Source organism: Nasonia vitripennis, chromosome 5 (assembly GCF_009193385.2).
Source record: "Nasonia vitripennis strain AsymCx chromosome 5, Nvit_psr_1.1, whole genome shotgun sequence".
In the NCBI taxonomy this organism is placed as follows: domain Eukaryota; kingdom Metazoa; phylum Arthropoda; class Insecta; order Hymenoptera; family Pteromalidae; genus Nasonia; species Nasonia vitripennis.
Window position 1 is genome coordinate 11,948,246 of NC_045761.1, and position 240,320 is coordinate 12,188,565.

The 240,320-nt window shown below is 45.2% G+C and overlaps 26 protein-coding genes, 1 long non-coding RNA gene and 1 other non-coding gene across 69 annotated transcripts; 13 read left to right on the forward strand and 15 right to left on the reverse strand.

The window, feature by feature from the left end:
* The first annotated feature begins 21,404 nt into the window (after positions 1–21,404).
* On the forward strand, positions 21,405–101,729 carry LOC100124255 (protein slit). Of its 6 annotated transcripts, none has more exons than XM_031932530.1 (32): positions 21,405–21,684; positions 61,825–62,181; positions 62,382–62,686; positions 72,806–72,877; positions 75,202–75,345; positions 75,434–75,505; positions 75,925–75,996; positions 76,132–76,345; positions 77,576–77,739; positions 78,031–78,102; positions 78,444–78,515; positions 78,649–78,720; positions 78,888–79,031; positions 79,745–79,908; positions 82,208–82,358; positions 82,790–82,936; positions 83,265–83,336; positions 83,414–83,485; positions 83,782–83,945; positions 86,182–86,383; positions 87,317–87,388; positions 87,595–87,666; positions 88,326–88,397; positions 88,685–88,848; positions 92,350–92,569; positions 93,907–94,216; positions 95,483–95,696; positions 96,189–96,650; positions 97,431–97,643; positions 97,937–98,083; positions 98,172–98,311; positions 98,401–101,729. In XM_031932530.1, exons 3-32 carry the CDS (start codon positions 62,442–62,444, stop codon positions 98,485–98,487), a joined length of 4,488 nt encoding a protein of 1,495 aa, XP_031788390.1. In that variant the 5' UTR covers positions 21,405–21,684; positions 61,825–62,181; positions 62,382–62,441; the 3' UTR covers positions 98,488–101,729. The 6 variants fall into 6 exon arrangements, with proteins under 6 accessions (XP_031788390.1, XP_031788391.1, XP_001608177.2 ...); XM_031932531.1 differs by lacking the exon at positions 21,405–21,684 and adding an exon at positions 31,403–31,813 and having other exon boundaries at positions 61,825–62,193; XM_001608127.5 differs by lacking the exon at positions 21,405–21,684 and adding an exon at positions 31,403–31,813.
* LOC100124256 (protein unc-13 homolog 4B) lies at positions 101,182–114,828 on the reverse strand. Of its 5 annotated transcripts, XM_016985767.2 has the most exons (17): positions 113,713–114,157; positions 113,536–113,595; positions 110,459–110,819; positions 107,079–107,243; positions 106,807–106,985; positions 106,677–106,721; positions 105,912–106,598; positions 105,389–105,544; positions 105,159–105,296; positions 104,896–105,087; positions 104,510–104,801; positions 104,070–104,437; positions 103,806–103,995; positions 103,418–103,727; positions 103,207–103,330; positions 102,490–102,683; positions 101,182–102,411 (listed from the first exon to the last, which is right to left on the reverse strand). In XM_016985767.2, exons 1-17 carry the CDS (start codon positions 113,820–113,822, stop codon positions 102,317–102,319), a joined length of 3,666 nt encoding a protein of 1,221 aa, XP_016841256.1. In that variant the 5' UTR covers positions 113,823–114,157; the 3' UTR covers positions 101,182–102,316. The 5 variants fall into 5 exon arrangements, with proteins under 5 accessions (XP_016841256.1, XP_032457008.1, XP_032457011.1 ...); XM_032601117.1 differs by lacking the exon at positions 113,536–113,595 and having other exon boundaries at positions 113,713–114,828; XM_032601120.1 differs by lacking the exon at positions 113,536–113,595 and having other exon boundaries at positions 110,459–112,098; positions 113,713–113,942.
* On the forward strand, positions 114,274–136,276 carry LOC100124257 (zinc transporter ZIP3). Of its 13 annotated transcripts, none has more exons than XM_003424565.4 (9): positions 114,274–114,357; positions 121,867–122,142; positions 123,095–123,262; positions 123,587–123,784; positions 124,005–124,160; positions 124,364–124,571; positions 124,659–124,785; positions 134,902–135,012; positions 135,209–136,276. In XM_003424565.4, exons 2-9 carry the CDS (start codon positions 121,886–121,888, stop codon positions 135,268–135,270), a joined length of 1,287 nt encoding a protein of 428 aa, XP_003424613.1. In that variant the 5' UTR covers positions 114,274–114,357; positions 121,867–121,885; the 3' UTR covers positions 135,271–136,276. The 13 variants fall into 13 exon arrangements, 12 of the variants coding, with proteins under 12 accessions (XP_003424613.1, XP_031788406.1, XP_031788407.1 ...); XM_031932546.1 differs by having other exon boundaries at positions 134,902–134,988; XM_003424566.5 differs by lacking the exon at positions 114,274–114,357 and adding an exon at positions 116,867–117,100.
* LOC100124259 (sterol regulatory element-binding protein 1) lies at positions 136,006–141,217 on the reverse strand. Its single transcript, XM_001608132.6, has 8 exons — positions 140,966–141,217; positions 139,894–140,520; positions 139,589–139,820; positions 139,100–139,500; positions 138,091–139,026; positions 137,720–138,015; positions 137,329–137,484; positions 136,006–137,254 (listed from the first exon to the last, which is right to left on the reverse strand). The coding sequence occupies exons 1-8, from the start codon at positions 141,063–141,065 to the stop codon at positions 136,901–136,903; spliced, it is 3,102 nt and encodes a 1,033-aa protein (XP_001608182.2). The 5' UTR covers positions 141,066–141,217; the 3' UTR covers positions 136,006–136,900.
* Mir33 (microRNA mir-33) lies at positions 137,579–137,679 on the reverse strand. The gene has a single exon (NR_039001.1). It is a non-coding gene; the product is annotated as a microRNA mir-33 (primary transcript).
* Positions 141,218–141,500: 283 nt separating the features above from the next.
* Positions 141,501–147,420, reverse strand: LOC100678692. 4 transcript variants are annotated; one of them, XM_031932539.2, is made up of 6 exons: positions 146,796–147,252; positions 146,203–146,365; positions 145,783–146,120; positions 145,276–145,472; positions 144,862–145,017; positions 141,501–144,788 (listed from the first exon to the last, which is right to left on the reverse strand). In XM_031932539.2, the coding sequence occupies exons 4-6, from the start codon at positions 145,453–145,455 to the stop codon at positions 143,004–143,006; spliced, it is 2,121 nt and encodes a 706-aa protein (XP_031788399.1). In that variant the 5' UTR covers positions 145,456–145,472; positions 145,783–146,120; positions 146,203–146,365; positions 146,796–147,252; the 3' UTR covers positions 141,501–143,003. The 4 variants fall into 4 exon arrangements, with proteins under 4 accessions (XP_031788399.1, XP_032457013.1, XP_008215988.1 ...); XM_032601122.1 differs by having other exon boundaries at positions 146,203–146,604; positions 146,796–147,074; XM_008217766.4 differs by having other exon boundaries at positions 145,998–146,120; positions 146,796–146,908.
* Positions 147,421–147,559: 139 nt separating this feature from the next.
* LOC100679336 lies at positions 147,560–155,048 on the forward strand. Of its 4 annotated transcripts, none has more exons than XM_032601116.1 (9): positions 147,560–148,131; positions 148,212–148,555; positions 148,618–150,187; positions 150,264–150,498; positions 150,723–150,832; positions 150,909–151,155; positions 151,249–151,453; positions 151,538–151,739; positions 151,817–153,394. In XM_032601116.1, exons 2-9 carry the CDS (start codon positions 148,287–148,289, stop codon positions 153,392–153,394), a joined length of 4,416 nt encoding a protein of 1,471 aa, XP_032457007.1. In that variant the 5' UTR covers positions 147,560–148,131; positions 148,212–148,286. The 4 variants fall into 4 exon arrangements, with proteins under 4 accessions (XP_032457007.1, XP_031788395.1, XP_031788396.1 ...); XM_031932535.2 differs by having other exon boundaries at positions 147,560–147,699; positions 147,885–148,555; XM_031932536.1 differs by having other exon boundaries at positions 147,560–147,699; positions 147,885–148,555; positions 148,621–150,187.
* Positions 155,049–155,478: 430 nt separating this feature from the next.
* Positions 155,479–157,979, forward strand: LOC100124260 (retinoblastoma-binding protein 5 homolog). The gene is made up of 7 exons (XM_001608251.6): positions 155,479–156,003; positions 156,082–156,107; positions 156,176–156,348; positions 156,423–156,651; positions 156,729–157,184; positions 157,261–157,669; positions 157,743–157,979. The coding sequence occupies exons 1-7, from the start codon at positions 155,985–155,987 to the stop codon at positions 157,826–157,828; spliced, it is 1,398 nt and encodes a 465-aa protein (XP_001608301.1). The 5' UTR covers positions 155,479–155,984; the 3' UTR covers positions 157,829–157,979.
* A 299-nt stretch (positions 157,980–158,278) lies between these two features.
* Positions 158,279–160,976, forward strand: LOC100124261 (translation initiation factor eIF-2B subunit epsilon). Its single transcript, XM_001608134.6, has 2 exons — positions 158,279–159,276; positions 159,363–160,976. Exons 1-2 carry the CDS (start codon positions 158,551–158,553, stop codon positions 160,701–160,703), a joined length of 2,067 nt encoding a protein of 688 aa, XP_001608184.1. The 5' UTR covers positions 158,279–158,550; the 3' UTR covers positions 160,704–160,976.
* On the reverse strand, positions 160,516–164,120 carry LOC100116313 (T-complex protein 1 subunit theta). Its single transcript, XM_016990258.3, has 6 exons — positions 163,691–164,120; positions 163,032–163,334; positions 162,645–162,944; positions 162,213–162,572; positions 161,188–161,628; positions 160,516–161,110 (listed from the first exon to the last, which is right to left on the reverse strand). The coding sequence occupies exons 1-6, from the start codon at positions 163,748–163,750 to the stop codon at positions 160,916–160,918; spliced, it is 1,659 nt and encodes a 552-aa protein (XP_016845747.1). The 5' UTR covers positions 163,751–164,120; the 3' UTR covers positions 160,516–160,915.
* Positions 164,121–164,173: 53 nt separating this feature from the next.
* On the forward strand, positions 164,174–167,151 carry LOC100116350 (dehydrodolichyl diphosphate synthase complex subunit nus1). 2 transcript variants are annotated; one of them, XM_032601128.1, is made up of 4 exons: positions 164,174–164,227; positions 164,816–165,401; positions 165,489–165,930; positions 166,020–167,151. In XM_032601128.1, exons 2-4 carry the CDS (start codon positions 165,101–165,103, stop codon positions 166,108–166,110), a joined length of 834 nt encoding a protein of 277 aa, XP_032457019.1. In that variant the 5' UTR covers positions 164,174–164,227; positions 164,816–165,100; the 3' UTR covers positions 166,111–167,151. The 2 variants fall into 2 exon arrangements, with proteins under 2 accessions (XP_032457019.1, XP_016845748.1); XM_016990259.3 differs by having other exon boundaries at positions 164,200–165,401.
* LOC100124262 (arginine/serine-rich protein PNISR) lies at positions 166,493–171,976 on the reverse strand. 2 transcript variants are annotated; one of them, XM_032601121.1, is made up of 13 exons: positions 171,776–171,976; positions 171,115–171,648; positions 170,777–170,974; positions 170,396–170,691; positions 170,103–170,328; positions 169,846–170,027; positions 169,499–169,774; positions 169,319–169,421; positions 168,868–168,939; positions 168,688–168,797; positions 168,340–168,619; positions 167,192–168,087; positions 166,493–166,709 (listed from the first exon to the last, which is right to left on the reverse strand). In XM_032601121.1, exons 2-12 carry the CDS (start codon positions 171,224–171,226, stop codon positions 167,216–167,218), a joined length of 2,727 nt encoding a protein of 908 aa, XP_032457012.1. In that variant the 5' UTR covers positions 171,227–171,648; positions 171,776–171,976; the 3' UTR covers positions 166,493–166,709; positions 167,192–167,215. The 2 variants fall into 2 exon arrangements, with proteins under 2 accessions (XP_032457012.1, XP_016845745.1); XM_016990256.3 differs by having other exon boundaries at positions 171,742–171,976.
* Positions 171,977–172,117: 141 nt separating this feature from the next.
* On the forward strand, positions 172,118–174,252 carry LOC100124263 (28S ribosomal protein S29, mitochondrial). 4 transcript variants are annotated; one of them, XM_032601126.1, is made up of 7 exons: positions 172,118–172,284; positions 172,380–172,555; positions 172,631–172,960; positions 173,035–173,127; positions 173,217–173,353; positions 173,424–173,771; positions 173,865–174,252. In XM_032601126.1, the coding sequence occupies exons 2-7, from the start codon at positions 172,540–172,542 to the stop codon at positions 174,099–174,101; spliced, it is 1,161 nt and encodes a 386-aa protein (XP_032457017.1). In that variant the 5' UTR covers positions 172,118–172,284; positions 172,380–172,539; the 3' UTR covers positions 174,102–174,252. The 4 variants fall into 4 exon arrangements, with proteins under 4 accessions (XP_032457017.1, XP_016836609.1, XP_031788410.1 ...); XM_016981120.3 differs by having other exon boundaries at positions 172,134–172,356; positions 172,436–172,555; XM_031932550.2 differs by having other exon boundaries at positions 172,134–172,280.
* On the reverse strand, positions 174,168–176,523 carry LOC100124264 (sequestosome-1). Its single transcript, XM_001608137.6, has 4 exons — positions 176,177–176,523; positions 175,663–176,050; positions 174,595–175,565; positions 174,168–174,508 (listed from the first exon to the last, which is right to left on the reverse strand). Exons 2-4 carry the CDS (start codon positions 175,844–175,846, stop codon positions 174,266–174,268), a joined length of 1,398 nt encoding a protein of 465 aa, XP_001608187.1. The 5' UTR covers positions 175,847–176,050; positions 176,177–176,523; the 3' UTR covers positions 174,168–174,265.
* Positions 175,663–181,126, forward strand: LOC100124265 (protein IMPACT). Of its 3 annotated transcripts, none has more exons than XM_001608138.5 (5): positions 175,663–178,829; positions 178,899–179,140; positions 179,228–179,488; positions 179,922–180,081; positions 180,168–181,126. In XM_001608138.5, the coding sequence occupies exons 1-5, from the start codon at positions 178,809–178,811 to the stop codon at positions 180,309–180,311; spliced, it is 828 nt and encodes a 275-aa protein (XP_001608188.1). In that variant the 5' UTR covers positions 175,663–178,808; the 3' UTR covers positions 180,312–181,126. The 3 variants fall into 3 exon arrangements, with proteins under 3 accessions (XP_001608188.1, XP_016845861.1, XP_031788413.1); XM_016990372.3 differs by having other exon boundaries at positions 178,704–178,829; positions 178,875–179,140; XM_031932553.1 differs by having other exon boundaries at positions 178,717–178,829; positions 178,924–179,140.
* On the reverse strand, positions 176,861–178,694 carry LOC103317891 (putative tRNA pseudouridine synthase Pus10). Its single transcript, XM_031932541.2, has one exon. It carries the CDS (start codon positions 178,455–178,457, stop codon positions 176,913–176,915), a length of 1,545 nt encoding a protein of 514 aa, XP_031788401.1. The 5' UTR covers positions 178,458–178,694; the 3' UTR covers positions 176,861–176,912.
* Positions 180,457–184,160, reverse strand: LOC100124266 (WD repeat-containing protein CG11141). The gene is made up of 9 exons (XM_031932540.2): positions 183,666–184,160; positions 183,431–183,586; positions 183,235–183,366; positions 182,972–183,132; positions 182,756–182,891; positions 182,396–182,696; positions 182,161–182,302; positions 181,320–182,080; positions 180,457–181,156 (listed from the first exon to the last, which is right to left on the reverse strand). The coding sequence occupies exons 1-9, from the start codon at positions 183,888–183,890 to the stop codon at positions 181,089–181,091; spliced, it is 2,082 nt and encodes a 693-aa protein (XP_031788400.1). The 5' UTR covers positions 183,891–184,160; the 3' UTR covers positions 180,457–181,088.
* Positions 184,161–184,211: 51 nt separating this feature from the next.
* Positions 184,212–188,874, forward strand: LOC100124267 (exocyst complex component 1). Of its 3 annotated transcripts, XM_031932537.2 has the most exons (13): positions 184,237–184,402; positions 184,741–184,748; positions 184,832–185,303; positions 185,375–185,532; positions 185,630–185,857; positions 185,940–186,176; positions 186,254–186,560; positions 186,716–186,960; positions 187,038–187,264; positions 187,341–187,705; positions 187,783–187,928; positions 187,993–188,187; positions 188,264–188,712. In XM_031932537.2, exons 3-13 carry the CDS (start codon positions 184,847–184,849, stop codon positions 188,414–188,416), a joined length of 2,718 nt encoding a protein of 905 aa, XP_031788397.1. In that variant the 5' UTR covers positions 184,237–184,402; positions 184,741–184,748; positions 184,832–184,846; the 3' UTR covers positions 188,417–188,712. The 3 variants fall into 3 exon arrangements, with proteins under 3 accessions (XP_016845860.1, XP_031788398.1, XP_031788397.1); XM_016990371.3 differs by having other exon boundaries at positions 184,212–184,402; positions 184,741–185,303; positions 188,264–188,874; XM_031932538.2 differs by having other exon boundaries at positions 184,212–184,402; positions 184,741–185,303; positions 187,041–187,264.
* Positions 188,773–192,379, reverse strand: LOC100124268 (DNA replication licensing factor MCM4). Its single transcript, XM_001608140.5, has 8 exons — positions 192,105–192,379; positions 191,708–192,027; positions 190,732–191,639; positions 190,330–190,652; positions 189,972–190,249; positions 189,503–189,903; positions 189,202–189,418; positions 188,773–189,113 (listed from the first exon to the last, which is right to left on the reverse strand). The coding sequence occupies exons 1-8, from the start codon at positions 192,208–192,210 to the stop codon at positions 189,018–189,020; spliced, it is 2,649 nt and encodes an 882-aa protein (XP_001608190.2). The 5' UTR covers positions 192,211–192,379; the 3' UTR covers positions 188,773–189,017.
* Positions 192,380–192,789: 410 nt separating this feature from the next.
* LOC100679407 (serine-aspartate repeat-containing protein F-like) lies at positions 192,790–195,378 on the reverse strand. The gene is made up of 5 exons (XM_003424596.4): positions 195,199–195,378; positions 194,940–195,119; positions 194,761–194,850; positions 194,496–194,664; positions 192,790–194,390 (listed from the first exon to the last, which is right to left on the reverse strand). The coding sequence occupies exons 1-5, from the start codon at positions 195,272–195,274 to the stop codon at positions 193,022–193,024; spliced, it is 1,884 nt and encodes a 627-aa protein (XP_003424644.1). The 5' UTR covers positions 195,275–195,378; the 3' UTR covers positions 192,790–193,021.
* Positions 195,379–195,509: 131 nt separating this feature from the next.
* Positions 195,510–197,785, forward strand: LOC100124269. Its single transcript, XM_031932551.1, has 4 exons — positions 195,510–196,226; positions 196,318–196,540; positions 196,625–196,934; positions 197,014–197,785. Exons 1-4 carry the CDS (start codon positions 195,938–195,940, stop codon positions 197,269–197,271), a joined length of 1,080 nt encoding a protein of 359 aa, XP_031788411.1. The 5' UTR covers positions 195,510–195,937; the 3' UTR covers positions 197,272–197,785.
* A 175-nt stretch (positions 197,786–197,960) lies between these two features.
* On the reverse strand, positions 197,961–203,105 carry LOC100124270. 3 transcript variants are annotated; one of them, XM_008217778.4, is made up of 6 exons: positions 202,272–203,105; positions 202,129–202,192; positions 201,029–202,048; positions 199,638–199,841; positions 198,784–199,455; positions 197,961–198,695 (listed from the first exon to the last, which is right to left on the reverse strand). In XM_008217778.4, exons 3-6 carry the CDS (start codon positions 201,549–201,551, stop codon positions 198,475–198,477), a joined length of 1,620 nt encoding a protein of 539 aa, XP_008216000.1. In that variant the 5' UTR covers positions 201,552–202,048; positions 202,129–202,192; positions 202,272–203,105; the 3' UTR covers positions 197,961–198,474. The 3 variants fall into 3 exon arrangements, with proteins under 3 accessions (XP_008216000.1, XP_008216003.1, XP_008216001.1); XM_008217781.3 differs by having other exon boundaries at positions 201,029–201,693; positions 202,272–202,487; XM_008217779.3 differs by having other exon boundaries at positions 201,029–201,758; positions 202,272–202,487.
* A 194-nt stretch (positions 203,106–203,299) lies between these two features.
* LOC100124271 lies at positions 203,300–211,608 on the forward strand. Of its 3 annotated transcripts, none has more exons than XM_008217786.4 (14): positions 203,300–204,299; positions 204,633–204,821; positions 204,908–205,086; positions 205,161–205,207; positions 205,313–205,452; positions 206,460–206,621; positions 207,185–207,241; positions 207,326–207,389; positions 207,468–207,657; positions 207,729–207,960; positions 208,040–208,654; positions 208,726–208,923; positions 209,003–209,153; positions 209,223–211,608. In XM_008217786.4, exons 1-14 carry the CDS (start codon positions 203,772–203,774, stop codon positions 209,453–209,455), a joined length of 2,985 nt encoding a protein of 994 aa, XP_008216008.1. In that variant the 5' UTR covers positions 203,300–203,771; the 3' UTR covers positions 209,456–211,608. The 3 variants fall into 3 exon arrangements, with proteins under 3 accessions (XP_008216008.1, XP_016845914.1, XP_016845915.1); XM_016990425.3 differs by having other exon boundaries at positions 203,373–204,299; positions 207,732–207,960; XM_016990426.3 differs by lacking the exon at positions 206,460–206,621 and having other exon boundaries at positions 203,376–204,299.
* LOC116417739 lies at positions 206,379–207,638 on the reverse strand. The gene is made up of 2 exons (XR_004228007.2): positions 207,479–207,638; positions 206,379–207,298 (listed from the first exon to the last, which is right to left on the reverse strand). It is a non-coding gene; the product is annotated as an uncharacterized LOC116417739 (long non-coding RNA).
* Positions 211,609–211,856: 248 nt separating the features above from the next.
* LOC100124272 (exocyst complex component 4) lies at positions 211,857–216,353 on the forward strand. The gene is made up of 13 exons (XM_001608145.6): positions 211,857–212,386; positions 212,461–212,622; positions 212,705–212,874; positions 212,954–213,316; positions 213,391–213,535; positions 213,597–213,914; positions 213,997–214,224; positions 214,299–214,426; positions 214,503–214,683; positions 214,779–214,999; positions 215,084–215,510; positions 215,588–215,761; positions 215,840–216,353. Exons 1-13 carry the CDS (start codon positions 212,312–212,314, stop codon positions 216,206–216,208), a joined length of 2,961 nt encoding a protein of 986 aa, XP_001608195.1. The 5' UTR covers positions 211,857–212,311; the 3' UTR covers positions 216,209–216,353.
* A 65-nt stretch (positions 216,354–216,418) lies between these two features.
* Positions 216,419–217,038, reverse strand: ACP (AKH/corazonin-related peptide). Its single transcript, NM_001167727.2, has 3 exons — positions 216,889–217,038; positions 216,688–216,795; positions 216,419–216,598 (listed from the first exon to the last, which is right to left on the reverse strand). Exons 1-3 carry the CDS (start codon positions 216,964–216,966, stop codon positions 216,524–216,526), a joined length of 261 nt encoding a protein of 86 aa, NP_001161199.1. The 5' UTR covers positions 216,967–217,038; the 3' UTR covers positions 216,419–216,523.
* A 247-nt stretch (positions 217,039–217,285) lies between these two features.
* Positions 217,286–231,687, forward strand: LOC100124273 (homeobox protein Nkx-6.1-like). Of its 2 annotated transcripts, XM_016982244.3 has the most exons (5): positions 217,286–221,345; positions 221,433–222,024; positions 222,130–222,240; positions 228,122–228,366; positions 230,381–231,687. In XM_016982244.3, exons 1-5 carry the CDS (start codon positions 221,124–221,126, stop codon positions 230,627–230,629), a joined length of 1,419 nt encoding a protein of 472 aa, XP_016837733.1. In that variant the 5' UTR covers positions 217,286–221,123; the 3' UTR covers positions 230,630–231,687. The 2 variants fall into 2 exon arrangements, with proteins under 2 accessions (XP_016837733.1, XP_031788402.1); XM_031932542.2 differs by having other exon boundaries at positions 217,286–222,024.
* A 2,224-nt stretch (positions 231,688–233,911) lies between these two features.
* Positions 233,912–234,760, reverse strand: Ndufa12 (NADH dehydrogenase (ubiquinone) 1 alpha subcomplex, 12). The gene is made up of 3 exons (NM_001172329.1): positions 234,648–234,760; positions 234,347–234,429; positions 233,912–234,273 (listed from the first exon to the last, which is right to left on the reverse strand). The coding sequence occupies exons 1-3, from the start codon at positions 234,740–234,742 to the stop codon at positions 234,032–234,034; spliced, it is 420 nt and encodes a 139-aa protein (NP_001165800.1). The 5' UTR covers positions 234,743–234,760; the 3' UTR covers positions 233,912–234,031.
* Positions 234,761–240,320: the final 5,560 nt, after the last annotated feature.

Sequence of the window (240,320 nt, forward strand, 5' to 3'; positions counted from 1 at the left end):
GAAGAGGTATATTATAACGGTCTCGCGAGAGTTCGGCTGCGAAAATCGCGGCAGCCAATGATCAATCTCAATAAAAGTCAGCCGCGCGCATCGCAAGAGATCTGAAGGCCTTTAATTCGTCAGAGGGGAGAGAAACTCGCGCGTTTATATTGAGACGCTCGATGGTAAGCGCGTATACGAGCTCTGATTGACGCGCGATCTCTCTCGCGCGGGGGCTATAACGTTCATTATACGCCGCTTCATCGATGGAGCGGCGCGCGTTTAAAAGGCTCTTTTTTGCACTTCGAACCCGCCGTTTTATTAATTATCGCGCGCCGTTACGTATCTTCTTCCGCGACCTTCGTCGATTGTTTTTCCATACGCAAAACAGGCGGCCCTTGGGGGCACAGCCGCTTACGGTCCGACTTCCGCTGTGCTGTATTTAGGCTTTACAGCTTGAACCCATAGAGATCGGAATCGTTACGTCGGCGTATACGCTTTTTGCATTCACGCCCGAACGCGAAATAACGAGCGATATCTCCCCGCGCAATATACTCCGAAATAACGGGGCCGAAGTGGCCGATTGATCAATAAAATTTTATGTGCCGCCGCTGCAGCGATCACGAATCTCTTTCTCTGGAGAAAAAAAGCGAGCGAGCCGCAACACTCTCGGAAAAGAAGCCGATCAAACGATCGCGTCTCTTTCGATGCTGCTGCTGCTACTGCTGGGCAGGGCCGGGTTCTCAAGCGATTATTCAAATAAGGAGCCGGGCCGCGCAGCGTGCAACTCTCAATTTTGCTCGTCGCTATATATCTTAAGCACCACCTTCGGACGAATGGCCCAATTTTTTAATTATATCGGCGCTGCGCCGGCTGTTCGCTCATTGCCACACGTGCACTGCACACGTGTGTGTGTGTGCTTCGGACGGCATTACGCTGACGATTCATTTATCCGAGATAAGCGCACGCGCGATCGGTAATCAGAGGAGTCTGATCCTTCTTCTTCCTTCTACTCTTGGTACCGCTAACGGCGCGAAATTTTTTACTCGAAAAATTACGTTTCATCTCAATTTTCTTAGGTTTTCATTCGCGCAATATGTACAATTTGTATCAACTTTTCTCAAAGATCATCCGAGCCGCCAGAGTTTAGCTCATGAAATTTAACGGTGCGTAAAAGTACGCTCCGAAATTGCATCGCGCTCCTCCTTATTTTTGCTCTCGGCGCTTTATGTCCGACGACGACGACGACGACGACGACGACCTGGATCGGCCCGTCCGAGTGAAATTACGCCCGGGGCGCGGGTGGGACCATCTCTCAATCATCCTCTCTCGCTCTCCTTTTGCACACTCGCAGCTCTTGCGCTCGTTATCCCCCTTTCTTAACTTTCCCACAGTACTTTAGCGGCTCTGCTTAGCGGTCCGACCAGCCGTGTGCACACGCGGCTCTGTTTATCCGTCCGAGTTACTTTTCACTCATGGATGAACCGTGTGCGATGATCGACCTCTGCGAGTGAAAAACTTGGAATTCGAAAATAAGTCGCGATCGTATATAGAAATCGCTCGATATGTACCGCAATGCAGCCTCGCTCGTCGACGTCGGCGGGTAATTCGAGTCCTCGAAAATTACGGGGCTCCGCAGCACGGCGGAAATTGCCGACAATTTATTTTTCGATTTCTCGAACGAAAACACACAGCTAGTACACTGTATACTGCCTGCGCAGTTATTAATGACGCCGTGCACAGTTTCCCGCCGCGTAGAAAAAGTAGCCGATAGTTAATTAACCGCACGCGCTCGCACGTCAAGCGACTTATTATCAGATACAGCGCGGTGAAATTTCGCTGCAGCGCCCGCAGCGCGACAATATAAAGTCTAGCACAGCTATATACACGCGGCCACATCGACACCTATATGATCCTGACGCGCCTGTAACTTTCCGTCTATTAATAATTAGTCCTACAGCGCGCGACGTTTTTCCGACACACACACACACACACACACACATACTAGTGCGCGCGAAAGTATCAATAAAATTAAAGCCCCCGCGCGCGACGCGCAATTATCCGCGAGAGAGCTGCGGCCCGGAGATCGTTATATAAATTTGTTATAACAGATTGCTCGGTCACGCTCGCCCGCTCCACACACACACACACATACGCGCGCGCGCGCGTGCACCCGAGATATATAGGAGCCAGTTAGTCGGGAGCGCGAGCTTGTGTATAATTAACAGCGATATTATGCTCTATGCGGGCGAGAATTGCGCTGCCGCCGGCCTTTATCTATCCGGGTGTCTGTCACGCGTTCACCTGCGCTACCTACATTATACCTACAACTACAGACAGTACTCGAGGCGAATTTTTCTCAATGTAGTTTCGAACTCGAAAACTCGTTTTCTTCATCATTATTGCCGCGGTGTTTTTTAAAAGAAACGGACGCTTCGTGAAAGTTCATGAACAGGCACAACGTACGCGCGCGATCCAATTTCAGATATAGAGCGTATAGAATTATAGATTTGAGTTTGGAATTCGATCCAGTGACCTCCGCAGCAGCGGAATTTTCCTGCTAATCCGTACACCATCTAACGGTCTGCATTACCCGCGCCGTATCTTCCATTACATTCGGACGCGAAAACCGGGTATAATACCTATTGACAAGCGTTAATTTCACATTGCATAATATTCGGGCGGCGTTGACGCTCCCCCGCGCGCGAACAATCCTTATCTCGGCGCACTCGTAAAGCACACCGCGTCGCTTTGTGACTAAAAATATACGTCAGCGCGCGAGTCGATCGGAGATTAAGCGTTATCTCTACACACACTCGCGAGGCGTCGTGCGCATTCGGATATATATATATATATATATATATATATGTAACTTGTTATACAAGCGATTTATGCCTTTCCGATATGTCGCTCGGCTCTGCAGTCGCGCAAACGAAAATTTGCGTCAGGTGCAGCAGGCGTTTCGCGCAGCTAATTAATTCCATTTAGAGCCATTGGCTGTCTTTCAAGCCGGCGCACTGCGCAACGACGAGTGCGTGCGCGGACGTATGCGCGGGAATTTCGTAAAAGTACTCGTTCTCCGAAGCAGGTCTATATGTACGCGCAGGGGGGACCACGCCCGCGCGCTGACAATGCGCTCGCGTTGCCCAAGATTGATCGCGCCTCGAACGTTAGATCGACTCTTATTCTGCCCTCTGCGCGGCGCACAGCGGCTATTAATTCGCCCGCGCGTAGTGGAGCGAGCTCGTATTTCACCGCGACGGCTGCAACAACAACCCCCTGCCAGTCGCGATCCGCGCAAGGCCGAATTTTTCCGAAGCCTGCGCTCGCTGGAATTCGCGCGCGCAATGATCATCTAGGAAAGTGAAAACGCAATTGGCGCAAGCGATGATTCCCCCTGGCTCAAAGCGCGCTAATAACATGATTGGCTGCACGTGCGCCGAGTTAAAGCGCCGCGGCGGCGGCGGCGGCGGCGGTGCGAGTGTGTGCAACGTGTATAACGGCCGCGCGCGCGAGCTCATTAAAATCATAAAATATTTCTCGATCGTGCAGCGCCGAGCGAATGGGAGGCTTAGAGGAGAAATTTGTCCGCTGTTTACGAGGGTTCGTATGCACGCCTTTTGCTCTGGGGATACGCGATTTTTATTAATTATTAATTTTTTTTTTGAAGGAATATGCAGCAGTGTGTGTGCATACAGGCGGAAGTTGGAGATTCACTGCGCGTCAGTGTGCGGCTGAACTTTTATAGACTTAGTCTTTGGCTAGCGGAGACAGGTGGCCCGTGGACACTTTGCTGTTTCCCTCGTGAAAATCTGTCCGCCGAATGTAGATACAGAGGAGATCTCATGTTGGGCTCGCTACTTGGGCCGCTCATGCTAATTTAGTTTAGTTTATTTATTGCATCTTGGGGTTGCGCCCTATCTGATAGATAAAAAAATAATACACGAGTACAGCTACGCAGTATATTTAGGATTCCAATCATTGAAATGTAGTCGTGTTCGGCGGTATATATAGATTTCAAAGGGGATACGAGCGAATACATCGGAAAGTCAAATAAGTCCTCGAGTCCAGAATGGCGCGATTCGCGCATTAGCATAATTTTTGCAGGCCTCCTGCGAACTACACAGATGTACAGCTTTTATTTCTTGAATAATTAGTCAGTCGAACTGATGAATAGTTTACCGACTCCCGGTACACATTTTTTATACTGGACTTTTAATGGCTGGATTATAAACTCGAAAACCATCGCATCGGGAGAATCTTTCGACTTTATTTGAAACTGAGTTGAATTTGAATTTAGCCATTTCCGATATATAATAGACCGACTTCACTGTCATTATTCTGCATATATTAATCGCTAATGCAACATCCAAATCCGTGAAAGAACAAGCTCTGTAACTGATCTCAGCTGTCACTACACCCCTCGAAAATTCAATCAGCTCTCTTCATTACAATGCCTACATCGCGCAATATCCACGTCGTGTGTGCGCGCACACTTCGGTAAACAAAATTAACACAACAATCCATCATCGCCTCTTGCGTCATCCGAAAGCTCCCTTCCACCTCTGCCCCTCGATCCGAGCTCTCGCATTGTCAGCTCGTACACAGACATCGGGAAAAGCAGTCCCTTCCGTGAATTGAATTAACGAGGCTCCTGCTCTCGAGAGCCGCGAAAGCGCAAATCGGCGCGCGCGCGGGTGAAAAGGAAAACATCGGCGGCGCAGTTGCCGCTCCGCTGCCGTCATTGATGAATCATTTGCCGGCGACCTCAGAGAGCGGATATCTGGGTCAGACGCGGACGTCGCGCGTAGAAATTTAGGCAGCCGGAACTGATTCGCCTCTCGGTGTTTTGGTTCCGCTGATGCTTTTTCTCCCGTCGTAGCTCTTTTGTCGATGTCTGACACAGCGCAGCGCGCCGGCTTTGTTCGCGATTAATAACGCGCGCTTACAGAGCCTTTGCACTTTCTCCTCTCTCGTGGAACTGGTATACTTGCTGTGGCGCGTAGGCTCGGATCGAAAAGTCGAGGACGAATTAATCGGCTTTTTTCCGAGCGCTTCTCGTTTCGTCGCCCTCGTCAGACGCGCGCGCGTGCGGCTGATGTCGAGAGACGCTGAAATCCTCGGGATTATTCATATACGCCGTGTGGCTCTCGCATATTATTATCCGGACAGGACTTTTGTCGAGCCCCGAAGGAATGGGCCGAGATATGCATAAAGAGATGCCCGATTCGCCCGTGCGATAATTCACTAAATATGCAGAAATCGCTCGAGGAAGTTCGCTATTGATATTTCGAAAAAACAAGTTCAAAAAATTCTTTAGAAAGTCAAATCTCCGGCACTCCGTCGTACGTTTCCAAAAACTTGAACAAAAAAAGGAGCTTCGAAACCTCGTCCATCGACTCTACGCATACAGAAATTCGTATCAAAGAGAGAGAGAGAGAGGGAGAGAGAGAGAGAGAGAGAGAGAGAGAGAGAGAGAGAGAGAGAGAGAGAGAGAGAAGAGCCTCTCGATCGACAATGCAAGCCCGACATGAAAGAATGGTTTCTGTGAAAGTAGTTTCTCAATTGCGCGTTCGTCCCCGAAGAGCGCGAACAGAGCGACGAGAGCTGCTGCGCCCCCCGCGCACGCAAAACTGTGTTTATATCGATTCGCGATGCTGCGATCTCCCCCTTTCATTACCCTCCTTATACTCTTCATCTCCGTGATCTCTTGAATCAATATTGTGCGCGGGATTTTTTTCGGCTTTTTTTCAATCGGGCAATTAAAAATCGCAGTAGCGCAGAGTGACGCACACCATTGTCGGCGGAGAAATTGCCGGCCTGAATTTCTCAAGGACGCGCGCGGATGGGAGAGAGAAAGAGATGATTATTTATCAGCGGCAATGCAAGCCGGAAATATGTAGAACGACGACAAGAGCTGTATCGATAAATTACGTCTACGCCGCGCAGGATTAAATTGGAAATCGCGAGGATTCGTATGCGCTAGTATAGCTGGAATCCGGATGTCCAAGTAAACGATGAGAGCTGGCGCATTTAATTTATGCATAAAATACGCATATTTCCTGTATGGATATAATCTCGTATAGCTGGATCTCCGATACTCCGCGGCGGTAATAGTTTCTCGTATACGCAGCGCGAGATGAAAAATCACATACTGCAGGCTCGATTAGCCGCGTGTAATACCGAAATTTATTCCATCGCTCGTTTATCACCTGTGGCATGTACGTACCGGACTATCCAGAGCCTTTTTTTTCTCGAAAGCTGAGAGATCGCGATGCTGCACCGCGAGTTTCATCACTCGACTCCTAAACACGGCGCTGCACACATACATCATCATCTCCCGGGCATCACTAGCCTATCGTGCATATAACGATGCATCGCGCGTCGCTACATGGCTTTGGTATACGAACGCGTTCGATTTCATCCGCCGCCGCCGCCGCCGCCGCCGCCGCTGCACCTCGAGCGCGCGAACTTTCTATCCTGTACGCTTGAGATGCGCCGAGCGTAATTCAAGTGCGCGAGCGAGCGCTATTTCCGAGAATCCCTGCGCGCGCGCGCGCGCGGGCGAGAATTCAATTGCATATTTTCACACGCCGCGTCGAGGTATGCGTCCCATTGTATCCGCTCGTGGTTTCGCGCGAAGGCGAATTTTAAGCGCGCGCGAGACACCTGCGCAGGATGTGATTGCAGAGTGTCGCCGTGCTGCTCCGTTATGAAGAAGAGCGACGCGAACATAATAGTTTAAGAGGTTTGTGTTAAAATTTAAAGGGAAAAACAATTAATTTATTCAGCGAAGAGAATTAAATTATACAAGATGAAATGCTCGAAAACCTTAACACACATTTTCGCGCGAGAAAAAAGAACCGAAGTTATTCCTCCCGTCCTTGGCGCGCGGAGGCAACAAAATCGCACGCGGTCTTTCTCTCTCGCCGTGAACTTGTCTCCCCTGACACGCAAAGGACGCTTTCTTCTCAAAGTCGCCGCCGCCGCCGCCTCTCCGTCAGTCGAAATCGCGGTCGCGTGTGCAATCGTCATTGGGCCGTCGTCGCGGCGTTTTTCGAGAAAAATACGAAAAAATACGAGCCGCGCCGCAGAGATAAACGCACACGAAATCAAGGGTAATAAGGAAAACCGTTGGCGAAGTTGATCCCTCACACGGCGCAATAAAAACGAGCCGCGATCCGGTAAGGTGGAAAGTGCCGCGAGGCAGTATAGCTTTGTCTCTCGTTTTCGAAAATATTGTGCGTGCCTCGCCGAAGGGGAGAGAGAGCCGTAATTATGTTTGATCGCTTAAGATGTGTGCGTGTGTGTGTGTAATTATTGCAAGCCTTATACTGTTTTGCCGGGTGTCTCTCGAGATGGAAGTGGGGACGATCTCGCTCGATATTGTCGGAGAGAGAGAGAGAGAGAGAGAGAGAGAGAGAGAGAGAGAGAGAGAGAGAGAGAGAGCATTGATAACGCTGCATTTCGATCGAAGAGATATCCGTGAGAGTTTATCAGAAAAATCCAGCGGTATAACGATTTTCGGACTCGGCCGCCGCCGTAAAAGTCCGTGCATAAAAAATGTTTCACGTGTACTGCACGCTCGCGCGTGCATAACCCGCCGCCGCCGCCGCGCCCGAAACGAGTCCTACCGGATAAAACGCTCGAGAGGGCAGAGAGGAGAAATTCGATATTCGAGTTTCTCGCGCGACCTGGCCGAGAGAGAGAGAGAGAAAGATAAGGAATCCATTAAAGTGCAGCGCGCGGCTTGCAATGGGCGCACTCGATCGGATCAAAACGCGCCGGGCGGCGAGAGGCTTGACGCGCCTGCGCTTGTCAAAAGAAGCTTTCGCGCTCGAATTGCAATCGCGCCGCGAGGATCTGACTTTTCACCTCTCGCTGTGGATTTTTGCACGTGGCTGTCTCGCGGTGAAATGCGCTCGAGTCGGTGATTCTGATAGCCTCCTTGATAGTGTAATGACTCGAATCGAAAGTTTTGATTCCTGTACTGAAAAAGATATGGTAATCGTTCTATTTGTTTTGCGATTGCTGTTTGCACGACAGCCCTTCCCTGTATGTGGCACCCCACCCTTGCATGTGACACCCCACCAATTCTACATCAGGTATATAAGGTCGCAGTTTTTCAGTCCAAGTCAATCCAAGGTTGGCTTTCGAAGAGTGCTGAGCATTTTGAGAAAGCTGCCAATATGGACTCCTTCAAGCAACTCATGATCGCCATGGGCGTTTACAACCAAGGCATCGACTTCATTCGCGAACTACCCGTTGAACTATCCCAAATCATCCTCTCCAAATTGGACACCCAATCCTTGCTCAATGCTGCTCAAGTATCCCGTAAATGGCTGTCCATTTGCAAATCCACATCTTCTTCGAGACAACGCGTTCGCCGCCACATTCGTCGCCGTAACCGAAAACTCGCTCAAGTTCTTCCTCCGCCACCCAGCAAACAGTCCACTACCAGAATACTTTCTAAACCCATGCCGTCCATCACCCAGACTAAAATCCCATACGCCACTATTTCAAACTCTAAATCTCTTATACGTAAACAATCACTATTACAGTCTACACAACCTCGAAAAGCACTTAGACTTTAGAATTATACACGACGAAATATATACAGGTGATATTGACTATTGCCTGAAATGTAAATGTGATACGTAGCTCTAAGCATTATTTTTAGTTAGGTAACATAATTTATAAAATGGATTTTCATTCAATGCGGAATAAACGCCTTGATATTGAGCCTTATAATTGCTTGTCGCCACGTTTCTCACAAAATGGTTATTCAACTCCTAGTGCAGTACTCCAATGCAAAGTATGACTCGTAATATTATTGATTCAATGGTCTTTAATTGGAAATGCAAACATTAATTTTGCTGCGCTTTTCCCGTCTCATTGCCGATCTCATCATCAATCTGCTGCCAGGTAGTTTAGAATATTCAATTATTTCTGGCTTCTTAAAAAAGCACGTACAAGACGTCGACTTGTCCGCGGTTGGTTTACACGCAAGTCTTGTATTACGATAGTTTCTAATTTGAGTATTGGCTTACACCAAGCTGCTTTACAGTAGTCGCCGAACTGGCCGCGTATATTTTTAGAACAAAAAAGCCCTCCCGACTGAGATTTATAGTTGCTAATGTTTTAATTAAAAGTGGACATTAGTAATAATTGAGAAAATGTAAATAATTGTTATGATTATCAAAACTAGTAGTTGTATAATGACCATTTGCATATAGACGTATTAACAAAAAAAAAGAAATGTGCGCGGCGGAATTAATATTGCATTATGCAGTACCGAAGGCACAGGTACACACATAACTGATTAACATAATTTATTAAGTAGACATATAATAAAGGTAATGCTGAATAAATGCAGATTATCGCGTCTGACACATTGATAGAAACGAAATGCAGATTTGCCATTTTTTACGCGATTACGCGAATAATTCATCAAATAACTGGTTTTCAAAGTAACATTTTCCACGAAGAATTTTAATTCTACTGAACCGTGCGCGCTGTCCTCTCAGAACGTACGCGTTTCGATGCTAATAGATATGCCTGAAAAATTAATCGCGCGCGCGCACTAAAAGTCGATTTTTCGAGTAGAGCCGGTGCGTTGCGTCACAGACGCGCGCGGCGACCGAGCGTTGCATCGTAATGGATCCGTGGATTTTTAACGCAGTCGTAAAAACTACCGAACGAAGCGGTCTACGGTAGTTGCCAGATAATAAACTTTTGCCGAATATAAATAAGAAAAGCGATTTCGAAATCGCAAGGAAATTTTTTCTTTGGTGTAACTAAAGCGTTTAAGCATTCAATCGTAAGTTCGATTACAAAAAAAAAAAAGAAAATGAGACAACTGCGTCCTATGTTACGAGAACGAAGAGTCGATGCACAAGGGAGGGCAAAAATCATGTTAACCTCGCCGATCGGCTGCAAATAGTGTGATCGCAATATTCGCTGGGACGATGATGGAGCTGCTTATGAGCAAGGATCGGAGAAAGTTACCTCGCAATATAACCGCAAACTGGTGGTAATAAACGAGTTATAAATGACGTGCGATTAAGCGTCAAAAATGCAAATCAGCAACCGTGTATAAAGCAAAAGTGCCTGCCTTAATCGTCTTAACGTCTTTCTCCCTGTGCGTTGAATTTAATAACAGGCGAGTGTATACGCGCGTCGACTCTCTTTCCGTCTAACTCCTGCCTCTCGGTTTTTGCGCGTCAAAAGCGCTATTCTTCTCTGTAAACCAAAGTGAGTCGCTTCTTTTTGCGAGTATCTAAGTCGCCATATACGCCGCTTTGGGAGAAGTGTCTCGCGCTCTTGATGGATGACTTGGTTGGCCCACGAGTATAGCGGATATTCGCTCGAAAGCTTTTTTACAATGACTCGATTAATATTCTGGAAACAGGAATACTTTCTATCTCGACGAGTTTACAACGTTTCAGGAAGGTGGCTTCGACTTGGAAAAACTATTACGCCTCTGCGATCGATAGACCATCAAACACTATGATTGATATTCAATTAAAGCAATAATATGTTTGAAAATTGCTTCTTTATTACGCACTTGTCATATCTTCAAGAGTCACAAAACTTATGTATTTTGTACTCTGATATGAATGTAGATATTTAACTACTCTAAAAATACACTTTTCAGAATTTTATGCACGTTGTACAAGCATTGATTAACACACTTTCTTTATTTCAAAGGTAGTGTTTTACAAGGAAACAGAGCAGTGAAACAGAAATGGATTCAACTGAAGACGAGCAGAACAGCACGGATCTTGCAAGTACGATCTTACAACCGTCTCCGATTTCAAAACTACCCGACGTCTGTTTGGCATGCATATTCATTACATTTTTCACAAAAGCTTTCTTTGACGCAGTGTGCAAGCGTTGGTGCAGGGTGAGCTCATCATCTTGGTACTCTATGAAAACTATAAGTTTTAACCGCAAAGTCTGGGGCATCAATAGACACGGATCACTCGGGACATGCTCATTAGTGCTCTGGAATTCTGCGGAACTTACGTCACTGTTATTGACTTTTCTGATTATTGCCCTGATTATTATGAAGGACCGTACAGTTACAAAAAGTTACTCAAAGATGTGTCTAAATCTGTCAAAAGTGTTCGTCTTGCTGAGATCGAGGCAAAACCCGTTAAAAATAAAAAAAAAGTTCAATCGAATCTTGGAGAACTCAATCTTAGGGATATGTTCATGGCACATCGTGATCATTGTGACAAAGTTATTTTCTTTTTGTTTCGAAACAACCAATATTTACGCGGAATAAATGTTCTTGTACCGGCATTGAGAGTTGAGTGTTGGCAAGTTTTGAATTCACTAGATGTCAAAGACGTTAATTTAGTTGCCACTTTCATTAACTTGCATCGAATTTACGTCGCTGCGTACCTTTTCCCGCCTCGGGCCTATTGACCCTTTTGATCCTTATCGCTGCATCTCTACGGCGCAGAGGTTGCGCGCAATTATGTCACGCGCCCGGCACTTTATGACTTAATTTACGTCGAAGACACTGCGTCGAAGGTTTTCGGCTGCGCGCAATTATGCAAACCGAGAAGTTTGCTTAATAATTATAAGCCTCGATGCATATGCATATTATACCGGCAGTGATCAATCAAGCGAATTACAAGAGATTATTTCTTTTTCTCCGAATCGTTAATATCGTCGTCCGCGGGCTTTTAAACCGTTTTAATAACGCCGTTTCCGCTACTGGCAAGCGAAGCCAATCGCTGCAGTGAAATACAATAATCATAAATCAAATTTTGAATGTCGCGTCGTATTGTTACTTGGTTACATGCACAAAATCGCGCGAATAATGCGGGGAACGTGTCCCGCGGCTGGCTGAATGATTTAAGCGGGTAATTAGCGTAATGGATAATTCCGAATGTGCATCCGTTTAAATGCACGCTCACGGGGACGCGCTCGGCTAGCTTAACTATTACTAGGCACGCTTTTCATATTATTCTGTTGATTTTACCCGGCGATTATAGACACACACGCGCACGCGGCAAACGTATATAAGCGCCCGATACGTTCGTCGTCCGCATAAATAAATCAGGCGACTCTTGCATACGACGTATAATGTACTACTTCAAGCCGATGAGCAATACACGATTTAGCACGAAATCTCGATTCCGTACCGAGCCTCGCTTATAATCGAGCGCGACTCGCTCGCGGTGTACAGCTTATTATATTCCGCCGAAAAGGAAAGTGCCGCCAAAAATTTTTGCGAAAATAACGTAAATTTGTCTCGGAACTCGCTGCGCTCGCGCGCGCGCGATGCGTCACTGATATTCGGCTCGATGACCGTACCGCAAACGAAGGCGAGTAAGTTTTTGTTTCGCCGAATTAAATTCGCGTACGCGCATAAAAAGCTCACCGCTTCATTGTCCCGCACGTCATTTGACATTAAATCACCAAAGCGATTATAAATCGTTTCGAGCGCGCAATAAAAACTCTCTCCTCGACGTCTAAAATTTACAATGCACCTTGTAAAAAATCGCGTCGATTTTCCTCGTCGCCCGAAAAACGGAAGGAGAGCGCGAGTTTGCTTTTTTTCGGAGCCGACGCGACGACGAGGAGGAATCGCTCGTTCAGCAGAAGAAGACGCGCCGTCCGAAAGCACATAATGGATCTCTGGGAAATTTTGCGCTGCGGCTCGGGGCTAATTAGCGCGAGAGCAGAGAGCCAAGTTTCGAGTCCGCGGGCCAATCGCTCGCCGGCCACTTACCCGAGCATTAAAATGCAATTAGCCTTGGCTGCGAATCACTCGAGAGAGAGAGAGAGAGAGAGAGAGAGAGAGAGAGAGAGAGAGAGAGAGAGAGAGAGAGAGAGAGTTTGTCTGATATAGCTTCCGCGTTATTCGACTGGCGCACGGCCGCCCGGCGATCGGCCTCGACTATTATATATTACATGTTCCTCGCGAACTTTGTGGAAATTCAGACAGCTTCCGTGTAAGCCTCATCGCGAGAGGGAATTCATTTTTTCGACTCGCGGTTATATCGAGTCGGGTATGACTCATCAGCGCCAAGGTCGCGCTGAATCGGAAGTAGCTTGTAGAATTTTGGCCCGACGACGGTGATGCACTCGTTACAATACGCGCAAAAGCATCGGCGAAGACGCGAGGTTAATTTTTCAAAGCCGCATCAGCGCAGCTGGAGGCGATGTGCGCGCGCTGCATTACAACGTGTCTCGCAGCCTCCCGCGCTCCTTTGTGAACTGCGACGTTCGGCTTTGATTTTTATGGGGACTATTAATTTGGAAAACGAGCCGTCTTCCCCGTCACTTCATCCGAGTCGGCGCGTAGCGTGGCGTGCTTTGTTTGATAAGAAGATTTATAGTTTTATAGTAGTTGCGTTACAATAAAAGCGGGTTTCTTAATTGTCCCCTCGACGTGAACTGGCTCGTCTCGCTGACGACGCCGTGTACGAGAGGCGATTTCTGCATTCGACGTTCCGAATGTATAAATCTTTTACACGTCTCCGTTTGACTCTCAAACGTCCACGTATAAACCGCGGGCTTTTCGAAAGAGCCAGCTCAAGAGGAGAAAAAACACAGGGATTAATTATCGCGGCCGCGTATTCACTTTAACAAGTTCGCGCGCGCGCGAGCGAGCCAGGAGAAAAATTGTGGCTTACGTAAAGGTACACACACGCGAAATGATATTCTCCGGATCCTCTGAAAGGATTTTTCAGCGCAGCCATACATCAAGCGCCTCGCCATATGTACTTCATATTTCATGCTTAAAAGTACATCCATAAATAATCGTCGCACCTTTTCTCGAAGCGTGTATACGACGTAAATTTCCCTTAAGATGCTTTTGAAAACACACCCACACACACACACACACACACACACACACGAGCTCTCAGTTAGCCTCTGTATAGTGTACACAAAACACACTTTCGATTTTTATCAGATGAACGCTAATAATGCGTCGGCCCTTCGTTGGCTCATCCGTCGAGGTGAAAGGTATACACGTTCGAATTTGTTATAGCGTCTAAGAAGACTCTCGGCTAATTCAGCGCTGAATCTACAAGCGAGACTATAATTGATGCTTTCGGGACGCGAAGCGGACTGATTTACGCGTCGATTAAAACACGCCGCTCACGCGACGCTCTCTATACCTCTCGATTTTTCGCCGAGATGCTTTCTCCGAGATGCACACGTGCAATTTTTCGATTTACGACGGCCGATAATTGCGATATCGCGGGCTCGCGCGATGACACATGGAAAAATGCCGTAATCGATGAAGCGCCAAGCGCTGCGCGGGTATTATAGTTTTAGCTAATCGAGAAATCCCGGGGCAAAGTATACGTAATATACGCGGCTCGCAACAGGTGTCCGAATCGCATCGGAGGAGCTAATCAAGCACAACGAGTTTATACCGCGCGCAGTTATATTCCGCGAATCGTCTCGGCGGTGAAAGTCTCCTGCTGCTGATGCAGTTTCTGTAGGCAAATCTAAAACGGTTATTGATCATTCCGCGCGCCGTTATAGAGTACAAATTCGTGTACACACAGAGAGGCCGGCTTTATTAGCCTTGCAAAGGAGAAGTCGCATAAACTCGGACGGAGATTGTTGGCCGCTCGGCGCGGAAGAGAGACTTTCCTGCAGCGTTTATCATCGCCGGGCGGCGCATAGAAATCGCGTATAGTCCGCGAATCGCCGCGTATAATTAATTAATCGAAAGAGCCGCGCGCGGCTGCCGCTTAATTGATTCAATTAATTAATTTAATCGGCGGCCGGGGGCTCGGCCGTTCCAGTAGCGAAATGTCGTAGATTGTAAAAAGCCAAGTGTACAACGCTTTCGGTTGCGCTATGATAGCGTGTCGTAAAAATAACGAGGCAATTCGTATACTCTCTTATCAGCGTTACGTCAAGCATCGCGCACTTGCACAGCCGACATCAAATTCAGGTCAATAATTCGAAAAGCCAAGAAAAAATTCCGAAATCCCACTTCCTCCTCTCTCGCGCGCACCCACGTACTGTAACACACACGTCTGCGCGCAATTCTCGCTCGGTAAATCACACTTGCGCGCGTGATTCCTATCTATCGTCGAAGTCGCCGTCGTCAGATGCGGGCTGCTTTTGTGTATAGTACACGTGACGCAATTTGCGACACTGCCATAAGTCACAGCGGCGGACGCTGATTGCGCGGGGGTGCATGTATATAGAGAAGGGAAACCCCCGATCTTGGCACACACGAAGTCGATCGATGAGTCGCCTGTTGGACGAGATCGACAAGTGTGTGCCTATTGGATAATTGACTTGTAAATTCGGCCCGTGCGCCTTCGCGTAATTCGATTCGGTAATCGCATTCTTGAGTAAGCGGCGATGCTAATCTGCGCAGGAGGGAGGGAGAGATAAGGCTCGGCAGGGGAATTTTCTACAATGTGCTTTTCCTGCAGCAGCAGAAGCGGCAGCAGCTGTAATAAACGCGGATCGGGGGGAGTCCCGACGATGCAACAATCTCTCCGGCGAAAGATAACGATAAGTAAAAGTCGCGCGTTATCGCGACTCTGCGTGTATAATGAGGCTATAAGCGTGAGATGCGCAACGAAAATATTTTTTTCCTCCGAAGATTCGAAAGAGAATCGGAGATCTCTCTTGCGAGTATTTAAATGGGCTGTGCTTGGGATAAGAGCTAATGACGGATAGTTAAGTGCACGATATTTCCCTCGGAAATAATAATCCGGCGCGGAGAGAGGTGTAGCAAAAAATTACACGCCCGTCGTTCAATTTGTTTTCTTTCTTCTCGCCTGCCGGCGGTCCGAGAATAATGCGGCGCGTCTTGTTCTCGATCCGCTGCACGTCGGCAGTGAGCGAGCTTGCGGAATCGCATTGATCTAGGTTAACACGGCGTAGCATGAATCTGAAGCGTGGCATAAGTAATCCATTATTTCTCAGTATGCTAATACACGATTTTCCTACGCTGCATCGCCGATCAGTAAAGTGACACCAGCGAATTAAATCCGGCTGCAATTAAAAGTAGCGATACCGATCGTATTTTTTTCGGCCCTCTCCTCTCTCTCGCTCGATAAGCCAAATAACGTTATATACATACCGTATATAGCACGTTATTTGCGACGATCGCGCTCACACTCGGCAGCGTGACCCTTTCACCTTTGGCTGCACATTATCAAGCCTCGGTGTATATACAATGTTTGCCGAAAATTAGAGAGATGACGCGACTCGCTTTTATCTCTCTCTCTCTCTCTCTCTCGAGTTTCTGCCCCCGGCAACAGAGCGTGTCAGGTGAGTCGAGAGAGAGAGAGAGAGAGAGAGAGAGAGAAATGAAGTGTTGACTCTCCGCAGCGCTTGATTGGGAGGCGAAGGCGAACCAGAAGACAGCTCTCGCGCGTGCGAATGCAGATATACATCAGCGTTATTAATGGCGAGGGCCAGTCAAATTTGCTCCTTACGCAGCGATAAGTCCGTTCTCTCGCCGGGGCACACACGAGTATAACTCCATTAAAATCTTGATTGTAATTTATGAAGAGCGCGTATCGCGAGCTAGACTTTGTGAAATATCAATCCGCAGCGGTGGCCACCGCGACCTTAGCTCCTTTTCGACGGTATTAAACGGAGCTCGCTTGTCAACAATCAGTCAACGTCGCGCTTAGAGACAAAGAGTGAAAGTCAAGCTCAAACAGAGCCCCGCTCGTTATCGCGACCCGCGAGCTGCTTATCAGCGATTGTCAAACAATATGCAACACCTATTAAGTAACGCTTCGCTATAAACAGAAAATCAACGCCGCGCAGAGTATCAGCCGAAAGAAGATTAAAAGGTGAAGCGCGACGACGCTATCGATGCAAATGACCCGCGCGCGACCTCGCGATTTTAGCAAGAACTGCCCAAAAACCACGTCGCCACCTATATACACATACAGATACATCACGCATCGGACACATAAGCAGCGCGTCAAAAAGCTTGTAACACAGGCGGGCCTTCTTAAAAATAGCCGGCCGCGACGACGACCTCATTACGAGAAAGTGATTCGCGGAGATACGCGGCGTTTAATCTGCGCGCGGCCTGCGTGCAGTGCTCCGCCGCAGTAAAAAGCTTGCACACGAGAGATGAGAATGGGATGTGGAACACGGGGCTTCTTCGCGTTTTTGCATGTGCGCGCGCAAGGGGATCCTTGTAACGAAACCGAGTCGTTGCAGCGCTGTGTGTGTGTGTGTATGTTTTATAGTTCGATGCGCAAGCGCGCGGATCGAGGTTAAACGCTCTCGGTTTCGTAATACTTACTCCGCGCATATACGTACGTATTGTCGCGTTTGAACTTTCGCGAGCTCGTCTATATAGTTTTCGGCGGGAAATTATTCGAATTCGACGGTGCATCGATATACCGCCGTAACTCTCTCCGCGCGTATAAAAGTCCGATTCAATTCATTTAAATGATTGTTATTGCTAATTGCTATTTTCACTTAGCCAAAAGCCGGCAAATAAGGCACCGTTAATTGATCTCCCTCTTCGCTGGACGTACGTGCTGTACATGCGCATCGCCGACTTTTTCTCCGCGAGTCCGCCACGCCATTAAGATAATCAGGCGCGTTTGTACGCCAAGAATTCTTGAAATTTCGGCTCTGAAAAAAAAAGAAATTGTACGTACGCGCAATCGGGGTTAATTATAAACGCGTTTGCGGCGACGCTTCGTTTCTTATATACTCGCAGCAAAAGTGCGCCCTGTTTCAGCGCGTTATGGCCGCCCATTAATCGCGATATTTCACGTCGATCCTCGGCTCGAAAAAGTCCGTGTTCTTCTCGCGCGGAATAATAATCAAAACCGAAGGAAGAGGGAGAGAGAACGGGAGCAGTGCTGAATTTACGATCGATCCTCCGCTGTGGCAAATCTCATTTTAAGAAGCCATAAAATTCAAATTCAATTCACTTACACGACTGTTATTGCTAATTAACATTTTTATTTATCCACAGCGCGCGCCGTCGATCGACACGCAATAACGTATCGCTCGCCGCAGTTTCGGCAATCGCATAAAGGAGAGTAGCCGAACTCGAGAAGGATCTCGCAAAAAGCACCCCGGCGGTGGTGCACACTCTGCTGCACGTAAGTCTCGAGAAAGAGACGCTAATTGGCCTCGTCCGTTAGCGGGACTCCTTTTTTCTTGCAGTATAAACGGTTAAGGAGAGATTGAGCTCCGCTCGAATATGGGCATATCGGTAGTTTCGATTTTTCGAAATTCCGCGCGATAATGTTACGCACCGACGGGAAGGTCGATACCTGGGCGGACGAGCGTTTGACACATACTGTAAATTATTTCTTTTTCCTCGACTAATAAAATCTTAATTGCGCCTCGTAAAACCCGTATGACTGTATGACCCGCGAAAAGAAATGCCTGGGACACATACCGGTCGACCTTTGGAAGGCTGTAATTTCAGCCTTTCTTCCGAAGGTCTTAATTCAAACGAGCGCGAAGAGCATTAAAATTTCAATTTGAATATAACCCCCCCACCCGCGATTGTTCTTACGGCGAAGATTCTCAAACGCCGATAAGGTAATTTATGGCCTTGAAAACGGGGCTTTCTTTCGCCCGGGAAAAAGGGGGCGTGTTGATTTACACACAGGCGCGCGCCGAGTAAAAACAAAGCGCGCGCTCTTTAAATCCTCGGTGTACGTGTACATCGTTCGCGGAGAGCAAAGGAGCCGCTCTCTCGGCTCTCCCTCGCTCGTCGAGTTCGAATGCTGATTCGACGCGTTTTTTCACGTCCGCGGATACACACGCGGCGAGAGAGCGCGCGCAATTGCGTAAACTCGAGCACATCTCGACGCCGCGCGGTGCCGGACGCATTTTCACTTTAATTGCCGAGAAGGAAGACGGGAGTCTATGTTATAAGAGCGCGAGAGATATCGCCGGGCTTTTAATTGGGCCCCATTAAAGCGCTGCGCGTCGTCGTTGTGTGTACGCCGATTTTTAAAAGCCCCCTTAACTGTGTCAGTGGAGGAATCCGGTGATTTTTCGCGAGGTATAGAGTGAGGATTTTCAAAAGTGAAAATTTTCAAATCTAATGCGCGCGCTCGGGCGCGCGGATTCGCGTAACGGAAGCGCATTCCACTCGCTGCGTATAACGTACTCTCGCGAATGAAAAGTCCGCGCGCGGCGACAGCGTCGGCCAAGTGCTTAATTATACCGCGCTGCTATATCCTTCCTTTTTCCCCTTCCTTCCTCCTTGGCGCGGGCGCGCGAGCGAGCGTGATAAACGTATGCTTCAGATGGGACACGTTTAATTGGGCGCAATTTCGAGTTGAACCTCGAATTAAAAGAGCCTTTCCGTCTTCGCTTTCTAATTGGCGCGCGCTCCTCGAAAATTTGTCGCCTCTCGTTAGCAGCGGGAGGAAAAGTATGTTTTTGAAAAGAGAGAAGAAAACATATGCGGATCGATCAACGATACGTTGCCGCAAGTTCGTGTGAATTGAAACAGCCGAGGGTGTCACATTTCACGCGGCGGCTTTTCGAAAAACCGAGCGGCAATGCACTTTCTTTCGCGCGCGCGGATCTCTGTTTACGTTGGACGGCCGTAATCGCGGCTCGAGTTGCACTCGAGAGCTAAACACACCGGCTTATATTTTCAGACACCTCAATCGCGGCGCCGCGAATTTAGCAACAGTGTGCACTGGGATCGCGCCGATACGTCCTTAGGAGGCCGCATAACGATATACAGTCTGCGAGCACACGTAGCCTACATACATAATGTATAGAGCAGCGCACGATCGCGAGCGTTGCGTTTCGGGTGTTCTGAGTTTCGCAAGTCCACGCGCGGTTGCCAATAATCTCGGGCTTCGATATCTGCAATAGATGCGCGTTATGTGTGCAAGGAGCCGGAGGATGATTTCGCGAGCGAGAGTGAGAGCGCGGATCACGGTTCTGCGGAGTGTAGAAGCGGCGATAGGCCAATTTCCTTTTCCCCCTGGAGAACCTCGTGTTTGATCGAGCCTGTCGATATGTAACACGGCCGCACGCGAATACTTTTTGAATAATCAAATTGTCCCGACGCAATAGCTCGATTGATTGAGAGAGTGTGCGAGACTGGAGCTCTGGGATGTGTTATGCGCGTGTACCGGGTTGCAGCAGCCGCAGCTTTACTTTCTATACGCGAGCCTCATTATTTTATCCGCGGCTGCAGCGCGCGAGAGGCTGCTTGTTCGGCTAAATTTTCAAGATCGCTCAGGGATACTCTCCGATGTGTAGATTTATTTATTATTCGACCGGCGCTGTGCCGGGGATCTCTATATCACTGTCGCTTTTCCCTCGGTATTCTGCTGTACGATTTATCCGAGGCTATCCGAGTTTTGAAAGGATTTATCGATACCACGGAAACTCGTGGCTTTTCCCCTTTGGCTGTATAAATGGCCGGTGATTTTCGAGGAATTGATAAGCATTCCCGATATGTTTTGATGAATGGTCCGTATGCGTCATTCGCGAGGGCGCTACCTGCCGATGCTCCAAGTCCGCACCTGCAGAGCGCCGAGTGGTGGTATACCAGCTGCGGATGGAACTGCCTTACCAACGGCTGGTGATCGAATACGCTTGAGTGTCACTACAGCGGATAAATTCGTTCTCCGCTTTTTTTTTTAAACTCGTGACACGACCCGGAATTGGAAAAATTATTTGCTTTTGCCGTCCTCTTTATCGATGATGATGGTACCGATATTCTCTAATAATCCCAGTTGTTGTATTTTTGCAAGTGTGTTCAGTTACTCTCACACGTATACGATCGTTTTGTCTTTTCTCCCAAGATACGTCCTTAATCACCCTTGCCATTCTGGCAAATTTCATCTGCAGTCTCGACATTGTATCCACTAATTGGCAAATCGTTAATGGACGAATCGCAGCTCTGTTCTCTCTCGAGCAAAAATCATGATCTAAACAACAATACCCTCGCTCACATTATTTATTTTTTCAGACGCTGTTCGCAAAATTTCATCAAACGCGGAAAAGTCGGCATAACGCAGAACAACAAATTCAGAGATCGTTCCTGCCGGAACGCTCCAGTCGCAGTGTACACATGCAGGGCGTGGTCAGTTGATTATAATGGGATTAGTACGAAGCTCGCCGCTAGCTGGCGTGAAATCGATTGATTCAGATGCGCGGCGACGCTGTATGGCGTTTGTACACACGCGTGCATTAATTTATATGACCCTCCCGCTATAGGTATACATCGGTTTTGCGGATCCGAGAAGCACATTGTCTTCTGCGCCATCGAAAATCCATCGTATAATAGATGTACTGTTCATCTATATTCAACAGCGTTCGTGCAGTTGGCATTACAATTAATTCCAAACGTCAATTAAACGGATTCGAGAACGCATTCATTAAATTTTAAAATTTTCAGCTGTCGCTCGTTTCGTTAGATTAATTAATCATAATTTTCAAGGAATCCACGATGAATCATCCATCCAACGAGGACCATCCCGATATCCCATCTCTTGCGGCGAGGCGAACGTCAATTGATGACATTTCGGATGATTCCGATCAGCGCGAGATTATACGGAGAGGACGAAAAACCGTACAAGCGCTGCTGCGCGCGGGGAGCATAGCATCCCAACGGCGGCGGCGTCCTGATCGAGCAACGCGACCACGTTTCAACATGATCTCGATGGAATTGCCGGACAAAAATGGCTTTTCACGACGCTGCAGCAGCGGACGAGCCTCGACTGCTATCAGGTGACTTTGATCGAATTTCGTCTCGTTAATTTTTTTCCTCCGGCTCTTCGTCATTCCACGAGCTCCTTCGTCATGTTTAATAATGTTTAATAATACAGCTTCGCGTTCGTGTTTTGGAAATCCGGTGTATAGAGCGAGCGAGAGCCGCGAGCGAGACAAATGAAATTATGCAGTCGGCGCGACGCGATGTCTGTCGCGATCAGCAGCGCGCGCCCGCTGCACACGATGTTCGTTTAATTAGTGACGCGAGCTTTTTTCAGGCTCAGCGTTAATTAAGGCCTAAATACCTAATGGCTTTTTCTCATTTGCCGCTTACGAATATCCCTTGTGCTTTTAACTTGTAGCTCTTACTCTCTCCCTCTCGTCGCTATAATGAATAATTTCACGGCCTATAATGCGCGCGTGCGGAGAATTAAAGGCGCATAAGGTCTTTTGCAACGCGTGAGCTGCTAGATTTTTTTTTTTGTTTTTTGCCAAAATAGTACACCTGAAATTTATAGAAATCTTCGGTCTCACTGTCGATATCTATTTCTCGCACAAGTATAACATGCGCGCAGCATCGGCGAATTAAAAAATTCATCTCTTTCAATTTCCCGAGCAGTCCAGCAGGAAATTCAAACCGAGAATAAACTTTCATGAAAAATGCAACAACAAACATGGCGAAGACCGACGAACAGCGAATCTTCCAGAATTATTTCGAGACGCAGCTAACCGAAAATTCTCGCCGGGCGCGCGCGCTTGTCCGCGGCAATTGCGACAAGTGCGTCGGCGTCTGTGTCAGTTCAGCTTCGATCCGTTCAGGCGAGACGTCTGGTCGGCGGCGCCATAGGTACACTCGCTCTCTCTCTCTCTCTCCCTCTCTCTCTCTCTCTCTCTCTCTCTCTCTCTCTCTCTCTCTCTCTCTCTCTACGCTCGACAGGCTACAACACACACACACGCCGCCGCCGCAAGGAACGACCTGGACCGCAGGTGCCGTAGCAGCACACGACGAGTTCGACGCAATTATACGTACTTCCTCGCGGCGGTGATTTCGCCATAGGAGATCCGCGAGAGACGCGACGCAACTTTAACGACTCTGTCAGTCGCAAGGCAAACGCGTTAATGGGCCTCTTTCGCATTTTTGCGCGCGTGTATGCATCACCTCTCGATCGTTCGCTGTTTCGAACTCGCTGCCTGTGTACACAGTCTGTGGCCGAAGGCTTTTTTCACCGATGGGAGAGCGACGACGAGTCGAGATTGATTCATTAAAAATTCGCTCGTTTTGCTCCGATTGTTTGCCGACGCTGCAGCAGCGCGACGATATTCCGCTCCAATTGACGGATGATGTACATACTACTACTGCGCGACAGTGTATTTTTCTTCGCTTCGCATCGAAACTCGGCGGTAAACAATTCACAACTCTCGTCCAACGAATCGACGCACGAGTTTGAATTTTCAGCAGCGCCGATAACGATGTCAAATCAGACGAGGCCAGCAGGACTCGGCTTTCCAATTTCCAGCCTCGGCTCTCTCGTCGCTCCTAATCGAATCGAGTATTAGCCAGGTCGGCGGTTCGCGGAAATAGAAAAAAAGACCCAGTGCATGCGCTCGCGCGGTCAGGGCTTGGCCCGGAGTCACTCGAGAGCTCGGGAAGAATTTAATCCGCCGCTAATGCGAACCGACAACTCGATCAGAATCATTAGCCGAACAACATTCGATACTTATATTCGCGTCGCCGCTGTAGAGCACAAAGCCCCGACGGGGAAGAAGCCCGCGTTGTTCCTAATTCTCACGCCGCGCGCGCATGCAGGTATTCGAAAAGGTGGAAAGACTCTCGGGGGCTTTTTGACATCGTCATAACGGCCCCCTATTTATCAAATCCGGCGTATGGCACTCGTGCGCGCGCCCCTTGTTTGTCATCGCCGCAGTAGTCGCGCGGAGAAAGACGCGCCGTCGTCTCTCACTCTCGTAATGTGATTTAAAAGCCTCGAGAAATCTTTTCCCCTGTCGCGCGCTTATTGTCGCCTCTGCCCGTATAGAATCCCTCCCTGTCAGCGACACGAGTTTTCCGAAGGTGAGTCTCTCTCTTGCTCGAGTTTCGGGCCAGCGATGCATCTGGGTGGATGAAAATCTCTCGCGGCCGCAGACGGAATTAGAACACACGGAGGTGGTGCAGCAGCAGCAGCAGCTGGAATTCGAGAGTCTCGCCGTGAAATTCGACTATTCTTCTTCCTTTTGTGCCGCTTAGAGCGCGCTTTGAATAATAACATAATCCGCGCGCGGCTGCATACTTATATACGGAGAGGTCTCGATAAAAAATTCGGGGGGAGAAGAACGCACTCGCACTCGAGTGTGTGCGCGACACTTTGCGCTTATTGAAAATTTCGCACAATGGAAAAATGAGTTTTCAAAAGGCCCGCTGTATAGCTGCGCAGTTTCGGGTCTATACAGCCACGCCGAGGGAGAGAGAGAGAGAGAGACACACTTGGCTTTTATATGCACTTAGACGGTGCGGAACTGCTGTGTATTTAGTTGCCGGAACTCGGCGATTTGCTCGTAGCGCGACCGAAACTTTGCGCGGCCAGGGTGTATTTGTGAATATTCACAACGCCGAGCATTCAAAGCCGACTCCTCGCGGAGAGAGCAGCGTAGGAAAGTTGCGCGCGGATATAACCTCGTTACAATATCGGAAATTTAATAATTGCGCCGCGCGTCCCACTCGACGCGTCGTCCTCCTTGCTCCCCAAAACGTACATGCGCGGCTCGAAAAATGCAATATCGAATCTATGTATTGCCTGCCAGCTCCGTCGCGATTCTTTCTTCCAAGTCAAATATCTCAACGGCAATATATCCCAGGCATCGCGGGGCAAAAAACGAAAATAGGCACTCTATACTCCCAGCCTCGCTCGCGAAAGCGTGTACGTAAAAGAATCCATCCGCGCGAGTATATCCGACACGTTCGTGCGGACGTAAAACAGCGGCGCCGGCGTAAAAAGAGCTTTTATCGCTAAACGCCGATCGCATTCTAGATACGTCGTATATCCCCCTATTGCTTCGTCTGCCTCCACGTTCTAAAAAGGAGAATCGCTATTCGGAATAAGAGCAAAGAATACGGACACGACGATCCTCCCTGTGTGTCTGTGTGTGCTGTGTTGTACGAACGCCCCCTTCGAAGGAAGCAGCGGATCAGGTAGATCCGCTTCGCTCTCTCTCTCTCTCTCTCTCTCTCTCTCTCTCTCTCTCTCTCTCTTATACGTATACGTGTGTATAGGCTCACGTCTGACCAGCAGGCGCGAGGTCGCGGGGATCAAGGACAGCAGCAGGAGTTGAAGCTCGGCCGCCGGCGACGTGCGCCCGATGGAGCCGTGAAAATGCCTCTGCGAAGGAATGCCGGCGCGCGCGCGATGTATCGCGCTCCGACGAGAATCTCTCTCTCTCTCTTTCTCACTCACTCTCGGTATATAGGAATTCCGCGCGAGAGGAAGCTGTACACTGCAGTCTGCTGCAGAGCTTTGTACCGAGAGGGAGGGAGTTTTACGCCGGGGATAATTAGCCCGCGATAGGCGGAGATATAGTTGTTATAGATACGCGGGATGGATTCGCAGCCGAGGACTAATTAACTTGTTTTCAGGCCGATCTTTCTCGCTCGACGCGCTCGCTGTTGTTGTTTTTTTAATCAACTTTTTTTCGCCTCATCCGCGCGCTGCGGAGAGGAATTTTAATTAATACTCGCGGCTCTTTAAACTAATCCGAATCACGTGTTCCATATGTGGTGGATAGGACGCCGCAGATTTATCTCGGCTGTCCACACCTCCCGGTGGTCAGTCGCGTTCGTTGAACCGATGCTCGTCGGGTAACGAGTAAGAGAGAGAAAATAGCTTATTTTTTAAGTGATTGGAGCAAGGCATCGATTTCCACTCCCGATAAAGCGCACTCGCTCATATAGTACATCTTGGACGAAAAGTTTAAATTGATTGTGCAGCGCGCTCGCGGCCCAAGGACCAAGCGAACCAGGTCAATATCTGCTCGCGCGGCCAGTTTGTGTGTACCCATTTAACTGGAAATTTTGTACGGGAGAGAGCTCGGTAAACTTTATTAATTAAATATTTTCCCCCTAATATTCCGGCCGCGATATTATTACGTCCCGAAATATATAAAACGACTCTATAACGCTCCGACGTGCGCGTGCGTGTGTGTATATTTAAATATAAGCACGTGAGGGGGGGGGGGGAGGAGGGACAGGCGTGTAATAAAGTGCTCTCAGCCCTTTAGTCATTCTTCAAACGCTAACAACGGTTCAACGCTCTGCAATCATTTTGTGTGTACTAAGAATATAACCGCAGCGCGCGAGCGGCCGCGGACCGTCTGATACGTGGAATACCGAGAATAGGCGAGAATAGCCCCGCGGAACGCGCTGAAGAATCACGCGCTGCTGAATAATTATCCTAGGACATAATGCAGACTACGTGTACACGTATAAATAAACCTCTCGCTCGGTTTGTACTGCTGGCGTATTTAACATTTATCTCAAATCAAGCGTCGATGGATGCGATTACGCTTTCGTGCCGTAGCTATATCCGTGCCACTAGACGATTACTTATATAGAATCAATTGCAGGTCGCTTTTCGTCGCTGTATGCCCGACTCCGAGGAATCGCGAATTCGGAGCGGAAGTCGGTCGCGTGCGTTTATATGGAGGCGGAGAGGAAGCTCGGGGTCGTAAAGAAAAAATAAATCTGCACGGGCGAAAAAGGAAAGCATCAAAAGCAGCAGCAGCAGCCCCCGCACGCGCGCGCGCGCGCGCGCGAGTCGATCAAAAATAAAGAGGCAAGGAAGCGCGCGAGCCCAAAATACATTATGATAAGCGGAGCGTGGAGAGCCGCTGCTGCTGCTGCAAAGCGCAAGACGAAACAGTTTATGCGCGGGCGCAGCTCGAAAGAAGCCGGAGAAGCTTTGAGAGGGTGGTGTCTGCTCTCTCTCTCTCTCTCTCTCTCTCTCTCTCTCTCTCTCTCTCTCTCTTCTGCGTCCGATACGGCGCGTTATTTACAATTAAGGTACGCGCTCTTCCGCTAAGAGCCATAAACTTCTGTGCAGGCGAAAAAGGCGCGTTTTTTCTAATAATCCCCGAAACGTGATCGCATACGCGCCGATTCAATTAATAACCAACGGCACACTTAGCGCGAGCATCTGCCCGCGCGTGCGGATAAAGGCTCTCGAGCTGAGAGAGAAAAAAATGAGATACATACATCAGGCACATATTTTATACATAGAGGGAGAAGAGCCAAAACGGAACTCGACGCTCGCAACGCTCGTATAACGCACACAGACACAGGGAGAGAGAGAGAGAGAGAGAGAGAGAGAGAGCTTCGAAGAACACATACCGGTCCTTATTAAGCCCGCGAGCGCATGCGAGCTCACGTATACTGTAAGACACCTCTGCGAAGAGCGCAGAATGGCAAGCTGCTGCATCGCGCTATAGCTATAGGCTAGCACGGAGAACGAGAGCCACCGGGTTCCGTCTTAATGTCCATTCATTGTGCGGAGCTGGCTCTACTGGCCCGTTTTGTCCCGGTTATAATTTCGCCTGCGGGGCTCCTGCGCTCTCTCTCTCTCTCTCTCTCTCTCTCTCTCTCTCTCTCTCGCGCGCGCGCGAGCACTATATAGCACTATATATACTATGTACCAGCGCCAAAAGATCAATGCGCTCGTATAATAGCGCGAGAGAGAGAGAGGGAGAGGACCGTGACGCCGGTGACTAGACGTCGGATCAGCGCGGCGCTCTGTCCGATGATTTATAGAATCGTAATGTGCGCACAATGAGCGTCTTTTTCTTCCTTCCGACGGTTGCAGCTATACGCACACACACACACGCGCGCGCGCGGTAGTCTTTGACCTTTACGTACACAGTAGTAACACGACCGATGCAAAGAGAGCGAGTCGGCTATACTTCCTGCCGAGGATCGACGCGCGAGATGATATCCGGCGTGGAATTCGAGCCGCGCGCGACGCGCTTGACATGAAAAAGGCGTATATTAATTCTCGAGGCATGTGCGCGCGTTTTTCCTCTTCTCTCTCTGCGCTCGACGGCGGCGGCTGATGAACCTCGTGTCGCAAGTCAATTTCTTTTCGGGGCTTCGCTGGAAACTCGAATTTATGAGCCGGATACGTCACACCCGGGCTGTTCGCGTTGCACACCGGTGCGTGCGTATAAATCAGTGCGCGTCGCGCGAAAAGTCGAATAATAATCATCGATTCAGCCTCTTTTTCCCGCTCGCTTAATCAACCGTGCAGGCATATCTCGGCGCAGAAGTTGCGCAACGCTTTTTCTTGCGCAACGGCTTTTCCACCTTTGCTATAGGCGCCTGTATAACGAGCTATCTCTTCGCGCGCGCGCGCACACACACACGCGCGCGCAAGTGGGCGGAGAAGTAGTTCTTTTATTCATGCGTAAACGCAAAGTTCGCGAGCGGCGGTTAATAACGCATCGGGCTCTCTAAACGCGCGGCGCTTTAGCCCGCCGAGAAGTATTCATCAATTATAAGCGCGCATAGCGTGCGGGGGCCGTGAGTTAATTTGGCTGCATTCTTCTCCCCTTCCCTCTTCGCGGAAACGTGTGTATATAACGCAAAGGAAATTCGGCCGAAGGGTGTAGACTGGAAGATAAAACGCGCAGCGGTGGTCCCTGGGGTTATTGATGTTTTAACGCGCTGCGCTGCGTTGCTTATACACAGCAGACGAAAGTTTAGTGGCTTGCGTTTAACGCCGAGCGGCAGCTCAAGAAACTCGTGTACGACACGCCGAAACTCGCCGGAGAACACGAGACGCGGTATAGAGATAGCGCGCGCAGGAGAGAGAAAAAAATGCAGCGCTTCTTCCCCGATCTCGGGCCGAGATAACACATCCGTCGTGTCTCACGAGCCCTTCGACGTTTCCCTTTCAGAGGACACGTTGCACTCGAGCATTCAAACTATCGGCTCCTATTCCATCTCCGTCTCTCTCTCTCTCTCGGAAACTCGTGTCGAAAATAATTCATCCTCACGCGCGCGCGCGTCCCTCCTCTCGGCGTGCTGCAGTGTCGTAGGTAGCGCTATAAAAATTCCGGGCTAACGAGGCTCCATTAGAGCCCGCGCGCGAGCGGGGCTTATCAATGCCCGAGTCCGTGTTTACAAAGGAATAATCGTCGCGGCTACAACGTCGTTATGTGAGAGTCGCGAGAGAGAGAGAGAGAGAGCTGTACACGAAAACCTCTCGGCGGTCCCATTAATAACGAATCAATACAGCCCGAGCTTATCAAATCGTCGTCTCTTAAAAGTCCTCCTCCTCCTCTTCTTTCTCTCCGAGCGAGAGAGGAATCGGACTTTATGAAGAAATTCCCGTCGTCGTCGCGGCCGAGAGGAGCGGAGCGAAAGACGAGAGGTAAAAGCCAGGCAGCTCGTCCGCTCTCTTATCTCCGGCGGAGATCGACGTTTTCCAGGCCCACACAAGGCAGGCAGAGAGAGAGAGAGAGAGAGAGAGAGAGGAGCCTTGTCACTTTGTGTTTTGTCCCAGCTCGGTCGCTCACTCCAAGTCGTGTATAAAAAGGGCCGCAAAGTGGCCGCCAAAACGAAGGATCTTATATAGGTAGCAAAGTGCGGGGAGTCGTTGTATAACGGTTCGAGAACAGCCTGATTGACAGCTGGGTAAACATAAAAATCAGAGACACGTGCTGCAATCGTTATAATTACGGCGAGCGCGCGAGCTCTCGACGTTCTCGGAATTTATAGGTGCAAATGAGAGCGCTTTATCCTCCTTCCGCTCCCTCTCTATCTCTCTCGCGCAGCGTATCCGCTGATTTGTAATTCAAAGCGCCGAGCGGAGAGTGTGACTACCTACGTGTGACTTTTCGTGTTTACCATACGCGCTCGCGCGCGATTACTTATTTATGGGGGATAATTGCTCCCCCCGACGAGAGGACGTTCACGTGCGCCGAGACGCTAATGATCGCATTGTACTCTCGAGTCTATCGATGTACGAGTCGCGGACGGGTATTAGAGGCGCTGCGTTAATTGTAGGGGGAGAAAAAAGCGCGGGGAGGGAAAATTTGATTAGCGGCTCGTTAACGGAGAAACCGCCAATTATATTCGCGAGCAAGAGCAAACGATAGACTTCGCCAGAGTAAACAGAGTCTATGCAGGAGAGACACGTCGGCGTAGGATTGCACTTTCCGAACTTTTGATTGACTTTACAAGATTGCCATAGTCTCTCGGCGCGCGCGCGCGCGCGCACGTGTGTATCAAAGTTTCAGCCGCGCACCGCTGACGTCGAATTAATAATTCCCTCATCTCGCTCTGTACCGAAAATCCCCACTCGTTAGACGCCCAAGCGACTGTGCACGTATCATTGTATCCGAGAAAGAGAGAGGGAGAACTCGGACTGCATTCACCGAGGAGGTATTCTCTACTCCTATTAAAACGAGTTTGACGCGCGCGGGGAAGGGGACCAGAGCACACCGCGTGTACGTTCCCGCTCGTTGAGCAGAATGAAAAAAAAAAAAAAAGTTCTCGCGCTGCTCGCCGACTGCTGATTTTTCGTCCCAATGGGGCACTCGAGCGTGAAGAACAAAAGCCAAAAAGGCGGAAAAGAGGGAGAGCCGGCTCGGTCAACCAAGTTAATTTTCACTCGACTCCTGCTCCCTCTCGTCGGGACTAATTATTTTGAATATAATATCGCTGCCTAGTTTATAAATAACGCGCGCTGCGAGCGTTATTTTCTCTATAGCATGGCACAGGCCATCGGCTGCGCGACGAGTGTGTGTAGTGTGTACACACGCGCTCCCTTGCGTTTCCATTCACGTCCCGGCAATTCAGATACTTAACGCAAGTGATTTACATGAACAGCGTTTTAGGCGGGATTGTACACGCACGTCTGCGGACACGGATTCTTCTGCTCTGCGGCGCAGCGAGAGAGAGAGAGAGAGAGAGAGAGAGAGAGAGAGAGAGAGAGAAAAACAAATCGCATACTCTAGGCGCGAGCTCGCGAAGAGAGGAGGAGGCGAAGAAAGGAGTGGAAAAGGTGCAGGAGAGAGAGACGCCGGGCGTGCGCGGAGATGCGGAGATAGCGACGAGAGAGAGAGAGAGAGAGAGAGAGAGAGAGAGAGAAAGACAAATGAGAGAGGAAGAAAGGGTGAAAAACACAGACTGGATATACGAGAGCGTGGCCGGCTACAAAGAGGTGTTTAAAGCCGAGATAGCCCGGCTGTAGCGAGGGAGTCGCGGGGAAAAAGAAGAGAGAGCTAAGCAGCGAAAAAAACGATATAATTGCGCGCGGCAGCATCCAGGTGGACGTCAGCGGCGCGAGATAACGCGGGCGCGCGCGCGCGTGGAGCGGCGTAATGAAGAGGAACGTCCTCTCGCGCGTACTCTGCACTCGCGTTATATACGAAATCAAAGTCAGAGCTCTGAGACAAAGATGTATATACGCGCGGGAGGAGAGCAGCAGCGCAGTCCCAGACGACGACGAGGAGAGACTTTCAGTGCGCCGAGAAAAGGGACGGTCTCGCGGAAAAAGAGAGAAGGAACTCGCGTCGTCGCCAACAACGCTCTCTCTCTCTCTCTCTCTCTTTCCCCGCGCGCGCGTATCATCCGGTCTCCGGCGGCGAGGCGCTCGCCCATTGGTCGTCGCCGTCGCCACCGCCGCCGCCGCCGCCGCCGCCGCGAGAGTAGAGGGAGCCCGAACGCCGCCGCCGAGCAGTCGAGGACGAGTAGACCAGTTGAGCGCGGGACTCTGCATCGAGAGCACGCGCGCCCTCCCTCGAATTTTTGCCATACACAAGGTTGAATACAACTCTGCACGTATAGCTGACTGTGCATCCGATACTCACGATCGTTCTGTGCACGTACAATATAATAAACACAAGCCCCAGTGCGCGACAAGCTCCCGAGTGTGTGCACGCGGCGTCGAGTACGATATATAAGACAGAGAGACAGTGCGCGGCAGCACACACGGATCCGCGAACCGAGCGCGGAGAAGGAGAGAAGTCCCTCTCGGAGCCAGGTTCAACGCACCTGGGGGAGAGAGAGAGAGAGCGAGTGGCGGAGAGAGGAGAGGAGCGGAGAGATGCTGCTGCATCGCGATGCGCGCCGCTGACCGCCTAGCGGAGCTGAGGACGATCGGTAAGTCGACGCGATCTTTCTTGCTCCTCGGCGCCTTTATGCGACTCTTTCGACAATGCAACTTGTGTAAACTCGCGAGAGTGAGAGGGAGGGAGAGATCGGCGTGTCCGGTGTTACCGGTTTTTCCTCCACGGCTAATTAAACCTTATTAATGTCTCTCGGGAATCCGCGAGCGGATAACGATCTCGCGGCGAGGCATTTCATCGGCGATCGCTTCTCCGATGGATTTCCTCTTGCGGTGTTATTGTTGTTACCTGTACACGTCTACGGAGAATTCCTCCGAGTTAATTCACGCGCGCGCGCGCGCCACCGGCGGCTGTGCAAACGCAGATCGCAGCCCGGAGCGTGATGGATGGATGTTTGCCCCCTCGAAAATTGAGAAACATCTCCCGTCCCCGCGGAGCACGTTCGCGCTTTTTTCGCACACCCCCGATCTCTCTCCCGCGAAAATGCATAATGCAGAGCAGCGGAGGATCTCTCTCGCTCTCTCTCTCTTCTAAAAACAAAACCCCATAGAAAGGAGCGAGAGCGGAGTATACTGCAGGGAGCTATCGGCGTAGAGAATCTCGTTACCGGCTTCCCAAAAGGGGCAGCAGCGGCGAAAAAGCCCGAAAAAAATACGTGCCGCGGGGGGAGCTTATGATGCTTCTCTTGCTCTCTCTCTCTGTACAGCAGGCGAACGCGGCATTACCTAGACTGTCTCTCTCTCTCTCTCTCTCTCTCTCTCTCTCTCTCTCTCTCTCTCTCTCTCTCTCTCTCTCTCTCTCTCGGTGTGGGAGTACATAAGCTGTATAGGAGAGCGCGGCCAAGCACTTGCCCATGGGAATTCATCGGGCTACACGCTGCACGGATGCGCGCTCGAGCCTAAAGAGGGACGTAGATGGACGGCGTAATTGAGGTGTTCGATACGACGCGCGTGTGTATGTACGTGTGTACGGAGAGTATGTAGGAAAGTGTGTCCGACGGGCGCCGCCGCCGCCGACCCTTTTCTGCTCCGATTGTTATGCGCGCATGTGACGTATGGATCGAGTCCTGCTGCTGATGTCGACGCTTTCCCGAAATAATTAATCTCCGCGCGCGGCTTTCGGATTCCGCCGACTCGTGCAGAAGCTTCGCGGGAACCATAAATTGCGTAATACCTCGGCCCGCAAAAAGCACAGAAGGGAATTCCGTGCGCGCGCGAGCTGTCGCATATTCGTAGATGTACGCTGTCCCTTATCTCCGCGGCACGTCGTCGATTGACAAATCGGAGCCAGCTCTCTCTCTCTCTCTCTCTCTCTCTCTCTCTCTCTCTCTCTCTCTCTCTCGCGTGTATTATGCAGGACAGCGCTACCGCAGCTGCACCTGGGCTCGCGCGCGAGCCTCTTTCTCTTATTTTACACTACTATGGCGCTATATGCTCTGGATTCTTTGAGCTGCTGCAGAGTTTTTGCAGTCGCGTTCAAAACTCCGCTTTTTCACTTTCTCCCGGCGCGGAAGGGTCAAGCTCTCTCTCGATTATACATTGTGTAAAAGGACAAAGGGTAGAATTCACTTTGAGCGCGTATGCGCGCGGCAGGAATTATCGATCGAAAGGATCGAGTTGGAAACTGCTGCGCAAGAGCTAGAGCAGAGCGATGGTTATGTAAAGTTTGTTAGCGTAGGCGAAACTGCTGGAAAATGTCTCTTTTTCGCGCGGCGATTTTTCCGTATTCGGCTAGAAAGTCGATACTGCTTTCTAATACTCGCGTGCCCAGTGGTGGTGTTTTTCCACATAGGCACAAAGATGCGTACACGAAAAAGCGCGAAAATCGAGGCCCGGTACGCGTATCGCGTTACATCGGTTTACGGCGAAAATTAAACGAGGCCCGATAAAAAGTTAAGTGCCGCGTTCGATGCGCTCTCAACATGCGCCGTCTGTTTTACTCTCTGCCCCGCCGAGAAAGCCGATTTTTGGATAACGGACTCTGTATGAGAGAGCGAAGTTGCGGCAATAAAACCAGCCCAGAAGCAGCATCGGCAACAAAAGTAAACTCTTTTACAGCCTCGTGTGCGTTGCGCAAGAGCGTCTCTCTCTCTCTCTCTCTCTCTGTCTCTCTCAGCGCGCGGTGAATTACATAAATAATCGAGAGTCGGATTAATCCGATAAAAAGATACACGCCGGCAGTAAAAGAGCGAACAATCGGCGATAAAGCACACGGGCAAAGTGCGTCGTTAACGTATCGAGGAATTTTAGCAGGCAGTGTATTATGATGTACGCGTCAGAAGCGAGACGAATCGAGGAGGTGCGCAAGTTATACACAAGTCGAGAGAGAGAGAGAGAAAGAGACGCGACGAAGCGATCAAAGGAGGGGGGACGCTGAAGAAAAAGAGGAAACAATGCCATGCCTTTTGCACATTCTTGGGGAGTAAGCAAAGTTAAAACCTCAGGCTTTGTGGAGGTTGATTACATTTTGGCTTGCTACAGAAAGCCAGCGCGCTAGGGAGGGGGGCAGAGCAAGAAACTATTCCGCTAAAGCCAAGTCCACTCCAATAAAACTCGGGCTATCTCGTTAGAGCGAGAAAACGGCGACCGCGTTTCCCCGGCGACTGCAGCCAGTAGACGAGACAGAGAAAGACGACGACGACGGAGAAACAAAGAAAGCGCGGAGAGAGAGAGAGAGAAAATCTCGCTGTTTACGGAGTAGAACGAACTTCTAGGCTACGTACACACCACGTTCTCCTTTCGTCAACAGAATAAAATTAAATTCACGAAATCGCGGGCCAGGACTGGTGGCAAGCTCTCTCGGGGCTACACAATGTTGTGTCGCGACGTTCTTTGGCTAATAAGACTCTGATCGAGATGTAAGCTAGGGGGGGAACCGGTCGCGCCGATTATGAGCAATAATATCCTCGCGAGCTTATCTTTCTCGACATTTCCATATACTCGTGTTATACCGACCTCTGCGTAATGCCGCGAGTTACGCAGAAGCTTAGTCGGGGGGACCCCTTTTTCTCAATATTCATCGGGCCGGAGTGTTGCTCTCGCGGTTTTAAACGCGCGCTAATGGACGTTTCTTTATATATTTCCAGAGCGCGGGATAATGTAAACGAGCGGCTGACGTTATTTCTCTCTCTCTCTCTCTCTCTCTCTCTCTCTCTCTTAGCCGCACTCCACTATTGGAAAACCTGTCCCCGCGGATTAATTGACTGATACGGCCGTATCGATGCTCTCGGCTGAATACAAGGTGTATTGGGAAAAAGAGCTTCGCGGAATAGTCGTAAACGAAAGGGGAGCATTGCTTTGAAAATGTAATAACATTTTTACAAATTTGTACAACTGTACATCGCAACATCCGCTGACAGTAGAACAAGCTAACTCCATTCCGCGAGACGAAATTAGCCAATCAATATGGTATATCTCCAACAATATTGAAAATTTAAATCCATCTGAAATCCGACATCGGTTCACCATTAGGGCACAGCACCGCTGATGCAGCTCAGTTATGCAACGGCGGCGGCAAAACAAAAAAGAAGCAACTCGAGAGCTGAAACTCGGCGCGCAGATCGGGATCAAAGTTTTCTTTGCTCCGCGAAAAACGGACATTGCTTTCCCATCAAGCAGTGGCCGATGGTAAACAAAAAGCTGCGGCAAAGAAACCACGAGTAGCCCGATGTATACCTATATACAGGGATGAGCCTCGGCGCGGTGTGTACGTCCCGCGCGCGCGACTGCTATCGATTTTTCTCCTGTTGCAAATTCCTCTTCCCCAGCATCTCTCATCTCGCGAAGGGGAGAAAAAGGACCAGCAGCGGCGACGGCGGCGGTAAAAAGGAGCTGTGGAAACGCGATATTTCGCGTAGCGCACTAGAGTCGCCGCTCTGCGAAAGCAAGCGGGCAGGCTAGTGCGCGGGGATGTCAATGACCGGCCCGAGGGGAAGAGAGAGAGAGAGAGGTAACATCGAAGCCTAGCTCTCGCGAAAGACCGAGCGAGAGAGAGACTCTAGTACTCTGCGCGCGTTATGTGTACGTATAGATATATGTATAAGCGAGTGTACAGTCGAGTAGAGTAGTAGAGAGCGAGAGAGAGAGAGAGCTTCGATTCGCAGCGGTGCGAATTATTGCATCGGGAAATCCAGGTTGACATTTATCGCGCGCGATATGCGGCCACGAACGGTTAGAGCGAGAGGGAGAGAGAGCGCGAGAGAGCTCTTTTAAATTCTCAAAGTAAAGAGCCTGCTGCGCGCGCTCCGCGTTTACGCATGCGCCCGATGAGAAGGAGTGAAAGCTTTTATCGCTTTTTCGGGATTAAACTCGGAGAACTCTCTCGAAACCGCAACGGCATCCAACTGCAGCTAGCAGGTCCTATTATAAGTTAAACATTCGCCTTGATCGAGAGCCGCCAGAATAATTCAGCCGCCCCCCGCAATCAGCGCGTTACAAGCGCGCCTAAAGCTCCGCCGCGTAGATCGCGCTAGCTGATAAATTATACAGGTGAGCTCGCCCGCGGTGCGGAAAAAAGAGAGCCCACTGCTTTGCATTCGCGACTCTCTGACAAACGGACTACGCTCGCTCGAGCCGCGAGTAGTCCCTTGTAGCGCCTATACAAACGTAGCGTATATATAACACGGGGCCGTGTATGTGCAGTTGGTAAAAAACGGAAGCCAGTCGTCGTCGTGTAGTTCATCGAGGGGGTCTTTCGAGGCGTAGAGGAGTTTGTAACGAGATAAAGGCTTTAATGAGGCTTAGAGTGGCTACGGAAAGCCGAGCGCGAGAGAGCCGTGCTCAGGATTACGCAGCGGGCTTTGTTCACGTGCGTCGGACCCTGGACTACTTAGTCCGGTTAATAGAGGAATAATTTCCTCCCGGCGACTTCTCGCGTGATTTTCTCGGCTTCTGTTCAGAGAAATGACGGATACTTGGTCGCTATGTGCCAAGGCTGTGCGTCGAATCCTCGCGGTTTATTAAAAAAATGTCAAGCGTCCGTCTCTAGGGGGGAGCAGGTTTTTTTTTTCTCGCGCGGCGCATCCACACATGACGTGGCGCCGCGCGCGTGACCCACATGCGGCGTCGTTATATAAATTGTTGAAATTCTTTTTTTCTCTAGCTCTCTCGCTCACTCTCGCCTAATATATAGCAGGGCGCGTGCGCGACTTCTCGAATTTATTCGACGATGCGCTGTGGGGCGTCAATTAAACTACAAAGCGAGTCGGGGTAATTAAATTTTTTGGTGTGCGGCTTTTAAAATGGCCTTTTTTAATTAACCTTTTAAAACGTCCGGCGTAGGTTCATTAAGCCAAGGATCTAAAAGCAGCGCAGCTGGGGCGCGGGCTATGGATTTTTATTTTATCGTCTTTTGACGCGGCAGAGGCCGCGGAAAGTGCCTCGATGATTTTTCACACAGCGCTCTCACTCTCTCCGAATCAATGCTGCACTTATCCTTTCTTTTCCGCCGCGCGTTCTGCATTAACATAATAACTCGCTCTAAAAAGCTCTCGAAAAAAGCTCTCGCTGTACATCGTCATCGTGAATTCGGCGCGTATAATGCACACATCCGCGGAGTCGCGGTGAATACCTCTGACCGATGAATAAATTCCGTCAATTAACGTCAGGGGCTGCCGCGACGAGAGCGAGAAGAGCAATATTATGATTTATATAGGAAGTAAAACGCCGGCGACCGCAACTGGGTCGTATTATGTTCCAATATAATCGTGTGTGCGCCGCTGCTGTGTATAGGTGCGGCGCGCGCGTGCACACGGAATTGTCATATACTCGTGCGAGCGGAGCACGACAATTTTCAGCCCCGACAAATTATTGACTGTCCGCCGCGGCGGCGCGTCGTAAAACTTTCCGCGAAATTACGCTCCCTCCGACGACAAAAACAACAGCCATACACCTGTTCGTGAAGCGAAGCGCATCATGGCCCGCGCGCGCATAAAAAACCGGGTCGTTGCCGCCGCCGCCGCGGCGATGAATCTTTAATCGGCCGGCCGATAATCGCCACGCTCCGGATAGATGGAGATTCCCGGTAATAGTCGACTATTACTCGCGCTTTGCACGTAGCGGCGAGCTTCTATTTTTTCCTTTTGGTGTAGTGTCTCCGGTCTGGCCGATCCTCGGAATTAAAGGATCGATGAAATCGGGACGAATAGACGCGTATCCGGTATCGTAAAGAATTTCGTCGAGAAAACGCTCGCGTTTTTCCTCTTATATTTACAAGGGCTCGGGGAAAAAACTGGCGCGACTCGTCTATAAAACATAAAGGCTGTCCAGTGCGCGCGAGGGGTGAAAATGCAACGCACACATGCACGCGCGCGAGCGCGGATAACGAGGGTAAAGAGCGACTGCAGCGAGCTGAAAAGTATTTGCCAGCGAGTAGAGGAAGAAGAAGTGCGAGCTGGCTCTCGTGTGCATAGTTGAAAATTTTATGCAAGCGCGCGCGGCGCATTCGCGAGATGTTTTCCGCGCCGGCGTTGTTGTAATCTTTTAATTCCGTGGAATACCTTATAGCTGCTTTTAACGCGCGGACGAGCTTTCAAACATTTTTCTTCGTCCAGATTCAATCGGATACGCACGCGTCGAGGCCACTTTTCCGGAGATGCTGTGCCGGTATATAATGCATTATACGGTATACGGTATAGCGTAAAAAGAAGCCCGAGAGAATCAGAAGAGCCGAGTAAAAACAAGTGCAGCGGCGGCCGAGTATTTATGAGCTCGGGAAAAGGAGAGCGTATAGCAGCGGCAGCAGCGCAGCGGGGAAATGAAAAATGCACAGAGCCGAGCGCGACGAGAGGGAAAAAGTCAGGCGTATCAGCTACAGGTAGACCATACAACCCCCAGACGCCGCGCGAGGAGAGACGTCAAAGTGGCGCACTCGCGGGCGTATCATATAGCCAGACAGCGCGGCACTAAACGCCTCCGTACGCTACACGGTTAAGCAGAAGCGCGAGCGCGCTGTCGCCGTTAAATATTCAAGCCCCGCGCGTAGCGCATTCTTGCACAACTACTCTCTTTCTCGCTCGAGCTCCGGGAAATCAATAAAATAATTGCGACTGCCGCTACTCCTCTTAGTCGTCGTCGTCGTCGTCGTCGTTGTCGGTGTATCGCGTGGACCTACATAACACGCGGCGCGCGTGTGTGTACCGTAGGTATAGAGAGAGAGAGAGAGAGAGAGAGAGAGAGAGAGAGAGAAGGAGAGAGAGAGGAGCGCTCGATGTGATTGAGTGCTTTTTTCCACTGTCTGCGGCGAGCTCGTCGTCCTTTCGATCTCTCGAGGGGATCTTTTTCTTATTTGCTCGGCGCTTATATAGCCGGGCCCGGAGACACACGGGAGGAGGCACTTCCGCGCGCTTTTTATTGTGTCCTCCGGGAGTGGTTTAGTCGGCCCCCTTCCCGCCGCCGTTTGCGCGATATTCGTGTGATAGAGAGGATTATTAATAGAATTTTTGTGTGAGCGTGTGCGTCTGGCCTCTCTCTCTCTGACGTATATTTACGACGTGCTTTATGGCCCCGCGCGCGCTGGAAATAAGTTTCTCTCGCTGCTATCCCCCGCGTCCGTCCGCCCTTTTTTACGCGCCTTTTTAATGCACCGAGGGTTAAGTAGGTTCTCTCCGATGATCGAATATGAATTCGTACGTACTGTGTACAGCCATAAGCCAGACGCCTCTCGTATATTAATTAACTCGGCAAACAGCCTCGGCTCCTAAAAATAGCGAAATGATCGATTCCTTCTTCATTTTTTCCGCCCCGCTATCTCGCAGAGCCCGTCGACCTGCGCGCGAAAAAAACCCAATTACCCGATGTCGTCGTCGGCTGTCAAACGCAAATCCAATATAACCGCTCGGTCAAAAAATATGATTATCGTAATCCCGTTGGCGTCAATCAAAAGCGAAATTCCCGGCGTCGCGGATCAATTATTCACCTCCGCCGCCGTCGCTCGGAGTACGCGTACACTCTTTTTTTCCCGACGAGTTTCCTGCGCAATCTCGAGAGGTTAAACACTTTCCCGACAAAACAATAACGATGATCTAACGGCCTAGATAAATCTCACTCTCGGATTACCGTAATTTTTCCGAAAGCTCTTTATCAACGCGCAATTACGCTCTCCCCTCGCTGTATGCTCTGTGTACAGGCGCGACCTAGACGTCTTCTTCACGTACGATTTCCAGACTATACGGGGGCACACACACACACAGACGAAAGAGAGCGTGTATAAATAAATTACGAGCGTCGCGCTCCGTCTTTTCGCTTCCCTTTCTCTCGCTCTGTCTGTGCACACAGGCCCTCGGGGGTCAGCAGCGCGGCTACGGGCTCTCAATTTTTGGCTCTTCCGTTCGCTCTCCGACACAACTAACGTATAATGCCCCCCTCCCTCTTGTCAACACGCTCTCGTCGTCCTCAATAACTTTTCATTTTCGGCCCCGACGTGCTGTACAGTGTGTGTGTGTGTGTGTGTGTGTGTGTGTGTGTGTGTAGGTCTATCTAACACGAGCGAGTGACGACACAATTACCGCAGCAGCCTCCGGCCGCGTCAATGGAACGGATGGCTTTGTTCCATCCTAATTCCTATACGCGCGGGCCTTTTTGTTCGCGCTTATCGCCCGATTTGAATACACCGGCGATTACTTCACGCTGCCACTTCGCTGCGCGCCGGCGGTATGTTTCACGATTATCAAGAAGTGTTATTGGAGGGCTGTCTCTCTGCTACAAAAATAATCTCAGCTACATGAAACTAGTTTTTTTTAAGCTCCGCGCCCGAACGCTGCTTTTGTTCAAAGAAATATACCAGCGTAAACAAACGGCATCCGCGCGCATATGCATCAGGCACAGCGGCAAATCGACGACAATACACACGGGGGAGAGGAGGAGAAGAAAAACATTTCGTCCACACATTTTTTTCGTTACTCCATATACAAAAATTCCAGCGCAGCGCACTAGAAGAACGGCCCGGCTTTGTCCGCAATTTTTCACAAAATGAAAATATTCGGGGACATTTAACCCAGTTTTATCTATGTCAGGATCATACGGCAAACAGGCCGCGCGCGCTCTCGCTACGAGCGGAGGTTTTTCATCCTCTCGCCCAGGCACGATTCACCCACTTTTTCCACTCTCAAATCCTTTCTGTCCGGCGCGACACTGCCGCGCGCTCACAAATTAACTATTCAAATTAATCTTCCTCGCGCTCTTCTCGCTCTCCCTCCGAAATAAAAAAAAAATCCGACGCGCACACCAGAGAAATAATCCAAAAAAAGAGTAGAGAACAGCAGGCAAGAAGTCAGCGAAGGAGACGAGAGAAATATGCGGCCTAATTCCAACATATCTGCGCGCAGCACAGATGAATTCTCCCGACGCGCTATGTGCGCGATATTTTTTGCAAAGCCGCAAACGTTGCGCAACGTGCCGGGCACGTGCTTCTAATTATATGTATTTTCCCTTATTTTTAAGCCGACATGACGGCCGAAAAATTTATCGCATTGACACGCGTTGTGTATAAGGATCTTTCATTAACGCCGGGCGTCGAAATAACGGCGTAAATTACAGGCCCCGATTTTGATTCATCGGGGTTATACCTGCGCCAAACACGCGGCTATTTATAATACACAGGCCATTGATTAAAGCGCGCGATGCATCACGCCGGGCTTTTTTAATGTTTCGCGCGATATTTTACGCGTAATTTTCGGCGAGCCTTGTTCCGCTGCTGTACGCGTACGTAGGATACACGTACACGCGCGCGGGGACAAAAAGGGAAAGCCGCTCTAAATCATCGCTATTATTCGCGCTCGCGGTCTACAACGGCAGGCTGAACCTTTTCTCCCCCGAATAAGCGTAGGAGTAGAGCCAGCAGCGCGTATTAATTCGTCGCGGCGAGTCGGACATTACGCGACTCATTAATTTCGGAGCCAGCGCGCGTTGGCTGGATGGGGAGCATCGGAAGACGTTGCCGCGGCCGAGTGTAGTCGTGTTTTCGTGGGCCGATGCCTCTGATTTATCGTTCCGCTAGAGAGAGAGAGAGAGAGAGAGAACGGCTCCTTTCTCGTCTTCCTCCGACGATGGAGTCTATACGCTATTACATACATCGGAATCAATCATAGCGAACCGTGCAATTATCCGGGGACTAATCGCCGAATACGATTTTCAGCGATTAAACTGCGCCTCCTCCGATGATTGCGCGCTATTACCCAGGAATCATACGCACAGCGACGCGTGTGCGATTTTCTCAGAGGGCATATTCGCGCGTTAATGATCGACCGATCGCGCGCTCTCTCTCTCTCTCTCTCTCTCTCTCTCTCTCTCTCTCTCTCACACTCTCACTCTCTCTCTCTAAATTATTGCCGAGGCCTAAAAGCCGAATAGATCTCCCTCCCTCTCGCGCCTCATGCTCGAGTCCGATATAAAATATGAATCCAATGCTCGAGCGCGTTGTAAATATTCAAAACACTGCGCGCGTCAAGAGGGAATGTTATCCCCCCGTGTGTTATGTGTGTGTGTTATGTGTGTGTGTGTGTGTGTGTGTGTGTGTGTGTGTGAGCCCCTCACGCACCTTCGCGCCGGCGGCAGCCCTAATCCTTCGTAAATTTAAAACGAGCTATAATGCACTCGGAAGATTAAACGGAATTCGGTAGGGCTGACCGGCATAATAATTCAAAACTTATGTGCTGTACTATCCCGCTGCACACAATTTATATACATATATATAGGTGCAGTATACACTCGAGATACTGCTCTACTGCTCCCAAAGTGCATTGCACGCGAGAGAGCGGAGGCGATATTATACTCTCCTCTGCGCTGCGGCCTTGTTTCGAAGCCTACACAGCAGTGGAATAATTATACGACTTCCTCGCGTACGAGGATGAAAAAAACCGGATCGTCGTCGGGATATAGAGAGTAAAACGACAATACACACGGGGGGCTGTAGAGCATATAGGTGCGGCGCCGGGGAAACTTTCGTGTATACGCGACTATCCAATTATCGTAATTAAGCGAACTTCACCCGAAGCGACTTCCGGCTATTCAAATTGAATCTCATAGTAGCTGCAGACGACGACGATGTTGCGCGCATTGGGAGGTAGAGAAAAAGGGCCAGCTTCCTTCCTCCTATACACAGCAGCATCACAGAGCTACTTGTGTACGACGCGCGTGTTTGTTCCCTCTATCCCCGGAACGACTTCGTCGAGAGATGCTTTGCTCTCCTCACTCTCTCGCATACTTGCGAGAGCGAGACTCCCCCGATACGCGATACTCAATTGCGCTCGTTACGTCAAAGTACGCGACAACTTGATCGCTCCTCTCTCTCTCTCTCTCTCTTATTCTCTCCGTACGTCTTCCTCTTCCTCTCGCGCGTGTGTGTATGTATGTCTCTTTTATCTCGATGCGCATTAGGCGCGACCGCAGCAGCCGAGTTATGCATACAGCTCTATCTCTTCGCGCTTCCGGAGCAGCGTATAGCTAATCTACTCGGTGAAAAGTCGAAAATACACAGTGGCGTATAAAATCACGACGCTGCAGTTCTGGAATGTCAAAGCAGGATACACCCAGCGCATAACCTGCCTCGTGGCGCAATTGCTCCGTGTACTAGCATCAATTCGGCTCTTATCTCGCTCTCGATCTCGTCTCTCTCTCTCTCTCTCTCTCTCTCTCTCTCTCTCTCTCTCTCTCTCTCTCTTCAATGGACGTGTCGCGCTGTGTACGTGAGCGGACAAAAATAGCCCCCCGTGCACTCGACTGGGTATTAATTAACGAAACAATGCGCGCGGGAGAACGGAGCCGATTGATTAATAACCGTGGAGGAAATTAATGACGAGCGGAATCCAAGTTCATTCCGATCGATGCGCAACAGGGACGAGCGCGACGCGATCCTTATCGCGGCGATTGAATTCAATGAATGAACGAGTCATCGTCGCACGCTGCACTTCGCGATGACCGATTTCCCACCGCGCGCGTATCTATCTGTCTCGCCGTTGGAAAATTTAAATCGAAAACCGTGTCGCGCGTAAAATGCTCTTCGCAATAACGCGACGTGCACACTCTGAATCATCGGCGGCGGCGGCGGCTTTTATTGTATACCCAGTGACGAAATCGCGTATAGTATCAAAAAAGACACTCGTCTCTTTATCGCCGCGCCTATCTCTCTAGAAGAGAGCATACGCGCGACTATCCGAGGCAGATTTTTCGACATGGTCGCGCGCAACGAAACGCTCTCTTGCTGATAACGACAATAAGGCGAAAGCGCTCTTTATCTTTACATCCTTTTCTCGTTCGCCGCCGTCGAGTTTCGTCTCTCCCATTGAGCATTATACGCGCTGTGTTCCCTTCTCCCTATATATCTCTTCCACCTCCTTTTGTCTCTCTCACTTATCTCCGTCTCTCATTATCACGGGAAAATCGCGGGAGAGAGAGAGAGGCCGACGATGTATAATAGAGAAACAGGCGACAAAGGAAGTCGTCTGCTATACGCCGCTCTCTCTCTCTCTCTCTCCATTACCTTCGTACGGCGCACATACGTGCGCGATGCGTTATACATGTACAGAGCGAGAGGGAACAGCGGTAGCCGCGCGTAAGACGGTGATTCACGAATGTCTCCCCGAGGCGATCGAGATTAAAATCCTATATGCACTTTCGCTACCTGCACTACTGTGTGTGTATGCGCTCGCCTTCCGCTCTGCTGTTTGCCCTTGTATCGAGCAAACCTAATCGTCGGGATTGCTTACCTTTCCTCGACGACGACGACGAAGGCAGACTCGTTATTATTTCTTTTTGCTACACACAAGCTATGCGCGCGACGTAAACAACGGGCTACTCTTACACTGCAGCCTGGAATTTTAATCGGCCCTCTGTGTGTGCCTACGCATATTGTTTGCCGCTGTTGTTGTTCGAGCTTCACTCCCGCACATCGATTTCGTACGCGTATAATATTGGCTTCGTGCTGCCGCTCCCGTCGGGCTGATCAACTTTTTATCCGGGGCTATATTCCTCTCCCGTCGCTTTTTTATCTGCCGCGGATATCTCGCTGAATTCGAATGCCGCTGCGCGCGCGCGATATCGGGATAGAGAAATTGGGAAGTGAAGTCGCGGGGATGTATAAGTTGCGGTCGATCTCGGCCCCACCCCCGCGTATTTCCGCGATGAATAATGCATGCGCGCGAGTTATACTACTCTCTTTTTGATTTTTCAAAACCGCGCGCGCGCGCGCGAGCATTACGCGCCGGCTTTTCCAATAACTCCCGGCGGCGGTTATTCCGATTTCGGATTATTCGAGCTAGAGAGTATTATAATCCGGCGGAAGGAGAGAGAGAGAGAAAGAATCCGCCGGCTGATTTATGAAAAAGCTGATGCAAACATTAATAAGAGGAGCCCTATTACGCCGTGCGCACCGCTCCTTATCGTAATTTTTTCGTGTAGTCGCGCTGTATAAGGGCGTAGGAGTGGAGCCTCAATTAAGTAGTTCTCTCTCTCTCTCTCTCTCTCTTTCTCTCTGTTCGGCTCGACTCTCGAATACAAGGAATCGCTTTTAAAGCTCCTTCTATACTGCCGTAAGCGATTATACTTTCCGAGAGAAAGAGAGAGAGAGAGAGAGAGAGAGAGAGAAAAAGAGAGAAAGAGAGAGAGAGAGAGAGAGTAAAGTAGAGTGGTGTATTTATTGGCTAAGGACACAGAGGTCCTTGATAGCCCAAGCAAAAATATAATAGTTATAATAAGATAGAGTGTTGGCATTATAGGACGCAGTCGTCCCTTTGCAAAAAAGGTTTACAACAAAAAGTAACATAAAATAAAAATTTAAAAACCGCAATAACAAATAAAAACTAAACTGAAATTTAAAATAAAATAACAAAGATCGAAATTGTACAATTAGAGTCTAAAAATTGCGGTTCGTATCCCAGTACGAAAAAGCGTCATCACTAGCAGTAATATACATGATACACGTTACAATTAAAATATTAACATTTAAGCTCGTTAGCAAGTAGATACTTATACAAATTAGACTTAAAGCTATTCGGTTTACGGTACAACAGTCGGAGATCATGAGGCAGACAATTCCAGAGATAAGCAGCTCCAATGCAAAAGGAGTTTCTAAAATATTTGCAGTCAAACGGTTTGATATGTAGGTCTAGGTGCGAGCGCCGTTTACTACCTAGGCCATCGGACTGTATAAACTCTACCTGTTCAAACAGACACTCAGGTGATTCAGTGCGCAGGGTCGATACAAGAAGGCAGATTACCAGGAAATTTTTCCTTGCTTCAAATGTCAGAATCTCGTTAGCTACATAAGACGGAGAGATATGCTCGAAGATCTTTGTTCCAGTGGCAAATCTGACAGCTGCATTCTTACACCGACTGAGCTTTATTTTAAGTTGCCTGGACATATCTAGGGAGATTCCGACGCAGTAATCAAGATAGGGAAAAACTAGCGCTTTAATGAGAAGCCATCTGGTGCCTTTACAGAGATTCGCCGCACATCTTTTTAACCGCGCGAGCGCCGCAAAACACTTATTAGCGGTCAGAGTACACTGTGTCCGCCAGGATAATGTAGAGTCGAGGCTGACTCCAAGGAGTTTTAAGGAGTCACCCGGCTCTATAGTTGTGCCATTCAGGACTATCGGTGGCAGATCGAGGGATCTCAGCCTACTCATAAAACCTCGAGAGCCAATCCACAAGACCTGTGTTTTTCTTGCATTTATAACAAACCCATTGTCGTTAGCCCACTTTGAGATGTTCTCTAATCATTTTCGAGACATTTCTCTCGCATCGCACAGTCTGCCACTTACATATATTACCAGATCGTCCGCGTATAAATGGTGCTTCGAGTGTTCAAGAGCACCCGGTAGATCATTGATCGCTCACCTCCAGGAAAAGCAACCACCTGAGTCCTATCAGTAAGGTAGGATGTCGCCCATTCATAAGATCAAAGGCACTGGAAAAATCAATGCCGACTGCAAGTGCGATGCATCCATCATTAATAGCCTCTCTGAATTCGTCTACTACGCAGAGAGAGAGAGAGAGAGAGAGAGAGAGAGAGAGAGAGAGAGAGAGAGAGAGAGAAAGATTTTTCGACGCGCTGTCGCAGCGGCGCCGAACAACGCGCATTCAATGCGCCTTTAATCAAGATTCTCCTCTCGATGCACATGCTAGACTATAGTGTGTGCGTGCGCTACGTACGCTCGGCCAAACGGTTAATGTCTTGTTGCCTCGTTCGCAGTGAGTGAGAGAGAGAGAGAGAGAAAAGTTGGCCGCCGCCGGAGCGTCGGGGCATATAATGAGCCTTTGAAAGTTTCCTCATGCGCGCCGCATGTATACAACGGGATCTCTTCGTTTGAATAAAGCCGTTTCGATGTTCAAACGCTCGGCGCTCGATGATCGAGGAATTAAAGTTATACGCCCGCCTCGTTGCGAAAAATCAATTACGCGAACTAACACCGGCCACGCGACGTAACGCCCTCTCGTTCGATATTTATAGCCGCGCGCGTATACGGCTCGATGAAAAGCCCGGCGTGTAATCAGCCGTCGAGGCCGGCAATTTCATTGAAACCGCGACGACACGGATCGCGAATCGTTTCGATTACACGCTCGACGTACCCGCGAAAATCGCGAGCAAACGCAAAAATCAAATCCTATTATACACGGGCGCAGTGATTTCCCGGGGAAAAAATCCTCCCACAGAGAGAGGGAGACGGTCCTTTGATCGTCGTTAATTGCGAATCCGACTGCCGCGGACAGAAATTGCCCTCGAGCGCGGCGGTTGAAATTCCCTCTCGTCGCGGCTACGTTCTCGCATAAAAGGAGAAAATTCCTCCCGTAGACGCACACGCACGCGTCGCGATGCATGCCGATGAAGGAGGAGAAAAAGCGCGCGTCGTTAATTTACGCCCTCGCGAGAGCGAGAGAGATAGACGCTAAGTACCGCGTTAAAGCCGAGCATCAATTACGCCTCGAGGCAGAAGAAGAAGAAGAAGAAGAAGAAGAAGAATGGGAGAAGACGCTCGCGATTATTAATTCCGCGCTGAGCTTTGCGAAAAGCTCTGGAGAGGGAGATGTAAACAGCGCGTAGGCGGCGGCGGAACATGATTTGCGAATCGATTAAAAGCTCCGCTCGCGTTGTTTATGCGGAGCCAAGCAGTCGGGAAGGCAGGCGGGAGATCTGTGCAGCGCAATTTGCGCAAGTGTGTCGTTTTACGTAAGAGGCCGTTTTATGGGGTTTAAATACCCCCGCCTCTCTCTCTCTCTCTCTCTCTCTCTCTCACTCGCGCCGCGTGAGCGTGCAGTGTATTCCGGGCTCTTTAAACGATCTCTTTAATGGGATGCACGTGGCGGCGGACGTGCGTTATCTGGCCGAGGGCCTTGGGAATGAGCGACGCCGCCTGTGCATGTGCATCCAGCCGTCGGATATGCGCTTACGCACAGGGGAGGGGAGGGGCCTTTTTCTCTCTTTATTCCTTTTTTTAGGGATGACGTAAAAAATTCCACATTGTTCGCGCGAGCTGCGCGCGATGAATTACGAAAAACGTCTACTACTCGCTCGCTCGCGGAAGTCCACACAATTTTTTCTCCCTTCAAATTTCCCGGATCCACTTTGCATTTCATCGTTCCTCTCGCCCCTGCGACTGCATTTCTACACAAAGAAAAATGCAAAGCGCAACGGGAAATTTCTTATTCACCTCGATGTGCCGGGGCTGTATATAATACGGAGGGAAGCCAAGACGCAGCGACGGTGTAACAGCGGAGCAAATGTGATGGGAAAATGTATATAAAGTAGAAAACAAGAGTGAGAGAGAGAGAGAGATAGAGAGCTGAGTAAGAGCGAGAGGGGACAGCGCACGGCGGCGAGTCGCCCGCGAGGGAGAGAAAACAGAAGCCGTGTGTGTGTGCGCGCGCGGTGTACCGACACTTGCTTCCGCAGCGGCGTGTGTATCAGTGTTTTACAAATAGACCGAAATAGAAAGGCCGGGATATGTGCGCGCTGATTTATGGGCCCGTTTTCGGCTTCCCTTTTACTGACTATATAATGCCAGTCGGTCTCTCCCTCGATGCTATAACGACGAGGTTAATTCGTAAACACTCGCGCGCTGACCCCGGCGTACCCTTCCAACTCCTTTTCATCACTTAGCGGAATAATAGAGGTCTCTATACATTGCGATCGGACATCAAATTACAGAGAACGAGGAGAAAAGGAAGCGGCTGCACATACAGTTGCGCGCGGCTGCAAAGTAGGTCAAAGCCATCCAATTTCTCGCAGAAGAATCACTGGCCGTCAAGCCCGGGATCGCAGTCTGCCGCAACTAACATACGACTCGCGGGAAAATAAATCCATACGTCAGCGTCGAATGAAAATCAAAAGCGCGCCGAGCAACGCTGTATATAAACTCTCTCGCGGGGCGTCAATAAAAGCACGTCGAATTCCGCCGCCGCCGCAGAGAGTAGCTCACTGAAATATCCACCGGCGCCACCGCGAGATGCCAATAATAGTCTCTCCGCCGGCTATATATACTCTATCCCGATAGTTGCAAGATTATTCGCGGCTTTAATTGACGGCTTCTGTTCAGTTCAGCCGCTAGCTGCTCTCTGTGTCGCTCTGATATTCTCGGGCTTCAATAACCTTGTACGCGATATATGACACACGCGCGCATAATCCCGTTGCCGCCGCTGATGCAAAGATCGAATCTCCGCAAGCGCGCGCGCGCGCGCGACACACACAGAGCTATTCGAAATTCCCGGGCACAAAGTACACCTCCTAAACTCCCCCGCTCTCTCTCCCACTCGCTCGCGCTAATTCGAGTAATCCAACTACACGCGAAATTGCACGGCAATTCGAATTCGAATTCATCCCGCGTACCTCGACCCATATAAACGCCGTATAACCCCCTTTCGCACATGTCGCCGCCATACAATCCACGATGTGTGTGTGTGTGCGTGTGTGTGTACACGTATGCGAGAGCAAAAGACGAGTGCGGGGCAGCGCTTTCATATGCGCGTAGGAGTACGGATAACACGGGAGGATGCGAACAATGCCCAATTAGCGGCTATGCGCGGGACTCGTCCTTTTTCCGCAACGTCGCTCGAATATCGCTTTTCGATGATTAGCCGCCGCAGCGCCGATCATATTCTCCGCGTGTTTGCGGGGGATCGCGTTGCATTGTGTCGGCGTAGACGACACCTTTCTCGGAAAATCGCGCCGCGCGAATTCCTCCATCGATCTCGGTACGAAAATAATTTCACGAGGCATAAGCAGCCGGGCACGTTTTTAATAAGATGGCACTTGGAGAAGAGGAGAGAGAAGCCGCAGGCCGGAAAGGGGGAAAACTTTATTAACTCCCCCGGTATACGCGCGCTGCGCTTACCGCGGCTATTTTGGCCCATGCTAATGGTTCACTGAAACGCTTTTGATTTATCGCTCTTCTTCGTCGCTCTCTATCTCGGGCGAACTTTTCGGGAACTCGCCGGGCGCAAAGTGAAATATTAAAAAGGAGTGCGTGCGAGATTTCTATAATGAAGGAGGATAAATAAAAACACTATGCACGGTGGAGACAACGCCGGCTCGCTCAATATAAGAGAGGCGACAACGAAGCTGCGAAAAGAGACGGGCAGGTTTTATTAGAAAAAAGGAAAAGGAGGAGAAATTTATCGTTCCACTCGCTTTTCTCTTTCGCGCAATCCGAAAAGACCGCTCGTAAGCGCGTTACAAGAGGGGAGAGCGAGAATCCGTACGTGCGATATGTGCAGTTCGAGGAAGAATCTATCCGTGGAAATTCATCTCGTCGCGAGCGAGCGAGAAAAAAGCGCTGCGGTAAGAGAGAAATATCTTTTCATTGAGATCAGCTTGCTCGCTCGCTCCGACTGATAAAGAATGCATGAGAGGAAGCGCGGCGCGCGAGGGTAGATTGCAATATGCCGCTCGAGTAAATAACCGGCACGCGGTAGCCGCACGTATATGACTCTCCTCTTTCAAAGCTCCGAAGATATTCTCCCTGTCCCTCTCTGTGCTACGGGCCTGCGGTCGCTGATTGGATATTATCCGTGATTTTCGCAGCAGCGGCGGCGGCGCGAAAATTACGATAACGAGAACAACGACGTATCGGTTTTGCCCTTCGCCTATATGACGGCGTATGCATATATAGTCGGCCATTATACGGCTCGTTTTCTCGCGCGCGCGCGAGAGAGCTCGTTTCCTCGTTAAAGAGATCTCTTCACTGCCTCTTTCGAGTTATAGGTATGTGCGCGCGCGCGCGTGTGTGTGTATATATTCAGCCTTATGGCGCGGACAAATGCTCGCGCGAGCTTTTATGATTTTATAAGATTTTTACTAGCGCTCCCCCCTCTCTTTAAAAGAGCTTTCGCGCGCTTTTAACGGCTCAAGCTTTTTTACGATTCGATGTGACGGCGCGCCGGAGTAGCGGAGTCGAGTGTCGCTCTTTTAATGAACTGGGGAGAGGACTAATTTCATCAATGTGTGATCGTCGCCTCTGGAAAAAGAGAATACACACATCAGGGAAGAATGCGGCCATCGGCGGTTCGATTTTTAAAAATTCATCTCCCACGCGCATTGTTATTTTAATCGGCAACGCGGAGGAGACGCGACTCGTCTCTCTTTTGGCCTCGACGAGTCCGCGGTGAAAGGTGCAAGTCGTTACTTACGTTTCCGTTGACACTCGCCTGTATACCTATATACACTTATATACGAGCGTTTGTTTTCCTTGGCCCGGGGGGCAATATTATTTTAGGTCTTTACGATAATACGCGACTCGCCGCGCCGCGGAAAAGGCGGACAAAAAATTTTCCCCCGCCGCGTGTCGGTTAGGTCGGATAACTACCAATCACTTCTGACATAATAGCTGCTGCTATACGCGCGCGTTTGTCACGCGGCTGAGAGAAGAGGACACGAGAGAGAGAGAGAAAAAAAAAACGCTCGACTCTGACGAGCTCGAGTGTGCGCCGAGGCGGGTTGAAAAATGTGTATTTTTAAAATTGTACCGTTTGTTTACGGGAGCCGAAAGTGCCTTGTCCATTGGCGAGAGGCAAATATTTTTTCGAAGCGATCGCGCGCGCAACCTCAATATTTTTATACGCTTATAAATTATAATATGCACGAGAGAGCTTGCGTTTAAATATTATTTGGCTGCGTTAAAAATTTTGCCTCGCGCGCGAGCAATTAATTGTTGCATATGGATGTTGAATGATTATAATTCGCTCGCGCAAGTTGCAGCGCGTAGCCATGAATTTCGCATGTGACTGCAGCGAGTGTGGGAGAAGCTCGTAACTTGGCGTTATTATTATGCTTGCCCGCGAATAAACGAAAAGGAAATTCCAGTCGTTCGCGAAAATTAAAATTACATTTTCAAAGTTAATTAGCGCGCGTATAAAAGCGGACCGTTAAAGTCAGGAGAGAGATCCTGAGCGCTTTTATTAATTCGCATGAATTATAATACGCGAGCGAGTTCTAGCCGTAAACATACATTTGAAGAGAGTAACGACCGGCGAATACGACCATCGGAATTTAACGAGCCCGTATAATTGGCTCTCGTAAAAAAAAAACTGTCGCGCGACGTTAAATCCCGCCGAGCGTCGTTCCCGAAATCGCGGGAATCATTCGCGCCTGTATCGAGTAAATAAACCCCGCGCGAGAGACACAAGCAACTCGTCGCGACAATAATCCTCTCGCTGACATTATAGTCGCCGCCGCCGCTGCAGCAGCGAGTCCTAATAATTATTAGCTTATCGTTAAAACTTGCCCGATAAAACCGGGCCACCAGCAACAGCAGTCGACGCTCTCGGTAAAGCGAGTCGTCGAGAGCACATAAATTACGTGAATTCAGCTCGTAAACATAGGCGCTCCCGCGTAATATAACGAGCGGCAAAAATGGCCCCATCGAAATCCCGCGGAATCCGGGTAATTGCCCGTCGGGATCTCGTAAAAAGCGAATTAAGGAAGTGCGTTGCGCGTAACAACGTCAATGGCTGAATTGTGCGAGGGCGGCGCGCGCGAGCGCAAAGTAAGAGGAAAACGAGGCCTCCGCGCGCTCGCTCTCGCGGATGATTTGTGGAGAGAGCTCCGCCGCCGAGCTCTTTCTTTTTCTCCTTCTTTATTTTTCGCAAAAGTTTATACACGTGCGGGGGCCGTATCGCAAGATATACTGCGCCGTCTTACTTAACTCTCTCGGCGGCTCGAGGTTGCGCCGATCCCTCTTCCGCGAGCGCGCTATATGGCCTTTTTTCATTCGCGGGAGCTGATAAGGATCCGGACTAATTTTACACGCGAAACTCGGCCGGCTGATTTATATACACCCTCTTCATTTTTGTATGAGCCTTACACGCGTCGATGCGCGCATGGACGCGGCTTAGTCTTCGCGCCGGAGGGAAATCCGGAGAACAAATTCCTCCGGCATTTTTCCCAAAGCTGCTGCCGCAGCAGCAGGCGCAGTAAATTACGGCCGCGAGCTGACAACGAGGGAGAAAGAGAGGCTTAAGGCCGGAAGGACTTAACTGCCGGGGACTTAAACCCCCGATGTGATTAGATTTCCCTCCTTGGCGCACTGTATAAAGCGGCGGCGTGCAGTGCTGTACTGGCTCTGTGCCTCCGAGCAACGGCCCTCTGTGTCTGTGTACGTGCACGTGATGCAGCTACAAAGACGCGACTCAGGGGCAATTTCGGGCCCATGGAGCATCACTTAAGCGCCAGCTAGCGCACTAACGAAATTGGGGAGAAAATGAGTTTAAAGCGCCAACGCGACGGCCCTCTCCCTTACTCTCTCTCCCTCTCTTCTTCCTTCTGTGCGCACAGCTCTCGAGGCTCACTTTTATTAATACTGCAGGTAGTTCAATAAGGGAGGCGCGCTCGCGAGAGGAGACAAATTAAGAAGCGAACATTTGCATGACAAAGAGCCGCGAGAATTCGGCGATTCCTCCCCCTGCACCCAGCCTCCCCGCGCTTATAGAATCGATAAGCTGCTCTACGAATTCGTTTTTATGCGCGCGGCACACGTCGCACAGACGAGCGAAAGGGTGAAGAGTGCGCGTTATATTTCGCGATGCTAATATGGCTCGCCTTTGTTCGCGCAAGCCGGACAGCCGAGGCTCTTGTTTGAAAAGCCCGCGCGCTCCGCTTGACGAGAGCTGAGAGCTCTGCGCGCGCGCGCGCGCACACATACGCAGATGTACAGTCGGATAATGCTCTCGGGACGATGCAAAAATTGCACTCGCGCGTGATCGCACTTTTATGCGCACTATTATATTCTGCGAGAGCTTTTCCTTTTTTTGCGCCCGGTCAGCATATAATAGCAGCGAGAGCATTGCCGGTGACAGCTCAAGTAATAATGCGCTCTTCTCTCTTTTTTGTTTCAGGTGAGTTGAAGGATTGTTTTTAACCCTGGACTATAGCGCTCGACGCGGGCGTTTGGCCGTAAGTGCCGCTGCCCCGACGAGAGAGCTGCTTCGTTATTCCGATCGAGCTTCCTTTTTTTTTGTTTGAAACGCGAGAGTATATCGAGGATCCGGCTGCAGGTAAAAAAAAATTGTTAAAATACACCTACGGTGTAGCGGGATATTACACGACTCGCGTGTAATCCGCTTTCTTGCTCTCTCTCTCTCTCTCTCTCTCTCTCTCTCTCGAGCGCGCGCTGAGTGCAAAAATAAATTGCGAGAGAGAGAGAGATAGAGAGAGAGAGAGAGAGAGAGAGAGAGAGAGAGAGAAGTTTTTAAGCATTACTTACGCGCCGCCACATCCATTGTCCGTTAAAACGCTGTTATTACTTTTCATACATCCTCCCAAATAAAGATACACGTACGTACACGCGAAACTCTTACACATTCGCAGTGCACGATATCCGCTTTATCTAACAGTAAACGTATGCTTTTAAACCGTTCCCCCACAGCCGAGAGTGTATATATGGGTCGATATCGCAGTCGACATTTTTATTCCTTCGATTTCGTCGTCTCTGCACTCCCAGAGCTGGCTCGCGCGATATAATCCTCCCCCGAAAAAAGCAGCAGCCGCGAAAGAAAAGCGGGAAAAAGAACAAGCACGTATATAAAGCTGATTCACGCTCGAAAGACTATACCGGCATCGCTCTGCAGCGGAGAGCGACTTATCGAAAGTCTGTGTGTGCGCGCGGCAACACGCGAGGCGTAATCGGCTTGCGGACTCGCGAGGGAACTCGTATACGTGTGCAGTACACGTCGTGCAGGTGAACACGAAAATCCGGTCGGCATTTTTTCCGTTTGCATCGCGCGCGCTCGGCTCGCCGATTCCGATTGAAGATGAGAGAGGAAGATTTGTCGGAGGTTATTCAACGAGGCGGGCTCAAGCTCGTTTTTCAAAAACCGCGAGCGCGCGAGTGCGTATCCCGTAAATTATATGCGAGAGAGAAAGAGCTGAGCGCACGTGTATTTACACCGCGTTGCAACAAGACCTCCTCTCCATACTCTTCTGTGTGTGTGTGTATGTACGCGGGCTTTCTACTTAATTAAAATCCGCAGAAAATGTTGTTTCCCGCGTATACGCACGCTTCGCCCACCTCCCGAGTGCAGTGGGACGTCTTTCTGTTTTATTTACGCCGCGACGGGACGTTTTTTCGCGTGTACACACAAAGCGGAGCCGAGATTGAAAGCGATCCTTTTTACGACGGATTTATATCAAAAAGCGTATCGCATACAATTTGCGAAAAAATTGACGGCGTTACGAGCGTTTACATCAGCGCGCGGCTCCGAGGGAGAGCCGTAAATACAAGCGCAAGTTCTAGGTCGATTATTAATTGCCCGGCGGCGGCAAGGGCTCCTGCAGCCGAGGCAGGATTAAGCGCAATCGTAAATTTTCATTAGCGCTCGCGAGAGAGCTGCGGAAGAAATTTTTTGACGGCGAGCTTTCCACTTGCAAAACAGCGCCCATTTGTCCGCCACCCTGCTGACGGTGCTGCCCTCTCTCTTTCCCTCTCTCTCTCTCTCCGACGCGTTAACAGCCTGCGCGTTGTTCGTTTCAATTAATTCTTTCTTCCCATAAAGGCGGCTACTTTTTCTTCTTCTCCTTCCCGTCCAGCCATGTGCACACGTACACATGTATACAGTAGACACACACGCGTACGCTCTCTCACCCCTCCATAAATCCACCCTTAATAAACCCGCCGCAGCGGCATAGACCCCCCAAGCAAGAGTCCTCGCTGTGTATTATACGGAGCGGCAATATTTCTTTAAAAATCGATCTCTCGCTTGCTCTCTCTCTCTCTCTCTCTCTCTCCCCAAAACGAAATTCCACGACGACGAGCCGCGCGCGCTATCGCATATTCCCATCGCATTTTTATCCGAATGCCGCCGCCGCCGCCGCCGCGCGCCACGTGCGTCGACTCCGCGATGCTGTATCTCTCTCCACCTTCTTATTTTTTTCCGTGGAGAGGTGTATCGCTCGCGCTCGCGGTCTAATGAGCTTTCGGAATTCCCTTTTTTCTCTCTCCGTTTCTCGCCGTATTATACGCAACCGAGAATAAATAAAATTAGGGTCAAGTTTCGGTGCGCGCTCGTGCGTCGGGGGCATTTATATTCCTTTTCACGCGCGGAGTTTTTAAAACGAAATTTCGAGCGTTCGAGATGCACTTTGCTTGTTAGCCGTCCATGTAATGTCTGGTATTTGTATTCGCGAAAAAATACAGCCGCGTCGCGCTTTCAAAGAGATCGCTTATCAGCGATATCGCCGGAGAAGTCGTTGAAAAATTCAGCCGGGAGAGAGAAGCGTTCATTGAAATTCTGCCCTCCAAATAGAGCGAGCGAGAGAAGCCTCGGTAAATAAAAAGGCGGTAATGACTTTATTATAAGCCCTCCCGTCCTATACCGTAACCGAGACGAGCCAGAGAGAGAGAGAGAGAGAGAGAGAGAGAGAGAGAGACATAGAGATAAAGCGAAGCGCAGCGTTCTGTACTCCCACGTGAAATATTGATAAGCCCCGACTCGCAGTGTGCAACTATATACGCGATTCTTCCGCATCGATTTCACATCGACGTCCGTACAAAGTCGCTCAACGGGGCAAACAAGCTATATGGAACTAGAGAGAGAGAGAGAGAGAGAGAGAGAGAGAGAGAGAGAGAGAGAGAGAGAGAGAGAGAGAGAAAGAGCGGCTAATAGTGACAGGTACAGGGCCCTAAAAAATTAAAGAGGAAAAAGCTGTGTATAAGCAACGCGCGCGAGAGAATTATCGTCACGCGACAATTAAAAGAGCGTTACTACGCTGCACGCTTGGCCTCTTTCTCCGCTGATGCTTTTCTCCCGCCTTCAGTTCGCTGTTATTTGTTTCGCGGGAGAGAGAGTTAGAGAGAGAGAGAGAGAGAGAATGGCATTGTATACGCGCCGGTCAGTCGTAAATATCGATTCCCCGTCTCGCGGAGGAGGGAAAAACACGGGCTCGCGCTCGAAAAATCGCGCCGCGCATATAAGTCTCTTATACACGCGTATACCTGCGGCTGCTGCTGTTGCTTTGGCGAAAGGGGAGAGAGAGAGAGAGAGAGAGAGAGAGAGAGAGAGAGAGAGAGAGAGAGAGAGAGAGAGAGAGAGAGAGAGAAAGGAAAAAAAGAAGCCGCCGCGAAGCCTTCCAGCGGCGCTGAATCCCGAGTTTTCTATACGTCTGCTATACAGCGTGTCTATATCAGCGAGCGAGTAGTCTCTGGTATACACACGCGAGGGGAGAAATTAAAGGAGAGGCCTTAATCCCTGCACCCTTTTACTGCCCTCGTCGTCTCTCCTTCTATCGCAGCAAGATCGTCTCATTGTTCGGCCGTTACGCGGCCGGATAAATAAATTACACCCTTCTTATTGGGTCACGTATATACGCCGGCGTAGCTTCTTTTTTCTGATTTACTCGACGCCGATCGAATTAATACGTTTCGCTCGTAAACGCCGAGAGGGAAAAATTCCGCGCCTCCCGCTGCGGTTGAATTGATGCCGCAATTATTGCGTTTGTGCGGCTTTCACGGCCCCGGCGACGCGACAAAGTTTCCGTGTCCAACGTAGGCTCATCAATCTTCCTTCTCGCGTAATGTAAACGCTTTTCTCTGCGGCGGTTTTATGGAAAAATATTCAATTTCGCGCGGATGCATAATCGCGCTCGTCAATTATTCGAAAAGTCATATACGACGCGGGAGACGCTCCATAAACAATCGCCGCTGAAAAGTCGAGGCGGCGGCGGCGGCGGCCCCAATCCTCCGTCGCCTCGTTTGATTCTCTCTCTCGGCCGACGGTTCGCTGTGCTCTATTTAGCAACTCTCTCCGGATGGCTTTTTCTCTCTTTGCCATCGGCCCGAATAGCGGCTCCGTCCTCGGGTTTTCGGCGTCGCTCGTCCGGGGAACACGGCAGAAGAGAAGAAGAGAATCAAGCCCGGGAGCGCTAAAAGCCGAGCGATATGATGAGACGCGCATATACCGGGTATATATAAAAGAGCCGAGGGGCAACAAGCCGGGAGGTATACGTATGGGTATTAGACGAAGACGGAGCTTTAGGGGGAGGTTATAAGACGAACGGAGACTCGTTGCATTAAGAAGCAGCGCTAGAGAAGCAGGGCTCTACCTCCTTCTCGAAAAAAAGTCGTCGCATATATTCGACTGTGTTAGAGGGGAGAGAAAGAGAGAGAATCGAGTGGCTTGCACTCTCTACCTTATTCTCTTCTTCCTCGTCGCCGTGCACTCGACTCCGTTTCTCCCGTCGTGTGCTCCATACGGCGGCGCGATCGCGCGAGTCCCTCACTCACACGTACACACGGCTACACTCCGCTCCGCCGCCGCTGCCGGTGCACGACTCTTTGCGAGGCAGCTCGCGTCGTACATGCATTACAGACTCGGCAACACAGTGAGAGAGAGAGAGAGAGAGCGAGTCGAGCCAGACGGCAGGCAGCGAACGGGCTGCAGAGTGTACACGCTGATGCGGGAGAGGGGTTTCGCGCGCGCGAAACGTGACCCCCCTCGCGAACTCTCACACACACAGACACGCCTCTCAGTGTATGGCTTTCGGCCGGCGGCCCGTGAACCGAGTCTGTATACGTGTTTGCCGGTGCTGCAGAGAGAGGAGAGATTCTCTCGGCCGAGAAAGAGAGCTTTACTCTCTCGCGCGCGCTGTACTATAGCTATACACATTGCACATCGCAGGCGAGGAATGACGAATGAGAAAGAAGGCGCGTGTTCGAGAGGGAGAAAAATGATGCCGTATGACGGGGCGGTAATGAGAGAGAGAGAGAGAGAGAATGCGCATGAAAAGTTTTAAATAGAATTGAGTTGGCGCGAAAATTCCTCTCCAGCACCGCTGACGGGATGCGGATCTGCGCCGCGATTGGAGTGCTCCGAATGATTAGGGAGGCTCTGCGCGTGTATACCTATAGCGACGCTTCTCTATTTCATTAGCGCGGGAATCCATCTCCCAAGAAGGCCGAATCCGCCGAAGACGCGGAGTGGTCCGTTCGGCTCCTTTTCTCTCTCCTCTCTTCCCGCGACGATCGAATCGAGCGGCTCACTCTCCAGATTAAATATTCAGACGCGCATAGTAAATTTCTTAAATATAAAAATTAATACACACCGACTCCGACTCGCTGATCGATATGCGCAAGCGTGCACAGTGGGCAACGTTATTAGCGCGGAGTTACGACGTATGCGCGCGCGCCAGAGAGAGGGTGAGAGAGAGAGAGAGAGAGAGAGCGTCGCCCATATTCCGGCGGGCGTAAACGTCGAGCCCGTAAATTGGACGTAATGATTTATAACGGAGCAATTAAACCGGTAGCTCTCTCGGCCTGCATTAATACGCAGCCTTTGATTCGTCAGTTTCGAGTTTCCGGATAGCGCTAAAATACGATGACCGGGACGTTTCGCTGCAGTCACGAGTGAATCGCAATCCCGGAAACTGCAAAGGCTGGATCAGAGAGCTCGCAGCTGGGGATGACAAAGGCACGGAGATAAGGAGCGACGCGTACGCGCGCACAGCTGAGAGAAAAACAAACCGAAGCAGCGCGCGATAATGAGAGAGAAAAAAGTTGCAGCCGGGAGTAGAAGGCGAAAGAAAAAACAGCTGCGACGTAAGAGAGCCGCAGCGAGAGGAAAGTAATAAGGAGAGCTGGCCGGGCACGCGACTGCTCTTCAAAGGGGGAAAAAACGAGAGAGACACACACGTGATGTCCGCGCTTTCGCACCACCACTGCTACGTGTGCGCAAGTTAAAGAGCGAGGAACTTTCGGGGCGATTTTTCACTTTTCTTTGTGCACGACTCGCTCTCATCTCTCTCTCTCTCTTTTCCACTGCTACTCCCCGTCGACTTACTTCCGCTTCCCGTTCGCGTTAGTCTTCGGCTTTTTACGCGGCGCTGAGCTTTTTGTCCGCGCGAGCTTTCGCGGTTTTTTCCCCCGGCGCCGGGATCTTTTCAGCGGCCTCGAGACCCCTTGTTCTCTCTCCGTTACAAATGGCCGCCGCGGTTTCTTCCCTCCGAGACGACGACGACGACTGCGAGAGTGACCGGGAAAAGGCATCGCGCGCAATGCTCTCGTTATCGCATCATCGGTACACATTCTCCCGCTAACGAGGGACACATTGGACTGGAATCTTAATTATCATAAATCGCGCGAGAGGGGCCCGCTCTGTCAAAATACACGACCCGAATTCCAGAAGCAGCGACAATAATTGACACCTGCCCGTTACGCGAACAAACATCAGCCGAGCGCGACGAGAGAGAGAGAGAGAGAGAGAGGAGGAGGAATTTCGAGCGCCTGCTGCTGTATACAGCTCTCTCGCTCGTCCCCAATTAATTGTCGATTATTCAAGCGGCCGGCGCATCACAGCGTGTCTATCTCCCTCGAAAACAACGCCGACGATTTTCGAGTCCGGAGCTTGAGGGAGACGCGCGCATAACAAAGCCCGCACGGCGTGCACGCCTCCGCGGGCGGATTATAATCGTTTCGCGGGCAGCGGTAAATCAATAATTGCATATAGATATCCGCGCTATGCCACATTACGCTGCAGCAACAAAGCGTGACATTAATAAAGCGTTATTACTATTCATATCGAAGAGATACACACGACTCTCTCTCTCTCTCTCTCTCTCTCTCTCTCTAACTGCGCCGTATACGTGCGCGCACTGATATAATATATCAGTGCTCGTGTGTCCCTGATGCTGTACACGCTCTCATATAGCCGCACTAACCCCTCGCGTATACGCGTATATAGAGAGGCAAGATAAGCATCTGGAGTTAGCTCCGAGTGTCAGAGAGCAGTTGGAGAGAAGCAATTAGCATAGCTTCTGCGCGCGCGGACCCTCAGCTCCGCAATGCGATCGCGGACCGAAACGATCCCAGCGCGGCCCGGAAAAATTCCGAGGGATATATAATCCTTCCCCCAGCTTTTTTTCCCTTGTACACACAGAGAGCCGATTCGCCAAAGCGGCTTTCGGGCGATCACACGCGCGGGGATGTGCGATCGGAGTCGGAAAAATCGTAAATATGAATTTTAATTTTCGTTCTCGCGATACACGCAGAGCTCTCGAGAAAAATCGCGACGATTCTATTTCGAGCTCGTTGTTCGTTTACTCGCGGGGAGGATGTAAACTGCGCGCGCTGCTGATATTTCAACTCGGCTCCCGGGCGCGCGTGTTTCGCTCCCTCGAATGGCGAAGGGCTTTTAATTAACGCAGCCGCGGGATCGGGTAAATAATTTCTTTCGATCGAGTCCCCGAAAAAGTACCGCGTCCGATTCGTACAAAGCGCTGCGCGCTCTCTCTCTCTCTCTCGTGTAGCGTATACAGCGTGCGGCGTATCGATTTTCGCGTAATCGCATGTAAAAGCGTAATAAAACGGCGCGCGCTCGCGCGACGCTGGCATTTTCTCGGTCCCAGTCATAAAGCCGCACGAGTTGTGTATTATAGAGAGAAAAGTCGGGACGAATGAATCATGCGGCCGTCAACTCGTTGTTGACTCCATTAAGCGGTAGGTATAGGCCTAATTTATGGTCGCCGCTAATGAACCTCGCCGAGCTCGAAATTCCGAAAAAGCAACAAAATAAGCAGTAGAACAAACGAAACGGACTCGTCTGACGCTTGTGTGTCTGGCTTTCTGTGTTACAGGTGATGCAGCCGTCAGCGTAGCGCAGCATCAGCACAGGTGAAAGCCGGCGCGCTGACCGCTGCTGACTTTCTCGCGCAGCGAGGAGTGGGAGAGAGAGGCGCTTCACGCAGCAGGTCGAGACGATGACGAGGCTCGAGAGGAAGGACCGAAGGGACGTCCCGTTGACGAAGGCCGCCGATGAAGGGCCTATAGCGCCGCCTTACTCGAGACTGCGCGTCGTTTCGTTCACCTGAATACATATCCACTGCGGACGGACGCTCGGACTGTTAGGCGAGCGAGCGAACGGGATACGCACGAGCGAGGGACCCCCCGCCCGCGAGCCTCATCGCGCTGCGGACGATTTTCCCGCGAATATTGTAATCACCATTGTAATCTCTTTTGCTTTTGTTCTTTTCATTTCCGGACACTCGAATTTCCAGCGGCAATTTTCGTTTGCCCGGCGCGCGCTGTTTGCCATTACTTTTCCAAAGTGCCAGTTTCCGGGAATCGATTTCGGCTAGCTCTCTGTACATCCGTACAGCGGCGAATTGAAGAGAAAACTCAAATTCTGTTTCAGACGTGCAGTGCAGTGCGCCGCGAGCCTTTCGCGGGAAAGCAGCAGAAGAAGAATAAGAAGATGGCCACTGGAGCGAGCTGGCTGCTGCTGTTGGCAGCAGCGGTACTCCTGGCGTCCGAGGCCGGAGGACACGGCAGTCCTCCCATGGACGGCGGCCCGGACAGCCTGTCCGGTACGATCGGCAACCACAACGGAGTGCGCTGTCCCTGGGCGTGCAACTGCGGCGGCCAGGAACTCGACTGCGCCCAGCGGGGCCTCACCCAAGTGCCTGGGAATTTGGCCGCGCTCACCCTCGCCGAGAAACTGTAAGTACCCTGCTCTCGGCGCTCTTCCTTTGCGAGAGCCCGCATCTACCCTCTTTCTCTCAGCTCCCCGATGCTCTCCGCCGCGAGTTTGCGAGAGTAGCTTTCGAGAGCAGAGGAAACGACGTTACGGCCCGAGTGCTTTGTGCGCCCGCGCGCGCGCGCTCGAGGTGTAATACCCTGGCTCGTGGCAGCTCGGACAGCGCTCCGTCATTTTTTTTTTTATTTTATAGGCAAACTTTTCGCCGAGATGATGTATACGCGCCGCTCGCCGGATGCAGCGGAGAAAGTTTTAATTCCGCAAACTTGGTCGCGGCTCACGATCGTAATCTAATAATAGATAATCGAAGTAATGAAAAGGTCTTCGCGGCTGATGCCTGTAATACCGCTCGCTGTGTTGGTTTTGCGAATTTCCAACTGGCCGTTTATCCGCATCGGACGGAGAAATCGAGGTCGGCTCCGGGTGAAAATTGCACGGTGCTCTATTGGCTTTGATGTGTATGTATATATGCGAGCGCGAGATAAACTCTCGCTACTATAATTGTCTTTGCAGCGAGTTCGAGTTTTTTTTGCGCTTTATACACGGAAAACGGCTTTGCATCTGGGGAGACGAGATCTCGAGCGAGAAGGAGAGGGGGAGGATAAGTCGAGGAAAATAGCAGGTGTGTAAAAAGGCGTAAAAGGGGAGCTGCAGCAGCGTCGAAAATAGAGACACTAAAAACACGAGACAAATCAAGTAAAGACGACGACGCTGAAGGAGAAGAAGCTCGGAGGGAGAGAGAGAAGCGAAAACTCGACGGCGATAAGATAAGGTGGAATGGCTCTCTCTCTCTCTCTCTCTCTCTCTCTCTCTCTCTCTCTCGTCTTCGGTAAAAGGGGAACGAAACGACGTCGTCGGCCAGACGCCGCCGAGAGTTTGGAAATTTTATTGGCGTTAGGAAAGCGCATTGCCGCCGCCGATGGCTTTCAGCACTCTCGGACTCTACAGCCCTGTTTACGAAAGAAGTTCCCGACGCGATACCGATCTACTCGCTCTCCTCTCTCTACGCATACGCACGACGGCGGCTGTAAATCCCGGCGCTAATGGCTTTGTAATTATGAGGAGGATACAAATTGCCGCAGCAGCTTTCGTCGATATGGTTTTTAGCCGAGCACTTCCACTGACTGACTGACTGACTAACTCGTGTGTGTGTGTATCGTAATGTTTTCTTGGGAGCGAGCGTCTCGGCGATATTACGGCTTACACGGCGCGCGAGAGGATGACTCGATCGGTTTTACTGCCGTGCCGTGTTTATGAAGCGAGAGCGCGCGAATCTCTTATTCGATCGTTATTGCATAATAGAGATGTTATTTATTTTCTCCCGCGGCTACCGGAGCGTATGTAAGCGTTACAATGCGAAATCTCGCCCCGGCGCGACGATGTTTTCATTAAATAAAACTTTTTACACGCGCGAGAGACCGCTTCAAGTTTCTAGTTAGAGAGAGAGAGAGAGAGAGAGAGAGAGAGAGAGAGAGAGCGCGAGTGTATAAAGTGCTTTTAAAGTCGAACTCTCGACGCGCGGGACGGCGTAAAAAAAGGAGGAGGAAGGAGAAAATTCCTGGACAAAGTTAAATTACCAGGCCGGATCGCGCAAGACGAAACGTCAAACTAAAACATCAAACTTCCTTGCCTCTCGTATACATACGGCTTTATGTTAGAGTATCCCAGTGTGCCGGCGCTCGCGCGCGTTAAATTGAGCGTGACATTACACGTGAAAAAGTGCGCGCCGCTGCGGCTACAGTCGAGGCAAAAATCTTTTCAACTATTTTGACACGCCGCCGGGGGAGCGTTTCATAACTCGCGAACTTGCCGTTGGAATAATCCAGGGATTTTTTCCTCCTTATTCTTCCTCCTGTTCTTCTCCGAGGACTTGCGCCGAGTTGAATCGGTCGTCGTAGTCGGAAAGTTAAACAGGAATCTCGACGAGGCGAAATTAGGAGATACTGTAAAAATAGCCTCGGCAAGCGTAGTCTACTCGGAGAATCGCTTTTCTAATTTATCGCTCAACTTGGAACGTACACGGCGTCTTGTTTCGAGTTCGCAACTCGCGGCGGAGATTAATACCGAGCGTGTATGCGCTCAACTTGATTGTTCCAACTTACATCCTCGGACTGGGGAGTGAAAAATCCCGCTGTATTTACTCTATACAGCGCGTCGTCGAAAAGAGAAAAAACAACTCGGGGGAACAAATGACGTCGAAAAGCCAGCCGAAACCTCGACTAAATCGTCGCGGTGGCAGGGAGAAAAAACAACAAGCGGAGAGTCGAAACCGCACACACGTATAGCAGTTGTGCCACTGCAGCTCATATAGGTACACGTGTGCGAGCGAGCGAGAGAGAGAGAGAGAGAGAGAGAGTGAAAACGCGCGCGGCTTAAGCGTGAAAACAAAGAAAAACACGGAGCTGGAGCGTGTGAAAGAGGGAAAAAGTCGTGAAAAATAGTAGTGGTAGTAGTAGTCGTCGTCGAGGGCACACAGTGGTTAAAAGGGAGCATCAACGAGAGAGAGAGGATCCCCGCGGTGGTCTCTGATACGTGCGAGCATGCGTGCCGGAGCGGCTAAAATATTCCGGAAACGTGAATCGTCATTCACATTAAAAAACGAATGAAAAATAGAGCGGCTGAAAGGGAGCAATTAGGATTAAGCATCCAATTTGTCACGAAGCGAGAGAGAGAGAGAGAGAGAGAGAGAGAGAGAGAGAGAGAGAGAGTCGTTCCAGTTCCCGGGGTCCTTGCAGCCGGCCTGAAAAGATAAAACGTCAGGCTGTGAACATGCAAGAGCAGCGGCAGTAGCGGCGTAGGGCCGAAAACGTCAGCGGGCAGCTTGTATGCACGTACGGCGACTCTCTCTCTCTCTCTCTCTCTCTCTCTCTCTCTCTCTCTCTCTCTATGCACACAAGGCCGTATAGCTATACGTGAATGTACACACACGTATGCATGCGGGCTTCAGGGGGCAGCTACTGTGCGCGACCGACTGGCCGACGGGTAAACACAGACGTGTAGTCGTTCCCTCTCTCTTTCGCTCCTCTTAATCCCGACAATGAATTCTGCGCCGCCGCGTGGATCTATAACGTGCTCTCTCTCTCTCTCTTCGCACTGCCCTTTCATGCGTGCACACTAGAGCTCTCGGTATCCAGTTGCTGCGTACACGCCGCGTCCGTGTGCGTAAGAATATACGTGAAAGCCTCGCGGAGAGAAGGATGCTGCAGCTTGTGCTCTCTTTCTTCCTCTCGTAGGAGCTGCACTGCCGCACACGTGCGCACAACCCGATACGCGAGCGCGCGTCTATGTGTGCGGATGTATAACGCACTACACAGGGGGAAAGAAATTCGCCCCATTCAAGTTCTCGAGCATGAACGAGCCTTTCTTCCCGCATTTTTCTATCTGCAGCTCGAGCCCTGCGCTCGTGTGTGCTTAAGTTTGTTAGGCTCCGAATTTTCAAACGATTTCTTTCTCGAGCATAGCCGGTATACGATAAGGAATTACGTCCAGAAGTATAATGGCAGCTGACGGCTCATCCCCTCCGCGAGAAAACCAACGCCGTCGCCGCGACACTTTTCACAAAGTCTTTTCTCGAGTAAAATTTAAGAGTCGTCGGAGTCCCCCTGGGCTTATTATATATATATAATATAAGCTGCTTGTAATAAGTGTGTGGATTTAAAACCTGCTCTGCCAGAGCCACTTAAGATCGCTTTAGGATAGTCCTCTATCTCCGCCTCTCGCTAAAAACTTGATACCGTGGAGCGCGGCTAGAGTTACCCGGCGGCGGGAGTTTTAAAATTTTAAAAATCATCCCTCGGAAAAAGCGTCTTCCGTATCCGAATACGCAACGACGAATAAAACAAATACACGGGACCCGTTTAATTAAAACGAAAACGATCGCTCTCTCTCGTCAGAAATGCTTATTAAAAGATATCGATCGGAAATTACGCGTGCGCGCATATCAGGCGATAAAACGCAATTTGTAACGCTACACTCCCTTTGTCTCGCTCTTCACCTCTCCAATATATATAATACGCACGCATAAACACGTGCGATCACACCCTCCAGCATATATACGGGCGGACACGCGGCGTATTATCCCGCAGGTTTATCAATCTATATATATATATGTATATATATATAAGACTCGCCCCCCTATGGCGGCATATGTCGCGCGCGACGCGTGGATTAGATGATTCTTCGATTCCCGCCTCCCCGATGTATAAATACGTATACACACATACGCGTGCGTTTAATAGAATTCAGCGTGTCCGCGAATTCTTTTGTACAGAGACGCGAGAGTCCGTATATTATAACACTGACACAGCGCGCGGCGGTATATATGCGAGTAGAGGGAGTGTGTAGAGTCGCTTATGATCGCGCGCGCGTGCCTACGCACGCAGGCAGATCCCATTGTTGGACGAGGGATTAGCGGTGTAGACGCCTCGGACACACACGCTCGCGATAATGCGGATGCGATTCTCTCTTATTCCCTCGCTTATACGTATGTACACCCGAGCGGGAGAGTGAGTCCCTATCTCTATGCGAGTGCGCGCGACGGCCTCGCAAGCACGTAGCGCATTGTTTTCCTTTGTCGAGAGAGGCGCGCCCGCCAACGAGCAACTTTATTTTTATTTTTCGTTTTCATCCCGGCGTCCTTTTTTCCCGCGCTTCCGTGGATTCGTCGAATTTCTTCTCTTTTTTTTGCGCGCTGCACCATCGCGATAGCTCCGCTCTGTTCAGAGAGAGAGAGAGAACGAGAGAGAAGGGGATACTACTGCGTTATTGTGATTTTTTCTTCGCTTTTTCGAGATACAACTGGCTTTTGAATAGTTTTTTTTCGCGCGCGCGGCTTTGTTCCCGCGGATCGGCTTAATCGCGGAATAATTATGAATGCGCGCAGCCCTGCAGAGTGAGTGACGTGACGGCGCGGGCTTTCGTTTTGCTTTTCTCTCGCTCTCTCTCTCTTTCTCTCTCTCTCTCTCTCTCTCTCTCTCTCTCTCTCTCTCTCTCTCTCTCTCTATCGGACTCGATAAAAAACGGCCGGTATATTTTATATTTGCGCAAACTCGCGCTGTACGTATATAGGCGCGGATGAAATTGAGTTATTTTCCGGGCTCGCGTAATTGCTTGAGTCAACGTTGATGCTCGCTGTTTTGCAGCTAATACACTCGCGCGCGCGGCGGCGGAAGTTGTACAACGCTGCCAACTGGACAATGAATGCGCGGGAAATTCAAGTGACGTATACGCCAAGAGAACTTTACGGGCCCTTTTTATACGCGCTTACGAGCGAATAATGTGTCGTTACTATAGCTGCAGCGCGATTTTTCAGAGTATCGAAATTTTTCGAATTCCCGCGGCGATATAGAGCGGAGCTCGAGCGAATTTTTTCGCAAAGCCTGGAATGATCGTATCGTCGTGGCTAATGGGGAGAATAACTCGATGAGTATAAGGTACTTTGACGATCGTTGTTCCTCCATTACGAAAGAATGTAAAAGTCGACTTAATAATTCTCGGCCGCATCAATCATGCATACGAGCTCCAGTATCGCGGCGAAGGAATAAGAGCAAAAAGTGGCTATCAACCCCTTGAGAAGCGACATAAGATGATTGCAGAGGTCGGCTACGGTCTAGCGGCTTAATTATTCACGGTAAAACTCCGCGGCGTCGCGGTTATTACACAGAGAGAATCGATAACTCTTTACACAGCGCAACGAGATGCTTCGCTGCACACCCGCCGAGATAAGCGGGAGTCATATATATTTAAGAGAAAAATCCACCATAGAGCGACTCGCAGTAGATACACACAGCAGTCGAAACCTCCTCCGACGCGCCGCATTCAGAGCCGAAGCTCTAAATGTTTTACACGCGCGATAAATCATATCGGGAAGTGCGAGCCGCGAGATACAGAGAAAGAGAGGGCCAATGCGCGTGTAGAATATATTCGAAGGCAAGCTCGCGCGCGGCCGCCGCCGCGTCCATAAAAAGGAAATCTCCTTCGCGAAAAAATATAGAGCGAAATTCCGCGCGGCTCTCCCGCAGCTATAAATTCCCGCGCGAAGCTTCGAAAGCTCGTCTTCTCTCCCGCTACTATACCGCGAAAATCCCGCGATCCGGCTCAGCGCGAAAAGTAGCATCAGCGACGCAATCTTCCGTTGGATATATAATATACGCGCGGCGACAATCTCCGCGCCACTCCATAAATCAAACTCGCGCAAGCTCGAGAGAAAGCAACGTCGCGCACACAACGCGAAAGCTCGCTCACACACTATTATACCTGTACATAGCCTGCTAACGAGTATGGCGGAAGCGGGGGGAGAATTTTAACGCGCGCATTTTGTGCTGATCCCTCGAGTGCAGTGTGTTGGTGTGTGTGTGTGCTCCGTGCACAGGTGCTGCGAAGAGGAGGGGGCTCGATCAAGAGTTCGCCAAGACGGATCGATATTTCAATTACTTTTATCAAATGCTTAGTCAGATGCTCAGCCGTATGTTATCGAGGGGGCCCTCTCTCTCTCTCTCTCTCTCTCTCTCTCTCTCTCTCTCGCGCGCGCGCTACGGCTGTTTGCACGTCGCTCACATTTTTGCCCACTTTAACCCTTTCGTGCGCTGCCGCCACCGCCGCCTGTTCTCGCCGGCCCCTCTGCTCTCCGACGACGTGCGCGCATGGCAAATTAGAAACCGTCTGTCTTTTGCGGATATATTAGGATTTTCAGCGGACCCTTTTTGCGCCGCAAATTCTTCTGTACCACTGGCTTCTTCTTTTCTTTTCATTGCAAACGTACCGGCTGAAAAGTTTAATGAAAAAATGGTGGTTCGAGTCGTCGCAGTAGAGAATTAAAATTTTTCCCCTTTGCGAATAGTTTCGTCTGAAATATTCATCGGGTAAAACAAACGCTTGCGCGATGCAACTATGCAAACAAGGATTTGCATGTTCAAAGCACACATACGTTCGAGAAGAAAGCTCTCGCGCATAGAATTTACGCGTACGTCAGCGCACTGGCAGTAGTTCATATTCCCGACGAGGAGCGAGCGAGGCAGCGAAAATACATTTGCTATAGGTACATAACAAACTACTTCCTACCGGGGGACGACAATATTTTTTGTATTTGCTCTGTTATAGCGGAGCAAAAGAGTCTCTCTCTCTCTCTCTCTCTCTACTCGGCATCAAATAAAGACGATAGCGTAGCTCGACGCTGCGCGACACATTTTCACGGGGAGAATTTTTCCGCTATTTGCGCATCGCTCATTTTTGTCATTTGAACTCTCTTTCATATATACGCGAAGCGCGCGTACGGCGTCGTGTATAGTACGAGGGAAAAAGTCGTCGTCGTCGCGCGAGCGGTAATAGCGTATCCGGAGAGAGGAGGAGGAAAAGTCTGTCGTGAAACATTTTTCTATACGAATACGTACACGCTCGCGACGAGCATAATAATATGCGCCGGCTCTAAGAGGAAAATAATGAAAATGCATATTCGATTTATCACTCTCTCTCTCTCTCTCTCTCGCACGGAAAATCCTCCGAGTTTCTTCCTCTTTTTTTTTTGTCCGGAAGAAAAAAAGGCTTAAAGAACCCACTGCAGCCGGCGTCGTTTGTATTAATCACGATGGGACTGACGTGTGCAACGAGAAAACTCGTTAACTCTCGAAGTGTATTTTCGATGGCCGCCGAAAGTGTAAGAAGCCGCGAGTGGGTGAAAAAAGGATTCATAAATACAGCGATCTATACATCAGCCGAGAATAAGAAGAAGACGACGACCTCGACGAGTATAGGGGGTGGCTAGACACGCGTATAAAGCAATGTAATCCGCGCCGGAGACGCGCAAAAAAGCGGCGCGGCACGTAGCTCTCGCGCGGAACAAGTTTTATAACGTAATTACCATCTTCCGCGACGTTAGCTCGTTTATAACTTGTGGAACAAAAAGGCGAGAGGGTCGACTGTGTGTAGCCGGGCAGCAACAGCAGAAGAGACAGACAGAGATGAGGGGAGGGAAAAAAAAGGAGCAAAGTGTCGGAGGAAAAGGAGCAAGAAGAAGAAGAAGTGAAAAGTCCCCGCAGGAGCCAACAGCGGCGTCGACGCGCGAGCGGAGCCTCATCGACATCGAAATTGGAAATTTCTCACGGGCAACTTTTCCACGAGAATACCCCTGTTAAGGATCCGACGCCGTAGGGCGTCCTCCTCCCTTATATTCTCGCGAGAGCTACTCTCTCGCTCCTCTCGATGCTAATATACCGCTGCTGATGCCGTTGCAGCGATACGGCTAATTTGCATAATTCGCGTATTGGAGCGGGCGAATGATTCGTGGAATTTTTCCGAACGGCTCTCTGAAATAAGGATCATTCGGAGGAACGCATACACAAGTTTGTCATTCGCGTTGTCGCGCGGCGTCGCGTGGGGCGTGGTCGTCGGCGGCGGCGAGCGCTACAATGCGTATACACGCGCGCCGGCTTCCAAAATCAATTTTAAGTACCCCGACGCCGCCGGCTGTGCGGCCGAGCCGCGATTATTCCCGGCACGTTCTTTTTTCTCTCTCGCTCTCGGCTCCTTACGCGCGCGCTTTGTCTCGGCGCGAAATCGAATGGCGCTGCAAGTCGAGCTTAAAGCCCGGAGAGAGATTGATGTGTATTTGAGAGAGTGTACAGCGAGCGGGAACGGTTAACTTTGATAGATTTTCATTATAGATGTATAGTAGGTATATTGGTGCACGAAGGGGTGATTAATTTGTAGTCGATTTGTTGCGCAGTTTCTATGCAGCCGCTCCGCGGAATGATCCATCGCTAATTGATTGGGCCTGTGGATAACGGCGGCTGCGCAAACACAGCGCGGCCCAGAGCCGAATCTGAAAGTCAAATCGAAGCCGCGCTCGCGCGCAATACTCGCCGGCGTCAGCGTTCTTGCCCGCTCAATGGGCGCCGAGAGAGCGAGTAGGGCTAATTATTAAACATTTCTCGTTTGCGAATACCGCGAGTCAAGAGCCGTGGCGGGAGAGAGAGAGAGAGAGAGGCTCTTGCTGAGAAGCTGAAACTTGAAAATTCCAACAATACAGAGGGAGAGTGGAGCAGCGCCCCGACAAAAAGAGAAAATCAATTTAAAACTTTGCGCAATTCATAATGAAAAGGTTGCATCAGGCTAATGAAAGTTGGACAATTATGGCGGACTTTCAGCTCTCTCGCACTCGAAAAATTAGCTTTCGCCGTTGGTTGCACTAATTAAATAACTTTTGTTTATGGCGATTTTCCGCGCGAAAATCAATACCAAAATCCCGCTTTTGTTTCTTCGCTCGCGCTTCTCTTCTCTACTGTTCAGGAGAAAACGAAATTACACGTGTACCTAAAGGGTAAATACGCCGCGCGTATCAAAGTGAAATTCTCTCAGCTCTCGTGCGCGTTATTTGCTTATGCGCGGGATATATTTTCCATTGGCTCCTAGGCGAGAGAGCATGCGAGGGAATCAATGAGAAGCCACCCCTAATAATCTCCTCCGCTTTCCGTGCCCGCCTGCGTATACGTCCTCTAAACACGCGAGCGTTAAAACTCGAGCGTAAAAACCGAATCGATAATCGAAAAAAGCTCCGCCGCACATTCGCAGGCGTTCTCGCTGCGCAGCACGTTTCGTTAAGACGCCGGTTCCGCGAATTTCCGAGATTGTTGATAAATTATTACCGCACGGCGATTACGAGTTTTTGACGGAGCGCGATGGCTTTTAATGAGACAACTCTGCAGGCGCTGAAAGCGTATATCCGCCGAGTGTGTATAGAGTATGTAAATGCCGTGGGAGCGAGTGAGAGAGAGAGTGAGAGAGAGAGAGAGAGTTATGTGCGGTCGAGGCCGTCGCCGGACTTAATTGATTAATGCAAGCGTGGACTCGCGTCCTATTGAATTAAATATTCCCTCTTTCCTCTCGCAGCAAGAGAGCAAAGTATGCGAGAGACGCCCCGCTGTGTACACTCGTGCAATTAGCGTGATTGAGGAGCTTAATTCGCCGTTTAGCCGCCGACTGCAGGGCTCGCGCGAGCTTGCGAGCGAAAGAATTTAATTACACACGCGGCTCATTTGTACAATGGCACATGTTCTCTAAAAGGGGCTCCGCCCTTCTTCCTGTTTCAGAGATCTCCAAGGCAACAACATCTCCGTCGTCTTCAAGACGGACTTCGAGGACATGGCCACGCTGCGGTTGCTGTGAGTAGTAGTACAACCCCGACATTTTTCCCCCGCGCTCGAACTTGCGCGCACGTTTATGGCTACGTAGCCGATATTACCCATCGGAGCCAGCAATACAGGGAAAATATTGCGCACACGCGCTCTCGCTAGCTCCGACGAAATCCACGTAAGCAATGCTCCCGAAATTGAATTTTCCCGGCGGCAGCGGCGGCGGGCGGAGAGAAAAAAACGGCTCTCCGCCGCTCCGGAAATAGGCGAGCGATGCATCGGCAAAGGTAAATACGTTAGAGCGAAAGATATATGCGCTCGGCCGCCAAAAAGGAGCGACGAAGTATCGGTCCACTTTGAAGTTCGCAGAAGCCCTAATATCTCTGCCCGGCGCGAGCGATGCCTTTTATGAGCACACACGCGCGCTCTCTCTCTCTCTCTCTCTCTCTCTCTCTCTCTCTCTCTCTCTCTCTCGCCTCCAGGCAATAACCTACGTGCAATTTAAGCGGCACCGATGAAGTCTATACGGCGCGCCGCTCGAAATATAATCTAATTAAAAATAAGTAACGCGGCGACGTCGCTCTACTGCTCTCGGAGCGTCTTGTAAGGCGCGTCTCTTTGATTCCGCGAAGTGGCCCCGTCGAGTGTCAAAGGTTATATTTCGATTTTCGCTGTCAGTCTCGCGGTTTAGTTACGAATTCACGATGAATTTTCGCGTAAACTCGCGCTTGTATCCAAACTATACTCAATAAGTCAAGAGCTCTGAGCGACGGAGCATCGCTGTTATTTTAACCATCAACGTCGCGTGTCGCCTGACAATCCATCAGCAGCAGCAGCAGCAGCAGCCGGAGGATTTGTTATTAATTTAGCACGCGCGTCGATATGGATCACAAGCGCGCCATTCGGAGATTAAATTTTCCGCGTCCGCAGACTCGACGTAAATAAATCGGTGCCGCGAAGGGGCGAGAAATAAAAATCGCGCGAAATTCCATACGGCGGCCGCCTCGCGCATCTTACGAAAATCCAGCATCGCAACAGAGTATATAGCAGCGGCAGCTAGTGCATCGACGAGTGAAATGACTTAGCGGTGCATCCTCCGTGCGGAGCTCCGCGCAAAACGACGATACGAGTAGGTCGGTAGCAGCGTGTGCAGCGATTCCCCTGACGAGTTTCTCTCTCTCTCTTTCTCCCTCTGCTTCTGCTGCTGCTGTACGTGCCGTCGATCCGAGCCGCGCGATACCCATCGATCCCGCCTGCAGCGCCGTTTTCCCGCTATATTTAATTAAAATCGGCCGGCAGCTCGCGCGCGCTCACGAGTACGTGTCTATTTCCGCTGGGCGTAGTTTGTCAAAAGCGTTAAGTGGCGCGTATCAGTGATAACGCCGCGCGCACACACGCACACTCTCTCTCTCTCTCTCTCTCTCTCTCGACGGCTTTTGTTCGCTGCAGCTAGCGCGCTCGTCGCTTGATCAAGAGGCGACGTCGAAAGTTTTTCAGCTCTCGCGCACGTGTTCTCCTATCGGCTGCACTGGCTGGAAATGAAATTCGCGAGTGCAGCGGCCCTGTCGGCGAAAGTCGAAATTAAAAATCCGCGTAGAGCTTGCGAGCTTTTTTGTTGACCCGCTGCCGCTGTGTGTATACGCTGCTTTATGCCGCGGCGCCGTTGTGTGTGACTTTTGCAACTTCATATACTCCGCTGCGCGCGGCCGAATTTCAGTTTTCGATCTATTAAACGCCGATTTGGCACGCGTCGCTTAAAAAGGAATTTCGACGAGATCCGCCCGAACAATTTGTTTCGCGCTTTTATTAAATCGAGTCGAATGTAAAGTTCTTGTAAATAAGCGTCGAAATTTAGCTTTGATCCGGGAGCCGATCGAGAGCTGGAGCTTTCACCCCGAAATTCGACCAATCAACGTCACTTTGGCGCTAGCGAATCTAATTCGGCGCGATATTCTCGGCCCGGTAAAGTTGTTCCGAAGAAAACCGTTAATTCCCGCGCTCAAACTCGATTCGCCACTCGAATAACTCTTGATGCAGCATATTCTAACCCGCTGCTAATATTCCCGTCGTAAATCAAGCAGCGCCGTATTATTCAATCATACACGTGCGGAGCGAGTCGACATTTCGCGCGTCTCCGACAAAAAGTTTAATCAACTTATGTAAATCCAGTTTAATCAGCTCCGCTCCGCACCGAGTTAGACTCGTTCAACTTTTTCGGGAGGCGAGAGAGAAAAGCTCGACTGCAGCGCTGCTGGATGGGCGGGAAAGATAAATATAGCAAGTTCGAGCGTCGCGGACGGCTCACTGCGACTGACGTCCGGGAATAATTTTCTTCTCTCGACTTTGGCACACAGGCAACTGTCCAACAACCAGATACACACGATCGAACGCGGAGCCTTTCAAGACCTGGTCAGCGTCGAGAGGCTCAGGCTGAACAACAATCACATTCGATTTCTGCCCGACCTGCTCTTCAGCAACATGATGAATTTGAAGCGATTGTGAGTTCCCCTTCCTTTTCACGCTTATATACTCTGTATACTCCTGCCGTACTTGTTCGTTAATTCTGTTTATTCTGTTTTTCCACAGAGATCTCAGTCACAATCAAATAACGATGATCGGGCCGAAAACGCTGAGGGGCATCGTGTCGCTGAAACATTTGTAAGAATCGCTTTTTGTTATATATACGCGCATAATGCGATTACGCGTTCGTATGCGAGTACAAGCGAAAAAGCGACCCCTGGAATTAATGCGACTTTGCAGTATACATTTATCGAACGCTGAATTACTCTCCGAGAGGATTTATGCTATATGCGATGGCGCAGCACGAATTGACAAGCTCGTTGCCGGGAAATGGATAACAAGTGTCAGCGCGATCAATTAAAATCTGTGCGTCGCAGCACTAGATGCTCGTGCTTTATCGAAAAAAATACCAGTTTGTTTATTTTATTTTCAATGCGAGTCATTATCGACGACAGCGAACACATAACGAGCTCGCTCTCGTTGAATCGCGTAATTAGATGAGCGATCGAAAGTTCCGAGCTGGATAAAAATATGCCCTCTTTTGTTTGCTCGTTCAGGCTGTTAGACGACAACGAGCTGAGCTGTATCGACGAGGCTGCCATACGCGAACTGAAGGAATTGGAAATTCTGTGAGTACCAGGCCCCCTTGCGTATGTATACGCGTGTATTATAGAAAATGTCAAACGCAGGGCAAAAAAAAAGGAAACAAAATAGGAATGCACAAAAGCATCGTGCTATATGTATTTCTGTCTGCCCCTCGACAGAACGCTCAACAATAACAAGCTGACGACGCTCGGAAAGGACATATTCACCGGGCTGGTGCATCTACGCAACCTGAAGCTGTCCGATAATTCGTTCATGTGCGACTGCCACTTGATGTGGCTTTCACGAACGCTAAAAACTTTCTCCCGGCTTGGACAAAACACTCGCTGCTCGTCGCCGGCGCATTTGAAAGGCAAGAACCTCGTGGATTTGCAGGTGAGTTTCCGGGTGAATTTTTTTTTTCGTTGTCTCTCTCTCTCTCTCTCTCTCTCTCTCCATTCTCCCTTTCTCTCCCCTCGCTCGCATATACCAATCAATCAATCGCGTGGGCTTTTGTATTTTCGAAATCGCTGCAGTGGCTTCCTCTCGTCGCTGGAGCGCAAAGAGAGCACCATAGGCGCGAGAGCTGTGTGCATTGATAGGTGAATGGGGCGAAACGAACGGACTATCTGCGATTGTCAATTATACGGAGAGCGGAGAGAGAGAGAGGGGGGGGGGAGGGAAAGAACCGGCTTAACACACGGGATAAGTAATTAGATAATAGCAGACAGGAGGTACCGGGCGCGAGAGATATCCTGCGAGAGGAGAAAGTTGGCAGGACAAACGGAATGTTGAACGAGGGCCAAAAAATGTTTAAACCTCTTATCCAGGTCTTAAATCGAAATTTCAGATAAGACAATGCAGCCTACTCTCTTTCTCCGCGACTCTTATACTCTCGCGAGAGTTCTCTCTTATACGTTCGTATATACATTCGCGAGTTGCTGGAGATATAAATGTCCCGCACTGGAGCTGTAATTATAGATAAAGTCTGAAGGCAAGATTTAATGTAGATTACCTAATTTCGGATACTTCAGCCGAATATTACTGTAATTGCCTCATTAAATATGCGCATTCGCGAGAGCGCTGCATACTTTCTGTCATAGATAACCCAGTTTCCGAAGAATCCTCTCTTGTTCAACTCTCGAAATCCATTCAAAGAGCATCCCTTTGTTAGGTGCTCCCCCTTCTTCTGCATGTACCATCAAGAGTAACGTATATTTCGCATGTCAATTTGCCGAGCGCGCGCCCAACGAGGAAAAGTAGCTTACTCGTCCTCCCCGCGGGCTTCGCGATTCTCCTCGAACTCGAGCCTTATTCTCGAAAAATAAATTTCGTTACTGAGCATATCGAACGGGGAGAGAGAAAGAGAGAAATGTTTCCTGCCCTGTGTGGTCCCAAACGCGCGGCGGCTTTGCAAAGGAGAAAAAAGGCGACGCGTGCCACCGCAGGCGATGAGAATCGCGGGAGACGAAACCCGAGAGAGAGAGAGAGAGAGAGAGAGAGAGAGAGAGAGAGAGAGAGAGAGAATAAGAGGAAGAAAAAAACGAGCACATTTTTGCACGCTCATCGAGAGAGCCCCGCTCGGCGCGTATATATATACAGGTCTATACATTTGTACGTTCACAGGAGCAGGACTTCAAGTGCTCGGGTCTGGTGGAGAAGCCGAGCTCCGAGTGCAGCACCGAGCCCCAATGCCCGCATCCGTGCAGATGCGCCGATGGAATCGTCGATTGCCGAGAGAATTCCCTGACGAAAGTGCCGACTTACCTTCCCGAAGACACCGTCGAACTGTAAGCGAATCCCTTGTATTATTCAGACATGCAGCTCGCCACTCGCTCCCGTACGGGTGTCTGTGCGCAGCACTCTGTATGTATGTATAGCGTGCATCAAGCGCGCGCCTGAACACGAGAAGTCTTTTGAACTCTCGGTTCGCCGGAATGAGAAATGCACGGACGAGCTGGCGAGCGGTTTTTTTCACCTGTTTCTTCTCCTTCCTCCTCCTCCTCCTCCTCCTTGCCTTCTTCTTCTTCTTCTTCGACAAAAAGAGGCTATAAGGTGTGCGCTTGTTTTGAATTTTTCAGGCGATTGGAGCAAAACGGCATCACCGAAATTCCCGCCAAGGCCTTCTTTCCCTACAGGAAGCTGAGGAGAATGTAAGTTCGCATCTGGGCCCGTGTAATAAGCCTATTAATATTCCTACGCGCGACAGTTTTCGGAGAGAGTAATTTTGAAATTTATTCAATAACTGGCGCAGTGAGTTTATTTGAATATATGTTAATTAATATTGTGCAATTAATTCTCGGCTTCGAAATATGATTCACAGCGGCAAAGTAGTCGATTAGTTTAAACTTAATTACCTCATTTCTGAAGCTGATTCCGCGGAAATTCATTTTCCCCGCTGACACGTTAATTATCCGGCTTTTTATATTCATGGCCGTGTGAGCATAGAATATACTTAATTTAATGTAATGTAATGTTGTCGATTTGTTTACAGCGATTTGAGCAATAACAAGATCAGAAAAGTCGCGGCCGATGCCTTCCACGGGCTCAAGTTCCTCGAGTCACTGTGAGTACCGCAATATGACATAAATTTTCATGTCACAGAATTATTCCTTTTCTGCATGCATCATTGCGAGTAATGGTGCGCACGCGCGGGGTATTTTTACCTCTTCTAATAATAAATTGACTTTCAATCATAGCGTGCTGTACGGCAATAAAATTTCCGAGCTACCAAGCGGAATTTTCCAAGGCCTAACGAATCTGCAGCTTTTGTAAGTAAAATATGCCCTCTTAATGAAGCCGTTTATTTTCGCTCTCATAACGACACTGTCGAGCGGCGAGCTGATTTATCGCCGCTTCTCGGAAAAGTGTTACTTCTCTCGCGCTCCTCTTACCGTTTGTTTTCACTCACTCAACAATTGCTGTTATTATTTCGCAGATTATTAAACGCCAACGAAATATCCTGCATACGAACGGACTTATTTCACGATCTCACGGGCCTAACGCTTCTATCTCTCTACGACAACAACATCAAGTCTCTGAGCAACGGGACTTTTGCCAATCTCCGGAACATCAAAACCTTGTAAGTATATAACTGACGCGCGCCGCTGAGGTTGTGCATCGAGTGTTCTCGGGTCCGCAAAAGCGCCAGGAAACGACGGATCTTAAAGTTCGCCCACTACAAACAATGCGCCGACAAATCATTTTTACTGTGAAATTTCAGCGTCGCGAACGCACTCGTAAAATCTCCGCGGAAATTTATTATCGCGCAGAGACGAGCCTTTTCGCGTCAGAATACGCATCGAATAAACAACACCTCGACGTTGGCGTTGCATCTTCTCGGAATGAGAACGTCTTTAAATTCTGCATTGAGGCGCCGTTTTAAATTCAAATTCTGCCAAACAAAACGTCGGAACCGCGTAAGCGAGTAAGTGAGTACGCGATGAAAATAACGAGTGCATTGGACACACCTGGAGCGAGCGACAAACGCCCATTCATAAGCCTACACGCGCGGGATCGCGTGTAATTTACGTAAAGCCGCATCACTGTGCAGCAGAGGCAACAAAGAGGCCTCGCTTCGAGCTGCGCGCACCGGCAAAAAAAGCTCGCGCCCACGCCCCTCCGCGAGAAAGTCTTACTCTCTGGCGCTTTTGCACGCTCTCTCGTGTGTATACGGGCCCCGGAGCGTTCTGAGTCTCGCGAGAGCCGGAGAGAGAGAGAGAGAGAGAGAAAAAAAAAGCAGTGCGAAGATGGAAGGTTCAGCTGACACGCAGTGCTGCGCTGTTGTTGTTGCAGGCACTTGGCGAGGAACCCCTTCATTTGCGACTGCAATCTGCGCTGGCTGAGCGAGTACCTGCACAAGAATCCGATCGAGACGTCGGGGGCGCGCTGCGAGTCGCCGAAGCGCACGATCAAGCGGCGCATCGACAACATGCGAGACGAAAAATTCAAATGTAAGGGTAAGCACGAACTTTCTGACTCTGTACTCTTTAACCGCTTGTGTTGTGTTGCCGGCGAGAGCACGCACACTGCGCCGTTGTTCTGTGTACCGCGCGGGCAACTATCTTAGTCAGGATGGGAGAGAAAGAGACAAAACGAACGCCGGCCAAGGTTGGTGAAATACGACCCCCCCCCCCCCCCAACCCCCTCATACACTCATTGTCTGTCTCAACATCTCCGTAGAATCCAATCTTGATCACCTTCTCTCATCATCTCTCGCATTTACATCGTATACATAATAGTTGTGCATTATTAGCAGCCCTGGCTTTTTTCGGCTTTCGGCATCAGTTCATCACCCGTGGTAATGCGATACTCTGCAACTAACCGAGCGATCGCATCGTAACTTTGTTTTCAGTTCAGCCGTCATGCATCTAACCATCTCTCAGTTAGAAGCTCATAACAAAATGTCATAACACACCCACCCAACCGCCCACATGAATGTATACTCTCATAATGTTCTTTAATGTATCTCCCTCATATAATATAGTACTAACCTGCGTTTCGCAAAAATACCATCACCTTATCATCCGCCGCGCCATAAAGAAAGTGCAACACGATTCTTCTCTAAGAGAAAAAACTTTTTAATAAATATGCTAATCAAAACTATTCCAATTTCGTCAGTCTCATACATAACCAGCGACTCTTCGCCGCTATATCGCACAGTGTGAATATATAACGCTCTGTCGCGCGTTATTTAAAAACGCGTTCTCACGCGCGCGCAGAAAAAACAGAGTAACCGCGAAAAAGCCGAGTGCAGCTAAAAAAGAAACACCTACGAGATGAAGTTTCTCGGGGCGATCATCTCTCTTTTAGCGCGTGCAATAACGCGCGGCTCTCGGTCCGAAAAAAGTACAGCGCGCGTGCAGAGCTCGTCATCGCGAGTTTTTATACCGTCGTTTCTCTCGCCTATATAACGTAACGCCGACGCCTGTGTGTGTGTGTGTGTATACGTCATGAGCGTCGTGAGTGTCGCGCACAATCGGCCGCTGCATGGGGAGCATTCAAATCATTCGCATGCAAGAAATTAGCGCGGAGAGAAAGAGAGAGAGAGAGAGAGAGAGAGAGAGAGAGAGAGAGAGAGAGAGAGAGAGAGAAGCATAGTCGCGCGCACGCGAGCACGCGGTTCCGCGATAAATTGCCCGATATTGCCCGAGTAGCCTGCCGCACTCGCCCATTCGAATTATAATCTCGAGCAGCCGCCACGAGGGCACCTCACGCTGCCGCTGCTGCGCTTTTGCCGTCGCCTCGAGAGTCTATACGTGGACTCGCTTTTTAGTAACGCGACTCGCGCGTTTCTTCCTCGCGAACGATTTCTTAATTATTTTGTTAGAACGATAATTTCAATCGCATAAAGCGGATGGGTCCAAGCGCCGGAATTGAGGGATTCGACGTCTGTACGCTTTAGAGAAAGAGAGAGGAGAGAACAGGCCAAAAGAAATAATCCGAGGAATCCGAGAGAGAGCGTGCAAAAAAGTCCGATCCGAGATTTATGTTCTTACGCTTCAAAGAGCTTATGGCTGACTGGCGTATATCTTATGCTCTCGCGCGAGATGCAGAAATAGATTTTTCGATAAAATAAATTAAGCTCTTTGAGCCGGGCTGCCCCCCTCTCTCTCTCTCTCTCTCTCTCTCTCTCCCCGCGTTAAAAAGTAAATTGTTTTCGCTCGGCTGGCTCGAAATATGATTATTCTCTGATGTATATCCAGCGTTTTCTTTTTATGTAAATCTATCGCACTCGAAGACTATTGCGCGTACTGCCCGGGACGGGTAGCTGAGAATTTTTTGCACCCGGAATCGAATCCGCATGAATATTAAATTTCCCGATAAATTCAAATGAAAATCGTCGGAGATAAGATTCTCGCTGATTTTTCGCTCCGCTGAAAAATAAGTCGGACGGTAGAAATACAAATTCTCTGCATTAACCCAAAAACTAACGGCTATTCCCAGATAGCTTGCAGCCCGCTTCGCTACCTATATAACGCCCTGCAGACTCGTAAAAATAACTCGAATAAGTCGATCAAAGCTTGTTAACACCGCTGCTGCTACTACTCATCGGCTCCGAAAAAAAACTCGTATAAGCCGCGTCCTAATTAGGTTCTCTCTCACTCTCTTTCTCTCTCGCTTTCTGTTTAACTTCCGTACAAAGAGGTGTAAAAAAAGGCGTTACTGCTGGTGCTACTACGTAAGAAGAGAGCAAAGTTTCAGCCGAGAGCGCATTTTAATCGGGTCATTGATTTTTTTCCTCCGACTCCTGAACAGGCGACGAGGAAGTTCTAACGAAACGTGCGGGCGAGTGCATACTGCCGGGGCCCTGCCCGTCCTCCTGTACCTGCAACGGCGCGACCATCGACTGCTCCAATGGAAAACTCACCAGCATCCCCAAGGATCTGCCCGTGTACACGTCCATTCTGTGAGTTTCCGCCACTTGTGACGCTCTTATATGTTATTTATCTTATTTCGCGATTCTTATAGAACTTTGGCACACGACTCGCGTCTTCGTATTTAATGTATAGTTCGAATCAATAATTGTGCTCTCCTCTGGTGCATTGTTAAATTCCGAATATTATATACGGATTCGAGCGATCGCGATGATTAATTATTCGGAAACCATGTCACTGTACGACTCGGCCCTTGCGCGCTCGAGTTTCCCGATGAGAATTCTTGTATCTGAATAATTGAATCATTTCGAAATAACAATTTTAATGGATTCCGAGAGCGCTTCGCGCGCTCGCTAATTTTGATTCGTATACTCGTAATTAATCATGGAGCGAGTGAGCATAGTTGGTGAACACAGTTCTAATGATCCGTGGAATTTGCCGCTTGTTGCGGATGTTACAACAGTTTGCTGGCGAACAACGCAATCGAGAAAATCAAGGCAGAGGGAATTTTCGAAAAGCTCCCGGAGCTGCAGCACTTGGATCTCAGGGCTAACAAGATTTCCCGCATCGAGGCTTCCGCTTTCGAAGGAGCGCACAAATTAACGGATCTGTGAGTAATGCAAACTAGACATTCATTATTCCATTCGCGCAGAGCCTCGGGGCTGCGACGGCAAGCCCCTCATACTTTTCGCCGTTCTCAAAACTGCCAGCCTCCGCGCACGCTCAAGAGGACATTCTCTCGTCCGGCGGCGCAACTTGCCGCGCCCGAGAGCCTCTGTACGCGAAATTTCAATTTACTTCCACTTTACGTCAACTCGCGCGCGCGTGCTTTCAAAAACAAATATCGAATTGCGCGCCCGAGTTCCAATCAAAGTTTTTCCGAACCGAACGAACGAACGAACGAACTGACGAAAAAAACGCCAACTTTTACTGCGCAGGGTTTTGTCCGACAACAAGCTCCGAGAAGTCCACACGAAAATGTTCGGCGGCCTGACGAGTCTGAAAAATCTGTGAGTATATATAGTATTATATAACGGAAGAATCGACGGCAGCCATCTATATATGCATTCTCTTTTTCCGTCCCCAGGAATCTCCACGGCAACGCGATCACGTGCATGATGCCCGGCTCTTTCGACAATTTGCCGCACTTGCATTCCATGTAAGTATAGCCGCAGAGCTCGTTAAGCTTCCTGTCTCTCGCTTTCTGCCTCTCGATATTCACGCGGATATCTGAGCGTCGATGTACACACATGCATCGGATTTCCGGCTTTGGCCGATAAGCGCGAATACGAATATTCCCACTGGGACAGAGCGCACGACAGAGAGGGAGAGGGAGAGAGAGAGAGAGAGAGAGAGAGGAAGACTTCCGACAGCCGGTGTCAGCCGATAGGACGAGGTGATAATTTCCTTGTTATTTTTTCGCTTATCCACGCCTCGCGCTCCGTTGATTTTCAGAAACATCCAGGGAAATCCGCTGTCGTGCAACTGCCACTTAGCCTGGTTCGCCGAGTGGCTGAAGAAGCGCGATAGCACCTCGGTCAGCGGACACTGCCACGACCCGCCTCGGCTCAAGGCTGCGGCTATCAGCGACATTCCGCGCCACGAGTTCAAGTGCAACAGTGAGTTGATTGTTTCCAGCTCTGCTCTATATCTGTATGCGCTTGCCGTATTTATTGTACGCGACGCCTTTCCCACATTAGGCCGCCGTACGCGCACCTCTGCTGCGTTATATATATATATATATATATATACCGCTGTGTTTTCATTCCCGTATATTATAACGCTCCACTCTCGCCTCCACAGCAATTACAATTGCAAATTCTATATGCGCGCGGGATCGCGGCCCGCTAAAAAAACTCTCATATTGATAAAACAAACCTATAAATAAGCCCGCGGCTGGCAGCGGCGATATTTTTCCGAGCGCGCAAAAAAAACTGCCGCAGCTTCGGAATCTTTGTTCAAACACATAAAGCAGGCGATAACTTTTTCAATCAAGATTCCTCGTTTTTCTGCATCCATAAAACTCGCCAGCCGTGACTACTGTCCCGCACGCGGTGCAGCCGACGTGTATAGGTATATCGATTGCGCGTAAACAGCGAAAATTCCATCGGCGGCGATCTATAATTTTTCCGAGCGTATATACAGCGCTTAGGGATTTTTCTCAGTGCTGCGCGCGGCGATTTGCATAATTTATGGAAAATCAGACTGCTTGATCTGCGGTAGCGCTAGACACGCGCATTAAGCCAAGCCGGATAGGGATCGCTGCTTATTATCTCTGAACTTTCTGTGTTAATTGCGGATAATTATATTCGAAGGCCTCCTGCTGATACGATATGCGCGTCACTCTCGTATAGAAAGTTGTCGGAGACGACTTTTCCGGAAATAGACGGCTGACTACACGAATATAGATCCGCTTCTCGGACCGAGTTATTTTAATTTGTTATCGACGCGATCTTTGTTATAAACTCTACTGCTGGCTCGAATTACTCCCACGGATAATAGCTTAAAACGGATAAAACTATAACTACTCTGTGTGTTAATATTTCATTGATGAAAGCCTGTCGAGGATTCTGCAAAAGTGGATTTTCAATCGACGGCTTTTTAATTTATAGGTCGATTTTAATAACGCATGCAATATCCTGTCGATCGTAACGTGATCCGATGGATTACGCGAACGCTTTTCAAGCGTTTTTCCTTCGCTGATGTATGTATACGGCCTAACGTGAGAGCGTACTTTAATTTACTGCGAATATTCGCGCGTACATGCCTCCATTTCAATATCGTTTCCAGAAAATATTTCCAGCTCATAAATTTCGTATGATAAAACCATTCCGTCAAACGCAGAAATTTGAGTTTCCACTCGTCCGCGTGCGAGAGCAATCGCGTCAAACGGGCGGTTTATTTACTTGACAGAATTCACCTGCAATTTCGATTATTATTCGCGAACGTTAAAAAATATCCGCGCGCGTTCCCGCCGAGTGTATATGTTAAATTTTAATCTCCATACGAGTGTCCGTGCAGCGCGGCATAGCGTACAGGCCACTCGAAAATACAAAAGCCATCTTTTCAAGCGACTTCTCTTCAGAGCGCGCCGTGCATATACCCGCAACAAAACGTTTCTCCCGTTCGCGGACTGCATAATTCTTCCTCGGCGGAAATTTGCGAGAGAAAAAATTGAAATTCTCTCCGACGGAGAGCGAGGCTCCATTATCCTCGAAGGGAAAAACTAACAAACGTAACGTCAAATTCGATCATTCCTATGCGAGCGGCTTCGACTGACGGCTCAAAGTACAGCGCAATGGTAACACTCCAACTCGCCGCAAACGACTCGTGAAATGCAAAGCGAGCGCCTTTAACGAACCGACAGTTAAACAAAGCCATTAAAAAGGTCGAGAAAGAGCGAGAGAAAAACCGGAGATAAAAAAAGAGCCGAACGAAACACGTATAGACGTCGGCGGCAGTGGTGCGGTGCTGGCGCGGCCAGATAAAACCGCACGCAGATCCTAGACCTGCTTTCCCAGCGCGCGCGCGATAGGCCGCAAATCATCGATCGATCTCCGCAAAGCTCATTCGCCTCGCGAAACCTCAGGCTTGCGCGGACGACGTTTTTTCTCCTGTGCACTCCCCGCTCGAATGTCAGCGACCGCGCAGCGTGACATGCGAAAAAGCGCGGCGCGCTGCGGCACAAAATGCTCGGCTCGAATTAAACGCTGCATGTGGCTGTGCGCGCGCGCACGCGTGTAATGTGATGTAAACGAATTTCAAGCTTTGACTCGCGCAAATCCAATGTTCGCGCGCCGAGATTCCTCGGGATATAACATAATAGAAATCCCGTTCCATATCTCTGTTCTTCAGGTGACAGCGTCGGCTGCCTCGGCGACGACTACTGCCCGCCGCAGTGCAGCTGCGCGGGCTCGGTGGTGCGCTGCTCGCGCTCTCGACTGACGGAGATCCCTCGCGGCATACCGCCCGAGACGACGGAGCTCTATCTCGACGTCAACGACATCAAGACCATCCAGCCGGAGAGGCTCGCCCACCTCAGCATTCTCACCAGGCTGTACGTATATGGCGTGATCTTCGTCATCGGGCAGTGCGAAAATATTCCAAGCTCTCTCGCTCTCGTCAATAAACGTATTGGCCTTCTCTGTCTCTCTCCATTCGACGATGAGACGATTCTTTCATTGTATGGTATAGCCTCGCGAAGGCGCTTTATGCCGTGTACATTGAAGCTAGCGACGAAGATTAACGATTTTTCCATTGAGCAGGCTAAACGATTTTATTGCGAGACGGAGATATCGTCCTCTCTTGCTCTGTGTCTGTGTGTGCATGCGCGCATTGGGAGTTTTTTTTTGGCATCGCCCCGCGGCATTAGCGTTACTTTGTGGAGTCAAATGGAATTCCGGGCCGAGTATTACCGGCGCGCATGGCTGCAAAAAACTAATGACTAATGGCTTTTAAGAGGGGATTATTGTTTTATTCACGGCGCGGCTGTTCGAGAGGCTGGAAGAAATTTGATTTATGCATATGGCTTTATAATCGCCACGAAAAATTTCAGCAGGGCCATGTACGAACGATTATAATCGAATCGACTAATTATCGATCAGCCGTAAAATTCCTATACCTCCGATCCGAGTCGGAGGCGGAATCTATAAGTGAAACGGAATAATTGCCTTTAAAATTAGCGCGGCAATCGATGCGATTAAAAGCCAATGAAAGCCCGCAAAGTTGTGCAAACGGCGCTCTCTCGGCGGTAAAGCGACGGTTTTTTACGATTCTCGCGGCGCAAACTTGGTATTATTCCAAAACGATCGTTCGCGCGTTTTCATATAATACCATGGAGGCGCATAAAGAAATTCCCATTGCGCAACGCGCAGCAGCAGCAGCAGCATCAGCAGAGAGAGAGGAAAGAGATACACCGTGTATTGTATATCGACGAGCGTTTTAACCGATGCGTCTGTTCTTTCTCTCCCCGCATATATCGAATCTGCAGAGACTTGAGCAACAATCAGATTGGAATGCTATCGAACGACACGTTCAGGAACCTTACGAAACTGGCACATCTGTAAGTAGCGGCTTTACTCGCTATCTTTCTCTTTCTCTCTTATCGACGTATACCTGTAGCTATGGCGCTGGCTTAAAGCCGATGTACGCGCTCGAGCGCCGCTGCGGGTTATTATGCGGCGCGCGAGCGGGAAATCGCTTACGCGCTCGTATAACCGCACGGCGGCGACGACGGCGTGTCTCTAATGCCTTTTTATCTGTTTGCAGGATCATCAGCTACAATAAGCTGCAGTGCGTGCAACGAGGTGCTCTCGCCGGTCTCAAGTCCCTGCGCATACTGTAAGTGTCCGCGGGTATACCTATAAGACGTATAGCGCGACTCCTCTGACGGACGCGAGACGCGAATTATTTATACCTTGCTTGATTAGCCGTGTGTATGTGACTCTGATTTTGCGCTTCATGCACTTGATTAATGGATCTTGAATAATGAAGCTGTAGACTTTGAATGAGTCGCGCGCGCTCGTTCTTTTTTTTTTGTTTGGTTTCATTGCTGTTGAATAATCCCCGGATGATTGATTGCAATAAACGTATAATTTTAGCAGATGAAATTCCTACCTCGCATTTATAGATCCCCAGAGTGCTTTTTAATTATAGATCTTCCGCGAGAGTGTTCTGTAATTGAATTACGCCCGGTCACGCTAGATTAGTTTATTCCTGAATAAGGTCGATTCTTTCCTTCGTATAAATGCGTGAAATACAATTATAAATGTAAACTTTTCCAAGAAATAAAGTAGCCCGACTTCTCGAGGGAAGATTAATTAAACCATATTGATTTATTCAGAAGCAATCGTATTCGTCACGTTCGCTCGATTGTACGTCAATCATAAAAGAGCTTGATTTATATAAAACGTGTCTCCGGAAGCAGAAACATGAAATTCAATTTCCAAGCTAATCTGTTGATTCACAAACGCTGAGCCAAGGAAATCGTGCTGTTACAGGTCGCTGCACGGGAACGACATATCGGTGATACCGGAGGGCGCCTTCGAGGACCTAAAATCCGTCACACACGTGTAAGTAGCGACAATCGGAGTTGATTCTCCTCCTCCGCCTCCTTCTCGCATATAAGCCTCCCTCGCTCCGAGTCATCGCGCCTGCATTATATACGGCGGATTATTATGCGCGATAGGCGCTTTGACCTGGCCCCGTATATGCATGTAGCGGCTGTGCGCGCTCTGTCTCTCCTCTTGGTCCTGTCCTTCTCTCTCTCTCTCTCTCTCTCTCCTCTCCTCGAGTATACTGCCGAAGCGCGCACACACACACACCAGTTTAACCGAGCGATGTGTAAACCTGTTTATAGTGCGCTCGGCTCGAATCCATTGTACTGCGACTGCAATATGCGCTGGCTGGCCGATTGGGTCAAGCGAGATTTCATGGAGCCGGGCATAGCGCGCTGCGCGGAGCCGGCCTCCATGAAGGATAAACTGCTGCTGACGACGCCCGCCAGCTCCTTTCAATGCAAAAGTAAGCACCAAGTACTTTATAACTACAGATCGTTTTTTTCTCTCCTCCACACACACATACGTATACCACACAATACGCACACACGTAAACAGCAGTATTATGGTTGATATTTATGTACATGTACACTAGCTCACTATATACTCTTGTTTGGACTGGTTAATTTTTGTTTGGTGTTTTGGCCGCTCTCTCGCTGTCACACGTTCGCGTAGATATTCGAATTCCTTGCAGTATGACATCTCTTTCTCTCAATATACGCAGTCGTTTGCGGGCTTTAGCTTTATAACTGCTGCGGCCGCTGCGGAGTAATAAAAGCCCAGGCCGTACGGCTGATTTATTCGCCGGAAAAACTCGGGCATTTCACTACTGCAAGGAATTTAGGGAGTATGTTTTTACTCTTATTTTTTTATTTCTCTCTCTCTCTCTCTCTCTCTCTCTCTCTGTTTTTTGATTTTGTATTTTCAGCGCTGCTTACGCGCCGACGCACACGCACGCGCGCTCTTTCCCTCCTCCGCTCACTCACTCTCTTTCTTTCTTCTCTTTCTCCATAGTTTTTTTCCTCCTCTTAATCACCTTTTTCGGCGCTTCCTTTTCTTTTTAAACTGGTATTTGTCTGTTTTTTATTATCTCTTCCTGGTAGAGGAGGATCTTTAGAGCTGTTTGGTTGGTTGGTTGTTTGTTTGTTTGGTGCACTGGGACGCTCTCGCACTCTGTCAGGATGGCGCGCGAGCTTTTATTCGAACGTCCGCGGAGGAGTTTCTTTCTTTTTGTTCGAATTTACACCTCTCACGTGCGCAGACTGTTTATAACGCGCGCACACACACACACAGGCTGTTAGAGAAATAAAAGTTTATCTCGAATGGCTGACCGTTCACGCCGCGCGGAGCGGTGAACTATTTAAGATAACGCTCGGCAGCCCAAGCAAAAATAATAAAAAATGCAAATAACTTTGTTCCACTCCACTAAGTGTGTATTCAAATCCTTTTTTTTACACCCGCCACTTTACACATTGTTTTATTGCCGGTAAAAGCCGTCGCTCGAAATATATATGTGCGTATATATACGCGTGCGTTCTCGTACGTATATTGGATTTCGAATGTTCGATCCGTCCCTGACGAGTGTCTCCCTCTCTTTCGGTCTGTACATAAAAGGTTTTGTGGCTGCCTGGTGGTCTTTATGGCGGGCTGCTGCTGCTGCAATCACGTCGATAAAATTCTTTTTCTCATAACCATAATCGCGCGAAATGCCAAAGTCGTCCCGGGACCGAAAAAAAAACGCGCCGTATAGTGTAGACTATATAATCGAAAGCCCTCGCTCCCTCGCACACAGAACACAACAAACGCGCGAGTTTTACGTTCGAAAAATGCTGCGTTTTCGCTTCTCTTTATTTTCGTCCGCGCGAGCGGGCGCTTAAAGCTCTGTTTATAATTCGGCGCTAATTCGGCGCGTGTTCGCTGATATTTACTCAGACGCTTGGGCGGTAAAGAAATCCCGGGGCCGAAGCGCGAGATTTGCCTAATTAAGGCAAAAAACCCGGTTGGGGAAAATAAAAGTAAGCCGCGAAGCGCGCGTGCACATAAAAACACGGTCCTCCGAAAAAAAAGAGCATCGCTCTCTCTCTCTCTCTCTCTCTCTCTCTCTCTCTCTCTGCGTGTATTGTCGCCCGAGAGAACGAGCGAGAGCGGTTGGCACAAAGTCAACTCGACCGACGAAAAAACGGAAAAGACTAGCCCTGTGCCGGGGACTAGTATAGCGTAGCAGTGGTAGAGAAAAAAAGGGCGTCATAAAAATAAATTCCCGTTTCCTCAAACGGCCGACGTTTACGAGCGCGAGCTTGCTTATACACATCAAGGGGATCGCGCGCGGGCGCGTGAATTATGCAACGCGAAATTACGGCTTGCTTAATAATGCAGAAATCGCGCGCGTATCGCGTGGCAAGGGCGATTCTCGCGGCGGCCGATGTAGGTACACACGTGTACGTAATATTTAGCCCTGTGTGTGTGTGTGTGTGTGTGTATATACTGCCCTCGGAAAATGTTGTATCGATTCGCGAAAACCACGACACGGACTCTCTCTCTCTCTCTCTCTCTCTCTCTCTCTCTCTCTCTCTCTCTCAGCACTTTAAATCAATCGGCGAAAAACGGCCGTGTGTATCTCTGTGTGTGCCGCGATAAATGCGCTTTTCGCCACCGAAACAAGAGCCACTCGCGCGGATAAATCAATCGAGGAGAGAAGTATAAAGCGCGACACGCCGGGAGGCGGCGAACTATACAATGAGAAAAATTATTGCCACTGCGGCGTCGATGCGAATGATGTAGGACCTATACACGCGGAGCGGCTATCTCTGCAGATTGGCTCGTTGTTGTTTTTCGCGTGTTTCTTCGAGCTTTGTTTTAATTTTTCTGCACCTGTATAACGCACAATGCGGCCCGAGTGATTTCTTCGGCGTCGTTATTTACAGCGGCTACCTGTTCGCGGGATTCGATTTGATGAAAGAACAGCGTCGGAGAGTTTCATTACGCGCCGCCGCGGGTGTAATTGATTTACGATTTCATAAGAGCTGGATTCAGCATTGTCCCGATCCGCGCGCGGTTATGTAGCTCGTCGTGTTCGCTCGGGTATGAATGAAAAATCTCCGTAATTCATGCCGTACAATCTCTCGTTCCGCGCGTGTATTTACTGTAAGTACGAAGAAAAAGGGAGAATATATTCGCTAATCGATAAAAACACTCCGCGTTATTGCTCGCGGAAACGGCTGCGTTCGCGCCGATGACATCCCGCACTAGTTTTATGCTGCTGCTGCTGCTGATGCACGCTGGCTGCGCCGTAGCGTGTATTATCTGTGTTTTATATTTTTTGTCAACAACTCTTTGCGAGGAGGAGGAGGAGAAGGAGAAGTGTCTTGCATTCCGCATAAAGTTCGCGGGAGTTCGTTAAAAAAGAGCGGCGTATTGAAGTGTGTATAGCGGGAGGATGAAGTCCGAGTTTTGACGCGGATGAGGGAAGCGGAATGAAAAAGAGGCCGGCGTGCTAGTTAGGGCTCTGAATAAGCCGCTAATCAGAAGTTGGTTTCGCGAGTTTTCCATGGGCTTTCTGTCGCGCGCGAAACTGCCGCGGGGAAAACCGACGTCCTCCTCGCAAAAGAACTAGCTCTCTCACTCACTCTCTTTTTGTGGCTCTGCGTAGTTATTGTTTCGCTGTTCTTTTTTTTTTTTGGTTTGTTTGCCTATGCACACCGACTGCTATACGTGGGCAGAATCAGGCACAAAAGAGCAAAAGAAAAAAGAAGGAAGGAAGGAAAATTTGGTTATGCATACGCAGTAGAATCTTCTTCTTCTTATTCTTCTACTGGTTTGTGAGCGAAATGTTTGTGTTATTTTGCAAAGAAAAATTTGTTGCACTGCTATCAGCACCACTGCCACTAGTCACTGTTACTAGCGACGCGCGGCCCCGTCCGTTAAATACTAAAATTTCTCATTAATCGTAGACCTTTCTTCCGCGCAGCCAAACAACAGCCAGCCGAGGTACTGGCGAAATGCAACGTGTGCTATACCACGCCCTGCCAAAACGGAGGACTATGCGAGGCGCTACCACACAAACAGTTTCGTTGCAAATGCGCGCCAGGATATCACGGGGACCGGTGTCAACATAAAATTGACGCGTGCTATGGAAATCCTTGCCGGAACGCCGGAACTTGTAAAGTACTGGAGGAAGGAAGATTCAGGTGATTTGAATTTGCCTGCCGTTCGATTTTTTTTTCATAGACTAATCTGTATGCGTAAACTCACTCCCTCATCAATCATCGATCACTATACCATCATCGCATTTTTATTTTTCACCAATATCACGCCTGTGTGTATGTTAATAAGAGAAGGCCTCTCTTTTGTGCAACTTGTAACTTGCATCGGGGCGATTTGTTTTTGGCCGCGATCCGGGCTACGATAATGAGCCATGAATAAATACCGAGTGTAAATTTCAAAGCAAAGAGGGCTACTCTGCTCTGCAGCACATGTTTTACTTTGTGCGCGGGCGCGCGCGCGCGCGCGCGCGTCGAGTTAAATGCGCTCGGTTTATCTTTGCGTCGGAGTTGCAGCCGCCGCTGCCTACGGCCCGGCACACTTTCCGAGTATACACACGAAACGTTGAATTACGACTGATGCAGCTTCTTATTTTTATGTCTCCCTCTCACTCCCCGCCAACCCGACTCTCTATACACGTCTCTCGACGTTATTAAGAACTTTCGCTCTCGCTCTCGATTAATACACTTGGGAGGATTTTCTTTCAACTTTCAAACGCTCTCGGTCTATCTTTCTCATAGCGTGTTGATTGAACGCGAGCTGCTGAAAGTTTGCTGCTTTTAGTTTACCTTATTAATCGGTGCAAATTAGATGGCAAATTGGATTTTTTTTTAAGATAGCTGCTGCCGCTTGCGTTCTTTTTTCCACGGCTCAAGCTCAATGAATCTAGTTAGTTTGATTTCTCTCTTTCTTCATCAACTCCGCTCGAAGGGGTTTCGCAAAAGTTTGCTCTCGCTTCCGCTCGCACAATAACACGTTTCTTTATTTCAGCTTTATCTTTACTAAATAATAATGTATACGTAGAGCTTTGGTGTATTTCTGCTTACAATGCGCGTGCGAGCTAACATTTTAATAAGCCGGCGCCTTGAATGAAGCCGCAGAGCAAAATGACTTTGGCTGACGTTGATTAAAACGAATTACAAATTCTTCAACAGCGGACTCTGGTGTAAAATCCAACGCGCTCGCGTGAAACTTCCATTCGCTAATTACTCAGCGGTGGAATGTGTCGGAAATGTTGCGATCAATTAAGATCGTTAGTAACCTAGATATTGTGGAGTGACTGGCGAAAAGAGAGAGAAAAAAAGCGCGAGCGCGGTGTATAACGATTCTCTCCCTGCATGCGAAAGGCTGCGGATAATTGTTGCGCGAGCGCGAGTTCATTGACGGGCTGTAGCAGAGAGTACTGGGCGCGGGCAAGAGGGGGGAGAAAAAAGAAGGAAAAGTTGGGGTGAAAAATACGTTTCTCTCTTTGCCTCTCCTGCAGTTGCAACTGTGCACCCGGATACGAGGGACTCAGATGCGAGAACAACGTCGACGACTGCGCGAACCACAAGTGCGTCAACAATGCCACCTGCGTCGACCTCGTCGAGTCCTACCGATGTGACTGCCTACCAGGATTTACCGGCGAGCACTGCGAGGCAAAAATACCCTTTTGCACAAAGGAACACAATCCTTGCAAAAACGGAGGCCGATGCGTCGACCACCAGAGCCACTATAGCTGCGAATGCCCAAGCGGTTTCGCCGGTGCCAATTGCACTGACAACCTGGATGACTGCGATAATAATCTGTGCCAGGTGAGCTGTCGTACACGATACTATCTTTATATACCTGCGCTCTCTCTCTCTCTCTCTCTCTCTCTCTCTCTCTCTCTCTCTCTCTATCTCTCTCTATAACTCATCCTTTGTTGTACGCGAGTGACGACGCGTGAGAGAGTGTCAACAGGCATCTACGCGATGAGCAATCGATGATGCGATACGACGTTTATCGGACCTTCCTTCCCGGATCTCGGGGCGATAATATTGTTCGTTCTATTTACCCATACGGCGATTTCATAATGAAATCACCTGGGTGCGATCGACCGCGAGAAAAGCGATATTCTCGCGCTGGCTCTGAATATTCAACAATATAAGGAAGCGCTTTTAACAATTTGAATATCGAAACGCTCGCCCTGTGTTCGAGACACGTGTATCGCTCTCGGGGTTATTAAAAATTTGTTAAAAATTCCTCTTGAAAGCGCTCCGGCTCGTGGAATTAATGTATTTCAATACTAGTACCTCGTTATATTCGGCTGCTACGTGCCGCGTTGTATTGACAATCTCGCGTACATTTATAGAGGCGCGCTGCGGTGCGGCTCTCGTAAATAATTCAGCGCAAGAACAAAAGTCCAGCTTCGCTTGGCTTGCATAAAGCCGCTAACGAATTTACCTCGCGGGCGGTATACGCGAAATCGCGACGCTCGATCGGGCCGCTTATTTTTTCAACTCGTAAAAGTCGAATTTTTCGCGCGCGCGAGCCAGATCCGCTCTCACGTGACGTAAGCTACTTTCGCGAGTCCCGCCGAACTTTAACACGTAAAGTCGGCTTGGAAAAAAAAGAAGAGGAAGCAGAGCCGGCAGAGAGAGCATTGGGAGATTTGCCATTAAATCTATTAGAGGGCCTCCGTGTGTGATAGCGGTAGAAGATTGAGGTCACAACGGCTCGCGGTGTACAGAGAGCAGATTAATCCGCGACCTGTGTGTGTATGTATCTTTCTCTCTCTCTCTCTCTCTCTCTCTCTCTCTCTCTCGTGCTCGCGCGAGAAAAAGAGAGCCGACGCGTAAGCTCGTAAAAGGGGTCAGAATTTTCATCGTAATCTGATTGAAAAATAGAATTAAGTCGCTTTTGATAGAGAGAGAGAGAGAGAGAGAGCCGAGAGTGGTTTCCTTTGAGCGGCTGCGGATCAGCCGCTGCACGCAGGTTAATAAAAGCGCGAGTTATAGCGCTCACGCAGACTATTCATTCAGATATCCGAGGGCTTTTCAATATGTGCAGATAAGAGCATTGGCTTTTCGATTTTTCAGAATGGTGCTACCTGCATCGATGGCATAAACAATTACGAGTGTAAGTGTGCACCAGATTATACAGGGAGGTACTGCGAAGTTGCACCATCAACTGCCTTACTATACCCTCAAACTAGTCCGTGTGCTCATCATGACTGCCAACATGGTGCTTGTTTCCTACCATCGCCGGGATCTGGAGCGGATTACTTGTGCCAGTGCCATCCTGGTTACACTGGTGAGTGCTGGATTTTCCTGGCTTAAACTTCCTATACTACATGGGTATCGATTGAATCTTCCAAAGCGCCGAATGAATTCCGCATGCATCGCTGGTTAATTACTTTTCGGCTCGTTTTTTTCCTTACTACCTCGTTCCCATTACCAGGAGGGAGCGCGCGAGCAGAATTCTCGAAGTGGGCTCTTCGGCGAGATTTAAGGGGATTTCGAGTGGCTCTCTGCATTATTATGCAAAACGCGCGGTTCGCCGAAGCTCTCCGCGTATGATAATTATCTATGACTTGGCAGAACGCGAGAAGGATGGCCGCGCGCGCGTGTAATAAAATTGAAGAAGCCCTCCGCTAAACCGGACTCTGGTCTCGCGTCGAAAGTTCGCCGTATACCAGCACAGCGGAAAAATTGACTCTAACGATACGGCGGGGGGGGGGGGAGGAGGAAAGTTTTCGGGATATGGGACGTGAGTGACGTATCTTGTGTGTTCGTTTCGTTGCAGGCAAGAGGTGTGAGTACATGACGAGTCTGAGCTTTACCGATAACAACTCGCTGGTCGAGTTAGAGCCACTTCGCACACGGCCCGAGGCAAACGTGACGATTATTTTTACAACGAGCCAGGAGAACGGAGTACTGCTTTATGATGGGCAGAGCGGCGAGCACTTGGCCGTCGAGCTGTTCAACGGTCGCGTGCGCGTCTCGTACGACGTCGGCAATTATCCGACCTCGACGATGTACAGCTACGAGCAGGTGTCGGACGGCAAGCCCCACATGGCCGAGCTCATCGCCGTCAAGAAGAACTTCACCATGAGGATCGACCGGGGCGCGGCCCGCAGCATCATCAACGAAGGGCCCAAGGAGTATCTCAAGCTCACCAAGCCCATGTACATAGGGGGCGTTGCCACGGAGACTGCCAATGTCGCCTTCACCGAATTCCATTTGCGGAACATTACGAGCTTTCGGGGTGAGTCTCTCTCTCTCTCTCTCTCTCTCTCGCTACTCTCACTACTATATACTCTTCCACATCCCTTCGCAGCAGCCGCCGCACCTCTACTACTACTCCCCGTCCCAGCCGCCGCTGCCGCCGACAGAGCGATGATATTGACTTTCTCGGCAGCGAGAGCTCGTTATAAAGCCTCGCACCAAGCGCGATGCCTGATTGAATTTATTACCGCGTGTGTACGCACGCACTCGGCGCGCTGAGCTTTTATTAAGATGTATAAACAATCGTCCTGTGCTCATCCGCGCTTCATCTTTTTTTTCTCCGCGGGAACGCGCGCCGCGAGATATTCATGAGCCGGGAGCTTTATTAAGTATGGACGAGAGGGTACCGTGTAGGAGCAGCACGACTGCTGTTATTCTCCGCGATTAGAGAAGCGGGATTAAGTATTAATGGCCGGCCGCGGGCTCGTACTGGCTGTGAAATTTTCTGCGAAAGCTACGGTTATTGCTGCGCGAGTTTTTTCTCTGCCTCTCTCGCGGTTCTATACACGACTCTTGCCCCCCCCCCCCCCTGTTTAATGGACTTGTTTTGTTCGAGCGGTTTTATCGTCGCAATAAACAACCCGTGCATTTTTTAATCCCGCGTGCAAAAACTGCGGCCGGCTGCGCAAGGTGGAATCCGACGAGCAGACGTCAGTCATCGGAGGAATCCCGAGCGCGCGCGCGCGCGCGAGAAAAGGCTCGTCGCGTAGAAGGCGGGACCGCATACTGACACCTTGTCGTCTGTGCCTACGTGTTGCAGGTTGCATTTCGGAAATGTGGATAAATCACAAACTGGTCGACTTCAGCAACGCAGCGAAAATGAACGGCGTGACGCCGGGCTGCGGCACCGACGACGAGGAAGCTGACGAGGCCAACAAGGCCACCGACGTTACTGACAACATGCAAGTCGACAATGCTGATCAGGTGGTGGTGCCGCAGCAGCAACAGCAACAGCACGTCCACGAACATTCCGGTACGCAAGGGCTTTATTTGCGTAAATCTGTTTGCTCGGGAAATGGGACGTGAAAAGCGCAATTTCACGTATTCCGATATTTAACCTCTTTATTCGTTTAAATAATTTATTATATTATTCATACGGACAATCGGAGCGGAAATCATTTGTATTCCGACGTCGTGCCATTCATGTGTTGTTTCATGGTAATGCATAGGACCTTTTTAATTCCCCGAGCAAACAGCGAGTTCCAGAGCGCCGTATAATAACCATATTTCCGTTTAATGCAATAAAATGTAAATTTCGCTTATTAGATTTCGCAGTATTATCCAGTTCAAGTAATATCGACCCGTGCATGAGACACGAGTGCAAAAAGGGCTCGACATGCGAGCCCGCGCCCTTCGGAACTGGCTACACCTGCAAATGCCAAATCGGCTGGCAAGGACGCTACTGCGAGAAAGGTACCGCGTCAATTACATTCCCTTTATTTTGTAAGACATAATCGCCTGCCTTTTATTTAATTTCGCGACGATTTTTCTGCACGAGCAGCACCGACCTGCAGAAAAGAGCACATTCGCGAGTTCTACACCGCGAATGGATGTCGGAGCCGAAGACCCGTAAAGCTCGCTAAGTGTTGGGGCAGCTGCGGTAATTCCTGCTGTTTGCCACGCAAGACCAAGAGGCGCAAGGTACGTAATATTATACGGAGAGAAGGGAAATTTACTCGCAGCGAAAATTGAGAATATTATAAACGTAACTCGCGTGTGAAAATTTCCAGATCCGGCTGATCTGCAACGACGGCACTCGCTACACCAAGGACGTGGACCTCGTGCGCAAGTGCACATGCACGCGCAAGTGCTACTAATTTAGAACTTCAACATACGCGGTGGCAGAGGCAGCGGCGGTGCAGAGGCAGAGAGGCTGCACATCTTGGTCTTGCCATTCGTTCCAGCGGAATTTACGCGCAAGAGAAGTCGAGGCAGGAGAGCGAGAGCAAGACAGATGAGAGAAGAGAGAGAGAGAGAGCTGACTGCGCTTGGCAAAGGCGAGAGATGTGGCCGAGTCGTCGGAGGGGAGTGAAGAGCGACGAGAGCGACGAGACGCGCCCGCGCACCTGTATTAACGAAGTTCCGCTTGCCGGCGAATGTAGACGCGCGGAGAAACCGAGGAAATTTCCTTACGGACCGATACGCGCGCATTAGCAACGGTTTAAATCCTCCCGCCCCTACTTGGAAACCCTATCCCCCCTCCCTTTAAGCGTGTTCTGTGCTTGTAAATCGTGTATGTGTAACGACTGTGAGGGTGTGATTTTTCTACCGATGCGACTTTCCTCCTCACTTTTTTACTCTTGGCTAGATAACGAATAAGAACGTATAAAAGTAGGTATAGGGTGGTTTCGTATTTCTGACTTACCGACTCAACTCACGCGGTTCAGAGCTCCCGTCATTTGATAGTAATTGTTTTCTCTCTCTAGCGTAGCTTTTGAATGGATACTCTTGTGGAATAGTTCGCTAATCGAGATATTGGAAATTTCTGTCACTCTCAAAAGTTCTCATCGAATAGCAATAATAACCGGTAATTACTATCAAATTGCAGAGCAGAAAGTGCGTACGTGCTGCAAATGGTCGTAGCGCATAGCCGCGCATAGAAGAGAGAGAGAGAGAGAGAGCGAGAGAGAATGAAACTTCGCCGTCTATACACTGGACGGAAAGCTACGGTCGCTCGCGTCGCATGCAGCAACCTATCAACGTATATAATTATATACACGTAGAAAACTACCATAGTTTTTTTATACGAAAACTTACGCGTGTACTTGCCGTTACATATATTCTAACAATTTACTCTCGTCGCGAGATAAGCTGCCTCACCTACCTATACCCACTCCAATTCCGATAAGTCATATGAGCATCGGTCGCGAAAGAGAACGCTTTCTGTTACATCGACGCGCATTGCATGATCACGAGGGAATGACAGATGGATTATCGACTCCTCCTCCAACCCTTGTTCCTCCCACCCTTCTCCTTTTCCATCGCACTCGACTCAAACGTACCGAGAGAAATCTTTGTAGAAAAGTAGAAATATGAACGCACTTTGCGGATACGCAAATAATACATGCATACAGGGGAAGAAAGTTTAACGCGGTTACAAGTTTTTATGTAACGAGAAAAGTTTTCTCTACTTCTGGACGAATATTTTTAAAATTCTGTCAAAGCATAAAACGAGTATACCAAGCTTTGCGTAATAATGCAAAAACATCGGGTATAGAGTTTTACCATTTTCAATAAATTATTCTGAACGAAAGACTTTCAACACTGCATTAGGGTACTCGCGAGTCACCCGACCATTGCACAATAAAATTATCTAAAAGTACGGGTCTTGTTCTTTTGACGCAGATGTCAAAAGCAACAAACGACTTATATACTGACTGATTCTACGTAGATTTTTATCGGTTGCGTTACGAGGGCAGCCACCCAAAAAATAACCCCGCATATACAACGCCGTCTACGTAACCAGATATTACTATATATTATGTGGATTCGCGATAAAAATAAATTATATAAATATATATATTTAAAGTGCGAGAATTCGTCTGGCATCCCTGTACATATATATAATCGACGACGCTTTTTGCGCGCATAATGCGAAACCCATCATGAAACGTACTCAAGAAGAAAGAAGAAATATTAAGATGTCTCAAGTACAAGTATGTTAAAGCAAAAAAATTTGATATACGAAGAATGTCGAGTTAGTATTGCATTTAATGTAAACAAAAGTTTTAACGCAATAACTGTATTACCCGGCGAGCGCGCGTCCGCTCGCGACACAAGCTTGCCTCGATGTCGTGACAAAAACAGGCAGTCGACGCGTTGCGGACATGTTAATACGGCCAACGCTATTGGAGTTGAAAAAACTTGGAAAACGTAATAACGCCTCGAGGAAGTTTTCAACAGCGGTCGCGCGCTCTCTTTCTCTCTCGTGCTAAATATTTAAAGAGAAACAATGGGAGAACAATAGACGTATAAGAGATAAAACGGTTGACCCACGCATGTATTTATTTAAGCAATAAGATTTCGCTTTAATTTGTAATTATATTGAAACGAATATATTATTATTATTATTATTATTATTATTATTATTATTATTCTCATGATTATTATTATATTATTATTACGAATATTATATACAACCGCACGCCTGTTGCGTACGTCGATATGTAAGACAGAATGCGATTTCTTTTCGTTTATTTTACACAACAAAGTTGTATTTTCAGTGTATACTGCGAGTGTTTTAAGTTGTCACATAAAATACACATGTTCCATTTAGTTTGGTGCACTCTCGTGAGCGCGCCAAAGACTTTGCGTTTAAGATAACAATATTCATTTCCAATGGCGGCGTAGAATAATTTCGTCGCTGATTTTTTAGGCGACACATTTGCAGCATATTAACTCTCTTATTTTCGTTTTCTTTTTTTAGTAACTATAATTTTATTTATTTACAGTTATCTTATTGCGTAGCTATGAGTTTTTGTTGTGTGATGCAGTTCACGATAATCGTTACGTTTTTGATAAATATTTTTGATTTTAAGTGTTCTATATGTAATGTTTTAATTGTAAAAATCAGATGACGCCGGATCAACGCGACGAAATTAATTTACGTATTTTACTTCAAACAGTTCAGTATTTATGAGATTACGCGATCTTTGTTTAGTTAAGTTAAATAATGTTCAATTTTTTAGCGACCGTCAGAGCAATGCAAAGCAACAGAAAACCGTATATTATAACCGAAAATAAGCGAAGCATCGGCTTTCGATTCGTAACCAGTCTGCTCGCAAACTCAAAACGAATAATTCTAGTTGAAGCATCTGAGATTACAGTAGATTTATACAAGTTAAGAAACGAAAAAAAAAATGATTATCGAAAAAAATAAATAAATGTCACCTTGCTTTTGGTGTAGGGTGTGCTTGTAAATTCGTTGGAAAAACGTTAATAAGAGAATGTAGGTCTTCCTTCGTGGGTGCTTCGGTTCTCCATAAAAAAATGTCACGTGTGCTTCATGCCTCATGGTATAGATAAATTTTTTATTAATTAATAAACCCCTATAAACGGCTATAATGTATTCACTCAGCTCAACTACCTAAACACCGGCCAGGATTTTTGTAAAAAAAAAAGAACTAAAATAAAGAATAAACAATAAACAAAAATTTTCTGCGAAGGAATTGATTGCCAATCATCGCCGTCAATTTTCGTCTAGGTAAAAACCAATATAAAAATTACCGAAAACCAATTTTACTGTAATGTCCGAAAGCGCCTAGCAAAAAGTATGGAAAATCAGGGTTAGAAAAAGCATCAGATTAATGTTAATTAGATTATATTTAATGTATTACTTGTCATTTTTTATTCTATTAATAAATTAATAAATTAATATCTAATAATAAATGACGAGAATTTAAGATAATTGCTTGCTGCACTTTCAATATCACAGGAGAATAATTTTATAAAATCACTTTACTTTGATCTTAGCACGTTCAAGGCCCTAATAAAAAAAATCTTAAAAATCGCGTAGACACGCACAAACGTGTCTGCAAGCTGACGTTTTGTTGAGTATTTAACAAAGTTGATACAAACATTCGAGCATTCACGTTTTTGCATGTTTCTCTTGATAGTACAAAACCGGAGTGAAATATCACCGCATCCCTAACTGGAATTCGTCTTCGATGTAACCCTGGCTACAAAGTTCGATGCCAAGTTATCTCCTTTTCTTCGCAACAGAACATGTACCACTTCGGAACCTGAAATAATCAGTCCCGTTGAATAAAGGCAAACAGTATTGAATAACCATAGAAAAAGCAAGTTTAATTTCGACTTACTCTGCGGCGTGGGTCGCGAAAGTTTCAGATGAATTTGGTCGAGAGAGCCAAACCCTTGATGGGAATCGGTTTCCGGAATTTCGCTGAACGGCAAAAAGCACTCGGCCACGAATTTCGTTCTCAAAAAGTCTTTGTCTTTCACCTCGAACATGACAATTGCATTTTCGATTTTCCTCTGCTCGGGAGTCAATGGACTGAAAAATTCAAGCCTCGATTACACCGAATCTATTTCTTTAATTATGTACGCGCGAGATAAACTAATTCCGAATTCTCATTGTCCGAAAATTCCGATAGCCCGGTTCTACTTTTTTCTATTTCTTTTTTCAATTCGCCGAAGGGAAAGGATGAAAGGGAGAGCGTGGACAAAGGAAGTCGATAATGAGGTAGCAGCGCAGATTACAGGAGAAGAAAGTGGTATAAGAAACAGACAGACAGAGAGAAGAAGAAGGAGCATGGGAATTCCGCCGAGGGGAAGACGCCGTGGCGCCGAAGGATCACGCGACCAATCGGTGGTTCTCCCCAGCATTTTTGTCAGTAGGAATCGAGAGACGAGTAGTGATACACGAGGAGCGGCGGTGCGAAAAGTTATACGAGCACATCTGCTGCCGCTGCTGTGTTTATGGGACCGTTTGCGCTTCGCGGATTTAGCAGGTAAGCTGGCACTGCGGAATTTTTCCGTTTAATAAAGCTTTCTCTCTCTCTTTCCTTTATACTCACATGCTAAAACTTTCCTCATAAAGTGGAAATTGCGTCTCCTTCTGCACGCCCGTCTTGTAGGTCTTCATTCCTATGAAGGCGTTCTCGGGGAACAGTCTAATTTTCACGTAAGAATCACATTTACCTGCGAAGCCACACACATACACATCGATTTTCTCGTAAAACTCTCAACTGCGGGTATAATATAAAGCGAACGGCGTCTCACACTCACCGCTATTGTCGTTCGCTTTCAAATTCCGTGCGTTGAGTATCTGTATGTTGAGCAGGCGGTCGCCGAAAAAGTACGCCTTGACAGTGAGAAGTCCGTATGGCTCGTTGTCTAGACTGTTCTGCTCCTTCAGCCTGTCCATGTAATATCGGTGAATGAGCTCGCTGCTTTCCAGGCCATAAAGCTTCAGGACTTTCTCAATTTTCTCGAGAACTTTTACGTTCGCCAGCTCGTCTGCTCCGAGATTGAAAAATTGTATGAGCGTGTGCAGGGTTTTATGAAGATTCGAGTAGAACGTCGGCGGCCGTCGTCTCTGCGAAGAGTAGAAAACGGCGATTAAAATCATTCTACTACTCTCTCTCTCTCTCTCTCTTGTCCGCGTTTATCATACCTCCAGGTTGCTGTGGACCAGTTGACACAGAGTGTCGGCCATTATCTCCCAGATGACCATCAGGATCCTCTGGAAATTGTCCTCGTTCAAGTTGTCGTGCAGAGTGATCAGATTCGTGTCGAGGTACTCCATAAGCTTGTCCATCGAGTTGCTCGTCGTGTCCGAGAGCTCCGCGCCCTCCATCAAGTACCTGTATGCATACAATCGCCCGCATGTACAAAAAGTATAAAAATTCATTGCGAATTCAATTTTTTTTAATCTTACCGATTCATGGCAGGGGCCATTTTCTTGGCGACGATCTCGAGCATCTCGACGATCTTGTTGCGCACCGTGTCTTTGGCGTTGTCAATGATCAGCTGGAGGGTCTGCTTGCATCTCTCGGCGTCCTGTTGAGTCTTGGTCTCGGCGATCGACTCAATGACGGCCTCGAGTCCCAAATCTTTGGATAAAGGCTCGATCGACGTTCGTATGTAGTCGATATTGTTGATGGCGTAACACCAGGCAACCGACACGTCAAATTGCTGCACCTTGCCGTACACATTCGCGGGACTCTCGTCGTCGGCCTTACGCTGGCTCTCCTCTGCCTTTAGCGCCATCCGATCGACGTAGGCGATACAGCACTTGCAAATGTCCTGCGGATCATCGTCGAATCACATTCACCGAAATTCACCTATATACAAAGGTGGATAAGGAATAAAACTCACGTCGACGATTTTCGCTATGAAAGCGAAGGCACCCTGGGCGTCCGGCCAGGCTAGCTGCGTCCAGAAGACCTTGATCTGGTAGAAGATAGTGAGGGTGTCAACGGCGCTCGAGCTGTACTGGACGCTAGAGTCGACCGGCTGCAGATTGTCGAACTCGACGGCTCTGTCGATTCGTTTGAGCGCCTTGTAGACTGCTATCTCCAGCCAGTGCGCGACGCCAGCCCGGAACCAGTCGTAGTAGCTCTGAACTTTCATGTCTTCTAGCTCGTCCGGACACAAATTCTGGCCGACTCTAAGTACGCGGGAAAGAAGAAAGCGTGAGAGGCAAAGTTGCGGCGTAATTAATTACACAGCGCCGCGCGGTGCGCTCTCTGGCAATTACTTACGCTGCGAATCTCTGGATCGCGAGGTAGAGTTCAAAAAGCGTCGTGCCCAGGCTCAGCTCCGGATCCTCCGAAGTTTCAATCTCGATCCTCTTCAATCTTCCGCAAATGTCCTCCACTATCACCATGCATAAATCACTGACTCGCTTCTCGTACATGATGTACAGCGTCTTCGTGTAGGGAAAGTTGATGGTCCTTTCGGGGTAATCGCAAATTTTACAGTTCCGCCTCTATTCGACGCGCAATAACAATAATGATCTACGTACTTGACGAAGAGTTTCTCGTAAATCTCCATGGCCCGCTGGAGGTCTATCCGAATGAGCTGTATGATTTTGATGTGGTACTTTAGCGCCTCCTCGTCGGTGTCGCCCTCCAAATTGTTCTTCGCGACTATGTAGTCGAACCTCGAATGACACAAGAGAGGGAGAGTTTCAATTTCAAGTTGTTCGATCTCGCGCGCATCAGAGAAAGTAATTGCGTATGCAAACAATATTACCATTCGGCTCCACCGCGAATCACGGCGTACTCCAAGGCCTCGGGGACGCTAACTCGGTCGTCGTCCAGAATTTCCGGCGGAAACCATGAATACATTTTCGAGGGGAACAAATTTACATTCCCCGGCACGTCCAGCCTCGAGAGCGTCGATACGAGCCTGTAAGAATCGAATAATAACTATATACGCTGCGTTTGTTGTTATTGCGCGCGAACGAGCTTTTCTATCGAAGCGCATGTGCGGCGAAGATAGATAAGCTCTTCTTTGTATTCTCTCTCGCTTGCATTAATCTAAAATTGAAGGTCAGCCCCGATAGCGCGTCGGTGCATCTTCGCGCTTGATGCAATAAATCATCGCACTACTCCGTTCGGCAAATCCGTTCGGTCCCCCCGAACAAAAGAAAAATAATAACAGCCACTCGTTGCATAACGGACTCGCAGCAAGGTAAATAAAGAAAAGAAAGCTCGCGGTCGTCGAACTCTTGTGCAAGAGAATACAGGAAGAGAAGAAGCAAAGCCAAGCCGACCTAAGAATAGCGATGAGTTGCTTCATAGTGCTCTCCTTGTCGATCTGCAGCCTGCGGATCTTCCTGAGCATGTTCAGCCCCGAGTGCAGAACCTTCTTGCTGGCCTCCCAGAACAGCCTGGTCTCCTCGTCGCTGAACGTGCCTCCGCTCTTGACCGCGTTCACCAGATCGTTGGCCAGCTGGAGGAACAGTCCGAAGCTGAGCTGGTGGTCCTGGTGTATGGTGGCGAACTCGATCCACCTGGCGAGCGAGACCATCTCGGGCGTCATGCCCCGCTGCACCGCGTGCTGGAGCACCACGACCTCCGCAGAGGCCGACCAGCTGCCCGCCCAGCTGTGGCGCTCGATCGACCGGGTATCGATCTCGTGGAGCAGTAGGATCCGCAGCAGGTGGCGGTGCTCCTGGAAGGCGACCTGCGCGTTGTGCTCCGTGTTGAAGGCCAGCTTCAGCTTGATCAGACCGCGGCGCTTGGACTTGTTCTTCTTCTCGAGGACGTACCACATGACGTGGCCGGTCACTGGAATGTCTTTCAGGGCTATCCGGGTGCTGCCGATGAACTCGTTGTCGTGGTTGCCGTTGGTCGCGGTGATCGCGATCTCCTTGGCCAGCTTGACCAGGCCCCGCATGCCCTTGACGCTCTTCACTTTGCTCATCTTCTCCGGCACCGTCTCCGCCGCGTCAAAGTCCCTGTCGAGCGAGACAGCCGAGTTGTAATGCATATGCCTGTACATATTATGTCATACACCGCTTCTTTCGAGAGCTTACCACACTTCGATGTAGAGCACGTCGTTTTCCGGGTTCTCGAGAGGCCTGAAAGCAGCGACGGACAGAAGTGATTTATCACAATGGAGGCAGAGCTGCGGCCGAAAATAAGCCGAAAGGGCATTATACTCACATTTCGAAATGCTCTTGCCAGACAGGTGTCAAGGTCTCGGTCTTGACGGCCGTGTTGTATCTCCGCGTCGGCGCCGATTCCAGATATAGCACGCAAAATGGGTCGCTTTTCCCATTAGCATCCTTGGACACGAGCTCTTTGGCCTCTATCACTTCTATATTTAAGTGCATCTCCGGCGCCTGTACATAGTCGCACATGCGTACGTCGATGGGGTGATCAGCTGTTATAAAGTCGTCGATTCCGCGCGAGCGTTTTTCAAATTCGAATCTTACCTCCATCTGGCGCGTCTCCTCCATGACCCGGTCGTGCGTCTCATCGTTGACGTTAAATGCCTCTTGCAAATACTGGATAACCGCATCCTGCTCGACCTCGTCGACGACGTCGAAGCCGATCTGGTGCTGAGTTATGTAGAGAAGGGCGGTGTACAGCTCCTCGATCTGAAATTCGACCAGTCGGGATATATTATGACGACTTCCCGGAAAATTCGCGCCGCGAGAAACGTCATGTTGTGTAAACTCATCAGAGCTGCAGCAAAATGCACGTGTGTATAAAACGAAAGAGAACGAGGCTATCGAAACACGTACGGCCCATATATTATTTCTGCTAAATATACGAGTTCGAACGGACCTTGATTTAAAATTAGCGGGCTCTTTTGAAAAAACAAACTTTCCGCGAACTCCCTCCGTTTCGATTATCGCACTCTTATGAATGCTTTGCATAAATCGTTGTATAAATCAACGTCGACCCCGAAAACTGAGAATAATGCGTATATGAGCGAGGAAAACGGCACGCAGACGCATCCCAGCCTTCTGCAAACTAGAACTAAGTCAAGACGCGCGTATTCGCGGGAGCATCTCTGCTTCAAGGCTCGATCGCTCGAAGCGAATTATCTAAGCAATTGCTTTATGTATACACAGTCTCGTATCGAGTGTCTACCCCCTACTCGCTATACCTTCGCGGCACAGTCGCGGCACAGTCGCGGCAATTCACGATCAATTAACCAGCGGGCACGTTTAATGGGCCTCGTTTACAGTCCGCGTCAATTGCCCGCCGACGCACAAAGACTATCTATATAGGTATTAAAGTACACGAATTATTTCCTCGCGCTCGAGCGCGTCCGGTGTCGATGCACTTGCCTCAAAGTTATTCCCACGCCAGGCCGGCATCGCGCTGTCTTGGCTGATCGGAGATAGAGCCGCTTTTCATCGGCCTCGACGTCACATGTTTTCGATGATCTCTCAGCGCTATATAGCTGCCGGCTAGTGCGCGCGATGATTTTCCGGATCGAACCGATAACTCGAGCGAGCGGAAATTTCCCCGTGGGATGAAAAATTCGAAAAATTCGACTGGGCGCCGGCGGAGTAAAAATAAAATGAACGAATTCGCGCTTTTTATTCGGTATCAAAACATTACGTAACGGGCAGCGATATTCCGTCGAGCTTTCATCGCTCGATCAATAAAAATCTTACAAGCGAACAAAGCGCGATCGTTAACAATATCTGAGCGCGCGAATCGGTTCTCCGCTACACCAATACACACACGCACATCCGCCACTGGTCTCGCGCACACTTTCCCAAAAAGAGCCGAGTGTCACAACCGTCACACTTTTCGAAAATAAACTCTCGTCGCGCGCGTAAAATCCAACCGCGAGTCGAACCGCGCTCTCGTTAACAACTGGCCGGCGTCGAGTTCGCGCTCGGACAGATGACCGCGCGCGCGCTACGGGATGAAGACAGAGATCAAAGTGCGCGACAGGCCGTGTGGCTCGCGAAAAAAAAAATAACAGATCGAGACGACGGCGAGAAAAAGCTCTCGAGCAAAAACGGCCGCCCCGACGGAATCCGACTCTGCACTGCGAGAGGGACACCAGGAATAGCCAGTGGTGCGTCGTCGTTCGTTCTTTCGTTCGCCGCTGCGCTACTCTCTGTGTGTGTGTGTGTGCGTGTGCGTGTACTTATGTATGTGTATCTTGCGCTCTGTATATCCATCTATCTCTCGCGCATTCGGCGAAACGGACGCAAGTGTCGGCGTCGGTGCAGCGGCCAGAGAGATGTGTATACATATCGAGTGGGGTAGAGCGATGTATGCTTATACGCATCGGCGTTGGATAAAGACGCTATTCTATCGAAAGCTTTCGAACGCGTGTAATTGAATCGCTGTAGAGGATAAGAGGCTAGTTAAATCATTACGCACGGATACATCGATCGATCTTTCCGTCATCGACACAAGCTCGCGCGCGCTTGTGGGAAACGTCAAAAAGCTCTCGAAGATAAGCCGCGATCGATGGTGCTCGATCGCGTCATCGCCGAGAACTGCACAGCCTCCGGAGATAAGAGCCCGGCTGAAAGCTGCATCCGAGGAACGATCAAGGCACGCTGCGGTGCACTGCAAGCTCCGAAAGCTCGGCGCCCCGCAGAGAAAATAAACTTTTGCAGCGCGGCCGACGAAGGTTGAGTTCGATTACGAGCTTTTTTCGAGCTTTTATTGAGCAATGAAATTCGATACAGGTGCGCGCGTGACACGTGGTTGCGGTGTGATTCACACTGCTAAACTGTATCGCTATGAGAGAACACAGTGGTAGGTTACGCGGAAGGTCAGAGTTGAGTGACATCGCGCAACGAGTATCCTCAAACTGCCGGGAAGTACAAGTCACAACAATTAGCCGCGGAACATGGAAAACATCCATAATCTATTCGTATACTTTCCCTCGCATAAACTCTAGAGAGCACAACAAAAAAGCTCCGAGCGACGATAACCGATGCATTTTATCGAAAACTTTTTTTGCTCGTATCACATGTACTCACCGGCTCTTTTTTGCTGCGAACGTGAATAACCGTAGGAGTGATAATTTTCTTAACTTTCTTACTGAGACTACTGGGCTCGAGCGCGAAGCCCCTGAGGCACGAGGAACCGGGGACCGGTATTATCACGAGTCTTGTTGCCATTGCGCCTTGCACCAAGGCAACTGAAGGGTCGCCGACACGGGAGCCTCGTTTCAAACATCGATGTGTGCACGTGTACAGCAAAGCGCCTCGCGTCCTGCAATCAATACTACAACCGCGCGCTCGCTGATATGCAGCTGGACTACTCCGGTAAAGAAGCTTTTGTGTCTGCATTTTTTACGCGCCTTCGATGATTGCGCGGCCCGCCTCGAGAATATAACGAGGCTTTCGATTAGGTGTGTTTACAAAATTTATATCAACGCTCGCGTCGAATCTCAATTCCAAGAAAGTGGATCGCGCTCTAATCTCGTGATACACAGCGTACTCGGTACGCGGAATTCGAGGGAGTTGCGAAAGATCCCGAGAGTTTTACGAGGCGCAATCAATCGGTGATCCCTTTATCGCTTTCAATGAGCGGCTGTGTAGGATGATCTGTTTTTTTTTTATTTTTTTTTTGTTCAAAATACACCGAAATATTACAATAAGCGGGGCAACATCCGCCAGACAAACTTCTCGATGTTTTCAGGGCAAACCTATTCCGCTTATACGTGTAGAGCCAAAGCGGTGCGGCAGCTTGAGATAGAGATCCCCGCAAGTGGGCTCCATACCGCAGAGCATCGCTAATCTCGAGAGCCGGGCGAACCCTTTCGGCGCTCGCCCCCAATAAACGCCAGCCTATACACATCCCATATATACATGTATACACTCACGTTGAGCCCGACGGATTGAGCGACGATGTTGTAGGCGGTCTCGTGCTCCTCCGACTCGCTGTCTGTCTCGGGCAGCAGCACGTCCTCCGCTTGCCCGACTCGGCTCACCTCCCTCCGCAATTTGCTCTCCTTCTGCGCGTAAAGCGCTTCCCTCTTCTCGGCCACGCACAAGTTCACCTCCTCGTCCTGGCTGACGGCTGCTTCCTCCTCCTCCACCTCCTCGACGTCGTCGTCTGGCTTTGCCGTCTCGCCTCCCTCCTCCTCTTCAGGCGGCAAACTTTCCTCGAGCTGCTGGGCTTCCACTTTCTCCGCCAGCCGAGTGCCGAGCTTCTCGAAGAAGCCGCCATCCTCCTCCTGGATCCTTGTTCAAACACATGCCGCGCACACTTGTGCTTTATATACGTGTGTTTGTGTGTTGGATAACTCGTTAAAAGTGCAGCGCGGAAGCACATGCGGCGAAGGCCAAGTATTTTTTTTTTCGTTGTACTGCGAGCGAGTCATTGTTTAAGAGGAGCATTCGCGCGACGTAACATTAGTGTACATATATACAAGAGAAGAAAAACATGCGTGTATACGTGATTGCTGTTAGGCTTGGATTTCATGTAAAAAGTCCGATTATCGGGAAAAACGCGAAAAATGATAAAGCCTTGGATAGATCATACAGGCGAGCGTTATATTCCCGCGGAGTGTGATTAAATGCAATTACAGGAGATACGATTATGCCGCGGAGTCAGGCGGTATTCCCGATTGAATTTACGGAATTATCGGATTGCCGTGTGTGCAGCCTTCGAAGAAAGAAATTTAGTTCCATCGCATTGTAATACATCGAATTCGTGCAACTTTTATTGATCGAATTGAATATGCAACAGAAGTAATGCGATATCGCTTTATCGAAAAAGCTACTTTACGAATCAATTGCTAATTCCCTTAAACCGAGTGGAAATCCGTATTACATTATCTCGGATGTTTAACTTTTCAGTGTACGAAGGAAAATCCCGAGCGAAATTCGCCGAGTGCGATTACTTAGTCAAAACCGTTTTTAACGTTACGTTCTTTGAGCGCCGTCGTTCAAATAATCAAAAGAAACAAGTTATTTCGTCAAAGCCACGCTTCATTTTCCGAGCGAAATAAGAAAAATAACCAGAAACACCAAAAAATACAATAAAAATTACGTGCGAAAGGTGGCCACAAGCGTGTTAGTCAAAGAGTGGGCGAGCTTTTGCATGTCGAACAGCCACTACATGCACAGCTTCTCCAATTTTCATGCAGCAATCTCGTCCGGTATCGCTCCTCGAGGACCAAAGCGCACCACTTGCCGATCCGCGCGACCGCGACTGACTAATCCGCCATTCATAATATTCCTGCACCTCCTGTCGTGCATCGCGCGCGCGCGCGAGAAAGAGAGAGACACAGGCGTCGCTACGCCGAGTGTCACATGATTTTGGCATTCCGCATTAATCCCTTGCCTTTTTCGCGCATCGCGCGTTTGATTGCGCTGAGCAAACGGTAACGAGTCATGAGCTGCATGATTTAGGAGCGGTGATGAGTTAGTCGGCTAAATTAAGATCTTTGATAAGCGCTGCGATTTTGGAATTCTCTATGAGCCACCGGTGTGCTGGTTTATGTGTAGAACTCTGCAGCTGGAATGGAAAGTGGGTCAAATGTTTGATTGTTTGTTTGGTGTGGGAGAGAATCGACGATGTCGTGAGGTTTATCAGTTTTGCTAATGAGATAGTTAATTATGCGAAATGGCGTGCATTTATTATACTTGTTAGATAATTGAGGTTTTCTGCTTGTTAAAACTGTTTCATTATTTATACGAGATGAAATTTCTCAAAATAGCTTTTAGCTTTTTGAACTAGTTACCAGTTTCTCAACGTCTGACTTCTTGAAATGTTTATAGATTCTTCAAAAACATTTTTTAACAATACAGGGAAATTTGGGAAATTCTCGGAGCTGCATAGGATATAGCTGTGCTCTATTATAAGGCATCTAATTATACGATGTTATGAGTCGAATTTCCAAAACAGTTTTTGGTAGTTTCTTACGTTCGTTATTATTGCGCCAGCCTACCTTAAACTAAGGTATTAATAATAGCATTTATAAATAATCTTTTGCTTTAGTGTTGATGCAATAGGCGAATGAAAACAACAATTAAATGAAAATTTGCAACGGAAATGCGAATAAAGTGAAATAAATCAGACGAAGAACCAAAATAAAATGAATCTATTAAGATAATATTTAAATAGAGTTGCTTCCGTACGTGGTTTGAAAACTAAAAACAAACTAAGCCCACTAAGCGACTCTACAGCTAAACGCCTTGAGTAGAAACAGTCGAACGTGGTAAGACGGTCGAAATAACTCAATCCACCTATCCACTTTGTCAAAACGATTGCACGATCGTTACTTCAAATAATACCATTCACTCGCGTCATCTTACATACAGCTCAAACTGGAATGAAACGTACGTACGTCGGTAAGGTAGATCCCCGATCCGATAGACCCGGCGTCGGTCTTACAACCACTTATAAACATTAAGATTTAACGAAGTGGAACGACTCTTTTGTTACAACCACCTCGAGCTGTACAACTTTTCCTAGTCACCTGACGTTCCTAATACATAACATCCACACACATAAGCATAAGCCTATACACACACACACACACACAAAACTTAGATAATCATGCGAACACACAACACAATCAGCACCTCCAAGATCATCCTATAACGATCTGCAACTCAAACATTGTATACGCAATGCGCATTAATTACTGTCACGTTTATCCTACGTACACATATACGAGCCGGCGAACCATAGTCCATAAAGCATCACACACGCGTCTTCTGAGTATCGGCCGGCGATGACGCTAACGCAGGCCTTTCACTGGGAAACCTGCACCGCAGATGAGTCAAACACCAAAATAACTCGCAAACATTTTTGAGCACAGATACAGTCGCAGACTCGTTCTTCAGGAAAAATCGATACAAATACAGTTCATGCGCATTTTACACGACTATACTAGCGATCCATAAAAGGGGTTGCACATGCCAAAATCGGCAAGGCTGCGATATTTACCAGAAGTGCTTGGGAACGACGTTATAGACATTGTTATTGTAAAGGCTGAGGCTGAACAAGCTGCAAGAGATTTCCGAGTTAGTTACAGAAATTATTATTCACAGGGAAACACCGGCTGAAACGAAAAAAAAGCAGTAGCCCCAGCATAACGTCACCCGTATATTTATATACACTCACCTGGCCTCGTGGCTGTCCTGATCCTGATCTTGTTGCTGTTCCTTCTGTTTCCTCTCCTTTTCCTCGATCACCTTGTAGTAAAAGTCCTTCCACATCTTTTCCTCGTCCATCTTCGAATCGATTCGTTGCAAAAGACGCGAGAGCAGGAAAACGATCCGATGTATACTCGCTCAACGAAAAAATAAAACTTTCTCCAGTTGCCTCGCGGCCGCTCAGTAGACAACTCCCCGGCGGTATGCGCGTGTTGTTGTTGCAGCGCTGCGTCGACACCAGCTGCACACACACACACACACACACACACACATACAGCACTGCAGACACGATGTAGAAGAAAAATGACTCGAACGAGGCGCGGCGTTGATGACGATTCCTCGTGAAAACGAGAGAAGCAAACGATTTCAACACGCACTGATCCGCGAACGAAAGTAGGCTAACGCTCGGCTGTTGCTGACAGGTGGAAAACGAGCGACCGTTACCCACCGAGATTCGAGAAAGAGAGAAAAGAATGTTCGAGACGGCGCTCGTAAGATGGCGACACGAGCTCTCGAGCCTGGTGAGAGAGAGAGAGCTCGAGCTACCTATATGTATACGCATAAGTGAGAGGACGGTTGGTCGCGTATATATAGCTACTCATTGTCGGTGATGGTAAGTACGTTGTTTATTAGCCGCCGCTTTGTCTAGGACAATTAGCCTGTTGTCCGTCTATTAGAAAAACGCTAACGGACGCGATCATGTGTCAAGTGCATCGGTCATGTCTCGCGTTTGCATTTAGTCGATATTGCATCGGAAATAACAAACGACTTTTCTCCTGCGCGTGTTTACGAACGTGTATACCGTAGGTATATCGGGCGTAAATATTTAACGCGCTTTGACGCGGGCGCATAAACAAACACAAAATACGTGTCACTTTATACACTGGACGATATCGTTGGAGCAGCAGCAGCAGCAGCAGCAGCAGCAGCACTGGACGTTGTTTGAAAAAGTGCAATCGCGTTATATATACTTCAACGCGGAGATAATACACAGTATATTCGCAGTTTATCGCATCAGCATCCGTCGAGAGACAAGAGTATTCAGTTGATCCTTTGTCGTTCCGCGACGTCTCTCGCAACAGTACTACTTACTGCGCCTCGAAAACTATTACGTATAGGCAGACATACTTCCCGGATTTTTTGCTCCGTTCTATTACTAAGTATGCACGTGCGGACGCGTCGCCGGGACGGCGCCTGAAAAAGCTACTGACTCACTCGCCGGCCTCACCGCGTACCCCAATACGCCGCATCTCTCTGGCTCTATTGTGTGTATATACATATACCTATACGGCAGCTGCTGTATACTTAAATATAGACACTCGTGGACGCTGACATCGAGATGTGCCTCGGGCGATTTTGGGTATATTTCGAATGTGCGAAACTCCGAGACGCGAAAATGCAAAGAGTAAACTATTGCATCTATTGTACGCGATGAAAATAGCATCTTCGCGATCGTATATAAGAAGCGTTATGCGTATAATAGAGCTAGTAGACACAGATATAGCAATATGGGATGCGCTTGGCACGAACATCTGCGCGCCGCGACACGACATAATCGACTTCCAGGCGAAATTGACTGCCGCCAGCAGACTGTCGCGACCTTGACTGCGCGCTTGTCTGGGAACTCGGATTAATACAGCGAATCATGCGGAATCGATTCGGATTCGCGACAAAGGGACGCCCCCGCGTCGCAATCTCGTGTATATACCCTTCGTATAAGTAGTCGCCGAAATTGATTCGTCTGTCTGTCTGGCGATTTTAGGGGACACACACGCGATTGTTCTGATTAGCGCGGAACGAGGAAACGGCCTCGTTGTTTGTAATACATTCGTACACAAGTATATATTGTAGCTACTGATGCGCGGAACACGTGTGCGTTATCTCGGCTGCTCTCTCGGGAAAGAGATAGAGATAGAATGCAGCCGAGAAGACGTGTTTCGAGTATGTATATAGCTCTACCTGCATAGAAAAAGTTTGACACGCCGAGATTGATGCAGTGGACAAAAAGCGACGAGATCCAACCCGCCGGTTTATGTAACGGCCGTACAATGCACACTCGGACACGTTATAGCCGTTGAAATTATTTTTACAAAGAAATTTGGCACACCCTCGCTGCGAAGACGGCTTACGCAACCTGCGCCTATTATCTCACACGCTTTAGGCGTAATTCATTATAACGTATAATCTCATCGCCGTGGGAGGAAATTCGAAGGAATAAAGGAAGATCCGTAACATAATAGTCGCGTGCAGTGTAGGTACGTGAGTGGTTGAGGCGTGAAAAAATGCAGATAGAAACGCGGCAAGGAAGTCGAACAGCTGGCTAATTGTCACTTGAGGCGCATCGTCGCTTCGAGCTATACTGCGCGCTAGTGGTTATTGCTCCGGCCGAGCGTGATGACTATCGGCTCTGCACGGCCCCGAGAGGAAAGTGAAAAGGAAAAATCATAGCAATTTTCTGTCGGCTCTACTCGTACTGCCGCAAATGTGTCTGTGTTTCCAAACGCCTTAGAGAGACGACATTACCGTGAATATTCATCAGCGTATGTGATCACGATCGAGTCCTTATAATCGTCGGCGTGACGCGCGACGCGAATTATTACCCACAGTCCGGAAAACCGATGTGCGCAGAAAAGGCTTAAAATTCGTCTCTTGGATAAACACGAAAGCGACGACAGCGTATAAGTACACTGATGAGCGAGTCTAATAAAAGCAACATTATCGTCCGATGTGTAACACCTCAAACAAGAGACACACACTCATAACGCCGATCATTGTATGGTACACGGCCAGTTAATAAAACCCGTCCATACAATAGATCGCAGCTAGCGTAATTCCGAAAAATAAACAAGATTTGCACAGCTGCCCCAGCGTTACAATTTCGCGCATTCGTTACATCACAGTAGAGATCGGTATCCGCGAACCGATCCTCCGAATACGATCGCTGCGCATATTTGCGCAGGTGTACAAGACACGCACGATAACAGGCGTATAACCTCGAGAGACAAAAATTCGTAACACACGCCATGGCCTCTCGCCTCGATCTCTGCTCGTTCTCTTTTCTTTTCAGAGCGCCGAGTAGTGTTGCGAGTAGCAAGCCGCCGATCGACAGTAGCGTTCAGTCGATCGTTTTCCGCCGCGACGATCAGCGCACGGAAAAACGCCGCTCGCGCTAATTCGAATTACGAAGCATCGCGGCGCAGTTTTTTTTCCTGCCGCCTACGCGACGCACGTCGTCATCTTCGCAGAGAAACCGGCGTACCGATTCTCTCGGGGATTCACCTGCGCGAGCGAATAATATATAAGCGAGCTTTCCTTCCGAGACTCTTGCAAACGTTCCAGGATCCTCGCTGTTTACGGTAAGTCTTTTTTATAAGCGTCTGTGTGTGGGGGATTACGTTGCTCAACGACGAGAGATAAATCGTGTGTGCGAAGATCGATCGGCTTCTGCGTTGAAGTAGAGTGAAGTATCCTTTGTTGCTCTCGATAACCGGTATTAGAATATATGCTTAATTGCTTTTTTGCGCGGTGAAAGTGTTAACGACTTTGTTAGCATATAGTAATCTCGTCGCGATGCGCTCTCGATCGAAGCGAATTAGCTCGTGACATTCGGAGATAGAAATAGAATATTTTTTTCTGTAATACTATATTTTAATGCTGATTATTGCGGGATGATAAAAAAGCCTAGCGAAATTCAATGCGGCCGCGCGCGAGATCTCGGATAAGTTCTAGTGCAAAGAATGCCGATGTTTTCACTTTATTCAGGACACACACACACACTAGCTCCATTCACTTATTACGCCATCCCATACATAAGTATATACACAAGCTCGTATAGATACTACACGTGCTCGGGAAATGCAGCGCGTGTATATAATTTGCGGTAATTTATAACTCTCCGTATCACACCGGCTCTTGATATTGCGGTCCACTATATTTAATAGTCGGGATCGATTGAAAATTCAAAAACGAGAAATAAAAATGAAATTTTATATAGCCGGCTCTTTGCGTCACCCTATCTGAATCTCCGTGATATAAAATCTGCAGCTGATGTTTTATGCAGTGTGCGTATATAGACGCGGTTTACGCATGGCTATTACGCAGGTGTAAGGAGTTCGCTCGCGAGTCACGTGACTATATATGTATATACACACGCCGCTTGGGAATTCCCCCCGCAGCGTTTGCATGCGTGTGTATTTATATTTTATTATGTTTGCTTTTTTTCTCTTTTTTGAATTCTCGGAAACTCTTTGCTCGCGCATGAGTTGCGGTCGATATATTAACGCTGCTCGTATACTTCCTACAACGCACGTGTACGCGTCATTATTTTTCAAGATGAGTCTGCGGCGATACAATGCGCGAGATGAAAAAAAAACGACTAATATGCGTCCAACTGACGCAACGTGTTTTATTTTTCACTGTTAGAGAGCAGACAAAAAATTTTTCGTATAGACTCGCGGTACCGAGTGTACATTGTGGCAACGTTGAATCGAGAATTTGTTTGCGCAAGGCTTGTACGCGTCGAGCTTGAAGATTACGAATATTTTTGGTGATGAAAAAAAAGTTTCAAGGATCAATGTGCTACCGCAAAGAGCAACGAAAAATTTTCTCCGGAACGGCTCTCTCGACTTCACTGTGTGCAGTTTTGTTATTGGTAAGCGTGTGAACGTTTTCATTAACCGCGTTTCCTGTTTTCTCGGCAAAGTCGAATTCGATCGCTGAGAATTTATCGGTGCGTGTAGCTTCCGCGGCCAATTGATTCGTCGTTTAAATGCGCAACGTATTATCGGCCCGCAATACAATAAAATATGGATAGCTTCGAAAGTTGGGAGAAATTCATCAGAGCTTCAATGATTCGTAGCAATCGGGAACGTGTTAACGTCATATGGAAATAACGCGAAATATCGTTTGTAAATAAGATACGTGAAAATATTGTTGATGCGCGCATCCTTATATATAGTTATCGAGGAAGAAAACGAATATATTTGATCTTTTCGAACTTTTAATAACGACTAGCCAAACCACACAATCATTTTCGAGATATTAGATTTTTTTCGGAAAAAAACATAAATATTTGTCCTTCGGGACTGGCTTTTCGAGTGTACAAACCAGCTAAATTGTAAAATATGTAAAATTTCCATCTGTATTTTCTTGAAATATTATATTATTCCTGGAGTTATTAAAAAAAATGTTTCTCTCGCCGATAAATTGAAATTTCGCATCATAATTGACGTTGAATCAAACGAAACTTGAATCATCTTAGCATCACGCAGAACCACTTAGTCAGAATAAAGCAATATTCTAATAACTATACGCATAGTCATTCCCGCGAGTGTCTCTCCTCATTCATATCCGCGCGAAACTCGACGCGTACGTACACGTCCATTAAACATTATCTTCTAATTAACAATGCCGAATTAGGTTGAAGTCAAAAGCCCGCGCGTGTGCGGCTATTATATATCAAACGCTGACAATATAAGAGCCATACGATTGACGTGTGTCGAGTACATACAAAAGCCTCGCGCGGCGCAAAGTATTTTATCGCGGCGGAAGATAGCGATCGAAGCCGAAGCCTAAAGCTCCTATAGGCTGTCCAGCCATCCTAATCTCTAGGATTAGGCTTGAGGTTTCGCAAAAAAACAGATCGCCGTCGATTACGAGGAATCGCTCGACATTGTTGTGTGTCAAAGTAAAAGAGAAACGACGCTATCGGCTGTCGTCGTTTAGGCGCGTCGTTAAGGAACTTTCCGCAAGTGTGTAACGCCTTATAGGTACTCGACGACGAGGAGCACTTATCAGCGTTACGTGCGGCTTTGAACAGAATTTTTCTTGCAAAACAACCTACGATGTGTTTTTCGCGAAGCCTAAATTAAATGTCGATAAGCCTGCGCGATACATAGTTCAAAGACTTTGAGATCGTATACACTCGTCATAGATTGATTCCGAGACGATAATAGCTTAATAGCCGCGCGCTCGATAAGATCTTAGGTTCGATCGGCTTTTCGCTCTTTTTCAACGCTTTTCCGCGACGGAAATAGCCAACGCGTGCTCTATCGACGTGCTCGTGCAAAAAATGTTGTAAAAGAGAAGAAGAAAAAGAATCCCGCCCGTTTAAACAATATTATATACGCTCGCGCGACGAGTTTGAATAAAATCGTCACGCCGCGAAACTATAAACAGCGAGTACAATGCAGTCGTAAAAAGTCCGCTTCGAAAAATCTCTTTCCCGCCAATTGTTTTGCGCCATCGCGCCGCGGTCAAGAATGCATATATATATATATATAAGTCTCTCGGAATCGAAATAAACGACATTCTCGGAATAGAGTCTCTCCAATGTTTACGCAATTTCCAGCTGCAGCCGCGCGCATCGTCGCCCTGCAGCACTTGCCCCCAAACTCTAAATATTTCCTTCTCCAAACGCCTACGCTCTCGGCGACCGCAAGCTCTCGAGCTTCTTCTTCTTCTCTCGCGCCAGTATAGTTCAAATTGGACAGGCGGCGTTGGAGAAGCATATACACGGGCTGCCCTTATTATCAAGCGCAGCGGACGTAAGTCGAAAAACCCAAGATCGTCTAAATAACAGGTTCGGCTTTTCGGAATTCCCGCGCGCGAGAAGTTTAACGACTAGCGTGTATAGTGGAACTATATGGTACGGAGGATACACACACACGCACGCAGCTTTTTTTTTGCGCGCGCGTTGCACAACCGGACTCTCTGTTACTTACTCTCCCTCTTTCTTTCTCTCCGGTTAGAGGAGTCATATCCCCCTTGTCGCCCCCTCCCCGGCTGTTTACCTGCGCCCCACCGCGCAATGCCATCTTACACCGCGCTCCGCCGGGAGAGCATCGCAGTATAGTCTTTCTCATTATTGTGAGCTTCGAGGAGCGCCTATATACAGCGCAGCCGAGGCGACCGTTAAACCTTTTATATTAGGCGCCGCGTTGAGCCGACGACGACGAGTCCGAGCCTAAAAAGCGTCGAGAGCTGACGTATAGTACGTGTATTCTTTCGATCATCCTGCATATAGGTATGCTTCTGCTTTCCGAGATATTTTTATTTTTTCTTCCGCTGGGGTTTTCTCGCCGCTTTATTTTCGGAGCGGTTGACGCTTTTTAATATATTTTCTTAACGCGCGCGTGCCGGCTGCTTTTTCTTAGCATCGCATGCATGATTCAGCGCGAGCTTATTAACGAGACTTTGAATTCGCACTTTGCTATTAATATGCATCGATCTATCTGAGTCGATATTTACGGCGTGTCTGCTTTTGCGCTCGAAGACTTTGTTTCAAGAACTTTGTGGTTTTCCTCTTTTAACAATTTTTTTTTTCGCGGTATAGTTATAATCGCACGTTCAATGTTTTGAAAACAAAGCCTTTTAAAAAGAGTCTTTAAAAAATTTTATGCTTGATCCTTTTTGTTTCTATTGATCGTATTGCTTTTTTGCGTAACATTATAGTTAGTCGCATTTTCAATTCTGACCACGTTTCGACACTTTAGCGCTATTTACAAAAGAGACGTTCGTCGGTTTCCCGCTGCGATAAAAACTTAATTATGCCATTACGCAACGACAGGCGCCGAAAATGTCTAAAATTACTCAAATTCTAATGCCACCCAAAAAGATCGATGAATTTAAAAGAGCTCCGGGCATCATCGTGCAGAAACGCCTAATTGATATAGAGACAATCGTTCCCGATCTCCACAGTTAACAACCGCTCGTTTCGGCCGCCGTGATAAAGCCTAACGTAATACAAATCCCAGCGCAGCCGAAAAGCTCGCTTTTATCAGAGAGGCCGAAAAATTTTGATTGATCGTGCGCGCAAGAGACGCTACATTGCCCCGGGAGCCTTCGATTATTAAAGACGCGCCAGTAGTCGGCAGTCTCTCTCCGACTGTCTTTAATCAGCGTCCATTCCGCGAGCAGCCGTCGTCGCGTTCGGTTATACATCGTCGTCGTTGGGACCAGCGTAAATGAAGCGGAGGAGAAAAATCGCCGAGTTCTCCGTCGGTGAAATAAACTACGAGTCGTGAATATAATACGCGCTATCGCGAGCGTTATCGCCGCCAAAGTGTCATAATACTTGTGGAGCCTCGAACTTGAACCTCCCGTGTGTGTCGGTGTGTTGCAGCCGAAGTCACAACGACGAGATGCACATAAACGACAAGAACCCGGAGCACCTGATGAACATCATAGCGACGAAGGCGACGGAGGCGATGAACGCCACGGCTGCCGGACACGATGAACACGATCACGCGGCGGAGGACGAGGCCGTCGGTTCGGTCCTCACCGCCAAGACTGTCACCATGGTCACGCTCTGCCTCGTCAGCATATGCATGGGCATCATACCGATGCAGATCGCCAAGTGCTTCAACATCGTATCCACCAACCAGGTCGTCAATCCGAGGTGAGCAATGACCTAACGACTAGTTTTATCGATCGCGTACAATCATTATCGTCGGCGAAACTGGGGCTGTGGCGAATCGCCGCTGATGGATCGGTATAATCTCATGTTGAATCGGGACTATCGAACGTCGTACACGAGCTCGCGATAAGGGAGAATGTGCTGCACTGGAGTATTGGAACACTTTTTCACCACACAATAGAACGCGATTTGAGTTTTTTTCTTTTTTTTTTCATAGATACGGAAGCCAAGATCGACTGCTTATTTATAAGCTTATCGAAGAGGATCGAAGGAGACGCGCGTCCACTTTGAAGTAGAAAACGACCGGGTCCGGTCAGACGAGGTTAAGGACGGCGGGATTGGAAAAATTTTAATGAGCCGCCTGCGCGTTTGAAGTTAATTATTGTATTCGGCTGGATTTATTACAGAAGCTATAAAGTCACTTTTCCCATCGCTGCAATAATGGAGTTTACGATATGCATCTGCGGCGTTGGCAAAGGTTTCGAGGGATGTTGCGTAAAGCGTTCTTTTACGCGGCACTAAACGCGACGACAAAAATATAGTCATTATTATATCGATGGAAAAAGAGAACCGGGAGAAATTCCGGAAAGGAGCATAAAGAGCGGATATTAAAGACGCTATTGTATACATAAGTCGCAACGGAGACCACTAATTCGTTGTAAAATCGTTGTTTTCCTTCTTCTTCAAACTTCGCCTTTCATAAGCGCGATCGTTCCACTGATATCCCCGCGATTTATTTTAGCCGCATATTTCGTTACAAGCGCACGTACTTCTCTCAGAACCGAAAACACATCCGCATATGAACGCGACTGACTGTTTCCAAAACACGACGCGCGCGGTCTGTTTGAAAATTCAGCAGCTCTTCGCAAACTCTCGAATTAACGAATAAGCCTGGCATATGTATACATAAATTTACTCCATCTCTTCTTCGCAGATCCTTCAAGTACGTGAGCGTCCTGCTGGGCTTCGGCGGCGGCGTCTTGTTCAGCACGACCTTCCTGCACATGCTGCCGGAAGTCGAGGAAGGCGTCGAGCACCTAATGGAGGAGGGCGTCTTTCCGCACCTCGACTTTTCACTGGCCAAGGTGTTTTGCTGCACCGGGTAATGACTGCGCCGATTCGCAATACGTAAATCGGCTTTTCTCTCTGAAAATCGCTCTCGCGGACGATATAGCTGGAAAGTCGTATAACGAGAGCAATTGCGAAATAATAGCTGCGCCGCGCCGTAAATATCCTATCCATATACAGAGCTATACGGAGGATGAAGAAAGAAAAATGGTATCTGTATCGCGACGCGAAAAAAGATGTAGATAATTACTTATAGTATCGCAATAATATCGTCTGCAGGAGAGCGTGTAATTAGAAAATTTCTCCGCTGCGAGCTTTACGATTGTTCTCAACTTGTTATGCTTCACTCCATTTGCAGTTTCTTCATAATGTACCTCATCGAGGAGATAGTGCACGCTCACCTGAAGCACAGGCACCCGAAGAGAGCGTCCACCGACACCGCCTCCAAGACGAGCAGCAACGTCAACATCTACTCCACCGAGTCGATCGATAGCTACGGAAGTGTCGCCGCTACGCCCAAGTGGAAGGGCCACGGAGGCCATCGTCACGAAGAGACGTAAGCTCTCTTTTCACTTGATTTTCCTCTTAATTGTAGGTTCAAAAAATACAAGCGCTCGAACGAGTAGTTATCGCTGCTCCGTTATCTGTAACGCACTCTATCTCTCGATCGCACGTCAATTATGTAGCTTGAAGTTGTAAAAAAGCATCCACGACTCATTAAAACTCTCTTTTCGTTTCTGCGGACGGTATACAGCATTGATAAACTTTATACGTAGATGCGAGATCGGCCACACGCACCTCGACATCATCGAAGATTGCGACAGCTTCCACGACGGCGCTATCAGAGGCCTCTTGATTGTTCTCGGGCTCTCGGTCCACGAATTGTTCGAAGGACTCGCCATCGGCCTCGAGAGCTCGGCCCAGTACGTCTGGTGAGTATATTTATACACGCTGTACTTTCTATCGGGAAGGTAAAGCAAGCGCTCGATTCAAGGAATTCTTCTTTCGCTTCCTCGGTACGTCCATCAGAGACTGCGTTATTTTATCCTCTAAATTACGCAATTATGTAACGACGCTCTACTGAAGTAAGGCAAAATAGTGTATTTGTCTAAATAGATGCGTTTTTCTCGCACAGGTACATGTTTGGAGCCGTGGCTGCGCACAAGTTCATCATAGCCTTTTGCATCGGAGTGGAGTTGACGACCTCGCGCACTCGAGCCATTCTCAGCTACGTGTACGTGTGCATGTTTGCCGTGGTGTCGCCTCTGGGCATCGGTATCGGTATGATACTCGTGGGCGGCAACAGCGCCGCCGCCAGTGGACCCGCCGCTGTCGCTTTGCAGGTCCGTACACTCAACGATTTTCTTTTTCTTTTAATTAAAATAAATGTACAACTTTGATTTCTAACGTGATCCTCTTTATGCGTATAGGGTCTGGCATCGGGAACACTGCTGTACGTGGTCTTCTTCGAGATTCTGCACAAGCATCGCGACGGACTGTTCCAGTACCTCTCGATCATCCTCGGTTTCTTGGTCATGTTCGGGCTTCAGGTCTTGAGTGAGTACACGCAATACGCATCTGCTAATACGTCCGATGACGCGTCGAAATTACTGTTTGTTTGCGCGACTCTACCTGCGCACCTCTTATTACCGATCGAGATTTAAACAGGTATATCTTCGATCGGAAATCAAACAAGCTGCAGTTACCGCGCGCAAATAAGCGCGATATAGACAGCTGTATGAGATATAAAGCGAATGCAAACTAAAGTAGGGCGCGACAATGCGGCATAACGATCAGAGGTAAATATATTGCGAAACGAGTGATCGGTATTATGAGAAAAAAACAATCAAGTCAGGAATTACAATGTATATAAATGGTCGCGTAATGGCGCTTTTCGAGAGCTAATCATACGAAAATACACCGGTTTCTCGGAACGAGATCTGTTTACAATATCTCGACGCCGTTAAGGAGAAAAAAATCTGTCATTGAAATTCAACAAACTAGGTGTTAACCTACATCCGACGATAAATCCTTGAACTGTGCGAGAAGCATCACTCGATGTTGCATCTTATCTCCGATGTAATAGCTTCTCTTTTTTCCACACTTTTCAAGCGTGATCTCGCGGTTTTACAGGTTTCTCGACCTCCAGTCGCGTCGACAATAAGCGATTATAAATCTTCGCAAAACGGGTCGCAAAAGACGAGCATAACGAATCACGGTTCGGAGAAGAAAAAAAAAGGTATAAGTGATTCCCCGCGAGACATACCTACGCATAATCAGGGTACTCCCCCAAACGGCTCGAGATGAGCGAGAGAAACGGTACCGCACGTCGCCTGACTCGCAAATGAAGCTCGACCCAGTATACACGCACATGCGCACGTGCTTCTCTCCGTACACGTACGTGCATGTATAGTATGTTGTACGAAAAGAAAAAGGAAGCACAGAGCTCGCTGCGTCACATATTTCACACCTCTCGTTAGACGCCAACGCGTAACGATTTATCATCCGTCACCCGGAGCTCCGTGACAAACAACTGACGCGAATCACGAGTCCTCTGCATCCTCTGCTCGTTCGATGATGCGGATTTCGCTTTTTTTCTTTCTCCAAACTGCCCACGACGACTATTCGGCGTAAACTATCACACGCACTTTATTCTTGTTTTTACTCAATCGGATGTAATCGTGATTTATGTCTGTCGGAAACGCGCGTTAAAAGAGTGGGAGGATTTATGGCAGTCGCGGGGAATCCCAAAATGCAATTGTGTATGCTTTATTGTACAGCCGATCTCTGTAATTGATGGACAACACAGCATAGTGTAATCGCTGCATCGGATCAATCAATTCACACGGCTAATTGAAAGCCCCTGCTGTACACGTTGAAACTTTTATTGTGTCAGTGTAAGCGCAGTGTGCGCGGCTTTATTCGAATTCAATCCAAGGCCGCTCAATTATCTACGGTCCACGACTGGAGATAATCGAAGCGTTATACTTCGGTCCCGTAACCCAATTGCACAAACGAGAGCTTTTCAAGAAGCTATAGTGAGAGAGAAAAAATCAGCGAGTAATTTGGAAAGTCCAGCAGCCTACTCTGCCGTTGCCGAGAGGAAATTTCATCAGATCGAGCATATATACGGCCGCAGGCTCGAAACGGCTGCAACTATATACACTGCATTATGGCAATTTACGCAATCTACAATAAGTTGAAAATTGGTCCTACTGCACAGGGCGAATTCAATGTCACGACTCCGACGTACGTATACGTATATGTGATGCTGCGGATACCTCTTTCGCAATTCTCCGTTGAAGGAATTGGACAATTTGGCGTTTTAAATAATAATAAGCGCGATATGATGCAGGGGGTTATGCGCTGTTATTGAGTATATGGAAGATTTCGAATTATGCCGCGCGGGCGAAGCGAGACGACGACGAGAAGAGAAAATATGGTTTATACGTTGCTGCGGGACGCACTTATACGTATACGTACGATCGGCGGGTTCAGTAACCTATGCACCGAGAGAACGCGGAGAGAAGATTACCGGACTGAACGGTAATCTAGAAAGCTAGACCTACGGAGGCTCGGAGGAAAAAATCGACCGAATTCGTGCAGTGCGACGAACGGCTTTTCCCGCGCGCGCGAGATCGTTAATCATTTCTATACTCAGAGCCGCAAACAATAGGCACAAACGTGTGTCCTTTCGAGATATCAAGGACTCCGTATAAAGGAAAAGCAACTCTCTCGGGCGCGCGCGGCGAGAAAAAGTGAAGAAAAAGAGAAAACGCTCGGGTCAGGCCCCTTGGCTTATCAGCAGCTCTTTATCAGCAGTCCGGGCACACGCGCGCTGCGAGAAAATAGGATCGCGCGTATGCAGGTGTCCGTACGCGCACGAGTAAGGAAAAAAAAAGGTTCAACGCACGCTACTCTCTCGGGTATACATACGCACGTCGGGCGATCTTTTCACCGCAGAGCACAGTAGCGCCGGAGATATGTCGGGGTAGAAAGGCGCGCGCAAGGATTGACCCAATAACACAGATAGGTGCTCGCGGAGCCGCCGACACCGCAAGAGAAATTACACACTCTGCAACGCGCGCCTTTTTTTCGTCACTTTCCGATCGCTCTTTAAATTTCGCGCCGCGTCGTATTGTTGTCGTTTTCCTCGTTAACGCGAGAAACGCAAAATATATAAATCAGAGAATTCAAAAGTCGCGGTACAATTACGCGTCGTTAAAACCTTTCGGCCAATTACGCCGCCGTCGACGAGTCGGCTTTAGTATACCGAGAATTATAAAAGATTTAACGAGGGACGTAAGGATTTTTCAACTTTTGCCCAACGCGCGGCGCTCATCGAGCATTGCTGAAGCAACATCCTTTGTTTCGACAAAAAAGCGCGTGCATACGTGTTATTATCCGTTACGAAGTTAACGGTAGGATAAAAATATGCCGCCGTCACACATACGATATGTCGATCAATTGGACTTTATATCGCGAAAAAAATTTTTAATGAGATGAATAACGGCGCCAAGCGGTATATCCACGTCGAGTTAATAAAGGCACGATGTTATTCACGGCTTTTCCGCATATGCGAGGCATTGAAAATTCTCGATTGCGCGCTTGTACATTGTTCTGTCCCGTCGGCTTTTATCATCTGCTGTATGTGTGCGTATGTGTGTGTGTGTGTCCGCTCATTTGAGTCATATTTTCGATTATCTCTCTCGTCGTTGTTTGGAGAAAGCTCTCTCGGGCCCAGCCCGTATTTTCACAGCTAATCTTCTCTCTTTCTCTCTCTCTCTCTCTCTCTCTCTCTCTCTCGGTATCGTCAAAATCAGTGTGTGTTTTTCAAAGCGCACAAGCTACCGTCCGTTTATCTTCTATTTTTATCCGGACGGATATTTACCATCGGCCGCCGCCGATGAGGCGATAATCGATTTCGCGTTATAATTACACCGCGCTCTCGGCGTAGTAAATAGCCGCTCATTCATAGCAAAGCCGCATCGATGACCGGGCATTAACAGCTGTACACGCTTAGCAATTCAACGAGACGCGCAGCATCTCTCGCATTGTTGTAAATGCTGCGCCTCTTTTAAGCTGCATAAATCAAGCGTACAGTATAACGAACGACGATCAAGTTTGAGCTAATAACACGTGATCGGCCGCTCTACTTTCGCTGCTACCTACTCCGAGTTTTCATATTCCAAAAACGCGGGCGGAGAGAGAGAGAGAGTATAAGCTAGTCTCGCAATCGAAGCGAATCGATCGCGCACACACACACGAGCTGAGGCCCTTGGGTCGATGAGCCGTTTGAGAAACGGCCAAGTTTCGTATACACGGCGAATTTTTCGGGAGAAACGCGAGCATATGCATGCAACGGTTTGTCGAACGCTGGATGACATTGAAACGCGGGAGTGGATCGCATGTCAACGATCATATAATGCCTCATAGCTCGCTCTCTCTCTTTCGTGTACGAGCGTATCCGTAATAATCAACAAACTCTCGTCTTAAATTAACGGCTCTCTCTCTCTGTCTCTCCGCATAACAGGTGCACTTCAGCAGTGCTACGGTCTTGTTCGCATGTGCCGATTAGCCGTAATACGCTAAACGGCTCTCCCACGAATTACGCCGCGACGTCACGCACAATGACATTACGACAGAGAGATGAGAGAGAGAGAGAGAGAGACGCGAGAGCGCGTACCATATAGGAAACTTGGCTTCTCACTCTCGAGGGGGTTGCAGATGTGGTCGCCTCTTTTTTTACAGCTGCGCACTCGAATGCCAAGAGCCGCTCTGAGATCTTGACTCCCCGAGCGCCTTGTTGCGGAGGAGAGAGTATAGAGCGATTGAATGAGGAAAGCGATTGAGAGAGAGAGAGAGAAGAGGGGACAAGTAGTAACGAACCGTGCGAGCCAGACGAGAGGAAAGTAGCTCTCGCGCACACGCCCGAGAAGAGAAAGACGGCGCAAGATACCGAGGAGAGGGACACGACTCGTCGCTCGTATATCCGGTTGGCCGTGACTAGACCATCGCCCATCAAGCGAGAGAACGCGCGAGATGCGAAGCCAGGCCCTTTCCCGAGCGCAGCTCCATAAAAGAAGCTTCTGCATTTTTCAAAAAAACAACTACCGCAGTGGCTCTCATCGATCGCCGCCTCTACACTCTCTCGCATATATACTCGTACACTCTGAGCGCAGGCTGCACACGTGACCGCACAGCTCTCGCGCGCGTGTGCGAGGAAGAGAGCCGAGCCTCTCTCTCTCTCTCTTTCCTTCGCATCATCATCATCATCAGCAGCAGCAGCGGCTGTACGGCAGTAGTAACAGACGAGCGCGCGCCGCAGCTGCCGCTCAAAACTTTTCGGCCGCGCGAGCGCGCGCACCTACATCGCCAATTCACACGCGATATCGCCCCCCGCGCGCCGCGCGACGAGAGCACATAGCTGAGCGAGAGAAAGAGAGGCAGTAGCTGTTACTCCTTCTCCGAGCTCCGTCAGACACGCGCTGTTATATTCGGAGAGTCTGTGTGTGTGTGTGTGTGAGAGAGAGAGAGAGAAGCGCGTTTCCATTCCCAGAGCGGGACACTACTTACTCCGCCGAGTGTTGTGTCCGAGGCTGTGCGCGTGTGTGTTGACGATTTTTCGTACATCTGTGAGGTGCTGTATTATTGTAGATCGAGAGAGTGCTGTGCGACTGGAGAACATACGCGAACGATATCTGTGCGATATTTTAAATGCATAGTGAAACGGAGTATTTATTATAGGTTTTATTTGTCGGCTGTAACGCAAGCGTGACGACCGAGGGCACGAGGCATACCTGTACACGTGGAATGTATCGGTGGAATTTATCAATGGGAATAAGTCCAGTGTATTATGCATATACGTATACACTGTGCAACGCGCATCGCCGTTCAATTATTCCGGACGATCGATGTGAAAGTCCGCGAACGACCAGCGCTCGCGGCGACGCTTGTTTACCGGCATATACAAAGTATGTCGAATGTGGAGCGCGTATAAACAATCGGCTCTTCTTCGTTTATTTCCTACGGTATGCTTCCGTTTTATTATCACCGTTCTCGGCTCGTGTACAGCGGAGATCGACGATTCGATATACATTTATCTGCGCGGATAGCGATAATGAATTATAACAAATTCATTATCTCTGTGGCTACTGTGTAATTTTCATTATTCAACGTTCTCGCCTCTCTCTTGAAATCCTTCGGCAGTCGCGGCTCGATTGTCTGTTTTGTAAACAATCAAAGTGTCGTGCGGTCGGATTTTGCATTAAACAAGTCGGCCTCGCCTTATACTGTCATTCAGAATAATAATACGTAAATTGTATTCTTTCTATTCGGACGCGATACGAGAAAAATTCGAAGATATCGTCGTCTTCTCGCGTATAAATAGTCGAGCGATCTTAAATATAGCTTTATCCGCTGCTTACTCGCGTCCGAAAATAAACTATTGTCGCCTGGCGTAAGTGACGAAGGAACGGAGATGCTCTATATAGCGTATAACGAGATATTTCAACAAAAATTCCTATGCACACCCATTCGTTATTTCCTATATACAGACGCATCATCATCATCACAGAGATCAAAGTCCTCGACGTAAAAAACTCAATGAAATCCGGCATACGCGTGCGACACGTGTAATTATCTCTCGCGCGATGCTCTCGATGCAATAGGCGAGCGCATAGCATTATCGCAGCACGCGCGCCGCGAGTTTTCTTGTGCAACGATAAATGCGTAATTATTATTTTTTTTTTTTGTTCGGCTTTAGAAATGAAAAAAGGAACGAATATCCGAGTCAAAATTGATCTTCTATCGAGGCTGTTATAGAAATCGTCGTCGCGCGCGTTGTGTGATAATCAGATTCACGCACAATCGCGCGCTCTTAATCTTCAATTCCGCGATTGTACGCGCGCGTCCATGACGGGCCCAGGAAAATTTCTTATCTGCGCGTGCGGAAGGTAAACGATGATATAGGCTCTCCTCTATACGTCGAAGTTCATTTTTCTGACTACTTGCGAGGCTTATCTGCTGTTTACCGTCACTCGAAATTCGACAAACCTTCGAAGCTGTGTATAGCTTGTATACACAGTAGCCGAATACTAGCGGATTCCTCAAAAATTTATCAATTTTTACAGCTTTGTAATTTATCAATTCTGGAGGGAGGGGGAAAAATCGACGCCGTGATTTCGCTTATCTTCGGAACGTCCGATAATGTGCGTACGGTGGACACTCGATTAGTATTAGTATAAGAAGCGGTTATTTATCTCGACCGGTGAACTCGGGACGCCGCTTTTGACGTAATCGCGCGCGGCGGATCTTTAAAAAAAGAAAACCCGTTGCTTCCCCAAATTCCTGCGCGGTTATAATTCGAAAGATGTACGCTCGTTATAGAGTGTTCGGAAGAAGCGCTGAAAATAATTCGCTTCTAAAGTATATCAACTTTTACAAGTACAGAGACGCTGGCTGCAATTTCCCAGTTGGTTTGCATGTTCGAAAAACCGTAAACATCAATTAGCGCGTATCTCGTTGATTTAAAAAAAAAATGATTAATGAATCTCTGGGGCGTTACGTAAAGACGAAAACAATGAAGACGATTCAATCACATCTCGCCGCGCCGTCTTTTCCACTGCTGTTAATCCCGAAGAGGGAGACGATCGATCGTTTTTTTTTTACGATCCGACGAGCGTAAATCATCGATACAGCCGAGAACAAACCTTGTCTCGAGTATTACGTTACACCTGCATTCCGCGATGGTCGTCGCGCAAAATTTCTGGAAAAGTTTACGCTCCTCGCGGCGCGAACAATCGCCGCGTCCTTTTATATTGTTATTTCAGACGCTTCCGCGCGTTTGTTTTGCGCGGAACACCGGACATTTTTTGTTTTTTCAATTACACCGGTACCGGAACAATGGGATGGGCCGGCGTTAATTCCGCTCGGGTTTTATCGTCGCTTTTTATCGGCGCTTACAAGTCATTCGCCACGAATCGGCGTTGGAATTTAAAACGGATTCTTTAAAAATAGTATAGGTGCACATTGAAAACATGGCGTATAGGAGGCAGCTCGAAGGAGCGTATAACTGTAACGTGTTTTTCTGTCTCCTTCGCCGGCTATGCTTGAGTGTCTCTCCGCGAAAGTGAGAATCGCGTACATACACGGGGACGAAAAAAGGCAATTTTTGCAAATGGTCCGCTAATCATTTCTCGGTAATTGGGACCGCCGAAGGCTGCACGAGATACAAAGAGAAAATTAAATAAAAAAACGCCGCGAATAGAAACCCATGAGCCGACTTTCCTTTCGTCTGCCAGCGTTAACCAGAGCCTATACTCGCTCGCAACGATCACGCCGGCACGTGACGCACGCGCCGAATTATTCAAATCTCGAGCTTTTCCAATGCGCTTTCTCGCGCCGCGCGCTCGTATTTCCCCCCTGCGTGTGTTCTCCAGTCGAGCAGACTTCCTGCGCTGCGAGCGTGTAGTCAGGCTCCCGCACCTACAGCGCGCGATTATTCGATCTTGAAGGTGCAGCGACGATGCGCAGCCTGCAGTGATACGGGGAAAAGTGTGCAAGTGCATCGAAAGTGCCTATAGAGTATAAGATTGAAGCTGCTGTAACAACAGCCCGGAGGAGATGGAGGTTCCAGTGGTGACGACTCAGCCGACGTCCTCGGGGCCCAGCGGCACGACGATCTTGCTCCTGGCGAAGATCGGCTCGATGTTCGTGCTGGGCCTGGGCTCGCTGATCCTGGGCATGCTGCCGCTGATAATCGGCCGGTGCCGGGTGAAGAAGAGCGAGAACCGCAGGGCCATAACGAGCGTGTCCAGCGCCTCGACGACCCTCAGCTCCGCCTCGACTCTCACCGTCCACTCGCACGACTCGACGCAAGTAACGATCGTTCGACGCACTTTATTTGCCGATCTGCGTACTCGGTCGTCGCTTTTTCCTTTAAAATAGATGCAAATTGTAATTGATGACGACTGAGTAGGCATCGCGGCGCGCGACAGGCGAGGGAAAGAAAGGTGTACAAACAAAGAACAAAACCTCTCCAGGGTCTGCTGACGTCGCTGCTCCTCTGCTTCGGCGGCGGAGTCCTGCTGTTCACGACGTTCCTGCACCTGGCGCCGGAGGTCCGGGCGAGCGTCGAGCTCCACCAGTCGAACGGCCAGCTGGCCAACCTCGGCAGCCTCAGCCTCGCGGAGCTGCTCTTCTGCTGCGGCTTCTTCTTCGTCTACCTGGTCGAGGAGGCGGTCCACGCGGCCCTGACCGACAAGCCCGAGTCCTCGGAGACGCTGCTCTACCGCACGGTCTCGGTGCGCCGCTGCAACAACAACAGCGGCCACCCGAACAACAACAACAACAACAACACCAGCAGCAGCGGCACCAGCAGCGCCCAGCGCAACTCCCTGTCGGCCCAGCCGCGCGGCTGGCGCGCCGAGAGCTCCGACGCCGAGGAGGAGTGCGCGAACGAGGCCCAGCAGCAGCCGAAGCAGCTGGCGCCGATGTTCGTGCTCTCGCAGAACGCGGCCGCGGAGCTCGAGGCCGGGGGCAAGCCGCTGGTCAAGGACAGCCTCGCCGCGGCCGCCGGCCTCGGGCACACCCACGCCGGCTCGATGCGCAGCCTCCTCACCGTCCTGGCCCTCTCCTTCCACGCGATCTTCGAGGGCCTGGCGGTGGGCCTCGAGCCGGCCTTCAGCTCGGTCGTCTACCTGGCCGCGGCCATAGCCACCCACAAGCTCGTCATCTCCTTCTGCGTGGGGATGGAGCTCTACGTGGCCGGCGCCTCGAACCGCACGATCCTCGGCTACCTCAGCGTCTTCTCCATGGTCACGCCCCTGGGCATCGGTATCGGCCTCGCGCTCGGCCACTTCCGCAACGACAGCGAGACCCTCGGCCCGACGCCGACGATACTCCAGGGCATGGCAGCGGGCACCCTGCTCTACGTCGTCTTCTTCGAGGTGCTGGCCAGGGAACGGGCCAACGAGAAGAGCGGCCTGCTCCAGCTCGCGGCCATCCTCGTCGGCTTCATGCTCATGCTCGGGCTCCAGCTGGCCAGTAAGTTATACTTGGCTCTCTTGCGCAACTCCGCCGTTTCGCACCGCGATGCGTGCGCCTGCAGCGAGTGGTGCTTTTCACCGCTCTTCGCGGAAGAGGATCGCTTCATTTTCGTTGCGCAAGTCGAGGAAGTGAGATGACAAATACCTCGGCACGGCTGCTTCGCGTTTTCTCTCCGCGCAGGTCGTTCAGTGCGTGTCCACTTTTTTCACAAGTTTTTCATTACACCCTCCGAGCGCAAGGTTAACGGCCTTTACGTGAAGCGAATCACTCGAACAATAGCGTAATTTTCATTTGCATCCCCTCCTTATATATATATAATACTTATACTCGCTTATGCTCATTAGGTATTCAGAGAGCATAGGTGATTATGCAAATTAATCGCTTTATGAATTACGTCATGCAAATCTCGTAGGCATCTCGTATACTCGCATCTTGCCGCGATGGGCCGGGACGTTGATGGATCGCTCGAGAGAAAACGTGCCCAAGATGATTTATACGGATTCGTGATTATACTACTCGTATTATACTAGCTCGTTTCGCAAATATATATTTACCTCTGATTTGTAAACTTACATGATAATATTTCGTAAAAAAACTTATAACGTTTGATTTCTTTATCCCCAGCTGCCCACGCGCACAATCACGGACACTCGCACAGCCATGGCGATGAGCACGGGGACATCCACAATCACGAGGGCGAACAATTGGCAGGTGATAAGCACAACTATGTTTTAGGTAATTTCCGCTGCTTATACAAAGCTTTCGATTGTCTTTAGCGCGACGAATCATCGTTGTTTTTTTCTTCGCGCGAAGATTATCAACAGTTATAAATAATCGCTACGCTTGAGAGAAACAATGTTTCGATGTCTAACAGCATAATAATAATGAACACAATGCACTGAGAAAAAAAATCGGTTCTACATCTGTTTAGGCGCTGCCATCGAGCGAGTAACGGACAAGGTCGTCGATGTTTTATCGACTACTCTGACGTAACCAGCACAAGACTATAGCAAGAAGATGATCGCCGACTAGATTCTCCGCCACACAGGCCGCATATAGACTCATTCATCTTGGTCCACGCGAGGAGCACCCGCAGAGAGAGAGAGAATTATATATTTTTTATCAGTATACATAATATAGGCATGTTAAAACACAAAGTGCTACACAGAGGCAGAAGACGATATAGTACGGAGAGGAAATGGACGCTCTGCGCGCGGAGAGAGCCGCGTGTGTTTTTGTATATACACGCTCGATAGGCAATCTATACATATAGTTATTCGACGCGACGTAGGCTTAAGCGTTACTTTTTTATTTTAATTTATCTTAATTCTACACGTGTATTATACGTTCTCAATGGTTAGTCTGCGCAAGCGAACTTGTTAGTTCAACGCGTGTATTCGATTATTTCGTTCTCCTTTTAATCATCAGAGAGTGATAAAGTGATAAGCATAAGTGTCCAGTGCGTAAGTCGTTCGGAGGAGAAATGTGATAACGTTCACATTGTTTTGTGCATTTAAGAGGATAAAAATTTATCGAGGCGCCTTGTGTAAAATCAAGACTTTTTTCTTATCGCGTTAAACTAGTGAGACGAACTAGCGAAATATGTCGTTACTTCTGTACTGTTACCGAAGAAAAAAGTTTATATTTTTACTTTCCATGCAATACCTTGTGTAAGATACGTTAATCTCTAGGATATTAGCTGTTAATAAATTACTCAACAACACGTCGTTTTCTTATAAAGACTATTATAATATATTATAAATAGATTATTATACACTATTTTGTTTATGAAGTATCTACAATGATCGGCGATGAAAAAAAAAATACAAATGTAATTTTAACGGAGATGAATATAATTTTTACGAATCGACCATAATCTGTTGCATTAGTCAGTTCTTCTTTTACATCATCGTCCTCTTTTTCCTAGTTCTATTGTGATATTATTTGTACATTGTCAAAAAAAGAGCTTGAAGCTTGATATAGATTTTTTAGCAATCTACACCCAATAAAAAATATAAAGGCGTATTCGTCTGCTGTTTAAAAATTTGCATAGAAAGGATTACAAACTTGATAGAATGATGCACTGCTTATCCTATCAAAGATTTCCGTCAATGTCGAATTGGCTTGTTAAGAAAGGGTTTTCTCTTTGTCGCGTACTCTTGGTATACAAACACTACAGCTGGCACCGCACTGCCCACGCCTTAACTGCGGACAATGGGCGCGTAAATCGTTGTTAACCAAATGACTGCGAACAATCTTTCTATTTCCATTATTATCGTTTACAATAAAATCTGTACCAAGCTCAATGGCCTATATCTTTCTCCCTGCCCTACATACACATCCTCTGCAGACAGTGTGATTATCAAGCATCTTTTTAAAATAACCGCTACACTACTCTAGATTAAATATACTATTATATTGATCAAATTATTTTAAAATAAAAACTTTCAAGTTATACTTGAACAATGATGTACTTTAAATACATCGAGTGAAATAAATTATTCTCTCTACATGAGAATTTTCTTGGAAAACGCTCGAATACAAGATATATCTTGGCCTTTGTACACAAATAAAATGAATTTATACTAATCTGTTTGGATCGCGTATAATATCGTATGTCCACTTAATTGGACGAAATAGCGGGCGTGAGCTGCCTTATCAATTCGTAACACTCTTGCAGCCTCTTTCTGTCGCCAATGCGCTCCAGCGTTTTAGCAGCTTCTGCGAGCATGCCAGCCCGTTCGCCTGGCGATGCCAACAGCAGTACCGGCAGATGTCTGCAGGCCAGACACAAAGCTGCGGCGTGCTCCCGCTCACCGCTGCCTTGCTCCTGCGATCGATCTTTACCGCAGATTATCGAGGTTCGCGAGTTGCGGTGGTGCAGGCTGCGATCCAGAAGAATCTGCGTTTTAACGGGTGTCGCACCAGCCATTATTCTAGCCGTTGCCTCGTACAAGAATACTCGCGGTAAGACAGACTGCAAATAAGGAAACATTTATTTAAATAGGCTAAATTTTAGTTAAACAAATAAGTTGTAAAAGAATCTCATACCGGTATGTGTTGACATAGCTGACGCATACACGCGAGGTCTCGTTGGAAACCAATCAGAGTCGAGTTAATAGCTGGTTTCTCAATATCTTCTTTCAGCTCTTCCCAAAGTGTAGTTCTCATCTCCAGCAGCCAATCGCAAACCCACAGTTGGGTAAGCTGCAACGATAACATTTTATTACAAACCATTCTGACGAAATCGTTACCGGCACTCTTGAATATTTTATCAACCGAAGATAAATCACTGACGACACGCCAACCACAAGGGTTGCACTGCAGAAGTACTGCACTTTCAAATATTCATGCAATGCAACTACAATGCACTCTCGTAGCAGACAATATTTTCGTTGCATAGGAATAACGCCGTTGCGAAAAACTTAGGATGTAAACTCACCAAAACATTTTGAGACGACTGCTGCTTGCAATTGTTGTAAACTGTTGAATGTTCGAGGAATGTGCTGGCTTGATCGATAAGACGAATAGTCGTACGCTTTGAAGGGCATCTTGCGGATTGCAAAAGAAGAAGCACAGCATGAGGTAATGGATTGCTATTTCCCAACTGCGAGCTTTTCTCGAACGGAAATTTCCCTTCGACAATGTTCCAGGCGTCAGAATCTTCCTCTCCTAATCTGAAATTAGCTGCCACGCACATAACAGCACCCCACCATAAACCTACTTCATCTTCTACTTCTGCAATTAAAAATAATTCACCTTTAGCACAAAAGCTTGTTTGATATTAGAATACTTCGAATTATGGATACTTACTAGTGATTCCAATCTTGTCCTCGCTGCAAATGCACAGATCGATTTGCGCCGAAACCATGATTTTTCGAGATATTTCCAAAAGTCCCGAAGCGTGAGAATCACCAGCTGTTCCAGCCAGCAATTTCAATCCCTGGCTGATGAGGTACTCTCTGTATGCTCTGGCGGCATACGATAGCGGGTCGGACTTGTTATTCTGCAGACTGAAATCGCTTTCAGCCCTCTGTCCGTAGCTCCATTTCTGCGAAATCAGGAAGCGCATGCCGTCGTCGTTGACAACCCACTTGAGCTTCTGCGGCACCACGCACGACGCCAGTAGGAGACTGCGCGCTTTATTCAGGTAGAATTTATGCACGAACGGGAAGAGTGACTGCTTGAAGCACAACGCTGCATTCACGTAGATCTCGGCGAGCATGGACTTAGGCATGGTGTCGCCAGCGGCTTCGGCGTAGTTGACGGCTGAGAGAGCAATAAAGACTGTCGAACCCTTGGTTCCGCGAGAGAGCTTGAGGCACAACATGTGTTGGTAGACGATCGCCATCTCCATCGCGGATATCTCTGCCAGTTGCCTCTCAGACTTGTCGACAAATTTCTTGCCGATGTAAGTCACCAGACGACTGATATAGAAACGATGCAACACTTGGCGGAAAATCTGCCAGATGCTTACAAAGAATACGTCCATGCGCGTTTGCGGCAATTGGCGCGAGAAGTACTGGAGACACTGACTGAGATCTCGATGGGCTTGTTCGTAATCATCCTTGGATATATTAAACTCGGCTTGGCGTCTCCAGCGATGAAGTTCGACGGATACTTTGCTGTCGGCAGGCAGCACGGGATCCCCGTACAGGAGCAGTCGACATAAACCAAAAGCCAGAAGCGAAGCGTTCGTAAGCCAGAGAAACAGGCTACTCCACACGCTGTGTTCAGAATCTAGTTGCTCTGCACATAAACATTCATTTTAATACTAAAAATCATTACAGCCTCATCGCGAGTAATTAAGGTCATCACTTACCATCATAGTTCAGGATCACTCTTCCTTCTATTTTGCTAGAATAGTCAAACCTTGCCATATTGTTCATAACAAAGCCAAGAGGGTTGAAAGCAAGGAATATGAAAAGAAAGGCGCAAAGTGACATGCGCGTGTGGTCCGGTAAACCCTTGTTCGCGGAACCGCGGACGATCGCAGATCTTTGCATATTCTGCATGACATCGGGCTCCTCTTTGATAACAGGAGGTGGTGGCGAGGGTGGTGATAAAGGCGCAGGAGCCGGCGACAGGGACGGCTCACTGGTGTCCGATCGCGGGGGTGTCAACTCACCACAGACCAAAAGCTCGCGTAGATTCTGTCTTTGAGCAGCCATTTTCAAAGACATGTTCTCTGCTTTCAGTTTGGTATTAGAATTTTGTAGAAATCTGAACAATTAGAACATACGATTGCGGCATCATATAGCGATTTATAAATAATATTGAACTAGAAAAAAATTCTTTCGCAATTATTTACCTAATATAGTCGATTGTTTTTCTTAAAATTGCAGATTTGTTAAGTTTTGCATCAACTCCAACAACAATATTTTTCAGTTCAATAATCTTATCGTTTATAGATGTGCGATATCTTCTTTCAATCGCATTGTGTGCACTGCGTTTAACTTCTTTAACTTTTGGAACTGCTGTATGCGTGTTTGTGTTTATTCTGTTGATTTGTACTTTATCCGTGTCCAAAACAAGAGGTATCCCTAAAATAAAAATATAAGAATGCAATTAAAATAGTAATAAAACCACACCTATAGTCTAGGTAATTTCATGTACCTGTAGCAAGAACTGTGCCATTTCCAGTGTTCACTAGAGTATGAATCTGATGCTGAACTGGTGCTGTATTGATAGTTTGAGATCTTCCAGAGTATACAACTGGTTCAGATTTTATCAGCTTGGCTGGGAGAAGTAACTGCCCTTGTTGGGTAGCAACAGGTGCCAATGTTACTACTGGCGATGTAACGTTGTAATTTACATTTGGAGAAATAGTATAATGGGATCCGAAAACAGCAGTTTGATTCTGAACAGGCGCAGGAGCAATTCTTTCAGGTGTCTGTTGCAATGGTAAACTCGTATCCATTTGATTTTGGCAATGGACTTGTTGAGGTTGCTGTGGTTGTGGTTGTGGTGGTGGTTGCTGCTGCTGCTGTTGTTGTTGTTGTTGTTGTTGTTGTTGTTGTTGAGGAGGTGTTGGTAACAATGATGCAACACTTGGCTTTATATTTGGTACGTCATTAAATAAAGGATCTACCTTCATTTCCACAGGACTTGAATTTAAGAAATTGAATTCTAATTCTCCTGATTGCAATGGCAAAGAGGAGTCATCCAATTCTGACAGTAAATGTTCATCGCTAAACAAATTTGCGTTGTTCAACAATTCATTTTCACAGTTTGTTAGAAGATCTAAAAATAAACATTTATACAATTGTTGTTTGAATCGTAACAATATAATAACAATGATATAACGTGACTATAATTTCAAATGTTTTGCAAGATTTTATCAATAGTGGAGCTAAGATGTCAATAATCAAAACATTAAAAAATGGAAATAACGTCTGAATTATCTAATAATGTATTCCAACAAACTAATCTAGATTTGAATCATAATATCAAAAATAAATCAAGAAAAAACTGAAGTACAACAGATTGTGTATGTACATCTGAGTCAGCCTTGCATCATAACATTTCACATATGCAGAAGCAGAAAGTCGATCCAGAAAAAATGAGGCTACTCATAGGGTAAACAAAAGCAGCGATGCATTATTAATTCGCTGATTGGGAAAAACTGTTCGAAAACAATAGCCGAAACGCAAAAGTCATAATCGTCGGGCAACGCATGTGTACGTACCATCGAAACCGGTCATGTCGTTGAGATTAAAGCTGTCACTGGCCGAGAAACTTGAAAAGTCCCCGTCTGGGACCGAAGTCCAAGTATCGCCGTCGCTCATTTTGCCACGACGATTTTTTTCACTCAATTTTTCACATTAAACGGTCACGTTTTTCGCGATTTTCGGCAAGCGGTCGCCGCGCACGAGGAGCAGCCGAGAACATGTCAAGCGCAATAAAGCCAAAAAACACGGGTACGATCATCCGACCAGGCAAACAGCCAATCCTGAATCTGCCCAGAATCAGACGATGTTACGTCATGAGTGTTCACAAAGTCATCCGAACTTGCGCTACCACTCACTCGATCGGTAAAGTCGCGAGCTATGCGTTGTTTGAGTGTTTTTAAACTTCACCAAAACTTTGCACATACTTAATCGCGTCGTGTCTGTGGCAGCGTCCGATAGTTACTTGTACGACTCTATAATATGGAAATCCTAATAATATTCGTATGAAGCTTATTTACTATAAATATTGTTGGGAAAGATGATGGACTCGGATTTACAGCAATATAAAATTTTATTAAAAAAATATTTGTAACATTCTTCGTACTTCTGTAAATTGTGATGATGACAACTTGAATAACGATAAATATAATAAAATAATAAAATAGAAATAATAATAATGAAAATGAAAATCATAGAACAATCTTATAGTACACTGAAGCGTCACACATTGTTCGCTTGCTTACTTAAATACTAAATATATAAATTTTAATCACTTAAATTTAAATGTACATACATATGATTTGACAAAATAATAATTACTGTACATCAATGTTTAACAACAAATCTATAGCGAAAAGAAGAGTAACACTCGTGATTGGTTAGTAGTACCATCAACATTAACTCAGCCACTGGGAAAATATATGTATGTTACATTGTACAAACTTACTTGTTACAATAATCACAAGATGAGACCACATACATAAACGGCATGCGTCGTGTTTTCAACAAAGATGCAATGATTCTCCAACAACCCAAAATGACGCAATTGTACTGAATCAGACCTCCATCAAACCTTTCTTACACTTCCTAGCATTACTGATTTAACGAATTTTACTTGAAACATTGAAAAGTTGCGAAAATCAAAAGGCAGTACAAGTTTTTTTACTTCTAACTCGAAGATTGCCCGTTATTGTTAAAAGATTAAATCCTTTAAAACAACTTAAATTACTTTTCAAAGATTTTTTTCAAATTACATAGATTGATTTAAAAATGTAGAATGGCCTTCTGTTATCAAGTAGGCACTCTTTATTTATGTGTAATTGTTTCGTTGATTAAAATTTTATAAAATCACTGACAGTATTAATTGTAGTCCATGTCAAAAGTTGCTTTTTCAAGTATTGTTTGAAATATCAATTTTTCTAGATAATTTAAAAATATATATTATCACCAATTATTTTAATACTGATTTTTAAAAAAGCAATATTATAACACTCTTTCAATTTTACATTTTATCTCAATACAAGTATTGGTGTTAAGTACATTGAGATGTTGCAAATTTTTGACACATAAGATCACGTCCAACATCATTTCTGTTAAAAGAGTTTGATAAATTGTAAATATTATGTCTCTTATTTTTTTTTTAAATCGTGTTCAGACTCGATAAGAGGTTTTATTCTGAGATAAGCAAAAAATACAAATGTTACGTAAGACGTTTCATTGTGATGATCTACTTTATACTGTTGAAACAGATATTAGATTTCAAAATAATTTTACAAATTTAATAATTGAGTGTCTTACAAAAAAACCGTTTAGATCGGAAAATTTTGAAATAAACTTTTATCCAATTTTAAACCACTACGGATGAACATTTTTTTACAATTTCATAAATTAATCGTTGCACGTATACTGCTAGTTAATTTTATAAAAAAAAAAAAACAAAAAAAAATCAACCCTAAAAAACTTTACAAAATAAATCAGAAGTGTCTCTTTTTTGCCACTTACAACAGCCGTATCTGGCAAAAAATCTAAGGCTACATAATAAGCAGGCCAAGTAAACTATGGCCTTCCGCTAACAGTAGTAGTCTGTCCTAAACTAGCGGCTCCATCGGATAAAGACCTTTTTCGTGGTCGAGAGCACTGTGGAGACGTTCTTATTTGAATATGACAAACTGCACTAGCATTTTCATTCACTACACACTCGTTGGTGTTTAGTTTCTTGGCAGTTGAAGGAACATCTTGATGGGCTGGCGAAGCTTTCCGTTTGAAGATATTCGAGTCCTGCTTGGTGGCTACAGACGACCTTGTCTTGCGAGGTTGGTGATCCACTGTGGCTTGCATTCTCTCTAACGCCGCTCTGAGAGGTAGTAGACCTACTGCAAACGGGATCTCTGTACTGGGCGAGTACTCCAAGAATTCCTCGCTGATCTCGCCATCCTCGGCTATGTCCGACATGTCGCCCCACAACGCTCGATTGACTGACGCCGTCGTGTTCGTTTTTACAAATTCGCTCGCGTGATGATTGTCGGTGGGTTCTACTTTCTCCAAATTCACAGGATTGTTTAATTTCTCTACTGTCTTTGGCCTGCTGACAATCTCTTTTTCGCTCTTTGTCAGATGATTTTTCGTACTGCATCGACTAACGATTTTCGATGCCTTGCGAAGAGGTCGCGAATGTCCCCTTCTCGTTGATTGAGTTGGTAGATCAATGACTTTAACTGTAGGAACTCTGCGCTCTAGTTCTTTATTTTTACGCTTTGTTCTAGAGAGTAACTTTATATCCGAGGATGGCTGCTTTTTCTTATCATCGTGAAGTTTCGATTTTGACCTTCGAGAATAAGATTGTTCGCTTTCTTGAGGATTCAAGCGGTTGCTTCTTCTGAGCTTCTCTGGGGGCCTTTCTTCTCGCTTTCTATCGTTATCTTTGTCGTCTTCTACTGCAGCTAAGCGAGTTTGTGTATTCAAGATTTCGTAACTACTTGAAGGGCAAAAATCGCTTAATGAACAACCTACTATAGATTGTATACTTTCGCTACTAAAGCTTAAAAGATGATAATCTGTAATTTCCGTGTCTAAATTCGTCTGCAGAGTCACTGCAGGAGCCTCGTTGTTCGAAGATTCCTCTATTAAATCAATGCGATTAGGTGATAGGGACTGAGGTAGAGCTTTTTCGAAATGTGCGTATCTCTTTGAAGTGTTATCACCGTTAACCTTGCGTTTTTTGTGCGTGTACACCTTGGAACACTGCCCTACTTGGTTGACCTCGTTATCTGTACATTCAGGGGATAAATAAACTTGCGAGCGTTCTTCGTCCTTTTCACAGCCATTATTCACGAAATCAAAGCATCTCTCGTACAGGTTCGGTTCAGAATCCTTCTCGCAGTTCTCCGAGTCAAGAGTTGATGAACCGGTTTCCGATTCTATAGATTTTTCTCGGAGGTTTTGTCGTAACGCGTTGTCGCTGATTATTTGGCCATTTCGGTGTAAGGAGGAATAAGGAGCACTTTTGCTTTTTACACAGTCTCTCCTGTCTTGAATAATACTACAAGATTCCTCGTACAAATAGTGATCATTTGGACTGTCAGACAAGTTGCCGGAATTTTCTTCGAGGTAGTTTCTGTCAGATTCACTGTCACTGCTTTCAGTGGCATCGAAGGCGGATTCGCTGTTACCAGCGTGTTTGTTGCTAAAACTTACACGAATACCATCGTCTTGGTTATTTATTAGTCCATTTACACGGCCGGCACCCGACATATCTTTTGATAGGTATTCCCCTTCATTATCATTGTGGTCTGGAGTATGCAATCCTACCATTTTTTCCACAAGAGATTCCAACTCTTTGACCTATAAACAATGACATATGGTTAAAAACGAAATTTTTCTGAACTTTTTAACTTGACTTGTAATTTCAACAAACCTTAAAGAACCTTGCTGCTTCTAGAAGTGATGGCAAATAAATGTAGGACACTGTGGTCTCTCCACAGTACATGAATTCTATCATGGCTTTTAATACACTAAAGCTTAAATCGCTAAGATGTACAGTTGGTTCTGGGCCAGCATCTTTCAACATATCCTGATAAAAAATAAAAATGTCTTTATTAGTCGTTACACATGAAGCACTTTTTACAAAATTGTAACTTTTGCAGACAATATGTTTGTTTCTCTCTTTTTTTTTTAATATTGATGAGTCAATCAGACTTGATTAAAATATATTGCTTGAAGGTCAAATCTTGGCTAGCTTTAATACATAGTAGTGCCCTCGATTAGATCATGTATTTATTCGAATCGGCTGTGCTGTGCCACATTAATGTGTAATCAGAAAAACATTTACCTCAAAATAAAGGCTGCATGAAGCAAGCACAAGTTTGTGAACTCTCAATTTCTGTTCTTCACACAAAAGTGTAACGTCAACCAAAGTCTGCTGGGTCAGAAGTTTACTAAATCTTTCTGTGACATAAGCTGCATGGCCAGGCCATTGCAGCACGTAATCATCATTAGCGCTCTCCACCATGATCAATACTGTTTTATCTGAAAGTAAAAAAGGAAATATTTACAAAATTGAATACAATCCACTTAGAGTTTGTATTTATATTGTTACATGCAGTTAAAATATCAGGGTAATATTCTTATTCTTCGAGCAATCTTGCTTAAACGATGTGTGTCAAGCATTAAATGGAAATAAGAAGAAAGTAAAACTAAAAGTAGCACTTGAAAATAAATTGATACACACAAGATTAATAATGTGATCTATTAATATCCTATGCTTGAAACTCTAATAAAATATTCTTTTGATGAAAATATTTGTCAAGTTAGGCTGGGATGTTATTTATATAATGACCTTTTTGCTGGTTTCTAAAAATCCAAATAGCTTTTTTAGAAAGCTATTAAAAGTCTTTTTTATCACCAGTGATTACTTGAAAATGAAAAAATGTGCGTTTCAATCGTAAGCAGATTCACGTTGTCCGTTTGAAGAAAAACCAAGTGATTTGCAATTTTGCCTGATTATGTGTCAGTGTAACACAATTCCAATATGTCGAAAGATGTGCTGCATACTTTATGATAATGTATTTTTAACACTGGGGCCGCTACTCCAACAATGGTCATGGAACTGGATGATGGTCTGTCCTGAATTTGGGAAATGCATTGTCGCGAAGCAAGCTGGCACTGAGCGAGTACCTAGAAGAAAGGGTCAGACACATCCATTGGTAGACATGTTAAATTTAACTTGAAGAGAGCAGAACTTTCACTATCCACAGACCAGACACTCTTTCAACAGATGCTTTCTAGACAGCAGGGAGGGCATCCAGATGAAGCGCACATCGGCGGACAAGAGGAAGCGAACTAAACTCGGGCGTTGACGATGGCATCCTCGAGCTGCTGAGCTGCCTCTGGCGCTCAGGGCCGGACATGGCCGCGGAAGCCTTAGAAAGTAAACAAGAAGCATTAGAGCCGCTGGATGCGCTTGACGAAGACGACGAAAATAAACGCTTGGGTAACGCGCGGAGAGCGATCTCTCGCAGCTCTGTCTCGGAAGATTCCGTATTTTTCCTCCTACGGAACGTAGGCAGCAGCCCCGCATCTAAGTATATTCGCTGATGTAGCAGCCTGCAGTCCATCTCTCTCTTCCGAGCGCCGCAGCTTGTGATGTGCCTGATGCGATCTGTGCAGTCTCGCACCGAAAAATGAAAAAAGACACAAAAAAGGTGTCTGGAGGCCAGTACTTATACTTAGTATGGGAGAGAGCGTCTGATGGATCCGCGCGCGCGCGCGCGCGCGAGAAAGACAGAGAGTCAGTGCAGAAACAGGATAGAGAAAGGAATTATATAGGGACTACTAATCGTTCGCACTCACCAGGTTCTCGACGACGACGACGATGGCGATGCCTTGAGCGTTTGTCAGAGGTTGAAGAACTGGACAGCCAGTGTTGGTGCAGGGCTGGCGCAAACCACCGCAGAACAGATGATCTTCTCTTGAATAACGAAGCGTATGCGAGCAATTTTCCTCGATGCTGAGGATAGCTGCTGGGGCGAGTTTCTCCTAAGCGGACGCATTAATCGGGCCGCTGCGACAGCTTCTCGCGAACGTCGACGTCTCCGTAAGAACATGAGAGCACGGGATTGTGCGAGAACTGCTACTTTAACTCGCTGCTGCTGCTGCTGCTGCTTTTGCCACTATAAGTACTGCTGTCTCGAGCCGGGGCCACGATATACGTCAGTCAGATCCAGTGTGTATGTGTGACTTACGATCACGCTTACGCTGCTGTGCTGCTATACTCAAAATTCGGCCATGTTAAAAGCACTTTCCTCGAGAAACCACCGCGAACAATGCTCGCGAAGCATCGCGAGTATAGGTATCGCTCGCGACCAGTGTGTGACGATCGTCGCATTTTTTTCGTTCTTGCTATCTCTGTCTTTGTCGCACTCATGGCCTTTGTATGGCCAACTGCGCGTCTGCTCACGTATACGTGAGCCACTGGTGGCTGAATGCAGAAACTACGTGATTTCGAAGTGGACGTGGACGTGGAGGGGGATGCGCGCATAATTCTCGCTGTGTTGAAGTCGCGTTCGGCGTTGAAGACTGAAACTCTCGGTCGATATTAAGTATATGTATAGAGTTTGGAATTTCTGACTTGCCGATCAATTGCGAGAGTCTGCGGATGTCTCATCAGATGGCGGACTGGAGGGACTTTTGAAAAAGTAGCAATAAAAGTCGTCAGAATAATGATATTTCGTCGAGTAATTACAATTTTTCCAAGGTATCGAATACTTTGCCGTTTTCATGACGTGTCATTTTATTCTTGTTCTATACTCTATTTTACCCTAAAAAGTGAGGGCGAGCGCAATATTTTTATTGTCATGTCATATTATTATTATTATAGCTACATGTAATATTATTTATTAAATTTTGTTATCCAGTATATTGCTATAAAAATCCGAACAGATACAATAACGAAAACGGTGTTGATGGCTACTTACATATCAGTATAGAAGAGACAAGCTGAGGGAGCGAGACAGAGAGAGAGAGAGAGAGAGAGAGTGATATATAGAGATCAAGAGAGACGGATCGCAAGTCGAGCGCGCGCGCAGGCCATATAGCCCCAGGTATACTTATAGCAGTCAACAACAAAACCCGAGGACTCGGCCAAGAGTTGAGACAAGTTGAAAGCTCAAGAGCTTGAAAGCTCCGAGTAAGTACGATCCAGCCGAATCTCCGAGAGACGCTCGTGCAACGAGAGTAACATTAACGCGTGTATGACTATATGTCTAGTCCGTGAGCTGCGACTCGACTGATCCTTGAAGCCGCGCTTGCAGTCTATGTGTTGATCCAGTGGGATATGTAGGCATGCCGAAGAAAAGTACGAGACATGCACATGTGCGGCAAACGGCGTCGTCGGCAACGGCCGTGGCAACAGCAGCGGCGGCGACGGCTACGGCGTCACTGGATTCTGCCGGCTCGGAACCCCTCGAAAAACCAAATAAGCGTCATCGCAGTGTGCACATCGGCCCAAAAAACGGTCGCCGTTGGCTTTCCCTCAAAAAGCGTCTGGGCCTGCCTACCGACGATGATCTCGTTGTCTATCTCCTCGACTTGGCAGAATCAATTACAGAAAGGTGAGCCTGGCTTTTTTTTTACTTAGTTCTTCATCACCGTTGAGTTCTCTTTGATTTTCCAGAAGGGGTGAGATCCAGTGTGCGGTGGAAAAGCAGGTAGTTGCCCCAACAGAGATTAGTAGTGATATGCATGAAAGGCCACGACGCAGTCAAAGAAAAATTGCTGCTGCAGAAGAGTCTCTCAAAAATGACAAGTCAGAGAAGCTGAATAAAGCTGTCAACTCGACAGCTAATGAGGACAAGATTATCCAACAGGATTCTAAATCATGCTCAAAATCTTGTTCGCGAACTAGTAAAGTGAAACGACATGAAAAAAAGGCCAGGCATCACAAGCGCAAGAAAAAGAAACGTCAGAAAATCCAAGATTTGAAAAATCTACTTACTCTGGAGAACAAGATATCAAATAATAGTTTTTGGCAATTTGATTCTGAAAGTGATACTGAAAAGTGCTGTACAGATCTACAAGACAATTTTATTTCACAAACAATCACTGACCAATCTTCAAAAGATTTTGATCTTGAAGATTCTAATAGTAAGATGGAAACTTGCAAAAAATTACCTCATGATACAAGTGCAGAAACAATTTCCTCTGAGGTCAATAGGACTAATGAATTTATTGATCACAATCTTGTGCACCAAACTTGTGTTCAGGAACAAATTGACATAAGGACAATACAAAGTCTTGATTCTCAAGAACTACAGGTACAAAGTAAATTGAATAAGCCCTCAGTAGATTCGCTAGAACCAAATCAATCATCAGTCGAAAATTCAACCTCAAACTCTCCGAATGAAATGGACTTAAAAAGTACACAAACTACAGAATATTCAAATTTGGCTAATAAACATAAACGTTCCAAGCGAGAAGCTAATGAAACTTATGATCTTTCTGAAGGATTGGATACAAGTTATTCTGATGACTCAAAGTCAATAACTTATAAACCTGATAAAAAAAGACACAAAAGTGGAGACCATCAAAATAAAAAACATCATGATGTTCGTAAAGCTCCTCAAGATGGAATAATAACTGGTGATGAGAGCCAAGATTTCTTGAATTGTGCTAATAATCCAATAACTTGTGCTAATCCTGCACCTGATGATAGCACACTACCAACTCAAGCAATGATTGGAAGCTCTCAAGTAGAGCCTCCACGGTTAGCCATCAAGATCAAATTGTGTCAGGAATGCAATAGTCGACATTTACAAGATGCATGTCCTTTAACAGAGCCTCAATATACCATTAAAGATTCAATATCACTTGAACAATGGGTTCAAAAGCATGATAGAAATTCAGAGGCAATGAAAGCTTTCAATTCCAATGATCCTATGTCTCAAGGCTATGGCAGTCATGCTGATGATGGGTTTGATTCCGAAGAAGAAGTATCAGAACAGTACAAATCAAAAATTAAGAGAGAATGTGAGGAAAAGCAGCAGACTGTTGATGTTAATAGACCTCTTTACGCACGTGACTCTTTACCTGATTGTTTGGATTTCAAATTGTCCAACACAGATCATGGTCTTGGTGTGTTTGTAAAAAATCTTGTACCAATGTATGCACAACTGGGCCCATTGATTGGAAAAACTGTTCAAGAAATGGACATACCCGATGATTTTTCAATGAGGCACATTTGGGAGGTATGACAGTTTTATTATTATTATAAATTCAATAGTCAAGTAAGAAATTTATATTCATATACAATACAAATTCTAGGTTGATATCAACAATAAAACCATGTATATAAGTACTACAAATCCATTAACTAGTAATTGGATTCGTTACGTTAGACCAGCTGAAACTAAAGAAGATAGAAATGTAGCACTGATTAGCAAGAATGGAGAACTTTTTCTAGTCACAACTAAAAGTCTGATTACAGGAACTGAGTTGACTTATTGGTCGGACTCTCAATCCACAGCGTGGACACGAAAAAATAAAGTTGATAAGACAAGTGAGAATTTTATAAATAACACAAATGTTAAAACTTGACTGAACCATCAGAAATTTTCCTACGTATTATTTTATTCTTGTTATTTACTTGCTCCATATCATGTTTTATTTATTTTCTTTTTTTTTAATTTTTTTCTACATTGCACTATCAATATATTCTATAGATCATACCATTTTTCCTAATATATTGTCAAATTTTTAATTGCCATTAATAACGATTTTCAGATTGTGGAGGATGTAATTTAAATTTCACTCATCCTATATACTATCGTCTACATTGCTGTATTTTTCACGATACTAATTACAGTCTTACAATAAGAAAATATCATTGCAAAGTAAATGTGAATGAGATTGTTGTTTTTATATCACATTACGAGATACATATATTTTTTTAAATATTCTTTTTTCTAGGTTTGTGGTGCAGCAGTTTTGGGTAAAGATAATATTATGAAACATGCAGCTCAACTCCATGCAGGGCGTGGTGCATATCAATGTCAGTACTGTAAAAAATTCTTTTTGAGGCTCAATTACCTTGAGATGCATAGAACATACGGATGTTCACAAAACCCTCAAAGATCTAGACCATTATGTGACTTTTGTGGACGTAAATTTTGTCAACCTCAGAAACTCAAGGTTCACATCAAGAGAATGCATAGTGGTAATTAAATTTTGTTTTTTTTATGACTACCTCCCTAATAGAACTATAACTTATATAAATTTCTTGCATTAATTATTTGAAATTAATTTTTAGATATGTCTGAAGTATTAAGGGAATTTCAATGTAAATTATGTCTAAAACTTCTTGGATCTCGCGCCGCTCTTCAGCGTCACATGAAAGAAGTACACCACAAAGATGTAGTTGGAGCGGCTACTTGCGATCGTTGTGGCAAAATGTTTCAAAATAAAAGTAATTTAAAAATACACATGTTAACCCATAGTGGAGTTAAGCCTTTCAAGTATGTCATAATTTGAGCATTTTTGTGAATAATTATTATATCTTGTCCATTGTCAATTTGTATCCAATTTAATACTTCTTCTAGATGTAAAGAGAATGGTTGTAAAGCTGCCTTCACGACAAAACAGTGCCTACAATTTCATTATAAAAAAGTGCATGGACTCAGTGAAGAAAAAATGCCGAAAATTGAACGCTCAGTAGCTTATACTTTTGATGCTTATAGCGGTGGTTTAGTTGAAGATGCTGGAAGAGGAAAAACTCCAAAATTTAATGCAAGTAGTGCACAGGTAAGAGATCGATAAAACGATAAAAATCTCAATAATTATTTCTTATTTGAGTTAAAAATAAAATTTGTCTTTTAAAGGAAAACAGCGATAGTTTAGCATCGTTTGACGAGTGTAGCAGTGAAAACAATAACGCTGCCTTTGCTGCTGATATACCTTGCAGTAGTAACAGTAGCTCTAGTAAACAGTTGAAGGAATGTGAAGAATCAAATCATCAGATATCTGTGGTTGTTCCTAGCAATGCAGAATCGCAATCAGCAGTGGAAAGTGCTGAATCGGATGTTGATCTTTACGGGTCGTCACGCATTTCGAATAAAGATAATAAAAAATGGATAAGCGAATTTGACCCAGCTCCTAGTACACCACCAGCGACTTCTTCAACTGATATTTATAGCTTTCATGAAAATAAAAGAGATGAGGAAAAAATTCATTCATCTAATCCAAGTTTAATGGATGACTCTACTAAACTTGGTTTAAGCATGTACCGAAGAACCGAAAGCGCAAATGCCAGCCTCCTAGTCGAGGCAGCACTTGATGCAGCTGAGAGAGAGATTGGTGCAGTATCTAGTCCTATTTTAGAAGATAGCGATCGCGAAGGTAATTTGTATTCTATCACAAATGAGCTTGATTTTAAAACAACTTGCTCACAAAATCAAGTAGTGCAAAGATCGCCAGAAGGTGGTCATCTAGATTCTTACATGCAAAATGAACTTGTCACTACATCGCCAGAAACCAATACACATGCAAGACATACACCACCTGGCCATATGCATTTAGATTATCATATTCATAGGCCTATTGAGTACATCAATACAACAGGTAGAGCGCATAATATCGAGCAGTACCTTGATCAGCAAGAGGTTCAACGTGTTATACATGTTTCTCAAGAGGTCCCAACATCTCCTTCTCGGTATCAAGAAATCCCTCATCCTCATTCTCATTCCCACTCTCATGCTCACTCTCTTTCTCTTACTCAGACACATCCTCATACACATCCTCACCATCACCAAATTACAACTGATGCTCTCTCTGATGATGAAGGAGATTCAGTTGCTCAAAATTTAAGCTTACCTATTAAGGATAAAAGTTTGCAGCAGCTTGATTTAACCAAGTATGATGGGCTTGAAAGTGAATTCTCTGTAGTTAATAGAGAAAGAGTTAGATTTGAACCTCTTATAGTGCAATCTACGGCTGATCAGGGATTAGATATGTCAGCTAGAGGATTTCAACATACATTTGGATCCCAAGCACAAAATAGCAGTCATAATCATCACCATCACCACCACCATCATCATCAATTGTATGAAATGAATGAACGAGAACGACAGGGTGTTGATTTAAGTCGAACTTCTGCATGTATGCCTTCACCACCATATCCTCCTCATCCTTATCCTCATCCTTATTCTCACGTTGACGTGCCAAGAGTTGTTAGCTTAGAATCAACTTCAAGATCTCATCATTTACACACGTCTGTCTCTCGGATAATTACTACAAGTCCTCAACCAGCAAATTCTTTGACATCACACATTGTATCAGAGGGTCTTGAAACTCGTATTCTATCTCCACCACCTTCGATGCCTACATACAATACTACATACTCGGTTGGCCCACCTTATCATACTTCCAGACCAGGATATCACTATTCTGGATATTATTAAGGTAAACAAAGACAATTTTTTACTGTATCTTCATCATCCTTCATAATCGCGATGAGAAAAACATGTTACATAAGCCCATTTTCAAGTATTTGTTCAGTCCTTATATAATTTGGTTTTCACAAATAACTTGTAATATCATTAAAGGCCTACAATAAATTTATTATTAGTTCGGTATCCATATGCCATTGAGGACTGTTATTGATTACTTGAGTTACAAATTGTATCGAAGTGAAATCTGAAATATTTTCTGCGATTTTACGAAAAAAAAAATCCAGAACATTATGTGACATTAATTAAGATATATGAATTTTTTTATTTAGAAAACCACTTAGTTTGTTAAAAATCTAGCATTTCATTTCAAGATTTAAATTTATTTATTTTGTTTTTCTTTATAAAATTTGTTGGTAAGTTATGAAAAATTGAAGAAAATTAACTCAAATTGGGATGAATTAGTTTTAGTTAAAAATTTATTGGTTCTTAGATGTTAAATAATTAAAGGATGAAAGTATTTATAAGCATAATATGTAACAAGTATCATTTTATTTATGTATGCATATTTATATTTTTACAATTGATCAGCCTAAAAATAATTATAAACAAGTAATATCCAATAGAGTTATGCAGCAATAATGTTAATATATTTATTTCTTCTAGTCATTAGTCTTATACTCGATATTTGGATTGTTAATAATTTTGTAGTGCATGAAATATATATATATATATATATATATATATATATATATATATATTATTATTGACGGATAGGTGGCTGCGGGAACATCGCCCGTGCAATGCGCCCATACAAAAATGTGATTGAATTACCGAAAACTAATTTTTTTTTTTAAATTTGTTGTAAATCGTCCGCATAAGAGTTAGTTTCAAGGTTCTTATTTAAAATGTTAAAAATTGTTCACGTGCAATAGAACATTTCAGTATATATTTCATGATCTACAGTTTATTGATGATTCGAAAAATAAATTTAGATTGACAAATTATAAGTATGAAAGTTGTATTAAACTTTTAAGATATAGCCATGAAATTATTATCTTTATTTATATTGTAAATCGTTGTTTTTTATACTTACTAGTCTAAATTTTGTTTTTATTGTTCAATGTGAATGTGTATAAAAATCGCTGTAATTATACAAACAAACTTTTTTTTTATATATGTAATGAAAGTAAAAAATGTTAAATATGTACTTTTTTTAAAATCGCAAATCACACTTCTTCCATCATTAAAAAGTAATTATAATTTCATAACCAAAGATGTAATTTATACAGGACTTGTGCCAACTATTGATTACTTAAATTATTTATACCCAAGTATCTACTTATTTATTATTATATTATGTAATGAAAGAGCGTCGAATAGTAATTTTGTAGTCAAGGCTATTTTTTATAATCAGTTAGTATTGTATTATAAATATAGAGATACTACATAACTTTGTCTAATTGCATGAATGAAGATTGCATTAAGCATCTTTAAATATATAATGAATTTTATTAAATTGGAAATCAAGTATTAAAAATCAAATGAAATTTAAACGTACCAAGAGTTTTAATCAAATACAATCTACCACCACATGTGTATTGTACTTGAAAATTAAATAGGAACATGTAATTGTTTTTCTAGATTTAGACTCGTGATTGATGAACAAGACATGGAAAAAAGTACAAGATACATATATATATATATATATATACATATATTGCAAGTATGCATACCTATATATTTTTCCAAGTATTGTTTTAAATTTATTATCTAATTTATTTGCGATCCATATTAATACTTTATTTCAATATAAATGTATAGATTTAGAATACCATATGAAATGTGAAGCGCATTATATCAAATACTATTTTATATAGTTTCCGTTTATACCTGAAATCTCCTTTTTGTAAAAAAAATATTATCATAACGAATAACGATCTATTATTAAATATTTTATGTATACTATTGTGTTATATATTTTATTTTACATTTTTTTTAGATTTGCTAATAAAAATGCGATAATTTTTAATTTAAAATATTCTTTTATTTTATAAATTGTTAATTCCTGATGATAGAGTAATCAAATACTAGTCTTTCCTACTTTAGAAGTTAGAAATGTAATTTCCCGCAAAATTTGCAGTCGCCCATGTGAGACGTCACATTACCGTCACGTGACGCAATCTGCATAAAAGAACATCTGATGTAAATATTTCAAGTTTGGCACATATAATGAGCGTTATAGAGCGTAAAATAAAAGCAGTTTAATTTAATTGAACCGATTTAACTGCAATATTATTATTTTTTCAATTAAGAGAGCCTTATACCACGTTTGATTGTAATTTACATAACCTAAGACAGTATATAAGTATTATATTTTACCTATTATAATAAATATCACAAAAACAGGCTAAAATTTTTACCAAGTTACAAGGGTTGTATTATTTATTGTTTCATTCAGTATTATTAATTTTTTCACGTAAACCATATTTCTTGATGTTTATACCAAGTTAAATATCATTGAGATTTTTCTGAAGCAATGTTTACAAAATAGGTTATTTTAATGCTTTTATTACTTGGTGGGTGATAATAAAAATAAACAATGAATTTAGAACTTTTAGGTAAGTCGCATTTTTACAAAAGTATGTTGACTTGATTCTGTATACATACTTACAAATGTTTATTTTCATTTTTCACAGAATCTTTTGGGCAAAACTATCCCGAGGTAAGCAAACTTTTCCAAAAGTATTTACAAAATGAGATCTAGCGTTGGTAATTTGTTGGTTTTTTTAGGATAATGATGGAACATTAGATTGTATCTCTCTTGCTGTAACATGTACATTTAACAAGAGAGGTACTTTACTGGCTGTTGGTTGTAATGATGGAAGAATTGTGATTTGGGATTTTTTAACAAGAGGCATTGCAAAAATTATCAGTGCTCATGTTCATCCTGTATGCTCATTGAGGTATAATGTCAAGTTTATACTGTACATAATGCTTAATCATATAATTTTGTTTATATTTATATCTTACTGTCTAGTTGGTCTAGAAACGGTCACAAGTTGCTTAGCGCTTCAACTGATAATAATGTGTGTATATGGGATGTATTGACTGGCGAATGCGAACAAAAATATAGATTTCCATCTCCTATTTTAAAAGTACAATTTCATCCAAGAAATTGGACTAAATTTTTGGTATGTCCAATGAGGCATGCAGCTGTTATGGTAGATATCCAAGGCACCCATCAAGTTATACCACTTGACCAAGATGTAAGCAGACTAATCAAAACTTGAACTTAAAGGAAGATTTTATTCATTTCATTGAACTGTATGCATACTTCTTTCAGAGTGATTTGAACATTGTTGCTTCGTTCAACAGACGTGGTGATTACATCTTTACAGGAAATGGTAGAGGAAGAATTCTAGTTTTGGATGTAGAATCGTGTACAGTTAAAGCATCTTTCAAAATATCACAAGGAACTGCTAGTAATACAGCTGTCAAGAGTATCGAATTTGCACGCCGTGGTTCATGCTTCTTAGTAAATACTGCTGACCGAGTTATTCGAGTGTATGATAGTGCTGAAGTATTAGCTTGTGGACAAGATGGACAACCTGAACCCATACAAAAGCTGCAAGATCTTGTCAATAAAACAACATGGAAAAAATGCTGTTTTTCTGGAGATGGAGAATATGTTTGTGCTGGATCTGCTAGACAGCATGCTTTATATATATGGGAAAAAAGTGTAGGAAATTTGCAAAAAATTTTGCATGGTACAAAGGGAGAACTATTACTTGATGTTGTGGTAAAGTAATATTCACTTGATTTTTACCTGGACTTGCTTATTGGTTTTTTTATTACATGGTATATTTGTATTACAGTGGCATCCAGTTAGACCTATTATTGCTTCAATATCATCTGGAGTAGTTTCAATATGGGCACAAAATCAAGTAGAAAATTGGTCAGCTTTTGCACCAGATTTCAAAGAACTTGATGAAAATGTTGAATATGAAGAACGTGAAAGTGAATTTGATATTAGTGATGAAGATAAATCAGTTGTGCAAGGTGAGGAAGCTCAAGATGAAGAAGTAGAAGTAGATGTGGCAGCTATTGATAGAGTTGCAGCTTTCTGCAGTTCAGATGAAGAAACTGAAGATCCAGAATCTTTACAGTTCATACCTATATCGCCTGAAGTTGAAGATGATCAAGAAACTCAACCTGTATCTCATGAAATACCTACGAAAAAACACAGATTTCATGATATTGATTTGAAAGGAGCGCCAACTGACGGTAATTATCCTTTTCTTAATTATTCTCGGTCATCAGTGCAAATCTAGTTTAATTGAATTATTTTTTGTTCCAGTAACTCATCCATTGTTTAATAAAGGAAAGGATAAACCAGCTGCTAAAAAAGGAAGACCAAGATTAGAACATAGAAAAGGAAAATAGGATTAAAATGTTTGCACCATTGAATGAATAAATTAACTGGTTTAGTTTAAATCAAATTTTAAGACTGACATTTTTCTCTGTATGAAAAATGTATACATGAAAAATAAATTTTTAAATTTATATCAAATATCTCAATAAAAAATGTTATTTAAATCATTTTTATAATTAAAAATTTTTGTTGTTATGAAAATACATCAAAGTTATAGGCATTAATACTCAATTGTAATTATAAAGTTACAATCATAAACTTTATAATGAAATAGAAGAATTTGTCGTACTCTAAATTAAAAAAATTTAATTAATTTATTTACTTACAATATCAATATTATAAGGCGGGCGTTATACGTCACATGCAATAATTGAGCTAATATACATATAGTGGTATTATAGTGGTATTATAGTGGTATATATCTATTGCATACTTTTATAGCTTACTATATCTATATATAGGTATATGTACGCATTTGTGTAGTGTGTGCAATAAATGCGGCGGTTCACATCATCGAACGGTCAACTCAGATCTCGAATTCTTATATAGTGACATGATTAATTTGATTAAAAATAGTTGCAAACTATTTTATCGAAATTTTTAAAGGAAAACTAAAGAATACTTTTTCTTTGATCAATTACAACAGATAGATTACAGTATTTTAAAGTGCCTGGAGTGCTTGTTTAGGTTAAACATTGCGTCAAACATATAGTCTAAACAGAAGGTAAACAATATGTCTATCAACTCGAAAAAGGAAGCCAAAAACAGTAGTTACGGGAACCAGGAAAGTCTTCAAGCTATAGTATTTGCTGACGATTTTATTCACGAATTGAAACCTTCAGAAGAAGTCTATCCCAGCATATTGTTACCCATAGTGACTGCTCCACTATTTGACTATTTACTAGAAACTTTGGTCCGTTCAAGGGTACAGCAAGTTTTTTTGTATTGCAGTAGTCATGTTGAAAAGCTTAAAGAGTTAATTGATTTGAAGAAGCATTTTCAAGATGAGAATTTAATCATAACCCCTATTTTTTCTGATGGGTGCAGGTCACTCGGAGACGCTCTCAGAGACATTGACACCAAAGGTTGTATAAGGGGTGATTTTATTTTGATACGTGGCACAGCTTTTGCTAATGTTGACTTACGTACCCTAATGGATTTACACAAACTGCGAAAAGAAAAAGATAAGAATACTGCAATGACCATGATTTTCAGAAATCTAGGTAACGTCAAAGATTCTGCTCTAAAATCAGAGTCTAGTTTAGTGGTTTCAAATGCCAATACAAGAAAACTCTTACATTATAAAAAGTTTGCTCAGAATGAGAAAAAAATTGATCTTGAACTTCAATGGTTTTTGGAACATGATAAAATTCACATTGATACTGCCTTATTTGATACAAGAATCTACATGTGTTCTCAATCAGTACTTCCACTGTTTGCTGATAACTTTGACTTTCAGGTAACAATAAACAGAGTATTTTTCCTTAAATTATCAATTCATTTTCAATCTGTGTTAAAATTCAAGATACATGATTTTATTTTTAGACAATGGAGGACTTTATCCGTGGTGTTTTAATTAATGAAGAATTTTTGGATTCAAGAATTTATTGGGAGCCATTAGCATCACCAACATATGCATTGCCTATTAGTTCATGGAAAGCATACCAGATTTTATGCAGAGATATTTTGCAACGTCAATGCTATCCTTTGGCTCCAGATACTTTGCCGTTATCACTACGATATTTTATTTATATGTCCAGAAGTACCTACAAACATCATGCTGCAACATTATCAAAAGGTTGCACTTTGCACAGTGAATCGATTGTTGGTGAAAATAGTACATTAGGAGAGAATTCATTTATTCAAAGATCAGTTATAGGTTCCAACTGTACAATAGGGATAAATGTTCAGATTAATAATTCTTATATTATTTCGAATTCTCTAATCAAAGATGACTGTGTTATTAATAATAGCATAGTATTTCCAAATTGTACATTGGAAAAAGGTACAAAATTAAATGCTTCTATATTAGCACCAAATATTACATGCAAAGGAGATCATGTAAATGAATTTATTAGAATTGATAATGACGGTAATGTAGTGATTAAAAAGAAAGAGTTACATTTAGATGATAATGATAATGACTTTTCCACTGTTCTTGCTGAGGATGATTGTGATGAGGACAGTGATTGCGACGCATCATCCACATCATCAATTTCATCAGCTTGGTCTTCGCCATCATCAAGAGATTCAGCTCTACCTCCAGTTCTTCAAGATGACAATGAAATGTTTTTGTCTGAAGTTGTTGACAGTTTACTGCGTGGCTATCAAGATAAACTCAAGTGTGAAAACTTGATTTTAGAAGTGAATTCTTCAAGATATGCCTATAATGTAAGCATTCGTCAAGTTTCATACAACGTGATTAAAGCCATTTTAAGTTTACCATCTTTACATTATACATCAACAACTAATAACAGTTCAAATCTTAACCTTCAGTCTGTTGAATATCAGAGAATTTTAAAAGCTATGTTAAACTACTTCAAACCTATAATTAGTAATTACATAAAAACTGAAAATGCTCAGGAAGATTGTTTACGTGCTATAGAAGATGTTGCTTACACCAATCAAGATTTTATTGTACTATATGCTCAAAATTTGCTACATTTTTTCTATGATAATGAGATTTTGTCAGAAGAAAAGATTATGGAATGGTTTGAACAAGACTGTAATGGTGATAATGATGGTATGGATGAATATTACAACAACGTTGATGATGTAAAACAACAAGAGAGCAAGCAAAATGTAGCTAAAGCTATTAGAGCAGCTGTATTACCATTTGTAAACTGGTTAAAAGAAGCTGAGGAAGATTCATCAGACTCATCATAGATTCAAAATTGAAGCCAAATTTTTTTTCTATCAAGTATATTTCCAGGGAATTTGATTGTACATATAAATGTAAAAGATGTATAAATATTAGTTATTTTTTCATAGAAATAAATCTTTTTTATTAAAAAAGAAAATTAACGATTGTTGCTTGAATAATTGATGAATAGCAAAATACAAAATGAATTGTGTCCAGATAAAGCGTGTTATTATTTTTATGATTCATCATCACTATTTGCTTTTCCTGCTCTAGGTTTTGGTCCACCAGCTCGTTTAGCCATGATAATTTGATCGATTTTTAGAATAGTGCATGCAGCGTTAACGGCATATTTAATAGCCCACAGTTTTGTTAGATATAAATCCAGTATTCCAGCTTTCTCTGCATCTACAATTGTTGCAACTCCAGTGCTCTGAAAAATAAAATAATTTTTTATTGCAGTTTGATTATATTTTTTACAATAAAAATTAATATATTTCTTGGTATTACCTCGATATCAAAACCATGATTAACCTTTCCTTCTTTATGAGCAGCATAAAGTTTTGATAAGAGCTCCTGAGCTTGGGTTCCGCTGTTTTCTGATAAAGTTTTCGGAAAGACTTCAAGAGCTGTAGAGAATTTTCGAACAGCATATTGTTCTAGACCAGGAATAGTGTCTGCAAATGCTGAAATTCTAGAAGCCAATTCTATTTCAGTTGCCCCTGCACCAGGTAAGAAACGTCCATCTCGAGTGATAGCTTTAAAAGTGTTCACTCCATCATCAATAGCTCTTTCAATGTCATCCATATAGTTATCTGTTGAACCTCGTACAATGACAGTGCTAATACGGCTTTCTTGACCATGAAGTTGGAAAACTACTACATTTGTGTCTCCCAATTCATCTACATGAACTGTATCAGCATATCCCAATTCTTCTTTGCTTGGTTGAATCTAGAAATATATGAATGGTGTCAGTGAAAATTCCAATAGCAAATGCAGCTCTTAAGCTTGAAATTAATAAAATATAATTTATAGCACAGTGTGGCTAAAATCCGCTGTTAAGTCACGCCTATCTGTGACTAAAGTATTCTTTTTTTGCACCGTGTTTATCACACTCGCTACGCTCGTGCGCTAACCTCACGATGCAAATAAGGACTACTTTAGTGACGAATAGGCGAGACTTGCGGACTTTAGCAGTCTGTGCTATAAAATTTTATACGATACTCTTGACTTAAATGGTTCAGTTTTACAAGGCGCTTAGCGTCCTCGCTACGCTCGGGTGCTAACTGCGCCGTGTAAAAAAGAACCATTTAAGTCACACGTATCGTAATGTACTATTACGTGCCAGCGGCCGGGAAGTGTCATTTCCAACCTTTCTGGGCATATAAAATCACTTAAGCACAACGACCACGAATAAAGAATGCTGAGATCGCATATTTGCCATCCTCGGCTTCGCCTCGGTACGGCAGTACACATGCGATCTGAGACATTCTTTATTATCCCAGTTTCGATACGTGATATACCATTGTTCTTACCAATTTAGGCAATGCTGTTGCTCCTATCGCTTTGCATAGTCGTCTCAAGTCAAATTTGCTAGGAATACGAACAGCCATCATGTTGTACTTATTAACATAGTAAAGTGCCATGTCACCAAATTTACCGCCAGATACAACAACAGTTGCTCCACTATCAGCAATAGCTTTTATTTGCGATTCTAACAGAGACTCTTCTCCGCGCGAAAAATTCATCAATTCGTCTGCAGATTTTATAAGTACTGTTCCCTTGGTTTCGGTCTGTGTGATGTCTACAGCACAAGTGTAAACGGCAATTTTGGCATTCAAAACCTTGGTCAATTCTCCTTCCACTTGCCTTTTGAACACCATTCCTTGCACCACCTAAAATAAAATTCAAGTTTTATTTTTCATGCTTATTAGCAATGAAATTCTATATAAGAAAAATGTGTATACCTGGGAAGAATGCAATCCCGAGCCCAAGATTTTGCAAACTCTGACATTGTCAACAGCAAAAGTAGTTTTGATGTTGGAAGCATTTGCAGGTAAAATAGATGTACAAGCTTTACAAACTAATTCCGTAATGAAATCTTCTTTTCCATATTGTTTGCTCATTATGGAAGTTTTTATACCTGCCTTTATTTGTTCAATATCTTTGTGATCTTTAGCTTCATGAACAACTAACTTGGGTAGCTCTTCCAATGCCTTTTCCAAAGCAATTTCATAGCCCTCTACTATCTCGGATGTTGTGATTCCCTGCAATAAATATCGACAGTAAATACCAATGCACGCATACATTTGTGTATTTTTGTCCTCTGTTGTAATTTGTTTTTTAACTCATACCAAACGCAATAGTTCTTCAGCTGCTTCCAGCAATGAACCAGCAAAAATGATAACAAAGTTTGTACCATCTCCAACTTCTGCTTCTTGCATCTCAGATGCAAGAACTAATAGTTTTGCAGCTGGATGTTCAACATCCAATTCCTTGATAATTGTAGCGGCATCGCTAGTTACAAATAGCTTTTCCAAGTGATTGATAACCATTTTGTTCATGCCATTAGGTCCATAGGCAGTGCGCACAGACTGTGCAAACTGTTTGCAAGCTGTGATATTACGATAAACTGCTTCTTCTAATCCAGAAAAGTACTGAAATTAAAAAAATAAGAACATCGTTACTTGATGATAGGAAGATGTGCAAAATTGGTTGTTATTCAAGTGACAATGTATATTGGACAAAAAATAAGAAGGGCGAACTTGAAAAACAATAATAAAACAATAAGGTGAGCTATTGATTGTACTTGACGAGGGTGAAAAAGCTTGGGTTAGTCTACATTGTAGGCTTGTCAGTCTCGAATTCACGAAATATCCATAAATGGTAAGGATATAGCGGCGCCTACATCTGCGTGCGTGCGGTAAAGAGCACATGTTCTGACCAGCCGAAAGAACGTATAAACGACGACTATAATTGCATGTCGCACTGATAAAAAAAGTTAAATACTCACGCGAACACCATCCTTAAGCATTTGAGATACGCCGGGAGCTTTTGGTACGTGTAAAGCCATCTTTGTATATTAAATAAATGCAGTTTTGTCAAACGATTTTAATACTGACTAAACGAAAGAAAGGTTTGGGAGTTTGGGCGCTGCCAAGGAGACCAGTGACTGTAGAAGATGGAGAACACGAGACCGCACCACGCGAGCTCTGTTACTGCTGCCATCTACACCATTTATGATCATTCGCTTACCTATACATATGTATTGACTTTATTTACTAAATTCACAATTATTCGCGTATTAGTCGTCAAATCAATACAAATTTTATGCGAATCTAAAAACGAGAAGATAAATGAAATATTCACTTTTAATAATTAATTATGTGGGAGGAATAATAAGAAAAAACCTACAACATATCATATGCAGGTGGCGCTTACCAATGTCAAGATAATAAGTTGTAGCTCCAATTCTATACGAGTAAGTACTTGTTATTAGTTTCTGCTTTTGTTTAAGCCGATGATACGCCGGGGCGGTAAGTGCCAAAAGGTACATACTTCAATATACTTGAAACCATTCTTTTTTCGTCCTTGGCATTTTTTTTTTCGTTGTATATTTTTTATGAGAATTGAATTTGATGAAAGTGAAATTTTGAAGTTATACGGATTTTTTTTTGCTTCTGACATATATAGCAATGGAGGCTGGGATATAGTAGTACTTCTATCCCTTGTTCGTTAGTTACTTTCGTAATTTTTGTTACAATTCAGCGTTGATGCAAAAATAAGCATACATATAAGTACTAAGTAGTACTTGAACATAATTGAAACTAAATAATTTTTATCGCCTTTCAAAATATTCAACATTTTTCAAAGATTAAAAAAAAAAAAAATTACAAAATAAATGGAAAAATATAACGTGCAAAACTTGCAATACAAGTATTTGTTATTATTTCATTTATTGATTTTTCAATTTATGAATTTTCATGTTTGTCAAGTCTCGGAAACATAAAATAATAACAAACTTAAAAGTAAATTTGTTGAAAATTTTTCTGTACGCATTTTAAATAATGGCATAATTGCTATAATTAATAACCCAGGATAGAACATTTAATTTGTACACAATTATTATTACGTGTAGCTGGACTATTCACTAAAGCGAATAAGTAGCTAGCAGACGAAAAGTAACCTCTATACTCCAGTTGTCCAGAATACTCGCAGGTACCTATATACCATACAGGACAGGACCAAGTATAGTAGCATTTAGTATAGCAACGAAGTGGCGTGTGTATTTAGTCGGGCTGGATGCCAAGACAGCTGTAGACGTGAATTTCATCTAGTATTTACTTCATCATCTAATTGTTAATGTGGTTCTCCAGTAATCAAGAACCCGATCCTATCGTGTTTATCGAAAAACAAATTTAACATGTATATTGTTTTATGGTTTTTATTCATTGTTGCACACTCGTTGTATGATTTCTTCGAGTTCATAAAGAAGCAATGTAAACATTTAAGATTGCGTATAGAGCAACGTGGATACTTGAATAAATTTTCCGACGATTACTCGTTTTTAACGTCGAACAATTGTCTGGCTACTGCCTCCAAGATTCCAAGACATTTAGCCATTCTATTAGGGCAAGAAGAAATTTCTGTACTTGATTTGAGACGACTTATCAGCTGGTGTGCAATTGCTGAAATACCATACATTACCTTCTATGATCACAAAGGTAAACTGTGTTATATTTTTAATATACATCAGTGATTTTATAAAATTCCTGTACATTATTTATCACAATAAATTTATTCATTTGTAGGAATTTTACAGAAAAGCCAAGATCTTATTCGTAGTAAAATTGATGAATTAGAACCTCTTGCCAAACAAAATGTAGAATGGTCACATAGTTTTGATAGCACAACCAACAATAAAATTGTCGCAGAAAGGCAAAAAAATAAAAGAAATAGCTTGGCAACCAATGCTATCCAGTCGGATGCAACAGAATTAATAAATATTCGTAAATCCAAGTTACAAGTTTTGTCCTATACGGATGGAAAAGGCAAAATTATTGAATTGACTAAATTTTTAGCCAAAAATAATCATGTAAATGGATTTGAAAAGCATGATGTAACTTCAGAATTACTTGATGAAAAATTAAATTTTGGCATGGGTGTGCCAGATCCAGATCTTGCAATAGTATTTGGCAAAACTATGTGCACTTATGGATTTTTACCATGGCAAACTAGAGTAACTGAATTTTTGTAAGTCGACTTTTTTAAAATTTGCTTAGTTATTTAAATGATATTATTATGTTCATTTGTTAATTTGTTAATGATGATTTAATTTACAGCACTATACCCAGTCACCGTGATATATCATACAAAGATTTTGTAGACACAATAATCAGATTTAGTGAGTGCCAACAACGTTATGGAAAGTAGTTTAGAAAAAAATACTAAAGAACAGCTTGGGTTTCCCATAATAAACAATTTAATAAAAAATTTATTGAATAGGAAATACCAAGTGCTTCCAAGATCCTGGAATATTATGAATGCAATATTATAATTTTCAGAAATGTAAATATAAGTTGTAAATATTTTTTCATGTGGCTTAAACAAAACAAAATTCTTTAGTAAAAAAATACACCTATCTTTTTCAATCATTTATACCGAGTTCGAGGAAAATGATAAGTTATCATATTTCCTGTTACCTACTATAACGTAATTAGCATGTTAAAATAAAGTAAAATTGAAACAGTTCATGTATGTATATAAAAGAACAGAAGTAATGTTGGTATTCATTAATTTATTTTATTTATAGGAATAAGTACAAGTAAATATATTTTATTACAGTTTTTGTGAAAGTTGGAAAACAAGATTTATTATACAACTGTTACAACTGCATTATTTAATGCAATATTTTTTAATTACACTTTCCATACTTTTTGACTAATGACATTATGAATTCAGAAACTTGAAAAAACTTGCTTTTATTTCTGTTGCCTATGTCACGGAAAAGAGTAGCAAACTAATAGGCTGACCTGAAAAAGAAAACACATTTTCAAACAAGGATAACAGACCTCACACTATTATTACAGCCATTTAGCAACAGCTAACTTTTATCTACAGCTGATTAAATTATATGTATGATTTTTTTAAAACAATTTCCAAAAATGGCCAAAGTACTGTTTGTAGAAAGTCACAAAATTACCAGATAAAATAAATACATTTTTTTCTTTTTAATCAAAACTACCGTTAAACCAAAGATTTAAATAATTCAAATTTAATCACTGGATTATTTACAGGAATAATTAAAATAAATTACATTAACAATGATCATCGTAATTATAATGATGATAACAATGATGAGAACAACAATTTTACAAGAGGTTTCATTTGATTTGTTAACATTCATAATAAAATTATAAACGGCACAATTTGTATAGACTTGCACTCGTAATAAAACAGTTTACTTTGAAAAAATTCAAAAGAAAAACTACATGTATTCATAAATCCATACAACCTTTGCAATTGAAAGAAGATACATTCAGTCCTCGTAGCGATGCGTCGACTTCTTACCATCTCGATCTTGACGATAATGATGGCGATGGCGATAATAATGGCTCTTTGAACTTCGGGTATTTGATCTTGAGCGTTTTGAACGTTCGAGAGAACGAGAACGTGTGTCTCGCTTTTTACTCGTACCTGTACTCTTGTGACTATAAGAAGATCTCGAACGCCTACGAGATCGAGACCTATAACCTGAACGCGATCGAGAACGAGTTCGTGTTCGTGTTCGTGTTCGAGAGTGAGAGCGAGAGCGAGATCTTTTACGAGCTCGACTACGGCGTCTTCTGCGAGAACCTGAACGCGACCGCGATCGTTTTGTTCTATTTGATCTAGATCTTGAAGTAGATCTTGAATGAGATTTCGATCTAGATTTTGAGCGGTTATTGTCAGATCGAGAGCTTGATCTAGATTTTGATTTAAAATATTGCTTTTCGGTGCTTTTATGCGTATGATTTTTGACTCGCTTGTTCGTGGCACGATTACGATTGCTACTAGCATTCCCGCTGTCAATCCCAAGAACATCTGCACTAGTTCTGTTGAGAACAAGAGTCGAGGCCGTTTCTAGTTTCCCAGAAGATCGGGAAGATCCGCACGAACCTTCCCTGGACGAATACTTGTTTTTACTTCTAGATCTGCTTCGACTGGATGAGCCGTCTTTTGCATTTTCACCATAACGCGAAAGTTTCTTGCGCGAAGAACTTTTACTACTTTTACTCTTACTAGAACGTGCGGTCCGTTTTGATGAACTGTAATGGTCAGCACTTTCGGAACTTGATGACACGTTGCCTTCAGCAAGCCTTGCACTATCAGCCACTGTTGATTTAGAACTTGTGTCTATTTCACTGTCAACTAGAGAAATTGGGTGTCTTATTATTTACTAAAAAATTTGAAAAAAATATGTCTGTACAGTGTACACACATTTGGAACCCTATGCAAACAAGTTCATTCTGATATGTATAAATATGAACTGGTATATACACAACGAGGTCTAAATAGATCAAAGTATTTGATGGTAAATTTACAAATTGAACTTGTTCCTTTATGCTAATAAACAAAAACTTGATAACTTACAGTTCCCTGTTTATAAAATTCAACACATACCTATTTTGAAGCCGCTAGTATTACCCATACCAGAATCCTTTCTTAAACGCCTTTCCATCCCTCTACCTTCATTCCTTACATCCTTTTCCCTTGAGTTTTGATCATCTCTTGATGAACCTTCACTTCTTTTCCGCAAGTTCTCTGTTTCTTCTTGCTCTCCCGATCGTTTAACTTTCACACGATCTTCGTCTTCTTCTTCTTCTTCTTCTTCCTCGGCTAGTCGTGCTTCAATTTCGGCTTCAGTACGACGAAAAGCTTGTTGGCGACGTCTTAAAGTTTCCTATAATCAATAAATAACATGAATAATGTTACCATTCTTTTTTAATTTCATCAGTATTTATTTATTACCTTCAACTCTTCTTCACTGTCATTATCTCCAGGACTTTGTTGAGAGTGCTCATGATTAGAAACATGTTCATCCTCGGATTCACTGTTGCTGTCACCATAGATGCCCAAACCTAAAAATTAATATTAATTATTATGCGGTAATCTATTCATGAATTTTTTATAATCCGAATATTTACTTACCAAGTTTGCGAGTGATCTGAGACACTGGCGCTGCAGTATGAGATGCGGTGATTGAACCATGTCCTGTGGGTGCTTTTAACATTGTAAAATATTACATTTTTTTCAAAGCAAGAATTAGCACGGGTATTTTCATAAGTAACGGAATAGTACATTACGTTACAAGTGTCGTAAATGTCACTCTCTAACACCGTGAATTGCTTCGGTGCCAGAAAATGTCACTCAAGACATGCGTATCGTGCAATATTTTTTAGCAGCGCCTGCCTAAAATCCGTCAAGATACGATTATCCGTGTCGTAAGCAGTTCTTTTTGCTAACCGTGAGGTTAACATCTGAAGATAGCAAGATAATAAGCAGGGCACCGCAAAAGGACTACTTACGACGCGGATAAGCGTGTCTTAAATGCCGATCAAGTCACGCAGTGCTATATAAATGAATTCTAGTTTTGTTTTACCTTTGCTACAATGGCGTCTCCAAACTTCTTTACATACAGAACTGATTTCATCATTCGTTACTTCCAGTAGAATTTCCGTAAGAGATCGACGGACTTTAAGCATCTATTTGAAAAAATTCGAATTTAATGACCAAGTTTATTCTAAGTTTTTGTATGATAAGCAATATCTTTTCAACATACTAAATTTTGTAACATTTCTTCCTTATTTTGTCGCAATGCCACTGACACAGAAATATTGTCAGGACTTTTTTCTTTATGAGTAGTCACAACTGTACGTGTATGAACAACTGGTGAAGCTGCATCACGAAAACGAGTTTTTCTTGGACGCATTAAGTCGGGACTGTGCTGTTGTTTGGAATTATCTTTTGGTGATTGTTTTTCTTCATTACTGTTGCTGCTCACTTTATTATCATCATCATACTCATGCTCAGTTGTTTCTTTTTCAGAGTCAGAATCCTAACAAAACAAAAACAAGTATTATTCTTTTTATTTTTAGCGAATTGCTATAAATTTTAAATCATACTTACAAATTTACTTCTACTTGGATTGAGAACCGCTCGTGCTTGATCTTCAATTTCCTTGAGAGCTTCCAATTCTTGTTTTCTGAGAATTTCCTGCCTTTCCCGTTCAACGGCTTTCTGCTTTTCTCTTTCCATTTTCTCAAGACCTTCACGAATCCATGCTGGAAGCTGTCGCCGTTTTACGGTATCTAAAATTGAACACATGTTGTATTATAGTATATAGATGAAAAAAAATTGTAACTCGAAAAAATGTGTTACAATACCTAATGTACTCGCGAAATCATCTTCAGGTGTTCTATCTCGTATTTCTCGATTTCTAGACGTTATCATTTCTGGTGTTGCTAATGTACTAGCAGGTGGAGGTACAAGTGGAATTCTATTGCTGTTTTGACGCAAGCCTTTTATAAAAGGATTTGACTGAATGGGAACAGTTGTTCCTGGAGTAACAGGATGTTGGTGTTCATTGTTCCAAAAAGTATTTGAAGAAACCTGTTGTGCACAAGTTAAAATCATGATTTTTTGTCTAAATAATTCATTTTATATTTCAAGAACATACTTGATTGCTGAATTGTGACTGGGATAACGGCATTGTGCTATATCCAAAAGAAGGAGGTATAGGCGGTGCTGCTGGTTGAACTGCAGTAGACTGACTACAGTGATTAGGAAATGGTGGACTAGTAGATGATATCGTAGGTGCAGGTGGTGGAATAATCACATTATTAGAAACACTTGAGATTCCAACAGATTTTCCATCCAATCCAGGCGGAATGCTGTTATTCCATTCCCAGTTTCCTGAAGTGGCAGAATTTTGATTCCAATGACTGCCCCACTGATTCCATTGATTCCAGTCATCTGTAAAAATCAAAACATGACAAGTGTGGATATACATATATTTAAAAAAAAAGGGAATCAAGTTATTTTCCAGTAAATAGCATACCTGTTCCACTGATGTTTGGAGCTGGTGGGGCAGGTGGAATTTCATCATCTTTGGTATCCATGTCCATAGGTGCTTCTCCACCTCCATTGTTTGATGATAAACATTGCAATTCATCCGCTATTGATGGTGGTGGTGGTGCTGGTGGAATGGAAGTTTCCTTCATCTTGATCCATTGCTGCGCCAAGGCAGCCCAATCAACTATAGAAAATTAAGAATTATGAAATACAAAAAGAAATGTTATCAAAATGTTTAGGAAATTCAATTATTGCAATATTGAGTAGCAAGTATTGATTTTTGTATCCACTTAAAACAATCTGAATTGTAATCAATGGAATTACCTTGGTCACTGTTCATATTTTGATAAGCTGCGGGATTCAAGGCCCATTGAGTTGGATAGTCCTTACCCTCAAACATATCTTCGCTCATCTTCATCGATGCTTGTTTCTTCATGTAAGCTCATACACACCACTAAATTTTTTGTGCACAAGATTTTTCCACTGCATGTAAGGATTGTACTTGAGTGAAACAATGTTTGTTTAGAAACTATCATGTCAAAGCTGTCAAAGCGATGTTTATAGTGTACTAGAGTAGAGCCAAGTAAAATGGAAACAAATTCCTGTGCTCATAACTCGACTTGTCGTATTTTTTTTTATTTCTTTCACACGAAAATACACATAGATATGCGTAAATAGTACAATACGCTACATATTGCAAGTGTCGAGCCTAATGGCAAATAAATATCAACAATCGGCTTGTATTACTAACGCTTAAGTGGAAAGAAAACGTAAGGGAGCCGAGACGGAGGGAGAAAGAGACAGACTGAAAGAAAGAAAGAAAGCACCACTCGCCGTCAGAAACACCGCAGCATCTATCTATAACCGAAAAAGTAACTCTTTGTATACAGGAAATATAACCAAGCACAAAAGTTTAAACTTCCCAATGCTCTACAAAGTGTGAAACTAAACTTTTGAAGACTGCAAGTATGGTACGCTAGGTAACCTATGTGTATACTGTAGCCTGCAGTTTGTAGACTTGTAGGCAGAAGATTCGTATATAGATACACCTTTGAAATGTAGAGTCGCTCGCTCTACGATTATTGTATAGCTTGATTTGTCGCTAGGTTAGAACTTTGGCTAGATCGAGATGTTTTAATCCGCGAAGCCGAGATGCCTATTGGTTAATCACATTCGGTGGGCCTGCAGTAAAGGGGGGTATCGGACAGGATATATACTGTATACTCTTTATATCTACCTATATATATATATATATATACCTATATATACATATATAGCTATATAGCAAGAGGCCGGTACGTAATATATATGCCGTTTTTATCGCTTTATGAAAACGCTGCCTTGGATCGTCGACCAGCGCCACTCTACCGGCTAAAATTATAATTGAACAATAAAAATGTATTTTTTCCCAATTAGAGCTTGCGCGTAATATTAAAAAATATTTTGAGCGGATTTTTATCAAGTTTCGAATAAATCAGACTTGCGAGCGAGTAGGTGAATATTGTGCGTCTTATACGTCATATACACAATTATTCCAAAATTCATCAAGACGTGCCATATTGTACTGTACGTTATCACACACTATATAGTTGTAGGTATATATAACCCGTGTGCATATATATATAGCTTATCTGCTATACTATAGTATCAACATATGATGCGATGTCTGCACATGGTCGAGAGTCGTCGTGATCTACCGATTTGCTGATTTATAATATGGTTCTTGGATTTGATCTTTAACTTTTCAAAATGCCACTTTGTAGAAGTAAGTAAAAGGCTCAAGTTTTTCTAAAATCATTTTTACTCTGCATTGACAATGTTGTTATGTCTACTCTTTCAGAATTAGCTACTAGATTAATCAACGCAACAAATAATTTAAGATACACAAGCACTGCTGCTCAACCCATTCAGCTTCAGGATGAATTAATACAAACTTTTCGTACTAAAGAAAACAATCCATCCAAACACAGTGCCGTTCATCTTCACAGATACTACACTATACCGTACAATGAAATCAATACAATTTTTGCTCAAACTATACCTGGAGAATATATAAAACAAAACAAAACTTTTCAAGAAATGTGTCTTTTAATTAGAAAACCAGCGATTGAAATTATTAACTGTCTCTCGCAAACGGACTACACAAAACCTGTCAACAAATATGTTCTCTGTATCCTTTTATAGTAATATTGTTATTCTGAGTTATTATCAAAAGTACTTGTATGTACCTTAATCCAAGTTTAGATGGAGAAGATGGATGTGGTAAAACATCAACTCTTCTTCACTTGATTCACTACGGATATGTTACCAAAAAAATTATTGTCAATGTACAGTGGGGTAAGGTCTTACGCATATCATTATAATTCTATTTTTCACATAACTCATTATTTTTATTATGCTTTTCACTCTTAATTAATTTTATCCAGCTCCAATGTGGTATCGATTCCCTAGAGAAGTAGCCAATTCAACAACTAGAGAGGGTTTTGTAGATTTACCAATTGATGCAGCAGCTTGGCTTCTCAATTTCAAAAATCAAAATAGATTGATACTCAATCAAGTTGATGTAAGTTTTATTATTGAAAATATGTATAGTTTATCAGAGATTTTTAATTAACTTGTGTCTTGTAATTTAGTTGAAATTATCAAATGCTTATGAATGGAGTAGCCAAGAATCTAGTCTAAAAGGTTCTCCTCTCATAGAATTGATAGATTTTGGAATTCAGAGAGTAAAATATGCCAGCGATATAGTAATTGCACTAATGAGCGAGTTAAAGCAAGCTAGTATTGCTGGAAAATGTAAAATTATGGTAGCCATTGATTGTTATAATGCATTTTTTGCTAATGAGACAAATGTGAAAAATGATGCCAAGCAAAAAGTCCCAGCATCCAAGGTTACTTTGACTCAAGCTTTTCTCGATATTACTAAATCTGATTGGTGTAATGGAGAGATAATTCTTGCAGTTGATCAATTTTCTACCAAGGTAATAAAACTCTTTTTAAATTAATTTGATTCTAAATGATTTAACTTGATAAACAGTATGTTGCAATTTATAAATTAATTTATTTATTGATAGGATGTCCGAGACTCTTATTTTCCACGATACTTACTTAGAAAGGAAGGCTTTGATCATCTTGATCCATTTTTGCCGATAGCTGTTGAAAATTATTCTACAGATGAATTTGATACTGTTATAGAATATTATAAAAATAGAAAATGGATTAGAAAACTTTCTCCAGAAGGACAAAAAGAGTTAGAATTGGTATCTGGTAAAAATCCTTATAAGTTGATGGAATATTGTAAAAACTTGTAAGGAAAACACCGATTTGGATTTTATAGCATACCAGTAATAAGAGTAATAGTAAGCAGTTTTTGTACATATATTTTTCAAATCTATTTATTGGTCAAGTATTGTTTACATTATTACATAAAAATATCAAATAAATACAATCTTTCAAGGTATAATTTTAATTTCATTTATTCACGTACAGGTTGTAAGTCATCTAAGGCTCTGCTAATATTTCCATTCTTTGAAATCAAAAGTTGAGTGAGCCAACCACCTTCATTTGAAAATCCCATCTGCAACATAGCTTCAACAGCACCTTGTATTTTTGGATTTGGATGCCAAACGTTATCACTGACATTTGGCAAAGATGGATAAAGTGCTTTATCATCAGTTGTTGCCTTACTGTTTTCTACAGTGGGTTCACTTGGTTTTTTCTGAAAGAAAACACATTTAATGTTTAATGCCTATTGTGGTATGTTTATGATACAAAGACTTGTTTGTGATAAAATCATAAGCTTACTTCATTCTGAGCAATTTTGCCAGAAGCAATCTCGGAAGAAGCAGGGACAGAATCCTTATCAACCAGAGTCCAATCATCAGCTTTTGTAGCATCATTTACAGTTACTTGATTTCCTTCTTTTGCATCAGTTTTTGTAATAAGTTTGTTTTTTTCTTGTGAATCATTAGCTGCTGATTGAATTAGTTCATCAGTTGATTCCTTGTGATTCTTGTCATCGTCTGTTACTACTTTTTTCATGTTTTCAATTCCGAGTGGATCCAAAAATTTAGAAATATTTTCACTGAAATTCTTCAAAAATTCAACATGGCTATCCATAGGGTATTTTTCATTTGTTGAAGCAGATGAAGTTTTGTTTGCCGTGCTTTGATTCTGTTCTGAAGTATCAGTTTTTGATTTCTCTTGCTCTCCCATAACAGGGCACTCACCTGGTAAATTTGCCCAGTCATTTAAGTATGTTGTAAAAGTATCAATCCATGATGGAGATTGATCAGCACGGTGATTATATAAATTATGTCTTCTTGGTTTGAAAGGACAGTTCTTTGTCTCTTCTTCAGCTGATGAAGGACAAGTTGAAGCTTTCTTCATGAATTTGTTTATATGATGAGATAATCGTCGTCCATAATGTGATCTCCATTGTAGAGGCATAGATATACGAATCATGCAGTGCTCTGGATGTAAACCTTTTGCCTCGCATTCGCTGCACAAGTCATAGTCTGAGCATTGGACACATTTGTATCGAAAGCCACAGATACTTTTGTCGCAGCCATCGCAAACTATGCCCGCATGCTTTGTTTTTGGATTGTTAGTTGCTTCAAAATGAACAAAAGGGCCCGTGATCGGACAATTGTTCTCGTCATCATAATCAGAATGTAGGGTCACAAATAACTTGCAAAGTGGATACTTTTGCAGTTCAGCTAAAGCTATTACTAGTTCTTCGCAACTGCAGATAACAATTTCATCATTTTCAAAATCTGTAAAGATAGCGACGTAATTACGATAAAATGTAAAAATTTAACTGTGATAAGATAAAAACAGAATCAATGAAAAAAGAAAAAAATGTACAAGTACCTTTCCAAGTGATAGTGAAACGTTTTCCGCGAAGATCCGGAAAAACAGTTTGTAGTTTTTCGCGCAAATACGTAAAATTCGTAACTACATCGGCGTCTATAGCGAATCTTCGAATTTCAGCATGATTATCGTTTCTAGAATTATTTTTCCTCAAGAATACCTTAAAATCAACTTGCTCAGACATTGCAAATACTGTACTGCGGCCTCTGGAACAATCTGGAGTTTCACTTTTTGCGATGCAGCGCAGTAACGAAATGCACTATATAGGCGACTTGTACTAGCAACTTGGAGCGCACGCACGCGACAAACTGGTATAGAGTCGACTAGGCTTTCTTCCGTATAGCGTCTACCTTTTATACAATGGCACTGACTCACCAATATCGTTCTCCTGAAAGATGGACGTTCAATATGACATTACAAAATTGAAGAACGCACTGACGCGACCCGTAGCTCGTACTCGACTATATTCGTTGACTGAGCATAAATTAAAGATTATGGTATACTATATACATACGCGATGATGTGTTGCCAAAGAACTGGACGACTGGATTTTTGATTCACTGCTAACTGACGCTCAGCTGACCTATGACTTTTGGGTTTCAACCTTTTGTTTTCTCTGTCATATGATGTGGTGTATATATGCGCATGTATACCTGCATCTGCGCGTGTGTATAGCGTACGACGTACGTACTGCAATGTTGTTTACAGCTATAGAATAGCTGCGTGCCTGCGTCTATCCCCCACTTCAATTTCCGTAAAGACAGACTGTACTGCTACAACTTTCTATTTCATATTTTCATGTTATCACGGGCTATTAATTTTTTCCTTCATTTTACTATTGCATGAATTCGCGTAATGTATACGTATGATATACGTATTTGAAACAATTGATTAATTATTAAAATTTTTATTCTTAGTTTCGATGCTATATATTTTTGCATATTTATTAAAAACATACCCATTTAAATTTTTTATTGAAAATGTGCATTTCATAATTGCTTACAATTTTTAGCGTAAATCTTATTATTTTTATTAAAAATTTCAGTATGCAACGGCCTTTAAGATTTATAATAAATATTTTTCTTCTTATATTGCTTATCAGCAAAGAATAATTAAAATATTTTACAATAATAACATTCTGGATTATATTTATCTTCAAAATTATAGGTGAAGGTATAAAAATAAATATAGAATGTAATTCTTTAAAAATGATGTAATTATTTATTTTTTCTCAAGATTATTTTACAGTACTAAGGCCATTCTAAAGAAATATGAGTCACATCCAAAGAGATAATATCAATTTCAGTATCAAGTATGCTAGATAAACTTGGAACTGTTCTTCCGAAATCACCATGAACAAATTCCTTAACATATGTGCCAGCTTGTGTTTTAAAATCAAAAATTATCAATGTACAGTCATTAAAATTACAATTTGTACTTTTTTTGTAACGTTCAATTTCTTGCACTCTAGGTAATCTAGCTCTTAGTTCATAAATTACACGTTTTCTAGCAGAAACTGCTCGCCTGTGAAGAACTCGAACTGGTGTATTTTGAACAATTTCTAAATTTTGTTTTGTCTTTAATATATTGTTTAAAGATTCTATGTCGAAATTCTTTTTACAAATACACAGAGCCCTGTATGTCTTGGATTTTGAATATTCACCTTCTTTTAGTTTTTGCAAATTTGTTTTAGTTAAAACTTTTAAATCATTTGAGATTTTTACTTTCTCAGTCTGTGCATTGATTTTGTTTGTTAAATCGAATAAATTTTCTTGTAAATGTTTCGTATATCTTGGATTTACAAGTTCGATTGCAAAAGGTCTACCAGATAATAACATTCTTACATCTACATCTTCTCTTCCTGAAGATAAAAATTTCGTATGCTCGGCTTTTGTAAAGTCCATGATGTGACAGCAAATTATATCTTGTACAGAAGTCGTTACTTTTAATTCACCATCTACAACCCAGGGAGTCTGAGAAATTTTTCGACTGAGTTTCTGATAACAACCGCCCACAAAAATACTATCATGTTTGCATATTAATTTATCAATATTTACAAAACTTGTAGGTACAGAAGGAGGTACTGTGTAGCATTTCACAAACTGTTCATCTGTTATTGCGCTTATCAAGGAATCAATAGTTTTTTTAGAAATATTTGATCGATTACTTTTGGGTTTAAAATCGGTAACCCTTGTTAGCTGGTCATAATTATTTAATAATTGTGAACATTCTTCTTGGTCTTCTGAATAACTTATATGAACATCAATACTAAACGGTGACAAAATGTTTGAAATCTCTAAATTCTTGTTCATTACACATTTGATTTTTGGAGATATAAACCATTTAAAAACTTCTTTAATATTTTGTACTTTAATTTTATCATCCCATAAATTAGAGGAAAAATGTGTTGTTAAATAATATTGTACTGCTCTTTCTCTAATTTGAATCACAGTTGGAAGAGTCAAATTAAATGAAACTGTTGAACAATCATTTTTAAAATCTTCAATTTGACTGATCATCTTTTGAATAAAATCAGCCAATACTTGATTCTGCAAGATACCCAGACAAACGACACATGGACTTGTATCCCGAACGCTTTCATTATCATCCAGAATTTTCAACTTGGATAAAAAATTATCTGAATAATTGTATTGTTCTATTAAGTTTATTCCACAAAAACGTAATGAACACTTGAAACAGCAGCCAATTTTTCTTAGGAGTAGAAAAATTTCATTTTCTAAAAAGTCTAAATTATCTTCACTTATTTTGTTGAAAGAATCAACAATATTAGACATTTTGTAGATAACGTATATTAACTACCTTTTTATGATTAATATAGAAATTACTTGTAAATTGCTATCTAAAGAATAAAAAAGAGTTGTCTGTTCAATTCTAACCTACATATAAGTATGTAAACAATCTCCACTTATCCGGCATCGGCGTTTCTGCACATGTATACCTTCTGATCTACTATAGTATACCTATATATATTACCCATTAGTATATACAGATATACACGTCATACATCCATCTGCGCATATATTTTAGAGACGACAGCATGACTTGAATCAAAAACATAACCTCTTTTATGAAAAGTTTAGAGCTGATTTATTATAAATAAATAGTTTTATATTTATTCTTTACACATGGATAATTTATCCAAGCAAGTAAGTCATATGAAATTCCATCAATAATTCTCATAGATCATAAAGATACGTATAAATATATTTGCACAGATTGAAGAAATAGAAACACTTGCAGCTATTTATGGTGAAGAATTTCAGACGGAAGATGAAGTAAATAGATTATACAGTATTAAAATCATCCATGATGCTGATAGCAAAATGTTTGTAAAACTTTATGTAAAGTTTCCCGATTCATATCCTTCAATTTCACCACCAACGTTTGAAATTTCTGCTCCATATTTAAAACAAGAACAAAAAACGCATCTGCGTTATCTGCTTGAAAATGTTTACCTGTTTGTATTATTTTGTATTGTCTTCTTTTTGACATTTTATACAAATTAATATATAGTAATTTTTATTTTATTTTTTCATAATTTGAGGTCGTATATAGGACAAAACGTCATTTTTCAATGGATAGAAAAAATTCGAGAAGAGATGCCTTCGTTGTTTGTAAAATCAAATGAAGAATCACTTAATACGTCGGAAATGAATCATGAGACCCTAGCCCCTACAGAATTCCAGGATTCTGCAATTGATAAACTATTTCCTTGTCCACTGATTACACATGGAGAGGTGATAGTAGATAGAAAAAGTTCATTTCAGGGTCATGCTGCTTCTGTTTCATCTGTTCAACAAGTCAGGTTTGTCCATCTGTTGAGCTTTATTTTTTTAATTTTGGAACAGATCAGAGACTTTTTTTACCCATATTTAATAAAATCATGTTATTATAAAAATTGAACGATTGTTCTTTCTTTCAATAACGAGATAAAATAAGGGAAAGAACATCAGATCAGAAGCATTTGCATGTAGAATCGGAAAAGTAGATTTTATTAGCCTCGTCACTGTCTGAATAATAAAACGTTCTTTTACGTTGATTTACTTCCGCCGATTTTCGTATGAATGATGTTGATGACACAGCGATTTACACCGTTACGATGTTAAACAAAAATTAAAATAATCGCACGTATTAAGTATTCATATACGTTGTCTAGTACAAATACGTATATTATAGAGTAGCGAAATTTTTCGAAATACATCGACCGTTCATAATTTTACGACATTATATATTAACAGGCAAGTAATAGCTGAGCTTCAAAAAAACCGGAAAATTCAACAAGCTACGCACAATATATACGCATACAGAATTTACAACGAAAGTAATAAAAATTTTATACACGATTGCGACGATGACGGGGAAGTGCAAGCGGGGAGTAGATTATTGCATTTATTAGAGGTACGATAAACAATATCTTTTATTTTTATATCGCAATTATTCCGTAAAAATTATATATGATGTATTTAAAAATGTTTGAATTTTAGATTATGGATGCAAAAAATGTTGTAGTTATGGTTTCTCGATGGTACGGCGGCATACATTTAGGGCCAGATCGTTTTAGGCACATAAACAACGCTGCACGTCAGGTTTTAACTCAAGCCGATTTAATACCAATGAATCAAAAGTAACAAAATGATAATTTGGTATTTTACTAATATTTTTATAAGAAATCATCCAACTTTCAAATCTCGCACAAAATAACAGCTTGTGCAAAGAATTAATGCAAATATAGAAAAGTTCTTGTTACTACTTTATTATTTTTGTTGTCATTAATATTTTTACAAAGTAGAAAATGTTAAACAATTATATTCTGTACTTAGATTTATTCAAACGATGATGATGAATTCGAAATAATACAAGACTGTACACGCGAATATCAAAGGCATTTATACACGTGCGTAAATTATTTTAGACTTTATTCCTTGAAAAGCAGGACGAAAGTATAGTATTTTATTCCCGAAAAATACGGAAATTTTTTTTTTTAATTTTGAATGATTCATTTTTTAATTTCGATTGTATTGGCAATGGATGAGATGGGGTAACTTTTCAAGAAAAAAGTAGGTCGACAGTAAATGTCAATAGGAAAGTCGATCATTATTTCCTCGGATAATTTACTGTCCGAGCGTACACCCGCGGGAATAACCATTGACTTTACTGATTCCTTAACGCATAATTTACTAGTAGTACAATGCAAGAAAACCTTCACATTTTCTTCACACAATGCATCTATAAACATACTTTTTTCACATTTCAAACTAATATGTGCTGCAGACCTCGTCTTGTTAGGAAGTAAAAAAATGTATAACTATGTTTTGTAGTTCAAATAAGAGTATTTATAATAGATAATTTTATTAAAATATAAACAAAAAATAATTTATACTGTAGATCTGTCAATAATCAATCTGTCAACCTAATAAAATCCAGTCATCACTGTCTTCATAAATAGTCGATTTGACAAATTCTTTGGAAAGTTCTACAAACAAAAAAAAAACAATTACATCTACTGTTACAAAATGTGTGTTTTTTTTATTTCACGTACATTTAAAACGTTTAGTTTAATAATTAATCTATATACATGCTACATAAATTATTGAATGTGATGAGAATTTAATAGTTATTAGTATTAGTTCACATACCATTAAAATCAGCTTCTGATATTTTTGCATCTTCTAAACCGGATTTGCTTGGCCAGGATTGTTGGTTTGTTACTTTTGTTCCATGAAATTTCGTACTGCATTCAGCTAAATGATTAGATTCGTGCACTTTCGATTCACTTTTTTGTGTTGAAAGTTTTTCTGTCATTGAATTTGTTAGAGATTTGGATTGTCTTTTCTCTACATTCCAACACTTAAAACTGTTATTCATATAACCATTGAAATCTACAAGACTGTTGCAACTAGTATTTTCTAAACCACTTGCACTTTTGTCCATATATTGAGACAAATCCAAGCTTAGATAATTTGACAAAAGCTTTTCTTTGTCTTGAACCGCTTTCTGAATGCTTTCTAAATTTCTGCCATTTTCTAAAATCAAGTCATTGTCAAACTTTTGAGTCGTTTGATTTAAATGATCTAATGTTACGGAAGAACTTTTATTCTGATTATCCTGAGAATTTGTTTGGATATGACTAGTATTCATGCGGTTTTTTTTCTTTTTGTCCTCTTTTCGCGGCGTAAAAAGCACTTCTTCGAAATCCTGTTCACTAATTTTCTGAAAGATGTCTTTTCGGTTGATTGTAGTATTTCTATTATTTGTGCTACTATTTGATTCTTTTGAATCCACTTCAGATATAATCTGAGTGTCAATATCTAATGGAATAATTGGTGGAACTTCTATTGCTTCTTCTGCATTTATGATCGATGTTGTATCTATTCCAATAACAACAGGAGGCAATATGCTATTATGAATGAAATTAATATTAATATTTTAAATGTATTAAAATACAAATTCCATTAAAGAAAATGCATAAGATATAACCTGGTGGACTGAATAAGATTTGTGGGATTTATTTTATGAAATGGAATTGCTGGCACAATAGAGCTTGATTTGAGCTTTGTTGTTAAATCTGTAAATGCCCATGTTACAGGTCTATTTGACTGACTTGCAGAGTGGTTTTCAGCTATTTGTGTTCAAAATATCACAATCATTAGTTCAATTCAAGCAATTGAAACGTAAAAATAAAAAATTATTTAGAAAGTGTATTTATTCATACCAAAAAAATGTATTTCAGGAGTGTATGCTATACGTAAAATATTTCTGTCCCCTTCAAGAATAAATATTTCATCTTGAGTACATGACACATCTGTTACTCTTCTGAGGTTTGTTACAATTGATGAAATTGTTACCTCAGTCGGATTTACAACATAAATTATGTCATCATTGTAAGTTACTAGTAAGTCATCACTAAAAGGCATAATAATACCAAATGTCAATTCTCCCTGAGATTTTCGATTCAAATGATCTGCTGCTGGATTTAATAATTGTACTCTACTTTTTTCCATTTTAACTGCTTCCTGAAATGCAGTTTAAATAATAAAAATTGCCAATTTTTATCTAAATTTCTATATGTTACCTTGAGAATTAAAGTTTTCACAACTATTCCATTTTTATCAGCTTGCCATACTCGTAAACCAGGTCTACTGGCATAAATAATTGGTTCATAAGGATGATTTTTATTTTTTGCAAAAACAGCTCCTAGTTTTCCAAGCCTGCAAAATTTAAAACAATAAGATCTTGTTATAAAAAGTAAAAATAAAATAATCTATGTAATTTTTCTGTAGATATTAACATTTTTCTCTCTTTTTGGCCAACTTGAATGATTTGAGTACTCTGATTGTTATTTACTATAATGGTTCGAAATAATGTTGATATTAACAGTAGTCCACTCTGATAACTCAATTGCACTACAGAATACTTTTCATCTAAAAGTTCTGTCGATTTAGATAAATGCTGCAAATTAAAAAAAAAATATATATATATATAGATATATTTGGCTTTAAATCTATGACGTGTTTGGGAAACATTGAAATATTATAAAATTGCATTACAAACCAAATTAAAATCCATCTCAGTCAGAACAACTAAACCATTTTCATCACCGCTAAACAATTTCATTCCATTTTTGGACCATTCTACAGTTGTTACAGACACTTGATGAAGACCGCTGACATTAAATCTTTCCACCTTGAACATTTTAAGAAAAATCCTATATAATATGATTTATAAATATTAGTTTTAATCGGCTTACCTGTTTCTTTTTCTTTGGTTTTAAACTTTCAGGTAAAGAATCAGGAAGTTGCTTTGGTACTTGAAATATAGTGACAACTCCATGATTATTGCCTGCAGCTACCATATAGTCAACGGTAGAAACAACTTTTACACATGTAATAATACTATTGGAATCCTAACAGTAAACAAATAAATCAAATGTAATATAGAAAAGACAAGTATACCTATAACAGTAACTAACAAATCTGCATTACCTCGCATCCAAATGTTTCCAGTTGACTGGTTTTTCGGTCAAACCAATAAACCACCCCATGATTAGTCCCAATGGCAATAAAATCAGCAATGGCATCGAGACACGTAAAATTTATATCTTGTGTAAAAAGACCAGTTTGAATCTTTGAAGGTATCTTCTGCAAGAGAGTTGTTAATGGAGCCCACTCTTGTAAGGGTCCAGATTCTTGGCGTGTTGGACTTGTCATGGTCGTTTTTACAAACAGTTGATGTTTGCATTTTTCAACAATACTTTTTATTCTTGCGAAATTCGTCTTTTATCTTCGAGTGCAACATGTTGTTTTGAAACCTTTTAGTTGCTATTTTACATTAAAACAGCTGTGAACAAGTGGGTTTATCCGGCATCTGCACATTTCCGTTTATACTATTGCTTGTCAAGTTAGTTCCTCTATATGTATAGTCTGCACTCTGCACAGCATACGCCACGCACCGCATCACGGGCGGTATCCATCGATAAAGTCAGCTGTGAAACATACTCACATATATAAATATATATATATATATATATATATATATATATATATATGTGTGTGTGTATAGTATATATATTATAGTATTGCTTTGCATATAATATACCTAAATGATTACACACCTACACCGCTACACGGTACACTATTTGTCCGTGAGTGTATGATGAATGATAATACCAGTTTAGTTTACAGTCAACTATAATGATGCGGTCTGATGATACTCTAATGCGGTGAGACATGCAAAGTTAAAATACAAACCTCAAATCCCATAAATTAACAAATGATTATTTTAATTTCTTTTGTGATATTGGTTTCAATTTTCTTTGCTTATCATAGTTAAACCTAACTGTAACATATTTGTATACATTCGTTATAAATGCTATTATAAAATACAAAAGCCCAGATGATGGATTAGGTTTGTACGTATACCTTTTGCCAGTAATATTATTTCAAGCAGGTAGTAATAACGAATGTATACAAGAGCTTTCTATGAAGTGTTTTTACAATAAATGTTGATTAAATAAGTAAAAATGCAACTGTTTGTAACTATTATTGTTCTCTGCGCCAGGGTGGCAGGTAAGCTCAGATGAAAACGTCAATCACATGCAGACATAAAACAGGCACAAAATACTTTGTACCTATTACTTTAATTGTTCAAGATTAATAGAGTAAAAATGGCTGCTACTAGACACACTTTGCAGCGCGAAATTTTCACGCTAAGCGATGAAAAAATTCTGAGCATCTGTCGAGTTAGTAAGGCATACAAAAAAAAGAAGACTAGTTTTCTTTGTCTTGTTTCAACAACTGATACTCCTGAAACATTCATTATTTATCAAGTAAAAAGTGGCAATGAAAAAAGTAACTTTAAGAAAAAACAGTCTTGGCTTTTATCCGATGTTCGTACAATCGATGGAGTTGATGCAGATTCAATGGATCTTGAATTGCACATTGATAAAATTTATAAATGGTCAACCACTAATCTTCAAGAAAAACGCAATTTCGTAAGTAATCTTTATACATTCTCATTTGGATTGCCCCAAAGACCAGAATTCAAGAATATACCACAAGAATGGATGGCAAATGATCTATCATCTACCATTTCTTCCAGTGATAAGACAACTGCATCCACAGGTATAACATTTTTAAGTTCTAATATTTTAGTTTTGTAAAACTGTATGATAAATTAATTAATGTATTTTTAGACTTTTTGCAATCTCCTTTAATAATGCCAGAATACCAGCCAATAACAGATAAAGAAACCATGGATTTGGCATCTCTGATGGATAACTGTTATTATGCAGTTTCAAATGCTGAATTATTTATGGAAACGCTCTCCAAAGATTTATCCATACTTGATGGCGTAAGTATCAACTTTTTGCATTGTAAATACAATCTGCTTTCTACAATATTTACAAATTTCATTTTAAATATTTTTTCTATAATTTTCCTATTTTCAGGAAAATATACAATCTGTCTTGGCATCCGAGCCGCAAGTAACACAATTAATGAGTGGGATTGAGGTTGCAATTCATGAAGCATCTCAAGTTGAAGCACAATTAACTGTTTATGATGAAGCACTGGGTCGCATCAGAGAAGCAATGGAGCGTGTAGGACAAAAAAATAATGCAATCCACATTGCAAATCGAAATGCTAGGCTCTTATTAGAACAATTGGAGGTAGTGATTGTAAGTAAGCTTTTATTTACATCCATACTAATGGGATATATCTTTTGATAAAATACAACTAAAAGATAATTTTTTATTCAAGACACACCTAACTATTTCTCCGGAACATCAAAAGATATTGAATGAGGCAGAACTTCCAGGACATAAAGATGAGCTGGCAGTTGCTGGCAATGATTTATTAAAAGCTATTTCTTTTCCCTTACCATTGGGTTTGGATAAGTTGAGTGCAGTTGCTGAACAAAAAAAGAAGTTGGACAAACTTAGAGCCAAGTTTTCACTATTGGTTGCTCGACATCTTAACAATTTATTTATTCATCTGGTAGATCATTTTAAAAATACACTTTTGTATTTAATTTATAAACATTTAAAAATAAAAATTAATTTAATTTTGTATAGGGAAATGATGTTGGAGAAACAGTTGGTATTTCAAATACATCATCACAGCAATCAAATTTAACATCCACATCATCTGGAAATGTTACAAATGATTTCAAGTTGTCAACTCATCAAGCCATTCAAAAAGAATTGGAACCTTACACTGAACTAATGAGACTTTTAAGAGCCTTAGATCAAAAAGCTTTCACACAACTTACTAAAGTTTATACTAAGACGATGGGATCATTGTATCAACGAAATTTCAAGTTTTTCTTTGAAGAAGCAAAAGATCGTCTTATTTCCAAACGCCTTCAGCACCATCAACATTGTAGGTGATCAAATGATAATAGTCTAGTGTTATCTCTTGACTTGCAACGAAATCATTTTTATATAAATTTTAAGATTTATTATTTGTCCGAGATAACATGACTAGTGATCACATAAAAATAATATTCTGTATTTATATGAATTATTTTTATGCAGCACATTCAACTAGCAAATCGAGTAGCAGTTCAATGCCAAAAGGAGACATTGAAACAATCATTGCATCAATATCTCCTCCTATTTGTCTTTTAAGTAATGAAACGTGGACACCACAAGGAGAAGGAATCCTTTTAGATTCAGTACTGGATAATGTTTTATCTCAACTTCAACCCGTTTGTCTTGCTGAGCAAGCATTTTGTATTACATTTCTGAATTTGGATTCGTTTGTTTCTCCACTTACAAAAGTATTTTCCACATTTTTATATTTTTGCATGTAAATAGTCAACGAGATTTTACTAAAAAATCTTTTGTCTTAACATAGCAGACAAATCAAGTAAAGGATGAATCTGGAAGTTGTAGCAGTAATAGTGGCGGAGACGATTTACACAATAATCCTGCTGTTAGTCCTGGATCAGCTAACTTAAATGATTTATCTAAATTAGGGCGTCACGTAAATGAACAAGTTAGGGCAACAATGGCTGCAATCTTCCCATCTTTAGAAACGGAACTGACCAACTTTTTATCTTTTCTGGAAAAAATAGATAGCTTGTTAGTACATCTATTCTTTATATTTACAGTTAAATTATATTCAAGAAAGTAATATAATTCTCTCTAAAAATTCTAGTTGGTGTATGTACATATTGGTGCGCTTGTCTCAGCATGTTATGTCCGCTCAAGATACGGGATCTTTTCTCTCAATGACTTTTGCTTCTGCGCTAGTACAAGCGAAAAGAGCGTTTGATAAATTTATGCAAATGCAACAACAGTCGATCCTCGACGCTAAAGTGAATCGGAGAAATAAATGTGGAATTCTTCCATATGTAGAAAATTTCGGGCCGTTCGCCAAGACGGCTGAAAATATTTTCAAAAATTCTGATAGAAAGATAGATTTAGAAAAATGGTACACAAAGCTCATCAGTACCATGTTTGAAGCGATTGTATCTCACAGTACAGAACATCACAAGACACCACCAGAAGTTATAAAAATGGGTGAGTACATACGCGATTGTTATGAAAAATCTTATGCATATACATATTTCAACCTTTTTTATAATCATACTTTGCAGAAAACTTTCATCATTTGTACGATCTTTTATCTCAATTAAAAATCTCAGTGTTGGATCACGAGAGAAAAGAAGCAAAACAAAAATATCAAGAAGCATTGAAAGCCTATGTAACTCGATATTTTGGTCGACCTTTGGAAAAATTGAACGTAAGTAGACGTATTTACCATATACTAAATTGCGAAAATAATTATCTTTATTAAATATGTGTAGTTCTTTTTTGATGGTGTACAAGCAAAAGTTGGAGCTGGTGTCAAAGAATCAGAAATTAGTTATCAAATGGCTTATAGTCGACAAGAGCTTAGAAGGGTTGTAAAAGAATACCCAGCGCGAGAAGTTAAAAAAGGTCTTGAACATTTATATCGTAAAGTTGAAAAACATTTGTGTGAAGAAGAGAATCTCTTACAAGTAAGCAATACACGTTTGATCACTGATCTATTGAAAGCAGATGTTTTTAATTATTTTTGATGTGCTTCTATATTAGGTTGTTTGGCGAGAAATGCAAGGCGAATTCATTGCTCAATATATGAATATTGAAGAACTCATTAAACGATGCTACCCTGATAGTAACATAACTTTGGAGTTTACTATTCAAAACATATTGGAATTTTTTTCGGAAATTGCTCAGTCTCATTAAGGTGGGCATATCTGATATTTATAGACTCTACAGTAGTTAACATTTGAAAAAAGGGATTGAAAAAATGCTAAAACAATTATACAACGTTTAGCAAACTTTCTACGATAATTTTAAAAAATTTTTAAAATGTGCGACATAGGTTAAATAGCCAACTATACTGATGTCACCAATGAATACGAATTTGTTTACGGCGCTCACCATTTAAGATTTTATATTAATTGTTGTTTACCTATATGTCTTTATAATAACGCCTCGAAACTTAAAATAAAATGAAGGAGGCTATCCTGTTACGATTATTTCATAGTTATAAAAATTAATAAATTCAAGTATTTTTTATAATAAAGCAACAACGAATTACTAAAAGATTATGTTTAATAATAAAAATATAAGATAATATATAATTACATGACAACTTAAATTTCTTGAATTTATGTGAGCTAAAATCATAATTATCCAATGAGTAAAAAAAATATTTAACGTATAATGCGAGTAAACGTCTATATACATAGCATCTATGCATGTTACAATTCCAAAAATTTGCACATGTTTAGTAGTAGTTTTCCATCCAAATATTTTCTGTTTTTTTTGTCACTCTGACACATCAAGAAAGAATTCTGATAATATTCTTGTTGATCGATATTTTTCCATCATCTTGTAAAGTTTTCAACATATCCTCAAACATATTTCGTGTTATTAACTGAAAGAGGAACATAAAATTATGATAAATTATGGTGAATTCTAATTTTAACGAAACTCAAGTAAAGTCAACAAAACTATTTACTCACATAATTTGCACTTTGTTGTACTTTGAATTCGCCAAATAACTTCTGATAACTTAGAGTAGCAACCTTTCCTTTTGATTCAATTAACTTTCTTAGTGTTTCTGCAAACTGAAGTCTTTGTTGCCTGGCAGATACAGATATACCTGTTGTTAAAATACTGACATCGATTTTTCCACTAACAGGATCAATCGCAGATTGTTTTAATGCTTCACGATGTAATCTAAAGCAAAAATACCAAAAACAAAATTTATACATTTATAAATTTATATATGTATGCGCTACAAATCTCTCAGTTTTAAATTACCTCCAAGCTTCTTCAACGTCTTCTATCTCGACAGTCGTAGCCAGTCTGATCTTAGCATGGGCTTCAGAGAGACGTATGAGCGATTCAAGTTGACGAGGATAGGCAGTAATTTGTCCACGTCCGCTACCCACTCGTCTCATATCAACATAAGCTTGAACCAACCTTTGTTGAGCTTCTTCACCTAGTTTTGGATGAACATGTTCTTTAGCATAGGCAATGTAATCTCGCAATACACTCATATCAATCAGATCATCTTCTTGTTCGGGTTCCTTTTCATAGTACAAAGTAACCAAATGCCGAGCTAATTTTCTATTAAAATAATCATCCTGTGGATCCAGTATCAAGAAAATCAGATCGAATCGAGACATAAGTGTATGAGGAAGCTGAACGTTATCAACGACCTAAAATAAATTATTTCATAAGAAATTTGTACATTTCTTCCAAGCATCTATTTCTGAATCGATTTTACCGTTTTTCTCGGATTCCACTGCGATTCACAAGGGTTAGCAGCTGCCAAAATACTTGTTCTGGCATTCAACTGGCAAATAATTCCAGCTTTTGCTATGCTGAGAGTTTGTTGTTCCATAACTTCATGGAGAACAGATCTTGTACTATCATTCATTTTATCGAATTCATCAATGCAACAAATTCCATTGTCAGCAAGTACAAGCGCACCAGTTTGCAGCACTAATTGACGAGTTTCTGGATCTTTGGTCACATAGGCTGTTAAACCTACAGCACTAGAACCTAGGTTGAAACAGAAAAACGAAAAATGTAAAAATTTGCTTGAGCAATATTATTATCAGAAATGTTATAATTTTTTGTACCTTTTCCACTACTATATTGAGAACGAGGAACCAAGTCGAAAACAAACTGTAACAATTGTGACTTGCTAGTACCAGGGTCCCCACAAAGTAAAATATTTATTTCAGATCGAAAATGACTTCTTCCTGATGAATGGTGAGTCTTTTTTGTACCACCAAATAATTGAAGAAGTATACCTTTCTTAATGTCTTCATTCCCATAGATACTAGGTGCAATGGTCCTAGCAAGTCTGTCATAAACGTCTTTCTTCTTCGACAACAATCTTAAAAGGTCAACTCTTTCCTGCGGAAATGCATGCTCTTTTCCATCTTCTAAATCATACAGCCTATTTGAAAGAAAATCAATTATGGTAAAGCATAGTTTGTGTTTGAGTTTTATACTTTCAAAATCAAAATTATTATTACCTTTTAGAATCTTGTTTTCTGTAATGAACAACATCAATGTGAGTTTTGTATACTGCTCGTATGTTAGATGCTCTGGGCATAACTTGTATAGGAAGTGCACGATATATTCCAGTCACAGCAACTCTGTCACCAGCTGAGATTGCATCTACAAGGTCATTGTGTGCAAATAACAATATTGTATGAGGTGTCTGACTTGCAGGCATGTTGTCGGGCGATTCTTGTAATTTTATCATCTGCTTATCAGAGTAGAGACTTCGATTGTGAACAAGTGAAAAGCAATAGTTGTTGTTACAGTTTGTACAAACAGTAGGTTCACTTATACGACCTCTGTCAATCTCCACCATAGTTGTAAATGAGCAGGCAATGCATTTAAAGAAAGCTTCTCTCATTTCAGGAATGACATTTGAAGTCCGTATGACCATACCAGTGATAGTTATCAACTGATCAATATCCTCAGGATTGAGTCCCCTCATACTCTTAGTTTTATCAACATTAAAAGGTCTCACTTGTATTTGATGGTCTAAAACATCTGCTGGATACTTTTCAAAATACATTTCATTGACTGCCATGTCCATTATAGGTATGACTTCTTGAGGATATGACACTAACTGCTTGTATAACTGCTCATCAAATGCCTTTAGATGGGCGCAGTTAACATTCATGTATGGTTCTTCTAGGGTATGAATTTCTTCTAGCTTTTGCATGTACAATGGTTCAGAAACATTCATGTTTTCAGGAATTTCATCATTTTCTGCTTCAGGATCAATGAAACGTTGAATAAATCTTTTAAAGTGGTCTTTGCAGCGACTGACTACAACATTGGTTCCCCAAATTACAAGTTGAGGACCAGCATTGTTTTCACTCTCAGAGGTCATGACTGGAGCTGCAGGTGCTACTTCCCCTTGTGCCTGGAAAAAAATTAACGTAAATGCATATTGTCATACAAGACATTAAGTAAATGTTGAATTGTTCATACCTCAGTTGGATCACCTCTAATATTGACTGTTCTCATTCTTTTGTCAGTTCTAATATCTGACCTTTGGCGCAGAGGTGTTCCACGAATACCACTTCTGGGTGTTAAAATTGAACCCAAAGAGCTGGGAGTGCCATAGTTGAGAGGAGAAGATAAATCAATTTCTGTGATTCCCTGGGGCAGTGGGCTTGTCATGAGCATTCGATTGGGCGATGAAGCAGGAGCTCCAGACGATGGTCCTTCCGAAGAGGCAGCAATCGTTTCCTGAGTTCTACGATTACCTCCCCATCTGAGAGGCGTATCGGAGGAGCCATTGGCAATACCTGTGATATAATCACGTTTTCTCGTTAATAATCATCCGTAAATAAAATTCAAGAAAAATAACATTTTTATATCATACCTCGTCGACTTGGTGTTCCATTAGCTCTAGTACTGGGTGAAGATCTAGGCGCTTGTTGACGAGGCGTTCTCGTCGGAGTACGCGGAGGCTGCATAGGACTTGACATCTTTCAAACGATTAATTGTAACGAAAATACAAATATACACTTGCTTAACAAGTGAGTACTGGCCACTTGGTTGAGCACACAAACAACACAACGTCGCTGGCAGTTTTTTATACGTCCAACATACAACTTTCGCCGCCTCTTCACAAATGCACGCGCAAGATTTCCCGCCAAAGTGCGATTGGTTTGCATATGGCGGCCGACGAGGGCGCTGTGCACGCGCATGCGCTGCGCTGTGTGAGCGCGAAATTTAAATACACAACAGAATACATATTATTCGCTTCTATGTGCAAACTTATGCAGCGGGAATTTGGCGCTAGATATTTGTTGGCAAATGAAAATTCGTGATTTCGATCTTTGATTATGCAATTATCTAATTGTCTCAAAGAGGCGAAAATTAATTAGTATTCACTATACGGATACTCGAGATTCCAGCAGGTTCTAAACGCCACGCCGACGTCTCATGACGTCATGAATTAACCGCAACAATATTAAAATGTCCATCCATATAGACGCCTGTGCCACTTGTTGCACGTATGGGAAACGATAGCGGTAAATAAGAATAAAATACTGCAGTGGGTATTTTAATAGAAAAGCTGATTTAATCAATGAATTTAAACACATGTTTGATGAGTAAAAAAATTACAGAGAATACAGAAAGTAAAAAACATCGATTAATCATAAATAAACAATAAATAAATAAATAAATAAATAAATAAATAAATAAATAAATAGTACAATGTACAAGTCGCGACATAATTATCTGAGTATGGCTGTACAAGAGAAAGTCACATAGCGCTCCAAGCTCTTATTATTAGAATCTCATAACTTTGCTCTGCCTCGCGCTTCCGGCTTGAGCATTCCTGCTCCTGCTCGGAGGGCCTTGATGTTTTCTAGCCAAGAGTTCGGCCAAACCATAGCCGTAATCACTCTCCTCGTCTTTCGCTGCTTCTGCCTTGGTGGCTGTTACTTTGTCGGCCTTTTTCTTCTGCTTGCTGGCTTGATTCTTCTTATTTTTCTCCGGCTCCTCGGCCTCAATGAGAGCGCTGATAACCGCGTCTTCTTCCGAATCTTCGTCCGAATCCTCTTCCTCGTCTTCGTCCTGAACAGCCTCGTCCTCGTCTTGCTCCACTTGTTCTTCCTCCTCGTCATCGTCATCGTCCTCGTCAGCTGCCTCGGCCTCTGCTTGTTTGTGCGAGTCGGTATCCTCGTCAATTTTCTCGGCGCTAGTGCCCTCGATGTCCTCGATGTCCTCCTCGGCCTGACTGTCGTTGTAATCGTAGTCATCGTCGTCCTCCTCGTCCTCCTCGTCCTCGTCGTTAGCGGCAGCGTCGTTGTGCTGCTGCGCTACAGGATGTGGTTTAGTAGGTTGTTTGTTGATGGCGTTCGCGCTTTGAGAGGTGATGCTGATTTTCTCCTTGTTCGGGACTTTGACCTTCTTGACTTTGATCTTGTCATTAGCGGCCGCGGCGGCGAGCTTGGTCTTGAGTTTCTGAATCGCGGTCATCTCGGTCGACTGTTGCACGGCGCTGAGGTCTCTCTCGGTGATGCCTATTATTTCCTCGGCGTTAGTCGCCGATTCCTCGGCGGCGTCTACCGATGACAGGGTCGTGTCGTCCGCGGAATCGTAAGTAGTAACAGCCTCGGCGGCTGCCGTTTCCACCTTGTTCGCATCGTCGTTTTGGGCAGTGGCTGCGGAGTTGTCGGCGACTTCTATCGCGGCCGCAGTGGTTGGCTGGGCAGCGGCAACGGGAGGACTCTTGCTGGTGGGAGCTTGCGTGGTGGTTAGCGCCAAGATGGGAATGGCAAAGGACGGCGGGAGGATAGGCGCCGCGGTGGTCGTCGTTTTGACTTTATTTTTGTTCGGCGAACTGGACTCGTCGTCCCCGGCGAAGATGTCGAAGAGCGCGCTGAATCCGAGAAGGTCGTCGTCCTCTTCGTCGTCTTCTTCTTCTTCTTCTTGCTCCTGATTCTGCGGCTGTTCGCTGGCAGGGGTGACGGAGTTGCCATCGGCCGAGACCCTCTCGTAGTCGTCGTCTTCGTCGTCATCCTCGTCGTCGTCGTCGTCGTCGTCCAGACCGAAGAGATCGTCGTAGTCGTCGTCCGACGACGTGGTGGACTCGGCGAGAGCTGCGGCAGGCAGTGGCTCGGCGGGTCGGAGCTTGAGACCGTCGGGACCGAAGCTGCAACAGAGAATAAACGCGAGAAGCAAGCGCGCGTATATTAGGTATAAAGTGAGCGCCGAATTTATTATGCCGGAATTTAAGAAGAAGATGCGCCTGAATTACCGGAAACAGCTCACTCGCAAGCTGGCCTCCAATTCGGAGGCTGACCTTAATTCGAGCCCGAGGCAGGCTTTGAAGTGTTTGTCGGCTTCCTTTTTGATGGAATAAATTTTGCCGCAGAATTTGGAGAAACCTCCGGGCAGCGCTACGCAGACTGGCTTCGGGTTTTTACCTAGACATACAGAAAACAGCGGATGATGCATAATATTTTACATAAACAGTTTACGAGATCAGCGCAGAATATGCTAATGCGAAAGTAGGCAATTACCATTGACAATGTTGCTCGAGAGAATATTGTCGCCTATGCTCAGTTGCATGGCCAACTTGTCTTCCTGAAGGTACTGAAGCGAAGCGCAGCCTACATTGTGACGCGGGAGAATATATACAGTTAACGTATAATGCAGTTGAAGACATATATGAGTATGTGTGTATATGCATTGCAATTACCCGGTCCTGCTAACTGTACGAGCGGAATGTGAAAGTCCCGGCAGCAATTGCAGATGTTTTCATTGCAGACGCAGTACTTGTTGACGCTGTCGGTGGCCTGCTTGATCTGCAGAGCCGCCGCCGTCGAGTTCTTGCCGCCGCTGGCATCGGTGATCCCTCGTTGCCGGCCACTGTCTCGCTCTTCATCATCGGCAAATAATTCATATATTCAGGTAAACAGCAGAAGATGGCGCAATTATCACGCTTGCAGCATACTCACCGATAACCCTGCCGTAAGCAGCGAAGGCTATGAGCAAGAATATGAGGAGCAGTTCGATGATGGTCGACAAGCGCATCCTGCTGGAGAGCGATCCGAATCGCGCGTGAGAGATATGATCTATCGAACTAGAGCTGGTGATCGACTGGTAGGCAGCGTCGTCGATTGGTAACTGGACTCGTTTCGTCTACGCGTGCAGTCCGAGGCGAAAGTTTCTCCCTCTCTTCGGCGGCAGCGGCGGCGGCGGCGGCGGCGGCAGCGGCGGCGGCGGCGGCGGATATCTTCTCCGAACGCGCATCGACGCGGTCGTCACTCGTCGCGGGGCCCCATAGGTATATACGCGTGCGCGTATGCATACGATATAGGTATACAAACTCTGCGAGGCGTCAAGAAGAGGAAGCGGGGAGAAAGTAGCGGGCCCAGCGGCAGAAATTAACGGGACTAGGGTAGCGGCGCGGCGAATGCGAGAAATCAGGTCAGCGGGTCAGTAGGCCTCTTCTCCGCTCACCGACTCACGCGCGCGACTCTCTCAAGATTCGCTCTGTGCTGGGCCAGGGGCCGGCACTTGGAGGCTAGCCGCCGCAGCGTCGAGAGCGAGGCGTATACACACAACACACAACACGACGACACAAGTTGCGACGAGTCTCGAAGCATAACCACCTGCAGCCGTGAGCTCAGTAGCAGTAGTCGTCCATCAGTGTGTGCCAGACGAGAGAGAGAGAGACCCCCGCCTGCACTGGCAATGCCGCCGCTACGCCGGCTCAAGGGCCTGCTGCTCCTCGTCGCGACTTTCTTCCTGCTGGTCAGCGCTGCCGCCGCGGCCCCCGCCGACGATGACCGCAGCAGCCACAACAACAATAACAACTGCCTCTGCCAGACGTCCAGCTGCCTCTGCTGCGTCGAGCTCAATCTCACCTCCTCGATCGATCTCGGCGGGCCGGCCTGCGTCAACGTCCGCCACCAGCACAACAACGTCTCGCTCAACCTGAGCTACGCCGACAATCCGCTCCACAACGCGACGATTGCACTCGGTAAGCCAGTGTCTTGTAGATAAATCGGTTTCGCTGTGCGCGCGCGGCCATCATTACTACGAGTATACCCCCGTCGCTTTTATTCTCGCAGATGCGGCGGCACATAAACCTACTTGCATGAATCTGCTCTCCGACCTGGCGCAGATCTGTGCCAAGTTCGTCTCCATGAAGCCAGTGCAGAGCCAGGGCAGGCCGACGCACAGCGGCTGCCTCGTCATAGAGCCCGCTCTTTTGGGAGCAGCACAGGCGACTTATCCGGTTGGCTGCTTCAACTTCGATCGCGGCCAGGTTCGCCAGGACCAGAGCATCGGTTTGTAAGTATGCGCCGCATCTCGGCTAGCTCATCTCTGCGCTGCAGATTTCTGATGCCTGACGCGTTTGTTCGTCGACGCGCTTAGCCCAGAGGTGCTCGAGGCGGAGAAGCAGCAGGACAAGCCGCAGCAGCCCCAGCCGGAGCAGGAAGCGCAGGAAGAAGAGGAGGACGGCCTGAACGCCGAGGAGCTCATAGCTGCGGTATCGGCGAGCGCCGAACAGGGTATAGCCCTCTTCTCCCAGTGGCTTGGAATCAATCTCGGACCGGCTTTCAATCTGACCAAGAACAATAACGCCGCTCCCGCCGCCGATCAATCGAAAGTCCCAAGTCAATCGCACGCCCCCACCTCCAGCAGACACTCGCGCAATATGGCTTATCTACTGATCCCGAGCGAGGTAGCTTTTGATCTAGATTAAACATTCTCTCCGCCTGGCTGCGTCACGACGCGTCTCTGACACTCCTATTTTTCCGCAGGACAAAAACGAGGAACGGTTCAAGCAGCTCCTGAGCGCGCAGGATAACATCCTCAAGGAATCGGCAACGATCGGAGAACCGTCGACCGGCCAGTCGACCAACTTCTTCTACTCGCAACCGGACGCCGAAGAAATAAACATGCCCAAAGTAGAAACGACCGCGACCATTTCTCCGGAAAATTTAGCTGTTGTACCTTCCGAGTCGCGACGAGGCGGACGTGCTTACAATATTCATCAGAACGATTTTAACGAAGTATAGGTGCGCGCTCCTTTATTCTTCGAGCATCGCTCTGATTTCGATATTTAAATTTCTCGCATTATTTATTTATTATTGTTTGTGTATTAGTATTGTTTTTTGTTTTTAAGTACCAGTTGTGTACTCATTATTGTTGTAGTGGTAATTCCTAGTAAAAAAGTTTACGCGATAATCGAGCCACTGCAATAACTTTGTCCACGAATGGTAATTTATCAAAAGTGGTTTTGCCGATTTTTTTTATAAAATCATAGTTTGAGTACAAACGGAAACAAACTTGAAACATATATTTCATTTTTTTTAACATTATGAAAGTGATGATACTCATTATCAAGTATATAATATTTAGGTATTGCACAAGTCTGTGCCTTTGCAATTTTGCACATGGGATTTATTCATTTCGGGCTGATAAAGTTAAACTTTAGCGCCGCTGTAATAAAAAACATTATCGATGTATGTAAATGTTTTTGCTGTAACAACTTTTCAAAATCGTCACATTAAATACCTATTTCGAACACAATCCTTGCTTTGTTATTTTACGAAATTTCCTGTATTGACTTACCAGCAAACTCATCCTCGCTCAGTGAATCATCGCAAAAAGGAATAATGTGTGATAACTAAAGTATATATATTTATCTACATCGTGAGTAGAGGAAATGTGCTTGAAGGCTGTACAACTAAAAAATCCACGATAGTTAAATTTATAACGTTTATATTTAGTTACGAACCGCATGTTACTGTTAAATAACTACAAAAGCTTAAGTTTGTATAATATAAAAATATAAAATATGCCTTTTAGTTAAAAATTTTTGGATATTATCTTTGGAAACATTTATCGACGACTGTTCATGTTATCCTTGCATATTTATGTACATACAACTGCTTCAATGAAGACGGAATATTGCGAATGTATATGTAGTAAACAACGTTCGTTTTATATTATCCTTCTTCTTTTGGAATCTATTCTAATGGAATATCTACTCATATTTTAATCATAAAGCATCTCTGCATTAGAACGCCCTTTGAGGTTGATTTAGAAAAATATCAATATTTGAAAAATACATAGCTCGTTAATTGCAGTAAAAATAAAAAAAAAACAATATATATATATATATATATAACTATCACTTAAACGTTGTAGAGCCCTGAATCTGAAAACGGATATCATTTCATTTCTAATGGCTGTACGCGACGCGGTTCAATGACTAGTCAGTCATTGTTCGCCTGATGTTTTATAGAGTGAGAATCGTTTGGCGCTTTTTGCGAAGTGGGCGTTGTTAGAGCCAAGGATTTTCGTTTGTGTCTCGCGTGAATGCGCCGGCCCAGGTGTAGTATCACGTCGCCCTGTTTGACGGCTTTGAATTCCGCTATTGCTTCAGCATGAGTCATGCCGTGCAAAGCTTTGGAATTGATCGACAAGATTTCATCGCCTGCAACAATCAAGAGTGAATGAATTAGTATGGTAGCTATAAGGCATTTCTAAGCAGACGATACAGAAATGTTCTACGCAGCTCGCACCTTCTTTAACGATGCCTAAATCCGAAGCCTGTCCGTTTGGAAAGATAGTTTTGACGTAGATGCCCATGTTGCCTCGAGGACTGTCTGTGCCCCCGACGATGCTGAATCCCAAGCCCTTGTATCCCGGGCCTTTGACGAATCTCGCGGTCATGATGGTGAAGTGTCCGTTTTTGTTAGCCGCCGGCCTTGGCAGCGTACAAAAGCGCAGATCTTGCTCTTCCAGTTCCGAATCGGAATTCAAGCCCTCGTCCGTTTCTCGCAGGGATTGGCTGAGCTTCTGCCGATCGATCACCTCGGCCAGAGTCAACATGTTGGCGAGACTTCGACTGTTGCAAGTCAGGCTCTTCTCGGCTGGTTTGCTCTCCTTTGGGCTGACGGTCTCGCGTCTAGTAGTAGCCTCCCGCACATCCGATCCATCCGATCTGCAGTCGTAGACTTCGGGCTGACTCGATTGTCGACGAAGGCTCGCGAGATTAACTCGCGGTATGTGATAAGATGTCGTCAAGCTTTCTTCGGACGAGCGCAGCAGCTGACTCGGTACGTAGAAGCTCGAGCCGTTCGACGGCGAGTTGTCGACGATGCTCAGAGCTTTTCGCCTGCGGATGCCAGCGTTGATCTTGCTGAATTTACTGCGCAGGGCGTTCTGAATGTCCGCGATGGCCTTGCCCGTGTCTGTGCAGAAGAAAAGAAATATTGCAGCTTGCTCCCTTTAACTTACCAATCGGTACTTTCATGCATTCAATCAAGAATACTTTAAGCGCGATATTTTGAATTGATCGCGTAATTCGTTGGTTTCAAAAATCGTCGTATAAACAGCGCGTAGGATTCATTTTAGTATATTAGCATATACTCACTGGGAAGTCTTAGGGAAGTGCTCTGCAAGACTTTCCTAGTCTGGGAGCCGATGCTGGCTCTCGCGCTCGGCGGAGCCGGAGAAACTTCCCGACTGGTCGGCGTGGAGCTGATGACGCGTACCGCGTGCACACCCTGCTTCACGATGCTCGCTCGCTTGATTTTTCTCCATCTCTGGCTGATACTCGCGTTCCACGAGTTCGGATCTGCGAACAATTCAAAACTCTCCGTCACTGCGCGGCTCTTATAATGCGACGCGCGGAGGGAATACAATTATAAGGCCGTGCTGCGTCATCGTCGCGCGAGTGCGTCGTACTCGCGAGTTATGGTATACGTGTACCTATATCGTACGCTCGCGTGCGGCTCAGAGAAAAAACTTGGAAAGCTTGTACTCCTCGGGACGCAGGACCATCTGCAGTTCGAATCTCAAGAGCTCGATGTTAACGTAGACGAAGCCGAGAAAGAAGGCCAACATTATCGTTGCGTGTATTGTTAAGGTATACGCTTGCGCGCGCGCTCTCGTGCACTGATTGATTCCAGAACGACAGCTCGTAACTCACGATCGGCGACTGGCTATGATGTCAATACTCGGCGAGCGCCTCGCGATGCTCGCGCGCATTTGAATGCCCCGCGTTGTTACACAATCTGATCGCACAATGAGCCGTGTGTGTATATAGCTTGACCGGTAGTACAATGCGGTGTACGGTATCGTATCGGTAATATTAACGAATTTGTCGGAATCGAATTACACAGCTGTATTATAATAATCAAAGCCCGATGCTCATGCCCGGAATAACATATAACGCCATCCCTCCTTATTTCCGCTCACACGGAACGCTAACGACACAAGAGAGCGCGCCGCATTACCATTCCTCGTATACAGCCGCGGTTCGACGTCTCAACTGTTATAATTCGCCGCCGCGATGCCGTTGACCTCTCTCGTCGTTATCGGCTTCGCGACTTTTATTTCGTTTATTGTGCATCCAAGGGCTTGCGCAACGCCTCTATGCGTTATTATCAACAACGAGGATAACGGCTTTTCATTTAGCGAGAGCAAACGGGACTCCCTGCATCAGCGCTGTAAGTATTCGTAGCGCGGTAGCTTAGTACACGCGCGAGGCTGCGAATTAGAAAAATCGATTCCACGAACGGGCAGCTGCTGCAGGCTGCCGCTGTACCACATGTTTTGAGGCCTCGCCGCAGATCGAGCCGCCGCCGTAATAGAGCGAGCCAAGAACACACTCGGACCCCCATCGTATAACATCATCAGTCGTGCGCCGCGTCAGAGAAAGAGAGAAAAAAGCTTATAATATATATAGACGCGTGTGCGCGGGCGACTAAAGTGGATGATAATATTTCGTAAACTACACTCTGTTGTAGTATAGGTACTCACCACTCCTTTTCTCTTCCAGCTCCGTGCGGGCATCAACGCCGTTTGCTTCTTTTCTCAAAAAGTCGTCTGCTTTCAGCTGCTGCAGCTGTCGTTCCGATTCCTGGAGTAGCTGCTCGAGCTCGTTCGGCAAATCCGATATTTCGATGCTGCTGCTGCCGATGTTTTCCTTTTTCTCCGCCCGACACTCCTCGAGCTCGGATTTTCTTCGCTTGCTTCTTCGTCTTCGTCTGAGGGGCGCCTGGGGTCCTGCGCTACTCGTTGCTTCTTTTTCTGCACTCCTCTGTCCCGGCCTTGACCTCTCCGCGACGGCCTCTTCGACGATTTTCTTCCCGTTTTTCGTCGTCGCCGCGTACTCCTTGTTGCCGTTCTGATGATTTTTACTGATGTCCTTGATCCGCAGATTTTCCAAATCGCTCAGATCGGCCAGCATGCTGCAGTGTATCGCCTTGTGAGCCGGCGATCCTTGCGAAACGGCTTTCTTTCGCGGCACTTGTAGGTAAGTGCACACATCCTCGGAAGTCATGGTTTTATTTTTCTCCTCGTTTCCTTCCTTTTGTTCGGCGCTGATGCTGTTGACTCGTCGCGACGATCCCGCGGCACGCGTGCATGAATGCTTGTACTTGTCTACGACGCTCTGGAGTGATTTTACGAATTTACGGCTCCATCTGCGAGCATGACGAGTATAATGGCAGTGTGGTAGAGTTTTCAATTGTGTCTGCGTCTGCGATGCCTATAAATAGTTATTGAAGACGGCTTGAATTTCTATTAGTTATTCGTTGCGCGCGGAGATGAAGAAAAATCTACTGCACAGTCACACATATGAGCGAGAGTTGCGTACAGAGCCAATATCAAGGAAGATTGTGGGCGTATTCCTCTTGAGTGTTATTATGTCTTGCAACACGGACACAAACACATACACACGAGAGCTGCGGTATCGCCCACTCTCGGCTGAATTTATGCTCAATACAGTTTGATCCCTTCCCGCATGTATTACAAGTGAGAAAGTAGCATAACTTCGCTCTGCAAGAGACACACATGTATACACGATAATACACAGACACCAGCGATCGAGCACACAGAAATCGAAAAACGTATCTTACCTTATCGTGTCGTCTAAACGTCGAGTTTAGGACTGATATTCGGTGCACTGCGGTATGGCATCGGCTGCAACACAGGACAAAAAAACACGTCGAAGCGTAACAAAAAAAGAAAAAACGTAGAATATTTCGAGTTGAAAACTCACCAAAGGTCAGACAGGGCATACTGCAAGTGGCAGCAGCAACAGCCACACTCCAAAGTCCGAGCAGCTCTCGTACGCGAGTATAATCAGTTGTCTCGGGGGCAGCTCATACGGGCTCACGGCGCGCATCCGAGTATACTGACTGCGCCTCCTGCTTTTCTTTCACAGCACAGCGCGCGGGCAGCGATCGCTCTCTCGCAGAGCGCGGCGCGCAGCTGAGTAGAATTCCGTTCGGTTGCTTACCGTTCGAGGCGCACGCATGAACGACTGCTAGGTAGCGCTCGCGGCTTATACAACTGTGCAGTATACGTATATATACATTTTGCATGTATTATCTCTGATTCTCTGTACTGCTGCACGCGAGCGACTAGGTATAACGTTCTACTCTGTTGTACCGCCGCTATTTCGTATGCCTATCCGTATACACACAAGCCCAAGTGCTCATTACATTTTTCTTTTATTTTTATTGTCGCGGGATCGTCAAACGAGACGGAGAGATACTACTCTCTGCGGGCTGAGAACAATGTATTACAGTCGAGGATATAGAAGAGATTACTATATTGTGAAACTTGTGCTTAGTGCTCACTGCTCGTGTCGCTAAACGGAAATAACTTTTTGCTCATTAGGAAGAACAATCACGTAGGCTCGACCGCTTCCTTGCGCGCGCGATCGTAAAACCCATAAGCAAAATGAAATGTGAAACGAGCTGCGAATGGATTTGTCAAATGTGCGCGGATAAGGCTGACGCGAAGGGGTGGGTGGCGAGGGAGCGAGAAAATTGAAAAATAAAAATCCGGATTCCGATTGATTAGTGCGGGAGAGAGAGCTGTGCAACGGAGACTGATCGCGGCGTATAAGGCCGCCCGCCGCACACATGCACAATGCTTATGTACAGCACAGAGCGGCGAGACTCGCGAGAGCGAACGAGGGCGCCCTCTGTAGGCTCTATCGAGTCGCGCGAGTGCAGCACTGAGCAACTCGCGGCGAGACGGAAAGAGAGAGAGAGCGAGCGAGAGAGAGGAGAGAGGGGAGAGAGAAAGAGAGAGAGAGAGAGCGGAGTCTGCTGACTGTCTTGCTCTTGTCTTGCAGAGCCCGAAGTGAAGTAGTAGTAGAGTAGTAGCTGGCTACTAGTCGCGCGCGATTGACAGTGCTGCGGAGGCTTGTCTAACTTGTGTGCGCGAGTGTGAGTGTGTCCGTGTGCCATAAAGTGGGTGCTAGCAGTTAGCTCGCGCGCGCACAGTAGACGTACGAGTCGCCGCTGGTGCTTTGTGAGATTGATCCGGGTTTCCAGCCGAGAGCTGTCCTCGGGGACCCGAGTGTAAAGTATGCTCCGAGCCAAGGCCGCCGCGGCGCCCGAAACAAGTGCAGCGGAGGTTGCGCTGGCGGCAGCTGCGGCCTGTGCACCTCTCCTCAGTGGGACTGCTGCTGGAGTTTGATCTGCGGCGGCAGCAGCAGCAGCAGCAGTAGCTTAAGCTTTAGCGACGGAGACAGCAGCTCGTTCCGATGTCCGAGCCGCCCGAGGAAAATGTGTCCCCGTCGCCCAGCGCTTGGAAAATGAGCATCGCGAGCAACATTGTCGTCGAGTGGCTGCACTCGCTCCACCTCGGCGAGTACGCCGAGTCCTTTCTGGACAACGGCTACGACGACCTCGAGATCTGCAAGCAGATAAGCGAGCCGGACCTCGACGCGATAGGCGTCTTCAAGCAGAGCCATCGTCTCCGGCTGCTCCAGTCGGTCAAGAGGCTGCGAGAGGAAGGCGCCGCCAGCGTCTACTTCAGCCTCGAGGAGAGCAGCGCCTGCCTCTGCTCCGCGAGCCAGCAGGACTGCAGCAGCCAGGAGCTACTCTCCGCGGCTCCTACCCCCGACAAGGAGGAACAGGCGGCCCCCAAGCCGCCCACCAAGTTCATCGACGAGTACGAGGAGGGCAAGGCCGAGCTCGTCCGCATACCCAGGATGCAGCTGCGACTCCTGCTCCAGGACAAGCTCCGCACCGACGGCATTCGTCTCGCCTGCCAGCCCTACACGACACCGGTTCGTCTTCCTCCTTCCCCTCTCGTTCTCTTTCGCTCTATCTCGCTTCTGCCTCTCTGCGGCCTATCATCGCGTGTACGCTGTATACCTATGTATACTTTGCTCTGCTCTTCTTACGCTGCTTACCCCCTACCCCTTGCCGCGCGCTCGTTCTCTCTCTCTCTCTCTCTCTCTCTCTCTCTCTCTGTCTGGCTCCTGCTCTGCTTTACCCAGCGCATTCAATGCTGAATCGATACTCACTCTCTGCTGCTGGTCTATGCTGTACGCCCAGACAACACTATATTGACTTTCAACATTTTTTCAACGTCTCGACGTTTTTATGTATTTATGCAGGAAGGCGAGCGCGGATACTTGGAGGGTCTGGCCTCGCGCTATGCCGACCTTTTGCGAACGCACTACGGCGACGTCCTCGAGCCCCTCGAGGAGCTGCGACGCCGCGAGACCGATGCCAATCTACGAATGACCAGCACACAACTCACCACTAGTCATTCGCAGCCTATTTACGTTCCCGGAAAATACTCCGTAATAATTTTATTTATTTTTTTTTTTTTTACTACCTCCCTAATTTGCGCTTGCGTTTAACCATACAACTTTGTCTGTCCGCGCAGCCATCCTCTTGCCTCAGTGATAAAGAAGAAGACGAGATTTATGGCTTTGGCTATGGAGTTTTTGGCCGACAAATGATGCAGCAGAGGCAGCAGAAGTTGGCCCTGGCAACGCAACACTTAACTTTGGCCAATCATTCTATGCAGCAACAGCAGCAGCAACAGCAATCCCTTTATCAAAGGTAACAGGCATCAGGCTGCATACAAAACAACTTGATTTTGCATGCAATTACTAACTCTGTAATTCACTTTGCAGTTGTTTGAGTCCGAGGTCAGCCTTCTTTTACGAGTTCCCACCCAATGGTAAATCTTCATTCTGTATTTAATGTAACAATCTGCCTGAAGCAGCAAACATGTATATGTATCCTCCAATATATTTCTGATTTTCATTTATGCATTTAATTTCAGAGCAAGGGCAGAATACAAGTAAAAAGAAGACAACTTTTTCTCGGATTTTGAGAGGATTAAAAACTGTCAGGAAAGATAAGCATAATCAGGCACAAAGTTCCCCAAGACATAATACACCCCGATCTGGTGTGCCACAACGTGTAAGACTCCTTGAAAACCGATTTTTCTATTTATTCTAATAATCAATTGATTTATACATACTGAAAAGTATCTTTCGATATTCATAATAACAGCGTTTTTGTATTCTAATCAATTTGCCTGGTTTTCAAACAACTACAAAATCTTTCAATTGAATCTATTTTAGTACATAAGTTTGATACTATGCAGTTCCATACATAACAATATTAAGGTTCAGTTCTCGAAAAAGATACTCTTGAGCATGATGATATAAATACGAATTTTGCAGTATCTTTTTCCATTAATTGCAATACCTTGATTTCTCCATTTCTGCTGCCCACATGCACTGTGTAAAAAAATATGGTAGCTCTTGAACATACATAAAGTGAAATATCACTAATCCATAGCAAACAAAGTAGTGTAGCTTGTAATAGAACCAAATATAGCTAGTTCATGCTCTTTGTAAAAATATTTCTTCTTAATCTGCAATTTGTACAAAGTTTGAAAGTTCACTTATACTTTTTACAACCTAGCTAGATTCTAGTAAAGTAAAATGATTTAGATATTTAAATGATGGAAAATAACTAAAAGGAACATGATTTTTATTACTGCTTAATGCTAATTTTAGGTAACAAAAGCTTCTTGTGCAAGGATTTTTATGGTTGCAAATCAATTATGCTTGTAACAACAATCGACGTTTTACCAGTTGTTGTCATAGGCGAATTTATACTTATTAGAATTTTTTATGAGACCACAATATCCTGGACATAAAATAATAAAAACTCAATAGTCTTTTGTTTGAGAAGAAAAAAAATCATCAAATTTCCATAGCATGCGATGTTTATACAAAGTTCCAAATTGATCAAGCTTTACATCTAGTTTTTATTTAATATGTCAGTTTGTGGGTAGCTAATAAAAATGTTGCAGGTTGAAATTTTTTGAAAACAGATCGCAGGAACTCATATAGTTTTATTCATCCTCCATAGCATTGCAATCAAAACATTTTCCTCAGTTCAGCTTCCTTTAACAGGTTGATACCCCAGATAGTGTTTTGCAGAGCGGCTTGGGTCTAACTCCAGATACTGGACACACGGTTCTACGTTCTATGGTTGATCCCCGAGATTACGATCGACTGAAGTATCTCCAAGCAAATGGAAGTCAAGCCAACACCTTTGAAGAGACCATACATAGGGTATTGTTAATTGTTCAAACATAAGTACTCTACTTGCATATTAGTATCTTTTTTGCGAATGTTTTTTACGAATATAAATTAAGTCTACGAAAATGTTATCCTTTTTCTCTCTGCGCCGAAAGCAGCTTATGGACTTGCGGAAGTGCAACGAATGATTTTTACCTTTCCCATGAACATACAATATTTTACACAGGGCACAGAGAGCGTCGCCTCGTTCCCACGCACACACACACACACACACACAAAATACTCATTCGTGGATACATTACAAATGCTGTAGACGCTTTTCTTACCTGCTTGATAGTTAATCTCTAGATTTGTTACTTTAGCAACTAAAGTAAAAATGGAGAAATCGTCATTTGTAAATAACGAAAGAAAAATCAATTCTATAATATTTGCTCACTATAAACTTTAACGTTTATCAGAACATATTTTAGATACCACACAGTGCAAAGTATGATGATATACTTTTTGAAAATGTTGCTGTGTTCATATGTAGTTTTCTGAAAATATTGTATTATTGTTAAATCGTTTCTTGTACTGATTCTGAGCTTACTTTGCAGTTAAAAGTCCAGGAGGCATTGAGAAAAAAGGAGAGATTCAACAAAGAGCACGAAGATGTAAGTTTACATTTGTTTGTATGTTTTGAACGCCGCTTTTTGGAATAATTATTTAATCTGGAAAAAACGTTGTTTCCTTAAAAGATTTTAAAGGACATCAGGCAAGGTTTAATGCTATTAGGACGAGAGGATAAGAGCCAATACCCAGGTTAGTATATGCAAGTCTAGAGTCAAAGCTAAAAAAGGTAACCCATGACATCCCAATTTTCTTGATTTCTGTTTGTAGACGATACATACATGTACGATGAAGAGGCGAGATGCGGCGACATGCACACGTTGGAAGTAGTCGGTGGAGGAATTCAACATTGGTACGACGAACCTCCGTACGAGTCAGATCCCGAAGATTTTTTGATGGTCTGCAATACTGGTGAGGCAGGAGCTGATGGCGGCAGCAATGCTAGAATCGAAAACGGAAGGTCGGTGTAGAAAAATTAAAGAAACGAGAAAATCAATGATGGCATCAATAAATGAATAAACAATGTTTCAGCAGATTGTGCTACAGAATGAATGTTGAGCCTGACAACAGAAAAGAGAGCGTCATTTCGTTACGCACAGCTGGTGATATAAGTTTGCCAAAAGACCGCTCTCGTAAATTATCAAGTTCAACGATGAGAGGCCTAATAGTTCCTCAAGGACTCAATAATCCACCGACGATAATACCCCTAACTCATTCGCGAACTTCGCGGGAAAGCGGCGAATACGCCAGCAGCGATGTTCAGGTCGGATTATAGAATGCAGCACAATTAATAAATCATACAAAATCAGTTAAGATAACCAGAATATTTATTTAAAATTCAGAGTCGGAGTAGTGGAGAGGAGGATGAAAACGAAGAATCGCCACGGAGTCAGAGTACCGATTACGAAGATCCAGATCCAACTGAAGAGGAGGCTAACAAAGCGTGGCGTGCCCAACAGTATACAGCTCCACCGCCTCTCGATCGTAATTGTGGCAGTACGAGAATCTGCGCACCAGCCCCTACAGTTGCAGTGGGAGTAGCAGCCGGTTCAGGAGCAGGGATTGCAGCGACGAGTGCAGTCAGAGCGCGTGTCGGACTCGGAGAAGGAGCCGCGGCTGTTGGTATCGCAGGCAGAGCGAGAACTCTTAGACAGGACGTACAGCGGAAGATCAATCGACTAAGACAACAACGTGGTTCGATTAGCGAGGCTGGTTTTCCGTGCAGTGCTAGCAGTCTTGAAAGTCTGCCGAGCGGCAGTGCTTCGAGTAGTACTCAGGCTCTCGTGCGCGCTGGCAGTAACCATAGCTCGATCTCGTGCGAAGAACGCGAACCCGGGAGCCCTCAAACTTCTAATATAACTCCGAATGCTCTTGGAGCAGTTAACGTGCTTTGCCGTGCTAGGGCGCTCGTCGATTGCATGCCCAGCCCCTATGACAAGGACGCTCTTGCTTTTAAGGTAATCATTTCAAAACTTGTTGCCCTATCACTTAATCACAGTTTACTTATATGCATGCTGCTTGTTTGCAGAAAGGCGATATCATTGACGTTCTGCAAATGAACAACACTGGTCTTTGGAAAGGTATGGTGCACAACCGCTTAGGGCACTTTAAATTTATCAACGTTGAAATAATAAACGAGCGTTTTCCCCGACGTGGAAAGTGGAGTCAAAAGTACAAACAGAAACCAGGTTCAGTACCTGAACTCCTACAACGTATGAATCTTCAGGTATGACCAATGAGCTCTGTAAAACCTCTTTCATTTATTTTGTTAAAAATAAATAACACTAAATTGCCTTTTTTCTTAGGAGTACATCTCAGTCTTCCTGCTCAATGGTTATGAAGATCTTGAATTGTTTCGCGAGCTCGAACCAGCTGATCTTGATTATCTTCGCATTCAGCATCCCGAACACCGAGCTAAAATTCTAACGGCAGTGCAGTTATTACACGATTTGCAATGTAAGAACGTAGCGACTTTAAATTTTTCACGATTCTGTCATCTTGTTTAATACAACCGTTGTTTAATAGCGGAAAGCGACGTAGACGAATTGGCAGCGTCCAGTTCGGAAAATGACGAGATGGCTGCTTTGGGCTTTAATATATCGCGTCTGGGCATTGGCAGGAAGCAGTCTCAACGATCTGAAAACAACCTTGATGCTGAACCGGCGGATAGCCAACCGACTGAATTTCAAGCCAATTTGCCACTTCGGCTCGCCACGAATAGCACCATAACCCGCATTAGTACTTCGGTAGATCATTAGTTCTCTGTTCAATAACCCCTCTAATTGTTCATCTTGCCGTCCCTACTTATTGCTAGTGACTAGCTGCTCTTGTGATAACGAAACTTTAATAGCACAAAACGTTGTTTTGCATGAAATCTGACAAGGTTGGCAAGACTACACGAATCGTCAATTTCATTTACATACGCCTATATTTACAAACCGAAAGTTTAACATTAGAAATATTAAATTCGTTGCTGCGTCCGCAAACTTTAGAAGGCTGATTACTAACTTTCAATTAACTTGTCTGGATTTTTTTTCACACAGAGTTTCGTTTTGTGCTATTAGTATACATATATTATAAATAAATATATATATTAATATAAAGAAAAGATGATCAAGACAATCTTCGCTCTCGGGTGCGCATAACTCGAATACGCCATAATCATCGGTCTATGAATCTAAAAAAAGTCGTCAAATTTCTTATCTGTCTTTCAGCGTACGTTGTACATAAAATGCTCAATTTGTCTTCTTTTCTTACACTTATTTTACTTTGTATTAAAGCTATCTTTGCCAAATTTTTCGATTAGCGTATAAGAACATAATGTATAGAAAATAATAGTATAACGCATCAGGCGATCTTTTGTACATCTCTGTATAGTGTAAAACTTATAATTAGCATTAACATTAAGATAGTTGATGATACTGTTATTATTTTTATTTTCATTATTACTTCTTATATTATTGAACATAAAACATTTATAAAAATCGAAAATACAAGCGGCAAGCATCCTTTACTTTTTCGTGCTAAATTCTATTTAAAGAAAGAAGATCCGCGTAACTTATAACTCGCGATATAAGATGATTCGCACAAATTGTGTAAATAGAATAAAAGTGGCGTATAATTGCTCGTGAGAATTTTTAGTATAAAAAAGTTAGGACTGTTTCCAAATCTATCTCTGGTACACTGCTGTAAGCAATTGAAATCATTTGATCTCTTTAGTTATGAATATGGCGCTTGACGATTTTTTAACGATATAACGAATGAATCATATTGTAGTCATCAGTTTATAGCTTCTAAAGGGAATATACTGCTTTCGATTTGAAAAACGTATGCTACTTTAGTGTGCGATTGAGAAATCAGAAACTATGTCTATACTTTGGGCATACATTGACGATAATGTTATTAAATGTTGAAACAATATTCGAGAAAAATGTTGCTTTAATGTATTTTGGCCTAAAACGATAATTTATAGAACGAATCAACTTTCAAAGCAATAAACTGCATTGTATTATCATATTGCCATTATCATCGTCGACATTATCTTTATCACTGCTGTCAACGAAACGTTTAATCTGCGTAACGAAAAAAACTGCTTTTTTAACCAAAATTTTAACGTGTTGAATTCATTTTTTACAATGCAACGCACGTTTAGATAACTACAAGCAAGTAAATTAGAATATGATAATTCGTATATTTGACATTTTATATTTAATGTATTAAAATTTTTCTATGCTACATTTATACAGCGTCGATGGCGATAATAAGCCGCTAAATAGTATCCGATCCATCAAAGCAAAATGAAAAATATGTGTAGGCAGAGTAAAAATGTTAATTAGTCACAAGTTTATCATGAGATGTGTATAAATATAATAGACAAGATAGTAATTTATTAGCGATACAAAGTAGTGAATAAAAGTATGTTTGACATCGAGCAGAATGTTAAAAAGTTTGAAGTATGTGTAAACTATCATCAAAAATAACGAGATAAATTATAAATCCGTTTGTCGGTAAAGCCGATAAATTTTTCAATGACGATCAGATTAGATCAAACGATTGAAAGTGATGATTATATATGCACACGAAAACACAAACACGAAAAAGAAAAAAATTAATCAGAATTTATGAAAAAAAATGTCGAATGAGTGGCTTAAAACGTTTACTTAATTGATGGTCTAGTCTGTTACCGTTATAATCATGAAAAACAAACAAGAATTTTTGTACATAAGGTCCGAGTTTTTATCTAAACTAATTTTTATATTTATTAATGAATCGTGAGATTAAAGACTATATATACTGCCAGTTATGCATAATTACCAAACCATTTTTTTATTTACGATTACGATGATTGTAGAAAAAATATTGTTAATTTATTATTTGTAAAATTAAATAAATGAGGAATGAATCAACTTTATCACGACTAGTGCAATTATTGAATTACCATAGGTAAGTATAATCTGTAAATGTTTATATATAGGTATCATGTATACTGTCGTACTGATCCGGCGAATTTCGGGTCAGCATAATATGTTATATTATAATAGCTAAAAACGTCGAGTGACAATGCTATAAGGATACAACTCAGTACAAGTAAGCATGTTATAGGTACAGTTTATGTATATTCTACATATCGTCAACTCAGCAGATACTGCGTATCATATACATTATACATACCTATCAGTCTGGTGCACGGTGATCCGGGTGTCAAGTGCGTCGCGCAGTTAGGTTAGGCATCAACATTCTAATTCCCGTTTTTCAGACCGCTACATACCGTCGTATCTGTATAGGTGTATATAGCTATACTATGCACGTATAAGTATATATTTGTCTGTTTAGTGTCATCGCTCCATCGGTTAACGTGATGTGTGCCGAACGCAAGTAAGAACAGTGCTAAAAACAGATGATTCGAACTTTGGAAAGCAATACACAGTGCAGCAGGCAATTTCGCAATAAGATGCGTGTAAACGTCAAATATTTTCTTATTTATATCTAGTAGTTCTGATACAAGAGAAGGAATAACGTCACGTTGTAATGGGCAAAAGCGAAAGAGATTCAATTTACGATTGAATTGATGAATTCTAATTGCATATTTATATTTGACCGAACAATTTGAACTCATGTCTGATACCATGGGAGATGCTATTGCACCTCCTATTAAACCTCCTCGGGGTATCAAACCCTCTAAAGAAACAGTAAGGACAATTTTTAGGTTTTATTCTGTATTATTGTTTGTTTTATTAACGTTATTTCCAATTGTGTATTTCAGAGTGGCTTGTTAATAACTGTGATTCGTGCCCTATCTGCCAGTGAAACAAATGAACAGCGTGAGGTTGAAAAAGCAAAGCTTGAAAAAGACTTTAAAAAATGCGATCAAAGACTAGACGAGCTTGTTTCAGCTCATGAAGGAGATCTCACAGAGGTTATGAGAGTACGTTCAACCGATTTTTTTTTCATATACTGTGCATTATCTCCTGTACGGCATGTCTACATTTACTCTTATTTGTCTCTAGATATTTGGTGAACTATCTGAACGAGTGACAGCAGCGCGTGAAAAAATACATTCTGTTAAAGAAAATTTGAATGCTTGTAAACAGTTGTTAAATTGCAGACGTGAGGAACTGATGGCACTGTGGTTAGAAGGTGTTGAACACAAACATGTTCTGCAGCTTTTAAATGATGTGTAAGTTATTTTTATTCCAAGATAATTTTATAATTTTATGTTATGCACTTTTATTAATATTTGATTATTTGTTATAAAGCGATCAATTAAAAGAGATGCCTATTAAGCTGAGCAACTATTTAGAAAAAAAGCATTATTTACATGCAACACAACTACTTGTCTCTGCTCTCTCAATGGGTGATGGAGTATTGGAGGGTGTAGAGGCCCTTCGAGAAGTGAGAACAGAATTAGAAACAAAGAAGCAGAAACTTATTACTAAACTACTAGAAGAATTGAACAAACATTTGTACAAAGAGCAGCCAAAAGAATCAGGGTTACGAAGACAGGGTTCATACCGGGATTTCCAACGTGGAAATGAGACGAGAAATTCCAAGGGTAATAAAGTAAAAAGAAATCTACTTGATGTTACTGTACCAGGGTATCTATCTGGACAAGTGTCTAGGTAAAAGGCGTGAAATAAATTAATAAAATGAGATATGATTTCAATGATAACTAACATGTTTTTTTATCATGCAGAAAAACAAGCAGTGTAGGCCTAGAAGATTTGAATAACCTTGTGGAGGATGAAAATAACTTGAATCCAGAGGAAAATTCCCAACACTTTTTGGCTATCATTATAGAATGTTTAGCTTTACTAAATCAAATCCCAGAAGCTATAGAGGTAGGTTTTCTCTGTCTATCATTGGACATAAAACTCAATATTTATTTACTTTTTTCGTCAGGTTATAAAAGCACAAATGCAAAATGAATTGCTTAAGATTATTGAAAACGCTTCAAAAACTGTTAAAGAATCGTCATTGGATAAGTTAACAAGCGGACTTGCAAACATAAACGTTCAAGACGTTTCTACATACAGTAAAACGGAATCGTCAAGTCAATCGCCTCTTTTGCAGCTTTTAAACGTAGTCTTCGAGCGATTTCAGCAGGTCATTGCTTCTCATTCTCTAGCTCTATGTGGCTTTGCACATGTAATAAAAAAACACAATCTAGAAGTGCCTCTTTACGGTATGACTGATGTTTGGAGTGGTATTCAAGCAGTGGTAAGATGATAAAATTTAGCATTTTAGAAAACCGTTATTCATCATCTCGATTCTTGAATCTTATTTTTTTTTATCCTTACAGTTGCAAATAGTATTGACTGAATATCTAGATGTACAGAATTTAGTTGATGGACCTTTTCAAACGTCAGTCTCATTGAACGAACAAACCAGTGATATAAACGCCTATTTCGCTAAAAAGAGACCTCAGCGTCAAAAGAACGGTTTACTCTTTAAGTTTGATTCATCGTCTCATACCATGTCTTTAAATAATTATCTCAAGGATCACAGATATAGCAGTCTTAGTTTATCCGTGAGTTACTCCTACTTTTTATTGATTTATTAAAAAAAAGGACATATTTGCAATGATTGGAATGTTGTTTATAGGATAGTAAACAAGGAAAAGCGAGCAAGATATTAGTGTGCAAACCGGATCCAAAAAATATCACTCTTATATTCAAACCAATAATGCAGTTTATCGACGATGTCGAGCAAGCCTTAGGAATTGTTTCGGGGTAAGTAACGTTGATTTCTTGCGGACTGATGAATTTTCAAAAGACTATTATTTTAAGGAGTAAACTATATTTCTAGAAGTTCACCGTGCTCGTTGAATAACTTTTTGGCAGACTACGTGAAAGAAGTATATCTGGGAAGGCACCACGTGCTGGTTGCGACGACGATAGATGCAGCGACAAAAAGCCCGGATGCATGGCGCGCGACAACTTCTCCAGAAAGCATGAGAGATCTTGGACTGAGCAGGCCGTTACTACAGGTATAAAGGGGGTCGCGGTCACATTCGGGCGAAAGCGCCAAGTTGTATATATTAAAAAAAATTAAATTAAATGGCGATGGTTTGCTTGTTCTTAGAGCACGGTTAAAGTTCAGCAGTGCGTGGCCGAACTACGATTGCTGATGATCGCCTTGCCATTGCAAGGAGAGCACTTTTGTACATTGGCTTTGAACGTTTTGCACAATTATCGGGAGACTTGTCTGAACGCATACCGAGGGATCGTTCAGCCGGACAGACACGACCGTTTAATCTGCTCAGCTGCTTGGCTCAAAGACGACGACATAAGCAGATTCATCAAGTGAGTACTGCATACTGTATAATTTCCCAATGGCTGCAGTTGACGAGCGCGGCCAAGATTCGCTGATTGAAAACGCCTGCGCAGATCGCTTCCGAATTGGGAAAGCATGAAGAGCGAAGTCGAGCAGTACAGGAGAGGGCCGACCGGGCGCAGAATGCCACCACGCAGGCAGGAGACTCAGGATGAGGAGAGCCCCGAAGACGTGCGTCAACGAAATCTCAGAGAAGCCGAAATTCTGGCGAGCAATTTGGGGGAAGGCGGCATCGCCCCTAATGAAATTCTCTCGGATGTCGAACAGTTGCGGAGCTTAGCCCTGCTGCAGGAGAGCATCGAGTGGTTCTCCCTGTCGATTCGATCGCTGATTAAGGAATTGCGTCAGTCCAATCACGAGAGGAACGTGGATGCGAACGCTCTGCCGGCCATGCCCGATCCCCTCGTGCAGTGCTTGGAACAGGTGGCCGAGGAGTACGACGATCTCGCTAATACGTGCATATTGGTTTTGCATTTGGAGGTAAGCGTAACGTGGATTAAGGGGGAAAGGAAGAGTGGCTTTCGGACATTGATCCAGTCCTATTTTCGTGAGAGTAGGTGAGGGTGCAGTGCTTTTTCTACCTGCATCCGCGATCGGAGAGCAGCCTGCTGACCGGGATCGGAGGAGTCAAAGACCCGGAAGAAGCGGACCCCCGCGTCGAGGAGCTCAGCAGGGTTCTGCAGCACATCGACGAGGCCTTGCAGTCGACGCTTCACCCGAAAAAGACCAAGGTACGTTCGGTGTCTAAATCGCACGCTCGATTATGATATACGATGAGAACAGGTGAGAGAACTCGACGGTCGTTTCAGTACATCTTCGAGGGTCTCGGGCACCTGATAGCGAAGATCCTGATAACGTGCGCCCAGTACATCGAGCGCATAGACGAGAGCGGAATACAGAGGATGTGCAGGAACGTGTTCACTCTGCAGCAGACCCTGACGAACATCACGCTGACGCGGGAGCTGGCTCTCGACTACGCGCGGCAATATTTCGAGCTGTTCTACGAGACACCCGAAGAGATATTAAACAGCGTGCTGGAGCACGGGCCGCGCTTCTCCGAGCTCGAGTACATCAACGCTTTCCAGCTGATAGCCAGGAGCCGGCAGGAGTACGCCTCGGTGAACAAGCACCTCGAGAAGCTGTCCGAGATTCTGGGGGACGTCGGCGTTACCGTCTGACCTGGGAGAGAGCCACGTTGATTATCTGCATTACTGTCATTATTGTCACTACTACTCATGAGAACTCGAGAGGGAGACGATGTTAACGATTTACGATGGACGAGGAAAATATGCAATAAAGCACAAGATTTTATCGTTAAAAAAATCGTGTTGTCGAAATCAGTTGAAAGAGGCCAATAATTTTCAATTCACTACTTGGTTTATTGATGGTTTTGACAGTGGACTACAGTAGCACGACTGCGCGTGAATAATTCAGTGGGTGTGCGCGAGCAGGTATATTTCTTTTTCGGGGACGGGCTGAGGGGCGGACTGCCGCTACTGTCGCTCGACGCTCTGCAGGTAGTTGACGGTGGCTTGATGATCGCAGGCCATTAGATGCTTCACTTCCGCCTGCGCAAACAGAGAAACGAGACGGGGGTGAGTCGGGGGATGATTAGCTATGGGAAATCTTATATGCTACGTATACGGTATATGCATACCAGGAGGGTGTGAAAGAGCAGAGCCAGGGACTTGTAGTTGACTCTGCTGCAGTCCGTCTCGTAGAGGGCCGAGCGCTTTCCCGGGCCCCAGCCCTTGGAGAAGGTGACCTTCGAGGAGCGAGTTGTATCGAGTTGTATCGAGCGTTAAATATCGGTATAGCATAGATAATAGCGTATAAAGGTCAGGCACGTGGCACATACCTGAGCCAGGGCGAAGTGCAGCATGCAGCTGAATAGGATAGCGGCGGCGGCGAGTCCGATGCTCAGTCTTCGGCCCATGATGAAGATCGCTGTCTCGAGGGGGATGAAGTGTAGCCGCTATCGACTGCTGGACTCGCGTCTGACGTCTGGGCTCTATTCGGGCTTGTCGGGGCTCTTTTATAGCGGCCGCAAAATGCAACCGGGCGAGAGTGAGCTGCTCTATAGCAATCTACTCCTACGTGCGCGCGCGCTGGCCGTCTGTACTTTTCGCGAGCGTGCATATCAATATTATGCGAAGTGAGAGAGGAAAGATGAAATGCGCGGAGGGAAGATCAAAGCTCGGCCGGCAAATATTGAACATATCTAGCGTGAATTCGGGTAATTGCTGGCCTCCTCTCTCTCTCTCTCTCTCTCTCTCTCTCTCTCCCCCTCGATTCCGCGGTTTTTCATTTGAGAAATAATCCGCCGGAGCGTGCGTGCGTAGGAACGCGCGCGGCTTATTATTATAGCCCGGTATACCGAACTTGCTGTACGTGTATAGACATAAGGCCGCGGCGGCCGCTGCAGCAGGCGTATATATACATATGGTTTAGCGTGATGTGTGTAACTCGCACATCGATGTTTACCGCGCGCGCAATAAAAGCGAGTATATATCCTCTCTCTCTCTCGCTCGTATTACACGGAGCAAAGGTATATATAGAGAGCAAGCGCGGAGTAGGTAGTATAGGCGCGACAGATGGTGGCGCGATATCGGCCCCAATATTACGACTCAATCAGTCCCCATCGATCAGAGAGCGCGAGCGCTAGCATTCGGCCGTACATGTGTATGTATTGTGTATACGTGAGTGTGTACAGGGAGATAGAGCGAGCAAATATTAAAGTATAACGCGTTGGAGTTTTTAATAAAAATCCGTCTATCCGGAGGCGGCCCTAATGAGCGCAAGTAGCAGCTATTTTTCACGCGCGAGAGTCGTATTTTTATTAGCCGGAGCTGCGCTCGCGCTCAAGAGAGAGAGAGAAGGACTATATCCAGAGAGCTGTCAGCCGAATATTAATCATCTCCGGATTTCTTGGCTCCCGCGCTCGCTGCTTTTATGAATATCGTTCTTTAATGCCAGACAGAGCTCGGCTCTTTCGTTTTTTCCTCTCTCTCTCTCTCTCTCGACTATACACGCAGCAGCGGCAGAGCGCAAGAATCATAATGCAGCCGGGCGGTAGACTTTATGGGCTGCAGTATCGCGCCGCGGTGCAGCGCGCACACACACATAGAGCTGCGCGCAATTGAATAGCCTGAAATGGAATGGCCGAGAGCTGGCGGATCCCTTTCGCTCTTTCGGAGTAACGAGCAATTAGATAACGCAAAACGTCAAACCGCGCGCTCGCAGTTAAAGCTTTGATGGACTCGCGCGCGCTCCTGAATTTTCTTACGTGCGCGCGCGCGCGCGTAACAATACAACTGTGCGCGTATACGACGTACAGCGGCGAGTTTGCGTATGGTATCATAGGCGGGGAGATGGAAAAATGAAAAAGACGCGCTGATATCTGCAGGCAGAGAGGCCGAGGGGTGTAGAGGTAGAGAGAGAGAGAGAGAGAGAGAGAGAGAGAGAGAGAGAGAGCTCTGCGCTGGCGGGCAATATTTTACGCGCGCTCCGCAGCCGCCGCCGCCGCCGCATCGACGTTTGATATTTGCTGGCGCCGAGAGAGGAGCCCAAACTCGAGATTTACGAGGCAGATATGTGATCACAAAATGGCCGACACTAAATCAAATACGCTGCATCGGAAAACATCCGACATTATTATTGGGACTTTTATTGGGCTCGCGCTCGCGGATATCGCCCCCGCTCTCTGCCGCCGCCTACGGCAATAAACTAAAACGAGCGCCGCTCGCTCGGCTGCTATAATTTCCGCGACTGCATGTATATACGTATACTCTCTCTCTCTCTCTCTCGATATTTATTCAAACCGAAAACTAAACTCCCTCTCTTCTCGGGAAGAAAAGGACTAATGGAGTTGAATCTCGGCGGCGCTGCGGGGACTACTCGTATAATATAACGTACAAAGTAATTAAGGACATCGGGCGACGGAGAGAGAGAGAGAGAGAGAGAGAGAGAGAGAGAGAGAGAGAGAAGGCAGGGGGCTTTCGGGGAATGCGACATTTACATAGTAATTAAATCGCGCGCGCCGGCAAGTGCGCGCCGTATACCCTTGCAGGAAGCAGTCCGGGAGGAGGAGGAAGCTTGGGGGAGATACGAGAGACAGAGCGAGAGAGAGAGAGAGAGAGAGAGAGAGAGAGAGAAGAGAGAGAACCATTACGGACGCATTAGATTGCGGTAAGCACTTGTTTATGGCAGCTGACGGCTGACGACTCGAGCTTCCTCCCCTTCCCCCCGCATTACACCTACTTGTGTGCTGCGCAGCATCAATCGAGCTGACGAATCCTTTTTACGCAGCGACGATGCTTAGCTTGACCGCCCGCGGCGGCTCTCTCTCTCTCTCTCTCTCTCTCTCGTCATTGGCTTTTAATGCGCCGCGGATTTTTATGATAAATAGTCGATGATGCTGCGCATCAACAAGTTGCCGAGCGAGCGCATCAGCGGCTCACAATGCATCGTGCGTAGGGCATTAGAGAGAGAGAGAGAGAGAGAGAGAGAGCAGCATCAGCTCGCACGTATATAATGCGACAATGCCGGCGCAGGTATAGAGTCGAAAAGTCGCACCGGAAGCTACTCTCCGCAGCAGGGCCATTGTCCGCGGGCGTTCGGTCTTATAATGGAGCATCAGCTATAGGGCAGAGGGGCGAGAAAAAGTGAGCCGCGCGCTGCAGCAGCCCGCGTTATTCTCTCTATTTGTATAGCCGTCAGAAAAAGTCACGAATTTCCGAGGGGGTGCTGCAGCTAATTTGACGCTTAGAGCCGCTATTATGTCCTCTAACGCTCTCTCTCTCTCTCTCTCTCTTGGACGGATTCTCCCATGTACGTGTGTGTGCGCGCTTGTGTGTATATAAGCTGCTCGGCGCGTTCAAAAGCCGACTCCGACGTCCCCCCTCCGCAAATGCATCCCTTTATTCGCGGCTAATCGTTTCTCGCTCTCTTTCTCCGGCGATGCGCACTCTCTGCTACATTATTACACGGCTGTATGGCTGCGACGCTATACACACCTATAGGTGCGTATAATAGAGGTGAGCTGATGGGGGAGCGGCTCTCGCTCTGAAAAATAGAGAACCGACAAATTCCTCTCGTCTCTCTCTCTCTCTCAGTCCATATGTGCAAGTGTGCCGCGGCCGAGTCGTTCCGAGGGAAAATTAGCGCTTCAGAATCGATGCATCACTGTCTGGCCCTGCGACGATGCGCATACACCACCTGATGATCGAGCCGCAATCTTCCGCCGCGGTCTCGCCGGCTAACCAGACGCGTGATGGATCGCCGATTAGTTTACATATTAATAAAAAGCGATTGCTTCGTTATATTGTCGCTGTATTGCGCGCGCTTGGCGAGAGAGAGAGAAATGCGAACAGCTGCACCAGCCCCTACTCAGCAGCAGCTCCCGCGACAAAGGTCTCTCTCTTTCTCGGCTGTTTGGACAGCATTAGCCGGCCATTTATTCGACGTTTTAATAGCCGCCGGGGCAGCTCACCGGGAAAATTGAGGAAATCGAGGTTGAGAGAGAGAGAGAGAGAGAAGAGCCGCGGCGGGGGCGAGAGAAAATCAGAGCGCAAGTTTCAGCGACGGCGGCGGCGGCGGCGGCGGAGGGCCAAGCGCGAGTACAAGTGTGTAGGTAAGAGCGAGGAGCTCTTGTTTTATTCAGTCGGCATCATAAATAACGAGTTTAAACACACAATGAAAGACGCTTAACAAGAAGCTAACGCGAGATTGAGAGGCTCCGCCCAGCGCGGCTCGGCCGGGGCCGAATCGCAGCGACCTATGAGTGCCTCCGACTCGGGAATCCCGCCCCGACCAATCGCCGCGACCCGCCGAGCGGCCTCGCCCACTTTCGCGCCGGCAGCTTCCCTCGCGGTTCTCCGCCGCGCGCAGAGACCTCGTCGCTGCCTCGTCGAGAGAAGATCGGCTCCGTTTCTCTCTCTCTCTCTCTCTCTCTCTCTCTCTCTCTACGTTATAGTGTAGCGGACAAGCTGCTGACGAGTCGGATATATAGCTAAAGAACGGACGGACGGCGCAGGCGAGAGTAGCGAGCAGCAGTGAGTGTGCTAGCACGGGACAAAGTATGCCGCTTGCGCGATGGTGTGCACGCTGAGCAAGGAGCCGAGTAGCCTCGGGCTCGAGCAGTTCGCCGCCCTGGACATGTCCTCGGCCACTCCCCCGGCGGCCCAGCACCAGCAGCAGCAGCAGCCAGCCCAGCACCAGCACCGGCACCAGCACCGGCACCAGCAGGCCCAGCCGCACCACCAGCTCCAGCTCCACCAGCACCAGCTCCACCCGCACGGCCAGCTCATGCATCCGGTGAGTGCAGATCCCGTCTCGTTTATCTCCGCGAATCGACGACTGGCCTCTGACGCCGCTGACGATCGACCTGACCCGCAACCGCAGGGGATCGAGCAGGACGAGCGCAGCTCCTCGGCCGGCTCGTCGATGGGCTCGTGCTCGCCGCCGCCGCCCGGAGGCCCGCAGCCCCAGCAGCAGTCCCACTCGCCCCAGCAGCAGCAGCAGCACCAGCAGCAGCACCAGCAGCACCAGCAGCTCCAGCCGAGGCCGCCCTGGCTCCACGACTTTGCCTCGCCCCACGTCCTCCAGTTCCTCAACCTGAACGCCGCCGCCGCGGCGGCCGCCGGCTCCATGCTCGCCGCCTCCCAGCCCCTCGCCGCCCTCCACTCCATGGCCGAGCGCAGCCAGCTCCAGCAGCAGCAGCAGCAGGTTCCTGTCTCCAACGCCTCGGCCCAGCAGCAGCAGCAGCAGCAGCAGCAGGGCCAGAGCTCGCCGACGGGCAGCGGCAAGCACAGCCCGGCCACCTCGATCACCTCCGTCGGCAGCAACCCCCACGGCATCGACACCATCCTCTCGAGGCCCGCGCCCACGCAGCCCGCCCAGCAGCAGCAGCAGCCCAGCCCGCAGCAGCAGCAGCAGTCGGCGCCGCCCGCGCCCAGATACGCCATGCACGCGGGATTCGCCGCCGCGTCCACTGGTATATTATATAGCGCTCGAGCAAGCATTGTTACAGCTATCAATGTGACAGACCGTCTCGCTTTACGCGCACCTCTTCCTCTGTTCCATATCGGCATCGCATCAGGAATCGGGCAGTTCCAGCAGCGGAGCGAGCCCCGGCACCCGGCGGTCTACTGGCCCGGACTCCAGGGCCTCGTCAGCGACCCGCTCGCCTGGAGAGCGCGGCTCCATTCCCGTAAGTCCTAATTTATCATACCGGCCTATGCAAACAACCTTTTTTCTCTCTCTCTCTCTCTCTCGTCATCGCGCGAGCGACATCAAGATGGCTTATTATCATAGCTCGACGCGGCGGAGTCACACCAACTGTTTATTTTCTTAGGATCTTTCTGCCTGTCAACCGCGCGCCGATGTCGATCTTGTGTAAACTGCATAAAAAGGAATATATATATATAACGTCGCGCGTATATAGGGACGGAAGTCGAGCGCCGGATATACGTGTGTGCCTTGGCTGGAATAACACTTTTCTCTCATTTACTGTGCGAGTATTTGTTTATGCTGCGGTGTGTGTGTGTGTGTGTGTGTGTGTGTTGCGGCATTAATGAGTGGGAATTTGTCGAGGTTTTTCGAGAAACTGAAACTCTTATAGCTATCATCCATTATATCGGTTCTGCGCAAATATAAACGACGGATTTCCTACTCATCAATTACGATCGCTCCATTATCAGGACGATAATCTTTTCACGTCGATACGATCACGCGTGTTATACGTGTGCACGCAGCGGCGATAAAGCAAATTTGAGATAACACTAGCTGCACTACCAGCAGCCCAGTACACGAGTACCCTCGACACGTCAGCCGCAAATATATACTTAGCGATGCGGCCACACAGTAGCAACCCATACATACATAAAACTCTTCCAGTCATCGACTCTAAGCGTCGCGTTATTGCTCGCGTCACGCAGCGCGCATTATCGCGAGAAATCCGAGTAGGTATCCCGCTGTATCCGTATGTCAATCTCATCCAACAAGGAGAGAACGAGCGAGAGAACGAGCGAGAGAGAGAGAGAGAGAGAGAAAGAGTATCTCATCAGCGAGGGTCATCAATTCCGAAGGGGGGTGTCGTTTTGTACGACTGCGCGCCGATGTGAAGACACGAGTGACTAAAGATATAACTGATGCGATCGGAGGATAACAAGCGACTTTGATACTCCTGCACCTGACGTTCGAAACTCCTTGTTGCGGCTTCCATATACTTATACGTGCGGATAATGATATACCCGACGATAGTTATCGGGCAGGTATCGAGGAAGCGTCGTTCGTTTTCGTCTTTGTAGGGATGGATTGGGCGGTGCGTCGTTTTGACTGTAAGATATATGGCCTTTTGATATAGGATTATATGCGGCGGAGATGAGAATTTTAAAAGAAGATCATTTGTTCCCTCGGTAAACGTCGTTGTTTACCTATCGGAGCTATTACAGTTTTCGACGAAACTCATCATTGACATTAATCGTTGGTAACGTCAACCGAAGAGTTAATATTTCGCGATTTCGAAATTGTGATGCCCGCAACATTCGGAACGCTGTGGATAACGTGACTTTTAAGTCCGAATAATATCGCGCACCGCCGTAATCTCGCGAAAATTTTATAATTTTTGAAAAATTCTATTATAAATTAGAGAATAAAACTACACTAACCGATCGCGAGTCGCACATTATGACGATATAATGTAAGCGTTCTTGCGGCTTCTACCATCAAACAGCGCAAGTTTATCCAGTGGATTTGACTTCTGATATCCTTCTTCGCACCCGATATTTCGAATTTATCGTGTACAGCTATAAAGTTATATCGGCGAACAATAAGTAATTTACCAAAAGCTACATCACGCGCGCGCCACCAACAATCGCACATTTATGAAATTTTTGTTTCGATTGAATCCATTAACAGTAACGACTGTTCTTTTCAAGTAATACTTAATATCGCGCAAACTCAAATAACAGCACATAGATATTTCGCAGCATTGCATTCCGGTACTACGACAAACAATTTAGCAAACTTGAAAGTTATTATTACCCTTTCAATACAACGGCGTCATTGCCATGTCCGCGTGAAATCGTGCGTGAATTCTCATCGGATTCAGGGATCCCCCCAACATATTATTATCTACATATGAGAAAGCTTTTTGCTATATACTCGACTTCTTATAGAAATACTCTGTGTATAAGCACTATTCTTTCATTTCCTCTATACGCGCGTGAGTCATTTTCGCGCTCTTATATACTTATATACACAGTATACACTCTTATACAATCTTGGGACAATCGTATAATTTGGAACTGATGTCCTGAATTCTCCTCGGAGTTCATTCTCTGCCAAAAATCTTTTTCGATACTTTCTCATTCACTTTGTTTTTTTAGACCGCACACGTTTCGCACACGTGCATTTATCAAAGCTAATATTTGCATCACGTGATATGAAACGCTGGCATGAGTTTTTTTTTTTTTTAATGCCTTATAGAGAACATGCGTTACCCGCCAGTAGTTTGGTTTTTATTTTCAATATATAATTTACGAATGAATTACACCTGTAAAGTTGTGGATGCGTTCCTGGATAACAGTGACGAATAGTGCGCGACTTTACTAATAATATAAACATATGCGACTCGAGGTATATTATAATATCAAAAGTAAAATAACGAGAATCGCGCTTCATTGACTTTTCATGTATGAACCTCAACTGAATTCAGACAGGATGCTTAAAATTGATGTATTAATAATACGGATCTTAATTCATTTAATGTATTTTTGAAGTGTAGCATTTATCAAATATTCGAGTTTCTACATTGTTGCCAGCCAAATAATAAAAATACGATTTCTTCCCGGTGATAACTTTCACTAAGAAATATGAGTGTACACTGCATTATAGTTATGCTCTAAACTTCTTGAATTCGCGGTAACTATCGTTGATACCATCAATTTTTTATTATAACTAGGAAATTTAAGTGCGCTTCGCGCACTCCTTATCATGGCATATTTAACATTTAAATTTTGCTGCCTGCTTAGCGCCAACAGTTTGAAGCGTCTGTAGGTTATGCAATAAAATCTGTATTTCTGATTCGCGTTCCTTAATTCTTGTACCAGGCGACCGATTCTCAATTAAATGCTTCACAACAAAGCCCATCACTTTTTTAAGAGAGGAGGATTTGCATAATATATAGTATTAATACTCTAGAAATTCTCGTAATTGAATAAATCGCTGTTTGATATCACTGCATTGTAAATTGATTAAACACAAATATACTCTAAAAGTTTTATTATTGTAATGAACACGTTAAAAAAAAAACTCATGGCGTTCATGGAATTTTAGTATTATAGCCGCAAACAACTCAGTATGACAAACATCAATTTTTCACATATACCTTTACAGTATGGATGCATGAGCGACCCAAGTTTATAGCAGGCCAAACGAAGCAGTTTTAGCATTGGTTGGCAAAGCGCTATAAGTATTTGAAAAATGAAAAAGTGCCTATGCGCCACCTACATTCGCCTGCCGGAGACACGGGAGGTTTATACGATTATGGTGGTCATATTATTTGATACATCACTCTCTTCTCAAATTTCCCCTTTTGTATTTATTCTGGCAAATGTATATAGTTATTGTACTGGGCAGCATTGAAATATCGACTTGCATAAAAGCTAGCTGATCTTATATTAATACATCCAAATTTTATGAATTGGAGCTTGTAGGTAAAAAATTACTTCTCAAACATCGCATTGGACATTGGGAAATTTCTTCCTTCTATACGAAAAGTATCAAAAGTTTAGATCGAATATAATCTCTTGAAATTGAAAAATCGGAGTTGAGACTCCTTTCCCCTCAGTTTGTTTACCCCTGCTATGTACTCGGCAAAAAAATACTTATATTCGAAAAGGTGCTCAAACGCTTTATCAAGATGAAAGTTTACATCGACAGCTATAACTAAATTGAAAACCGCTCGAGTTTTCCGATTCCCCACTTGGAACAACAAAACACAACCCTATACGATTGATCCCTCCGTATAGAATTCAGCGCACAAGCGACGATTATATCCACACACCGCACATAGAAACAGGCGGTAGAAAAAACGATCATCTCCCGCTACAACAACCATCACGCGCATCGTACAAATCCTCGCGCACGCAGAATAATTTCCAGATCCGCAAACCATGCGCATGCACAGAGGCCTATTTTTTGCGGTTACCGCGTAGAATCTCCGAAAAAGCCAACGATGATCCGCAACGCTTATACACGCTCCTCTATATATATTGATTCGCCGTTTCATACGCGCGATATCTGCCCCCTTCTCTCTCTCTCTCCCCCCCGATTACCGAGAAAACTATATGAAAATCCCTGCCTACACAGCGTGCGGGATTTCATTGATACATACAATAGATAAGCCCATGCAGTAGCGCATATACAACAGCCGCCGAGATAAAAATTCAAGTATATACGAGAGACATCGTGCGCATCTGTGCTTGCATGAATTCTCGAAATTCGCTCTCCCTTACACTCAGCTCCGAAAGCGGCTGCAGATCGATGGCTCGACTCGTCGCGATTACACATTCGAATACATTAACGAGTGGGCGTGTGTGCGACGTATAGCATTAGAACGATGCACGCGCGCGCTTTATAGGTATACGCATTCGCAGAAGAAGAAAAAAAAAAAAAAGAGTTGCGGTACATCCAGCACGCGGCCGAGCGGTTAGCCGTCGCGTATAACGGTTATCGCGCAATAAATCACGCTAGCTCGTCGTGCGTGTGTGTGTAGCCGCGCGTTAGGTATATGGAGTGATGTGCGTAGACATAAGAATGAGTGCGCGGTATCTCGGCGTGTGATGTGTGCGGCGCGCGCGCGCGTAATCTAGCGGGATTCCGGGGGCCAGCTATAATAACGCTCGCATGAAAAAGCCATTATTCTTGAGGCGCGCGCCCGCGCACACGCGTTTGCCCGCCTCTCGCTGCTGCTGGGGGGGCGTGTGTTGCTCTGCTACTGCTGCTGCTGTAGAGAGAGAGATGTGTTACGATACTAGCTCTTTCTCCGGCGGCCGATTAAGGAAGCCCGTGAAACCGCGTGAAATCTGCGGACACGTGACTATAGTACTTTCTTGCCTTTTCCTCCGGACTGGCTGCACGTGTGTGTGTGTGTGTGTGTGTGTACTCGGCGGGGTTTCATTATTGGCTCCTCGGAGAGAGAACAGAGAGAGAGCAGGTGTCAGCAGGTTTTCTCAATAAGCGACAATCTCGTGGAGAAAAGAGTCGGTGCAGCAGCAGCAGCAGCAGCAGCAGCTCCTATCCCTTCTATATATGTACAATATGATGCACGGCCAATCGGCCGGGCTCGTCGTAAAATCAGAATGCAAAGCTCATGAGCGCGTACGGACGTATCGTGTATGTATATATAGGTAGGCGCAGGCATATAACCGGACGATTGGTATTATGGAATATATACAGCAGCGGAGCGATGAGTCGAGAGAGTCCCAGCGGCGTAATTTCTTGACTCTCCGGAGATGCTTTATGCGCCGATCGGGGCTCGTATAAGCCCTAGCGCTATGTTTATTCAATAAGCCATCGGGCCATCCTTCACGAGCCGTACAGCGCCCCGAGAAAACGAGAGAGAGAGAGATATTATATGTTTTCACAAGCTCGACAAAAAATACGAGAGAGAGAAGCGACGCCTGCTGGAAAAACAGCGGTACGAGCTCAACACATACGGCTCTCTCGCTTTTTCCGCGCGCGCGAGTCAAGTTGAATACGTGCAGCGCGTGTAATGGTATTAGTAGTAGTGCTAGCGGTAGTATAGGACTCTCTCCCTCGGACTATTTACTACATGGTCACAGCGGCAGCGCCGGGAGCAGGAGCCAGCGAGAGAGTGTAGGATGTGCGGTAAGCAGCTCGTTAGGACCCTCCCCGCCCGACGGGATAACGGCCATTATTGCCTCGTTTCGTATTCCGTTACAAATTGCTTTATTAAATTAAGCCTCTCCGCCATCCTGCTTCTGCACTGCATAAGCTTTCTCTCTCTCTCTCTCTGCTCGGAGTGTCGCGGGCCGATTTTTAATGAAAAGCGCCGCCGGTTCCAGTGTCCCAGCAGCTGGGCTGTCAGCAGCAGCAGCAGCAGCAGCAGCAACAGCAGCAGCACCACCACCAAGCGATGAGCGGCGCCGGTTCGGAGCACGAGCCCGGCAAGAAGAAGCACACGAGGCCGACCTTCAGCGGACAGCAGATATTCGCCCTGGAGAAGACGTTCGAGCAGACCAAGTACCTCGCGGGACCCGAGCGCGCCAAGCTCGCCTACGCCCTCGGCATGACCGAGTCCCAAGTCAAGGTTTGTATACACGCACATGCATTGTTTATCCGCAGCGCATATATAGAGCGCCGCTGGGATCGAGACGGCTATTTACATTTTTATTGAAGGCTCAGCGCGCGTAGCCATGTTGCCGGCGGCGCTCGGGGATTTCTCTCGATTCAATTACCCGCGGATTTGCCGCGCTTATTCGTGTATTACATTCCGCGCGCAGCTCGACTTATACACGCACGCGCGCACGCGTCTAATCCGGCCGAGAGCGAGCGATATCAATTAAATTATATATATATATATATATATATATATATATATATATATATACGTATCCCTTAATAGCGCGCGCGAGATATCCATTAGATAGTAATAGCTCGCTGCGCCATCGAGAGTGAGAATAAGAGCTAAAAGAGCGTGACACCCCAAAATCTCGGCGTCAAACGAATTACGTCTCGCTCAACTGACTCGCCGCCGCCGCGCCGCTCTACGCGTGTAATCTAATTATCTCCGCTCTCGCTCTCGCTTTTCAATCTATTATACAGCTAGCGCCCATACGTACGATACGGGCAATTTTTCCTTGAATTATTACGACTCGAGGATGGCCGAGCGAAAGTTGCGTTCTCTATATATATATATATGTGCAGCGCTATCTCTCTCTACATATATATATATCTATCTGCGGGTTAGCTCTTCTCCCCCTCTGCAGCAGTAGGTACAGCGTGCGTCGGCCGCGCTGAGAGAGGGGCGTACTTGTTTACGCTGGGGTAATCGCAGCTCGTCGACGGATACCAATATCGATGACGTCAATTAGTATAGAAGTGCCAGAGCGAGAGAGGGACTCTTTCCCGCGCGACAGCCCGTGCTGTATGGCTTTTACCTTGACGCGTGTAGAGCCGCGCGCGCGCATACTGCCACGACAAGCTATGATAAATCACGCCAGCAGACGGCGTTCTCTGCATAGCTCCCTTCATCAGCGCAGCTGCACAGGCCGCTCTCTCGCTCTCTCTCTCTCTCGCTCTCTCGCTCTGTGTTGCGTGCTGCTATATAGGTATACACACGTATAGGACGACGCGTCGGATTCTTCTTTCTCGAGACGGCCTCGCAAAGTAAAGCGATAATGCGCTCCTCTGTATTCCGCTCTCGTGCCTCCGACTCCCCGTATCGATATATGTGCGCGCGAGCAGAACTTTGCCCATCGGAAATGGCTTCACTCTCTCTCTCTCTCTCACTGCCTGCGTGTCAGAGTCTACTTTTATTCCGGAATCAAATTTCCCGGGCTTTTATGCCTCTCATCGATGTTGAATTGCCCGCTCAAGCGATCCGGAAGACTTTGAAATATGAACGCCAGCGCGCGGCATGGAAATTTATGAACGGAAAAAAAGGAAAAGCAAATCCCGCTAAGCCCCCGTTGAAACCCTCGGCCGCCGCGCGTTATGTATATCCGCAGCGCCGCCCTCTTGATACTCGCGCGACGCATCCATCTCGTATCTACACATGTCGACATAATTGCGCGCGCGTGTCGGGCTTTAAAAAAATGAAAATAAAGCGGCGAGCGATGCGGTTTTCGGCTTAGATAATGCCGATTTAATAAATCTCTAACAGTTGTGCCATCCGCGAGAACTAGACGCTGCAGTCTCGACCCCAATGCGTAGCACCGCGTGCGTGACTAATGCGATAAAAAAATCTATTTTCCCGCCTTCTTCCCCCAATACGACGCTCAACTCGCTCTCTCTCTTTCTCTCTCTCTCTCTCTCTCTCGAGCTAGAGTCACCCCAACGCGCAACATCGCGGTGTAACGCGGAAAAATTAAGAGAAAAGCCCGCTGCGCGCTTGCGAGCGTCCTCGTCCCCGCAACAATGTATTTAATTAAGGTAACGAGCGCCGAGGGAGTTATATACGCCGAGAGTATCGCGCGCGAGCAATAAGGGTGCGCCAAATGAAAAAGAAGCGGGGGAGGGAAGGGTTGTCGTCGTCGTCGTCGTCGTCGTCGTCGTCGTGGCAGCCTCTCATAAAACGGACAACGTCTCGGTGTGCCTTGCAGGTGTGGTTCCAGAACCGGCGGACCAAGTGGCGCAAGAAGCACGCCGCGGAGATGGCGACGGCCAAGCGGCGCCAGGAGGAGGTCGAGGGCGTCGTGGGCGAAGCCGAGGACGGCTGCAGCGACGCCGACGCCGACGGCAGCGAGCCGGACAAGAGCCAGCAGCACCAGCCAAGCTCGACGGGGACGACGCCCGAGACGGCGGCCAAGAGGCTGAGGCGCGAGCTCGAGCATCACCAGTACGCTCCCTGACTCGGCTACTGACTCGAGCCCAGCAGCAGCGGCGGCAGCATCCCATAGGCGTGGCCTAGTCTCCGCTCCGATGCTCGCGCTCTCGCGGGGGGCGGCGAGCTGCCGAGCAACCGCCCTCCTACGCTCTCTCCCTCTATCTCCCTCTATCTCACTCTCTCACTCTCTCACTCTCTCACTCTCTTGCCGCGTCCCTTATATCCCTTATCCTCCCGCCCGGCCGCCGCTACGCTGCTCGCAAAAACCACCGCACCGCAGCCCGCGCTCTCACCCTTCCCCCTGCCCCCCCCCCCGCGCGCGCGCGTATTCCTTTTCATTGTAAATACCTTGTAGATACACACGCATATACTCACTCACGCGGCGGCGGCGGCGGCGCGGCCCTTATTATTCACATTTATTTACACCTGCCACACACCCACACACACATACACCCTCGTTATTCGGGCTATTTATTATTATTGTATACCCTTGCGCGCCCAAGGAAAAAACTAACTTTTGTTGTTGATGATATTATCATGATGATGCAATCTTCGTTGTTTATTTATTATTGCGTTAGTATTATTATTATTACTATATTTATACACTCGTCGACAGAGTTTTATCAGTACATGTGTTATTATCATTTCTGAGCGACTGCGTTTACTATGTGTAGGACGACGTACTACGGCGTAAAACGTATTAAATTATAAATATATAAATATTATACATATAAAACAATAACATAATAACAAAGCTGAATATTGTGAAACTCGCGCGGGAGAGCAATTTTTAATCGCTGTACAGTAACTCGTAATTTATATAAGCGAAATATATATATATATAATATAGACAATTGCGCGCGATATCGGTCGATTGTATATAATAAAGGCGAGGAGAAAAAATAAGTAAGAAGGTATTGTAAAAATTATATATATACGTGTTAAATGCAGCTTGTGTACTATATTATTATATATATATATATATATATATATATATATATATCGTCGAGGAGGAGAAGAAGAAAGGCTCGACGAGGAAGGAAAAAAGTCAGTCGAATAAATGGTCAATACAATTACAATAGACATGTGATGTGCAGTCATTTCGCTTCCGTCCCCCGAATAATCCGCATCCCTGTATAGCACTCGCTCTAATGGTATAATCCATATATCCTCCGCTCTTTGAGCTCGCAGCGGCGTTGATCCGTTCTGCAAAGCAGCGCAGAAGTCGTGTCAGCTGCAGCACAATGACTTTTCCCGCCGACTGCTCGACTCGATCGCCGGGGCTTTTCAAAGCCATAAACGACGATCTCCTCATGCTCGATTGATTTTTCGCAGTCCGCCAGTGTAGTATATCCCGTTGATTAAATCCGGCCGCTCCATATATATATATATATATATATATATTTAGAGCTTGAATGCTTCGGTTCCGATATATATATATATAAAGGCCGCTTTTTCCGAGCACTAATCAGCTGCGCCTTGCGCCAACTGGACTGGCCGATTTTCAAGTCGTGTATAACGTCGTTAATTCAGTAATGCGCCCGTGTGTACACTCTCGACACGGCATCAATTTACCAAACAGTAGATTAATTTAATAAAGGGTCTTTTGTGCCGCTCTGCAAGTGCCACTGCCGCGCGCTCGCTTACACACGGAGAGAGAGAGAGAGAGAGAGAGAGAGAGAGAGAGAGAGATCTGCGAGGGGAGCCCAACGCGCCGGGATGATCGAAGGAAGCGGGGAGAAACAATTTGAGCAATCGCCGGCGAGAAACGGTCATGGCTCTAGCAGCTATACCGACCCCCTGTCTTTATTTGTACGAACGAAGCGCCAGCGGCGGTAGCGGCCTCGGCGGCGGTGGTATACATTTAGCTAACAGGCTGTTATGATTAAGTTTGAGAGAGGGAGGCAAATCCCTACGACTGTCGCGCGCGCATCCATATCGAGATTTGGCCCCTAGCGCCAAGCTGCCGCAGCAGCCTCCGCTCCTTCTCTGTGTAATACCCCCCGCTATGCGCCCCGCGTATCCACTACCTATACCTATACCTATACAGCGCACTCTTGCTCGCGAGCGCACGCGATAATCCCCACTCGCTTTCTTCTTACGCGCGCACGCCCGCCTAGCAATAATATTCTTGCCTTCGCGAGAGAGAGAGAGAGAAAGAGAGCGACCGATAAATCAGAGCAATTTCCCCTGCACTAAAGCCACTAAATCTCTTTGTCGGCCGACTCTCTGCGCTCGCTCGCTCGCTTACTTGCGAGCATAAAAATGTCGCCGCCCGCGCGCCTTACTTACGTGCCACCTTTCGCTTTCGAATACGCCTAATTACTCGCGCGGGCGGCGACTTTGCAGCCAACTTTTTTCATATTCCTCCAATTACGAAATTTTTCACTGATTTACAGTCCCCGCCTAAGCAAGTATTAACGGCTCGAGGCTCGATAAATTTCCTCATCGACTCTCGCCGCGCCGCAACTTTATACGCGCTCTTATACAGAGTGCTATTTACGACTGCACTTTTTTCTCTCTCACTTCGCGCCCCCCCGCAGTTGGCGTACTTACGCCGAGCCGAGCCTAAATCACATTCCAGATACGCATCCGCACAGCGACGCGTGCGGGTTATCTCTCTCTCTCTCTCTCTCTCTCTCGCCGCCGCTTTAGAGTCTAAATAAAAGCGCGTGCAATCGAAGCGCGCGGGCGCGACAATGACGATCATTTTACAAGCGCCCTTTGTACCCCGCGCCCAAAGTACAAGCTCACAACAAGTTAAGTCTGATTTATCGCCCGAACACGCCTCGATCTTGTCATCCCTGTCCCGCCTCCTCTTCGCTCTCTCTCTCTCTCTCTCTCTCTCTCTCACACACACACACACGCGCGCGCGCCGCACTACCCCTCACTCACTGCTACTGCTTATTCACTGACAAACCGACGACAAAACCGACAAAACTTTCGCCTCGCTCGCGCGATTTATGTTCCACTTATCTTCGCCCTCGAGAGAGAGCCACCTACCGCGGCGCTGCACTTTTTCCGCTCGGCTCTCTCTCTCTCCCCCTCGCAACTCTTTTCCCGCTTTTTCATCTTACTTGCGGCGCGCGCGACTTGGCTCACGTCCTCTCTCCAGTTCCGAGCGAGCCGGTGTGTAATGCAATAATCTAATAAGCGGAAATTTACTCCTCTCACACGCGTGCATAATATATCAGTGCGAAAGGGACACGCTCTCGACCGCCGCGTTCGCGCTAAGTAGACCGATAATTTTCCCTTAGCTCTCCATAACGTATGCGTTCAATTAGCCGGACTTGGAAAACAACAGGACTGGCTTGAGAGAATCTTACCTTTATTTCTTTGACTCTTTGAATTTACAGTTTATCGCGACGACAGAGCGCCAATAACTTATATATCATTTAGCGTAATCATTAGCGTATTATACAACAATCTAGTCCTTCGGCTGCCAGGCTTCGATCTTTGGCTTCGTGGTGCTGTAGGGCATGTAAGCCTTATCGGTTCCCGACAGGTTCGGCGTGTGTTCGACCATCCACTTGTATTTTGGTCTGTGCGGGTCTCTGTGGGGCAACAAATCCGTCTTGTAATGCAGCCAGCCGAACCACTCGGCTGGTACTTGCGACGCGTCGTAGTTCAGGTGGACTTTCGGATTGTACACGACCCATCTGTTTCGGCCTGTGGAATTATCAAATCGACTCTCGTTATCGTCTGCTAACAGTACTTAATGCAATGAAAAAGAAACACTCACCGACAAAGTACATGTTGTTCTCGTAGTACTTGTTTCCATACTTGTCCTCGCCGACGCAATCGCCAAACTTCAACTCGTCCATCCTGCAAGAAGGTGAATCGTCAACACGAGGAGCAGCGGTGCAACGAAATCGCGAAAGATCTCTTCTCTGCGAGCTGATGTTTGTTTCATAACATTGTCAGAAAGAGAGAGAGAGAGAGATCTAACCTCTCAATCTTGGACACTACGTCGAGCAGAGGTGCACCCCGAGCGTACGGAGGTCGAAGCAACGCGAATAAAGATACGTGCGAAAAAGACTGACCTGTAGAGCGTACGCAACGAGCCCCAGATGCCTCCATTATGTTTGATAATCTGCAAAAAGTTGTTAACTTTGTCGAGGCCCAACCATTTGGCCATGTTGGATTCTGTTATTGCGTGAACTCGAGCAGCTGAGCGCTGCACTCGGACTTAGCATCGGAGCTGCGCGCTCGGCATTATAGAGAGCGAACCTGCCTACGATCGGCAAGGTAGATCGCTCGCATGACGTTCGTGTACCAAGCGTTCCGAATCGCGACCGGCAGATGGATCGAGCGGCTATATGGATTCCGAAAAATTCCCATTCAATCGCGCTGGCATTATATTTGGCATCATAGAGCTCGCGATATTCACGATAAAGGCGACCAACACTGATTCCCATATGCCGCATTCGATTAAATGGGGATTCAATCATACCGTAGAATACCGGCTGGCAGCAAACTATAGAATCGGTAATATTCGGAAATAGACCGGCACCTTACGTATAACTCGAATCATTCAGCAAATCGTCTCCCTCGTTCTCCTTCTTCGGTCCTCGGCTCTCTCGTCCTCCACTCTAGCGAGTCGAGAATAATAATAAAAAGCGCATAAAAAGAGAGAGAGAGAGAGAGAGGGATGGCGAATTGCACATCGAAACTCGCGCGAGCGACGTGTCGTCGTAAAAAGTAAAAAGAAAGGGGGCGGGCGAGACGAAGACGACTACCACGACGACGTCGCGGCGACAGAGAGCAGAGGCTACCTATACCTACTACCACTGTATAGTGAGCTCCGCGTGAGCGCGCGCGCGCGCGCGAGGGGCTTTAGCTATTCGAAAGAGTATGGGATAGGCGCGCGCGCGCAGCCGGAGCTTTGAGGCATCGAACGCGACTTTGAGATACTTGGAAAAACGCACGGCGCTATTTGCTCGCGTGTCTGAGCCGAGAACTCTAAAATTAAACGCGTTCATATCACGAAGAGAGACAAAAAGCCGAGTTGCTTATTATACACTGCCGATATATAGACGAAAGAGAGAAAGCGAACGAAGAGAATCGTTATGCTTTTTTCCGGGAAATCGTATAATGCTACTATGTTTAGACAGATGCTATATACCGTTGCAAGCTGTATGGAACTTTCGAATTCGAATGGATTTTCACGCTTCAGGTGTACCTACATCAGTCAATGAATTCTTCGAATGCCTGGAAAAGAAGCGCGCCTCCCCGCGCAACGGATGCAGTATAAATGACGTTTGCGGTATAAATGATTCATTTTCATCTGGATTCTCCCGGTTGTCTCGTAAAAACTTCAAAGCTCTGCTATATATAGGTACACACGCACACACTCTTCAAAGTGCGGCGCAGCACACTATAAGCCTGCCGTTATATATAAGTACAAGTACTTACTGATTGACTGGGATATATGCTTACTTTCATTTGCTGGCTCCTCATCGATCAATCCCCAATAAAACATCGCGTGGATGAGTCGTATCTTTCGAGATCGTTCGTACGGCACACTGTATACTTGTGCTTTCTCGTGTCGCGCGACCGCCTATATACTCGATACTCGGAAACGAATAAAGCGTGTGAATCAATTACCGAACTAATAAAGCAATGTATACAGTATATGCGGGGTAAATAATTAAGAGGCGTGACGTAGAAAGGATTTCGAGGAAGTCGAGCCACTTGTTACGATTTTCCGTTTCTTTAACGCTTATTGGGCAACGTTTCCACGACGTTATATACAGCTTTTTGTGCAGCATATGTATTATATATAGGGGCACGTGTGGCGCAGCTGAAACGAAACTGCGTTTCGGCCGACCGAATTGATAAACAGCCTCGATCGATTCTTCATTAGATGAAGGAACTGTCACAATCTCCTTTGGGAATCGGATTAAATAAAAAAGCCTATAATCATTGAGTTATCATTGAGTTATCATTGAGCATCCTTCAAGGAACCTTTTCTCTTTGTCGCGAATTCATAAAAGAACATCAGCGCTTCGACGCGGATGAATTTTTCAAGCGATTCTTTTGGAAAAAAAGCACGTGGCAGATATATTAGCATGATTCGGATTTATCGAGAAAATCAAAAACTTTTTTCGACACAGCTGACAAACCAGTATTCCTCGGTCTCTCCGGACGCTTGGAAGATGAAAAAAATTCAAATTTTTCCGCTTCCCCGCAGCATCCGATCGGCTGAAAGATGCGGCAAATAGAACGCGTAAAATTGTCGATTTTCCAGTTCCAGAATCGCACGTGCAAGCCCTACTCTCGACCCTCACTCGCTTTTTTTCGATAACCGATAACGGCCGCGGTGCAGACGTCTGTAATTTCAAACGGGTTTACGTTTGCGTTACAGGATTAAAAAAAAAAAAAAAAAAAAAAATCATCAGGATCATCGCTCGCGCTCTCGCAGTTCTGCTGACGCGAGCGAGCGCGATTTAAAAAAAGAAAATTAAAGGTACAGCGTCAGATTTCCGCGAAGCTACGTTATCTCGCGAGTACACGCACACGCATACGCATAGGACGACGAGTTAAATAGGTGAGCCTACATGCCTGTAGGATAAAAGCTACTGCAAGCACGGCCGAATCCGGCGATAATGACGAAGAGATATAGTCGGATATAATGGCGCGTGTCGCGCGGCGTATTGGCAGCGGATGACGAAGCCGTTACGAGGTGCGTGATGGATCGGAAACGAGCTGATTTCGAGCTGAGCGTTGTGCGTATATCAAAATTAGATCTGAATGACGCAATAAAATAGCCCGTAATAATGAAAAGCGTGCTGCAGCGCTGATTATTTATTGATTGCGGAGAAGCTATAACAGCCAAGGGACACGAAATCGAGTCCATACCGGTCGGCTGGGTCCCCGCATCGCAGCGCAACTTCGTATACGGCACACTCGTACGCATCAGCGGCGGCTCAATTGCGTTGTATGTGAGAAATCGCGCGCAGAACGATGAAAGTCGTTAGGAGGCCGTGCAAATGAATTGCCGCCTGCGTCGTTGCGGTTGCGGCGGCCGCGTATACGCACTGATGCAAGGGGGTGTAATTGGTCCCTTTCTCAGCTCTCTCTCTCTCTCTCTCTCTCTCTCGGCAATCGAGTCCGATAATCCGTATTAATTTGAGGCGGCAATTGTGGACACACTACTGTGACGAGCTCTCCTGCGGCGCAGATAAGGTGTACGGCTCGGGGAGACGTCACGCCGCGATCTCCCGCGGGGTGAGGGCCGGGAACTATATACGCAGAGAGAGAGAGAGAAGTATCGATGGGCATCGCATAGCGGGTAGTTGAAGCAATTAATCGCTCGTTACGGAGCCGCGGGCTATATGGCCGGCAAATCGAAGGGATGACGGTGATATTCGACGACGCTATTATATCCCCGGTTGCGTGTGTGTTTCCAAGTGAAGAGCCGGCTCAATGTGCCCGCGCGGCTAATAATCGGCTTCGTCGCGAGGCACCCCGGCCCGTTTTTAATATACGCTCTCAATTAGCTGATATATTGAACGAAATTGATTCCCATTCGCGAGAGAGAGAGAGAGGCAATATGACGAAGAGGAAGGATGAGATATACCCGTGCAGCGATATTGATATTCCGGGGATATCAATTGCTTATACAGTAAAAGAATAGGAGGAGAGAGAGAGAGAGAGATAAAAATGCGTCGATGCACGTATAGATATAGAGCGACTACGACGGCGACGATTCAAGGGGAGGAAGACGGACGAGGCAGCAGCAGAAGAAGAAGAAGAAGAAGAAGAAGGAGAAGAAGAAGAAGAAGAAGAAGACGTGCTAGAATAGAGAGCGATGAATGCGTCCCTGACAAAATTAAGAGGGAGCTGCAAAGTCCCAAGAGAGTCGGAGGAGGAGGATGCGGAGAATTTGATGGCTCGCGTGACGTACGTGTGCTGCTGCTGCTGCTGCTGCTGCTGCTGCAGGCCGCACGTCTAAGTATACGCATTCATCAGACACGCGATCGAGTGACGCAATCGTCGAACAAGTGTCATCGGGAAAGAAGCGGACGCGCGAGAGAGACAGAGCTCGGCTCTCGGTCGTTTTCGAGAGAAAGAGAGGAAAATGACGGACACACTCCGCATCGCTGCAGCGCGCAGAGGGCCGGTCTCTCTCGCCCTATGCTTGCGAGAAATCTCGTTATCTCCGAATCTCGTGCGTCAGTGCACGCCTCGTCGCGCCCCTACAACCAATACCTCCCATGCGCCTCGTCTTCTCCCCATTTTCTCTCTTTCTAGCTCAAAACGCCCCGCTCAATTCCTCGAACCATCCGTGTTTCTCTCCTTATTTATCCTTATACGCTGCTGCAGCGAATTTATATTTATGCAGCGCACAATGTCCGAGCTAACGATAATCGGCTGCGTTTGCCGGAATGCTGTTGGAATTTCACCGTGAAAGGGCTCGCCGATGAATGAGCGCGGCGGGATGAATGAGGCTCGCAACTCTCGGAACTAGCTGTCTAGTTTCAGGAGCCGGGGTGGAGAGGCTCTTCTCATCGCCCCCCCCCTCCCCAAGCTGCTCCCATGTATTTCGAGGGGCTTTACCTGCGAACTCGACTGTTTCAATGCAGGCTATTCGGGAGTTGTTTAATTCGTTTATGATACACTCTGGCCCGTAGATAAAAGTGGGCATTACGGAAGCAGCCTCTTGTAGGCTATAAACGAATAGAGTGTCGAAAAGCGTACTTTAAAAAAAAAAACGCATAATTTCGAATGGACTGAAGGCGCGCTAATGCCTCACGTGTAAACGCAATAAGTCGCTTGATATTGCAGCCACGGGTCAAAAGAGGGCTTTTTCATTTTTGACAAGTTTTTCGAAATCGAAACGAAATGGATTCACGTTTTTCACTTTGAGTCGTGGACATGGTTCGTGAAACTGAAATAACAATTTACTGATAAAGAATGTGCAAAATAACAAGTTTTACGGTTTCTTTAAACAACGACCTTGGTTCGAAAATTAATAAATCGTTGTATGCATGTGCAGATACGTGACGATGTACTTGTTACTTTTCCACGATGATTCATCACCTGACACGTACGTTTTTGCACCTCGGAATATTTGATAAACAGCACTGTAAACTAGTTCAAATGAGTAGGTTTTCTGGAAACATGATTCTGCACGATTATGCATTTCGCGCGTTTTTTCATTCATTTGGGTTAAATTCCTGCTGCATTCGCATAGATCGTAAGACAAAAAAGCTTCAATCTTCGAAATAAAATGCTGAAATAGTCGAAAATTTGAGGCAAACAGTCAATTAAATTCTGCACGCAAATTCGAGTTTCGACGAGAAAGCGCATGACAAAGCTATACCCGGCTAGAGTACAGGTTATCAGACGGGGAAATTGAAAAGGCGCCGGTAAGGAGCTATGGGGCACGGACGCGTACCTTTGTCATCCCCGAAAACCTCCGTAAACTATATAGGTAGTCATTAGGAGCGCGCGCGCGTGAGAGCGTGAAAAGGTAGGCCGTGAAGATTCCCTCGTTCCAGGAGGTCAAAGTCACAACTTTTTCATAGAGCGCTCGTGCGTACGTGCCGATCCCCAGATAGGCCCCAGCCGATTTTCCTCGAAGCCGAACTCCACGACCTCCTCCTACATGCACACACGCACACACGCTCAGACAAACGCATATGCATGTAGTTATATTGATAATTCGAGAGCGCTGAATGCAACTGATCCGATTTCGCTTACGCTCGCTT

What these genes read in the sequence shown, in the direction of transcription:
- LOC100124263 (XM_032601126.1), top strand. An exon ending in TGTCAACAAATATGTTCTCT is followed by an intron (nt 172,961 to 173,034) that starts GTATCCTTTTAT and finishes ATCCAAGTTTAG; the next exon opens with ATGGAGAAGATGGATGTGGT. An exon ending in TGATACTCAATCAAGTTGAT is followed by an intron (nt 173,354 to 173,423) that starts GTAAGTTTTATT and finishes CTTGTAATTTAG; the next exon opens with TTGAAATTATCAAATGCTTA.
- LOC103317891 (XM_031932541.2), bottom strand. Translation starts at nt 178,457, where the DNA reads ATGTCTAATATTGTTGATTCTTTCAACAAAATAAGTGAAGATAATTTA.
- LOC100124260 (XM_001608251.6), top strand. An exon ending in CATCCTGTATGCTCATTGAG is followed by an intron (nt 156,349 to 156,422) that starts GTATAATGTCAA and finishes CTTACTGTCTAG; the next exon opens with TTGGTCTAGAAACGGTCACA. An exon ending in GAAAGGAGCGCCAACTGACG is followed by an intron (nt 157,670 to 157,742) that starts GTAATTATCCTT and finishes TTTTTGTTCCAG; the next exon opens with TAACTCATCCATTGTTTAAT.
- LOC100116313 (XM_016990258.3), bottom strand. Translation starts at nt 163,750, where the DNA reads ATGGCTTTACACGTACCAAAAGCTCCCGGCGTATCTCAAATGCTTAAG. An exon ending in TGCTTAAGGATGGTGTTCGC is followed by an intron (nt 163,335 to 163,690) that starts GTGAGTATTTAA and finishes TTTTAATTTCAG; the next exon opens with TACTTTTCTGGATTAGAAGA. An exon ending in CAACAGCATTGCCTAAATTG is followed by an intron (nt 161,629 to 162,212) that starts GTAAGAACAATG and finishes ATATATTTCTAG; the next exon opens with ATTCAACCAAGCAAAGAAGA.
- LOC100124272 (XM_001608145.6), top strand. Translation starts at nt 212,312, where the DNA reads ATGTCTGATACCATGGGAGATGCTATTGCACCTCCTATTAAACCTCCT. An exon ending in ATCTCACAGAGGTTATGAGA is followed by an intron (nt 212,623 to 212,704) that starts GTACGTTCAACC and finishes ATTTGTCTCTAG; the next exon opens with ATATTTGGTGAACTATCTGA. An exon ending in CTGCAGCTTTTAAATGATGT is followed by an intron (nt 212,875 to 212,953) that starts GTAAGTTATTTT and finishes TTTGTTATAAAG; the next exon opens with CGATCAATTAAAAGAGATGC.
- LOC100124257 (XM_031932543.1), top strand. Translation starts at nt 132,853, where the DNA reads ATGGAGGTTCCAGTGGTGACGACTCAGCCGACGTCCTCGGGGCCCAGC. An exon ending in GCTCGGGCTCCAGCTGGCCA is followed by an intron (nt 134,275 to 134,901) that starts GTAAGTTATACT and finishes CTTTATCCCCAG; the next exon opens with CTGCCCACGCGCACAATCAC. An exon ending in TAAGCACAACTATGTTTTAG is followed by an intron (nt 135,013 to 135,208) that starts GTAATTTCCGCT and finishes ACATCTGTTTAG; the next exon opens with GCGCTGCCATCGAGCGAGTA.
- LOC100124265 (XM_016990372.3), top strand. Translation starts at nt 178,809, where the DNA reads ATGGATAATTTATCCAAGCAA. An exon ending in TCATCTGTTCAACAAGTCAG is followed by an intron (nt 179,489 to 179,921) that starts GTTTGTCCATCT and finishes ATATATTAACAG; the next exon opens with GCAAGTAATAGCTGAGCTTC. An exon ending in GATTATTGCATTTATTAGAG is followed by an intron (nt 180,082 to 180,167) that starts GTACGATAAACA and finishes TTTGAATTTTAG; the next exon opens with ATTATGGATGCAAAAAATGT.
- LOC100124261 (XM_001608134.6), top strand. Translation starts at nt 158,551, where the DNA reads ATGTCTATCAACTCGAAAAAGGAAGCCAAAAACAGTAGTTACGGGAAC. An exon ending in CTGATAACTTTGACTTTCAG is followed by an intron (nt 159,277 to 159,362) that starts GTAACAATAAAC and finishes TTTTATTTTTAG; the next exon opens with ACAATGGAGGACTTTATCCG.
- LOC100116350 (XM_032601128.1), top strand. Translation starts at nt 165,101, where the DNA reads ATGTATATTGTTTTATGGTTTTTATTCATTGTTGCACACTCGTTGTAT. An exon ending in TACCTTCTATGATCACAAAG is followed by an intron (nt 165,402 to 165,488) that starts GTAAACTGTGTT and finishes ATTCATTTGTAG; the next exon opens with GAATTTTACAGAAAAGCCAA. An exon ending in ACTAGAGTAACTGAATTTTT is followed by an intron (nt 165,931 to 166,019) that starts GTAAGTCGACTT and finishes TTTAATTTACAG; the next exon opens with CACTATACCCAGTCACCGTG.
- LOC100124271 (XM_008217786.4), top strand. Translation starts at nt 203,772, where the DNA reads ATGTCCGAGCCGCCCGAGGAAAATGTGTCCCCGTCGCCCAGCGCTTGG. An exon ending in GCCAGCCCTACACGACACCG is followed by an intron (nt 204,300 to 204,632) that starts GTTCGTCTTCCT and finishes GTATTTATGCAG; the next exon opens with GAAGGCGAGCGCGGATACTT. An exon ending in TTGAAGAGACCATACATAGG is followed by an intron (nt 206,622 to 207,184) that starts GTATTGTTAATT and finishes CTTACTTTGCAG; the next exon opens with TTAAAAGTCCAGGAGGCATT.
- ACP (NM_001167727.2), bottom strand. Translation starts at nt 216,966, where the DNA reads ATGGGCCGAAGACTGAGCATCGGACTCGCCGCCGCCGCTATCCTATTC. An exon ending in TGCACTTCGCCCTGGCTCAG is followed by an intron (nt 216,796 to 216,888) that starts GTATGTGCCACG and finishes CGCTCCTCGAAG; the next exon opens with GTCACCTTCTCCAAGGGCTG. An exon ending in TGCTCTTTCACACCCTCCTG is followed by an intron (nt 216,599 to 216,687) that starts GTATGCATATAC and finishes CTGTTTGCGCAG; the next exon opens with GCGGAAGTGAAGCATCTAAT.
- Ndufa12 (NM_001172329.1), bottom strand. Translation starts at nt 234,742, where the DNA reads ATGGCCAAATGGTTGGGCCTCGACAAAGTTAACAACTTTTTGCAGATT. An exon ending in TCGTTGCGTACGCTCTACAG is followed by an intron (nt 234,430 to 234,647) that starts GTCAGTCTTTTT and finishes ACCTTCTTGCAG; the next exon opens with GATGGACGAGTTGAAGTTTG. An exon ending in GAACAACATGTACTTTGTCG is followed by an intron (nt 234,274 to 234,346) that starts GTGAGTGTTTCT and finishes ATAATTCCACAG; the next exon opens with GCCGAAACAGATGGGTCGTG.
- LOC100124255 (XM_031932530.1), top strand. Translation starts at nt 62,442, where the DNA reads ATGGCCACTGGAGCGAGCTGGCTGCTGCTGTTGGCAGCAGCGGTACTC. An exon ending in TACAGGAAGCTGAGGAGAAT is followed by an intron (nt 78,103 to 78,443) that starts GTAAGTTCGCAT and finishes ATTTGTTTACAG; the next exon opens with CGATTTGAGCAATAACAAGA. An exon ending in CTGGAGGAAGGAAGATTCAG is followed by an intron (nt 92,570 to 93,906) that starts GTGATTTGAATT and finishes CCTCTCCTGCAG; the next exon opens with TTGCAACTGTGCACCCGGAT.
- LOC100124262 (XM_032601121.1), bottom strand. Translation starts at nt 171,226, where the DNA reads ATGAAGAAACAAGCATCGATGAAGATGAGCGAAGATATGTTTGAGGGT. An exon ending in TCCAAACATCAGTGGAACAG is followed by an intron (nt 170,692 to 170,776) that starts GTATGCTATTTA and finishes TGATTTTTACAG; the next exon opens with ATGACTGGAATCAATGGAAT. An exon ending in TCAGATCACTCGCAAACTTG is followed by an intron (nt 168,798 to 168,867) that starts GTAAGTAAATAT and finishes ATTAATTTTTAG; the next exon opens with GTTTGGGCATCTATGGTGAC.
- LOC100679336 (XM_032601116.1), top strand. Translation starts at nt 148,287, where the DNA reads ATGCCGAAGAAAAGTACGAGACATGCACATGTGCGGCAAACGGCGTCG. An exon ending in AAATAAAGTTGATAAGACAA is followed by an intron (nt 150,499 to 150,722) that starts GTGAGAATTTTA and finishes AACGATTTTCAG; the next exon opens with ATTGTGGAGGATGTAATTTA. An exon ending in CATCAAGAGAATGCATAGTG is followed by an intron (nt 151,156 to 151,248) that starts GTAATTAAATTT and finishes ATTAATTTTTAG; the next exon opens with ATATGTCTGAAGTATTAAGG.
- LOC100124267 (XM_016990371.3), top strand. Translation starts at nt 184,847, where the DNA reads ATGGCTGCTACTAGACACACTTTGCAGCGCGAAATTTTCACGCTAAGC. An exon ending in TTGTTTCTCCACTTACAAAA is followed by an intron (nt 186,961 to 187,037) that starts GTATTTTCCACA and finishes GTCTTAACATAG; the next exon opens with CAGACAAATCAAGTAAAGGA. An exon ending in GACCTTTGGAAAAATTGAAC is followed by an intron (nt 187,929 to 187,992) that starts GTAAGTAGACGT and finishes AAATATGTGTAG; the next exon opens with TTCTTTTTTGATGGTGTACA.
- LOC100124268 (XM_001608140.5), bottom strand. Translation starts at nt 192,210, where the DNA reads ATGTCAAGTCCTATGCAGCCTCCGCGTACTCCGACGAGAACGCCTCGT. An exon ending in TGGAACACCAAGTCGACGAG is followed by an intron (nt 192,028 to 192,104) that starts GTATGATATAAA and finishes ATTATATCACAG; the next exon opens with GTATTGCCAATGGCTCCTCC. An exon ending in AGAAAACAAGATTCTAAAAG is followed by an intron (nt 190,653 to 190,731) that starts GTAATAATAATT and finishes TCTTTCAAATAG; the next exon opens with GCTGTATGATTTAGAAGATG.
- LOC100124270 (XM_008217778.4), bottom strand. Translation starts at nt 201,551, where the DNA reads ATGACTTCCGAGGATGTGTGCACTTACCTACAAGTGCCGCGAAAGAAA. An exon ending in GCTGGAAGAGAAAAGGAGTG is followed by an intron (nt 199,842 to 201,028) that starts GTGAGTACCTAT and finishes AATTGTTCGCAG; the next exon opens with ATCCGAACTCGTGGAACGCG. An exon ending in TTTAGGCATCGTTAAAGAAG is followed by an intron (nt 198,696 to 198,783) that starts GTGCGAGCTGCG and finishes TGATTGTTGCAG; the next exon opens with GCGATGAAATCTTGTCGATC.
- LOC100679407 (XM_003424596.4), bottom strand. Translation starts at nt 195,274, where the DNA reads ATGCGCTTGTCGACCATCATCGAACTGCTCCTCATATTCTTGCTCATA. An exon ending in TGCTTACGGCAGGGTTATCG is followed by an intron (nt 195,120 to 195,198) that starts GTGAGTATGCTG and finishes CCGATGATGAAG; the next exon opens with AGCGAGACAGTGGCCGGCAA. An exon ending in TTGCGAGTGAGCTGTTTCCG is followed by an intron (nt 194,391 to 194,495) that starts GTAATTCAGGCG and finishes TCTCTGTTGCAG; the next exon opens with CTTCGGTCCCGACGGTCTCA.
- LOC100124256 (XM_016985767.2), bottom strand. Translation starts at nt 113,822, where the DNA reads ATGGACGAGGAAAAGATGTGGAAGGACTTTTACTACAAGGTGATCGAG. An exon ending in GTCGTTCCCAAGCACTTCTG is followed by an intron (nt 110,820 to 113,535) that starts GTAAATATCGCA and finishes TGTTTGAACAAG; the next exon opens with GATCCAGGAGGAGGATGGCG. An exon ending in ATGGCCCCTGCCATGAATCG is followed by an intron (nt 103,996 to 104,069) that starts GTAAGATTAAAA and finishes GTATGCATACAG; the next exon opens with GTACTTGATGGAGGGCGCGG.
- LOC100124266 (XM_031932540.2), bottom strand. Translation starts at nt 183,890, where the DNA reads ATGACAAGTCCAACACGCCAAGAATCTGGACCCTTACAAGAGTGGGCT. An exon ending in TCCTGAAATACATTTTTTTG is followed by an intron (nt 182,303 to 182,395) that starts GTATGAATAAAT and finishes GAACACAAATAG; the next exon opens with CTGAAAACCACTCTGCAAGT. An exon ending in ATCAGAAGCTGATTTTAATG is followed by an intron (nt 181,157 to 181,319) that starts GTATGTGAACTA and finishes TTTTGTTTGTAG; the next exon opens with AACTTTCCAAAGAATTTGTC.
- LOC100124269 (XM_031932551.1), top strand. Translation starts at nt 195,938, where the DNA reads ATGCCGCCGCTACGCCGGCTCAAGGGCCTGCTGCTCCTCGTCGCGACT. An exon ending in CAACGCGACGATTGCACTCG is followed by an intron (nt 196,227 to 196,317) that starts GTAAGCCAGTGT and finishes TTATTCTCGCAG; the next exon opens with ATGCGGCGGCACATAAACCT. An exon ending in ATCTACTGATCCCGAGCGAG is followed by an intron (nt 196,935 to 197,013) that starts GTAGCTTTTGAT and finishes ATTTTTCCGCAG; the next exon opens with GACAAAAACGAGGAACGGTT.
- LOC100124264 (XM_001608137.6), bottom strand. Translation starts at nt 175,846, where the DNA reads ATGTCTGAGCAAGTTGATTTTAAGGTATTCTTGAGGAAAAATAATTCT. An exon ending in TTTCACTATCACTTGGAAAG is followed by an intron (nt 175,566 to 175,662) that starts GTACTTGTACAT and finishes CTATCTTTACAG; the next exon opens with ATTTTGAAAATGATGAAATT. An exon ending in GCAAAATTGCTCAGAATGAA is followed by an intron (nt 174,509 to 174,594) that starts GTAAGCTTATGA and finishes GTTTTCTTTCAG; the next exon opens with AAAAAACCAAGTGAACCCAC.
- LOC100124259 (XM_001608132.6), bottom strand. Translation starts at nt 141,065, where the DNA reads ATGAGCGACGGCGATACTTGGACTTCGGTCCCAGACGGGGACTTTTCA. An exon ending in TGGCACAGTTCTTGCTACAG is followed by an intron (nt 139,821 to 139,893) that starts GTACATGAAATT and finishes TTTTTATTTTAG; the next exon opens with GGATACCTCTTGTTTTGGAC. An exon ending in AAAACAATCGACTATATTAG is followed by an intron (nt 139,501 to 139,588) that starts GTAAATAATTGC and finishes CTAATTGTTCAG; the next exon opens with ATTTCTACAAAATTCTAATA.
- LOC100124273 (XM_031932542.2), top strand. Translation starts at nt 221,124, where the DNA reads ATGGTGTGCACGCTGAGCAAGGAGCCGAGTAGCCTCGGGCTCGAGCAG. An exon ending in GAGAGCGCGGCTCCATTCCC is followed by an intron (nt 222,241 to 228,121) that starts GTAAGTCCTAAT and finishes CGCCGGTTCCAG; the next exon opens with TGTCCCAGCAGCTGGGCTGT. An exon ending in TGACCGAGTCCCAAGTCAAG is followed by an intron (nt 228,367 to 230,380) that starts GTTTGTATACAC and finishes TGTGCCTTGCAG; the next exon opens with GTGTGGTTCCAGAACCGGCG.
- LOC100678692 (XM_003424568.5), bottom strand. Translation starts at nt 145,455, where the DNA reads ATGGTGGAGAGCGCTAATGATGATTACGTGCTGCAATGGCCTGGCCAT. An exon ending in CATGCAGCCTTTATTTTGAG is followed by an intron (nt 145,018 to 145,275) that starts GTAAATGTTTTT and finishes ATTTTTTATCAG; the next exon opens with GATATGTTGAAAGATGCTGG. An exon ending in AAGCAGCAAGGTTCTTTAAG is followed by an intron (nt 144,789 to 144,861) that starts GTTTGTTGAAAT and finishes CATTGTTTATAG; the next exon opens with GTCAAAGAGTTGGAATCTCT.